This window comes from Aquarana catesbeiana, linkage group LG11 (genome assembly GCF_042186555.1).
Source record: "Aquarana catesbeiana isolate 2022-GZ linkage group LG11, ASM4218655v1, whole genome shotgun sequence".
Taxonomy (NCBI): domain Eukaryota; kingdom Metazoa; phylum Chordata; class Amphibia; order Anura; family Ranidae; genus Aquarana; species Aquarana catesbeiana.
The window spans coordinates 53,720,809-54,009,166 of NC_133334.1; the positions used below are offsets into that span (position 1 = coordinate 53,720,809).

General features: G+C 45.3%; 2 protein-coding genes across 17 annotated transcripts; one reads left to right on the top strand and one right to left on the bottom strand.

The window, feature by feature from the left end:
- The first annotated feature begins 30,286 nt into the window (after positions 1-30,286).
- LOC141112036 (ZP domain-containing protein-like) lies at positions 30,287-177,001 on the top strand. 16 transcript variants are annotated; one of them, XR_012236502.1, is made up of 11 exons: positions 70,943-72,111; positions 76,337-76,454; positions 80,901-80,985; positions 82,406-82,545; positions 113,247-113,390; positions 121,353-121,684; positions 125,301-125,397; positions 128,818-129,001; positions 131,455-131,607; positions 133,947-134,078; positions 176,875-177,001. XR_012236502.1 is itself a non-coding variant. In XM_073604418.1 (9 exons), exons 3-9 carry the CDS (start codon positions 82,498-82,500, stop codon positions 133,974-133,976), a joined length of 921 nt encoding a protein of 306 aa, XP_073460519.1. In that variant the 5' UTR covers positions 30,287-30,676; positions 80,901-80,985; positions 82,406-82,497; the 3' UTR covers positions 133,977-134,124. The 16 variants fall into 16 exon arrangements, 2 of the variants coding, with proteins under 2 accessions (XP_073460519.1, XP_073460518.1); XR_012236500.1 differs by lacking the exons at positions 70,943-72,111; positions 76,337-76,454 and adding an exon at positions 30,290-30,676; XR_012236505.1 differs by lacking the exons at positions 70,943-72,111; positions 76,337-76,454 and adding an exon at positions 44,762-45,060.
- On the bottom strand, positions 50,918-72,312 carry PTPMT1 (protein tyrosine phosphatase mitochondrial 1). The gene is made up of 4 exons (XM_073604421.1): positions 71,770-72,312; positions 64,921-65,001; positions 59,850-60,041; positions 50,918-51,380 (listed from the first exon to the last, which is right to left on the bottom strand). Exons 1-4 carry the CDS (start codon positions 71,935-71,937, stop codon positions 51,237-51,239), a joined length of 585 nt encoding a protein of 194 aa, XP_073460522.1. The 5' UTR covers positions 71,938-72,312; the 3' UTR covers positions 50,918-51,236.
- Positions 177,002-288,358: the final 111,357 nt, after the last annotated feature.

Sequence of the window (288,358 nt, forward strand, 5' to 3'; positions counted from 1 at the left end):
TCTCCGGGGGCGGAGGGACCCCCTTGCGGTGGTACTCGTCTGGGAGCCTCCATCCGCGGCCTGGAGGCCTCCCCCGGGGGGCGGAGGGACCCCCTTGCGGTGGTACTCGTCTGGGAGCCTCCACCCGGGGGCCAAAGGCCGCCCCCGGGGGCGGAGGGACCCCCTTGCGGTGGTACTCGCTGGGAGCCTCCACCCGAGGGCCGGAGGCCGCCCCCGGGGCGGAGAGACCCCCTTGTGGTGGTACTCATCTGGGAGCCTCCACCCGGGGGCCAGAGGTCGCCCCCGGGGGCGGAGGGACCCCCTTGCGGTGTTACTCGTCTGGGAGCCTCCAACCGCGGCCTGGAGGCCGTCCCCGGGGGCGGAGGGACCCCCTTGCGGTGGTACTCGTTTGGGAGGCTCCACCCGCGGCCTGGAGGCCGCCCCCGGGGGCGGAGGGACCCCCTTGCGGTGGTACTCGTCTGGCAGCCTCCACCCGCGGCCTGGAGGCCGCCCCCGGGGGCGGAGGGACCCCCTTGCGGTGGTACTCGTCTGGGAGCCTCTACCCGGGGGCCGGAGGCCGCCCCCGGGGTGGAGAGACCCCCTTGCGGTGGTCGTCTGGGAGTCTCCACCCGCGGCCTGGAGGCCGCCACCGGGGGCGGAGGGACCCCCTTGCGGTGGTACTCGTCTGGGAGCCTCCATCCGCGGCGGAGGGACCCCCTTGTGGTGGTACTCATTTGGGAGCCTCCACCCGCGGCCTGGAGGCCGCCCCCGGGGGCAGAGGGACCCCCTTGCAGTGGTACTCGTCTGGGAGCCTCCACCCGAGGGCCGGAGGCCGCCCCCGGGGCGGAGAGACCCCCTTGCGGTGGACGCCCCCGGGAGCAGAGGGACCCCCTTGCGGTGGTACTCGTCTGGGAGCCTCCACCCGCGGCCCGGAGGCCGCTCCCGGGGGCGGAGGGACCCCCTTGCGGTGGTACTCGTTTGGGAGCCTCCACCCACGGCCTGGAGGCCGCCCCCGGGGGCGGAGGGACCCCCTTACGGTAGTACTCATCTGGGAGCCTCCACCCGGGGGCTGAAGGCCGCCCCCGGGATGGAGAGACCCCCTTGCGGTGGTCGTCTGGGAGTCTCCACCCGCGGCCTGGAGGCCGCCCCCGGGGCGGAGGGACCCCCTTGCGGTGGTACTCGTCTGGGAGCCTCCATCCACGGCCTGGAGGCCGCTCCCGGGGGCAGAGGGACCCCCTTGCGGTGGTACTCGTCTGGGAGCCTCCACCCGCGGCCCGGAGGCCGCTCCCGGGGGCAGAGGGACCCCCTTGCGGTGGTACTCGTCTGGGAGCCTCCACCCGGGGGCCAAAGGCCGCCCCCGGGGACGGAGGGACCCCCTTGCGGTGGTACTCGTCTGGGAGCCTCCACCCGAGGGCCGGAGGCCGCCCCCGGGGCGGAGAGACCCCCTTGCGGTGGTCGTCTGGGAGTCTCTACCCGCGGCCTGGAGGCCGCCAACGGGGGTGGAGGGACCCCCTTGCGGTGGTACTCGTCTGGGAGCCTCCATCCGCGGCGGAGGGACCCCCTTGCGGTGGTACTCGTTTAGGAGCCTCCACCCGCAGCCTGGAGGCCGCCCCCGGGGGCAGAGGGACCCCCTTGCGGTGGTACTCGTCTGGGAGCCTCCACCCGCGGCCTGGAGGCCGCCCCCGGGGGCGGAGGGACCCCTTGCGGTGGCCGCCCCCGGGAGCAGAGGGACCCCCTTGCGGTGGTACTCGTCTGGGAGCCTCCACCTGCGGCCCGGAGGCCGCCCCCAGGGGCGGAAGGACCCCCTTGCGGTGGACGCCCCCGGGAGCAGAGGGACCCCCTTGCGGTGGTACTCGTCTGGGAGCCTCCACCCGCGGCCCGGAGGCCGCTCCCGGGGGCGGAGGGACCCCCTTGCGGTGGTACTCGTTTGGGAGCCTCCACCCACGGCCCGGAGGCCGCCCCCGGGGGCGGAGGGACCCCCTTGCGGTGGTACTCGTCTGGGAGCCTCCACCCGGGGGCCAAAGGCCGCCCCCGGGGGCGGAGGGACCCCCTTGAGGTAGTACTCGTCTGGGAGCCTCCACCCGGGGGCTGAAGGCCGCCCCCGGGGTGGAGAGACCCCCTTGCGGTGGTCGTCTGGGAGTCTCCACCCGCGGCCTGGAGGCCGCCCCCGGGGCGGAGGGACCCCCTTGCGGTGGTACTCGTCTGGGAGCCTCCATCCGCGGCCTAGAGGCCGCCCCCAGGGTGGAGGGACCCCCTTGTGGTGGTACTCGTTTGGGAGCCTCCACCCGCGGCCTGGAGGCCGCTCCCGGGGGCAGAGGGACCCCCTTGCGGTGGACGCCCCCGGGAGCAGAGGGACCCCCTTGCGGTGGTACTCGTCTGGGAGCCTCCACCCGGGGGCCAAAGGCCGCCCCCGGGGGCGGAGGGACCCCCTTGCGGTGGTACTCGTCTGGGAGCCTCCACCCGAGGGCCGGAGGCCGCCCCCGGGGCGGAGAGACCCCCTTGCGGTGGTCGTCTGGGAGTCTCAACCCGCGGCCTGGAGGCCGCCAACGGGGGTGGAGGGACCCCCTTGCGGTGGTACTCGTCTGGGAGCCTCCATCCGCGGCGGAGGGACCCCCTTGCGGTGGTACTCGTTTAGGAGCCTCCACCCGCAGCCTGGAGGCCGCCCCCGGGGGCAGAGGGACCCCCTTGCGGTGGTACTCGTCTGGGAGCCTCCACCCGCGGCCTGGAGGCCGCCCCCGGGGGCTGAGGGACCCCCTTGCGGAGGCCGCCCCCGGGGGCAGAGGGACCCCCTTGCGGTAGTACTCGTCTGAGAGCCTCCACCTGCGGCCCGGAGGCCGCCCCCGGGGGCGGAAGGACCCCCTTGCGGTGGTACTCGTCTGGGAGCCTCCACCCGCGGCCTGGAGGCCTCCCCCGGGGGCGGAGGGACCCCCTTGCGGTGGTACTCGTCTGGGAGCCTCCACCCGGGGGCCAAAGGCCGCCCCCGGGGCGGAGGGACCCACTTGCGGTGGTACTCGTCTGGGAGCCTCCACCCGAGGGCCGGAGGCCGCCCCCGGGGTGGAGAGACCCCCTTGCGGTGGTCGTCTGGGAGTCTCCACCCGCGGCCTGGAGGCCGCCACTGGGGGCGGAGGGACACCCTTGCGGTGGTACTCGTCTGGGAGCCTCCATCCGCGGCGGAGGGACCCCCTTGCGGTGGTACTCGTTTGGGAGCCTCCACCCGTGGCCTGGAGGCCGCCCCCGGGGGCGGAGGGACCCCCTTGCGGTGGCCGCCCCCGGGGGCAGAGGGACCCCCTTGCGGTGGTACTCGTCTGGGAGCCTCCACCTGCGGCCCGGAGGCCGCCCCCGGGGGCGGAGGGACCCCCTTGCGGTGGTACTCGTTTGGGAGCCTCCACCCACGGCCCGGAGGCCGCCCCCGGGGGCGGAGGGTCCCCCTTGCGGTGGTACTCGTTTGGGAGCCTCCACCCGCGGCCTAGAGGCCGCCCCCGGGGGCGGAGGGACCCCCTTGCGGTGGTACTCGTCTGGGAGCCTCCACCCGGGGGCCAAAGGCCGCCCCCGGGGGCGGAGGGACCCCCTTGCGGTGGTACTCGTCTGGGATCCTCCACCCAGGGGACGGAGGCCGCCCCCGGGGCGGAGAGACCCCCTTGCGGTGGTCGTCTGGGAGTCTCCACCCGCGGCCTGGAGGCCGCCCCCGGGGGCGGAAGGACCCCCTTGCGGTGGTACTCGTTTGGGAGCCTCCACCCGCGGCCTTGAGGCCGCCCCCGGGGGCGGAGGGACCCCCTTGCGGTGGCCGCCCCCGGGGGCAGAGGGACCCCCTTGCGGTGGTACTCGTCTGGGAGCCTCCACCTGCGGCCCGGAGGCCGCCCCCGGGGGCGGAGGGACCCCCTTGCGGTGGTACTCGTTTGGGAGCCTCCACCCGCGGCCTGGAGGCCGCCCCCGGGGGCGGAGGGACCCCCTTGCGGTGGTATTCGTCTGCGAGCCTCCACCCGCGGCCTGGAGGCCTCCCCCGGGGGCGGAGGGACCCCCTTGCGGTTGTACTCGTCTGGGAGCCTCCACCCGGGGGCCAAAGGCCGCCCCCGGGGGCGGAGGGACCCCCTTGCAGTGGTACTCGTCTGGGAGTCTCCACCCGCGGCCTGGAGGCCGCCACCGGGGGCGGAGGGACCCCCTTGCGGTGGTACTCATCTGGGAGCCTCCATCCGCGGCGGAGGGACCCCCTTGCGGTGGTACTCGTTTAGGAGCCTCCACCCGCAGCCTGGAGGCCGCCCCACAGGGGCAGAGGGACCCCCTTGCGGTGGTACTCGTCTGGGAGCCTCCACCCGCGGCCTGGAGGCCGCCCCCGGGGGCGGAGGGACCCCCTTGCGGTGGCCGCCCCCGGGGGCGGAGGGACCCCCTTGCGGTGGCCGCCCCCGGGGGCAGAGGGACCCCCTTGCGGTGGTAGTCGTCTGGGAGCCTCCACCTGCGGCCCGGAGGCCGCCCCCGGGGGCGGAAGGACCCCCTTGCGGTGGTACTCGTCTGGGAGCCTCCACCCGCGGCCTGGAGGCCTCCCCCGGGGGCGGAGGGACCCCCTTGCGGTGGTACTCGTCTGGGAGCCTCCACCCGGGGGCCAAAGGCCGCCCCCGGGGTGGAGGGACCCCCTTGCGGTGGTACTCGTCTGGGAGCCTCCACCCGAGGGCCGGAGGCCGCCCCCGGGGCGGAGAGACCCCCTTGCGGTGGTCGTCTGGGAGTCTCCACCCGCGGCCTGGAGGCCGCCACCGGGGGCGGAGGGACACCCTTGCGGTGGTACTCGTCTGGGAGCCTCCATCCGCGGCGGAGGGACCCCCTTGCGGTGGTACTCGTTTGGGAGCCTCCACCCGTGGCCTGGAGGCTGCCCCCGGGGGCGGAGGGACCCCCTTGCGGTGGCCGCCCCCGGGGGCAGAGGGACCCCCTTGCGGTGGTACTCGTCTGGGAGCCTCCACCTGCGGCCCGGAGGCCGGCCCCGGGGGCGGAGGGACCCCCTTGCGGTGGTACTCGTTTGGGAGCCTCCACCCACGGCCCGGAGGCCGCCCCCGGGGGCGGAGGGTCCCCCTTGCGGTGGTACTCGTTTGGGAGCCTCCACCCGCGGCCTGGAGGCCGCCCCGGGGGGCGGAGGGACCCCCTTGCGGTGGTACTCGTCTGGGAGCCTCCACCCGCGGCCTGGAGGCCGCCCCCGGGGGCGGAGGGACCCCCTTGCGGTGGTACTCGTCTGGGAGCCTCCACCCGGGGGCCAAAGGCCGCCCCTGGGGGCGGAGGGACCCCCTTGCGGTGGTACTCGTCTGGGATCCTCCACCCGGGGGACGGAGGCCGCCCCCGGGGCGGAGAGACCCCCTTGCGGTGGTCGTCTGGGAGTCTCCACCCGCGGCCTGGAGGCCGCCCCCGGGGGCGGAAGGACCCCCTTGCGGTGGTACTCGTCTGGGAGCCTCCACCTGCGCCCCCGGGGGCGGAGGGACCCCCTTGCGGTGGTACTCGTTTGGGAGCCTCCACCCGCGGCCCGGGGGTGGAGGGACCCCCTTGCGGTGGTACTCGTTTGGGAGCCCCAACCCGCGGCCAGAAGGCCGCCCCCGGGGGTGGAGAGACCCCCTTGCGGTGGTACTCGTCTGGGAGCCTCCACCCGCGGCCTGAAGGCCGCCCCCGGGGGCGGAGGGACCCCCTTGCGGTGGTACTCGTCTGGGAGCCTCCACCCGCGGCCTGGATTCCGCCCCCGGTGGCGGAGCGACCCCCTTGCGGTGGCCGCCCCCAGGGGCGGAGGGACCCCCTTGCGGAAGTACTCGTCTGGGAGCCTCCACCCGCGGCCCGGAGGCCGCCCCCGGGGGCGGAGGGACCCCCTTGCGGTGGTACTCGACTGGGAGCCTCCAACCGGGGATCGGAGGCCGCCCCCAGGGGCGGAGGGACCCCCTTGCGGAGGTACTCATCTGGGAGCCTCCACCCGCGGCCTGGAGGCCGCCCCCGGGGGCGGAGGGACCCCCTTGCGGTGGTACTCGTCTGGGAGCCTCCACCCGGGGGCCGGAGGCCGCCCCCGGGGGCGGAGGGAGCCCCTTGCGGTGGTACTCGTCTGGGAGCCTCCACCCGCGGCCTGGAGGCCGCCCCCGGGGGCGGAGGGACCCCCTTGCAGTGGTACTCGTCTGGGAGCCTCCACCCGCGGCCTGGAGGCCGCCCCCGGGGGCGGAGGGACCCCCTTGCGGTGGTACTCGTCTGGGAGCCTCCACCCGGGGGCCGGAGGCTGCCCCCGGGGTGGAGAGACCTCCTTGCGGAGGTCGTCTGGGAGCCTCCACCCGCGTCCTGGAGGCCGCCCCTGGGGGCGGAGGTACCCCCTTGTGGTGGTACTCGTCTGGGAGCCTCCATCCGCGGCCTAGAGGCCGCCCCCGGGGCGGAGGGACCCCCTTGCGGTGGTACTCATCTGGGAGCCTCCATCCGCGGCCTAGAGGCCGCCCCGGGGGCGGAGGGACCCCCTTGCGGTGGTACTCATTTGGGAGCCTCCACCCGCGGCCCGGAGGCCGCCCCCGGGGGCGGAGGGACCCCCTTGTGGTGGTACTGGTTTGGGAGCCTCCACCCACGGCCTGGAGGCCGCCCCCGGGGGCGGAGGGACCCCCTTGCGGTGGTACTCGTCTGGGAGCCTCCACCCGCGGCCTGGAGGCCGCCCCCGGGGGCAGAGGTACCCCCTTGCGGTGGTACTCGTCTGGGAGCCTCCACCCGCGGCCTGGAGGCCGCCCCCGGGTGTGGAGGGACCCCCTTGCGGTGGTACTCGTCTGGGAGCCTCCACTCGCAGCCTGGAGGCCGCCCCCGGGGGAGGAGGGACCCCCTTGCGGTGGTACTCGTCTGGGAGCCTCCACCCGGGGGCCAAAGGCCGCCCCCGTGGGCGGAGGGACCCCCTTGCGGTGGTACTCGTCTGGGAGCCTCCACCCGGGGGCCGGAGGCCGCCCCCGGGGCGGAGACCCCCTTGCGGAGGTCATCTGGGAGCCTCCACCCGCGGCCTGGAGGCCGCCCCTGGGGGCGGAGGTACCCCCTTGTGGTGGTACTCGTCTGGGAACCTCCATCCGCGGCCTAGAGGCCGCCCCCGGGGCGGAGGGACCCCCTTGCGGTGGTACTCGTCTGGGAGCCTCCACCCGCGGCCTGGAGGCCGCCCCCGGGGGAGGAGGGACCCCCTTGCGGTGGTACTCGTCTGGGAGCCTCCACCCGGGGGCCAAAGGCCGCCCCCATGGGCGGAGGGACCCCCTTGCGGTGGTACTCGTCTGGGAGCCTCCATCCGCGGCCTAGAGGCCGCCCCGGGGGCGGAGGGACCCCCTTGCGGTGGTACTCGTTTGGGAGCCTCCACCCGTGGCCCGGAGGCCGCCCCCGGGGGCGGAGGGACCCCCTTGCGGTGGTACTCGTCTGGGAGCCTCCACCCGCGGCCCGGAGGCCGCCCCCGGGGGCGGAGGGACCCCCTTGCGGTGGTAGTCGTTTGGGAGCCTCCACCCGCGGCCTGGAGGCCGCCCCCGGGGGCGGAGGGACCCCCTTGCGGTGGTACTCGTCTGGGAGCCTCCACCCGCGGCCTGGAGGCCGCCCCCGGGGGAGGAGGGACCCCCTTGCGGTGGTACTCGTCTGGGAGCCTCCACTCGCAGCCTGGAGGCCGCCCCCGGGGGCGGAGGGACCCCCTTGCGGTGGTACTCGTCTGGGAGCCTCCACCCGCGGCCTGGAGGCCGCCCCCGGGGGCGGAGGGACCCCCTTGCGGTGGCCGCCCCCGGGGGCGGAGGGACCCCCTTGCGGTGGCCGCCCCCGGGGGCGGAGGGACCCCCTTGCGGTGGTACTCGACTGGGAACCTCCAACCAGGGATCGGAGGCCGCCCCCAGGGGCGGAGGGACCCCCTTGCGGTGGTACTCGTCTGGGAGCCTCCACCCGGGGGCCGGAGGCCGCCCCCGGGGGCGGAGGGACCCCCTTGCGGTGGTACTCGTCTGGGAGCCTCCACCCGCGGCCTGGAGGCCGCCCCCGGGGGCGGAGGGACCCCCTTGCAGTGGTACTCGTCTGGGAGCCTCCACCCGGGGGCCGGAGGCCGCCCCCGGGGGAGGAGGGACCCCCTTGCGGTGGTACTCGTCTGGGAGCCTCAACCCGGGGGCCAAAGGCCGCCCCCGTGGGCGGAGGGACCCCCTTGCGGAGGTACTCGTCTGGGAGCCTCCACCCGGGGGCCGGAGGCCGCCCCCGGGGCGGAGAGAACCCCTTGCGGTGGTCGTCTGGGAGCCTCCACCCGCGGCCTGGAGGCCGCCCCTGGGGGCGGAGGGACCCCCTTGTGGTGGTACTCGTCTGGGAGCCTCCATCCGCGGCCTAGAGGCCGTCCCCGGGGCAGAGGGACCCCCTTGCGGTGGTACTCGTCTGGGAGCCTCCACCCGCGGCCTGGAGGCCGCCCCCGGGGGCAGAGGGACCCCCTTGTGGTGGTACTCGTCTGGGAGCCTCCACCCAGAGGCCGCCCCAGGGTGGAGGGAGACTCCTTCGGGGTGGTACTTGTCTGGGAGCCTCCACCCAGCGACCTAGAGGCCGCCCCAGGGTGGGGGGAGACTCCGTCGCGGTGGTACTTGTCTGGGAGCCTCCACCCAGCGACCTAGAGGCCGCCCCAGGCTGGGGGGAGACTCCTTCGCGGTGGTACTTGTCTGGGAGCCTCCACCCAGCGACCTAGAGGCCGCCCCAGGGTGGGGGGAGACTCCTTCGCGGTGGTACTTGTCTGGGAGCCTCCACCCAGCGACCTAGAGGCTGCCCCAGGGTGGCGGGAGACTCCTTCGCGGTGGTACTTGTCTGGGAGCCTCCACATAGCGACCTAGAGGCCGCCCCAGGGTGGGGGGACTCCTTTGCGGTGTTAATTGTCTGAAGTATATTTTTTTTTCCTGGCATTATATACTATAAGGGTCCTTTCACACTGGGGCGGTTTGCAGGCGCTATTACGCTAATAATAGCGCCTGCAAACCGACCCGAAAGTGCCGCTACTTTCATTCCAGTGTGAAAGCCCCGAGGGCTTTCACACTGGAGCGATGCGCTGGCAGGACGGTAAAAAAAGTCCTGCTAGCAGCATCTTCGGAGCGGTTCAGGAGCGGAGTGTATACCGCTCCTTCACCGCTCCTGCCCATTGAAATCAATGGGACGGCGCGGCTATACCGCCAGCAAAGCGCCTCAGAAGAGGCGCTTTGCGGTGGTTTTTAACCATTTCTCGGCCGCTAGCCGGGGGTAAAACCACCCCGCTAGCGGCCGCATACCGACGGTAAAGCGCCGCTTATAATAGCGGCGCTTTACCGCCGACGCCCGCCCCAGTGTGAAAGGGCTCTAAGCAGGAAATATAAAAAAAACATACATATTGGTATACTGTACCTTGCCCCATGTTGTTTTTGAGGCATGAGTGGTAAACTGTACCTTACATGAAAACCATTCGGATGCCTCCATTTTCATCAATCCTCGCGACAACAATCTGCAAGATGGGGTTTTCATTTGGTGGAGCAAATGCCCGGCAGACAGGACAAGTTGGGGATTGTCGAAGCCATCTGTTAATACAATTAGAATGGAAAACATGTAAACATGGTAATGTTCGGGTGTTCTCTCCATTATACTCACCGAGGCAAATGGAACAGGTAGGCTGCTCCATTGCCGGTGGATTCTGTGGCGCTGGGTGTTGTCTCCTCCGAAGTTGTCCTCTTGTCCGGTGTGCAATTGGCTCCTCTCCGCCCTCCTGACGGGATCGCCTTCCACGGGACCGACGTCGTGAAGCTCGTGGCATGGTGGTGGTGACTGATGCCGGTGTACCTGAAAAAAAACTAAAAATGTTAAATATTAATCATAAATAGTAATATGTACAATAATAGTACCATAGCAATATTTTTGAATAAAAAACTATAATAATCCCAGGAGACACAATCTGACAATGTGACTCGGTCAGCTTCCAGTGCAGGAATGTTTTGAAACAACTGCTGTCTGGTTTGAACCGGTTTGCAGCCCACTGTGACATCACACACCTCATACCAGCTGACACTTTTTAAGCCTGAAAACTTTGACTGGGAAAGAATACCTCGGTCAAGTAACACTGTACCAAATACAATTTATATCATTTCATAGATTTTACATGTAATTAAACTGTACTATTATCATTTTAACGGCTGGGTATGATGGGCATAATTATCAATATCTCTTCTTATTCTGTATGGATGGACCCTGCACAGTGCCACTTCTATTTTCCCCTTTGCTGGGTATAATGTGAAAGATGAAGTTAAGCCGAGTAAACAGATACCTAACATGTCATGCTTCAAAATTGCACACGCTCGTGGAATGGCGCCAAACTTCGGTATTTAAAAATCCCCATAGGCGACGCTTTAAAATTTTTTACTGGTTATGTTTTGAGTTGCAGAGGAGGTCTAGGGCTAGAATTATTGCTCTCGCTCTAACGTTCACGGCGACACCTCACACGTGTGATTTGAACAACGTTTTCATATGTGGGCGGGACTTACGTATGCATTCGCTTCTGCATGTGAGCACACAGGGACAGGGGCACTTTATTTTTTATTTTATTTTTTTTTATTGTTAATTTTACTTTAGATTTTTTAGTTTGACACTTAAAAAAAAAAATTAGGATCACTTTTATTCCTATTACAAGGAATGTAAACATTCCTTGTAATAGGAATATGGCATGATCGGTCCTCTTTACAGTGAGATATGGGGTCAATAAGACCCCACATCTCACCTCTAGGCTGGGACGGCGGAAATAAAAAAAGAAAAAAAAACGATCTCAGCTTCCCAGCCGAGGCGACGCCGTTTGTTAGAATGCAGAGGCCGGGCGTGATGTCATAACATCGCGCCCGGCCTCCAAACGATCATAGAGACTCCGGCGACCATCTGGTCCGCTAGAAATCTCTATGGTAGACATCCGGGGCCAGCGGATCTATTCTCCAGCTCACCGATGGCAGCGTGAGTTGGTAGAAGCACCGGAGGGCGGCGGGAAGGGGGGGACGTCCATGAGAACGATCAAGTGGCGGAACAGCCGCTATGATTGTTCTTATGGTGTAGGGCAGGGATATGCAATGAGCGGACCTCCGGCTGTTGCAAAACTACAAGTCCCATCATGCTTCTGCCTCTGGGTGTCATGCTTGTGGCTGTCAGAATCTTGCTATGCCTCATGAGATTTGTAGTTCTGCAACAGTTGGAGGTCCGCTAATTGAATATCCCTGGTGTAGGGAATCGCCAATACAATATCTGAAAGATGCCTGTAGCTGCACTAGTGTTGCCACTTGTCCAGGATTCACCCGGACAAACCCGGACACATAATTCAGACTGGACTATGGCCTCTCAGCAGTTGCTGGCTGCAGTTGTCTAAGCTGTGTCTGTTACACTCTCTTTCACACTGCCCAAAGCCAGCACTAACAGTTCCCCCCACGTACAGACAGGAGAGGAGAGAGGGCTCGATCTGCTTCTCTTCCTCCCGCCCCTACCCCTCTGTGTCTGCCCACACTCCAATCCCCAGGGATGTGCCTCAGAATAGGAAAGTGGGGGCCGGAAATTTGAAGTCCAGCAGCCTCAGATACGTCTGGATGAGAGGTGCTGACTGCCAAGGGGTGAGTGAGCTCACCATCCATCCCTGTCTGTGACTGAAGTCTCCCCCTTCTCTCTCCTGCCTCTGAGTACACTAAGGTAAATCAGGGTTATCACAGTTCCCCTTTACACCAGAGGCCACAGTGTTCAGCCTTACATCAGAGTCCTCACCGTGCATCAGAGTACTCAGTGTTCCCCCTTAAATCAGGGTTCCCAGAGCATCCCTTATGTTAGAGTCCCCAGAGTTCTCCCCTACATCAGAGTCTGCAGAGTCCCCCCTTACAGTGTAAGGGAACTCTGCGGATTCAGATGTAAAGGGGGAACTCTGCGGATTCAGATGTAAAGGGGGAACTCTGCGGATTCAGATGTAAAGGGGGACTCTTGTGATTAACTTCATATGATTAGAAATGTTATTTAATTGCAAAACATATGTATAGTTTATACTATAAAAAAAAAGTGCTGTGCGCCGCTAAAGTGTTCGGGTTTGACTTGAAGAAAAGGTGGCAACCCTTAGCTGCACCCGTCATTCATATATACCCGCACAAAGTCAAGGACCGCATATGATGGCAGGTGGGCAGGAAGTGGTTAAAGCCGGTTTCTCCCCTCTCCTACCCACCGGCTTTCAGCTGCTGGAGGGAGAGACACAGACATGGCCGGATTCAGGGGGGTGCTGATTTCCACCCAGATTTTAGTTGTGCCCCCCCCCTCAGGCCAGCTCTCGCTTTGATGTGATGCCTGAGTGGCACCTGATTCCCCCCCCACCATCGCTGGTGTTTCGTCACATATGGCGACCCATCACATTTGGCTACCTGCTGGAGTGCGCATGCACGACGCCGCCATATGCGTTCCAACAGTTTTAGGACAAAGGAGCATACTAAAACTGTAACGGAAGTGACGTTCCGTCACCGCCATCTTGCTTCACCCCGTACATCTCCATAGTAAGGTTACACTGAGAATGGGGAAAGCGGACATCCTCTTACACCCATCGGAGTCTTGCATTTTACACTTAGTTTTTAGCAGTAAAGTGAGTTTATCTAGTGAAATACAGTACTTACAATTCCGTCTGACTCGTTAGATGTTGAATTTTAAAAGCAGCGTCAAGCCTGCTTATGTCATAGGTTTGCTGATCTAACAGAAGTTCACTGCTTTCAAAATTTAACATCTAACCAGTTAGACGGAGTTCTAAGAATTGTATTTCACTATATAAACTCACTTTACTGTTACAAATAAGTGTAAAATGCAAAACGCCGGTGGGTGTAAGAAGATGTCCTCTTTCCCCTTCTCAGGGTATCCTTACGATGGAGGAGTGTGGGGTGTAGCAAGATGGTGGAGACGGAATGTCACTTCCGTTACACATTCTGACGGGTTGCCTAAGCTGACGAAACAACAGAGTTGGAACGCATATGGCAGCGTCGCGCATGCGCACTCCAGCGGGTAGCCAAATGTGATGGCTCGCCATATGTGATGAAACACCCGCTCCCAGAGTCGGGAAAAGGGAACGGCATCCTGGAGCAGTGAGAGGAGAAGTGGCAGATTGGAGAGATGGCATCGGACTGTACACACACACACACAGTTTAATTACCGCCCCCTATCTCCTCCAAGGGCTGCTCATCTCCCAGCAGCAGGAAGTGTGGATAGGGGGCGGTAATCACACTGTAATTGTGTACAGTCGGATGCCATCTAAGAGCGATCCTGTCTCATGTCCTGGAGGAGCGCTGTAGTGACAGGAGAGGATGAAGGGGGGAAGGCTACGGGGAAATTGTAAACAATGGGGGGGGGTGGAATTGTATGTGCTTTGAATGTTTGTGGAGAAGAAAGGGTGGGCAGATATCTGCGCTGAGAAGTGTAATCAGGATGGGGGGGGATGTGCTAGTTGGAGAGTTTGGGAGGGATTTGAGCCAGGAGGGGGCATTGGGTGAATGTATGTGCTAGGAGAGGGGGTGAAAAATTCTGCTAAGGGGGCTTGAGCTGGGAGGAGGGATTGGGGGGAATTTGTGCTAGGAGGGGGATTGAGGAGGGGGACCTGTGTTAGAAGAAGTGATTGGAAGGATTTGTGCTAGGAGGAAGAATGGGGGGGGGGGATTTGTACTAGGAGGCATGGGGGGTGGGGATTTGTGCTGGGATGAGGGATGGGGGGAGCAGATTTTTGTTAGGAGGGGGAATTGGGGTGGGATGTGAGTTGGGAGGTGGGATTCTATGCCCCCCACTTTTAGCTAACCCCAGACCCCTCTATACCCCCTAGTCCTAGATGACACCATAACCACTATACCCCCTACTCCTAGATAACAACAGAACTATTGTACCTCCCACAATTAGGTAACAACAGACCCACCCTATACACCCTACTCTTGGAACATACCAGAACCACTATACCCCCCCCCCACGCACACACTATACTACCTACTATCGGCAATGTGTGCCCCCCTGGCGGGGGATCTCTGTGTCCCCACTGGGTAGTTTTGCCCCCGTCAGGGATCTCTCTGACCCCATTGGGTAGTGTGTGCCCCCTGGTGGGGATCTCTGTGCCCCCACTAGGTAGTGTGTGCTCCCCGTCAGGGATCTCTCTACCCCCCACTTAGTAGTGTGTGTGCCCCCATGGCGTGGATCTCTGTGCCCCCACTTGATAGTGTTTTGCTCCCAGGCGGGGATCTCTGTGCCCCCTGGAGGGGATCCCTGTGCCCCATTGGGTAGTGTGTGCCCCCTGGTGAGGATCTCTGTGCCCCCTTGCAGGGATCCCTGTGCCCCCATTGGTGAGTGAGAGGCAGCAGGGGGTGGCATCTATGTCAGCAGGCAAGCTGCTTTTGGTCCAACCAGAAAGGATCACTGTGACTGCACATGCTCTATACAGCCCCCTGTATCCTAGCAACAGTAAACACTGGCCGGCCGGGCCGCAAACTACATGGAATTCCGTGACATAAGGACGCCCCTCCGGTCCGAGCCAGATACAAACACAGGAGCTGTCACATTTGAGGGGAGATTTACAGCGGGCAAGTGGTGACCCAATAAAGATACCAGCCCAGGAGACTCTCATGGGGCCTCTACTGGTCCCGGGCCCTCGGGCATGGCCAGTCTGCCCCTGGTTACATTACATTTATCATTTGATATATATAATAAATTACATTTTGTATTTTTACTCATTCTGTTTAGGTTATACTTTGTTACTATACCTCAGTGCCTTACTATTGTGTCCTCAAATACACGTGTGTGTATATATATATATATATATATATATATATATATATATATGAACTTTAAAGGCATCCCAGTCTTAGTCTGTAGGGTTCAATATTGAGTTGCCCTCCCTTTGCAGCTATAACAGCTTCAACTCTTCTGGGAACGCTGTCCACAAGGTTTAGGAGTGTGTCTATGGGAATGTTTGACCATTCTTCCAGAAGCACATTTGTGAGGTCAGGTGCTGATGTTGGACGAGAAGGCCTGGCTCGCAGTCTCGGCTCTAATTCATCCCAAAGGTGTTCTATCGGGTTGAGGTCAGGAATCTGTGCAGGCCAGTCAAGTTCCTCCTCCCCAAACTCACTCACCCATGTCTTTATGGACATTGCTTTGTGCACTGGTCCAAATCATTTGGTGGAGGGGGGATTATGGTGGGGGGTTGTTTTTCAGGGGTTGGGCTTGGCCCCTTGGTTCCAGTGAAGGAAACGCTTAAGGCGTCAGCATACCAAGATATTTTGGACAATTTCATGCTCCCAACTTTGTGGGAACAGTTTGGGGACGGCCCCTTCCTGTTCCAACATGACTGCAGACCAGAGCACAAAGCAAGGTCCATAAAGACATGGACTTAGCAAGGGTGATGGAAAATTAACTTCAAGTGCAAAAATTCACATTATAATAGTAACTAAAACATATAAAATTAAGTGTAACAATCTAAAAAATAAAAATTCCAAAGTGCTATAATGGTGGGAACCTCCCAACTAAAAAGTCGTTGCACTTGAGGTTAATCAGTATGACAAATATCTATAGGAGGGGTTTCCACCATCCCTGCTAAGTTTTTAATTTATGTCTTATTTTCAGTTTGATGTGTATTATATGTGAAGTTATATATCATAGAGACCGGTATTGTGGTAACATTGAAGTTTATTGAGATTTCCATACATTGGAGGGTTCTACCATTATTGGTAAATTATTTATCAGCAAGTTAGCGCTGCACTTTTTTATTTTTTTTTTGTGGTGAGGAACACATAACAGTGCTTAGCGGCAGACCTTTCCCTGACACTTTTTTATTTTACCTCCAGTAGTTTATTGTAAATAGTAGTGTGGTGATTACTTAATATACTAAGGCCCCTTTCACACTGGGGCAGCGTTGGCGGTAAAGCTTTACCGTCGGTATTCGGCTGCTAGCGGGGCGGTTATACCCCCCGCTAGTGGCCGAGAAAGGGTTAAAAACCACCGCAAAGCGCCTCTGCAGAGGTGCTTTGCCGGCGGTATAGCCGCGCTGCCCCATTGAATGCCCCGGGGCTTTCACACTGGAGACAAAGCGGCGGCACTTTCGGGTCGGTTTGCAGGCGCTATTTTTAGCGGGATAGCGCCTGCAAACCGCCCCAGTGTGAAAGGGGTCTAAAGATCAGCATGTGGCACTAACCACTTAAGGACCACTTAAGGACCAGCCTCATTTTGGATTTTAGGTGTTTACATGTTTAAAAACAGGTTTTTTTGCTAGAAAATTACTTAGAACCCCCAAACATTATATATTGTTTTTTTCTAACACCCTGGAGAATAAAATGGCGGTCAACGCAATACTTTTTTTTTTGCACCGTATTTGTACAGCGGTCTTATAAGCGCACTTTTTTGGAAAAATTTCACTTTTTTGAATAAAAAAAAAGACAACAGTAAATTTAGCCCAATTTTTTTAATATTGTGAAATATAATGTTACGCCAAGTAAATTTATACCCAACATGTCACGCTTCAAAATTGCGCCCGCTCGTGGAATGGCGTCAAACTTTTACCCTTAAAAATCTCCATAGGCGACATTTAAAAAATTCTACAGGTTGCATGTTTTGAGTTACAGAGGAGGTCTAGGGCTATAATTATTGCTCTCGCTCTACCGGTCGTGGCGATACCTCACGTGTGGTTTGACCACCGTTTTCATATGCGGGCGCTACTCATGTATGCGCTTTAAAAAAATTGGGTTTTTTTTCTTATTTATTTTACTTTACTTTATTTTTTCACTGTTTTTTATTAAAAATTGGATCACTTTTATTCCTATTACAAGGAATGTAAACATCCTTTGTAATAGAAAAAAAGCATGACAAGTCCTCTTAAATATGAGAGCTGGGGTCAAAAAGTCCTCAGATCTCATATTTGGACTTAAATGCAGAAAAAATGACAACAAAAAAATATGCCTTTAAGACGTATGGGCGGAGCTGATGTTATGACGTCGCTTCCACCCTCCTATAGTATGGAGACGGTGGGGGCCATCTTCCCCCCACTTGTCTCCATACCACGAACATGACAGGTCCCGATCGCCTCCGCTGCTACCAGCGGAGGAGGGTGGCACCTCTCCCGCCACCAATAACGGTGATCTTGCAGCGAATCCGCTGCAGAGACCACCATTATCGGAGACACGACCGGCTCCTGAAAAGATGGATACCTCGGTTGTGGCAGCAGCTGCTGTCGTTACCGAGATATTCACCTTCAAAGCGCCGACGTATATGTACAGGAGCTGGTTGGTAAACATCAACAGATTTCAGTTGTGCCCCACCAGGCCGGCCCCCCATGGAAAATGTGCCTGTGTGCTGAGTTCATCGCCCCATCCCTGCACTCAGTGCACTGATGGGCACTGATTGACAGCACTGATTGGTACTGATAGGCACCACTGATGGGCACTGATTGACAGCACTGATTGGAAGCACTGATTGGCAGCATTTAGTGGCACTGATTGGCAGCACTGATGGGCAATGATAGACCGCACCGATAGTCAACACTGATGGGCACTAATTGACAGCACCGATAGTCAACACTGATGAGCACTGATAGGCAGCACTGATTGGTACTGATTGACAGCACTGATAGGAAGCACTGATTGGCAGCATTTAGTGGCACTGATGGGCACTAATTGACAGCACTGATAGTCAACACTGATGAGCACTGATAGGCAGCACTGATTGAAAGCAGTGATTGGAATTTCTGATGGGCACTGTTAGGCAGCAAGGATGGGCACTAATAGGTGGCATTGGTTGGCACTGACAGGTGGCACTGTTGTTTACTGACTGGCACTGACAGGTGGCACTGGCACTGATTGAAAGCACTGATTGGCACTGACTGGCACTCATTGGCACTGATTGGAAGCTCTGACAGGTGGCGCTGGTTGGCACTAACTGGAAGCACTGATTGGCGGCACTGATTGGAAGTACTAACAGAGGAGAAGCTCTGATCCTGAGTGTGAAAAGTGATTTCTCTTCCCTCAAACCAGAAAGGAGGAGAGAAAACACTGACAGATCGTTACAGCACAAGAGGGGTCCAGCTCTCTATTGTCCCCCCCACACACATCCCGACACCGGACCCGATCTCACTGTAAGGTTATAATCACTGATAATGACACTTACTATATCTCCGATGGAAAGGCTGGGGGTGTAATCACCGATAAATGCGCTGTAGGGCGCTGTTTTTCTTCTGTGACGAAAGCCGCTAAGACGTCCTTTCGCTGCTAACGCACGGAAGAAAATGGCGCCGCTCAGCCCTCTCGTGCCGGTATAACCGTTATCCGCCAGCCCCCGTGACCCCCCCGCACAGGGCGCGCGCTGTCTCTGACGTCGCTCGGTCATAATGTCCTGTGACGGGAGAAGACGGATTGCTGGAGAGGATTCGGCGCTCTTCACCCTCCAGCCTGCAGGTGGCAATAGAGAGCGCCGCTGTACAGTGAGGGAAAGCTGTGCTCGTTCTCATTAATTCTATCCCCTTGTCAGGTGACTGGAGGGAGGAAGAAGAACATGTTTCCCGGTGTGTCTCTGTAAGTACAAGGACAGAGGGGGGACAACTTACCACAGACCTTCCCTCTCTACTCCTCACACAGCCCCCTCACCCCTCCCCCCCTCCTCTTCTCTCCTCCCCACCCTTCCCCCCTCCTCTCCTCTCTTTCCCCCCCTCCTCTTCTCCTCCCCCCTCCTTTCCTCCCCCCTCTCCTCCTTTCCCTCCTCTCTCCCCCCCTCCTCTCTCCCCCCACTCCTCTCTTCCTCCCACTTAAAATCGCTGATCACCGCCATTGCTAGTAAGAAAATAAATAATAATAAAATGCCATAAATTTATCCCCTATATATATATATACGCTATAACTTTTGTGCAAACGAATCAATATACTCATATTGGGATTTTTTTTTTCTAAAAATATGTAGAAGAAAACATCTTTACCTAAACTGATGAAGATTTTTTTTTTTTTTTTTTGGATATTTATTATAGCAAGTAAAAAATATTGTTTTTTTTTTTTTTTCAAAATTGTCAGTCTTTTTCTGTTTATAGTGCAAAACAATAAAAACCGCAGAGGTGATCAAATGCCATCAAAAGAAAACTTTATTTGGGGGAAAAAAGGACATAAATTTTTCTTGGGTACAGCATCGCACGCCAGCGCAATTGTCAGTTAAAGCGACGCAGTGCCGTATCGCAAAAAATGGCCTGGTCATTAAGGGGGTAAATCCTTCCAGGGCTAAAGTGGTTAAAAAAAACCGACTGATGTCAGTGAGAGGTACAGTGCCCTATTTTTAGTGTTAGTGGGAGGAATAGTGCACCTTATTGGTGTTGGTGGGAAGAATTGTGTCACATCATTGTCATTGAGAGGAATGGTGCCACATTATTGGTGTCAGTGGGAGGAATAGGGCCCCAAAGATCACCTCCAGCCCTGGGCCACATTTTGGAGACCACTGGTCTACATCCTTTAACCACTTCAATACCAGGCACTTAGACACCTTCCCGCCCAGACCAATTTTCAGCTTTCAGCGCTGTTGCAATTTGAATGACAATTGCGCGGTCATGCTACACTGTACCCAAACAAATTTTTTATCATTTTGTTCCCACAAATAGAGCTTTCTTTTGATGGTATTTGATCACCTCTGCGGTTTTTATTTTTTGCGCAACAAATAAAAAAAGACCGAAAATTTTGAAAAAAAACAAGTTTTTCTTTGTTTCTGTTAAAACTTTTTTGTAAATAAGTACGTTTTCTTCTTCAATGACGGGCACTGATATGGCTGCACTGACGGGCACTGATACGGCGACACTGATGGGCACCGATGAGGTGGCACCGATGAGGTGGCACTGATAGGTGGCACTGATGGGCACCGATAGGTGGCACTGGTATGCGGCACTGATGGGCACTCATAGGTGGCACAGATGGGCACTTATAGGCGGCACTGATGGGCACTCATAGGTGGCATTGATGGTTACTTATGGGTGGCACTGATAATGGGCATGGATGGGCACTGATAGATGGGCACTGATGGGCACGGATGGGCACTGACAGGTGGCATGAACGGACACTGATGGGTGGCACTGATGGCACTGCTTGTTTGCAGTGATGCCCCTAAGGGTGGCATTGCTGGGCATCACTGCAACATAATGGTGCCAATCAGTGCCCATTTGTGGGCACTGATTGGCACAGATTTGGCACACTGGGCACATGTGGATGGCCATGGGGTACATACCTGGCCATCCACATGTTGCCCCTTCCCTGGTGGTCCTAGTGGCGATCCCTGGTGGTCCAGTGTGGTGATCTGCGGGGGGGCTGCGCTGATAAACAATCAGTGCAGACCCCCCCTGCCAGGAGAGCCGCCGATCGGCTCTCCTCTAATCGCGTCTGTCAGACGCGAGTGAGGAAGAGCCGATCAACGGCTCTTCCTATTGACAGCGTGATCAGCCGTGATTGAACACGGCTGATCACGTGGTAAAGAGCCCCCGCTGGAGGCTCTTTACCAAGATCAGTGTCTGACACACCGCTCCACCGATCGCCGCGATGCGCTCCCCCGGGGGCACGCTGCGGCATGTTATCCTGCTGGACGTCATATGACGTCCAGTCAGGATAACAGAACCACTTCCTGGACGTCAATCCGCTATAGGGCGGGCGGGAAGTGGTTAAAAAACAGGTAAGTAGGTGTGGTCTATTATAATCTGATAATCCTGGCGTCAGTGAGAGTAAGCAATGTCATCATTGGTGTCAGTGGGAGAAATAGTGTCCCATTGTTGGTGGCAGTGGGAGGAATAATGCCCCTCATTGGTGTCGGGGGAAGAATGGTGCCCCATGACTGATGTCAGTGAGAGGAATAGTGCCCCATTACTGATGTCAGTGGGAGGAATGGTGCCCCATTGTAGGTGTTAGTGGGAAGTAGAGTGCCCTATTTTTAGCGTCATTGGGAGGAATAGTGTCACGTTGTTGTCATTGAGAGGAATGGTGCCACATTATTTGTGTCAGTGGGAGGAATAGAGCCCCAGGGGCCAGATAAAGGCAAACAAAGAGCCACCTCTGGGCCACAGTTTGGAGACCACTGGTCTACATCCTTTGACAAAAAGAAAAAATTAATACCAGTTAAGTAGGCATAGTCTATTATAATCTGATAATCCTAATGTCATTTAGAGTAAGCAATGCCATCATTGGTATCAGTGGCAGAAATCGTAAGTGCCTTATTGTTGGTGGCAATGGGAAGAATGGTGCCCCTCATTGGTGTCAGGGGAAAGAATATTGGCCCATCGCTGGTGTCAGTGGGAGGAATAGTGCCTCATCACTGGTGTCAGTGGGAAGAATGGTGCCCCATTGTTGGTGGAGGTGGGAGGAATGGTGCCCCTCATTGGTGTCAGGGGAAGAATGGTACCCCATCACTGGTGTCAGTGGGAGGAATAGTGCCCCATCACTGATGTCAGTGGGAGTAATATTGCCCTTTTGTTGTCAGTGGGAAGTTAAAGTGTTTGTCAACACAAAAAAAAAATACACATCCTGGTCCCTGATTAACCACTTCAGCACCGGAAGATTTGGCTGCTCAATGACCAGGCCATTTTTGCGATAAGGCACTGTGTCGCTTTAACTGAGAATTGCCCGGTCGTGCGATGTTGTTCCCAAACAAAATTGGCATCCTTTTTTTTTCCCACAAAATGAGCTTTCTTTTGGTGGCATTTGATCATCTCTGCGTTTTTTATTTTTTGCGGTATAAACAAAAAAGTGCGACAATTTTGATAAAAACACAATATTTTGTACTTTTTGCTATAATAAATATCCCCATTTTTTAGAAAAAAAAGCTATTTTTTTCCCCCGGTTTAGGCCGATATGTATTCTTCTACATATTTTTGGTAATAAAAATTGCATGAAGCGTATATTGATTGGTTTATGCAAAAGTTATAGCGTCTACAAAATAGGGGATAGATTTATGGCATTTTTATTATTATATTTTTTTACTAGTAATGGCGGCGATCTGGGATTTTTATCGGGACTGCGACATTACAGCGGACACATCGGACACTTTTACACATTTTTGGGACAATTATACAAAAATCAGTACTATAAAAATGCACTGATTACTGTGTAAATGTCACTGGCAGGGAAGGGGTTAACACTAGGGGGCGATCAAGGGGTTAACTGTGTTCCCTAGTGTGTGTTCGAACTGTAGGGGGAAGGGACTGACTATAGGAGATGACAGATCGCTGTTCCTACCTAGATTTAAAAATCCCCATAGGCGACGCTTTAAAATTTTTTACTGGTTATGTTTTGAGTTACAGAGGTGGTCTAGGGCTAGAATTATTGCTCTCGCTCTAACGTTCACGGCGACACCTCACACGTGTGATTTGAACACCGTTTTCATATGTGGGCGGGACTTACGTATGCATTCGCTTCTGCCTGTGAGCACACAGGGACAGGGGCACTTTATTTTTTTATTTTTTTTTATTGTTAATTTTACTTTAGATTTTTTAGTTTGACACTTTAAAAAAAAAAAATTAGGATCACTTTTATTGCTATTACAAGGAATGTAAACATCCCTTGTAATAGGAATATGGCATGATCGGTCCTCTTTACAGTGAGATATGGGGTCAATAAGACCCCACATCTCACCTCTAGGCTGGGATGGCTGAAATAAAAAAAGAAAAAAAAGATCTCAGCTTCCCAGCCGAGGCGGCGCCGTTTGATGGAATGCAGAGGCCGGGCGTGATGTCATAACATCGCGCCCGGCCTCCAAACGATCATAGAGACTCCAGCGACCATCTGGTCCGCTGGAAATCTCTATGGTAGACATCCGGGGCCAGCGGATCTGTTCTCCGGCTCACTGATGGCAGCGGTGAGTTGGTAGAAGCACCGGAGGGCGGCGGGAGGGGGGGGACGTCCATAAGAACGATCAAGTGGCGGAACAGCCGCTATGATTGTTCTTATGGTGTAGGGCAGGGATATGCAATGAGCGGACCTCCAGCTGTTGCAAAACTACAAGTCCCATCATGCTTCTGCCTCTGGGTGTCATGCTTGTGGCTGTCAGAATCTTGCTATGCCTCATGAGATTTGTAGTTCTGCAACAGCTGGAGGTCCGCTAACTGAATATCCCTGGTGTAGGGAATCGCCAATACAATATCTGAAAGATGCCTGTAGCTGCACTAGGGTTGCCACTTGTCCAGGATTCACCCGGACAAACCCGGACACATAATTCAGACTGGACTATGGCCTCCCAGCAGTTGCTGGCTGCAGTTGTCTAAGCTGTGTCTGTTACACTCTCTTTCACACTACCCAAAGCCAGCACTAACAGTTCCCCCCACGTACAGACAGGAGAGGAGAGAGGGCTCGATCTGCTTCTCTTCCTCCCGCCCCTACCCCTCTGTGTCTGCCCACACTCCAATCCCCAGGGATGTGCCTCAGAATAGGAAAGTGGGGGCCGGAAATTTGAAGTCCAGCAGCCTCAGATACGTCTGGATGAGAGGTGCTGACTGCCAAGGGGTGAGTGAGCTCACCATCCATCCCTGTCTGTGACTGAAGTCTCCCCCTTCTCTCTCCTGCCTCTGAGTACACTAAGGTAAATCAGGGTTATCACAGTTCCCCTTTACACCAGAGGCCACAGTGTTCAGCCTTACATCAGAGTCCTCACCGTGCATCAGAGTACTCAGTGTTCCCCCTTAAATCAGGGTTCCCAGAGCATCCCTTATGTTAGAGTCCCCAGAGTTCTCCCCTACATCAGAGTCTGCAGAGTCCCCCCTTACAGTGTAAGGGAACTCTGCGGATTCAGATGTAAAGGGGGAACTCTGCGGATTCAGATGTAAAGGGGGAACTCTGCGGATTCAGATGTAAAGGGGGACTCTTGTGATTAACTTCATATGATTAGAAATGTTATTTAATTGCAAAATATATGTATAGTTTATACTATAAAAAAAAAAAAGTGCTGTGCGCCGCTAAAGTGTTCGGGTTTGACTTGAAGAAAAGGTGGCAACCCTAAGCTGCACCCGTCATTCATATATACCCGCACAAAGTCAAGGACCGCATATGACGGCAGGAGGGCAGGAAGTGGTTAAAGCCGGTTTCTCCCCTCTCCTACCCACCGGCTTTCAGCTGCTGGAGGGAGAGACACAGACATGGCCGGATTCAGGGGGGTGCTGATTTCCACCCAGATTTTAGTTGTGCCCCCCCCCCCCCCCCCCCCCCTCAGGCCAGCCCTCACTTTGATGTGATGCCTGAGTGGCACCTGATTCCCCCCCACCATCGCCGGTGTTTCGTCACATATGGCGACCCATCACATTTGGCTACCTGCTGGAGTGCGCATGCACGACGCCGCCATATGCGTTCCAACAGTTTTAGGACAAAGGAGCATACTAAAACCGTAACGGAAGTGACGTTCCGTCACCGCCATCTTGCTTCACTGCTTTCAAAATTTAACATCTAACCAGTCAGACGGAGTTCTAAGAATTGTATTTCACTATATAAACTCACTTTACTGTTACAAATAAGTGTAAAATGCAAAACTCCGGTGGGTGTAACAAGATGTCCTCTTTCCCCTTCTCAGGGTATCCTTACTATGGAGGAGTGTGGGGTGTAGCAAGATGGTGGAGACGGAACGTCACTTCCGTTACACATTCTGATGGGTTGCCTAAGCTGACGAAACAACAGTGTTGGAACGCATATGGCGGCGTCGCGCATGCGCACTCCAGCAGGTAGCCAAATGTGATGGGTCGCCATATGTGACGAAACACCCGCTCCCAGAGTCGGGAAAAGGGAACGCCATCCTGGAGCAGTGAGAGGAGAAGTGGAAGATTGGAGAGATGGCATCGGACTGTACACACACACACACAGTTTAATTACCGCCCCCTATCTCCTCCAAGGGCTGCTCATCTCCCAGCAGCAGGAAGTGTGGATAGGGGGCGGTAATCACACTGTAATTGTGTACAGTCGGATGACATCTAAGAGCGATCCTGTCTCATGTCCTGGAGGAGCGCTGTAGTGACAGGATAGGATGAAGGGGGGAAGGCTACGGGGAAATTGTAAACAATGGGGGGGGGGGTGGAATTGTATGTGCTTTGAATGTTTGTGGAGAAGGAAGGGTGGGCAGATATCTGCGCTGAGAAGTGTAATCAGGATGGGGGGGGGGGGGTGTGCTAGTTGGAGAGTTTGGGGGGGATTTGAGCCAGGAGGGGGCATTGGGTGAATGTATGTGCTAGGAGAGGGGGTGAAAAATTCTGCTAAGGGTGTTTGAGCTGGGAGGAGGGATTGGGGGGAATTTGTGCTAGGAGGGGGATTGAGGAGGGGGACCTGTGTTAGAAGAAGTGATTGGAAGGATTTGTGCTAGGAGGAAGAATTGGGGGGGGGGGATTTGTACTAGGAGGGATGGGGGGGGGTTTGTGCTGGGATGAGGGATGGGGGGGAGCAGATTTTTGTTAGGAGGGGGAATTGGGGTGGGAGGTGGGATTCTATGCCCCCCACTCTTAGCTAACCCCAGACCCCTCTATACCCCCTACTCCTAGATGACACCATAACCACTATACCCCCTACTCCTAGATAAAAACAGAACCATTGTACCTCCCACAATTAGGTAACAACAGACCCCCCCTATACACCCTACTCTTGGAACATACCAGAACTATTATACCCCTCCCCCCCCACGCACACACTATACTACCTACTATCGGCAATGTGTGCCCCCCTGGCGGGGGATCTCTGTGCCCCCATTGGGTAGTTTTGCCCCCCGTCAGGGATCTCTCTGACCCCATTGGGTAGTGTGTGCCCCCTGGTGGGGATCTCTGTGCCCCCACTAGGTAGTGTGTGCTCCCCATCAGGGATCTCTCTACCCCCCACTTAGTAGTGTGTGTGCCCCCATGGCGTGGACCTGGTGCCCCCACTTGATAGTGTTTTGCCCCCAGGCGGGGATCTCTGTGCCCCCTGGAGGGGATCCCTGTGCCCCATTGGGTAGTGTGTGCCCCCTGGTGAGAATCTCTGTGCCCCCTTGCAGGGATCCCTGTGCCCCCATTGGTGAGTGAGAGGCAGCAGGGGGTGGCATCTATGTCAGCAGGCAAGCTGCTTTTGGTCCAACCAGAAAGGATCACTGTGACCGCACATGCTCTATGCAGCCCCCTGTATCCTAGCAACAGTAAACACTGGCCGGCCGGGCCGCCCACTACATGGAATTCCGTGACATAAGGACGCCCGTCCGGTCTGAGCCAGATACAAACACAGGAGCTGTCACATTTGAGGGGAGATTTACAGCGGGCAAGTGGTGACCCAATAAAGATACCAGCCCAGGAGACTCTCATGGGGCCTCTACTGGTCCCGGGCCCTCGGGCATGGCCAGTCCGCCCCTGGTTACATTACATTTATCATTTGATATATAATAAAGTACATTTTGTATTACTACTCATTCTGTTTAGGTTATACTTTGTTACTATACCTCAGTGCCTTACTATTGTATCCTTATGGCAGCTTCTCCTACCTGCCGTCCATAGGCGTGCGCAGCCTATTGCATTAGTGTGTGCACCCCAAAGCTCAAATACACGTGTGTGTGTGTGTGTGTGTGTGTGTGTGTGTATATATGTATATATGTGTGTGTGTATATATATATATATATATATATATATATATATATATAAACGTTAAAGGCACCCCAGTCTTATGCCCCGTACACACGGTCGGACTTTGTTCGGATATTCCGACAACAAAATCCTAGGATTTTTTCCGACGGATGTTGGCTCAAACTTGTCTTGCATACACACGGTCACACAAAGTTGTCGGAAAATCCGATCGTTCTGAACGCGGTGATGTAAAACACGTACGTCGGGACTATAAACGGGGCAGTGGCCAATAGCTTTCATCTCTTTATTTATTCTGAGCATGCGTGGCACTTTGTCCGTCGGATTTGTGTACACACGATCGGAATTTCCGACAACGGATTTTGTTGTCGGAAAATTTTATATCCTGCTCTCAAACTTTGTGTGTCGGAAAATCCGATGGAAAATGTGTGATGGAGCCTACACACAGTCAGAATTTCCGACAACAAGGTCCTATCACACATTTTCCATCGGAAAATCCGACCGTGTGTACGGGGCATTAGTCTGTAGGGTTCAATATTGAGTTGCCCCCCCTTTGCAGCTATAACAGCTTCAACTCTTCTGGGAACGCTGTCCACAAGGTTTAGGAGTGTGTCTATGGCAATGTTTGACCATTCTTCCAGAAGCGCATTTGTGAGGTCAGGCACTAATGTTGGACGAGAAGGCCTGGCTCGCAGTCTCGGCTCTAATTCATCCCAAAGGTGTTCTATCGGGTTGAGGTCAGGAATCTGTGCAGGCCAGTCAAGTTCCTCCTCCCCAAACTCACTCACCCATGTCTTTATGGACATTGCTTTGTGCACTGGTCCAAATCATTTGGTGGAGGGGGGATTATGGTGGGGGTTGTTTTTCAGGGGTTGGGCTTGGCCCCTTGGTTCCAGTGAAGGAAACTCTTAAGGCGTCAGCATACCAAGATATTTTGGACAATTTCATGCTCCCAACTTTGTGGGAACAGTTTGGGGACGGCCCCTTCCTGTTCCAACATGACTGCAGACCAGAGCACAAAGCAAGGTCCATAAAGACATGGACTTAGCAAGGGTGATGGAAAATTAACTTCAAGTGCAAAAATTCACATTATAATAGTAACTAAAACATATAAAATTAAGTGTAACAATCTAAAAAATAAAAATTCCAAAGTGCTATAATGGTGGGAACCTCCCAACTAAAAAGTTGTTGCACTTGAGGTTAATCAGTATGACAAATATCTATAGGAGGGGTTTCCACCATCCCTGCTAAGTTTTTAATTTATGTCTTATTTTCAGTTTGATGTGTATTATATGTGAAGTTACATATCATAGAGACCGGTATTGTGGTAACATTGAAGTTTATTGAGATTTCCATACATTGGAGGGTTCTACCATTATTGGTAAATTATTGATCAGTAAGTTAGCGCTGCACTTTTTTTTTTTTTTTTTTGTGGTGTGGAACACATAACAGTGCTTAGCGGCAGACCTTTCCCTGACACTTTTTTATTTTACCTCCAGTAGTTTATTGTAAATAGTAGTGTGGTGATTACTTAATATACTAAGGCCCCTTTCACACTGGGGCGGCGTTGGTGGTAAAGCTTTACCGTCGGTATTCGGCCGCTAGCGGGGCGGTTATACCCCCCGCTAGTGGCCGAGAAAGGGTTAAAAACCACCGCAAAGCGCCTCTGCAGAGGTGCTTTGCCGGCGGTATAGCCGCGCTGCCCCATTAAATGCCCCGGGGCTTTCACACTGGAGACAAAGCAGCGGCACTTTCGGGTCGGTTTGCAGGCGCTATTTTTAGCGGGATAGCGCCTGCAAACCGCCCCAGTGTGAAAGGGGTCTAAAGATCAGCATGTGGCATTAACCACTTAAGGACCACTTAAGGACCAGCCTCATTTTGGATTTTAGGTGTTTACATGTTTAAAAACAGGTTTTTTTTGCTAGAAAATTACTTAGAACCCCCAAACATTATATATTGTTTTTTTCTAACACCCTGGAGAATAAAATGGTGGTCAATGCAATACTTTTTTTGCACCGTATTTGCACAGCGGTCTTATAAGCGCACTTTGTTGGAAAAATTTCACTTTTTTGAATAAAAAAAAAGACAACAGTAAAGTTAGCCCAATTTTTTTTATATTATGAAATATAATCTTACGCCAAGTAAATTTATACCCAACATGTCACGCTTCAAAATTGCGCCCGCTCGTGGAATGGCGTCAAACTTTTACCCTTAAAAATCACCATAGGCGACGTTTAAAAAATTCTACAGGTTGCATGTTTTGAGTTACAGAGGAGGTCTAGGGCTATAATTATTGCTCTCGCTCTACCGGTCGTGGCGATACCTCACGTGTGGTTTGACCACCGTTTTCATATGCGGGCGCTACTCATGTATGCGTTCGCTTCTGCGCACGAGCTCGTGACGGGGGCGCTTTAAAAAAATTGGGTTTTTTTTCTTATTTATTTTACTTTACTTTATTTTATTTATTTTTTCACTGTTTTTTATTAAAAATTGGATCACTTTTATTCCTATTACAAGGAATGTAAACATCCTTTGTAATAGAAAAAAAGCATGACAAGTCCTCTTAAATATGAGAGCTGGGGTCAAAAAGTCCTCAGATCTCATATTTGGACTTAAATGCAGAAAAAATGACAACAAAAAAATATGCCTTTAAGACATATGGGCGGAGCTGATGTTATGACGTCCCTTCCACCCTCCTATAGTATGGAGACGGTGGGGGCCATCTTCCCCCCACTTGTCTCCATACCACGAACATGACAGGTCCCGATCGCCTCCGCTGCTACTGGCGGAGGAGGGTGGCACCTCTCCCGCCACCGATAACGGTGATCTTGCAGCGAATCCGCTGCAGAGACCACCATTATCGGAGACACGACCGGCTCCTGAAAAGATGGATACCTCGGTTGTGGCAGCAGCTGCTGCCGTTACCGAGATATCCACCTTCAAAGCGCCGACGTATATGTACAGGAGCTGGTTGGTAAACATCAACAGATTTCAGTTGTGCCCCACCAGGCCGGCCCCCCATGGAAAATGTGCCTGTGTGCTGAGTTCATCGCCCCATCCCTGCACTCAGTGCACTGATGGGCACTGATTGACAGCACTGATTGGTACTGATAGGCACCACTGATGGGCACTGATTGACAGCACTGATTGGTACTGATAGGCACCACTGATTGGCAGCATTTAGTGGCACTGATTGACAGCACTGATTGGCAGCATTTAGTGGCACTGATTGGCAGCACTGATGGGCAATGATAGACCGCACCGATAGTCAACACTGATGGGCACTAATTGACAGCACCGATAGTCAACACTGATGAGCACTGATAGGCAGCACTGATTGAAAGCAGTGATTGGAATTTCTGATGGGCACTGTTAGGCAGCAAGGATGGGCACTAATAGGTGGCATTGGTTGGCACTGACAGGTGGCACTGTTTTTTACTGACTGGCACTGACAGGTGGCACTGGCACTGATTGAAAGCACTGATTGGCACTGACTGGCACTCATTGGCACTGATTGGAAGCTCTGACAGGTGGCGCTGGTTGGCACTAACTGGAAGCACTGATTGGCGGCACTGATTGGAAGTACTAACAGAGGAGAAGCTCTGATCCTGAGTGTGAAAAGTGATTTCTCTTCCCTCAAACCAGAAAGGAGGAGAGAAAACACTGACAGATCGTTACAGCACAAGAGGGGTCCAGCTCTCTATTGTCCCCCCCACACACATCCCGACACCGGACCCGATCTCACTGTAAGGTTATAATCACTGATAATGACACTTACTATATCTCCGATGGAAAGGCTGGGGGTGTAATCACCGATAAATGCGCTGTAGGGCGCTGTTTTTCTTCTGTGACGAAAGCCGCTAAGACGTCCTTTCGCTGCTAACGCACGGAAGAAAATGGCGCCGCTCAGCCCTCTCGTGCCGGTATAACCGTTATCCGCCAGCCCCCGTGACCCCCCCGCACAGGGCGCGCGCTGTCTCTGACGTCGCTCGGTCATAATGTCCTGTGACGGGAGAAGACGGATTGCTGGAGAGGATTCGGCGCTCTTCACCCTCCAGCCTGCAGGTGGCAATAGAGAGCGCCGCTGTACAGTGAGGGAAAGCTGTGCTCGTTCTCATTAATTCTATCCCCTTGTCAGGTGACTGGAGGGAGGAAGAAGAACATGTTTCCCGGTGTGTCTCTGTAAGTACAAGGACAGAGGGGGGACAACTTACCACAGACCTTCCCTCTCTACTCCTCACACAGCCCCCTCACCCTCTCCCCTCCCCCCCTCCTCTTCTCTCCTCCCCACCCTTCCCCCCTCCTCTCCTCTCTCCCTTTCCTCCCCCCCCTCCTCTCCCCCCCCTTTCCTCCCCCCCTCTCCTCCTTCCCCCCCCCCTCCTCTCACCCCCCCCCTTCCTCCCACTTAAAATCGCTGATCACCACCATTGCTAGTAAGAAAATAAATAATAATAAAATGCCATAAATTTATCCCCTATATATATATACACTATAATTTTTGCACAAACGAATCAATATACTCATATTGTGATTTTTTTTTTTCTAAAAATATGTAGAAGAAAACATCTTTACCTAAACTGATGAAGATTTTTTTTTTTGGATATTTATTATAGCAAGTAAAAAATATTGTTTTTTTTTTCAAAATTGTCAGTCTTTTTCTGTTTATAGTGCAAAACAATAAAAACCGCAGAGGTGATCAAATGCCATCAAAAGAAAACTTTATTTGGGGGGAAAAAAGGACATAAATTTTTCTTGAGTACAGCGTCGCACAGCAGCGCAATTGTCAGTTAAAGCGATGCAGTGCCGTATCGCAAAAAATGGCCTGGTCATTAAGGGGGTAAATCCTTCCAGGTCTAAAGTGGTTAAAAAAAACTGACTGATTTCAGTGAGAGGTACAGTGCCCTATTTTTAGTGTTAGTGGGAGGAATAGTGCACCTTATTGGTGTTGGTGGGAAGAATTGTGTCACATCATTGTCATTGAGAGGAATGGTGCCACATTATTGGTGTCAGTGGGAGGAATAGGGCCCCAAAGATCACCTCCAGCCCTGGGCCACATTTTGGAGACCACTGGTCTACATCCTTTAAAAAACAAAAAAACAGGTAAGTAGGTGTGGTCTATTATAATCTGATAATCCTGGCGTCAGTGAGAGTAAGCAATGTCATCATTGGTGTCAGTGGGAGAAATAGTGTCCCATTGTTGGTGGCAGTGGGAGGAATAATGTCCCTCATTGGTGTCGGGGGAAGAATGGTGCCCCATGACTGATGTCAGTGAGAGGAATAGTGCCCCATTACTGGTGTCAGCGGGAGGAATGGTGCCCCATTGTAGGTGTTAGTGGGAAGTAGAGTGCCCTGTTTTTAGTGTCAGTGGGAGGAATAGTGTCACGTTGTTGTCATTGAGAGGAATGGTGCCACATTATTTGTGTCAGTGGGAGGAATAGACCCCCAGGGGCCAGATAAAGGCAAACAAAGGGCCACCTCTGGGCCACAGTTTGGAGACCACTGGTCTACATCCTTTGACAAAAAGAAAAAAATAATACCAGTTAAGTAGGCATAGTCTATTATAATCTGATAATCCTAATCTCATTTAGAGTAAGCAATGCCATCATTGGTATCAGTGGCAGAAATCGTAAGTGCCCTATTGTTGGTGGCAATGGGAAGAATGGTGCCCCTCATTGGTGTCAGGGGAAAGAATATTGGCCCATCGCTGGTGTCAGTGGGAGGAATAGTGCCCCATCACTGGTGTCAGTGGGAGGAATAGTGCCCCATCACTGGTGTCAGTGGGAGGAATAGTGCCTCATCACTAGGGCTGCGAATCTTCACTGGCCTCACGATTCGATTCGATTACGATTATCAAGTCAACGATTCGATTCCGCCATGCATCACGATGCATCACGATTACAGCGCAAGTCCGCAAGTTCTCATGGTTTTCATCAAAAAAAATTCAAGTAGTCAGGAGGACCCCATTTTTTTTATTCTATCTGTTCTTAAGAAAAAAAGAGACAGCAGAGGAGCTCCAGGCTCTCTTCCAAAATACTAAAGGAGATGGTCAGAGCCTGCGGACATGCTACAGGAGATGATCAGAGACTGCAGACATGCTACAGGAGATGATCAGAGACTGCAGACATGCTACAGGAGATGGTCAGAGACTGCGGACATGCTACAGGAGATGGTCAGAGACTGCGGACATGCTACAGGAGATGGTCAGAGACTGCGGACATGCTACAGGAGATGGTCAGAGACTGCGGACATGCTACAGGAGATGATCAGAGACTGCAGACATGCTACAGGAGATGATCAGAGACTGCAGACATGCTACAGGAGATGGTCAGAGACTGCGGACATGCTACAGGAGATGGTCAGAGACTGCGGACATGCTACAGGAGATGGTCAGAGACTGCGGACATGCTACAGGAGATGGTCAGAGACTGCGGACATGCTACAGGAGATGATCAGAGACTGCAGACATGCTACAGGAGATGATCAGAGACTGCAGACATGCTACAGGAGATGGTCAGAGACTGCGGACATGCTACAGGAGATGGTCAGAGACTGCGGACATGCTACAGGAGATGGTCAGAGACTGCGGACATGCTACAGGAGATGGTCAGAGACTGCGGACATGCTACAGGAGATGGTCAGAGACTGCGGACATGCTACAGGAGATGGTCACAGGCTGCGGGAGACATGGCACAGGAGATGGTCACAGGCTGCGGGAGACATGGCACAGGAGATGGTCACAGACTGCGGCGGACATGGCACAGGAGATGGTCACAGACTGCGGCGGACATGGCACAGGAGATGGGCACAGACTGCGGCGGACATGGCACAGGAGATGGGCACAGACTGCGGCGGACATGGCACAGGAGATGGGCAAAGACTGCGGTGGACATGGCACAGGAGATGGGCACAGACTGCGGACAATAATGCAGACTTGTGGTGTGATGAAGGCACATAGAAGACAATTTATGATATGGACTTGTGTCACAGCGCCACCCCTCCCCCTCTGTACTCACATGCTGCTCTGCCGGTGGCAGCCTGTAATGAGCAGGGCGATCTGCCTGCTCACCATCTCCCCCCGATCTCCATTCCAGCCGCCAGTTGTCGATACTTGGCATGGCTATCACATTCTTTCCATCGTAACTCTCCTGAGGTCAGCAGTTAATTCTCCCGGGACATCGCTCCGTGCGTAAAGCTGTTATTAGTGTGTGTGTGTATATTCCGGTCATGTGACTCTCGGCCGCGCCTCCCTCCTCTCACGTCTCTCCTGATGTCAGCCCCGCCCGCCTCTCTTCTGACCTGATAGCTCCAGTCAGTGGGCGGAGCTGACATCAGGAGAGACTGAGAGGAGGGAGGCGCGGCCGAGAGTCACGTGAGCGGAATATACACACACTAATAACAGCTTTACGCACAGAGCGCTCTCCCGGGAGGGGGCGGGGCCAGAAATCGATTATTCGGGTCGCATGCATCGATGCCATATCGGGGACACCCGAATCGCGATGCATCGATGCTGCGATTAATTTCAGCAGCCCTACTCATCACTGGTGTCAGTGGGAAGAATGGTGCCCCATTGTTGGTGGAGGTGGGAGGAATGGTGCCCCTCATTGGTGTCAGGGGAAGAATGGTACCCCATCACTGGTGTCAGTGGGAGGAATAGTGCCCCATTACTGATGTCAGTGGGAGTAATATTGCCCTTTTGTTGTCAGTGGGAAGTTAAAGTGTTTGTCAACACAAAAAAAAATACACATCCTGGTCCCTGATTAACCACTTCAGCACCGGAAGATTTTCCTGCTCAATGACCAGGCCATTTTTGCGATAAGGCACTGTGTCGCTTTAACTGAGAATTGCCCGGTCGTGCGATGTTGTACCCAAACAAAATTGGCATCCTTTTTTTTCCCACAAATAGAGCTTTCTTTTGGTGGCATTTGATCATCTCTGCGTTTTTTTATTTTTTGCGGTATAAACAAAAAAGTGCGACAATTTTGATAAAAACACAATATTTTGTACTTTTTGCTATAATAAATATCCCCAATTTTTTTGAAAAAAAGCAATTTTTTGACTCGGTTTAGGCCGATATGTATTCTTCTACATGTTTTTGGTAATAAAAATTGCATGAAGCGTATATTGTATTGGTTTACGCAAAAGTTATAGCGTCTACAAAATAGGGGATAGATTTATGGCATTTTTATTATTATTTTTTTTTTTTTTTTTTTTTACTAGTAATGGCGGCGATCTGGGATTTTTATCGGGACTGCGACATTACAGCGGACACATCGGACACTTTTACACATTTTTGGGACAATTATACAACAATCAGTACTATAAAAATGCACTGATTACTGTGTAAATGTCACTGGCAGGGAAGGGGTTAACACTAGGAGCGATCAAGGGGTTAACTGTGTTCCCTAGTGTGTGTTCGAACTGTAGGGGGAGGGGACTGACTATAGGAGATGACAGATCGCTGTTCCTAGCTAGTAGGAACTCACGATCTGTCTCTCCTCAGCTCACAGAACAGGGATGTGTGTGTTTACACATGCACATCCCTGTTCTGGCTGCCCACGATCGCGTGTGGCCGCCGGTCATCGCGACCGCCAGCCACGCGCATTGGCACCCCCGCAGTGAGGTAAAGGAGCCGGCATACAGCTACAATGGCTCGCAGGATTGTGCCGACCTGCTGCAGTATAAAGTAGGGGTGCGCATCTTCACTGGCCTCACAATTCGATTCGATTACGATTATCAAGTCAACGATTCGATTCGATTCCGCGATGCATCACGATTACAGCGCAAGTCTGCAGGTGCTCATGGTTTTCATCAAAAAAAATAAAGTAGTCAGGAGAACTCCATTTTTTTTTATTCTATCTGTTCTTAAGAAAAAAAGAGACAGCAGAGGAGCTCCAGGCTCTCTTCCAAAATACTAAAGGAGATGGTCAGAGCCTGCGGACATGCTACAGGAGATGATCAGAGACTGCGGACATGCTACAGGAGATGATCAGAGACTGCGGACATGCTACAGGAGATGATCAGAGACTGCGGACATGCTACAGGAGATGATCAGAGACTGCGGACATGCTACAGGAGATGATCAGAGACTGCAGACAGACATGCTACAGGAGATGATCAGAGACTGCAGACAGACATGCTACAGGAGATGATCAGAGACTGCAGACAGACATGCTACAGGAGATGATCAGAGACTGCAGACAGACATGCTACAGGAGATGATCAGAGACTGCAGACAGACATGCTACAGGAGATGATCAGAGACTGCAGACAGACATGCTACAGGAGATGATCAGAGACTGCAGACAGACATGCTACAGGAGATGATCAGAGACTGCAGACAGACATGCTACAGGAGATGATCAGAGACTGCAGACAGACATGCTACAGGAGATGATCAGAGACTGCAGACAGACATGCTACAGGAGATGATCAGAGACTGCAGACAGACATGCTACAGGAGATGATCAGAGACTGCAGACAGACATGCTACAGGAGATGATCAGAGACTGCAGACAGACCTGCTGCAGGAGATGATCAGAGACTGCGGACATGCTACAGGAGATGGTCAGAGACTGCGGACATGCTACAGGAGATGGTCAGAGACTGCGGACATGCTACAGGAGATGGTCAGAGACTGCGGACATGCTACAGGAGATGGTCAGAGACTGCGGACATGCTACAGGAGATGGTCAGAGACTGCGGACATGCTACAGGAGATGGTCAGAGACTGCGGACATGCTACAGGAGATGGTCAGAGACTGCGGACATGCTACAGGAGATGGTCAGAGACTGCGGACATGCTACAGGAGATGGTCAGAGACTGCGGACATGCTACAGGAGATGGTCAGAGACTGCGGACATGCTACAGGAGATGGTCACAGACTGCGGACATGCTACAGGAGATGGTCACAGACTGCGGACATGCTACAGGAGATGGTCACAGACTGCGGACAATAATGCAGAGTTGTGGTGTGATGAAGGCACATAGAAGACAATTCTATAATATGGACTTGTGTCACAGCGCCCGCCCCCCCCCCCCCCTCCCCCTCTGTACTTACATGCTGCTCTGCCGGTGGCAGTCTGTAATGAGCAGGGCGATCTGCCTGCTCGCCATCTCCCCCCGATCTCCGTTCGTGCGGCCGGTGTTCCGCCGGTTGTCACATCTCAGGTCAGCAGTGAATTCTCCCAGGAGAGCGCTCCGTGCATAAAGTTGTTATTAGTGTGTGTATATTCCGGTCATGTGACTCTCAGCCGCGTCTCCCTCCTCTCACGTCTCTCCTGATGTCAGCCCCGCCCGCCTCTCTTCTGACCTGATAGCTCCAGTCAGTGGGCGGAGCTGACACCAGGAGAGACTGAGAGGAGGGAGGCGCGGCTGAGAATCACATGACCGGAATATACACACACTAAAAACAGCTTTATGCACGGAGCGCTCTCCCAGGAGGGGGCAGGGCCAGACATAGATTTTTCGGGTCACATGCATCGATGCCGCATCGGGGACACCCGAATCGCGATGCATCGATGCTGCGATTAATTTCAGCAGCACTAGTATAAAGACGGCGGTTGGTCGGCAAGCGGTTAAACAGCACAGTGCTTGTGCTGTGTAATCTTCCCCCCCTCTAAACTGTAAAGAAAAAAAAAAAACTCCTTGAACCTGTCACTTCCTGTATGCCTTCTCTTTACTGACCACAATAACCAGGGCTACTGAGCCCTGACCAGCGTGGTCAGAGTGCGTCCCTCCATCGTACGCTGCTATCCCCTCTGCTCTCCTCTCTCCCCCTCACCCCCTCCTTCCTGCCTGTCATCTCCCTCTCTCTGTCCCCGCCCCCCGCTGCTATTGTCAAAAATTAAAAACCTAAAATTGTCACCGCCAGACCCTCTATTAGAGCCTGGCATACCACACTATGGAAGTTATGTAAAAAACAAGTGTTCTAAATACCTATTTACAGCTTTCTTCAGGCCCATCACATGACTCGTGGCCACTTTACAGCTACGAGACAGGGCTTCTGTGGGAGGAGCCGAGCGCCAGCTGGGGAGATCACATGGCCGCTCTGCTCCTCCCACAGAAGCCCTGTCTAGTAGCTGTAAAGCGGCCATGAGTCATGTGACCGGCCCGAAGACAGCTGTAAATAGGTATTTAGAACACTTGTTTTTTTAAATAACTTCCATAGTGTGGTATGTCAGGCTTTAATAGAGGGTCTGGCAGTTACTTGCAAATTAGACTTAACAAACACTTTAAGTGCCCTATTTTTAGTGCCAGTGGGAGGAATAGTGTGTCATATTGATGTTGGTGGGAGGAATAGCATCACATTGTTGTCATTGAGAGGAATGATGCTACATTATTGGTGTCAGTGGGAGGAATAGGGCCCACAGGGCCTGATAAAGACAGGCAAAGGGCCACATCCGACCCCCAGGCTGCAGTTTGGAGACCAGTGTCTTAGAGCCCTGGCCTGACATGCAGTGGTTTCCCTCTGATAAATGCTTTGTTACCTACCTTTGTGGAGTTGCACAGGGTACGACATACATTATTATGATGTTTCCTTTATTTAGGGATAAGGATCTGAAATCTTGGTGCAGATTGTCCTACCTCCACAATCCCCCAGCAGCCTGTTGTGCCTATGCATGGTTAGCTGATCTGGTCTACCTTTGATTCCTATAGTCGGCTATAGGTTTAGTTTTGTTTGGTGTTCACCTCCACAGAATAGTTGTAGACCTACCTTCCCTTTGGCTCTCAGTGTCCTGGACCTGAAAAGCACAATCTGTACCTCCTACCTGTAAATTCCATTATCAGCTCTTACAATTGTACCCAGGCCTGGATCACACTTTTCTGTTATAGATGCGTGTATTTTATGTAACATGTTTTCATGAAGAGATGACTTCATATGCTAACAATATTTATTGTAGTCGAGTTGCTCCTACCCGTTCCCGCCTTGTGAGCTTCCCTGTAAACAATTGAGGCTGCTCATCACACGGAATGACCCCAGAGAGATTCAGGAACTGGAGTGAAGCCGACCAAACATGGATCGAAATTTGTCTAGTTCAGTAGGGTTGATCGATCAACGTGGTTATGACCAGCATGTTAGATTGTTATACATACGGTTACTGCGCCAGCGGCTATAGCTGCTAGCAGTAATCATTGCATTCTGCCAGCCGGGAAAGCTCCCTGTGACCCCTGCTGGCAGAATACAATAGCGCAGCGGGAGGTATTCCCCCATCAGCACTGACTGTGCTGATGGGGGAATCAAGTGATTTTCTTTCCTTCCACCTGGTGAAAGAAAAGAAAATTGTATAATATATATGGCCATCCTTAATCTCTGGAAAAATGTTTGTGTTGTATATAGGACCCAGCTGGCCGGAATTGAGTTTGGTCGGCTCTCGGATGTAGTAACCCAGAAGCAACGTCACTTCTGGTTTACTGGAGTCTTAAAGGCACCAGTTTTAAAAATGTGAAAGTATTTAAAAATGCCGATCTTGGCGTTCTGAATGCTTTCGAGTGTAGAGGAGGGGTTTGGTACCTGTTACTGCCTATTACTGTCACAAGGGATGTGAAGAGACTGAAGGTATAGATGCTTCAGTTCCTTTCTCTGCAGGCTCAGCTGCGCTGCACAGTTACTGAACAGAAAGTGCGCTGTGCAAACTGGCTTCCTATTCATTTGCATTGCTCACTGTTTATATTCAGGAAAAGAAGCGGCCAGTAAATATAACATATTTACTGACCCCCATGCACTTTATCCTGAAAAGATCCCTTTGTGTGTCCTGCAGCAGCTGGTGAAAGAGCACAGGATGGAAGCTGGCAGCACTGTGTGGAGGGACACACAGGGGTAATCTGAGCTGCAGCCTGCACAGAGGTGGTGGGTCAGAAAGTGAAGGGGGGTGGCACAACTGGAACCAATTCCCCAATGTGGCTCTCCATTCAGCAGAGAGAAAGGGAGCGGGAAATGTTGGGGGGGGGGGGGGGGCATACAGGGGGATAAGAGCAGTGGCTGGGTAATCAGAAAGGCAGTGGGGGGTGCTGAATACAGATACTGGAACCCTAGTGGAAGGGGAGAGGAGGAGAAGAGCTGGCTGTGCTGCAGGGGGATTGGACCCCAGGATCAGAGCAGGGTGATTAGTGCAGCCAGGTGTCAAAATTGGCAATGGGCTCTGGGATTTAGCAATGGATCAGTGGGACGCCGAGTTTTCAATCAAATGCCAGGACAGCCTGGCCCATTCTGGAATAGTTGGGTGGTAGGGGTAGAAGAAAGATTAGTAGTGTTATGCCGGATAGGGGATAATGGTGGGCTGGAGTTTGGGCGGGGCAGAGAGACTAATGTTTCTGTTGCTGGATCAGGCTAGTTAGAGAAGCAGGAAGCAGAGATCAATTCACAAGAGGTAGAGACCACTGTCTACACATTTTGGGAGGCAGGTGTTCCATCAGATTAGGTACCAGAAGTGACGTTCAATCACCTGCTCATGCGTACACCCGCTAGCAGTGTACAACACTACTCAGAAGAAGACGGCAGCGGACATCTTAGTACACCCATCTATGTCTTGAATTTAAGACTAATTTTAGCAATAAAGTGAGTGTATATACATAAATATAGTATGTTGGCCTCTGTGATGATTATTTGATAAATTTTGAAAGAAGGTGGCGGAGGCCATGTTGGTACACCCCGCAATGTTCAGCGCTAAAACCTTAGGTTTTCAAAATTTAACATCAAATAACCATCACAGATGTCAACATACTATATCTCTGTGTGTCTGACGGGTCGCAGAGGACTGCTGGGGTTTGTGAGTACCAGAGGGTTTGTATCACATTTGGGCCAAGTTGCATTACCGCTGTGCTAGCACAACATGTCTTCACTAGACAAGAGTGGACTGCGATGGGTGACCTCAGCCCACATTCACCTAGTGGTTCTGGGGGCATTTATTCATTATCCTCAAAAGGAACCCATGCCTGTAATCTTGGGACCCCTATTGTTATAAAGGGTCTACATCACTGGAGTCTTCTTCAGCTTTGTCGAATGAGGTAGAGACCCCTCCCATGGTGCCCTCAACATGCGCTTAGGACTTTTTGCCAGTGTTTTCCAACCTTCTTTTTAGTCAAGACACCCTTTAGAATTCTGCACAATCTTGGGGCAGACCAGGAGGCGCCTTTTTTTGCGCGTTCCTATATGTTATTATTCAATGGTCTACCCTGTGCGTATGAAACAAGCAAAAAGGTGCCTGAACTATTTTTTTCTTGCAACCCTCCCATACAAGCCACATTTGTGCAGAATTTGTGATATTGTCACATGCACACAATGACCACTTTTTGTCATAAATTCCTGCAACTGCTTTAGAGTTGCTGTAGGCCTCTTCGTAGCCTCTCTGACCAGTTTCCTACTGGCTCTTTCATCCAGTTTGGAGAGATGTTCTGATCCAGGGAGGGTCTGTGTTGTACCAAATACCTTCCACTTCTTAATAATAAAATTCACAGTGCTTCTAGACATTGATAAAGCCTTTTGGCATTTTTTTGTATCCATCTCCTGACTTGTGCTTGTCTACAACTTTATCCTGGAGATCTGTTGACAGTGCCTTGCCACCCATAGCTGATTGTATGCTTCAGTTGCACTATCTGGGACTCAAATGCCCCAGGAAAGCTATTTTCATGCTGAGCTAATCAAAATGACCACAATGGATCACAGTTGAAAATCAAATGGCTTTGTGTGATTAGGTGATTAGTTACACCTGACTGAGTCTACAAGTCATTTTTAGGAGAGGGTGATCCTTTTTCCAACTCTGTGATTCTGTTTTTGAATAATTTTTTTATGACATGTTGATGTTATATCTTTCACTTGGATGTTATAAGTTGCACTGAGTAAATACAGCAGGATAAAACAAAAACTGTGTCTGTCTTCAGTTCAGGCTGCAAAGCAACAACATGTGATATTTTTTTTATAAGGGGGTGATTCTTTTCTATACCCACTGTACCTGCCATTTCTGTGCCTTCTGTTTATTGTGGGCTGCTCCGACAACCTCCTCTGAAGCTTTATGGACCTTTTGTAGTCAGCACTTTTCTGAAAGGCCCAATATACCTGTTAGATGTGACCAGATAGGATCTATTGTTGGTGGCTACTTGCCACCAATGGGTGAGGCAGTTCAGCTTAAACTGAAATTTAGTATGGATTTTTTTTCTGGAATACAGAATTCTACACATTAGTTACACAGTGTGTATCCCATTGCTTGCAAGTGACTGCTTCTACTACAGTGTTCCCCTCAGAGCTGTTGGGTACCATCCTCAGCAGCAGTCTTCCGGCCCTATTGGAGTTTACTGCAGAGCTAACTACAGGGAAAAGTTGTGTTGACCAGCCGCCCGCCCCTTCTGCTTTCTCTGCCATTCACAGAACTAGTATTACTACACTCCCACAATGCATTGGATTATGTGAATGGATGAAGGGGCAGTAGGGAAAGGAAGTCCTAAAGTCGGACACACACTATTAGTTTATTTTTTCGTTCAACCTAGCTCCGGTCAGAGCCGCTGTACTAACCATGCGAGGTAAGTTCAGCGATCTCCCCAGCTGAGCTGTTGTGTTCTGACAGGGGGATGGGCACTGAGAGCACTGACCGGGAGTTGGTCGAATGCTGGCTTTCCAGCATGCTCGTCCAACAGAAGCCGGCCAAACGACCACGCTCCCCAATGCATTTCACTTTGCCCCGGAGCTAAATCCTCACAGGGTTTTGCTGTGATGTGCGACTTTCAGGACTTCCTTTCCCTGCTTGGATGTTTTTGAGCTGGTACGAGCTCTGTCCCTGTTGGCACTCCTAGCGGTTTGTCATGCAACAGGACCTAGTGGAGCCTTGAGTGGCATATTTGTTCTGGATGGAGGGGTAGTTTAATGGCAAGTCTTGTCCATTCACAGAACGCATGATGCATTGTGGGATTGTAGTAATAAAGAGTTCTGTGAAAACTTTCCTTTGTAGCAGAGGCAGCTTTAAACCCTTGTCAAAAAGGTCTACACCCTGTATGCTATTGTCTCTGTTGTCACAGTTGGAGAGTTTTCCTTTTCCCTCCATCAGGGGTGTGTAGGGCATTGGATGAGCACCCCCTCAGGATGGTCTCCCCTTTTCCTGTTGATTCTTGGTCCTCCTCAACGCCCTCTCTTGCTATGGGCCTAGGTTCTGAGCAAGACAACCAAAATTATCCCTATGAACCAGGTAATCCATGGCTTGACCCATCTGTCTCTTATTGTAAAAATGTGGTGGTCTTTTTCCCCCAAGATAAGTTCAGAGGACTTTGTGGGATCGAATTGGCTGGGTATAAGTCCTCCTTCTGTGACTGTTCTGCAGCTCCTTGAGGAAGATTCCCCAGATACTTTCCTTTGCTCTACCCTTATTCATGCAACTGTCTTTAGCAGTGTCTTGTTTCTTACTCCACAGCTATGGACTATCTGCCAGGCCCCAGGGACAACTCTGGGTGTTTGATTGGATGTTTCCTTGTTCATCCTTATTTTCTGCAGGTATCCCTGCTTCTCCAGTCTGGGGCTGAGATATAATTTCCATCCCTGCGTACCATTATGGGGGTGCTTTCCATACTAATGTACCCTTTTACTCAGGCTGACTTTGTTGGACTGTACCCTTGAGGTTTTTGTGTTATGTTCATTTTAAACATTCTTCGATATTTATTTTTTTCGAAAGTAGTTGTCTGGCTTGCATGGAGTTTTCTTTCACTTAAGAGCTAGGAGGATAAGGCTCTGGCCTTTCCATGTAGACCAGCTGGTCTTGTCTTAACCACTTACGGCCCGCCGCACGCCGATGTACGCCTCTACTTTGAGGACGGATATCATTGTTATGGCAGCAGCTAGCTACCATATCCCGTGTTCGGCCGGCGGTCCGATACAAGATAAAAGTGGTCTCTGCGGCGGATTCGTTGCAAGATCACTTTTATCGGCGGCGGGAGAGGGGCCCCCCTCCCACCGCGATCTGGTGCCCTCCGCTGCTTACCGGAGCCGTCGGCAGCGGTGGATGCGATCGGATCCTTCCTGTGGCTGTGCATGGAGACGAGTGAGGGAAAGATGGCCCCCACCCGTCTCCATGACACTGCAGGATGGAAGCGACGTCAAAACATCACTTCCGCCATAGCTCTTAAAGGGCCATTTTTTATTTTTTTTTTAAATGACAACATTTTTTTTTATTATTGCATTTTAGTGTAAATATGAGATCTGAGGTCTTTTTGACCCCAGATCTCATATTTAAGAGGTCTTCTCGTGCTTTTTTTCTATTACAAGGGATGTTTACATTCCTTGTAATAGGAATAAAACTGACACATTTTTTTTTAAAACAGTGTAAAAATAAAAGGTAAAATAAATAAGAAAAAAAAAATTTTAAACATGCCCCGTCCCGGGGAGCTCGCGTGCAGAAGCGAACGCATACGTGAGTAGCACCCGCATATGAAAACAGTGTTCAAACCACACGTGACGTATCGCTGCGATCGGTAGAGCGAGAGCAATAATTCTAGCCCTAGATCTCCTCTGTAACGCAAAACATGCAACCGGTAGAATTCTTAAAATGTCGCCTATGGAGATTTTTAAGGGTAAAAGTTTGTCGCCATTCCATGAGCGGGCACAATTTTGAAGTGTGACATGTTGGGTATCAATTTACTCGGCGTAACATTATCTTTCACAATATAAAAAAAAAAAATTGGGCTAACTTTACTGTTGTCTTATTTTTTAATTCAAAAAAGTGTATTTTTTCAAAAAAAAGTGCGCTTGTAAAACCGCTGCGCAAATATGGTGTGACAGAAAGTATTGCAACAACCGCCATTTTATTCTCTAGGGTGTTAGAAAAAAAATGTATAATGTTTGGGGGTTCTAAGTAATTTTCTAACAAATAAATGTTTTTAACTTGTAAACACCACATCTAAAAAAGAGGCCCGGTCTGAAAGTGGTTAAGTACCTGGTTTTGTCCAAGCCTCTGCCTGATGGCCCATTCTCTTGGGGATTGCCCCATTATTTTTTTTCTGTTATCCACATCATGTTGTGGGTTTGTTCTCCCGAATTAGGTTATTATGCCTGTTTTGGTAGATTATTGATTTCACAGTCTCTCTGCTGGTTTAGGCTCAGTGTTCCTTCGGATTTCACTCTGAAAGTGATCTCTATCCTGGTCTTCAGCTTTAGGTTGCTCCCCAGGGTTCTCCCTTGATCATTTGAAGTTTCCTCTGGCTTTCACTGGGCTTTTCCTCATCTAGTTTAGATTTGGGAATTGGTCCTTCTGTTGCTCCCAAGTTACAGATACACCCTAGTCTCTTATGTGGGTTTGGCAGTGGTTGTTTCCCACTCCTTAGTTGGACTGCTTTTGGATGTACCAACTGTATCTAAACTCCTGTGTCTCTTAATGGACAAGAAGGAAAATAAAATATCTGTATTTTCTTTAAGACCTTTCTTGGAGTCCAAAAAGAGACACAAAACTGAGGTGTGCCGGGTGGAAGAGGGGTTATACGGTGACTGCAGTTTTTCTGTTTGCCAGTGACCAAACCTTTTGTAGGCAGCAGTATTACCTGACTGTATCTGAATTCCCGTGTTCCATAATGGACTCAAAAAATAAATTTTATGGTAAGTACAAAATAATAGGAATTTTGACTTGCTGGTAAATTCCTTATCTCGGAGTATAGGGCTTGTTTTCTTATCCTTGAGTTATATGGCAGCTGCCTCAGGTGATTGGAACCCAAACAAAAAAACTTAAAGTACCTTGCAGATGAAGCTTGCATTAGCCATGGCCTGAACATCCTAATGGTAGAACTTTGTAAACATGTGAACAGAGACACCAGCAGCCCTGATGTAATGGGCTCTGAAAGGGAAAAGAGGAACTTTGCCTAAAGGCTTATGCAGGATAAAGAAGGTCTTGCCATTAGAAGACAGTGAGGGTTGATTGAAGAATCGAAAGATAAAATAATAAACCAGTGAAGCTGAAGGGGGTCCATCACCTAGAGATGCTAGCAAAAACAGACTTACGCAGTGGGGTGGGGTTTAAGGGGAATGAAATAGAAGTGTGGTGTTGCGCTAATCCTAAATTTAAACAAAATAATAAAAAAGTGTGACTACAGTGTGGTACCACAATAGTGGTGGGTGTCTCTAATGATGCGGATCCACTAAGATCAACCCTGTGTATATCTGTAATTACATATACAAATAAACCTCTAACTTAGGGTGCCTATATCCGTGTATGTGTCAGAAGAAAAAATGAATGGATTGTATGTTTAGAAAGAAAACTTAATAGTCCACTTTAATTGATGAATATAAATCAAATATGTGTCATAAGTGCTACTCGAAGTGGTAGTGAATCCGTAGGCAAGAATGATGATACACCAAAACTACTAAACAGTAAAAAAATATATATATACATATATATCGAAAAAACCTCAAAAATATGTAATGGTCTGCTGACCGAGCACGTGTGCACCTGGTGTAACTAAACACATCACCAGGTGCGTATGACATAAATGGTGCACTTATACCAAATAGCGTGATATACAGTCCTCTCAGTGACTGGCCTGTGATGGTTGCCGCTCAGCCCTCTCATGCCGGTGTCTTGCCGAATAAGTTCCCCCCTGTACTATCTCCGGCGGCTGTTACTAGTTCGTACTGCGCAGGCGCTGCGCCTGCGCAGTACGAACTAGTAACAGCCGCCGGAGATAGCCGAAGCTCAAGATCGACAATCAGCTGTACACGGCGCCTGCGCTCTGGGTCCAGGTTCCTTCCCTACCATCCAAGTGGACCTAGAGGGGGAATCTAAAAGCCGAGCGCAGCGAGGCCGTGCCCGAAGCGTGGCGAGCGGCCCTCTTACAGGCGCCGTGTACAGCAGATTTGGACCTATTCCCCTTCGGCTATTTCCGCCGGATCCTACTGCGCAGGCGCAGCACCTGCGCAGTAGAGGGGGTCCTTATCCGCCGAGCGGAACTTTCTCGGCAGAACACACCAGGAAGTGAGAGGAAATCTACCCCTAGGAATTGAAATTCACTCCTGTAAGAGCCCTTGCACACTGGGGCGGGGGCGGCGTCGGCGGTAAAACGCTGCTAATATTAGCGGCATTTTACCGTCGGTATTCGGCCGCTAGCGGGGCGGTTTTACCCCCCGCTAGCGGCCGAGAGAGGGTTAAATACCACCGCAAAGCGCCTCTGCAGAGGCGCTTTGCCGGCAGTATAGCCGTGCCGTCCCATTGATTTCAATGGGCAGGAGCGGTAAAGGAGCGGTATACACTCCGCTCCTTCACTGCTCCGAAGATGCTGCTGGCAGGACTTTTTTTACCGTCCTGCCAGCGCACCGCTCCAGTGTGAAAGCTCTCGGGGCTTTCACACTGGATACACAGCAGCGGCACTTTCGGGTCGGTTTGCAGGCACTATTATTAGCGCAATAGCGCCTGCAAACCGCCCCGGTGTGCAAGGGCTCTAAGAGCTATTATGGGGAAAAGGTACCTCACCTGATGCTTTATCACCAAGGCTTGTTTGCAAAACAACCCAAAATTTTCAAAATCCAATTGTCATTGGGATAGAAAGTGAGGTGAAATCTTCTGAACAGGGGCACAGACAGCAAAACAAATGTTACAGAGGTGATAACCCTTCCCTATGCTATCCAAAAAGCTTAAAAGTAGTTATTTGGCTGGAGCTACACTTAAAAAATTTACCTGTTCCGACTTACAAATAGATTCAACTTAAGAACAAACCTACAGTCCCTAACTTGTTTGTAACCCTAGGACCCCCCTGTATGTATATGTGTATGTGTGTGTGTGTGTATATATATATATATATATATATATATATATATATATATATATATATATATATATATATATTGCTGTTGGCAAGTGGTTAAAGCCTAATTCCAGCTTCCTATTACTTTATAATATTTAGTTTGGTCCGGGTGCCCCAGCTTTCAGTGCTGTATACAACAAGAGCTACACACAGTATACAGCGCTGTGTTCCAGCAGCAGGATGGGACTGCTCAGCCATTCACAGTAAGCTTTGTATATTATGAATGATACAAGGCTTCCTCTGATTGGCTGAGGTGCAGATGACATCCACCTGCTTTTTTTGCCTCAACCAATCAGAGGAATCCCTTGTATTCATTCATAATATACAAAGTTTGCCATAAAGAGCTGAGGTACTATGCCTTGCTCCGAACTGTGTCTCTGGGTGGAGAAGTCCATCTTGGTAGAGGAGCTGGGCTTTGCTTCCTCAGCTCTTTATGGCAAACTTTGTATATTATGAATGAATACAAGGGATTCCTCTGATTGGTTGAGGCAAAAAAGCAGGTGGATGCTAATGGTCAAGCAAAAACAGGAAAGATTAAGGAAACTGGGGGAGACATACAATGCAGGAGATTCTTACATTGTAGCTCCTCAGGCACCGCTTCCTGTCCAGCACCAAGAATCGTGACATCTCCCAATCTCACCAAAAATGTATGATATTAGATGTGGTGGCTGCATTTGTTTTCTTTTTTTAGGCCTTTTGCCCTAGTGATCTGGCCAATACCACACCTTCTGCATTAGTGAGACCCAATTCCAGAGGAATGGGCAGAGGAGGCACAGCACACATTAGCATTTTCATTCTGGGGGGGGGGGTTAAATATACTAGAAAATTTAAATACATTAACAAATTATAGCCAAATTCTACTTCACACTTTGTAATGAATCACAGCAGTTTTTTTTCTTTTGAAATAAATGTTTTATAGAAATAAATAATAGCTGATCATCGTAAGCACTCGTCAGTGGTATATGGTTTGTCTCATCCCTGTAAGGGATACATTCTGCTGGAGAGCTTGTTCTTTTGAAAAACAACAGACTTGCACACAAGATCACCAGGAAAGAGTCTAAAAACAGAAAACTAATACAACCATCACATCTAGGGATTTGTAAGCTGCAATATAAATGTTTGCTTTTGGGTTCAATACGATTTGCATGGGTGAGGTGGCAGAGCCTCAGATCTCACATTTCAATATGAGGCTGGGGGCACAGCAATCCCTAACCACAGAGAAGAGAACCTTTTATTTTATAGGAGGAATTCAGGACAAAGAAGAGATCACTGAGGTACAGTTCACATTCTTCTAGCACTCCATCCGTCCCCATACACCATAGCGCACTCCATGCATGCCCCATACACTCTCCTATACACCATACCGCACTCCATGCGCCCTCCATACACCATAGCACCCTCCATGCATGCCCCATACACTCTCCTATACTCTACAGCACACTCCATGCATCCTCATACACTCTCCTATACACCATAGCGCACTCCATGCGTCCCCCATACACTCTCCTATACTCTATAGCACACTCCATGCATCCTCATACACTCTCCAATACACCATAGCGCACTCCATGCATCCTCCATACACTCTCCTATACACCTTAGCACACTCCATGCCTCCTCCATACACCATAGTGCACTGAAGTGAACCGTGAACTCCGAGGTGTACAGATACAACCGGGCCTTTCAGTCAACCATAATGCTGATGCGGCCCGCAATGAAATTGAGTTTGACACCTCTGATCTACACGAACACACACACAGGTTTAACTGGATGGACTATTGTCTTTATTCATCCTTACCAACTATGTAAATTAGAACGGTTCCATTGCACTTAATGGGGCACGACTTGTGCTCCCAGAGTTGGAGTGCATGCCTTAGCCCAGGTTCACATTGCTGCGGGTTTGAAATCGTGCAAGTTATTTCAACCCAGCAATGCAGTCCGACTTCGGGGGCAATTTGACAGACATCTGTGGGGGTTCCTGCACAGATGTCTATACAAACTGCCCCCCGAAGTCGCCAAAAGCAGTACAGGAACTACTTTTGGGAATCGGAGTGGCACTGCACCGATTCGGAGGGTGCCATTGCCGGCAGTAGCCTCCGATTTGACATGTCAGCTTGCATGCCAAATCGTACCAATGTGAACCTAGGCTCAGTGCTACTGATCTCCTCTAATCCTTTTCAGCCACTTCCTGTCTACATGCACTCTCTGAACTGCACATCATTGCTTTGACTACACAATGGGGGAGATTTACTAAAACTGGTGCACTCAATCTGCAGCTGTGCATGGTAGCCAATCAGCTTCTATCTTCAGCTTGTTCAATTAAGCATTGAGAACACATAGAAGCTGATTGGTTTATATACAGAGCTGCACCAGATTTTTCACTCTCCAGCCTTAGTAAATAACCCCCAATGTGTAATGGTATGTATGTGACAGGGTGACAACGCAGAAGCACAACTTGCAAACAGTTGTTACTCCATAACAGAGAGTGCCTGAACAAATACTTTCATGGCAGGATTACCAGGTATAAAATTCTAATAAAGCCGCAGATTTGGAAATACAGTGGAACCTCGGATTACGAGCATAATCCGTTCCAGGAGAATGCTCGTAATCCAAAGTACTCGCATATCAAAGCGAGTTTTCCCATTGAAGTTAATGGAAACGAAAATAATTCGTTCTGCATTGACTTCAATGGCATGCAATACCGCATGTGGCCAGAGGCAGGGGGGCGCCGGAGAGCCTTGGAAACGGCCAGAAAGGCCCGAGGACACCTCGGCTGACCTCTGAAAGATTCCGTTCCCGAGGTCAGCCGAGCTGTCCTCAGGCCTTTCCATGCATTTCCGAACGGCGCTGATCAGCTGCGATCAGCGAAACTCGGCTCCGGCGCCCCCCACCTCAGGCCAAACGCGGTACTGCACAGGCTTTGGCCTGAATTGTGTTCGTTTTTGTGAGACAACACTCGCAAACTGAGTTACGATTTTTTAAAATACAGTGCTCATATTGCGAAACGCTCGTGAACCGCGTTACTTGCAATCCGAGGTTCCACTGTATTGAAAATTACTTACCTTGTTAATATAAGATTTTAATGATTGGATTTACAAATACTTAAATTCTTCAATTTTATGTACTACCCTGCTATGCGACTGTTACTCCAGATATTGCAGTGGAACAGAGCGGTTTTTTATACTGTTGCATTCAGGCTTCATGCACAATGGGGCTCTTCTAAACACTTTTATCCTAGCAGGGGAAAGGCAGCTGCAAAAACCCTGCATTTTTTCAAATGTGTTTAGGAGTGTTTATTCATTTCATTGGCCAGAATAATAAATTTATACTGGCCACTGAAATTAAAAAAATGTTCAAGCTCTAAAGACGCCTAGCGTTAATGTGCGTTTACCCGTGCAAGGCGTTTTTTTTCTGCCAAACCGTTCTACTCTTGAACGCACAAGTGATTTTTTTTTAAACTCCACTCCTTTAAGTTCCACTCTTGTAAACGTCTGTAGTGTGCATGAACACATACTGTAGGTTTACATGGAGGGGAGCTTATAGGCAGAGAAAAAAAAAAAATCTCAAACGCCTGTACATTTGGGTTCAAGTGTGAAGCCTTACAGGTTACTAATGTGTATGGCTAAAAAGTATTCTTCTTCAAAGTTCAAAAAAACAATCGGTGACTTCTATCCAGTTTTTATTTGGAAAATGTTCCCTTGAATGAGGACAATGATCATGCACTCCAATAGAAAAAAATAAAAATAAATAAAATAATCACATTTTCAGGTAACAGTTTGGTGGTCTGAATTGCGGTAACAATCAAAACGAAAAGCATTGTTTCCAAGGACCAATCAGGATTCAGATTTTACTTGTCTTACAAATATAAAATTAAATTGTATTGGTTGTTCTGAGTTACAGCACACCGTCACTGCCCTTTCTACTGTCTTATGTGCGTTTAGATTTAAACAAAGTAGAAAAATTGTGCAGCTAAACTTCAGGTCAGCCTCCACCCCCTGCAGGTTCTGAGTTAGTGAGGGAGAGGTAAAACGTCTCCAGAATTTGATGCTGTGTGCTGCGGATCAAAATGTGTGGTCGGATATTTGCTATGAAGGCAGAAGCGACATCTGGATCCCATCGGTGTCTCTGTGAAAATAAAAAAAAATGTTTACAGCTACCTTACTACAAACCAGTTATATCCATCATCACATTTTTCATTTCAGTTGTTATGCCCCATCATTCTCAGAAATCGCTGCCCCATTATTATACTTGCCTTCTTTACACTGCTGCACAGGTCTACACTTGCGGATTCCTCTTCATGCCATCCTGTTCCTGATTGGATGACACCCAGCATCATCCAACCTCTTCCTCCACCTTCAGTTGGACTTGGTCTTTAAAGTGCAATGTCACCCAAAAGGGGAAGTTCCACTTGTTTGCATCCCCCCCCCCCCACTGCCACATTTGGCACTTTCTGGGGGGGAGAGGATACCTGGTTTTGACAGGTGCCCACCCCCACTTCCAGTCAGATGCGCTGCAGCAATCTGAACTGTAAGTTCAGCTCCTCCCCCTTACCCCAGTCTTCAGGGACACATCACAGGTCCCAGAAGACTACGGGGACCATTCGCAAAATGTGCATTTATTATTTTCTTTTACACTGCAGCCTGTAAGGCGTTGCACCCGCGATCAGCAAATTGCTGGTGCAATGTCAGGATCCTGCAGACTCTACAGACCACTGGTTGGCGACTGCTGCTTTAAAGCACCTTTGCAAGGTAAAAGGAAATCCTGAAAACATGACCTGTTGGGAGCTACTGCTCTAGGCCTTTGACATCATGGACATGCCTCCTGAAGACCTACCTACCACAATCTGTGCATCAGCATGCTTTCTGGGCCTACAGTAATGGATTAGCAGCCTTGCAGGAGCATGCCGCCAAACATACATACACCTTCGCCATAGTTCTGCAGCAATATCAGAGCGTTGTATGCAGGAAAATGTAGCTCACCGGACATATAAGCACTGTTCATACCGACCCACAAAGGGATAATGGAGCGGGGGGGAGGGGTATTGGTGGTCATGTGACCACCACTTTTAGAGCAGTTTTTAAGTATCTGGGAGGTGTGCAAGTAGGGCAGGGGAAATAGGCTGTCAGATACTAAAGCCCAACTCCAGGTAAAACAGTTTGGATAAATTTAAAAGGGAAAGGTTTAGAACACCTGCCATGTTTTTTTTTTTATTTGTTGTTTGTTTAGGACTTAAGTACAAGACCAGGTATAAGTGGACATACTAACAAAATGCTGTTATGCCATGTACACACGATCAGACTTTACGTCAGACTTTGTCCGGCGTACTTTACGACGGACTTTCCGAATGAACAGACCTGTCTACACACAATCAACCAAAGTCCGACAGATTCGTACATGATGACGTACGACCAGACTAAAACAAGGAAGTTCATAGCCAGTAGCCAATAGCTGCCCTAGCGTCGGTTTTTGTCCATCGGACTAGCATACAGACGAGCGGACTTTTCGACCGGACTCAAGTCCATCGGACAGATTTGAAACCTGTTTCAAATCTAAGTCCGTCAAACTTTTGAGAAAACAAAGTCCACTGGAGCCCACACACGATTGAATTGTCCAACGAAATCTGGTACGCCGGACCAAGTATGCCGTAAAGTCCCATCGTGTGTATGCGGCATTAGAGAGGCAATAATGCACAACATAACATACATATATTGCAAAACCTTTGTCCTGAATGTACAGGTTCACACCTGTTTGTGCTCCATCCAATCCCTCTGAGGGAACGTCCCAGCTGTATACCATATATAAAGAAGTTTGCACTTGTGGCGTAAAGTATTTCCAAAGCCAGGACTAATGGAGGGACAAGGATGTTGACTTGCGGCAGTGTGCAGGGATAGCCCTTAGGGACTCGGAGAATAGATTATGGGAGGGACTCTATAGGTAAAGGAAGAGAGGGAAAGAAATGAGGAGAGGAATGGATACCGAGGATTTGGGGAGGATGGGTTCCTGTAAGCAGCAGTATAACCCGGTTGCTGCCAGCGTAACAAATATGTGTGTCGGTAAAAGGGTGGATTTTATTGTCCACACAACACACATATGCATTGCTGAGTGGCTGATGTTTCCGTATTTAGAGCGCACTCACTGCATGCTCCCTGCACAGAGACCGAGCTGTGAAAGCTGAGAGATCTTAGTCCGGATGAATGATTGGCAGCCGGCGGGACCAACTAGAGATCATGTGACCATTGCGACAGTCATCACAGTGCTCGCATGATCGCCGATCTTTCCCACCCTCGGATGTTCAGAACTTTTAAAAGCGGTAGTAAAACGCCAGACAAATAGCTGTAGCTTTAAAGTGGTTGTAAAGTCACTAATCACGTACACTGACCACAGTATGGATCAGCAGCCATGATTACCGTGGTTCGAACACTCAGGGGGACACAGGAACAGGCAGGATCAACCAGGTAAAATACAGCATAGAGAGGAACAGATTACCCAGCACAAAACGCAGTGTTGTATATCTGGCTTTAAAAGGAACATCGCATACTAGCACATTATGGCAGACTTACCTGTACATGGAGCCTTCCAGCGCAGCGCTGTCCTGGCTCCCTGGCGCTGCCATCTTCACCCTGTCTTCCTTCTGGGTTTGCGGGCTCTGGCTGTATGAATGGCCTGGGCTGTGATGATGCCCTCGGCTCCAGAACGGAGCTCTGAAGGCACGGCACGTTCTGCTGTCCCTTCAAAAGCACATGCGCCAGCGACGTCACCGGCTGCATGCAGTGTGAATATCTTCTGAACAGTGCAAGTTTAGGAGATAATCATTGTACCTACAGGTAAACCTTATTAAAGACTTACCTATAGGTACAAATTCAAATGTCCTGGGCTTTAAGTGGTGATATCTGAATGATTTCAATTTAAACACCTTCTTTATTGGTCTTTTTGGTGCTACCCCCCTTGCCGCTATGCACTGTGTCCCCATATCTACCTCTATTGTTGGGGATCTGGGTTTGACCCTGCCGCCACCTTTCTTGTGGTCTCAAATTGTTTTTTGTAAGTATCAACAGTTATTCTGCATTATTTTGCATCTTTGAGAGGTTTAATGAGAGATATAGATAGATATATATATATAAAAATATATATTTATTTTATAAACTATAATAGTTTAACCCCTAAGCTCCCGAAGAAGCATTAAAATGCGAAACATGTTGAGCAAGATGCTGAGCCGGACATCACCACCCCTCAACCAGCCATCACTGGACGCCTGGCTGTTAGGTTACTGTCATTAATACCCTACTGTGTTTATTGGGGGCTCCCGATTCATAGTCTGAGGGGTATTGGTGACACCAGCTCAGTGAATTGGGGTCATGAGCCGTTTAAATAGCATAATATTTATGTAAATTGTTTTTAAAAGAATTCTGTTAACTTTAATAAACTTTATATATTTTTTCTAGTCTACTTCTTAGTGTGGTGCCATTAAAATCCCATATTTTCTTAATTTTTTGTGATATCTGCAGGCATCATTCAGATATTGTTTTTTCCCAGCCAGCGATTCCCTAAAATATAAAAGTAATCATAGCAGCTGTTCAGACCCTGAGAATGAAACTGCCACTTTCAGAGCGGGCAGATGTAAAACTGCTGTTTTTTTTGTTGGAAAGGCTGAGATTTTTGTTTTTTTGATCTAAGGCTTTCCAGCATAGAGTAGAGATCTGGGGACTTATAGACCCCAGATCTCTCAATAATAAGGATCTGTCATGCCCCATTTATATTACAAGGGATGTTTACATTCCTTGTAATAGAAATAAAAGTGATAAAAATAAATAAAGTGTAAAAAAATAAATACATTTTAAAGCGCCCACATCCCCTTAGTGTTCGCACACAAAAGCAAACACCTATGTAGGTCGTGCCCGCATATGTAAACGGTGTTCAAACCACACATGAGGTATCGCCACGAACGTTAGAGCGAGAGCAATAATTCTCGCCTAAACTCTCCTCTGTAACTCTAAACTGGTAATCTGTAAAAATGTTTAAACCGTCGTCTATGGAGATTTTTAACCACTTGACAACTGGGCACTTAAACCCCCTTCCTAACCAGACCAATTTTCAGCTTTTGGTGCTCTCACATTTTGAATGACAATTACTCAGTCATGCAACACTGTATCTATATGAAATTTTTGTCCTTTTTTTCACACAAATGGAGCTTTCTTTTGGTGGTATTTAATCACCGCTGGGTTCTTTATTTTTTGCGCCGTAAAAGAAAAAAGACCGCAAAATCTGTAAAAAAAAATAAATTTTTCTTCATTTCTGTTATAATATTTTGCAAATTAGTAATTTTTCTTCATATATTTTGGCCAAAATTTATACCGCTACATATCTTTGGTAACATTAACCCAAATCGGTGGATATTATTTGGTCTTTGTGAAAGTTATAGAGTCCAAAAGCTATGGTGCGAATATCTGAAAATTGATCACACCTGAAGTACTGACGGCCTATCTAATTTCTTGAGACCCTAACATGCCAGAAAAGTACAAATACCCCCCAAATGACCCCTTTTTGGAAAGAAGACATTCCAAGGTATTTAGAAAGATGCATGGTGAGTTTTTTGAAGTTTTCATTTTTTCCCACAATTCTTTGCAAAATCAAGGTTTTTTTTTTACTTTTTTTTCCCACAAAATTGTCATATTAGCAGGTTATTTCTCACACACCGCATATGCATACCACAAATTACACCCCAAAACACATTCTGCTATTACTCCCGAGTACAGCGATACCACGTGTGAGACTTTTACACAGCGTGGCCACATACAGAGGCCCATCATGCAGGGGAGCACCTTCAGGCGTTCTGGAGCACCCAGGCCAATTCTGACATTTCTCTCCTACATGTAAAAATCATCATTTATTAGCTAGAAAATTACATAGAACCCCAAAACATTATATATGTTTTTTTAGCAAAGACCCTAGAGAATACAATGGCAGTCGTTGCAACTTTTTATCTCGCACGGTATTTGCGCAGCAATTTTTTTAACGCTTTTTTTTTGCTTTACAAAAACCAAAACAGTAAAGTTAGCCTAATGTTTTTGCATAATGTGAAAGATGAAGTTACGCCGAGTAAATAGATACCCAACATGTCACCTTTCAAAATTGCACGCGCTTGTGGAATGGCGCCAAACTTTGCTACTCAAAAATCCCCATAGGCGACACTTTAAAATTTTTTACTGGTTACATGTTTTGAGTTACAGAGGAGGTCTAGGGCCAAAATGATTGCTCTCGCTCTACCGATCGCAGCGATACCTCACATGTGTGGTTTGAACACCGTTTTCATATGTGGGCGGGACTTACGTATGCGTTCGCTTCTGCATGCGAGCACACAGGGACAGGGGCGCTTTAAAAAATTTTTATTTTTTTTTATTGTTCATTTTACTTTATTTATTTTAGTTTGATGCTTTTTTCCAAAAAAAAAAAAAATTTTGACCACTTTTATTCCTATTACAAGGAATATAAACATCCTTGTAATAGGAATATGGCATGACAGGTCCTCTTTACAGTGAGATATGGGGTCAATAAGAACCCACATCTCACCTCTAGGCTGGGAAGCCTGAAATAAAAAAAAAAAAAAAAAAAACGATCCTGGCTTCGATCGTAGCGGTGAGTCGGTAGAAGCGCGGGAGGGGGGGACATCCCCTCTCGCCTCCCGTAAGAACGATCAAGCAGTGGAACAGCTGCTATGATCGTTCTCATGGTGTAGGGAATCGCCGGCTGAAAAAGCTGATATCTGAATGATGCTTGTAGCTGCAACCATCATTCAGATATCTCCGCACAAAGTCAAGGACGTATGACGGCCGGCGGGCGGGAAGTGTTTAAAACGCTTTTTTTTTTTTTTTTTTTTAACACAAAGTTGTCCATTTATACAATATTTCTACCACATAACATGTACATACCAAAAATGACACCCCAAAATAGATTCTCCTGCTCCTCCTGAGTACGGCGATACCAGATGTGTGAGACTTCCACAGCCTGGCCACATACAGAGGGCGAGTACAGCTGAGCATGGCTCAGCATGGCAGGGTATGGCGGGGCATGGCAGGGTATGGCGGGGCATGGCAGAGTATGGCGGGGCATGGCAGAGTATGGTGGGGGCATTGCAGAGTATTGTGGGGGTGTTGCAGAGTATTGCAGAGTATTGTGGGGGCATTGCAGAGTATTGCACAGCATTGCAGAGTATTGCACAGCATTGCATAGTAGTGAGGGATGGCTGAGCATGGATGGCTGGATGTCTCTGTGCAGCGCTGTGGGCACTACACATACAGCCCACAGCGCTGCAGACATCCATCCATCCCCCTCCCCGCTCACTGTGTACCGATCGTCATTTGACGGCGCGATCACATGGTAAACGGCTGCGATCTGGACCCGGCGGTCACGGATGTGTTCGGGTGCGCGCGAGAGGGGAATTCTGGGAGGACGTCATAGTACGTCCTCCCAGAGTTATCCAATCGCCCTGCAGCCGTCATTCGGCTATGGGCCGGTTGGTAAGGGGTTAAGTACCGTGTTTTGTCGCCATTCCACAAGTGTGCGTAATTTTAAAGCGTGACCTGTTAGGTATCTATTTATTCGGCAAAACATCATCTTTCACATTATACAAAAAAATTGGGCTAACTTTAGTGTTTTCTTTTTTTTTTTCTTAACCACCTCAATACAGTGCATTTTCGCCCCCTTCCTGCCCAGGCCATTTTTCAGCTTTCAGTGCTGTCGCACTTTGAATGACAATTGCGCGGTCATACAACACTGTACCCAAATGAAATTGTTATCATTTTTTCCCCACAAATAGAGCTTTCTTTTAGTGGTATTTGATCACCTCTGCGGTTTTTATTTTTTGCGCTATAAACAAAAGAAGAGTGACAAGTTTTATTTTATTTTATTTTTATTTATTTCAGGTACTTATATAGCGCCGTCAATTTACGCAGCGCTTTACATATACATTGTACATTCACATCAGTCCCTACCCTCAAGGAGCTTACAATCTAAGGTCCCTAACTCACATTCATACATACTAGGGACAATTTAGACAGGATCCAATTAAGCTACCAGCATGTCTTTGGAGTGTGGGAGGAAACCGGAGTACCCGGAGGAAACCCACGCAGGCACAGGGAGAACATGCAAACTCCAAGCAGGTATTGTCGTGGTTGGGATTCGAACCAGCGACCCTTCTTACTGCTAGGCGAGAGTGCTACCACTACACCACTGTGTAGTTGTGTTAAAAAAAACACAATAATTTTTACCTTTTGCGATAATAAATATCCATTTTTTTTTTCTTGAAACAAATTTTTTCTCAGTTTAGGCCGATATGTATTCTTGTACATATTTTTGGTAAAAAAAAAAAAAAAAAAATCGCAATAAGCGTATATAGATTGGTTTGCGCAAAAGTTATAGCGTCTACAAAATAGGGGATAGTTTTATAACATTTTAATTTTTTTTTATTTTTTTACTAGTAATGGCGGCGATCTGCGATTTTTATCGTGACTGCGATATTGCGGCGGACACATCAGACACTTTTGACACATATTTGGGACCATTCACATTTATACAGCGATCAGTGCTATAAAAATGCATCGATTACTGTATAAATGTGACAGGCAGGGAAGGGGTTAACACTAGGTGGTGATCGAGGGGTTAACTGTGTTGCTAGGGAGTGATTCTAACTGTAGGGGGCGGGGACTCACTAGGGGAGGAGACCGATCGGTGTTCCTCTGTACTGGGAACATACCATCGGTCTCCTCTCTGACAGGACCGTGGCTCTGTGTATTTACACACACAGAGCCACGGTCCTGCTGTGTTACCGGTAATCGCGGGTGCCCGGCGGACATCGCGGCCGCCGGGCACGCGCACCGGGTGCCTAGTGACACAGCGGGCGCGCGCGATCGCCGGCGCGCGCCCCCTGGTGGCCTAGGAAAGCGAGGACGTCATATGACGCCCGTCCGCCACGAGAGCTGCGTGGCCTGGCCGTCAATTGACGGCCGGCGGTCGGCAAGCAGGTAATTAGTGAAAGTGTTTTTTTCCCCAAAAAAAAACACTTGAAAAATTGCTGCGCAAATACCGTGTGACATAAAAAATTGCAACGACCGTCATCTTATTCCCCAGGGTCTCTGCTTATATATATATATATATATATATATATATATATATATATATATATATATATATATATATATATATATATATATATATATATAATATATGTTTGGGGGTTCCAAGTAATTTTCTAGCTAAAAAAAAAAAATGTAGGAGAGGAATGTCAGAATTGGCCCGGTTGGCAAGTGGTTAAAGAGATGCTGGGATGAACAGGAAGGGCTTAATTTACTAAAACTGGAGCGTGTAAAATCTGGAGCAGTTGTGCATGGTAGCCAATCGGCTTTCTAACTTCAGCTTGTTCAATTAAGCTTTGACAATGAAACCAGGAAGCCGATTGATTTCTATGCAGAATTGTACCAGATTTTGCCCCAGTGTCTATGGACTTTTTTTTTTTATAGTGGCTACAAATATCCTATTTCTCCAACTGTATATTATGTTTTGGGGGTCTCCTTTTAGCCATACTTGCTTTATAACGCTCACCTCTATTAAGTAGGCGGCCACCATGGTGGCACTACGGGATCTTCCAGCCTTGCAGTGGATGTAAACACTGTGGCCCTTTTCCTGATGTCGGTGTACAAACTCCACCCCTTTTTGTAAGTTCTCCAATGATGGGACTCCAGTAAAGTCGACAGTGCTGAGTCTCAGCTGCTCCACACCCAGAGATTCCCACTGCTGCAGACAAAGAGAGACAATGGAAACGTTTAAAGGGCACACAGCACAACACCCAAACAGAAGCTGCCAATGACTGCCCCCCTAATCTATGCGCCTGGCCCCAATCTACATGCAGGGCGCAGGAATGCATGGATGTCAATGGTTTTTTTTTTTTTTTAACCACGATTAGAGCCTGAGGCTTTAATTGGCTTCAAAAAAGGGTGGGCTCAGGGCGCAGAGCATTGCGCCCTGAGCCCACCCAGTTTTGTGACAATAGCGAATTAATATTCGCTAATGTCTTCCTGCTTTTTCTCCCGGCAAATCAGGAAGCAGATCCTGAGGCCCGATTGGCTGGGAGTCCTAGGTCTCCCAGCCAGTCGGATCTCAGGACCCACTTTTTGTTCAGCCAGGAGAGAAGCAACGGCCTCGGCTCTCTCCTTGGCAAGCTGGAGCGAGGAGCAGCATCAGCCTCCTAAGGTAAGGCCGCTGATCGCCACCATCTGTCTCCTGCGGGGGGGGGGGGGGACTGGTTTGTTTACTGCCACCCCCCGAAATATTGAGCACCAGCCGCCACTGCCCTGGACATACTATGCACCCTGGAAGTCTGAGAAGGCAGATTTATCTGAAGATTACTATAGTTCTGCTCCATGACACGCACCTTGGAAGTGAACCTGTGAAATGTAAAATATATGAGCGGTCATTGATTCGCGGACCTCCAGGCTTCCCTTCAGTCTTGCATAGTTGTATGGGCTCTTCTCTTAGAGCCCTTGCACACTGGGGCGGCGTCGGCGGTAAAACGCCGCTATTATTAGCGGCATTTTACCGTCGGTATGCGGCCGCTAGCGGGGCGGTTTTACCCCCCGCTAGCGGCCGAGAAAGGGTTAAATACCACCGCAAAGCGCCTCTGCAGCCGGCGGTATAGCCGCGCCGTCCCATTGATTTCAATGGGCAGGAGCGGTATACACACCGCTCCGAAGATGCTGCTGGCAGGACTTTTTTTTACTGTCCTGCCAGCGCATCGCTCCAGTGTGCAAGCCCTCGGGGCTTTCACACTGGAATGAAAGCAACGGCACTTTCGGGGCGGTTTGCAGGCGCTATTATTAGCGCAATAGCGCCTGCAAACCGCCCCATTGTGCAAGGGCTCTTATACTAACATTGCTTACTCAGATTTCACTGCACATTGTAAGCTTCTTGCAGTGTTCATTAGTAGCTGCAGCAAGTCAGATAAAGCCCACCTTATTTTCTGGCTGGAGGACATCCAGCATCATCTAGCGCTTTTCCCACGCTGCATGACTGCTGGCCTTCCACACAGTGGATTTCACTTCATTCAGTTATGGAGGTGAAGCATCACATGTGGCTGTGAACTAGGGTGGCAATGCACACGGTTGCAGCACAGTGGTGGATTCCAGGGTTAAAATAGGTGGTAAGGAGGCATCATATTGCCCTTTAATCCCGTCATCACTGGGCATTTTTACCCCCTTCCTGCCCAGGCCACGTTTTAGATTTCACTGCTGTTGCACTTTAAAGCCTGGTTCACACCTATGCATTTTTGTAGCATGTTTTCAGTTTTGCGGAAACACACTACAGTCCATTTAACATGGTTTGCTATGGATCATGTTCACATCTGTGCATTTTATGGAAAGGGCCAGGGACCAGCAGGTTGCGTTTTTGATTCCATAGACTTCAACTGATCAAAAACGTGTATTGAAAAATGCAAAATGCACAAGAATATGCAACCTGCATAGGTGTGAATCAGGCCTGAATGACAACTGTGCGGTCATGCATCACTGTACCAATATAATATTTTTATCATTTCTTCTCACACAAATAGAGCTTTCTTTTGGTGGTATTTAACCACTTGTCTACCGGCACTTACACCCCCTTCCTGCCCAGGCCATTTTTCAGCTTTCAGCGCTGTTGCACTTTGAATGACAATTGTGCGGTCGTGCTACACTGTACTCAAACAAATTTTTTATCATTTTCTTCACGCAAATAGAGCTTTCTTTTGGTGGTATTTAATCACTGCTGGGTTTTTTTTATTTTTTACAAAAAAAAAAAAAAAGCCCAAAATGTTTTACTTTTTTTCTGTCAGTAAATTTTGTAACTTGGTTTTCGTCTTCACTAATGTGCGCTGATAAGGCGGCACTGATGGGCACTGATAGGCTGAACTGGTGGGCATTAAAGAGGTGGAACTTATGGGCACTGATGAGGAGGCACTAATATGCCGCACTTATGGGCACTGATAGTTGGCACTGGTGGGCACTGATAGACAGCACGTATAGGCATTGATGGATGGCACTGATGGGCATTGATTGAAAGCAGTGATGGGCAGCACTGATAGGTGGCACAGATTGCCAGCACTGACTGGCATTGCTAATGGGCACCTATTGGTGGCACTTGTGGGCAGTGGTGGGCACTGATAACTGGCATTGGTGGGCAATGGTGGGCACTGATTGGTGAAACTGTGTTGCACTATTGTAATCAGGGCACTGATGATCAGTGCCCTGATTACATTCCTACATGTCCCCCTGTGAGGAGATGCCGTTGATTGGCTCTCCTCTCCTCACACTCTGTCAGTGTGAGGCGAGGAGAGCCGATTACCAGCACTTCCATATTTACATGTGACCGGCTGTGATTGGACACAGCCGATCACATGGTTAAAGGACCGCGGACGCAGCTCTTTACAGAGATCAGGGTTGCGCAGCCACGATCGCCGCACTGCACGCCCCCGCGGGCGCGTGAGAGTGGCCGTTCTGGGACGCCATTATATGACGTCATCCCAGAATGAGAGCCGCACCGCCCTGCTATCATTTGATGGTGGGCGGGTGGCAAGCAGTTAATCGCCTCTGGGTTTTTTGATTTTAAGTTAAACAAACGAAAAAAAGACTGAAAATTTTGAAAAAAAAAATGCGTTTTCCTTTGTTTCTGTTTTAAAACGTTGCAAAAAAATAATCTTTCTTCATAAATGTAGGCCAAAGTTGATTTCTTTGGTGACTAAAAACAAGCAGGGGTTTATTATTTAGTCTGTAGGAAAGTTTGATAGAGAAACCATAAACTATGGTGTATATATCTGAAAATTGATCAATCCTCATGGCCTGATGGATCTCATTTCTTGAGGCCTGAAAATGTCAGGACAGAACAAATATCCCCCAAATGACCCCTTTTTGGAAAGAAGACAGTCCAGGGTATTTAGTAAGAGGCGTGGAAATTTTTTTGGAAAATGAGGAAACTAAAAAAAAGTTTTTTTTCACAATTTGTTTCTTTTTTTTTTTTATACATACTGTCACCAATGCAGTGCAGCATCATCATATAACTGGTATGGTAGAGATCAGGGACACGGACTGGTGACCGTATGTAAAAAAAAAATTTCTATTTTTTTAATTACTTTTTTCCTTACGATTTTTTTTTTTCACACTGTGACCACAGAAATACAGTGTTACCATAGTAACTGTTGCTGACATTGGGGGGATAATGCCCCAGGGGCTGGATAAAAGCAAACAAAGGGCCACATTTGGCCCCTGTGCCGCAGTTAGATGACCTCTGTGTTAGAGGACTTAGCTTTGGGCGAACTTGTATGGCACTGGATGACACAATATTGTTCTAACAGAAGATTCCCAGCGTACGGCTTTCTCCCTTTTTCTGATTATTACAGACCTTCATCCCGACAGACAGTGTGGGTATACCTGTCTCCAGACCCTCCCTCAGCCACAATTGGATATTTTTATTTGATCTTTTTTTTTTTTAAGTGCTTTTTTATTTTTTTGTGCTGGCATTCTCTGTCTAGACAAGAATAATACTGTGTACATGTATGCAGATGTGCTGAAGAGCTCTGCTCAGCAAGGACTTTAGGCACAACTCCGTAGGTGCGCGATGACAGGACAGTGAAGGTGGTCCAGAACTCCTTTTCCTGCGGATGCTGAGCACACCTCTGTCAGGACCTGAAGGTCTGGCAGAGCCGTTCGGCACATCTGCACATGCACCGGACAATCTGAAATGGGGGAGCCAGTGGAATAGGGCAGAGCCATGATCAAGGAGACTTAAAGTGGTTGTAAACATATACCCAGTGAAGTGACTGGCCTCAGGTGATACACAGATGAAAGAAATCCTCCTACATAAGTTGTACCTGTTTGTCTACAGCCGTCTTTCCCCCAACATCCAAAGTGCAGAATTTACAGGATCTCTCAACTATGAAAAGCAGGGGGCGGAGAGCTATGAGAGCTGATTGGAGGGAAGAGACACACCCCCTTCACAGCACAATCAGCTGGAGCTCCCTCCCCTGTCACCATTTTTCTCTTGGAGTCAAGAAAACTTGTCAGAAGTGACTCGTATAGTTGACAGAAATGACACTGAGAGGTTTATTTACTAAAGGCAAATCCACTTTGTACTAAAAGTCCACTTGGAAGTGCAGTTGCTGTAGATCTGCGGGGGACATGCAAGGAAAATAAAAAACAGCATTTTTTGCTGGCACATGATTGGATGATAAAATCAGCAGAGCTTCCCCTCATATCTATAACGACTGCACTTCCAAGTGCACTTGTAGTGCAAAGTGAATTTTTTCTTTAGTAAATCAACCCCTCAGTGCCCTGGATTGAGACAAGTACACACTATAGAGGGATATGCCTTGTTCATATTTCATGTCTGAGGTTTACAACCAATTTAAGTTCCTCTGTAAAAAATCTTTTAAATGGTATATTTAAAAAAAAACAAAAAGGTAGTATACAAGAAGCTTATTGTTTGGGTTTAGATACGCTTTAAGAATACATTCAGTTTGTTACTCAGGATGTGGCCAACGCACACACATGGACGTCGGCTGTATTTGCAATGATGTTGATACTCCCAAATACTTCTTACGTGGGAATTTTACTTTTGATGCATGAGACCAACCAACGAGATCACTTACCTGAGAAGAGTGACACAGCAGTCTGGTTTCATACTCCTCGTTCATAGTAATGACCCCACGTACGTTCTCCTCTTTAATCAACTGCGGGAAACACATGGGTGTGAATTACATCTTACACACTGAAAATGACTATATCACATAGGTCACACAACAGGGGGGATTAATACCATCCAATACTTTGTATAGCCATACATGAAAAACGTTGGAGGTTTATTACTATAAAGCGAGCTATATAGGGTAACCCTTCAGGTTAAACCCCAAATCAACTTTCAGTTTAAATCAGAAAAACACATTTCAGGTTCATCAAAACAAAAAGGTGTTCAAAACCTTACACTTCATTTTCTATAAAGAGCAGCAAAAACCTAAGAAGAAAATTCTGTCCCCTGCCAGCATTCTGCAGACAGGAACCCTTTGTATGGAAGCAGTGGTCTCTCTGCAGTGGCCTAACATGCCCCCTACTGGTTTGTCTTTTTTTTTTTTTTTTTTTTTACAGGTTAAACATTTTTATCTTATTTTTCTTTACTGGAGGCCTGCTTAAAACTCCTTCTGAGGGGACAATAATATTATTAAAAGATGGATTGTAAGCTGATCTAACACAATGGCTGTCCTGCTAACCCTATTGATTTAATGCACTAAAGGCCTTCTTCTGCCAAAATGCTTTATATTTGGGATGGACTCACCCTGGACCGGGGCTTTTGGAGGGGACTGAATGCTGGCCTCTTGTCTACTGATTATGGGCCTTGGATTTTGGGGTAACGGTGCTCTTTGTGAGCTTTGCGGTGGTGTTACTTTGGATTCAGGTCCATGTCCCCCCAAGACACACAGACTCTGGGAACCCTGTATATGCCATATTAGAAATAGTGACCGATTCATACTGTTGGGACGCATACTGTTAGAAAATGCTGATGTCATCAACTCCAGCCATCTGTTGTCTGCTATGATGTAAATAAGTTTAGTATGGCTTCTAAGAGTGTTTCACCCATTGTTGTTTGTGCTAATTAATCCTGCAATTGTATGAAGGAGTTCCCTGTTGATATTTATGATAATGTGTATTGTATAGTCGGTGAGCTAGGAGACGTCAAGGCTGCCCTAAAAGGTCTTATCTCTGAGTCACCTGTCTGGTTAAAGGATTAGTTAATTAGCTCATGTTAATTAGGTTTCTGGTTACAGTTTGTATTGTAATCCTGGTGTATATATTTGTGTGAGATCTCAAAAAAAGCAGTCTATTCCTGATGTACTCCAAGACGAGTGTTGTCTGGTTCTTGGGGGTTACTATAGCCAGATCCATTAGTCTCGTGTTCCAGGACTTAGGAAGCGCTATACTGACGGAAGCAGAGGCAGAGTATGAGACGTTCCGTCACAATACTGTGTTGCCCATACAGTGTGAAGGGTTAGAACCTGTTAGATAGCAAAAAACAATACAAAAAAACTGGTGTTCCTACCTGGGAGCTCTCCCATCAGGACAGAAAGTAACAGAAAATCTCTCCAACACCAGTAAATACAACCGCAGGGGGGGAGGGGGGGTGTTCTATTCACTGGGGAGGGGGGGGGGGGCTAATCCAACACCCTTGGAAGAGCAATTTAAGACAACGCTTAACTGGGGATAAGCCACAAATACTTCCACTCCAACGTCCGTGAGATCCCTCGCCGATGCATGCTTCTTGAGAGTGTCGGTTCTTCAGCCAATTAGACCCCTTTCACACTGGAGCGTTTTGCAGGCGCTATAGCGTTAAAAATAGCGCCTGCAATCCGTCCTAAAACAGATGCTCCATTCACTCCAGTGTGAAAGCCCGAGGGCTTTCACACTGGAGCAGTGCGCTGGCAATGCGTCAGAAAAAGTCCTGCCAGCAGCTTCTTTGGAGCGGTGAACTCACCGCTCCTCCACCGCTGCTCCGCATTGAAATCAATGGGGCAGCGCAGCAAAACGCCGCCATGGCGGTGCTTTGCGGGTGGATTTAACCCCTTTTCGGCCGCTAGTGGGAAGTTAAAACCGCCCCGCTAGCGGCCGAATAGCGCCACTTTACCGCTGACGGCACAGTGTGAAAGGGGTCTTAAGTATACACTCTAAAGAAGATTATAAACAGACAGGTACATCTAACCTATCTGCTCTAAATGTGTTCATTTTTATACTTTAGTTCCATTTTCAGGGCATGTTTACATGTGCAAGGGGAGGGGGGGGGGGGGGGCTGTAAAATTAGGCAGTTGAGTCATCTTTTTACCACCCCTTAAGCTGCAAAAGCAGTGGGATGGGGCTGTAAACATGTCATGGACTTTATGACTGCATCAAAAATTATCCAAGTAATACTGCCGCCAAACATAACCCATACAGGAGAACAATAAACCTCCATGTGTATTGCATGTGGTTGTGGTGCAGCATTTACATGGTTAAAACAGGAGGCGAGGGGCCCCTGCACCACCTGTGAAAAGCGATCTATTGCAGATCACTTTTTCTTTTTTTTCTAAGGGCAGGTAAGATCTGAAGTATAAATTTAGCCTATGACAGGTGTGGTTGGTGGGACAGGCGGTGTAAGCTACAGAACAGGCCTGTTCTTTACAGTTTAAAGTTTTTTGAATGCTTCAGTTTAAAACTATAAGACCCCTTTCACACTGGGGCCGCGGCCACATTAGGGCTAAAACGTTGCTTGTTTTAGCAGGGCTTTAGCGCTGTTTTTCAGCCGCTAGCGGGGCGCTTCTAACCCCAAAAAAGGCGTTAAAATCGCCCGTGTTGCGGCGTTGCCGAAGCGCTTTTCATGCGTTTTGGAAGCGCTGCCCATTCATTTTAATGGGCAGGGCATTTTGGGAGTGCTAAATACAGCGCTCCCAAACTGCCCCAAAGATGCTGCTTGCAGGACTTTTCCTAAAGTCCCGCAAGCGCACCGCCCGAGTGTGAAAAGTCACGCTGAAATGAACGGGAGGTGGTTTTCAGGCGCTATTTCTATCGCTAAAATGCCTGAAAACCGCCTCAGTGTGAAAGGGGTCTCATGGTCCATTTACATTTTTGTAGTGCGTTCATACACTTGCATTAGGTCACTTTAACCACTTAAGCCCCGGAAGATTTGCCCCCTTAATGACCAGGCCATTTTTTGCAATATGGCAACTGCACGGTCGTGCGATGCTGTACCCAAACAAAATTGACATCCTTTCTTTCCCACAAATAGAGCTTTCTTTTGGTGGTATTTAATCACCTCTGCTGTTTTTATTTTTTGCGCTATAAACAAAAAAAAGAGCGACAATTTAAAAAAAAAAAAAAAAAAACAATATTTTTTACTTTCTGCTATAATAAATATCCCCGAAATTTAAAAAAAAAACAAATATATTCCTCAGTTTAGGCCAATATGTATTCTTCTACAGAATTTTGGTAAAAAAAAAAAATTATAGCGTTTTTATTATTCCTTTTTTTTTTTTTTTTTTTTTAACTAGTAATGGCAGCGATCTCCAATTTTTATTGGGACTGAGACATTGCGACAGACAAATCGGACACTTTTTTGGGACCATTGACATTTACACAGCGATCAGAGCTAAAAATAGCCATTGATTAATGTATAAATGTCATTGGCAGGGAAGCGGTTAACACTAGGGGGCAATCAAGGGGTGAAGTGTGTGTCCTAGGGAGTGTTTCTAACTGTGGAGGGATGGGACTGCCTGGGAAAGGAGACCGATCGTTGTTCCTAAGCAGTAGGAACAACAGATCAGTCTTCTCACCCCTGACAGAACTGAGATCTGTCGGTTTACATTGACAGACCTCCGTTCTGTCTCTCTCAGGAGAGATCATGGTTGCCCGGCGGACATCGCGACCGCTGGGCACGCGCATTGGCTCCGGCGTCGTGCCGATGGTGCCCCCTAGTGCTCTTAAAGCGGCCGATGTACAGCTATGATGGTTCGTCCAGGGGAGTCAACCTGCTGCACTATAATTGTGGCAGCTGGTCCTCAAGCGGTTAATGTGCGTTGCATTAAGGCAGCCCACCGAAATCATTGTGCTTCCGACACACTAAAACGTCCCAAAATCAGATGTGTCACAAAATGATTGCTGAAACCCTCTATTGTTCATTGAAGCATGGGCACTGAGGCACGATCTAAAATGACTAGCATTGCAATGCGTCAATGGCCCCCAGCTCATTTTTCATTTGAATACCCTCCTACTGTGATGCTGATTGTCCTCAATTAAAGCAGAACTTCACTTAAAAGTGAAAGTTCCGCTCATCCTCCTCTTCTACCATTATCAATATATATTTTTTTTTCTTGGAGTGGGTACCATTTTCTGACAGGTTCCCACTCCCAAAATCCTCACCTAGACGACAAATGCAGAAGTTGAGATCCCCCCTCCACCCGTAAAAACACATCACATGTCCCAGGAGGCTGCAGGACCAGTCTGAAAGTGCAGCTTGTACAGCGCACGAGCAAGAGAGAGGTTGCTGTAAAACGTCAGGAAGTCATAACTGGTTTTGTACAGCCAAGCTGGTGATGCCAGGCACCCAAAAACTGGCAAAGTACCGGCCCAGGTGAAAACAGCGCACAGACTCCTGGTCTGGTAAATGCATGTATATTAAAGTGGTTGCAAACCCAGTTACACCACTTGTACCTACAGGTAAGCCTATAAGAAGTCTTACCTGTAGGTACTGTAAATATCTCCTAACCCTTCACTTAATTTATCATATATGCCGCCGACGTCACCGGCGCTTGTGCCGTTTCTTCAGCAGCTGTGCCCGCGCGGGAGTGACGTCAATCGCGGACTTCAGTGCCGGAGTCCGCGAACCCCGAAATAACTCCTGGAGACATGTCGCCGGTCACAGTGTTGTACGGGGACCGCTGCAGCAGCTTCAATCTAACGTAAGTATTTCATAATGAACTAGTATGCGATGCATACTAGCTCATTATGCCTTTGTCTTACAGGGTTTGTTTTTTTTGGGGGGGGGGTTTACAACCACTTTAAAAGTCAGCAGTTACAGTATTTGTAGTTGACATCTTTTTTTTTTTAATGATAGAAGTTCCTCTGTAACATACTGACCCATCCAGCATTGTCTTGTTGTAACCTGTATGCCGAGTACCGTGCCACTCTCTTTCCCCTCTGACATCAGACAGCCGGCTGTTTCTTCACAGTTCTTGCATCTGCCTCTTGCTGCTCTATGAACCCCGATGACTCCTGGGATATCCGATGTAGACACCCCAAGAGGCTGCAGAAATAAGACATGTTAACCGCTTGCCGACCGCCACACGAACATTTACGTCGGCAGAATGGCAAGGACAGGCACGACCCTTTAAATTTGCCGCCGGTGGCACGTGCGACCCTGCCGCGAGCTCTGTGAGTGTGATTGCGGGTCCCGTGAATTCGATGTCTGCAGGGATACCCGCAATCATCTCACGGAGAGGAAGAACGGGGAAATGCTGATGTAAACAAGCATTTTCCCCATTCTGCCTAATGACACTGATCACAGCTCCCTGTGATCGGGAGCTGTGATCAGTGTCATATCACACGTAGCCCATCCCCCCCCACAGTTAGAATCACTCCCTAGGACACACTTAACTCCTGCAGCGCCCCCTTCTGGTTAACCCCTTCACTGCCAGTCACATTTACACAGTAATCAGTGCATTTTTAATTGCACTGATCGCTGTATAAATGTGAATGGTCCCAAAATATTGCCAAAATTGTCAGATGTATCCGCCATAATGTCGCAGTCACGATAAAAATCGCTGATCGCCGCCATTACTAGTAAAAAAAAAAATTAATAAAAATGCAATAAAACTATCCCCTATTTTGTAGATGCTATAACTTTTGTACATACCAATCAATAAACTCTTATTGCGATTTTTTTTTTTTACCAAAAATATGTAGACGAATACATATCGGCCTAAACTGAGGAAAAAAAATGTTTTTTTTTTTTATATATTTTTTGGGGATATTTAGTATAGCAAAAAGTAATGCTTTTTTTTCAAAATTGTCGCTCTTTTTTGTTTATAGAGCAAAAAATAAAAATTGAAGAGGTGATCAAATACCACCAAAAGAAAGCTCTATTTGTGTGGAAAAAAGGACGTCAATTTTGTTTGAAAGCCATGTCGCACGACCGCGCAATTGTCAGTTAAAGCGACGCAATGCCGAATCGCAAAAAGTGCTCTGGTCTTTGGCCAGCCAAATGGTCCGGGGCTGAAGTGGTTAATCTGGTCTAGGCAAGAATGAGGGTAGGGGCCGGCCAGGGGATGAATTTTAGATGATAAGTTCACCTTTCGTAACAAGTTACACCCAACATGTTATGAAAAGATCAGCCCCGCTCCCCCATTTTGACAGCTAGCGGGGGATCTTCTCCCCCCCCACTAGGGGTTACAAAAAAAAAAAAAAACTAGGCTGTGCGGAGCTGATCACTGGTGTAATGCTTTCCAGACTCTCAAAACAAAAAAAATAGTAAATGCACATTTTTTTTTCCACCTGCAGAAATTATGCGTTTATTATTTTTTTGTGAAAGGGTGAGATTATCCTTTTAATAAAAAAAAAAAAGTAGTTAAAAAAAAAAAAAAAGGGGTTAGGCATTTGCTATGGGGGGAAGGTTGCATTAGTGCGAACATGAGTTTTGGAGTGAAGGTCTGCAGGAATGATAAATATATACAGCCCATTACATATTGTGAGATTCTATATATAGATAGATAGATATCGATCATAATAAATAATAATGGGTCTCTTGCTCATCACCAGATAACTGTAATATACAGTAGAAAACTCTACAGGTTCAGTCATTTAACATTGCAATGTGATTAAAATGAACAAAAAACCCATAAAGTTTCCTCCAATTATAACTCCACTGGACCACACAACTAGACCTCCAGGTGCCCACGGGAAGCGAACTGCGCATGCGCGCTCACCTTGTCACTCATCCCCCGGAAAGGCAGAGCTCCCAGGATGACCGTCTCATCGATCCTGTCATACCACTTCCGGCTGGAGACTTTCTCCATCACCACGTTGTACAGCAAAGTCGGGTAGAATAACACGCGGGTCGCTACCGATTGCAGGGGCATGATTCTTCCTATCATGTATAGTAGCAGGTGGTCTGTCGGTAGCGGCTAGTTCCCATCTTGCAGATTCACCCAGTGATGTCACAGGAAACATGTGACCAGGAAGCAGGAAATCGAGGGGCGGGAACATGAGGTGTATAGAAGTGAATAGGAGACTGCGAGCAAAGCACAGCACACGTTTTCACCTTGAAGGTCTCTCTCTCTCCCTGTCCATCCATCTTCTTTTATATTATATCTTCTCTATTCCTTTCTCCCTGTATACCCCTCTATCTCTCTGTATATCTCCCTGTATACCTCTCCACCCCTCTCTGTAATCTCTCTCTCTCCCTTGCCCCCCGTCTCTTTCTCCCTTGCCCTCTCTCTCCCTCTCCCCCTCTCTCTCTCCCTCTCCCTTGCCCCCTCTCTCTCCCTTGCCCCCCGTCTCTTTCTCCCTTGCCCCCCCTCTCATTCTCGCCCCCCCTCTCTCTCTCTCCCCCCCTCTCTCTCTCTCCCTTGCCCCCCCCCCCCCCCCTCTAGTTCACATTGAGCAAGCTAGTTCCCATCCTCAGAATTTACTAGGTGAATCTGCAGGATGGGAACTAGTCGCAACCGTGCTCTGTCAGAATAGCACCGCCATATTGGAAACTGAAGCTTCCGCCCTCGTAGCTGAAAGGGTGGAAGTAGAAGGACGCCATGCTTGATGAGGGAACGTTTTACTGTTACTGGTACCGATGTGAGAAAAAGAGTACTGTTGCTGTTGGTGAATTGTATGTAAGCCTTTCTACCCTGGTACTTTACCTTATCCCCTGGTTGTTCACTTACCTGAAGCAAGCATGCATACAGTGAAGGTCTTTGCATGCTTGTTCTCATAGGTCGTGAATTCATACCGCCCAAAATTAAAACTTGAAAGGGGCTCATGGACACAGGTGTCTCACTGTATACATTTCCTACATACTTCTCAATCCAAATACCTACAAACTGCTTGGAAAGCCCCCCCCCCCTCATAATTGATGGTCAGCATTATGAAAGACCCCACTAATGATTGGGGGTCAGTGGCAGTATGAAAGACCCCACTAATGATTGGGGGTCAGTGGCAGTATGAAAGACCCCACTAATGATTGGGGGTCAGTGGCAGTATGAAAGACCCCACTAATGATTGGGGGTCAGTGGCAGTATGAAAGACCCCACTAATAATTGGGGGTCAGTAGCAGTATGAAAGACTCCACTAATAATTGGGGGTCAGTGGCAGTATGAAAGACCCCACTAATAATTGGGGGTCAGTGGCAGTATGAAAGACCCCACTAATGATTGGGGTCAGTAGCAGTATGAAAGACTCCACTAATAATTGGGGGTCAGTGGCAGTATGAAAGACCCCACTAATGATTGGGGTCAGTAGCAGTATGAACGACCCCACTAATAATTGGGGGTCAGTAGCAGTATGAAAGCCCCCACTAATAGTTGGTGGTCAGTGGCAGTATGAAAGACCCCACTAATAATTGGGGGTCAGTGTAGGTATATAAGCCCCCCACTAATAATTGGGGGTCAGTAGCAGTATGAAAGGCACCACTATGGGGGTCAGTAGCAGTATGAAAGACCCCACTAATAATTGGGGGTCAGTGGCAGTATGAAAGACCCCACTAATAATTGAGGGGTCAGTAGCAGTATGAAAGACCCCACTAATAATAAGGGGTCAGTGGCAGTATGAAAGTCCCCCCCCCCCACTAATAATTGGGGGTAAGTAGCAGTATGAAAGTCCCCCACTAATAATTGGGGGTCAGAGGCAGTATGAAAGACCCCACTAATAATTGGGGGTTAGTGGCAGTATGAAAGTCCCCAATTAATAATTGGGGGTCAGTAGCAGTATGAAAGACCCCACTAATAATTGGGGGTCAGTGGCAGTATAAAAGCCCCCAACTAATAATTGGGGGTCAGTAGCAGTATGAAAGACCCCCACTAATAATTGGGGGTCAGTAGCAGCTTGAAAGACCCCACTTATAATTGGGGGTCAGTAGCAGTATAAAAGCCCCTACTGATTTTTGGGGGTCAGTAGCAGTATGAAAGACCCTACTAATAATTGGGGGTCAATGGCAGTATGAAAGACCCCACTAATAATTGGGGGTCAGTAGCAGTATGAAAGACCCCACTAATAATTGGGGGTCAGTGGCAGTATAAAAGCCCCCCACTAATAATTGGGGGTCAGTAGCAGTATGAAAGGCCCCACTATGGGGGTCAGTAGCAGTATGAAAGGCCCCACTATGGGGGTCAGTAGCAGTATGAAAGACCCCACTCATAATTGGGGGTCAGTGGCAGTATGAAAGACCCCACTAATAATCGGGGGGTCAGTAGCCGTATGAAAGACCCCACTAATAATTGGGGGTCAGTGGCTGTATGAAAACCCCCCCACTAATAATTGGGGGTCAGTAGCAATATGAAAACCCCCACTAATAATTGGGGGTCAGTGGCAGTATGAAAGACCCCAATTAATAATTGGGGGTCAGTAGCAGTATGAAAGACCCCACTAATAATTGGGGGTCAATGGCAGTATGAAAGCCCCCACTAATAATTGGGGGTCAGTAGCAGTATGAAAGACCCCACTAATAATTGGGGGTCAGTGGCAGTATGAAAGACCCCACTAATAATTGGGGGTCAGTAGCAGTATAAAAGCCCCCACTAATAATTGGGGGTCAGTAGCAGTATGAAAGACCCTACTAATAATTGGGGGTCAGTGGCTGTATGAAAGACCCCACGAATAATTGGGGGTCAGTGGCAGTATAAATGCCCCCCACTAATAATTGGGGGTCAGTGGCAGTATGAAAGACCCCACTTATAATTGGGGGTCAGTAGCAGTATAAAAGCCCCCACTAATAATTGGGGGTCAGTAGCAGTATGAAAGACCCTACTAATAATTGGGGGTCAATGGCAGTATGAAAGACCCCACTAATAATTGGGGGGTCAGTAGCAGTATGAAAGACCCCACTAATAATTGGGGGGTCAGTAGCAGTATGAAAGCCCCCCCACTAATAATTGGGGGTCAGTAGCAATGTGAAAACCCCCACTAATAATTGGGGGTCAGTGGCAGTATGAAAGACCCCAATTAATAATTGGGGGTCAGTAGCAGTATGAAAGACCCCAATAATAATTTGGGGTCAGTAGCAATATGAAAGCTCCCACTAATAATTTGAGGTCAGTAGCAGTATGAAAGACCCCAATAATAATTGGGGTTCAATAGCAGTATGAAAGCCCCCACTAATAATTGGGGGTCAGTAGCAGTATGAAAGACCCCACTAATAATTGGGGGTCAGTGGCAGTATGAAAGCCCCCACTAATAATTTGGAGTCAGTAGCAGTATGAAAGACCCCACTAATAATTTGGAGTCAGTAGCAGTATGAAAGACCCCACTAATAATTTGGAGTCAGTAGCAGTATGAAAGACCTCCACTAATAATTGGGGGTCAGTAGCAGTATGAAAGACCCCACTAATAATTGGGGGTCAGTGGCAATATGAAAGCCCCCACTAATAATCGTTGGTCAGTGGTGGTAGGAAAAGCCCCTCCCTTTTATAATTGTTGGTCAGTAGCAATATAAAAGCCCCTCCCTCTAAAAGTTGTTGGTCAGTAGCAATATGAAAGCCTCCCACTAATAATTGGTCGTCACTGGCAGTAGGAAAAGCCCCTCCGCCTAATAATTGTTGGTCAGTAGCAGTAAAAAAGCCCCTCCCTCTAATATTTGGTGGTTCGTAGCAGTATGAAAGCCTCCCACTAATAATTGGTCATCAGTGGCAGTAGGAAATGCCCCTCCCTCTAATAATTTGTCGTCAGTGGCAGTAGGTAAAGTACCTCCCTCTAATAATTGGTAGTCAGTGGTAGTAGGAATAACCCCTCCCCTTAAGAATTGGTGGTATTGGCAGTAGGAAAAGCAGGTCAGCAAGACTCTGGTCCCAAACTCCAATCCTGGAATGAGTGGCAGTAGGAAAAGCGGACACCCCCCACCACCACCACCACCACCCAATGGTGGGCACTGGCAGTAGAAAAAGCAACTCCCTAATAATTGGTGGTCAGTGGCAGTAAAAAGAAGCCCATCCCCCTACTAATTAGTGGTTAGCAGCAGTAAGAAAAGTCCCTCCCCCTAATCATTAGTGGTTAGTGGTAGTAGGAAAAGCCCCTGAACTTCATGTACTATAGAGTCCAAATGCTTAAGTGGGATACACATATACCAATATAAAAAAAACTAACTGTTAGATCTAATGTTTGGCAGATTTTGGAAAGAACACCAAGACAGGTTGAGGTCCCAAAATAGATCTTGTCTGCCACCTGCCCTGATCCACAGCTTGACGCCTGGTTTACACTTGTCTGCTGCCTGCCTTGGCTCATCTCTTGGTTTCGTCTCCTCAACACTGTTGCAGCCTCCATTACTCTCTCTGCCTGCCTTTTCTGGTACAGGTCTCTCCTCACCTAGAGAAGGGTGAACCTAGGGGTCTTGATCAGGGACAGCATTCATCAAAATCCATCTCCACCTTTGGAAGCTCTGATGAAAATCAAATGGCCCTAATAATTGGTGGTCAGTATCAGTAGAAAAAGCCCCTCCCTCTAATGATTGGTGGTCAGTGGCAGTAGGAAAATTCCCTCCCTCTACTAGTTGGTGGTCAGTGGCAGTAGAAAAAGCCCCTCCCTGTAATAATTGGTGGTCAGTGGCAATTGAAGAAGCCCATCCCCCAATTAATTGGTGGTAATGGGCAGTGGAATAAGTTCCTCCCCCTAATAATTGGTTGTAAGAGGCGGTAGGAAAAGCCCCTCTTACATAGCCAGCTGCTGCTTGATTATGATGACAGGCAGCAGGACTCTGGTCCCAAATTCCTGGGGTATTAGTGGCAGTAGGAAAACTCCCCCGACTAATAATTGTTGGTCAGTGGCAGTAGGAAAGCCCCCCCAATAATTGGCAGGCGCTGGCAGTAGGAAAAGCAACTCCCAAATAATTATTGGTAAGTGGCAGTAGGAAAAGCCCCTTCCCCTAATAATTGGTGGTCAGTGGCAGTAGGAAGAGCCCCTCCTCTTAATCTATGGCCAGTGCTGTGTTACATGTTACATACTCCCGATCCCTGCAACCTATATGCTATAATGTATGTTACATAGACCTGATCCCTGCAATCCATATGCTGTGTTGCATGTTACATAGTCCTGGTTCCTGCAATCTATATGCTGTGTTGCATGTTACATAGTCCTGAACCAGGGTTACCAACCCCCCCGCAAAAAAAATTACTGACAAAACATGGAGAATTTACTAACATAGCACAATTATTTTTTACTGGAAACCTAAAATATGACCAAAAACTCTATTAGAAACTAACACAACCGATATATAAACAATATGGAAATGTTAACCTGTAATTTGTCTGTCTTTACTATTAAGAGGTCAAAACAGTCTGACATGATGCCAGAATGAGTAGGATTATGATAGACTGGGATATCCTGGGATATGCAGTAAACATTTTCTCCATAACTTGGCTCCAAAATTGCTGTCTGTGTGAGAACTCAGTCCAGCTCTGCATATATCAATGAAAGCTACTGATGTAGCCTTCATTCATAATTTACTGATATGTGTAAATATATTTTTTAAAAAGTGTTTTAGCAATATTTTAACCCTTTGGTAACACTAAGTCCGACAAACCCCAGGTACCAGTTCACCATGGCAACCAGAAGCTTCAACATGGCATCTGGGCTGCACACGCACCCCCCACCCCCCCTGTTATATATCCCTGGCTCCCCTTGCCCATCTGCAGGCCTGGGACCGGGTACTGCCGGGTAGAATGGGCGGGGGAGAGCGGACACACATCCACTCTCCTCCCCTTCAAAGTTAATGACACCCCCAGATTGGTTCACAGATCACAGTGCAAAACTGCCAAATGGTGCAGGAATCGGATCGCATAGCTGTGAACACCCATGCGATCCGATTCCAATGTGGACCAAAAAAAAGGGTCCTGCACCATTTTGGTGCTAATGCAATGCAAATTCAGCCATACAATCTGTATGGCTGAATTTGCATCGCATGTGATCTGCACAGCAGTGTGATGCGAATCATATGCAATGTCTAACATTGCACCAGTGTTAACCCAGCCTAAAAGATTTTATACACAACAAAGCTGTCACCTGTGTATATCATCACAAGTCTTGGGAAGTAAATGTTTGCTACTCTTGTACATTAAAGCGACATTTAGGCTTGATTCACATCTATGCATGTTGCTTTTGAGCGTTTCTGCAGTGCTTTTTGCGGTGCTTGCCGCATTTTTTGACAGGCATTTTTACCGCAGTTTTGCCGCGATTTGCGTTTTGCGGGGTTTTTTTTACACTGTATATAGCCGGTTGCTAAGGAGGGGGCCAGGAAGCCGGCCGGCGCATCCTTAACAACCGATGAGTCATCAGTTGTCAGCTGGCTTCCCGCTCAATGTAAAAAAAAAAAAGAATTGCCAGCTGAAAAAAAAAAATCAAGATAAAGAAAGGCGTGGGCCCCCCCCCCCAGGTCCTTACAAGGCCCTTGGGTCTGGTATGGATTCGGAGGGGACCCCCATGCCAACATTTTTTTTTTAAATGGCGTGGGGGTCCCCCCAAAATCCATACCAGACCCTTATCTGAGCATGCAGCCTAGCAGGTCAGGAAAGGGAGGGGACGAGCGTCCCCCCTCCTGAATCATACCAGGCCGCATGCCCTCAACATTGGGGGGATGGGTGCTTTGGGACAGGGAAGGCTCTGCGCCCCGCACCCATCCCCCCATGTTGATGGGGACAAGGGCCTCTTCCCGACAACCCTTGCCCAGTGGTTGTCGGGTTTTGTGGGCGGGGGGCTTATCGGAATCTGGAAGCCCCCTTTAATAAGGGGGTCCCCAGATCCCGGCCCCCCCATGTGAATGAGTATGGGGTACATTGTACCCCTACCCATTCACCTGGAAAAAATAGTATTGTAGTGTTAAAAAATACAGTAGACAGTTTTTGACAAGTCTTTAACTAGGCAGATCTGGGGGTCTCCTCCGACTTCTCCACTCTTCTCCACGCTCTCCAGTTCTTCTCCCGCTGTCCTGTGCCTTCTGCCGGGTTCTTCTGCTCTTTTGCCCGCTCTTTAGCTAGCTCTTGCCCGGTCTTCTCCGTCATCTTCTTCCCTCTTCTCTTCTTCCGATGTTGACTCAATGCTCTCTTCCGCTTTAACGCCGTGTGCGCGGTGCGCAACGACTTATATAGGCATGGGGCGGGGTCACCGGGTGATGTCATTCAGTGACCCGGCCCCCTTGTGACGTCACAGCCCGGGGCATGATGGATCAGTGATGTCACAATAGGGCATGGCCTTCGGATGAGGTAATCCGATTGCCACACCCCCAACGTTATTTAAGAAATGCAGGACACCGACGCCGACAGATCAGCGGAACTCAGCATCGGAGGAGGGTCGTCGGCGGGAGCGTCGACAGAGGAAGAAGAACACTGAACAAAGAAGACTGAAGAAGAGCGGAAGAAGAAGCGGGGGGGAAGGAGAAGACTGGAGGATGAAGATGCAGGAGATGATGGAGGAAGATCGGAGGAAGAAGCGGAGAAGAAGAAGAAGATTTTTAATAAAAGACTTGTCAAAAACTGTCTACTGTATTTTTTAACACTACACTACTTTTTTTTCCAGGTGAATGGGTAGGGGTACAATGTACCCCATACTCATTCACATGGGGGGCCGGGATCTGGGGACATGGGGGGGGCGGCTTTTTTTTTTTTTACATTGAGCGGGAAGCCAGCTGACAGCTGATGACTCATCGGTTGTTACAGACGCGGCGGCCGGCTTCCCGGCCCCTTCCTTAGCAGCCAGCTATATACAGTGTGAAAAAAAGAAATGAAAAAAAAAACGTTAAACGAAAATCGCGGCAAAATTGCGGTAAAAACGCGGTACTTGCGTTTTGGATGCAGGTCCATTGAATTCTACTACATGCAGAACGCTGCATTTTGCGGGAAAAAAAGTCCCCGACCCTTTCCAAAAACACGGAGGCACAAAAATTCATTGATGTGAACGTGTTCCATAGGAACCCATGTTAAAAAATTTCCCTGCATTTCTGCAAAATGCATCAAAAAATGCATTAGTGTGAATCGAGCCTAAAGCCAGACAGACATGTTATACTTACCTCCTCTGTGCAGTGGTTTTGCACAGGGCAGCCTGGATCCTCCTCTTCTCGGGTCCCACGCCGGACCTCCCTCCCTCCTGGCTCCTCCCTCCTGCTGAGTGCCCCCACAGCAAGCAGGCGTACTCCCGACCCACGGCTCTGTGTGTCCATTCGCACACAGGGGCATGACTCAGCCCCGCCCCCTCCGTCTCATGATTGACTCACTGGCTGTGATTGACAGCAGCGGAAGCCAATCGGTACCTCTGCTGCCAAAAGCCAATCAGGAGTGCGAATCCCCAGAGAGGCAAGGCTCTCGTGGACATTGCTGGATTAAGAGGGGGCTCAGGTAAGTAAGGGGGGGGCTGCTGCACACAGTAGGTTTGCATAGAATGCATGAAGATAAAAAAAACTTGTGCCTTTACAACCACTTTAATCCCAAAGTGAATTTTTACATATTTTCATGAATGAGGTGAAACAAAGTGAAAATTCCCTTTGCAAAGAAAACCCAATCATGTGCAAGGAAAATGAATGCAGGATTTTTGCATGCACATGATCGAATGACTGAAGTTGGCATAGCTTCATCTCATTCACTAACATTAGTTAATTTTCTCTTTGCAAAGTGAATTTTCACCTATATCAGTGAATGAGGTGAAGTTTTGCTGACGTCCGTCATCCAGTAATGAATTTGCAACACAAATATGCTGTTTTCTTTTTAATTGTCCTTGCACCTGGGCTGGGTTTTCTTTACTTCACCTCATTCACTTATATAAGTAATCAGGAATTACGCCTTTGGCAAATCAGGGTCTTTGTGTCGTTCCTTAGTCTTTACTTTTAGTTGTATCTATGCAAAACAGTTAATTATTTGTAATCTTTTTAATAAAGGATTTATCAAAGAGGGACTGGAAAGTTGCTGGACCCGTCATGGGAAGAGATGAGGAAAGAGGTCACTTTAACGGTTGAAAATGAGGTGAGAGATTACTATGTAAATATGGAAATGTGCCTTTATTATTTAGGTCTTGTATGCTGAAATTCAGTCCTCGTACATCGCGTATGGTATGTGATTAAGCCTTCTTTTATTCTAATAGTAAAACTGTTGTAGTTATTTTTCCTTTGGAAGAGATGAAAATAAAAAAAGGTCATATTTGCAGCCTTGTGACAAGGAAAGAATTGAAGTCTGCACTTATAAACATGGTTTGGTACCTGTCCCTATTTCCAGATTGTCAAAATACAAACATTTCCACCTATTTCTACAGCCGTGGTCCACAGGCCCCCACCTGCACCTCTGGACCCGGCCTGAAGACAAATAGTGGCAGCACCACCTCGCTTCCTCACGCCAGCTGTGGTCCACAGATATATGGACAGGCTAGGGTAGTATATAGACAGGCTAGGGTAATATATGGACAGACAAAACCAGAGAAAATCCCCAGCTCAACTCCCCAACCAGTCTGCTTACCAACCGAAATAACCTGTCCAACAGTATGCATTAAAAGCAAGAGTTTAGTTAGCACACATTTGCAAACACATTCATAAGCTGCAGGGCCTCTTCACGGCACCCTCACTTGCAGTCCTAACCCTTCTAAATTTTTGAGGGTCTCCACAATGGAAGCACATGCATTCTAATGGATAGATAAGGGGCAGGTGGGCACATTGGACACCCAGCACATGGCACAATGGCTGCACAGGTGACTGACCCTTATCTATCCCTTAGAATGCATGTCCTTCCATTGTAGAGACCCTCAAAAATGTAGGAGGGTTAGGACTGCAAGCTATACACAGGGTGCTGTGAAAAGGCCTTGTAGCTTATGGATGCGTTTGCAAATGTGTGCTAACTAAACCTCTGTTTTTAACGCATACTGTTGGACAGGTTAATTCAGTTGGTAAGCAGACTGGTTGTTGAGTTAAGCTGGGAATTTTCTTTGGTTTTGTTTTTCATGCGTTTGCCCTTCCATGTGCTCCTTGCTGTGAAGGCCACTTATAGGTGGGGACAGGGGCCATCTCTTTGTTACTACTATACAGACAGGCTTGGGTAGTATATGTACAGGCTAGGGTAGTATATGGACAGGCTAGGGTGGTATATATACAGGCTAGGGTAGTATATAGACAGGCTAGGGTAGTATATAGACTGGCTAGGTTAGTCTATAGACTGGCTAGGTTAGTCTATAGACAGGCTAGGGTAGTGTATAGACAGGCTAGGGTAGTATATGGACAGGCTAGGGGTCATTTCTTCAGTGTTGTCACGTGAAAAGATATGATAAAATATTTACAAAAATGTGGGGGTGCACTCACTTTTTTGAGATACTGTATATACAGCATACACATGCTCTATTATAGACATTGTAAAAATATGTAATATCTGTACTGTGTATCATTTCTTTTTACCCCCCTAGAGTAAAAGGAATAGTGGAATAAAAAACCCCATAGTAAGGAGCCCTACAGCTACATAAACAGATTCAGATTCACACACGTCTGGACACAGCAGATGACCTCGGAAGATTCTGCCACCATGGCCTGTTTACTTTGTTTTTATGTAAGTTGCCAATTGGCTTTTCAATAAATCCACTATTTTACTGCTGCACTTAATCTGGCGCCCCCTTGAGTTTTTTTTCTTGCCAGAGCTATTGTTTGAAGCTTGTTTGATTTTTTCTTTCATCTGTCTAAACATTTATAGGGGCCTCTTGAATATGTTGTTCTGGAGGTTTTTATTGCTGTCTATGAACCCATTAGGGAGATTCACTCTCTTCTTTGTGTCCTGGTGACCTTTGTCACAGAGTGAAAGTGCTGCTGCCAGCAGAACAGTGATAGGGGAAAATCTTCCAATGGGAACACTTCTTTGTTGACAACTGTCTAAAGCTGGCTATACATGGATCGAAATTCACTCACTTTAGCAGGGACTGGCCAAATTTAATTCTACATATGGCCACTGTGGTTGAACAGAAGTTGATCTACTGATCGACTTCTGTTCAACCGCCCTGTTGGTACATTTCACTCGATGAGCGCTGCAGGCTAAGACTGCCGTGCTGATCTGTGTATTCTGATGGTGGAGATGTCTCCCTTCTGTCAGAATACGACAGGTGTAGATGGAGAGATCAGGTCAGTTTTTTTTTTCTTTTTTTAGTCAACCCATGTATGATCAGCTTAAAAGGAGTTATTACTTCACTTTGGAGGACTTCATCTCGCTTCCTGTTTTGTCTATCAGACAAGAAGTGAAGGGAAATTTCCTCAAGGGGACACACATGGTAAAAAAAAACTGACCGGGCTTATAACCATAATTCCAGGATTGACTGGTCAATTCTGTAGAGTTCTCTAGGTATGGGTATAACCCTCCCCTACTCTATTTAAAATGAAAATGAAACTTTTAGCTTTATATATTTAACATCAGAAATTTAAATAGGTCATAAATGGCCCAGAAATGACTGCCGTTGTATACAATTTTTTAACAATTTCCTCATTTGATTTAAAATATAGCTAGAAAACATTAACCTGACAGTTACGCATAGTTACATATAGTTACATTGTAGGTGTTACATAGTAGGCGCGGTCGAAAAAAGACACAAGTCCATCAAGTCCAACCTATGTGTGTGATTATGTGTCAGTATTACATTGTATATCCCTGTATCATTCAGGTGCTTATCTAATAGTTTCTTGAAACTATCGATGCCCCCTGCTGAGACCACATTTCACATCCTTGCAGATCTTACAGTAAAGAGCCCTCTATGTAGTTTAAGGTTAAAACTCTTTTTAATAAGTGGCCACATGTCTTGTTAAACTCCCTTCCCTTCCCTATTGTGGGGTCACCAGTACGCTATTTGTTAATTGAAATCATATCCCCTCTCAAGTGTCTCCAGAGAGAATAAGTTCAGAGCTCGCAACCTTTCCTCATAACTAATATCCTCCAGACCCTTTATTAGCTTTGTTGACCTTCTTTGAACTTGCTCCATTCCAGTACATCCTTCCTGAGGACTGGTGCCCAGAACTGGACAGCATACTCCAGGTGAGGCCGGACCAGAGTCTTGTAGAGCGGGAGAATTATTGTTTTATCTCTGGAGTTAATCCCCTTTTTAATGCATGCCAATATTCTGTTTGCTTTGTTAGCAGCAGCTTGGCATTGCATGCCATTGCTAAGCCTATCATCCTTTTCCATCCTAGATTCCTTACAGTTGTGGCACATTTTTTAATAAAATGGTTGCTATATTCTGTGTATTGCATTGCAGGCAGCATCAGTGTTGGGACAAGGTCATCTAGTGCCCCCCTCCCACCTGGTGCAAACCGGTTCATCTTCTTCAACTGGGATCCCAGTCCCACCTGCCTCTGTGCTTGCCTCATAATCACTGCGGAGCTCTGGGCCTGACAACCAAGTTTCACGTGGACCTGGAAGTGTGCAGTGATGTTGTGGGACCTTCCTGGTGAATGTTCTCTGCCTCTGCTGGTCTCCCTGCGTTGACTGTGAATAGTGACAGACTGGCCAGAGGCAAAACAAAAAGAACACAAACATACCTGTGAACTTTTGGAAGTTAGTAAATCTGAGATTGAGACACGGCAAGGGGGAGGGGCTACTAGCAGTGCACAAAGTGTACCGCACCAAAATGGAGGGTGTAGTTGCATTGTGCTTTGTGCACTGCAGAACTTTGCAGGATTTGATAGTGGTGCACATAGTATGTTATGACAAAATATAAGGCTAACAGTGCTGTAGATTGAAAGTGCAGGAGAATAAATTATAATAATATGGCCCTCTAAACAGGCAGAAAACAAATGCAACTACCACATTTAAGGATTAGAATGGCATCAATTTAATAATGTAGATTTACCAAAAAATGATCTAAAAAAAAAATAAGAAAAGGAAAGTAACAGTTTATTACTGGCAACAGTAAAAGTGCAAAGAATAATCTCAATATATCAGTTTCTCCCCATTCTAAAGGCTATGATAAGGAAATATTTGGTTATCCAGAAGGATACTAAAAACATCTCTTGTAATCCTCATTCACAGAAATAAAGCTGGCTATTCATGGGTAGAATTGCATATCCTGTATGGGCACCCTGGTTGTACACGTTGATCTATCAGTTGACTTGTGTACAACCAGCTTGTCGTTTTTTTTTTCCAAATGATTAGTACCCCTTGCTATAAGGCGGCAACACCAGTCATTGTGTTCTGCCGGCAGCGAAGACTCCATGCACTTCCTGCCCATTGAATACAATAGCTCTACTGGAAGGATTCTCCCATCATCACTGACTGTGTTGATCAGGGAATCGAGCAATTTGTATTCCTTCCACTTCTTGCGGAAGGAAAGAAAATTGCATAATGTATGGCCTGCTTTAGAATTTGAGTCGCAGCATATCTCTTTAAATGGAGGGTGCAGACTAGTAGCTACAGCTATCAGTAAAGAAGCCCTTCAGTTACCACTTCACCTGCACTGTTGTTACTCAGTTGCCATCTGATGTTTCAGCAGAACTGCTGAATTTGTCATGGCCTACTTTATCATGAAACAAATTTTACATGTGATCCCCATGTAGACGTAACACAGTGTCTCTGTTAGATAATTTTCCAAGCAATCAGATAAATATGCAGTTTAAATATGTATGTGGGAACTATGTAAGCCACCAAAGTACTTGTAAGTTGTTTTTAAGCCACTCCTGTGATCCAGGCACCCCTGCCAGAAAATGTAACTATGCGATTACCTCACTTTTCACAGTGCAGTTAAAGAGGAACTTCACTTGTTTTTACAAATGTAGAGGGTACTGTAGCTGCTGATTTCTAAAAAAGACATATCTACAAGTCCGCAAGGTCCAGCATTATCTTCCTAGCACCCTAAGTGTTCACAACTTGCTAGGTTCCCGTGCTGCCATCTTGGATTCCGGGTTCCAGCTGTTATTTCCTGATAAGCCAGCTTCAAAATGCTCATATGCAAGATCAGCCAGATGCAGTAGATTGGTCCTGTAGATTCCTGCGATGTGTAATGTGATCGGCGGGTGTGGGAGAACCTAGGCTAAGTATAAGGAAGTGAGAGCAAATACCTACTAAAGCGGGTACTTACTACCAAAAAAGCAAACTATTTTATGTATAAAAGAGGTGGGGGTTAGAAGGAGACTTTGAAGAAATTGTGAGTGAAGGACTGCTTTAAGCATTTCAGTTTGGTGGCCAGCCTGTGACTGGACAAAGAGCAGCTGAACATATATAAGTTATCTCTCTGCTCTTTTATTTTGTAAACATGTACAGTAGGATAACTAACACCACTGTGCAATGCCGAAATGCCTGATTGGCTCACAGCTATGCCCCGTCCTTTCCCAGTCCCACTATACATGGGATCAGATAAGTTGTAAACTATAGTCTTCCTTTAGGCTGCATTCACACCTGAGCGTTTCAAAGTCGCGCACTTTTGCTGCGATTTTGTACAGGTCACCAATGAAAAAAGCAGAAAAACGCTTGTAATCTGCCCCAAAGAAGCTCATGGGTTTTTTTTTTGAGTTTAAGGCGTTTTTCAGGCGTTTTGCTTCAGGTGACAAAACGCTCAGATGCGAACAGGTGCCATTGAAATGATTGGGATTTTGCTTGTTAGACGTTTTTCAGGCGTTTTTTTCACATGTTTTACGAGCGTTTTATGAGCTGAAAACGCTCAGGTGTGAATGCAGCCTTAAAAAAGCAAGTATGATTTTGACAAAATTACCTGTGTGGCATTCAGTGTCTAGCTCTGATCCCAGCACATTTCCTAACCTACGTATATGGCTGCAGCACATTAAGCCGCTAGCATTTCACCTTTAGGGCATCAATAACAAACCCTCTCCACCTAGCACTGATAATCAGGGGTTCCTAAAGAAGCAGCACAATCCGGGACCAGTTCTGTGAAAACATCAGATTTATGTCGATGGGATTTGTTTGCATTTCAAAACACTGCAAATTGTACAGCAATGTGCCGAACATGAATAGTCAATCATAATCTGTAGTGTAGTCACTGTTTTTCATACTAAACCCCTTGTCTATGTAAAAACATCCTGGGGATTTTGAAAAGGAAGCATTTGGGTGCATGTATCCAGTGGTAGATTACAGATGTGCCTCAGAATGACTCCATATCTCATAGGAGCGAACAATTCTACAACAAGGATCAGTGCTGAGATTCAGACAGCCCTATCAGGCAGCACAGTCAGCACAGTGACCAGATTCTTCTCTGTTATGTAACGCAGCTAGGCTACCTTCCCACCCTGGTCTTTGACTGGACAATAAGACTTCATTTAGATGCGCGGATGGGGGGCAGCAAAAATGCACTGTTAAGCTGCATTTTTTGCAGCTCGCCAACTACCCCTCCTCCAGAGGAGTTCCAGCCACCTGTGGAAAAAATAGAAGTCAGCAGCTACAAAAACTGTAGCTGCTGACTTTTAAAAAACAGCCAATCACCTGTCCCACGATCCAGCAGTGTGCTCACCCCAGTCAGTCTCACCTGCTGGTTTTGGTCCCCAGCGCTGGCATCTTCACTATATGCACCCTGTCATTTTTTTAAGTGGACCTGTTTGGACAACCCATTGCCCTCTATGGAGCGGCGGATTTCAAGGGACAAGTGTCTGTTTACAGTGCCTTGAAAAAGTATTCACACCCCTTAAAATTTTTCACAATTTGTCATGTTACAACCAAAAACGTAAATGTATTTTATTGGTATTTTATGTGATAGACCAGTGATGGTGAACCTTGGCACCCCAGATGTTTTGGAACTACATTTCCCTTGATGTTCATGCACTCTGCAGTGTAGTTGAGCATCATCGGAAATGTAGTTCTAAAACATCTGGGGTGCCAAGGTTTGCCATCACTGTGATAGACCAACACAAAGTGGCACATAATTGTGAAGTGGAAGGAAAACGATAAATGCTTGTTACAATTTTTTAGAAATAAATAGCTGAAAAGTGTGGCATTCATTTGTATTCAGCCCCCCTGAGTCAATACTTTGTAGAACCACTATTTGCTGCAATTACAGCTGCAAGTCTTTTTGGGGATGTCTCTACCAGTTTTGCATATGTAGAGAGTGACATATTTTCCCATTCTTCTTTGCAAAATAGCTCAAGCTCTGTCAGATTGGATGGAGAGCGTCTGTGAACAGCAATTTTCAAGTCTTGCCACAGATTCTCAATTGGATTTAGGTCTGCACTTTGACTGGGCCATTCTAACACATGACTATGCTTTTATCTAAACCATTCCATTGTAGCTCTGGGTGTATGTTTAGGGCCTTTGTCCTGCTGGAAGGTGAACCTACGCTCCAGTCTCAAGTCTTTAGAAGATTCTAACAGGTTTTCTTCTAAGATTGCCCAGTATTTGGCTCCATCCATCTTCCCATCAACTCTGACCAGCTTCCCTGTCCCTGCTGAAGAAAACCATCCCCACAACATGATTGCCACCACCATGTTTCACGGGTTCAGAGTGATGTGCAGTGTTAGTTTTCCTACAAGGAAGTGGGGAATCGGCTCCAGGAGACTCTAGGGAATGGGTGAGATTGTCACCAGAGAGTGTGCTACCTGGGTCCGCCGTGACCACCATACGTTGATCCTACCGGTTGGAGTGTTTGTGGTGATTACCACGTTTACTGTGATTCTTTGCCTGATGTGATTTTGAGAAATGTGAGTTCAATGGTGGAGGAGAGTGTTGTTTTAATAAATTTTTATTGCGTTACTGCACTATTGGATCGCTTTCTTTTTTACATGTGGAGAGAGCACTGCTTTTTTACTCTGGATATATAACGGGGAATCATTGAAGGTCATCATTTTGCCCCCTTCTGTGTGGGATAAAGCCTTAAAGCCGAGCACGAGATTGTGAGGCAAGAGAAGCTAGTGAGTTTATTTGCCTAAGAGGAGTGGAATCACAAGTCACAGAGGTGTGGTGGAAGATTGAATAATTGAAGATCTGCACCGTATCACGTTATGGATCATCACTAATGTTATTACGTTTTACCCATCACTTATTATTGGACTTTTTATATTTGTAGAAAAATATATTTTTTTTGCTTCAAAGGTCCTTTTCAACACATCCTTTTTGCATACATAGAGATCCTTTATTCACGTAATGGACATTGATTTTGGACAAAGGTCACATTTTGTTAATATAGTTTAGTGTAAATTATTAGTCATATATAATTTTTTCACGTGTTTTTAGGTTAATTGATTTAGCGCTGCTATTTGATTTCACTATTGGTTGGGGCTAGTTTATGGTGAATCATTTATTGTTTTTCACCGTGTTAGTTTTCCGACCACACATAGTGTTTTGCTTTTAGGCCAAAATTTTAAATTTTGGTCTCATCTGACCAGAGCACCTTCTTCCACATCTTTGCTGTGTCCCTCACATGGCTTCTCGCAAACTGCAAACGGGACTTCTTATGGCTTTCTTTCAACAATGGCTTTCTTCTTGCCACTCTTCCATAAAGGGCAGATTTGTGGAGTGCACAACTAATAGTTGTCCTGTGGACAGATTCTGCCACCTGAGCTGTGGATCTCTGCAGCTCCTCCAGAGTTACCATGGGCCTCTTGGCTGCTTCTCTGATTAATGTTCTCCTTGCCTGGCCTGTCAGTTTAGATGGACGGCCATGTCTTGGTAGGCTTGCCATACTCTTTCCATTTTTGGATTATGGATAACAATGCTCCATGAGATGTTCAAAGCTTGGGATATTGTTTTATAATCCAACCCTGCTTTAAACTTGTCCACAACTTTATCTCTAATCTGTCTGTATTAATACTGAGATTAAATTAAACAGAGGTGGACTCTATTTTTCTAATTAGGTGGCTTCTGAAGGCAGTTGGTTCCACTAGATTTTAGTTAAGGGTATCAGAGGGGGCTGAATACAAATGCACGCCACACTTTTCAGAAATTTATTTGTAAAACAATTTGAAAACCATTTATAATTTTCCTTCAACTTCACAATTATGTGCCACTTTGTGTTGGTCTATCGCATAAAATCCCAATAAAAAAAATTTACATTTTTGGTTGTAACATGACAAAATATGGAGAATTTCAAGGGGTCTGAATACTCGCCGGTATCAGATCCAATCCTGTCCACTAAAAACAGGCGGATGGGGGATCTGTTCCCCATACTTCTGGCAGATCGGATCGGATGACCGATCCGATGGTCCGTTTCCATCCTACCACACATAGGGAAAAGCGGGTTGTGTCCGTGTCTATTCTGCACCAGCTTTGTATGAGCAGGCGGACTCCGCAAATGTGAAAGGGGCCCGAAGGAGCAGTAAACAACTGATAGGGACTTTTCTCTGATCCCTCTTCATAGCAGCATGTGCTTGATCAGTACAAGTGCATGCAGGGCACCTGATTGGTCAAAAGTACTTTCCTTCCTTTTCTCCCTTCTCTGTTTACAGTAGTTACATTTAAGAATACATTAAATTATTTGTAATGAATACATAACTGCATTCACTTGTCTTGTTTTCATATGTGCCTATAGTTGAGCCTATTTTTATCGTATCCACCAATTTTCTCATCCACTTGATCTAAAGCTTTAAAGCTTAACTCTAGGTTTCACTTTACTTTAAATCATTCCTCCACACCAAGCTGGTCCAAACTAACTTTTTTTCACTAATAAATGTGCCCACTGTCAGTGCTATATAAACTGTATGTGGTATCAGTTACACACAGTATACCGTGTTGTGTTCTGGCAGTGGTACGAGGACTTTTCATCCCATTTCCGGAACAAAATCGAGGTTGGCTGAGCGCAGTTCAGCCATTCACAGGAAGCTTTGTATTTAAGGAAGAACTTAACATCATCTGCCTGCCATACCACCTCAGCCAATCAAAGGAAGCCCTGTATTCATTGCTAAAATACTAAGTTTCCTGTAAATGGCTGAGCATCATTCAGCCAATCTCGATTTTGTTCCGAGAATGAAACGGGAAGATCTAAACCCATAACTACCCAGTTTTCCAAAAAATGCAATTGTAAACTTTATTGCAAAGTCAAATAAAAATTCTAAACATACCAACAACACCTAAGTTGCTGGTATGTGCTACAAAGAGTTTATACAAGCCTATACAAGGCAATAGCTTTACTTTACAAGGCGCAATTTAAACATTTTATTACAGCTTTTTTTCCCCACATACAGTACTTTCATTTTCCTAAGCAAATTAGATCACTCTTTAATCCTATTCATGATTGGGTGCCATTGAGGCCTAGATGCCCAGACCACAAATTTAGTAGCATCAGTGTGCATTGGTTAACATGACAATGACTCTAAATAATACCTACCTAAATAATTTTTACATTTTTCAAAGACACAAAAGGGTTTTATTTAATACAGTGTTTTAAAGCAGAACTAATACTAGCCATAAACTCGTAGATTTCTCTTGTTTAGCCTGTGGTCACTAAGCCACGGTGAGTGAAATAGCTGTGGTCCTGCACTTTCCAGGAATTGACTGATTCATAATAATTATAAATGTAGAAAAATCTTGGGACACTACCTCCAATGGAAATGAGCTCACGAATTGAATGGGACCCACTAAATCAATAAGTGGGTCATAAATCCCTGATAGATGCCAGTACCAATTATAAATATAAAGCAGAGGCTTGATGCTGAAGCATTTCAGCAAATCGTTCCTTCAAAAGCCGTGTACACAAGAGCGGAATGTCCAACAGAAAAAGTCAGACGGAAGCTTTTCATCATACATTCCGATCGTGTGTGTACCTCATCGGACTTTTGTTTTCGAAAATTCCAACGGACCTAGAAATAGGACATGTTCTAAATATTTCCGACAGAACCAATTCCTTTCGGGAAAACCGCTCGTCTGTATGCTGTTCCGACGGACCAAAAACGACGCATGCTCTGAAGCAAGTACGAGACGGAAGCTATTGGCTACTGGCTATTGAACATCCTTTTTCTAGTCCCGTCGTACGTGTTGTACGTCACCGCGTTCTGGACGGTCGGACTTTGGTTTGAGACCGCTTGAATGGAATTCCGTTGCAGAAACCTTCAGAGTTTATTCCGACGGCAAAACCGGTCGTGTGTACAGGGCATAAGGATAAGTTCACTTTAAAAAAAAAAATTATAAAAAGAATTTTTTTTACATTTTTTTTTTTGAGCCTGTAAAGCATTGCACCAGCGATCAGCTGATTGCTCATGCCATGCAGGTCTCCTGCAGACCCGTCAGTGTTTCTGTGTGCCCGTACGGCCAAGCAGATACACTGACAGGAAGAATCAATGAACTACCACGGTGCTCCACAGCGCTGTGGTACTTCATTGAGAACTACAAACTGACATCTGCAAGGAATGTCGATACTTGTAGTTCATTCATTCACAAAACTCGATGAATGAATGGCGTGACCGTGTGGGCGGAGCCCTGCACGGCCACGCTAAGGCTGCAGCATTGGGAACATGTTACATGTTCCATCCTAAAAGCAGGTGGAATATTTAACATGTTCCCAAAGGTGAACTTATCCTTTAACATTTACAGCAGTTAAAATAACCTTAACGTAGAATTCCAGACTAAACCTATGTAGTCTTAAACATGCCCCCTCCTAATATCTTTGCTGACTAAACTGTGTAAGAAGGATGTATATACTTAGGGATCTCTCCTCTCCCCTTCAGCTGCCGCTGACTGACACAAGGGAGCCGGATTATGTGACCGGACCGATGTATATACATCTTTCTTACAAAGCTTAGTCTGCATAATTGGTAGGAGGAGGTAGGGGACATTTTTAAGTTAGGTTTAGCCTGGAATTCTACTTTAGTTTCAGCTTCCGTTGCATGTGAAAAGACACAGACACTTGAAGGCACCAGGACAAAACTTTGAGAAAAGTGAAGCCTTGGGAAGAAAATGCAGTCGGCAGAAGTTTTTAACCTCATGGAACAGTTCCATTGCTGACAATTAGGGTCATGCAATTTTGGACCTATCAAATTACATGACAAGTCGCATCGGTGTGAACGGGGGCTGAATCTTCCACAATATCTTTCATGGGTAAACATGCTGCAGCAGCCACAGTGAGTGACATAGTTGTAGTCCTACAAATTAGAGAAATGTATTCATACATTTACTGTATGTGGAAGAATTCAGACATTATATAACTGCAGTCAATATTGTGTTCATATTTTCTGAGAACGTTACTGCCAGAAATGTGATAGCACAGGGTGCACAATAACCAGCATGCATATAGACACACATGCAGGCTCAGCAATGGTAATGGTACCAAGCAGCCTGCTTAAGCTGGAATGGGACATGGACATATTGCTGAGTGGTCTGTCTTCAGCTAGTGTTTACAGTTACCTGTGACCTGACCTGCTACCTACCTGTGTACATCCTGCCTTGCCTCTGACCCGTCTCTAAATTCTTATACAGTATATCCGCTGTGACCCTGCCTTCTGATTCGGGAACCTGTCTGCCTGGCTGTTAACTGACCTTTGGCTGTATCCTAACACTGCCTCTGCCTTATGTTCCTGTACCTCACTTTCCAGCAGTTGCTGATGTTGGCCTGTATCCTGGCGCTGTCCCTGCCTTCTGATTTGGTAATTTGCCACCCAGCTGTTAAAATGGAGTTCCAGGCTAAATTGAAACTAGATCTTAAACAATCGAGCACCAACCACCACCACCCCCCCCCCCCCCCCCCTCGTTTTCGGATATTCTTTTTTTTTTCAGTTTTTTACCTTTTTTTGTTCTCCTGCAGGACGTTCGTCCTACCTCGCCGCAGCGAGGTACTTCATCTCCTCATTTGCATCGGCTCCTCATCCCCCCCCCCCCTCCACCCCGTGAACTGTGTCTGTCCCAGAAGCTGACGGGGCCATTCAGAAATCGCAGCGTGACTTGCGCGCATGCACAGTATGAAGCTGGTTTCCCTTAGTTGCTATGCCGGCGCCTGCACCTGAGGCGATGAACGAATTGGCTTCGAGGGGCCTACATCGCGGGATCCCTGGACAGGTAAGTGTCCTTATATTAAAAGTCAGCAGCTACAGTATTTGTAGCTGCTGACTTTTACTTTTTTTACAGAGGCTGGAACTCTGAACCCTTGGTTTGTGTCTTGGCTTCATTCCTGTCTCCTGATCGGATGTTGCCACCGATCAGTGGACAGAAATGACAGTACAGTAGTTGCCTCGTGCTTTGTGCACTGCCAAGCATTGCAGGATTTATTGGCCGGGCATATAATGTGTTTTGGCAAACTATAGGGCAGGGGTGTCCAACCTAAGGCCCATGACGGCTATAAATGCAGCCCAATACAAAATTGTAAACATAAAAATGTTGATTTTTTTTTGGTGGAATTTTTTGTAAAAATACATTTACACTTAGCAAACACATGCGGGCGAAGAAAAATTTGACAGTGTCTTTTTACTTAACTTTTATAAGTTTTATCTTCCCAAAGAAAAGTATCCCACTCTTCACAATCACGCTTTATTCATGTCATCAGCTTTCAGCAGCACCTATATTTGTGAGCGACTATTTTCAAAGATAAAGTACACAGAGGGCAAAATTGGAACCAAAATATCTGATGAGCACCTTGAGAATTCATTGAGAATTGTTACCAAATCCATCGTACCAGACATTGATGCATTCGCTTATCAAAACCAGTGTCAAATATCGCACTATTTATACGTTGTCCTCTTTAACGTCTATAATAAATACAATTACAAAAAATTAAGTTTTATTAATCAGATAGGTACATTATCTACTGTATATTAGTGATCGTTAACTTGTGATTTGTTTGACTTTTTCTACTCATCAGCTATCCTTATTGTTAGTGTATTTTATGTATGGCCCAAGACAATTCCTCTTCTTCCAATGTGCCCCAAAGTCAAAAGGTTGGACACCCCTAATATAGAGCTAACCATGCTGTGGTTTGATAGTGACTGGCCTGCAGGGGATTAACCACCTGCCGACCAGCCGCCGTCATTATACTGCGGCAGGTCGGCTCTTTTGCACGAATCGCCGTACCGGTACGTCGCTTCGTACAATAGATATAGTGGAACGCGCACGGCGCTAGAGGCGCGCACGGCGCCAGAGGCGTGCACGATGTCCGCTGCTCACCCACGATCGCTCCACAGAGAGCCAGAACAGGGATCTGTCAATGTAAACAAACAGATCCCCATTCTGTCAGGGGAGTAGAGAGAGATGGTCTGTTTCCAGTAATTAGGAGCAGCGATCTCTCTCTACTCCTAGTCAGTCCACTCCACCCACAGTTAGAAACACCTCCTAGGGAACACATGTAACCTCTTGATCGCCTCCTAGTGTTAACCCCTCCTCTGCCAGTGTCATTTATACAGTAATCTGTGCATTTTTATAGCACTGATTGCTGTATAGATGTCACTGGTCCCAAAAAAGTGTCTGATCTGTCTTCCACAATGTCACAGTCCTGCTAAAAAATCACAGATCGCCACTATTAGTAGTAAAAAAAATAATAATAATAAAAATGCCATAAATCTAGTCACTATTTTGTAGATGCTATAACTTTTGCGCAAACCAATCAATATACACTTATTGCGATTTTTTTACCAAAAATATGTAGTAGGCTACATATTGGCCTAAACTGATGAAGAAATTCGTTTTTTGAGCTTTTTTTGGTGGGGGGATATTTTTTCCAGCAAAAATTAAAAAATATTGTTTTTTTTTTCAAAATTGTCGTTTTTTTTTTGTTTATAGGGCAAAAAACGCAGAGGTGATCAAATACCACCAAAAGAAAGCTCTATTTGTGGGAAAAAAGGACATTAATTTCGGTTGGGTACAATGTCTGTCAGTTAAAGCGACGCAGTGCCGTGTCGCAATAAATGGCCTGGTCATTAAGGGGGTGTACATATATTTATATGTAATGACTTGTGACTGAAGTATATCTGTTCCCTTGTTGTTATCTCACATGCGCGCTATACTGGACAGTTGGGTCTGTGATATGCTGTGCATGTGTAGCGGTCACCTCGCTGTAAGTTAGTAGGTGAACCTGTTTATTGCAATAGAGTTTATATGCAGCTCCTGTTAGTCTACTTAACCCTGTCTCTTTTGGTCTGGGATTCCATAGCTAATTTTAGCTCAGGACTCACTAACCAGCATTAGGTAAAGCCAGGTTAGGCATCAGACAAACACTTCTGGTAATTAGAGCTCTGGCTACATGACAAATTAAAGGCTACAGGGACTAAGCGCAAGCTAGATAGGCAGACATTGAGTTCCAGTGCCATACCATGGTTCCTGCTGGTGAAAAGCTGAGTTCCGGGCTGGTTGGACAATGGCTGGAGGATCTTTCCATCATTGCTGTTCTTGTCTTCAGGGCTCTGACACCAAGACTGACACTATCCTCAGGGGCCCCTGCATCTGGACTTTCCTGCAACATTCATCTGGAGGTATCTCTGTTAATAACTCTATATAATAACTCTATATACCCTGATATATGTGCACAAATCCACCAGGACTCTTGTTGGGCCCTTTGCTGATTTTACCTGCTTGTACATTGGATGTATGTACTACTATTTAATCTTTTCCTATACACAGCTTGTATTATATCTATACTAGTGTGCTTCTATATACTTATGGTTAGTGTTATATGCTGGCTGCAGTAGTTCTTTGTCTCTCAATTACTTTGATTAGATTACTGGGTAATTTCCCAGGAAGGGAATTCCCTCTGTTCAGAGGCCCAATCAAATGTGAAGGCGCTGCAAACTTTATTGCCAGACCCACTTTTTCACTTAGCGAAGGTTCTGGTTCTCTTGTTTATCTACAAGTTTAGCACAGTATCCTGTTTGGAGAGGGTAGTTTCTCATAACCCCCCCAAAAGAGGGCTACACAACAAAATTCAGTACAGTAACGAGTATGGTGGGCAGATGTTTAATCAGTAAACCACAGTAAAATGTGAACATGGTGTCATGCATCTAGACATGGTTAAATGGATTAAAACCCTCTTAGTTAGGTTGCTAGTAGAATTAACTAAATGTTGTTTTTGACTCCTCTGTAGCCAGTGGAGCAGTGTTTGATTGCCTTTGGCTGTTCTGGTCCCTTCTGGTTGCAGGCTCAGCTACTTCCCCCTGTCTTCTATCCATACAGCCTCAGCCAATCCCTGGTCAAGGGGGTGACCAGCAGAAGGCTGATGTGTATATAAATAGTCTGGGGATCTGAAACAGCAGGGTCCTCATCCTGGAGAAGATCCAGCCTGAAGGGTTCCTGCCCTTCTGGGCAGACTAGCTGAAGACTGCAGGTGTTTCAACAAGGTCCCAGCTCAGGGAGAGCTGGTGGGCCTACTTTTAAACCAGAAGAGAACAGAAAGTCTGCTGAGGATCACAGTACAGGCCAGTGTTGGGACTGATCTGAGATATGAAGATGCAGGATTTGGGACTGATCTCAGGTGTGGATGTGCAGGAATTGGGACAGATCTGACATGGGGAAGTGCAGGGATTGGGACTGATCAGAGATGTGGAGGTGCAGGAATTGGGGTGATCTGAGGTGTGAAGGTGCAGGAATTGGGTGTGATCTGAGGTGTGAAGGTGCACGAATTGGGACTGATCTGAGATTTGAAGGTGCACGAATTGGGACTGATCTGAGATATGGAGGTGCATGTATTGGATTGATCTGAGATGTGAAGGTGCAGGAACTGGGTTGATCTGAATTGTGAAGGTGCAGGAATTGGGAGTGATCTGAGATGTGAAGGTGCAGGAATTGGGACTGATCTGAGGTGTGGAGGTGCAGGAATTGAGACTGATCTGAGATGTGAAAGTGCAAGAACTGGGACTGATCTGAGATGTGAAGGTGCAGGAACTGGGACTGATCTGAGATGGGGAGGTGTAGGAATTGGGCTGATCTTAATTGTGAAGGTGCAGGAATTGTGACTGATCTAAGATGTGAAGGTGCAGGAATTGGGGTGATCTGAGATATGGAGGTGCAGGATTTGGGGCCGATCTGAGGTGTGAAGATGCAAGAAGGGGGTACAGCGGTGGGACAGATGAGAAGGGGGTTCAGTGTTGGGACAGAAGAGCAGGGGGGTACAGCAGTAGGGAAGATGTGAAGCAAAGTACAATGGTGGGGCAGATGTGCAGGGAGTACAGTGGTGGGACAGATGTAAAGCAAAGTACAACGGTGGGGCAGATGTGCTGGGGGTACAGCAGTGGGGCAGATGTGAAGGAAAGTACAATGGTGGGGCAGATGTGCAGGGGGTAAAGCAGCAGGGCAGATGTAAAGCAAAGTACAATGGTGGGGCAGATGTGAAGCAAAGTAAATTGGTGGGGCAGATGTGCAGGGGGTACTGCAGTGGGGCAGATGTGAAGGAAAGTACAATGGTGGGGCAGATGTGCAGGGGGTACAGCAGCGGGGCAGGTGTAAAGCAAAGTACAATGGTGGGGCAGATGTGAAGCAAAGTAAATTGGTGGGGCAGATGTGCAGGGGGTACAGCAGTGGGGCAGATGTGAAGCAAAGTACAATGGTGGGGCAGATGTGCAGGGGGTAGAGCAGTGGGGCAGATGTGAAGCAAAGTGCAATGTAGAAAAAGGAAATGCCGCTCTCCAAGATCCGCGGACTGTAAAGGAAAACCTCCACCCTCAATGAAAATTAGGTGCAGACTGTGCACAAGTCTATGGTAGCAAGGAAATCCCGGACTGCTGCACTCTGAAAACGGTCATCTTTATTGCAAAAAGTTTAAAATCCAACAAAAGTCATCAGATACGATCAGAAGATAGCAATAGCTAACGTGTTTCACATACAAAGATGCTTACTCATAGCTAAAGTGTGAGTGAGTGTAGTCACAACTAAATAGAACAGAAGAATAAAAACCACCAATGAAAAACTGCTGGTAAAACAATCAATTAAATCAATAATTAATTTAATTGATAATTGTTTATTGATTTAATTGATTGTTTTACCACCAGTTTTTCATTGGTGGTTTTTAGTCTTCTGTTCTATTTAGTTGTGACTACACTCACTCACACTTTAGCTAGTAAGCATCTTTGTATGTGAAACGCATTAGCTATTGCTATCTTATGATTGTATATGATTACTTTTGTTGGATTTTAAACTTTTTGAAATAAAGATGACCGTTTTCAGAGTGCAGCAGTCCGGGATTTCCTTGCTACCATAAGCAAAGTACAATGGTGGGGCACATGTGCAGGAGGTACAGTGGTAAGGCAGATGAAAAGGGGTTACCGTGGTGAGGCAGATTTGAAGGGGGTTACATAGATCTGAGGTGTGAAGCTGCATGAATTGGGACTGATCTGAGGTCTGAAGGGGCAAGAATTGAGGCTAGTCTTGGGTCTGAAGGTGCAGGCAATGGGAACTGATCTGAGGTGTAAAAGTGCAGGTATTGGGGTGATCGGAAGTGTGAAGGCGCAGGAATTGGGCTGATCTGAGGTGTGAAGGTACAGGAATTGGGGTAATCTGAGATGTGAAGGTGCAGGAATTGGGACTGATCTGAGATGTGAAGGTGTAGGAATTGGGACTGATCTGAGATGTGAAGGTGCAAGAATTGGGACTGATCTAAGATGTGAAGGTGCAGGAATTGGCACTGATCTGAGATGAGCAGGTGCAGGAATTGAGACTGATCTTAATTGTGAAGGTGCAGGAATTGGGACTGATCTGAAATCTGGAGGTGTGGGAACTGGGCTGATCTGAATAGTGAAGATGCAGGAATTGGGACTGATCTGAGATGTGAAAGTGCAGGAATTGGGACGGATCTAACATGTGGAAGTACAGGGATTGGGACAGATCTGAGATTTGAAGGTGAGGGAATTGAGACTTATCTGAGATGTGAAGGTACAAGAATTGGGACTGATCTGAGATGAGAGGTGCAGGAATTGGGCTAATCTGAGATGTGGAGGTGCAGGAATTGGGCTGATCTTAATTGTGAAGGTGCAGGAATTGGAGTGATCTGACATGTGGAGGTGCAGGAATTGGGGCCGGTCTGAGGTGTGAAGGTTCAGGAATTGGGGCTGATTTGAGATGTGAAGGTGCAGGAATTTGGTCTACTCTGAGATGTGAAGGTGCAGGAATTGGGCTGATCTTAATTGTGAAGGTGTAGGAATTGAGACTGATCTGAGATGTGAAGGTGAAAGAATTGGGACTGATTTTAGATGTGAGGGTGCAGGAATTGGGACAGATTTGAGATGTGAAGGTGCAGGAATTGGGACTGATCTGAGGTGTAAAGGTGCAGGAATTGGGACTGATCTAAGATGTGGCGGTTCAGGAATTGGGTCTGATCTGAGATGAGGATGTGCAGGAATGTAGACTGATCTTAATTGTGAAGGTGCAGGAATTGGGGCTGATCTGAGATATGAAGATGGAGGAATTGGGACTGATCTGAGGTGTGGGGGTGCAGGAATTGGGGTGATCTGAGATGTGAAGGTGCAGGAATTGGGACTGGTCTGCGGAGAGAAGGTGCAGGAATGTAAATTTTTTACTATCACTCAGGTAGTTTACAGCATTTAGAAAGGTTGTGTGTGATTCCGCGCAAAGGAATGTACAAGGCAGATAGAAAATATAATAAATATAACAGAGAACTGCTGCCCCTACAAAATACTACCACCTAGGTGGAGTACAGGTAAATTAATTGGGAAGGGTGTAGGTGTGGCGCTATTCCTCTTAAAGAGACTTAATTATTTAAAGTGTTTTAGATAAAGTGCTAAAACGTGTCCAAAAAAAAATGCGGGCGTGTACTGATGGCGTATATGAAATTAACGACCCCTATGTGCTCAAACTCCTATTATACCTTCCTCTGATGTTTTAGTGAAAAGTGAGGGGGTTTGAGCCCCTGCTAAAAAAATGCTAGTTGCATAAACTAATGTTTACAACATACAATGTTATAAAAAAAACACTGAAATGTGATTAAGAAAGAAGAAATGTACACCAGAAGTTATATTGTTAGTAAAAAACTAACAAATATATAAACAATACTTTTTGCATTTGATACAGTGATAAACAAAAATAAACAAAGTGACTTGTGCTCTCAAGTGTCCAGTGCTTTGCAGAAAAAATGCTTTTTCTTATCCTCTTGAGTGATAATAGTGCTGGTGATCTTATCCGTGCTCTTATTATGATTGCACTCACCAAATAGCCTTACCCCCCTAGGGGTACTGCGCAGTCACAGTATATGCCACTATGTAGCACTCTGGAAACGAACGATCTGTAGTTTGCTAATAACATTCCACCAGATTACCATATGAAGAAGAGAAGAATTCCCATAGCATAATACCGCTTTAAAACTGTTTATTTATTAAAAATTGGCGATATACTCACATTTGCTTTAAGAATTACAGGCAGATAATGAAAATAGTTACATAGTTACATAGTAGGTGAGGTTGAAAAAAGACACAAGTCCATCAAGTCCAACCTATGTGTGTGATTATGTGTCAGTATTACATTACATATCCCTGTATGTTGCGGTCATTCAGGTGATTATCTAATAGTTTCTTGAAGCTATCAATGCTCCCCGCTGAGACCACCGCCTGTGGAAGGGAATTCCACATCCTTGCCGCTCTTACAGTAAAGAACCCTCTACGTAGTTTAAGGTTAAACCTCTTCTTCTAATTGTAATGAGTGGCCACGAGTCTTATTAAACTCTCTTCTGCGAAAAAGTTTTATCCCTATTGTGGGGTCACCAGTACAGTATTTGTAAATTGATATCATATCCCCTCTCAAGCGTCTCTTCTCCAGAGAGAATAAGTTCAGCGCTCGCAACCTTTCCTCATGACTAAGATCCTCCAGACCCTTTATTAGCTTTGTTGCCCTTCTTTGTACTCGTTCCATTTCCAGTACATCCCTCCTGAGGACTGGTGCCCAGAACTGGACAGCATACTCCAGGTGCGGCTGGACCAGAGTCTTGTAGAGCGGGAGAATTATCGTTTTATCTCTGGAGTTGATCCCCCTTTTAATGCTTGCCAATATTCTGTTTGCTTTATTAGCAGCAGCTTGGCATTGCATGCCATTGCTGAACCTATCATCTACTAGGACCCCCAGGTCCTTTTCCATCCTAGATTCCCCCAGAGGTTCTCCCCCCAGTGTATAGATTGCATTCATATTTTTGCCACCCAAATGCATTATTTTACATTTTTCTACATTGAACCTCATTTGCCATGTAGTCGCCCACCCCATTAATTTGTTCAGGTCTTTTTGCAAGGTTTCCACATCCTGCGGAGAAGTTATTGCCCTGCTTAGCTTAGTATGGTCTGCAAATACAGAGATTGAACTGTTTATCCCATCCTCCAGGTCGTTTATAAACAAATTAAATAGGATTGGTCCTGCACAGAACCCTGGGGAACCCCACTACCCACCCCTGACCATTCTGAGTACTCCCCATTTATCAGCACCCTCTGAACACGCCCTTGTAGCCAGTTTTCAATCCATGTACTCACCCTATGGTCCATGCCAACGGACCTTATTTTGTACAGTAAACGTTTATGGGGAACTGTGTCAAATGCTTTTGCAAAATCCAGATACACCACATCTACGGGCCTTCCTTTATCTAGATGGCAACTCACCTCCTCATAGAAGGTTAATAGATTGGTTTGGCAAGAACGATTCTTCATGAATCCATGCTGATTACTGCTAATGATATCGTTCTTATTACTAAAATCTTGTATATAGTCCCTTATCATCCCCTCCAAGAGTTTACATAGATGTTAGGCTAACTGGTCTGTAATTCCCAGGGATGTTTTTTGGGCCCTTTTTAAATATTGGTGCTACATTGGCTTTTCTCCAATCAGCTGGTACCATTCTAGTCAATAGACTGTCTGTAAAAATTAGGAACAACGGTCTGGCAATCACCTGACTGAGTTCCCTAAGTACCCTCGGATGCAAGCCATCTGGTCCCGGTGATTTATTAATGTTAAGTTTCTCAAGTCTAATTTTAAATCCGTCCTCTGTTAACCATGGAGGTGCTTCCTGTGTTGTGTCATGAGGATAAACACTGCAGTTTTGGTTACTGAAGCCCCCCGATTCACTCGTGAAGACTGAGGAGAAGAATAAATTCAATACCTTTGCCATCTCCCCATCCTTTGTAACCAGATGTCCTTCCTCATTCTTTATGGGGCCAATATGGTCTGTCCTCCCTTTTTTACTGTTTACATACTTAAAGAATTTCTTGGGATTTTTTTTGCTCTCCTCCGCTATGTGTCTTTCATGTTCTATCTTAGCCGTCCTAATTGCACCCTTACATTTCTTATTGCATTCTTTATAAAGTCTGAATGCTGAGGATGATCCCTCAACCTTGTATTTTTTGAAGGCCTTCTCCTTTGCTTTTATATGCATTTTTATATTGGAGTTATACCATCCAGGATTTTTGTTCGCTCTTTTAAATTTATTACCCAATGGGATACATTGGCTAATGCCCTTATTTAATATGCTCTTAAAGCAAACCCATCTCTCCTCCGTATTCTTTGTTCCTAATATTTTATCCCAATTTATGCCTTTTAGCAAGGTTTGTAGTTTAGGGAAGTTGGCTCTTTTGAAATTCAGTGTCTTTGTGTTCCCCTTATGTTTCCTATTTGTGTGATTTATACTGAAACTAATTGACCTATGATCGCTGTTACCTAAATTGCCCCGTATTTCCACATCTGTGATCAGGTCTGTGGAAAATACAGGCGGCGGGAAAAAACACATCTAGGGCCCTGACCGGAAGTGACACAAAGACAATCTATAACGCCGCCCAAAAAATACAAGTATAGGCGCATTTAACTGGAAAAATTATGTGAAAAAACCATAGCCCACATTTCAATATATACAGTGGGAACGGAAAGTATTCAGACCCCCTTACATTTTTCACTCTTTGTTATATTGCAGCCATTTGCTAAATTCATTTAAGTTCATTTTTTTCACACAGCACCCCATATTGACAGAAAAACACAGAATTGTTGTCATTTTTGCAGATTTATTATAAAAGAAAAACTGAAATATCACATGGTCCTTAGTATTCAGACCCTTTGCTCAGTATTTAGTAGAAGCACCCTTTTGATCTAATATAGCCATGAGTCTTTTTGGGAAAGATGAAACAAGTTTTTCACACCTGGATTTGGGGATCCTCTGCCATTTCTCCTTGCAGATCCTCTCCAGTTCTGTCAGGTTGGATGGTAAACGTTGGTGGACAGCCATTTTTAGGTCTCTCCAGAGATGCTCAATTGGGTTTAAGTCAGGGCTCTGGCTGGGCCATTCAAGAACAGGCACGGAGTTGTTGTGAAGCCACTCCTTCATTATTTTAGCTGTGCGAAAATAAGAAGATAAACCTTCAGCCCAGTCTGAGGTTCTGAGCACTCTGGAGAAGGTTTTCGTGCAGGATATCCCTGTACTTGGCCACATTCATCTTTCCCTCAATTGCAACCAGTCGTCCTGTCCCTGCAGCTGAAAAACACCCCCACAGCATGATGCTGCCACCACTATGCTTCACTATTGGGACTGTATTGGACAGGTGATGAGCAGTGCCTGGTTTTCTCCACACATACCGCTTAGAATTAAGGCCAAAAAGTTCTGTCTTGGTCTCATCAGACCAAAGAATCTTTCTCACCATCTTGGAGTCCTTCAGGTGTTTTTTAGCAAACTCCATGCGGGCTTTCATGTGTCTTGCACTGAGGAGAGGCTTCCGTCGGGCCACTCTGCCATAAAGCCCCAACTGGTGGAGGGCTGCAGTGATGGTTGACTTTCTACAACTTTCTCCCATCTCCCAACTGCATCTCTGGAGCTCAGCCACAGTGATCTTTGGGTTTTTCTTTACCTCTCTCACCAAGGCTCTTCTCCCCTGATAGCTTAGTTTGGCCGGACGGCCAGCTCTAGGAAGGGTTCTGGTCATCCCAAACGTCTTCCATTTAAGGATTATGGAGGCCACTGTGCTCTTAGGAACCTTAAGTGCAGCAGATTTTTTTTGTAACCTTGGCCAGATCTGTGCCTTGCCACAATTCTGTCTCTGAGCTCTTCAGGCAGTTCCTTTGACCTCATGATTCTCATTTGCTCTGACATGCACTGTGAGCTGTAAGGTCTTATATAGACAGGTGTGTGGATTTCCTAATTAAGTCCAATCAGTATAATCAAACACAGCTGTACTCAAATGAAGGTGTAAAACCATCTCAAGGATGATCAGAAGAAATGGACAACACCTGAGTTAAATATATGAGTGTCACAGAAAAGGGTCTGAATACTTAGGACCATGTGATATTTCAGCTTTTCTTTTTTAATAAATCTGCAAAAATGTCAACAATTCTGTGTTTTTCTGATAATATGGGGTGCTGTGTGTACATTAATGAGGAAAAAAATGAACTTAAATGATTTTAGCAAATAGGCTGCAATATAACAAAGAGTGAAAAATTTAAGGGGGTTTGAATACTTTCTGTCCCCACTATATATGGGGAAACAAATATATATATCTCAAGGTGTATAAAAACACACAAAAATAAAAATCCATAAAATTATTGCATATGTTAAATAAATGTGGTAATATAAAAGTCCAAAATCCAGATAGTGGGGCAGGAGATCCGCAGACAGGGCTGCCTTCAAAAGGGAACTGAAACCGGGTTCCAGATTCTGAGGAGAAACACAAAGAGAAAAGGCGCCTCTTGGTGTAGACATAAAAGCAGTTTATTTACAAGCACATGCAAGAAAAACTCACAATTTTGAAGTCATCAGACAGCATGTGATAAAAACATCCATCACGGAGGGTGACCATCAGATCAGTCAAGACACTCTGCCTGCCTGCTGCGTGCTCAGTCCCGTATGGGGGGTACTGCTGGATGGTAAGCCAGCCGCGGTGGAAACAAACACCAAAACAAGGCCTGGAGTGCAGATGAACAGCGGGCAAGGGAAGATGACGTCACTGGCAAGCGACGCGTTTCCTGAGCATAACTCCGCCCAGTTTACAGCATTTACTTGATAAAAATTCCTTTTCGTGATTGAGTGTGTGAAGTGTCCATACTGGGCATTCCTTTTTCATTGCATTGAGGAAGGCCAGGAAATATCCCAGCCGATAGCTACATGGGGCTGAGGTGACAGCCTTGTGCGGAAAGCTGTCACATACATGACAACGTCCCAGTACAGGCACAAGACGGCTCTTATTACCTCCTGTACACCAGCTCAGCATGGGTCTTAATTACTGCCAGTTTCCTAATCTGAGAACTGGAGAAGTGTTTTTAAGTGGCATTTGTAAGACCTACATGAATCCTGCCAAAAGTTTCACTAATGTTACCGACACTTATGCAGATACTTGCCTTAATTAGGTGTAGATATTTCCACTCCATCAGACATATTTCATTAGGGCTATTTGAATTTCCCTGATTGTTTTAAGGTGGAAATAAATTCTGTGGGGTACAAAACATCAAAGATTGTTATCGCACGGTCTCCTCGGCTGGACTCAAAATGGTAGAGAGAGCCATGAGGCTCAGGCACAAGCCAAGAGCGAAAAGGGGGAGAGAGAGCTCTCTGACTCATTCAGGCCTTTATACCTCAATCATACACCATCCAGACCCAACCCCATTGCTCATCCCATCTAGACTTTTGATGAATTACAGTACTTATGGGGCAGTCCTCCTCAATATATTATATTTCTGTCTATCCTGCTGTATTGGCCTCTAGGGGCAGCATTGTCCACGTATCTTCAATGCCTTTTGATCCTTTGATCTTTGTAGCAGGACATTTATCAATCATCTTGTCAGCTATGGTCCTTTTGAAGCTGGCTTGCAGAGGGCTAATCAAGGATTTCTATGTTATCACACCAGACGACCAAGAGCCAAGCTGTGTTCAGCCTTGATGGAGGCCTGATCTCTGAATATTCTGATATGCTACAAAGCTTTAATGTGCAACTTGTTGCATTCCAACTTGGTTGTATCAACCAGAAAGAAACTCCAGAACTATGATATTAAACCATGTTGCCTTCCAACAGATATGTGATTTTTTTGAATCGATGATTTAGGGGTTGGTTTGACTAATATGAATTGTTTTATATATAATAAAGAACTAGCAAATAGGTAATGTTTGTAAAGGTGGCCATGAGATGATATTTGTAGTTATCAGTTTGCTCCGAGTATGTATTATTCTGATATGTGGCGATTTTAGTAATTGATTTTTGATTTGGTACACTCAAGTGTGATGTCTCTCAATGTCTGTAAACATTTTTATTAAAGTGGAAGTAAACTTCCATCTCTGACATTTACCTATAGCTAAGCCAATAATAAGCCTATGAACAGCACCATTTTCAGTTTAAAAAAGTGTATGTGGTACCATTTCTGTGGACAGTCACTTTCTACACTATAGACAAAGTTTAGGTAAAGTATCCACGTATGTTTACTCAATTCCTGGCTACACTGGTTAGGCCTCCCCTACTCACCAGTTTTCAGATTACAATCATTTCTAATTTTTTCTGCTCTTAAAGCGGAGTTCCACCCAATTTTGAGAGGTGTTCTTAAACGAAAGACAACCTCTCCACCCCTCGTTTTTGGATATTTAAAACATTTTTTTTACTTTCTAAGACTAATGCCCCGTAAACACGGTCGGATTTTCCGACGGAAAATGTGTGATAGGACCTTGTTGTCGGAAATTCCGACCATGTGTAGGCTCCATCACACATTTTCCATTGGATTTTCCGACACACAAAGTTTGAGAGCAGGCTATAAAATTTTCCGACAACAAAATCCGTTGTCGAAAATTTCCGATCGTCTGTACACAAGTCCGACGCACAAAGTGCCACGCATGCTCAGAATAAATAAAGAGATGAAAGCTATTGGTTACTGCCCCGTTTATAGTCCCGACGTACGTGTTTTACGTCACCGCGTTCAGGTTGATTGGATTTTCCGACAACTTTGTGTGACCGTGTGTATGCAAGACAAGTTTGAGCCAACATCCGTCGGAAAAAATCCTAGGATTTTGTTGTCGGAATGTCCGATCGTGTGTACGGGGCATAAGAGTACTTACGATCCAGCCGGGCCGTGGCCGAGGACGTCCAAGAAGACAAGCTGGCCATTCACAAAGCGCTGCGCGACTCGCGCATGTGCAGTCGGAAACCAGCAGTGAAGCCGGTATGTCCGATAGTTGGTTTCCCTTAGTTGGAATGGCGGCGCCTGCACCTGATCCGATGGATGGATTGGCCTCGGGGGGGCCGACATCACAGGCTCCCTGGACAGGTAAGTGTCCTTATTAAAAGTCAGCAGCTACAGTGTTTGCAGCTGCTGACTTTAAAAAAATAAATTTCAGCTGGAACACCGCTTTAACATAAAGAACCCCTTCTGTATCAAAAACTTTAACTCTTTTTCTCTAGCAGAAAAGAGTGGTCTCATATGTTTTGTGAAGACCTTAAAGCGAAACTTCGGTCATTTTTTCATCTTTCCATCTATTAAATCTTCTTCCCTTGTTGTTTTAACTTTGGATAGTAAAACATTTTATTTTCTGCCAGTAAATACCTTATACAGCCCACTTCCTGTTTCTTGTCTGGAAAAAGGCCTAGGCGTTTTGAAATCATGCACAGCTCTCTCTCACTCTGGTGAGAGTTTGCCAGGAAGGGAGGAGGGATGAGTAATAAGAGGGTCAATCAGAGCTGCAGAGCTGGAGGTGTGCCTCTGTGTGTCTGTATATCCAGGAAGTGAAGTATATCCAGTAGAGGTCGAACGATATATCGGCCGATATTTGGCGTTTTTTAATTAATCGGCATCAGCCGATTGTGCTGATAAAAAAAGGCCGATTATAACTTCAGCGCGACTTGCAAATGACTTCTGTAATAGAAGTCAATGCAAGTTGCCTGAAGTCTTCCGTGGAGGACTTGTTTGTCCTCTCTGGGCAGCCTGCCAAGTCTGATAAAAGAACCAAGAAGAGATACAATGTTTCTACTTATCAATGAACTGAACTCTGTGTGTAGGAGTTCTCAGTTTAACCATTTAAAGACTAAATCTTTTCTGACACTTGTTACTTACAAGCAAAAATCCTGTATTTTCTGCTAGAAAATCACTTATGGGGCGTACACACGGTCGGACTTTTCGGCTACAAAAGTCCGATGGACGCCGACGGACCAAATCCGGCGGACAATCCGATCGTGTGTGGGCTTCCCCGGACTTTCAGCAGACTTTTCCAGTCGCAAATCTGACGGACTTTAGTTTTGGAACATGCTTCAAATCTTTACGTCGTAACTCCGCCGGACCCAGAAATCCGCTCGTCTATATGCTAGTCCAACGGACAAAAACCCACGCTAGGGCAGCTATTGGCTACTGGCTATCAACTTCCTTATTTTAGTCCGGTGTACGTCATCACGTATGAATCTGTCGGACTTTTGTGTGATCATATGTAGGCAAGTCCGTTCGTTAAAAAGGCTGCCGCAAGTCCGCCAAAAGTCCGTCGAAAGTTTGTCGGACGGGCTGTCGGACTTTTGTAGCCGAAAAGTCCGACCGTGTGTACACGGCATTAGAACCCCCAAAAATTATATATATATATTTTTTTTTAGCAGAGACCCTAGGGAATAAAATAGCAGTTGTTGCAATATTTTATGTCACACAGTATTTGCGCAGCGGTCTTTCAAATGCTATTTTTTTGAAAAAAATACACTAATGAATTTAAAAAAAAAATAAAACAGTAAGGTTAGCCCATTTTTTTTTTCGTCCAAAAGTTTTGATTACCTGTTTTTGTGTATTTAATATTTAAGATATAGTTTTTTTTTTTATTTATCTAAATTAGGCCCCTTTCACACAGACGGATAGAATGGTACTTTTATCTGCGGATTTTCTAGTTTTCTACCGCAGCTAAAAGCACACAATGCTTTCCTTTGGCCCTATTCACACACTGCGTTTAGCTGCGATCTATTTACATGCGGTTCCGTGCGGATAGAAAAAATAGGAGCGATTTAGCGCAGCTATCCGCACATAACTGCAAGTAATCGCAGTGCACTGTGTCAGCTGCGGATAGCAGCGCCGAGCTGGCTCGCTCATCGGGAAAGGAAAAATGTTTTTTCCTTTCCCAATGAGCGACAAGCACGGGGATCCGACTTGGATCCCCACCTATACCAGGCACTGTGTTTGGTATGAATCTTGAGGGGGAACTCCACGCCAAATTTTAAATAAAAAACCGGCATGGGTTCCCCTCCAAGAGCATACCAGGCCTTTCGGTCTGGTATGGATTCCAAGGGGCACCCCCTACGCCGAAAAAACAGTGTGGGGTTCCCCCCAAAATCCATACCAGACCCTTATCCGAGCACACAGCCCGGTCGGTCAGGAAAGGGGGTGGGGACGAGCGAGCGCCCCCCCCCTCCTGAACCGTACCAGGCCGCATGCCCTCAACATGGGGGGGTTGGTGCTTTGGGGATTACAGCGAGAGGGAGCGTCGTGTCAACATCTCTGGAAGAGAAGAGGGAAGAAGACGTCTCAAAAGGCCCAGCAGAAGGAAGAAGGCACCGGTGAAGAACCAGAGAGCGCGGAGACGACACCGGGGAGCGGGAGAAGAGGCCTGAGAGACCCCCGAAGTCGGAAGAAGACCCCCAAAGTCGGAAGAAGACCCCCGGAGCTGCCTAATAAAATACTTTTAAAACCTGTGTAGTGTGTTTTTTTAATTGACACTTTTTTCCTAGGTAAATGGGTAGGTGTACCATGTACCCCATACTCATTCACATAGGGTGGAAGGCCGGGATCTGGGGGCCCCCTTCTTAAAGGGGGCTCCCGGATTCCGATAAGCCCCCCGCCCGCAGATCCTGACAACCAACAGCTAGGGTTGTCGGGAAGAGGCCCTTGTCCTCATCAACATGGGGACAAGGTGCTTCGGGGTGGGGGGGCCCGCAGGGCGCCCCCCTCTCCCCAAAGCACCAACCCCTCATGTTGAGGGCATGTGGTTTGGTATGGTTCAAGAGGGGGGGCGCTTGTCCCCACCCCCTTTCCTGACCGACTGGGCTGCGTGCTCGGATAAGGGTCTGGTATGGATTTTGGGGGGAACCCCATGCCGTTTTTTCGGCGTAGGGGGTGCCCCTTGGAATTCATACCAGACTGAAGGACCTGGTATACTCTTGGAGGGGAACCCATGCTGATTTTTTTATTTAAAATTTGGCGTGGAGTTCCCCATCAAGATTCATACCAAACACAGTGCCTGGTGTTGGCGGGGATCCAAGTCGGATCCCCGTTCAATATGAGTCGGTACCCTGTCAGGTTGCTATGGAAATGGAAAACCGCAGCTAAACGCAACCGCAGCTAATCGCACTGTACAAATGCAGCTGATCGCAGTGCCTGGTGTCTTGAATTTCACAGAAAAAAAAACATGCTTTTAACTGCGGCAGAATAGCCGTCCGCGTGAAAGGCGCCTTATACATACAAAAATTTTCTGTATCACTTATTAATTAAGGCTGCTTTCACACTGGAGCGGGCAGGCGTTGACGGTAAAACGCTGCTAGTTTTAGTGGTGCTTTACTGTCATTTTAGCGGCGCTATTTGGCTGCTAGCGGAGAGCTTATAACCCAGCTAGCAGCCGAAGAAATGCGCCCGTGAAGCGCTGCTGCCAAACCGCTTTGCAGGCGCTTCGGCAGAGGTGCGCATTAATTTCAATGGGCAGGAGTGGTGGAGGAGCGGTATTCACCGCTCCAAAGATGCTGCTTGCATTTTTTTTTTTTTTTATTCTGCCAGCGTATCGCCTCTGTGTGAAAGCACTCGGGCTTTTACACTGAGACTGCAGGGGAGCCGTTTTGCAGGCACTTTACAGGCGCTATTTTTAGCCCAAAAGCGCCTGAAAAATGCTCCAGTGTTAAAAATGGTCTAATTATTAGATTTTATGAGATGAAGGGAAAAAAAAAAATTCGGCCTAACATATCGGCCTAAAAAAATCGGCATCATATATCGGCCGCCACGATTTCTAAATATCGGCATCGGCCAGAGAATAACCCATATCGGTTGACCTCTAATATCCAGGAGCTTCAGCTGCCCACAGTTAAAATGGTTGCAGCCAGACTCAGTGGAGGGAGATTTCTGCAGCATATTTGGCCAGTACAGAATCACAGTATATATAAAATAATATGCAAAGTGGTTGGAGGGAAGCTTCTGAATGGCAAAGATGTTTTTATTACAAATTTTGTGAGCAGACTGCAGTTCATCTTTAAGTTGAAACAACTTTCCTTTAAACTATAGATGGTTTGTGTGTTTAGATGAAATTATCATTTACCCCTTTAAAATCCTCTTCTTAATGGTGAACAAAATCCGTTCAACTAATCTTTGCTCATAGCTGATGTCTTCCATGTCCTTTAACCACTTGCCTACTGGGCACTTTCACCCTCATTCCTGCCCAAGCCAATTTTCAGCTTTCAGTGCTGTCACCCTTGATAATGACAATAGCGCTGTCATGCAACACTGTACCCATATGAAATAGTTATAATTTTTTCATACAAATAGAGCTTTCTTTTGATGGAATTTAATCACCACTGGGTTTTTATCTTTTACTAAACAAACGAAAAAATGTTTTTGTTTGCAAAAATGTAATTTGTAATTTTCTCCTTCACTGATGTGCACCGATGAGCCTGCACTAATGGGCTGCAATGATGGGTACTGATGAGGCGGCACTGATAGGTGGCACTGATGGGTACTAATAGGTGGCACTGATGAGGCAGCACTGGTTGGTGGCACTGATGGGCACAGGTAGGCGGCACTGATGAAAAGGCACTGATTGGCAATACTGGTGGGCACTAATTGGCAGCACAGGTGGGCACTGTTGGGACTGCACTGATAATCAGTGGTCTGATTATCAGTTCCGATGTCCCTTAAACACAAGCCGATTATCGGCTCTCTTCTCACTTCCTCATGCTGTCAGCGTGAGTAAAGCATCAGCTTTTGCTTACATCCGCGATCAGCTGTCATTGGACACGGCTGGATCACGTGGTAAAGGGCCTGTGATCAGCTGAGCCTGAAGCACTCAGCGATCACAGAGCGTACCGCAGGGTGCTCATGGGCAGTGCGATCATTGGAGGGCATCAATCGATGCCCTCCTGGCAAAGAAAGCCTGTGCTGTAGCCACCATTCGGCTATAGTGCGGGCAGAAAGTGGTTAATAAAGCCTAAGAGATCTTTTGGTAATGCTGCAGGTTGCTCCAAATGGAGAGGGACAAATCATGGAGGTGGAGCTTGCGAGCCTGGGTTTGGGCTTAATTTAAACAGTAATGCTTCATCGTAAGTGACATTATTTTTTATAAGATCAAGTATGACCATGAACCTAAAAAGAAACTGAAGAATTTGGCTTTAGTTAAACATTGACACCAGATTAATGAGCATATCATAAAAGGAAAAGAAAATGAGTAGTTTAGCGTACTGAATTTTTACAATTTCCTCAAATATATATATTTTTAAACCTGTATAAAAATTACAAGCTGTTCGTACATATATATTCACTGCATGTGGTTTGTGTTAGATGAGCGAGCTCAATGCACAGATGGCAGAATGGGAAGTGTTAATTCTTTGTGTGTCGATCATCACTGCTGCACTGGTGCCCCATATGCAGGGTGGGCCCGTATCAGTCAGACCACATGAGGAACTTTCCAATGGACGGATGGTGGTAAGATGTCCCAATTTTTTATAACATTTAAAGAGTACCTTATCTTTTGTTGAGGAAAAAAACATCTAGGTAATCAATGTATGCATTGCAGGGATTTTAACAAACTTTATGGCAAATTTTTATCTTGTGTTGCTGTGAAGAAATACGTCTTTGTTTCCCCAGAGTGATCACACACTCATTCTGAATAGGAGGGTCCGGTTCATTAATAATCAGTTGATGCATTTTCTGTGTTCTAAAGAGGAAAGCTGCAGGGTCTGAATCCTTTTAGGACTGATTAATTCTTGGGGAATATCTCACCAAATCTTACATTTCTATTCAAAGGAGAAGTAGGGCTAAAGCTTTGGTCGCCGTCGGCTGTCACTCAGCCGGTCCAGGTACCAACTTTACAGTCTGGATCCACCCAGCAGCCTGGACCAGCAGCTGGCTCCTGCCTCCTGTACAAAGAAAAAGCGCCACTCCAGGTGAGTAAATCAGTGCAATCCAGATGTGCTGGGTGCTAGCCACTGAAGACAATTGGTAAAGAAGGAAGGCTGCACACCAATAAAAACGATCCATCGTGATTTGAGTAATCCAGTGAGTCACACATGACAGCCACCAAGACAAAGACACAGGACACAGGAGGTGACGCATTTCACATTGTCAATGATGCTACTTCAAACCTCGTTTGAAGTAGCACTATTGACAGTGTGAAACGTGTCACCTCCTGGGTCCCGTGTCTTTGTCTTGGTGGCTGTCATGTGTGACTCATATTGGATTAATAAAATCATGTTGGATCGTTTTTGTTGGTGTGCAGCCTTCCTTCTTTTCCAATTGTCCTGCCTCTTGTAGAGCTTGGCGCTCCAGGAACTGACAGGCACAGCTCTCTGCTCAGAACAGAGGGGAGAATTGAGCGACCAGTGGTGTTTGATCACTCAGTTCTCAGTATAGAGGCAGTGGGGGACAGATGCAGAATTGGATCGATGCTGCATCCACCTAGTTGAGTATAATTTATTGTGTGGAGGGGGGACTCAAACTTCTCTTTTAAGAGGATGTTTAAAAACTGGCTTAGACCTCTGTAGATTTCAACATTTAAAACGACATTTAACTCTGTCAGTGGATTTCATAAATATGTCCTATAGAGAAGCTATAGTGTTTTTTTCAGTGAGTATACTGTACATTTTGCAGTTATTACTGTTCTGTTAACTAAAACCAGTAACAAGATAAGTTACTTGTATGTTTTATAATCGGACATGGAATAAGAAATAAGACCAATGAAGCGCAGTTATTGTGCTGCACTGCTAAATAGGAAACCCAACATGTAGATGTAACAAGCAAACAAAATGTATCCACTTAGCATGTGCTAATTATGTTGTAGTTTGCTAACTTTTGATGGGTACAAAACTGTTTCTATGGGTATACTATCTGCTCTATATACTGGATGGGGATATAGCAACAAAATTAGGCAAGTGAGAAACCACTCGCTGATAAGTTACAAAGGCATGTAGAGATTTATGTATGTCCCCTACAGCAGCAGTCCACAACCTTTTTGGCACCAGGGATCAGTTTCATGGCAGACAATTTTCCCGGGGGAGGGAGGAGTCTGTCCTCAGTCCCCCTCAGGGCCGGTGCTACCACTAGGCAAACTAGGCAGCCACCTAGGGCGCACTGCTGCCTAGGGAGCCCGGCCACTGGAGTTCCTACTTTCTTCTCTCTGCAGCAAGCAACTAAGTCTCAGCATCAGCAGGCAGCCGCCACTCTGTTTGCACATAGTGTCAGAGGCGCAGCGGAGGACTGTGTCCCAACTCCCGAATGAATGGAAGCAAGCAAACATTAATTGATGGGCACTGGTAGGCTGCATTTGATGGGTGCTGGTGAGTCTGCATTTATGGGCGCTGGTGAAGCTGCATTTGATAGGCGCTGGTGAGGCTGCATTGATGGGCGCTGGTGAGGCTGCATTTGATGGGAGCTGGTGGGCTGCATTTGATGAGCACTACATTAAAAAGGTGAGTTATACATGGGCAGGGCAAAGGGGGTGGAGCAAGGGGGTGCGGCAAAATGACATTTTGCCTAGGCTGTCAAAAATCCTTGCACCAGCCCTGGCACCCCTTCACACCACAGCCACAGTTCCCCCTTTTTAGCAGTGTCCACAGTCTTTCTTTACATTACAGTTCCCCCTTTAAAGCAGTCACACAGTGCCCTCAGTTCCCCTTCACATCACAGCCCCCCTTTACATTACAGTGCCCCATTACAATACAGTCCCCTTTACATCACAGTGGCCCTCTACATTAATATAACAGGGATTGCTGTGTAAAGGGGGCACTGTAATGTAAAGGGGGGCTGTGATGTGAAGGGGGACTGAGGACAAGGTGGGGCTGCTTTAAAAGGGGTACTGTAAAGATTTACAGTACAGTTCCCTTTATATTACAGCCTCCTCCATCACCGTGCCCCTTCAGTCTGCCCCCCCCCCCCCCCCCCCCCCTGTTTCTCTCTAACATTACACTTCCCCATTCCAATCAAAGTAAAGTAAAAGTGAATGCTACATTTATGTGAACCTAAAGTGGATCCCCCTCCCCCATATTTTTTTAACAACCCCTGCTTACCTGGTATTGTGTTTAGCCTATTTCAGATACCCAATGGATCCAGCCCTGTCATCTTTTCTACTGGTGGCACTCAGTCCTGCACCACCATGTTTTGCTGTGATGTAATTGAGAGTATGTTGGCTGTTCTGGGGTTCTTCTCGATGACACACTGCTAGACTCGCCCCCTCGATCTTGCATCATGCATTTCCCATGACGGAGGAAAGTACGCATCATTCATCTAGGCGAATGATGTGCAGGGGGGGCGGGGCCGAACAATTTTTATTAAAAAAAAGGGGTAAATAATAATACATTTTAAAAAGAGCACTAGCCATGCACAGGACTTGAGGAGGGGTGGAAAGATCATGCTGCAAAAAAATAAGATCCACTTTAAAAACACTACTTCCCCCTCCTCTTACCTATTTTGTATATTGCTGGTAAAAAAAAAGAAAAGATGTGTAAATACCTTATTTCAGTCTGCTCCAGTGCAGTCATGTGATGCAGAAGCTCTGGCTCCCCTGTGTCAGGGAGTGTTTGACAACAGGGCTGAATATTGGGAGCTGTGATGTCACCTACCTGCTTCTATTGCCCCTCCATTGTCAGAGCTCCCTCCTCTCCCCTGCAGCAGCTGCTCCATGACACAGAGAGCTGGAGCTTTAGCATCACCTGACTGCACTGGAGCAGATTGAAATAAGGTATTTACACAGGTTTACAGGGCCTTGAAAAAGTATTCATACCCCTTGAAATTTTTCACATTTTGTCATGTTACAACCAAAAAAACGTAAATACATTTTATTGGGATTTTATGTGATAGACCAACACAAAGTGGCACATAATTGTGAAGTAGAAGGAAAATGATAAATGGTTTTCAAAGTATTTTACGAATAAATATGTGAAAAGTGTGGCGTGCATTTGTATTCAGCCCCCCTGAGTCAATACTTTGTAGAATCACCTTTCTCTGCAATTGCAGCTGCAAGTCTTTTTGGGGATGTCTCTACCAGCTTTGCACATCTAGAGAGTGACATTTTTGCCCATTCTTCTTTAAAAAAAATAGCTCAAGCTCTGTCAGATTGGATGGAGAGCATCTGTGAACACAATTTTCAAGTCTTGCCTCAGATTCTCAATTGGATTTAGGTCTAGACTTTGACTGGGCCATTCTAACACATGAATATGCTTTCATCTAAACCATTCCATTGTAGCGCTGGCTGTATGTTTAGGGTCGCTGTCCTGCTGGAAGGTGAACCTACGCTCCAGTCTCATGTCTTTTGCAGACTCTAATGCCACGTACACGCGACCGGAATTTCCGTCAGAATAAACTCTGACGTTTTTTTCGACAGGGTTCCGACGGAGTTCAGCTGAAACGGACTTGCCTACACACGATCACACCAAAGTCCGATCATTTAGAACATGATGACGTACGACGGGACTAGAAAAAGGAAGTTCAATAGCCAGTAGCCAATAGCTGCCCTTGCATCGTTTTTGGTCTGTCGGAACAGCATACAGATGAGCAGTTTTCCCGATAGAAACTGATTCCGTCGGAAAGATTTGAAACATGTTCTATTTCTAGGTCCGTCAGAATTTTCGAAAGAGAAAGTCCGATGAAGTCCACACACAATCGGAATGTCCAACGGAATGATTCTGTCTGACCTTTTCTGCCGGAAAGTCCGGTCGTGTGTACACGGCATAACAGGTTTTCTTCTAAGATTGCCTTGTATTTGGCTCCATCCATCTTCCCATCAACTCTAACCAGTTTCCCTGTCCCTACTGAAGAAAAGGACGCCCACAGCATGATGATGCCACCACCATGTTTCACAGTTTTGCTTTTAGGGCAAAAAGTAAAATTTTGGTCTTCTCTGACCAAAGCACCTTCTTCCACATGTTTGCTGTGTCCCCCACATGGCTTCTCGCAAACTGCAAACGGGACTTCTTATGGCTTTCTTTCAACAATGGATTTTTGCCACTCTTCCATAAAGGCCAGATTTGTGGAGTGCACAATTAATAGTTGTCCTGTGGACAGATTCGCCCACCTAAGCTGTGGATCTCTGCAGTTCCTCCAGAGTTACCATGGACCTCTTGGCTGCTTCTCTGATTAATGCTCTCTTTGCCCGGCCTGTCAGTTTAGGTGGACGGCCAGGTCTTGGTAGGTTTGCAGTTGTGCCATACTCTTTCCATTTTCAGATGATGGATTGAACAGTGCCCCGTGAGATGTTCAAAGCTTGGGATATGTTTTTATAACCTAACCCTGCTTTAAACTTAATCCCACCCTTCTCCCAGGGGTAGGAGGCACCTTAAAGGGGAACCTGCTCTACCACCTGCCTACAAACATGCATAGTTTTTTTTGTGGCTTCCCAACAATCCATATGTATCTGATTGTGCAGAAAAATCTTAGACAGAGGTGTTTTAGGAAGACTACCTTTCAGAAAATGCAGAGCACAGTCTTTCATAAATCTCCTTTATTCTGACACCGACATCAGGCGTCATTCAACCCGGAGGACTGAAGGCATCTTGTGGTATAGAAGAGGTACTGTAGGGACATCGCTGAAGAGAAGGTGAGCATTATAACCAGAGATGATTTTTAACTAAGACAAAAAAAAGTTTTAGGTTGGAGTTGTTTCTTTGCCCTGCATGAGCAAAGCACAAGATCACTTTAATGAGACTCCATCACCAGGCCATTCTGTTCAACAGAAGTCTTCCGATTGAACTATATCTGCATATAATGTTATTCCACACATTAATTACCTGTAAAAAGCCTTCTGCGAGTAGATACCCAGAGCCATGTGACTGCTGCTGAATGCTGCCATCTTGGATGTGATGTCCACAGCCCCAGCAGACTCAAGTGACACTCTATATTATTCCCCTTTACTTCTCTCCTGGCTGCTTCATAAAAAGTTATACAGGGAGGGGATTGATGGAGGAGCTGGGGCTGCACAGGCAGTAATTAGACACTCCCAGAAGAGCAAAGGGTTTTCACATGAAGAAGGGAGGGTGCTATGCTAGAGTAGTCAAATTTTCCAGCATGTTCAAAAGAAGGTGAATTAAAATAATTTATAGGACAGAAAAATACTGCAAGAAAGCATTTATATGTTGGGTATTTGTTCTTTTAGCTGAAATATTTTAATCAGGTGACAGGATCTCTTTAAGATCGTTGGTTAATCTTCTCATAACCAACTGGTGATGGAAAATGTTCTGTTTTAAAGCGGTAGTAAAGTCTTTCTACTTAGTTTTAAAAACTGGGTTCCCCAGCAGCTTTAAGCCATAATTTACTACAATAGTATGTACTGCATACTAGCACATTATGACAGACTGGCCTTCAAACGCCGCCCTTCAGCATTGTGCTGTCATGGCTCTCCCTTTTTTTCTGGAAGCTTCCATCTTCGCCTGGTCTTTCTTCCGGGTTTGCAATCTTCCGCCACTTGGATGGCTGTGCCAGGACGACACCACTCCTGCGCATGCACACAGGAGTAACATTGCAGCAGCATACAGAGCGGGCCATAAATGTTGTCAGAGCTGCGCATGTGCGGCTCAGACTGCATTTCTTGCTGACAGGCAGTGAGGAGATTTATGACAGAAGAGACTTCTAGGGTCTCTTCTGTTATAAAAATCCTGCATGTCAGCAATTTTTCCAATGATTGACTTTACTACCAGGTATTCTGTCCTGCTCCTGGCCTACCTCTCCCTCACTCCTCTGACACTGGGTGCAGTCCTCCAGTGGTTGCTGGACGTTTCATCAAACCCACTTTCAAGAGCAGAAAGTAAGCCGTTCTCCATTAAAAGCCTTGTGTGTGTTGAAAAATAGCATGCACAAGCTGGTCCACCTCTAACGTGTTTCATCTTATCCTCAGCTTATTTTTAGAGTACGCTCCGGATGGAGTGAAACACATTAGGATTTGTGGGCAAAGTGGATCAGCTTTTGTGCATGCTATATTACATAGTTACATTATTAGTCTGGTTGAAAAAAGACACAGGTCCATCTTGTTCAGTCAATAAAGGGACCCACAGTTGATCCAGAGGAAGGCAAAAAAAAACAATAACGCATGATCCAATTTGCTTTAGCAGGGGGAAAAATTCCTTCCTGATCCCCCAAGGCAATCGGATATTCCCTGGATCAACTGTACCTATAAATGCCAGTATACGGGGAAAGAACCAAGGCCTTTTTTAAAACAATCTACTGAGCTGGCCAGAACCAGCTCTTGAGGCAGTCTGTTCCACATTTTTACAGCTCTTACTGTGAAGAAATCTTTCCGTATTTGGAGATTAAATCTCTTTTCCTCCAGATGTAAGAGTGCCCCTTTGTCCTCTGTGATGATCTTAAAGTGAATAACTCAAAACCAAGTTCACTATATTGACCACTTATGAATTTATACATGTTGATCATATTTCAAAAAATAGGGATGCACCAATACCATTTTTTTTACGAGTACCGTTTTTTTTTTTTTAGTACTCACCAATACCAATTACTGATACCTACCGCAACTGTTTTGTTTTCACTTAAGCTGTCAGCAAAGGTACAAAGCATTGAAACTGTATTTACAAATGAAATAAATGTATTTTTTTAAATTTTGAACTTTTTCCATATGAAATGTGTAAATATATGTTAAATATATGTAAAAATATTAACTAACAAAGCAAACAAAAAAAAGTTTTAATTGTTAATAAAATAGAAGTAACAAAAAAAACACAGCAGGAAAATAATAATTAAATGGAGGAAAATAGGGAGTTAAGGCTGATTAGAGTAAATTAAGGGTTAATAAGGGGTTAAACAGAGAAACATTTAATAAAAAACACAAAAATGTTTTCTTTTTACTTGACAGGTTGCTTTAAACTGACTTCATCAGCAGAACAAAGTTCCCTTTGATCTGTAGATGAAGAAACGGATAGATACAAACAGAAACAATGTTTCTTTTTATTTTAGTGTTTCAGTGGCTGAGCAATGTTGTTGATAAACATTGCCGGACTGATTTTTTTTTCTTTTTTGACAGCTCCTATTGCCGGACTTCTTTAACACTTCAGCTGTCAACAGGGGAATCCCACTAACACCTGAATGAGCCATTGGTTGTTAAGGACGCAGCGGTCCCGCTACTTAACAACTGATAATTCCCATTTCTTTTTACATTTCAGCTGTCAGTGGGGGAGACCCACTGAGAGCTCAAAGAACCGAGCCTGAAAGTATCGTTTTCAGGTATCCTTGCATTTGCAGGAGTACCAATACTCGTGCAAATGCTTAGTATCGGCACCAATACCGATACTGGTATCAGTGCAACCCTATCAATAAACATACACAAGTCTTTTAATGGAGTGCGGCTTCCTTTCTCTTGTTACCTAAAAGTGGACTGTTTGTGTCAGTGTTTGTAAAATAACTTCTCTTTGTACGTTGGTATAGCAGTATTTTGTTTTTGTTCTTTTGTAGGAAAAACAGGAAACTCATGATGCACTTTTGGCCACTATTAATGGTATCACAAATGTGAACCAGATATCAACTTTGCTTCACACCCAAAGGAAGACTTACATGTACACCGAGACAGGCTTTGGTGTCTTCACCTTCACGTTCCAGTTCTTCACTGATAAACATTTTGTGAACTCGAGACAGAACCTTTCTGCAGTCCAACGGGGGGAACGACTTTACTTGGAGATTCAAGTCTCATCGCCAGTTCCTGACATTGAGTTATTTGTGGAGTCCTGCAAGGCCACACCACATGACGATCCTTCTGGTCCTGTCTTTTATTCCATCATCCAGGATGGGTATGTTTGTGCTATACTGTTATACACACCAGAATTGTAATTAGATCTGTTTTGAAATACCATCTGAGTCTTCTAAGGCCTGACTAGTGAAACTATGAACATTTTAAATAGTGTCTACTACCTATTTTGTTTCATTTCTTTTGAAGTATTCATTATATTCAAACAGAAATTTTCAACTGTTGCTTATTGCTGTAGGTAGACTGTGGACACAGCTGTCTAAAAGTGTCTACAGTTGTCTCTGCAATCTTGTCATTGACAAATGATTTAAAAATTGATTGAAAAAAAAATCACTTATCCCACTTGATTTAGTTGTTACTTAAAAAAAAAAAAAAAAAAAAAAAAAAAAGCCTGTACAGGCCTAAAGAGGAAGCGACATAGTGGAGTAGGGAAAACTGTAAATTTAGGCTGAGGCCTTTTTCTCATGGGGTGGACTCTGGCAGAAGTCTGCTTGCTTGTCGTGGGATCTGTCTGCTGATTCCTGCTGAGCAGGGAGATGGCTGGTCCGTGTCTTCTCTGCTTATGCACAGCGGACACAGCCCACTAGAGCTGGGCGGGTGATTGTAAACGGACCACCCATCCATTTACACCCAACTACCATCCGATCCGTTGGATCCCCATCTGTCTGTTTTTAGCAGATCTGATTGGCATAAATGTAGGCAGGTGTAAATGGACAAAAAAAGAATAAGCTATTGCGCTGACTGGAACCCAACTGTCATTGAACGGGGCACATAAAAGGGCCAGAAGAGTGGAAGGGAACACCAGGTAAAATGGATGCAGCTCCTCTCAAATTAGGTCTTGAGATCCTGGACATGGACATGTTTACACCGGTCACTCCATTGAAGAGAATGGAGGGTCTTATCGGGTCTGCCTGAAAAACTGAAAGGGGCCATAGACATTCTATTCCTCTCCCTCCCTACCACCACCTCTCCTGAATTAGCCTTTACCCCCTGCCCCACCTTCTTACTTACCTCTATAGCAGTGCCACATCCTGCAGCACTATTTACTTCATTTCACCTGTTTTGCACACTGAGCCCTATTAGACTTATATGGTGTTGTCACAGACACTGGGTCTGCATCATGAGAAGGCCCCATACAAATCAGTAAGGTTTTGGTTAAGTTTAGTGTAACTGTTTAATGTGCAGTCTAGTGTCGTCCTTTAAAGCGTACTTATGGTCAAAATTTAAAATCATATATTAATTTCTGTGCCAGTTGTTTCACCACGACCCAGCAGGTGTTTTAATTTCCACATTTAATTTCAAGTATTTCTAACCTACTCCTATCACTAGAATAGAATGATCTTTAGGTTTTTTTAACTTACTTTGTGATGATCCCACACATTTACTTCCTCTATTTCTGTGACGGGTTTTCACTATACCCTTTGGGTAGGCACTGCTGTGTCAAACATATCACAGAGCCTGCCTTCTGAACTACAGAGGTGCTGAGAGGAGGAGAATTGGGAGGCGGAGTCAGTACAGGAAAAACTGCTTGCATTCCGTAAGGTACCATAGGACATGTAGTCTTTAGAAAGAAAACAGCAGAGGAGAAGCTATAAGGAAGTCCAGGAAGTTATGGAAAGGGATGTAAACATGGAGGATAGGCACAATGAACCACACACTTGGAACATCAAAAAGTCTATTGAACTGGATTAATGGAGTCTCATATGGCTAGTATATAGTTATAGAACAAATAGTCCAATAAGTCCATCCACCAGGGTAAGCTAATCCTTGGAACAGATTAATGAAAAGGGAAACAAAAGGAAAAGGAGAAGCGCCTCTAAGTGTAGACTTTAGGAAAATGTTATTAATTCGCAAAATAGGCCACTCACATTGTAGAAAAAACAAGCAGGCTCATCAATATAAAGACTTACATTATATCTTGCCAGGGTCTTTATATTGACGGGCCTGCTTGTTTTTTTTACACTTTTAGAGATGTTTCTCCTGTGCCTTATGGAAATAGATGACCTGCAGACAAAACTCACATTATGAAAGAAGATTTTGGCTCCCTGCCGCTATCAATCTGCTCAAGGAGAGAGCAGAGAGAGCTGCTGCACATCACAGGATGGGGATCAGGCTCAGGTAAGTATAAGGGGGGCTGTGGAGCTTGTGGCACAGAAGGTTTTTTACTACTTTATTCTAGTAACAGGACAGGGGAAGAGGAGGGGTAGATAAAAAGCATCAGCACTGAAAGTTTGGTGCTGGCTGTCTGGTATACTAATTAGGTAATTAAACAGTAGCTCAAAGAAAATTGCCCGATTCCCCCATCAACACAGTTTGTGTTGATGATGGAATCCCTCCCGCAGTGCTATTGTACAGAATATAATGATTACTGTTAGTGGCTATAGCTGCTGGCAGTAATCACATGCAGAAAAATCCAACAGGTTGTTTGTACCTAAGTAGATTGTTGCATTGGCTTGGGTACAATCAGCCTGCCCATACATGGAACAAAATTCGTCTGGTCTCAGCTGAACCGGCCCAATTTTGATCTATGTATGGCCAGCCTAAACAAAGTTGATGTCTGTGGCTGGAATTCCACTTTAAACAAATCCAAAACTGAAAATTACAAAAAAAACTTTATTTAAAGAGATTTTATATTTTAGCAGCAAGACCATCTTGGAAATAAAAAGCCTTTCAAATAGCCAGTCATGTTTCTGATAACTCATTGTATCAGAAAAGTGTATAAGTTACACGATATGGTACTCTTGAACCCACTAAGTTACAGATGGATACGTTGTCGACATTCTTTGTCTATGTCTTGAAGAAAATTCAAGAAAATTATGGAGATGATTATGATCATTATGTCAAATAAATCAGGAATCAGATGTATATCAACCACTTTATAATGGGTCACAATTACACCACTGGTATCCTGGTTGGATTGCTTTATGTAATGCTGAGGATCAAGAGAAAAAAAAAAATCAGACATACAAGGCAGTCTTGGCGAGTTAAATATTTGAGAGTTCCAATAGTACTGTAGATACTCCAAGCACTTCTGTGCCAGATCAGTGGCAACGACAATCACTAATGATCTCTGCATGTAACATGAAAAGCTATTTAGCCCTTTGAAAAAAATGGTACATCATTCAGTCCAGTTGCATAGCCATATGTGTCAAAAAGAGTACATCAGCCAGTCCAGTAATGAGGTTTCAACACTGGACACATTGGGGCTTCCAACTGACCAAGAAAAAGGGGGGAAGACTCACTTCACCCAGGCAGGCATGCCTAGGCAATCATTTCATACATTAGCTGTAATGGTCAAATGGGTCTTCCCCATGAGATGCCAAAGGGAGAGGAGCCTGACCATTGAAATGAATGAATGCTCAAGTGCTAAACGTGCCTAGTGCTTAGGCACGTTTACACGCGTTTAGGTGTGTTTGGCATTATTTCTGCCAAAACGCTCCTCTCCTAATGTGCAAGTGATGTTTTTTTCCCTGTCTCTAAATGCTTCTACCTCTAAACACCTGTAAACATCTATATGTGCATGGACATTTAGGCTAAGATGGAGGCAAAGCCTATAAAAGAGGCGTTGTTGAGTTGCAGTATTTATGAGGATAATAGTGTGGTCAGCTTTCATAATAGGATTGTGAAATGTTTCAGTTACATTGTTATTATGGTTGCAGGTGTATTAAAGATCAATCTTTAGTAACATACCCAGGATCAGCGAATGTATTCAGGTTCTCAATTGAAGCACCTTCAATTTTTCAAATCTATAAGCAGGTAAGTACATTTAGGATTCTGAGATACTTATCTGTAAAAACAGCACAATTTAGTCCCATTAATGGTATTTATAATGTGAATCTGTGGAGGGTGAAGGGTGTGATTGCAAATAAAAATTTTAGGCCTTAGTTCTCCATGTGCACCAAATGTTTAAGGATTGTGGTACGTTTCCTTTTAGGACTCGATCACACGGGCGTACAGGTCCTGTGAAGGGGCCATCTTCATCCATGCAGGATGCACAGGTGTTCTGTGAAGACCCATGCAGTCAGCCTGCTGAAATCAATGTCAGGCTGTCGGCTGCACAAACCTGCATACATCTCCACATGCATCCCAAAGTGCACAGACTGCGTGTGTGGAGAACTGTAAAGGTCCATACAGCTGCCGGCATTTAATTGATTTCAACAGGTTGTCTGCACGGGCCAACAGCAAATGTCAAAAGTCAGGTATAGGAACTGATGGTTGCAACATTGGAAAATGTGTTCCATATTTTTATTAATTTAATTTGTTTTTTAATGTAACATGAGCATGAAATATACTACACAACAATAAATATAACTCTGCGCAGCCTTCTGGGTTGCTGACTATAGTACAGATAGCAGCAGAGGGGAGGAGAGAGTCGGGAGGGGGTGCGGGCTGAGCTCTCTCCATTCTGTCTGCTTACAGGAGTTAAGACAGAACACAGTCAGATCAGACTGTTAAGGCATATTTTTGTCTTTGTGCTGTGTGCCGCAGAGGTGCCCTTTCAGGAAAAACTCTGCTCTAGGCATCCAAACCCCTGGAAATTTTCTGAAGACACACTCATCATTTACTATCTTTATATGCAGCGCTATATTTAGATGATCAGTGATAGTCTTCGTCTTGTCACCGTCTATGAGTTGATGTAGCATAGTTTGAAGGAAGGGAGGGAAGAGGGAAAAAAAAAAAGTGGAAAGGGAGGGATAAGAAGAGGGAGAAAGACAGTGAGGGGAGGTTAAAGGGGGGGGGGGGGGGGGTGAGAAAGGAAAAAAAGAAGATGGGGGAGAGGGGGGAAGGGAGTGACAGGGAGGGGAATAGGTTGACCCAGGCCACTCCTGCCTAGGATGTGATCAGAACTGTGAGATCACTAAGTAGAGGTCGAAAATAACTAAAAAAAAGAAGAAAAAGAGAAGCGTTATACAAAAACTTGTAATGCCATGTTGCTTCAGCACATTGCCATGATAGCTTGATATTCCTGGGCGGATTGGAAATGGGTCCAGCATGCCCAAATTTTGGAATAAGCATCCAGACGATCCTTCGAGATAGCAATCAACTCCTCCATTTCCACCAGTCTATTTAGTCTAAGATACCAGTCTTTCAGGAAGGGAGATTGGGTTTGTTTCCAAAGCACTGGGATGCACATTCAAGCAGCATTAATCATATGCATAGAAAGGGATTTGCCGTAAGGATGACCTAGTACAATAAAATGATGAAGTAGGTATTGAGTAGGGGAAAAGTCTACTTGAAATGTGAAAATATTTAACACCAGCTTTTAAACCTGTTTCCAGAATGGGAGATTCAGGGGGCAATGCCACCAAATGTAGAGCATGGTCCCGGTGCCCTCACCACACCTCAAGCAAGAGTCAGGTACCTGGGGGAAGATCTTATGTAAATAAGCCTTTGAAGTTGTGTTCTTAAATTGATTGTGCGAGCACTGGTCTTTATCAGTCTTTATCAGAGAGTGAGGAGGGGAGTTCCTTATTCTACGGATGCATTATGTGGGAAATGTATTCATACTTGGACTCTTAACAATAAGGAAAAAATGAACAATATCTGGTGTCTCTGTGGCAAGGTAGACATGCACAGCTTTTCAAAAGGATTTACTAACCTACAAAAAGCAGCCTTATGGGTCAGATCATTGATAAAGTGGCAGAGTTATAGATAGGACCGCAAGGGAAGTAAATTGTGGTGAGCTGGAGATGACAATTCCTCTCTGGTGCTGAAGGAGCCCTTAGAGAAGAATTGGTATGCCTTGGGGCGGGGGTCAGTAAAGTGAGAATGTAGGAAACCTCTAGTGGAATTGTTGCAAATAGCGGTCATAGGGCCTGAAACTGAGGATATAGTGGCAGTTTTGATGACTTCCTGGAAATAGCGCAAAGTAGAACCAATAAGCGGATGTGATCACGAAACATTTTTTGTGTTTGACCCTTCAGATAATTTTGCAAGACTTGTGATCGAAAGCTGTGTACTAACAATCAGATTATTGTATGATCGCTTTGAAAGTGGTATTTTTTTGTCCAATTTTCTCTAAAGCCTCGTATACACGATCAGATTTTCCAACAGGAAATGTGTGATGACAGGCTGTTGGCGGAAAATCCGACTGTGTGTATGCTCCATTGGACAATTGTTGTCAGATTTTCCGCGGACAAATGTTGGATGGCAGGTTTTAAAATTTTCCACGGACAAATGTGTGTTGTCTGATTTTCCGAGCGTGTGTACACAAGTCCGTCAGACAAAAGTCCAAAGTACAAACACGCATACTCAGAAGCAAGGACGAGCCAGAAGCGGTCGGTCTTGTAAACTAGAGTTCGTAATGGAGAATTTACATTTGTGACGCGTCAAATTATGAAATCTCGAAATGCAGCGCACAATTCTCTTCTTCTTTATTAGGATAATAATGAAGCTGTTTTGCTGGTGATACTGATGGAGTTATTGCAAACAAATTTTCCAAGGCTTTTTTTCTAGTGATATCAAGAAAAATATTATTATGCTTTTTTTTTTTTTTTTTTTTTTTTTTTTTTTTGGGCAAGTTACCACAACACCATTATCCCGTCGTTTTTAAGATCAAAGATACAACTATGTTGGTGTCCCTTGTCAATTTTACATTGTATTTTTTTAAAATTGTGCATTAAAAAAAGAAAACAAATAAAATTAGATATGATATCTGCCAATAGAACTTAACCAAAAAGTGCATTCTATGCATCTACAAATATAGAAAATATACCAAATCAAATCATTAGTCAACCAAAAAAATAATGTCAAAGCAATAACTCCAAGGCCAATAATAAATAACACGTTATCTCCTCCGATTCCACAATATGTCTGGGTGATGAACGGCCTTTCAGAAACGAACTGAATTATGAAATGAAAAGCGCGAATCAACACTCAACAAACTTCTACTAACACAAAATTAGCAGAAGGAGCCCAAAGGGTGGCGCTAAAGAGCTCAAAAACAACATAGTATGTCACTACGTTCGTATTTGTTGGCCAACAATTGTGTGGCCGTGTGTATGCAAGACAAGTTTAGACCAACGCCCTTCAGACAACAGTCCACGGTTTTGTTGGCCAACAATCCGATCATGTGTACGAGGCTTAAGAGCTGACCACGCTGTGAAAGGCAATGTTGATGTACTGTATCATATATCATATTATGTTACATCATAATGAATGTTTTTGAACTTTCAGGTGTTCATAAGCTCCTCGGTTATCTTGTGTAAGAAGATGACTCCAAATACTCGTTGCACCGAAGGCTGTACCGTAAACCCCTACAGAAACCACAGACGTAGGAGATCTCTAGTGAATGAGACTCAGCCACACGTCATCTCTCAGGGTCCTATTCACATGAAGGATGTGACTGTTGACATATCAGGTGAGAACAAGCCTAGCATGGCAAAATTTAAAAAAATCAGATGTATAGTTATAACGAGTTGTAAATACTGGAGGAAAGAAAAAGCAGAGGAAACAAAAAGGTCAGCTTCTATGATCCAAAAGAAACTTCCTGCATTCTTCTTTGTGTAAAATGTGCTGTCTATTAGCATGATGAAGTGAAGGACACAGTGGGCATAGATAAACAATTTATCAGGGGGGGCATTTCAGAGAGCCAGGAGGAGGTGCGGGCTGTGCTCTCTCATTTCTGTCTGTATACCGGAGTTAAGACAGAACACAATCAGATCAAACTGTCCAGGGTTGGATTACCCGCCCCATATCTCCATCCCACAATGCTCTTGTCCTGGCAGCAGAAATTGTGGTTAGGAGGTGGAATCAAATCCTGCACAATCTTGATCTGAGAGTTCTGTGTCATCTCCTGTGTTCAGACAGGAGGGAGAGGAGCTAGTGCGAGGAGAGCACAGCCCACATTTGTGTTAGAAGTTGGGATTTTGAGGGGAGAGGGATTTTTGCTAAGAGGGGTGATTTTAGAGTGGGCGGGGGGGGGGGGGGGGGGGGTTGCTAGAAATACAATTGTCTCAATGGGGAATGCAATACTGACTGAAAACTCATGATATAGGTATATGGTTGTACCAGGAAAAAAGATATAAATCCCCTATTTATTCCCATTGGCAGAGCTGCTTTAAAAGAACAGTATGGTCGCACCTTTTTGAGTATTTTTCTCTTTTGAAACACAAGAGTTTACTTTTGTTTGCCTGTGACCCAGAGTTGGCTGGTTGCGGGCTATTGCTTGCTATCATCTGACAGGGCAGAGCCATTCAAAGTACCTGAATGATCTTGAAAATATTGTTGGGTCCACCAGGCTGAGAGCCAGCTGCACCCACATATACAGTGGGTAAAATAAGTAGGGGCAGGATTGCTTTGTACTTACTGATAGATTTCAAGGGGGGTTGAATCGCGCTAAAACAGATTGGTGATCATACACATCATCACCAAACCAAATATTTAGAACTAAGTGAAGAGTTCCCCTTTAGTGTATACATAATATACAAAACACATGTCAAATGAATAATTAATCCAAAAATAAAATGTTCAAAGTGATAATAAAAAGTCCATGTATAAAATATCTTAAAAAAGTTCCAAAAAACATAAATTCTTGCTGTGAGAAGAAAAAAGCGTGCTTGCTCCACCACCGTGAAATCAGACTGGCCGCTTACCAGAAACTCATGATCCCCGTTACAGAGGATCAGAGAAAGCTGTTTGTTAATACTGCTTCGAACCACGACCAATGGATCAGAGACCTTATACCGAGGTGGGACATCAAAGACTGCAGGGTCAGGCTAAAGATGTTCACACTGACAGGTACTCAGACATCAGCCCACAGCATTGCAGATATGGTCATAGAAGAAAAAAAGGCTCCATATAGTGTAAAATCATTGACTTTATTGGGTAAGTAAAAGGTTAAACTCACATGTTAGTAGACAATAGTAGGCATGTAGTGTAGTCTGGAGTGCCAGCCGGAAGCTCACAGACAGCCCGTCCTACTGGGTACAACAGCAGCAATGGGAGGTGACGAGAACACGTCGCTCTGCCCTACGCGGCGTTTCGTGATAGAGTCACATCATCCAGGTGCTTTCTCTGATTCCCTGTAACGATCGTGAGTTTCTGGTAAGCGGCCAGTCTGATTTCACGGTGGTGGAGCAAGCACGCTTTTTTCTTCTCACAGCAAGAATTTATGTTTTTTGGAACTTTTTTAAGATACTTTTATATCACTTGGGTGATTTAGTTTTTATACATGGACTTTTTATTATCACTTTGAACATTTTATTTTTGGATTAATTATTCATTTGACATGTGTTTTGTATATTATGTATACACTAAAGAGGAACTCTTCACTTAGTTTTAAATATTTGGTTTGGTGATGATGTGTATGATCACCAATCTGTTTTAGCGCGATTCAACCCCCCTTTTTTCTCATTTAATTTCACTGTGTTTGTGTTACATAGATGAATCGCGGCTATAATTGTTATTGTTTATGTATTTCACCGTAGCACAGTTATTCCCCTCATTTTTCTTATCTCGGCTTTCAATGCCTTTTTGCATCTCACTTTGCATCTCACTCTTCATGTGTTAAATAGTTTTTCTCTGTGTCATTCCATTTTATTACACATAATTTATTTTCCAAACTTATTTGTTTTGATTACTTTATATGTATGGATTGCATTTGTTGTTACCAACATGTGGTAAAAATTTCATGTCAATAGCACCTTCAGAAATATATTTTCCTAGAAAAATAGTGACGTGTTCAATACTTCTTTTACCAGCTGTGTATATTTTGTTTTTCTTTTGGCTGATGTCATAATTACCAAACTAGATGTTAATGCTGTTAACATTGTCAGTGTATCTCTTGATATCTATTTTTCATTGTTTCTGCAGCCAATGTAATGGAATCCTCGTCAGGAAGTAAGACCACGGTGGTGGCCATTTCTGTTTCGGTAACCGGAGTAGTGGCCACTTCTTTGGTAATCGGAATAGTAGTAAAATGCTACTGCTTGGACTCTTCAGATTAATGTGTTATGCTATTCTAAGGTATCTAACAGGTTGTAACTAACATCAAAGTTGAATAAAAGTGTTTCTAGTAAACGCTTACTGTACTTCTGCACTTGTGGTGCTGAATGCCACTGAAAAGAAGCCAAAAAATTGCTGCTAGCAGAAATCAACACTTCCAGAAGTGTTGATTTCCTTGTCCCCCTATGTACACTGTGGTTCTTCCTGCTGACAGGATAAAAAGTATAAAAAAGGGGAAGAATTATGAGCTTTGGGTCGGTGCTGTCACTTAAAGTATTTTTAAAGCCCAAACATTTTTACCTTAATGCAATAAGGTAAAAATGTTTGGGCTTTAAAAATACTTTAAGTGACAGCACCGACCCAAAGTTCATAATTTAATAATTTTTTTAGACATTGGTATCGCGTGGGAGCCGCCAGGCCCGGCACTCGCTAGTGAAGAAACGGCACGGAGGGCCATTTCTTCACAGTGCATGCGCCCATTACATCATCGGTGCAGTACAAAGTAAATATCTTCAAAACAGTGCACGTTTAGGAGATATTTATCTATAAGTCTTATTATAAGCTTACCTATAGGTACAACTTGAAAATGGAGGTAACCTCTTTAAAGAATATTTTAGATAACAGGACAATATATACATAGTGAACAAGAGCCACCACTGCTGCTTGTCCCCTTAAAAAAGGTACAAAACACTTTATTTAATCGTGCAATATAGGTTCTTCCCACATACACTATATTGTCAAAAGTATTGGGACACACATGAACTTTAAAGGAATCCCAGTCTTAGTCTGTAGGGTTCAATATTGAGTTGGCCCACCCTTTGCAGCTATATCAGCTTCAACTCTTCTGGGTAGGCTGTCCACAAGGTTTAGGAGTGTGTCTATGGGAATGTTTGACCATTCTTCCAGAAGTGCATTTGTGAGGTCAGGTACTGATGTTGGATAAGAAGGCCTGGCTCGCAGTCTCCTCTCTAATTCATCCCAAAGGTGTTCTATACGGTTGAGGTCAGGACTCTGTGCAGGTCAGTCAAGTTATTCCACCCCGAACTCGCTCATCCTTGCTTTGTGCACTGGTGCGCAGTCATGTTGGAACAGGAAGGGGCCATCCCCAAACTGTTCCCACACAGTTAGGAGCATGAATTTGTTCAAAATGTCTTGGTATGCTGAGGCCTAAAGGATAACTCGACTTACGTGGGGAAAAAAGTAGCAAATAAAGAAAAAGTAATATAGCGTATACAATTGCGACAAGTCATATTGTTATTGAATGTTATTCCTTTTCAATCTGCAGCCGCTGTAATTTTCTGAAAATGCAAAATGTGTACAGAATACCCCACAGAAACATAATTTCTTGCTTGTGTGATTGGTTCACCAGTTTTCCCAGACGTCTGCCCTAAGATACAAGTCAGATTTCAGACACCCCCTGCAACAACAAAAATGTATTTTTTGGAGAGATAGACGTGATTCCAATAGGAAATCACATCTAAAGGGATGCAGGTGAAGCAGCTTTCCCCATTGGAGCCCTGTAGGTGCACAGCTGATTGATAATTATGAAACCACTCCCATTAGATTCACTTTCCCACATGGATACAGACAAACACACAGGAATTTCTTCAGAATAACAAAAGGTAGAAATCTGCAACAAAGTTTGTTAAAATCCTTGTAATGTACATAGATCACCCAGAGGGGAATATTTTTTTTCTCAACAAAAGTGGAGTTACACGTTAAGAGTTCCCTTCACTGGAACTAAGGGGTCAAGCTCAATCCCTGAAAAACAACCTAACACCATAATCCCCCCTCCACCAAATGATTTGGACCAGTGCACAAAGCAAGGTCCATAAAGACATGGATGAGCAAGTTTGGGGTGGAGGAACTTGACTGGCCTGCACAGAGTCCCGACCTCAACCCGATAGAACGGGTTAAGGTCGGGATGAATTAGAGCAGAGACTGTGAGCCAAGCCTTCTCATCCAACATCAGTGCCTGACGTCACAAATGTGCTTCTGAAAGAATGGTCAAACATTCCCATAAACACACTCCTAAACCTTGTGGACAACCTTCCCAGAAGAGTTGAAGCTGTTATAGCTGCAAAGGGTGGGCCAACTCAATATTGAACCCTACGGACTAAGACTGGGATGCCATTAACGTTCATGCGCGTGTAAAGGCAGGCTTCCCAATACTTTTGACAATATAGTGTATATATATATAGGGCCACAAGGGCATCTTAGCCCATATACAGCAAACTGAGTGGAACAATTAGAGCCCAAATATACAGAACTATGCAGTAATTTATAAACATGATGCTATAGGTTTTACCTTTATATTTATTGAAAACCTTCTTATCATAAGTAATACATTTACATTGCAGGAAAAGCAACAATATGTGCCTTGTATGTAGAGGAACATGGACATGTCTCTAATAGTAACTTTTGATCCATTCTCTGGAACCGACTGAAAGGGATGTTCCTCTTCCATTGTGGCTGATGGCAGCTTTTATGACGTAAATATGAATTTCTTGCCTTTTATTAAATACGTTTTGAAAATTATATTTTCCTGCCTTTTTCATCCGTAGACAGTACTAGATCTAAAAAGAAAACAAGGAAACCAGGATCTGCTATATATGTAAAATTGATATTAGATGAGTTGGCATTGCAATAAGACACAAAGGAGAATATACTCTCCCACAGGCCATCCCAGGTGACTATAATATTGTCAATGTAACGATCATAAAACACTATGTAGTGTCACTCCCAGTATCCCATAAATAAGTACGCACAACCTGGCACAAAATCAGTAATGCATAGCTAGTTCCATCATATCTTTTATAAATGATTTAGATGTTTGGGTCTACCAGCTGAGGGGAGTTCTTATGGATGCCAGTCCTACAATACTTTATACACACAAGCTGTTCAATCTCTCTGATTATATTTTCGAATGGATTATATTAGCCGCTAGGATTGCTTTTACACAAAACAGAATTGGTAGCTATAAAAACAATAGTATATATAATAAAGTGCAGCGCTAAAATATAAACAATATAAAATATAAAATTACAGGCCAAATAAAATAAACAATGTGGTTAGTAAAATAAACTATAGTGAAATGTGAGACAGCAAAGGACCACAGTCTATGATATATGAGGTAAGTAGAGGTCTTCTCCAAGAGTGGGGTACCATGAACCCTGGGGGGGTGGGTAGACACTCAAATGGTAAGGCGACCACAGATGATAGAGCACGTAAATCTTCAAATTAAAAAGAGTTGGGTACCCTTACCAGATCCGTAGGACGCACATGCCGTATAGCAGTGCGTCAATAGAGCATAGGGGATGGTCTTCCGAGATGTCCAAATGAATGTTGTCCTGTGGGTCACGGTCGCCAGTGAAGAGTAGCCGTCTTGAACAGGAGTTGAGCCACTGTCACGCACACCCTTCAGTATCACAGCGGGATGGTCAAACAGGAACAATCCGGAGTAGTGCCATGGAGGAAGAAAAAAAGGCACTCCACATGGTGTAGGTCAAAAATATAGTTTTATTGGATAAAATCCAAATAGGCTAAAAGTGATCACAGACAAATAAAATTGGCAATGTGGGAAGCTGGAGGCGCCTACGCGTTTCGACTACACAGTCTTTAACAAGGGCATAAAGCAGCCTCCCCACATTGCACTTACTTATAGACTGTAAAAAAACTAACAAATTAACCGGGACCGACCCCATCATGGCGGAACCGGAAGTAGGAATTTAATACCATCATTAACATTCATAAACAATGTATATTTGGTATGAGATAGCATGGCTTATGGACCAGAAATGTGAGAGGGGATCACAGCATATATGTTTGATAGTCATACATCACACAAAAACCCCAGGTACTGTAAAATCCATCCAGCCTGCGTTCCAGGCCTCACATCCACATTGCAGAGGGGGGGGGAGGCAGCCAGCAGCCAATCCGCCGCTGGTGTCTCATCCACCCAACCGCAATGAGCCTGCGCGCCAAGCCTCGCATATAATAGAGGAATCAGCCGGCCGACAAAGGCTGACGTCAACCCTGCTGCACGAAGGGTGCGTCAGGACCAATTGGCTGCTGGTGGCGAGTTAACTCCCACATGGGAAGCTTGTGCTCCACTCCGTACATGCGCAGAGGGAGCGGGCCCGCTGTGGAGACATCCTCGTCACGCCCAGCTCCTAATGATTGGCGGTCGTCTCCGACGCAGCCAAACCACGCCCCCCTGAATCGAGCCCCATCGTACTACACGGCAGCAAATGCCTGGAATATCTTAAGGTGTCACCCAAGTAGTCACTTTGGCACCAAGGTACATAATGTTCATAAGGGTTGCCCGAAATAGATAGTTGGACAAACGGGGGGATGGAAGTGATGATTAAAGCGGGGTATCCATGTCACTCATCTCATTTGGCCACGGCACAGTAATACGCGCTCAAGCCTCACCAGTGAGTGCAGAGCGATGCCACAGTGCTGGCCTGAGAGGGTCCCTTCCCTCTCAGGCCGGCACTGTGGCACTTGTCACATTTTTGTCTTGTTTTGGTTTTGGGTAGCGCAGCATTTTCCTTTATCTTAGCTATAAAAACAATACCAAGATATTGCCTGTAGCTGCAGACATCATCCCAGTATAACCACTATATGTACGTTAGCCGGTCTTAAAGTGGTTACTATTTATTAACATCTTGATATTTATTAAGATTTCTGTGCACAAGCTCCGCAAATGCATGTGTTACTGCGTGCACTTTAATTGATTTGCACTGCCGCACAAATTAACCGCTTGCCGACCAGCCACCATCATTATACTGCGGCAGGTTGGCACGGCTGTGCGAATCGGCGTAGGTGTATGTCGGCCACTTTAAGAGAAATAGCAGGCACCATGTGGCCAGTAGCCACGATGTCCGCCGGCCACCCGCGATCGCTCCACCGAGAGCCAGAACCGGGATCTGTCAATGTAAAAATACAGATCCCCGTTCTGACAGGGGAGTATAGCGAAGCGATCTCTCTCTGCTCTCTGTCAGTCCCCTCCCCACCACAGTTAGAAACACCTCCTTAGGGTACACATTTAACCCCTTGATCGCCCCCTAATGTTAACCCCTTTCCTGCCAGTGTAATTTATACAGTAATCGATGGCTATTTTTAGCTCTGATTGGTGTATAAATGTCACTGGTCCCAAAAAAGTGTCAAAAGTGTCCGATTTGTCTGCCGCAGTCCCGCTAAAAATTGCTGATCACCACCATTACTAGTAGAAAAAAAAATATAATAAAAATGCCATAAATCTATTCCCTATTTTGCAAACACTAACTTTTGCACAAACCAATCAATATACGCTTTTTGCAATTTTTTTTTATCAGAAATATGTAGAAGAGTACATATTGGCCTAAACGTTTTTGGGATATTTATTATAGCAAAAAGTAAAAAATATTGTTTTATTTTTTCAAAATTGTCGCTTTTTTTTATAGCGCAAAAACTAAAAACCGCAGAGGTGATCAAATACCACCAAAAGAAAGCTCTATTTGTGGCAAAAAAAGTACATACGTTTTGTTTGGGTACCGCGTCACACGACCACGCAATTGTCAGATAAAGCGACGCAGTGACATATTGCAAAAAATGGCCTGGTCATTAAGGGGGTAAATCCTTTCCGGGGCTGAAGTGGTTAAAGCAATGTGCGCAAGTGCATGTGTGTGTGTTAGAGTGCACAGAGTTCTAATGTGAATGGGCCCTTAGGCATTACTTCTTATATTTTTGGGTCATGTTATAAAAACTATTTTTAAAATCAGAAACACTGACTTCTATGGTGGTAACTACTCAGCTGCCTTTAGGTAAGGTAAGCCATGAATAAATAAAGCACTCACAAACATAAACACATTATAAATGGAAAACATCAAAACATAAAGTCCATAAAATAATTGAAAAGCTTCAAATCTGCTGTGCAGAAAGTGCAAAAATGTGTCAGAAATTTTCAGGCGTAAAATACAGCAAACGCCGTTCCTGGCGTTCTTTCCAAGAGACCGGAAGTGACGCAATCGTGCCGGAAGTTGCGTCAATGCATTTCGCCCTCCTGCATTTTGGTCCTTTGATGACGCCCTGTGGGAGGGCGAAATGCATTGACGCAACTTCCGGCGCGATTGACGTCACTTCCGGTCTCTTGGAAAGAACGCCAGGAACGGTGTTTGCTGTATTTTATGCCTGTTTTTAACTTACGTCTGTAAGTATGCATTCCCATGTGCAATAAAACCTGCTCTTAGCTGTACTTCACTATCAGTCCATCTTTTTCATTTTGGGTACCTGTTTATATGGCTGAGAAATCATCTTAAAGAAGTTTGTGACCATTCTAAAGAATTTTCTGTTATCAAGTTTCAATACTAAATCTGCCATCTTTGGATATCATCATAAGTCTGAAGTGACCCTCAGACTGAAAAGCTGGGGGTCGTTGTGATCCGGTGAGTGGGGACACATGTGGGGGTGTTGCGGTATGCCTGAAAATTTCTGAAACATTTTTGCACTTTCTGCGCAGCGGATTTGAAGCTTTTTTTCAGTTATTTTATGGACTTTATGTTTTAATGTTTTCCATTTATAATGTGTTTATGTTTGTGAGCGCTTTATTTATTCATTTACTTTGTTCAAGTGTCTAGCACTTTGTGTATAGCAGCTACATTCACTATTTATCACTTCATTTGTTCACCATCAGCGCGAGTATATATATATATATATATAGAGAGAGAGTATATTTTTTTTTCAAGGTTCCCCATGAGACATCAAAAATAGCTGCATTACTATACATTTAGACCTTAATAATCATTGCTAAATATGACTCTATAGCTAACAAGTGGCGCACTAATAAGAACTAGTTCACACCACATGCAATCCAGTGCATTTGTTTCTGAATCAAAAACGCATGGAAAGTACTTTATATGGTTTCCAATGGCATAGTTCACACCAGTGCGGTCAGTTCCAGGGCGTTCCATATCCAGAAAAAAAGTAGAATATGCTTAATTTTTCCTGCACTGGACTGTACTGGAACGCAGTAAAATGCATAAAAAACTAACTGGAACGCATCAAAAGTGCACTGGACCCTAGTATAGTAAAAAAAAAAAACAGGAAAAAAGAAGAAAAAAAGCACCTGAAATGCATCTGGAAACGCACCCAAAACACACCGGAACGCGTTAAAAACGCGCATGCAAAAACGCATCAGGAACAGATCTGGAGTGTGTTTTTGTGGTGTGAACCAGCCCTTTAGTGTATATGACAACCTGATCCGATTATCTTTTTCAACCCACCTACTGCTTCTCTATATCTCAGCATAAATCATAAAATTAACCAAATACTACTAATGGCTTTAAAAAAAAAAGTAAGAAGACTGCAATGTTTCCTTTATTTGAATGTTGTATATTGTCATTTGAAAAAGCTTCCAGGTTTTATTGTCCAAGCTTAATTGAATAAACTGATGTTAGAAGCTGATTGGCTACCATGCATAGCTGCTCCACATTTTGCACTCTCCAGTTTTAGCAAATCAACCTCATAGTGCCTACACTACAGACAAATGTACTTGAATAAATAATATATAAAAGTGTCATGGTGTATTCATTTTAATTATTTAAATCTGGATTTCTTAACCTTTACAGTTCCACAAAACATCCCACCTCTACTATTGCTATCCCCATCAGCCCCACAATGGCTTTAGTAATACCCTTGCAGGCTGCCGTTGCGGCAGAATTGACTGCCGAATGGTGCCTTGAATTCCTCTATAGGGATGAGCTTCGTGTTCGAGTCGAACCCATGTTCGACTCGAACATCGGCTGTTCGCCCGTTCGCCGAATTGCGAACGATATGGGCCGTTCGCGCCAAATTCGTGTGGCGCGTCACGGCCCATAATTCACTGCGGCATGGCAGTGCATTGCTTGCTGATGATTGGCCAAGCATGCACTATGACCCGCATGCTTGGCCAATCACAGCGCCGCCTGAACAGAGAGCCATAATTGGCCAAAGCCAAGGAGGCTTTGGCCAATTATGGCTCAGGGGATTTAGTACACGCCCCACACTATATAAGGCCGCCTGCACGGCGGCCCTGTGTAGTGTGTGTTCCGGCGTTCATTGAGAGAGAGAGAGAGACAGACAGTGTCATTTGATTTGAGTTAGATAGATTAGGCAGAACAGTCAGTTAGCTGCACTTACAGTGTATTGTGTATATATATGCATCCCAGGTGTTGCATATATATATATATACACTGTATTCAGTTTAGCTAGATCCGTTCCTGTTATCTTCTAGACTATTTACATTTAGTGCAGTGCGTCCTGCTCACAGTGTTCAGCTAGATCTGTTCCTGTTATCTTCTAGACTATTTACATTTAGTGCAGTGCGTCCTGCTCACAGTGTTCAGCTAGATCCGTTCCTGTTATCTTCCTACTGACAGGCAGGCTTGTCTGGTTACAGTATATAAAGCTACCTGAAGAAAATTACTGGTGTTCTATTTGATCCTATTAGTACCACGGTCAGGCAGCTAGACTATTTACATTTAGTACAGTGCGTCCTGCTCACAGTGTTCAGCTAGATCCGTTCCTGTTATCTTCCTACTGACAGGCAGGCTTGTCTGGTTACAGTATATAAAGCTACCTGAAGAAAATTACTGGTGTTCTATTTGATCCTATTAGTACCACGGTCAGGCAGCTAGACTATTTACATTTAGTACAGTGCGTCCTGCTCACAGTGTTCAGCTAGATCCGTTCCTGTTATCTTCCTACTGACAGGCAGGCTTGTCTGGTTACAGTATATAAAGCTACCTGAAGAAAATTACTGGTGTTCTATTTGATCCTATTAGTACCACGGTCAGGCAGCTAGACTATTTACATTTAGTACAGTGCGTCCTGCTCACAGTGTTCAGCTAGATCCGTTCCTGTTATCTTCCTACTGACAGGCAGGCTTGTCTGGTTACAGTATATAAAGCTACCTGAAGAAAATTACTGGTGTTCTATTTGATCCTATTAGTACCACGGTCAGGCAGCTAGACTATTTACATTTAGTACAGTGCGTCCTGCTCACAGTGTTCAGCTAGATCTGTTCCTGTTATCTTCCTACTGACAGGCAGGCTTGTCTGGTTACAGTATATAAAGCTACCTGAAGAAAATTACTGGTGTTCTATTTGATCCTATTAGTACCACGGTCAGGCAGCTAGACTATTTACATTTAGTACAGTGCGTCCTGCTCACAGTGTTCAGCTAGATCCGTTCCTGTTATCTTCCTACTGACAGGCAGGCTTGTCTGGTTACAGTATATAAAGCTACCTGAAGAAAATTACTGGTGTTCTATTTGATCCTATTAGTACCACGGTCAGGCAGCTAGACTATTTACATTTAGTACAGTGCGTCCTGCTCACAGTGTTCAGCTAGATCCGTTCCTGTTATCTTCCTACTGACAGGCAGGCTTGTCTGGTTACAGTATATAAAGCTACCTGAAGAAAATTACTGGTGTTCTATTTGATCCTATTAGTACCACGGTCAGGCAGCTAGACTATTTACATTTAGTACAGTGCGTCCTGCTCACAGTGTTCAGCTAGATCCGTTCCTGTTATCTTCCTACTGACAGGCAGGCTTGTCTGGTTACAGTATATAAAGCTACCTGAAGAAAATTACTGGTGTTCTATTTGATCCTATTAGTACCACGGTCAGGCAGCTAGACTATTTACATTTAGTACAGTGCGTCCTGCTCACAGTGTTCAGCTAGATCCGTTCCTGTTATCTTCCTACTGACAGGCAGGCTTGTCTGGTTACAGTATATAAAGCTACCTGAAGAAAATTACTGGTGTTCTATCCCAGCTTAGTGCAGCTACAGGCCATTAGTATGTCTGGAAGGCCAAGAAGGAGAGGCAGACAGTCACAAGCCAATAAGAGAGGGCAAGCAGGCTCTGTGTCTAGTGCTGGTCGTGGAGACGGTGCATCCTCATCAGCACGTGGCCATGGGACACGCTGGGCCTTTTTTCGGCAGCTGGCCGTGTTGAGCCGCAACATGCGGAAGACTTGGTCGAGTGGATGACCAAGCCGTCCTCATCCTCCTCATCCTCTCTCACCCATGCCCAGGGTGCTTTGTCTGGCAAAGCAGCGGCCTCTTCCCTCAGCTCAATGTCATCAGTGACTCCTTCCCTAGCTCCACCATGTCCTCATGAGGATTCCCTCGAACTGTTTGACCACAGTGTTGGGTACATGCTCCAGGAGGATGCCCAGCGTTTGGAAGGCTCTGATGATGATACTGAGCTCGATGAAGGCAGTAACATGAGCACGGACAGAGGGGGTGCCCAAGAAGGACAGCAATCTGGCAGTCATGCTCCCCCTGCTGCAGCATACTGCCAGGTTTGCTCCAGTGATGAGGAGGGAGGGGATGATGAGGTCACTGACTCAACGTGGGTGCCTGATAGGAGAGAGGAGGAGGAGGCGGCACATCACCAACGAGGCAGGATGCCCTCCAGGGGCCAGCCTAAGGGCAGCACATTGACTGCATCACACCCCAAAGCTCCACATGTGCAGGGCGCTGCAGTCTCTGCGCGTTATTCAAAAAGTTCTTTGGTGTGGGCCTTTTTTGAGACGAGTGCATCAGATCGCACCGCTGCTATTTGCAACATATGTCTCAAGCGTATCTCACGTGGCCAAAACATCTCCCGCTTGGGTACCACATGCTTGACCAGACATATGTTGACCTGCCATGCAGTTCATTGGCAAGCGTATCTAAAAGACCCACACCAAAGAACAAAGAGGATCTCTCCTTGCTCCTCATCAGCTGAGATTTCCAACCCCACTAGACCTCCAGTCCTCTCTGAGACCTGCAGTGAGAGGAATGAAGGTGTAGAATTAGGTGTGTCACAGCCAAGTACTTGTGGGCAATCTGCTTTTGGTACACCGACGTCAGATTGTACCAGGCAAATTTCCCTGCCCCAGCTGCTGCACCGCCGAAAGAAGTTTGCTCCCAGCCATCCACATGCCCAGCGGTTGAATGCTAGCTTGGCAAAATTGCTAGCACTTCAACTGCTGCCTTTTCAGTTGGTAGACTCTGCCCCCTTCCGTGAGTTTGTGGAATGTGCGGTTCCTCAGTGGCAGGTACCCAAACGCCACTTTTTCTCACGGAAGGCGATTCCGGCTCTCTACCGGCATGTGGAAGGCAATGTCCATGCCTCGCTGGACAGGGCGGTCAGCGGTAAGGTGCATATTACCGCTGACTCATGGTCCAGCAGGCATGGACAGGGACGTTACCTAAGTTTCACGGCACATTGGGTGACTCTGCTGGCAGCTGGGAAGGATGCAGGACAAGGTGCAGTAGTGTTGGAGGTTGTTCCGCCACCATGCCTCCAAAATGCTGATTGTGACACACCTCTCTCCTCCACCCCCTCCTCTTCTTCTTCCTCCATGGCCTCTTCCTCGGAACCAGCGGTGCTCCGTAGTCGTTCAAGGGGCTACGCAAGTACGCAGGCCAAAAGATGCCATGCGGTGCTTGAGCTGGTGTGCTTGGGGGACAGGAGCCACACTGGGGCAGAGGTTCTGTCAGCTCTGCAGGGGCAGGTTCAGAGGTGGTTGACGCCACGCCAACTTAAGGCAGGAATGGTGGTTTGCGACAATGGCACCAACCTCCTCTCTGTCCTCCGACAGGGACAAATGACCCATGTGCCCTGTTTGGCTCATGTCCTTAACTTGGTGGTGCAGCGGTTCTTGGGCAGGTACCCGGGCTTACAGGATGTCCTGAGGCAGGCCAGGAAAGTCTGTGTGCATTTCCGCCGGTCATATAATGCCAGTGCTCGGCTGACGGACCTCCAAAAGGAGTTTAACCTGCCCAAGAACCGCCTAATCTGTGACATGCCCACCAGGTGGAACTCAACGTTGGCCATGCTGCAGCGGCTGCACACGCAGCAGAGGGCCATCAATGAGTACCTGTGCGACTATGGCACCAGGACAGGGTCAGGGGAGCTTGGTTTTTTTTCCCCACGCCAGTGGGCCATGATCAGGGATGCATGCACTGTCCTGTCACCATTCGAGGAGGCCACGAGGATGGTGAGCAGTGACAGTGCATGCATCAGTGACACTGTCCCCCTTGTCCACCTGTTGGAGCACACGCTGCGTGGAATAATGGACAGGGCACTTGAGGCAGAACAGAGGCAGGAAGAGGAGGACTTCCTTAGCTCTCAAGGCCCCCTTTATCCAGACAGTGTTCCTGCGTGCCCGCCGATCACACAGGAAGAGGACGAGGAGGAGGAGGAGGAAGATTGTGTCAGTATGGAGGTGGAGCCTGGCACTCAGCATCAGCAGCAGTCTTTAAGGGATCAGTCCCAAGAAACACATGGACTTGTACGTGGCTGGGAGGAGGTGGCTGCGGACGTTGTCGTCCTTAGTGACCCAGAGGACTCCGGACCGAATGCCTCAGCAAACCTACGCTGCATGGCCTCCCTGATCCTGCAAAGCCTGCGTAAGGATCCTCGTATTCGTGGTATCAAGGAGAAGGACCAATACTGGCTGGCAACCCTCCTTGATCCACGTTACAAGGGTAAGGTTGCGGACCTTATCTTGCCATCGCAGAGGGAGCAGAGGATGAAACATCTTCGGGAGGCCTTGCAGAAAGGTCTGTGCAATGCGTTCCCAGAGACTGGGAGGTTACAAACTCCTGTTTCTGGACAACGTGTTGCTGAGGCTTCGGTCAGTCAAAGAAGGAGCGGTGGAGAAGGTGGCCGTCTGACCGATGCGTTCAGACAATTTTTTGGTCCGCAGCCCCAAGGTATGATCGGTTCCAGCAACCATCGCCAGCGTCTGTTTTACATGGTGCAGGAATACCTAGGGGCAAGATCAGACTTGGACACCTTTCCCACCGAAAATCCTCTGGGTTACTGGGTCTTGAGGATGGATCACTGGCCGGAGCTTGCACAGTATGCAATTGAGCTACTGGCCTGTCCTGCATCCAGCGTTCTTTCGGAACGCACATTCAGTGCTGCTGGAGGCATGGTAACCGATCACAGGGTGCGTCTGTCCACCGACTCGGTCGATCAGCTGACCTTCATAAAAATGAATGAGTCTTGGATCACCACCAGCTACCAAGCACCTGATGCTGATGTAACCGAATAATTTTTTTTGAAATCTCAGATCCCTTCAAAGACTGCCTATGCTGATGCTAAGTGACTATCCCTGAGTAATTATCCTCTTCCTCCTCAATCATCACGCTGATAGCTTGTAAGAACATTTTTGGTTCTGGGCGCCACCACCAGTGCCTAAGGCACAATTTTTCAGCCCCTGTTTAACAGGGGCGTGTTAATTACAATTTTTGATGTAATACTTTGCAGCAGGGCTCGTTCCTGCATTCCAACTAGAGTGTCTGTGAGGGGTTGCAGTGTTGTGGCACCAGCACCAGTGCCTAAGGCCCAATTTTTCTGCCCCTGTCTAACAGGGGCGTGTAATTACAATTTTTGATGCAATACTTTGCAGCAGGGCTTGTTCCTGCGTTCCAACTAGAGTGTCTGTGAGGGGTTGCAGTGTTGTGGCACCAGCACCAGTGCCTAAGGCCCAATTTTTCTGCCCCTGTCTAACAGGGGCGTGTAATTACAATTTTTGATGCAATACTTTGCAGCAGGGCTCGTTCCTGCGTTCCAACTAGAGTGTCTGTGAGGGGTTGCAGTGTTGTGGCACCAGCACCAGTGCCTAAGGCCCAATTTTTCTGCCCCTGTCTAACAGGGGCGTGTAATTACAATTTTTGATGCAATACTTTGCAGCAGGGCTCGTTCCTGCGTTCCAACTAGAGTGTCTGTAAGGGGTTGCAGTGTTGTGGCACCAGCACCAGTGCCTAAGGCCTAATTTTTCAGCTCCTGTTCAACAGGGGCATGTAATTACAATTCTTGATCTAATATTTCACAGCAGGGCCCTGTGAGGGCTTACAGTGTTGTGGCCACAGCAACACCTAAGGCCCAAATTTCTGCTGAGTATATAGGGCAGGACCCTACTTTCAAACATCTAACTTACAAACGACTCCTACTTGCAAACGGAAGGAGACAACAGGAAGTGAGATGAAATCTACCCCTAGGAAGGGAAATTCTCTCCTGTAAGAGTTAATATGGGAAAACAATTTCTCCTTTCCACTGATGCTTTCCAATCCTTGTTCCACAAAAAACCCAAATTTTCAAAAAACATTTTTCATTGGGACAAAAAGTGAGGTGAAATCTTCTGAAGAGGAGGAAAGACAGCAAAACAAATGTCACAGGGGTGATAACCCTTCCCTATGTTTTCCAAAAAGCTTAAAAAAGATTTTTTGGCTGGAGCTAAACGCTTTAAAAATTTACCCGTTCAAAATTACAAAGAGATTCTACTTAACAACAAACCTACAGTCCCTGTCTTGTTTGCACCGCCTGTATACTGCTGTTCAGAGTATATAGGGCCTTTCCTTATTTTAATTTGGGTGCGGGGTTCCCCTTAATATCCATACAAGACCCAAAGGGCCTGGTAATGGACTGGGGGGTACCCATGCCGTTTGTCTCACTGATTTTCATCCATATTGCCATGACCCGACATGACATTAAACCCGCAAGCAGTTTTAAATGAGATTTTTTCCTTTAAAAATGACATTTGGTGCAGGGACTGTTCTAAACACGGGAAACACGAGCCACTTTACAGGCCTACTATAGACACACCCCAGGTACGATATTTAAAGGAATATTTCACTTTTTTTTTTTTTACTTTAAGCATCATTAAAATCACTGCTCCCGAAAAAACGGCCGTTTTTAAAAGTTTGTTTGCATTGATACATGTCCCCTGGGGTAGGACCCGGGTCCCCAAAACCTTTTTAGGACAATACCATGCAAATTAGCCTTTAAAATGAGCACTTTTGATTTCGAACGTTCGAGTCCCATAGACGTCAATGGGGTTCTAACGTTCGTGCGAACTTTCGGTCCGTTCGCAGGTTCTGGTGCGAACCGAACCGGGGGGTGTTCGGCTCATCCCTATTCCTCTAGTAGAGCACCACTGGACAGATTGATATCAGAATGATGATACTTTTAGTTCTGTCACCTGATGTCACCATTGTAATCCATTTGTGCAGACCATGACTAGAGATGAGCACAGGTTTGGCCCAAACCCTGAAGTAAGCTGTCACTGCCACCAAATGAGTGCCAATAGAGCGATCGCCAGGGCATTCCCCGCCCTGCAGCCGCGTGTAACAAAGGGGCGGGGATACTGGTGATGTCACTGACCTGTGTTTTGCTTGCGTCTATCTAGCAAGGTTACTCTGTGGTATAAGCAAGGAAGCTGATATTTCTGCAGTGTGTAAATTGTGCTTTTACTATACAAAGATGCTGTACATACAAAACTATTACAATCTTAGAAATACAATACAAGACTGACAGATATCATTAACAAGCAAAATGCCTAGCAAACTAAACAGTGTATGGTCTATAATAGTACAAATACACTTAAAGGTTACTTATCTTCTGTTACTGTATGTTCGTGATCTCCATTGGCAACAAATCTCCTGGAGCATCAGGTAGTGTTCTTGTATCATGAGTGGTGGCTTCTGATCTTCAAAGCATGATGGTGTGTGTGTGTGTCTCCCTACTCACCCCTTTTATGTGTCAGGCTGTTTGCCATAGTTATCAAACAACAGAAAACATGCCTGTTTACTATAGCTGTAGAAACAATGGACTGTTGAAAACTGTATCTACGTACAAAAATGGTATCTACGTACCATTGTCTACTCAAACCAAGACAGTAATTTAACAGCCATGCTTTCAGTTTGAAAGCTAAAAGAATCCCAAACAAGTAATGTCTTACTTGTTTACTGTAGCTATAGAGTCAATAGCCTGTTAATTGAACTGTCAATTGAATACAACAATGATATCTACCCCCATTGTATAAAACAGCATTTGTTTGAGAAATCTACTCAAGCCAAAAACTGACAATATCTCTATGACCAACCACTATTGTGTAATGTTATGTCCCATGTATCAAGTCTGATGGCCACATGCTCATATTTGGTCAATGGCATTGTCCAAATATGGCCATATTAAGTCAGTGGCATTACCTACCCCTTTTATACATGTCGCTGTGGGGCAGGGAATGTGCTGGATGCTCATCTAGTGGCACTAACAGCTTACTCCTGGAACCTGAACCTAAGTGCAGGCCAAACCCCAGATCCTCCCTTACTCTTGACTTAAAGATGAAGTTTAGGTATGCTAAAATCATATTGTGAAGGGCGCCCACCATATGTGACTCCGTGCGTGTATGTGACAGCGGCATCTTTAAGTGTGGATCACACTATATTAAAATCAAAAAGGTAAAGTAAGGCGCTATTCTCATGTACAAAAATTGATGTGAACTATACCATATCTTACCGAAAACCCATCATTCAAACCATGTTTAAATTTCCAATATTGTGGTAACGTATACAGTATCTCGCAAAAGTGAGTACACCCCTCACATTTTTGTAAATATTTTATTGTATCTTTTCATGTGACAACACTGAAGAAATTACACTTTGCTACAATGTAAAGTAGTGAGTGTACAGCTTGTATAACAGTGTAAATTTGCTGTCTCCTCAATATAACTCAACACACAGCCATTAATGTCTAAACTGCTGGCAACAAAAGTGAGTACACCCCTAAGTGAAAATGTCCAAATTGGGCCCATAAAGCAATTTTCCCTCCCCGGAGTCATGTGACTCGTTAGTGTTACAAGGTCTCAGATATGAATGGGGAGCAGGTTTGTTAAATTTGGTGTTATTGCTCTCACTCTCTCATACTGGTCACTGGAAGTTCAACATGGCCCCTCATGGCAAAGAACTCTCTGAGGATCTGAAAAAAAGAATTGTTGCTCAACATAAAGATGGCCTAGGCCAGTGATGGCGAACCTTGGCACCCCAGATGTTTTGGAACTACATTTCCCATGATGCTCAACTACATTGCAGAGTGCATGAGCATCATGGGAAATGTAGTTCCAAAACATCTGGGGTGCCAAGGTTCGTCATCACTAGCCTAGGATATAAGAAGATTGCCAAGACCCTGAAACTGAGCTGCAGCACGGTGGCCAAGAAAATACATTGGTTTAACAGCACAGGTTCCACTCAGAACAGGCTAAGAAGACCACTGCCTTGCTAAAGAAGCTGAGGGTGAAGGTGATGGACTGGCCAAGCATGTCTCCAGACCTAAACCCTATTGAGCATCTATGGGGCATCCTCAAATGGAAGGTGGAGGAGCGCAAGGTCTCTAACATCCACTAGCTCTTTGATGTTGTCATGTGGTGAACTGTGGGCACTGGTGAACTCCATGCCCAAGAGGGTTAAGGCAGTGGTGGCAAATAATGGTGGCCACACAAAATATTGCCACTTTGGTCCCAATTTGGACATTTTCACTTAGGAGTGTACTCACTTTTGTTGCCAGCAGTTTAGAAATTAAAGGCTGTGTGTTGAGTTATTTTGAGGGGACAGCAAATTTACACTGTTATACAAGCTGTACACTCACTACTTTACATTGTAGCAAAGTGTCATTTCTTCAGTGTTGTCATATAAAAAGATATAATAAAATATTTACAAAAATGTGAGGGGTGTACTCACTTTTGTGAGATACTGTATGTATAAATGTGAGTTAGGGACCTTAGATTGTAATCTCCTTGAGGGCAGGCTTGTCAATATTCCTATCCTATGGCATATATGGCTCTTATAATGGTGGGTGCTGCAGCGGTTACCAGCTGGGTCCTGGAAACATCAAGCAAATGAACATATTCGCCACTACACCATGGATCAACAATCACCATCCAAAGGTTTTTTTTTATTGAGCGAGATCACATCACAGAGATAAGTGCAATGTTTCGGAGTCGTGCAGGGCCCCTTCTTCAGGCATCACATGCCTGCGTGGCTCCAAAACGTTGCACTTATCTCTGTGATGTGATATCTCTCGATAAAATAAACCTTTAGATGGTGATTATTGATCCATGGTGTGCTGGTGAAGATGTACACTTCCTTGAGGGCAGGGACTGATGTGAATGTACAATGTATATGTAAAATGCTGCGTAAAATGACAGCGCTATAAGTGGAACCTCGGTTTGCGAGTAACGCGGTTAATGAGCGTTTCGCAAACCGAGCACTGTATTTCTAAAATTCCTAACTCGGTTTGCAAGTGTTGTCTCGCAAAACGAGCAGGATTCAGGCCAAAAGCGGTGTGCAGTACCGCTTTTGCTCTGAGATGGGGGGCGCTGGAGCCGAGCAGAGCCGAAAGTCGCCGATTGGTGCCGTTTGGAAATGCACGGAAAGGCCCGAGGACAGTTCGGCTGACCTTGGCAAACCTCAGAAAGGCTCGTGAGCGGAGTCTTTCCGAGGTTTGCCGAGGTCCGCCGAAGTGTCCCTCGTGCCTTTTCGGACGTTTCCGAGGCTCTCCAACACCCCCCGCCTCTGGCCGCATGCGGTATTGCATCCCACTGAAGTCAATGCGGAACAAATTATTTTCGTTTCCATTGACTTCAGTGGGAAAACTCGCTTTAATATGCGAGTACATTGGATTACTAGCATACTCCTGGAACGGATTATGCTCGTAATTCGAGGTTCCACTGTACCTGAAGTAAATAAATAAAATGTGCCATACCCGTGGGAACCCCATGGAAGCTGGAAATCATTGTAGTAGGCACTGCTACTTCAGTGATTTTGACTAGTTTCTGGGTCCCCTGCCAAGCACCTGCCCTGCTGCTTACTGAACACAGGAGGTCATTTACTTTTTTAAAGCAAGAGCTTTAAGTTATGATTTACCAAGGTCTACCAAGATTTGCTGTTATAAGGAACATCTCAAAATGTTTATAATGTCTAAGCAGTACCCTGAAAAATGTATCTTTTTGTCTGGAATTTCTCCTCAAAAATAGCAACCTTGTAGCTTTCTATAGCTCTCTATCTGTAGTGTGAGATTGAAGGCACTGCTGGTGATCAAACGCCACTGATTACTCAGTTTTCAGAGCTCCGTGAGCAGAGAGCTATAGACTGTCAGTCAGAGCTCTCTGCTGTGCTCCCTTCTCGCTCAGGCTCTCAGTGGCTCACAGAGGGGCTGAAAGGGGTGATATTCGTGAAATCAGCAGAGAGCGGACTTCAGTCCACTTTCTGCTGAAAAAAGGTCACAGGAGTGCAAAACGAAATGCACTCCTGTGATCCATAGGAGAAGCCCAGTCAAACGGGCATTGGCTGGACATCTCCTTTAAGGTTGTAGCTTCAAGTGATATGTGGGTGGCAGGTTACAGTGTGAGAGAATGACCATAAGAGGGTCAGAAGAAAATGGGGGAGGGTAGGAGTGTGGAAGGGGGCAGTACAGGCAAGACCTTGTGAAAAGGGAGGGACCAGTTATCACTCTCAGTCTCCTCCGAATAGTAGTGCCTGGCCCTCAGCTGTAAATGTAAAGGCATCCCAATAAGGCCTGTTTTCTTTTAATACATTGATTAATGTTCAGCAACATCATATCTTCTGAATCCTCATTATAAGGAGGAGCTAACCCCCAAAATTTTGAGACTTATGTAGGCAGGTGCAGTCTTCTTTCTGCACTGCAGGTTGCTCTTAATCGCAGCTACATTACAGAGAGAGATGAAGTCAAGAGGAATATGGTTCCTCTATGGTTTCCTGGGTCACTGGGGAGCTATCTGATTCATTATACACTGGTTCCCAGGCTTGGTGCCCATTTCACAAGTGGGTAGTGTAGGGACAGGCCACTCCTCTATCAGGGACAGTAATTAGCGTCAGGGAGAGGTTTCAGCTGAGTAGGGAAAGACCAGGGACACAGCATTCTACCTGGAAGCCTCCCTCTTTGGGTACGAACTGGCCAGGCTGCATTCTGCCCCATAAGAGAGATGCTGTAGGTGTGCCCAAGACCTACTGCTTTACTCTTCACTGCAACATTCTGTGAGTGTGCCCAGTTGGGTTGTCTTCCCGTCTAGTAGTTTTGCATTGTTGATCTTTCACTTACAATTCTGTTTCTGCAACTAGACTCTGAGTGTTTACTGTTGCCACACCTCCCCACACGTGGGCTACTTTTTTGCTAACATATTTCTAGCACACAAGTTTTGGTACCTTTACCTTAAAAAGTGGTCTAACTCCCCCCCTCTCCTGTACCCTATCTACAGTTGTGCTCATACATTTACATACCCTGGCAAAATTTATGATTTCTTGGCCATTTTTCAGAGAATATGAATGATAACACAAAAACTTTTCTTTCACTCATGGTTAGTGTTTGGCTGAAGCCATTTATTGTCAGACAACTGTGTTTACCCTTTTTAATTCATAATGGCAACAGAAACCCCAAATGACCCTGATCAAAAGTTTACATACCCCAGTTCTTAATAACGTGTATTGCCCCCTTTAACATCAATGACAGCTTGAAGTCTTTTGTGGTATTTGTGGATGAGGCTCTTTATCTTCTCAGATGGTAAAGCTGCCCATTCCTCTTGGCAGAAAGCCTCCAGTTCCTGTAAATTCTTGGGCTATCTTGCATGAACTGCACGTTTGAGATCTCCCCGGAGTGCCTCAATGATATTGAGGTCAGGAGACTGAGATGGCCACTCCAGAACCTTCACTTTATTCTGCTGTAGCCAATGACATGTCAACTTGAGAGTAGCTATTACTGAACTACTACCTGTATATATAATGGATGAAAAAATCATTTATATAGTCTGAAATTTACCGTGTAAAAAAAAAAAAAAAAATATATATATATATAAAGAAATATATCACAGTGTTAAGTGCAAAATACAACAAAGTGCCAAGTGCCACACAATGAGTGTGAATATCAAATCCAAGATGTGGTACGTGATTATTAAAGTCCAATATATGAAAGAAATGCACATAAAGTCCATAAAAACAGTTCATAAAAAATCCAACGTGCGTGCATTAATCTTAGTGCTTAGTGCTCAGAATTCCATGCTCAAGTGCCATCCAGTGACCCCCCGGAGACAGCCGCTTACCTCAGAGTGTGCGACTCAGCTGTGAGACTGAGTCTAAACACGCTTATGAGCCATCCCACGGCTCAGTGATGAAATCCAGATACACAGCTTTCAGCAGCAACTCCACAGTTCGGAATAAAGGAAAAGAAAAACTGGATAGTGTGATATTGTTTATAAATATTTATTAGAATAAAAGCTCCCTACATTAGGGTACTCACATTTGCAAGGTGCCTGAGTGCACCAATCTGATAACAGTCTCCAAAGTTTGCCTCAAAGTTTGCCTGTCAGGAGGGATAAGCTGTGCATCGCATCTCAGTGGAGTGAAAGGCTCCTTGCTCCATCCTGGCCCTTCCCCTACGCGTGTTCGACACAGGGTTACGTGTCTTCATCAGGGAGATGAAGTATATCTGAAGTACATCTAGTATATTATTTACACATTGCACTTTAAAATCACTTGTTTTTTATATATATTCTTTGTGCCTTGCTGGGGCTGGATAAGCCGCTTATGCGGTATTTTCAGTATACCTCATATGCATTAATAATTTCCAGATTAATATTTTCACCTAAGCGCAGCGTATCTTTTGTATACATTGTATTGCACGGCATATGAAACGTGTTCTACACGGGCAGCTAGGTGATTTCCACATTTGAGGCAATATACCATTGTGGCTCGCAAAATCCCCTTTTATCTATCTGACATGTCAACTTGGCCTTGTGTTTTGGATCATTGTCATGTTGTAATGTCCAAGTACGTCCCATGCACAGCTTCCGGGCTGATTAATGCACATGTTCCTTCAGTATTTTTTGATAACATACTGCATTCATTTTGCCATCAATTTTGACCAAATTTCCAGTGCATTTGTAGCTCACACATCCCCAAAACATCGGCAATCCACCTCTGTGTTTCACAGTAGGAATGGTGTACCTTTTATCATAGGCCTTGTTGACTCCTTTCCAAATGTAGCATTTATGGTTGTGGCCGAAAAGCTAAATTTTGGTCTCATCACTCCAAATGACTTTGTACCAGAAGGTTTGAGGCTTGACTCTATGCTGTTTGGCGTATTGTAAGCGGGATACTTTGTAGCATTTGCGTAGTAATGGCTTTCTTCTGGCGACTTGACCACGCAGCCCATCTTTCTCAAGTGCCTCCCTATTGTGCATCTTGAAACAGCCACAAAACAAGTTACTGTTGCCATTATGATTTAAAAAGAGTAAACACAGTTGATTGGTTCCTCTGCTTCCTATGCCCTGGGTGGGCACAGACTACCAAGGATCCCTTTGTGGCAATAATAGAAAAAGCAGGTGGTGCGGGAAGGATGAATGACCGTAGGTCTCTGTTATATCACTATAGAAGGGTATGGGATATAGTCTCTACTAAGCTTAACCTATTATCACCCCATGAATTCATCCCCCTGTGGCATAACGCAGCATTACCAGAATTTCACTCAATCCCGGATTGTGAGATGTGGAGCTCTAGGGAAATATTCTATTTGTCTCAAATTATTTACGATGGGACACTGAAGACCTTTGACTGACTGAAATCTGAGTTTGCACTCCCAAACCAAATGTTCTTCAGGTACTTACAACTCCGCTACGCCTTCCGCACACAGTTTTCATCAGATAGAATCTCCTTAGCTAACAACCCCCTAATGGAAGCAATAAAATGCCCCGACCCCAAGAAATTGATCTCCCAGTTTTACGGCATGCTATCGCTTCCACAGGCGACTGTGTCAGCATATGCATTAAAGACTAGATGGGAGGGAGAGTTGGGACCTGTGGAGGATGAGGAATGGACCGAAGCCTTAGATACATGTAAATTGGTCTCTCCTAAGCTGTTGGACTGCCTTACTCATGTCATTATAATGCACAGATCATATCTCACACCACTCAAAATATCCAGATATAAGCCAAATCAACCCACTAGTTGCCCAATGTGTAGCCAAGCTATGAGGTACATTCTATCACCTCCTGTGGCATTGCACTAAAATACAGGCATTCTGGACACAGGTGGTACAGTTCTTACATGACACCATGGGCTCCCCTATAACACTACAGCCCAAACCTTGTCTACTGGGAATTTTTCCAGAGCCGGAGCTGGATAAGTTCACAAAAATATTTCTGCACGAAACCTTGTTCTCCACGAGGAAGGTTATAGCTAGAGTATGGATGAGACCCAGCCCACCATCACTTTCACACTGGATAGTGGAGGGGAATAATACACTGCCTTATAAGAAATTTGTCCACTCCCACAGAGGGTGCCCCTCGAAGTATGATAAAATCTGGGATAGGTGGCTTAAGGCCTCTGAGACCCTAATATGATACGGAAATGGTGCAACAGAACTCTTCTGATGGTAACAGCACAGTACACATTCAAGTATACGACTTACTGTACTTGTTAGCAGCCATAATGTCTCAAGCGCATGTACGTATTGTAAGGCTGGATTCACACCTATGCAGTTTTAGTGCTTTTTGCATTTTGCAGATTTGCACTACAGAACGTGTTCCATAGGAAACCATGTCAAATGGACTGTAGTGCAAAATGCAAAAAGCACTAAAACTGCATAGGTGTGAATCCAGCCTTAAGAGACGTTGTTATGGGATAACTGAATTTGATGCTGTTTATTATGTCAGAGATTTGTCATGTACACTTCCTACATGTATGTTTTCTTTTGTTCAATAAAACTCATGTTTTGAAGGGAAAGAAAACACAGTTAATTGATAATAAATGGCTTCAGCCAAACACTAACCATTACTGAAAGAAATGTTTTTGTGTTATCACTCTTATTCTCTGAAAAATGTCCAAGAAATCATAAATTCTGCCAGGGTATGTAAACTTATGAGCACAACTGTATATAAATTTGCAGATTGTATTTTGTGTATGGTGTGGCCTTTGTCTGTGGATGTAATATCCTAAAAAGATTGACCTTATAGTAATGTACTGTGATACGGGTGGCATTACAATGAGTGTTATTAGGCTGGACAGCTGCACTCCAGTAGCAACCTTTATTTTACAAAAAGTCCCTAACTAGGTTCACACTATGAATTGCCTATGAATCACACAGGAATGTACACTGCATTCCTGTGCAATTCACATGTGATGGGCGGCACAGTGGTGCAGTGGGTAGCACTCTCGCCTAGCAGTAAGAAGGGTCGCTGGTTCGAATCCCGACCACGACACTACCTGCCTGGAGTTTGCATGTTCTCCCTGTGTCTGCGTGGGTTTCCTCCAGGTACTCCAGTTTCCTCCCACACTCCAAAGACATGCTGGTAGGTTAATTGGATCCTGTCTAAATTGGCCCTAGTTTAGATATGAATGTGAGTTAGGGACCTTAGATTGTAAGCTCCTTGAGGGTATAGGGACTGATGTGAATGTATAATATATATATGTAAAGCGCTGCGTAAATTGACAGCGCTATATAAGTACCTGAAATAAATAAATAAATGTGATTCAGCGCCGTGCAATTTGAACCTATTCAATTGCATGGGCTCAAATCTCAATGCATTGCACCAAAGTAGTGTATGCACTACTTTGAAAATGCACTGCAATTGGATTGCATGGTAGTTTTGTACCATGCGATCTGGTGCATGCAATCATGCTGCATTTGAGCCCTGAGTAGGATTTTTTTTTTGTCTTAGGGTAGGCAAATGTAGGCAGGCCTGGCTGACAGCTGGGTGTGGCTCAGGATAGCAGCTGATGACTCACAGGCAGCATCACTGAGACCTCCCTCTTCTTTCTAGAGCTTTCTGGAAGGTACTGGAAAGAGAGAAGGAGAGGAGAGGTGGAGCTGCCTGGAGTGTTCTAAGGAGCCTTGACCAAACCCCAACCTGGATTGGCAGGGGGCAGGCCTCCTTAAATACCCAGGGTCAGCCCAGCTGGGGAGGAGTTGGAGTTGTTCAGAGCTTGAAAATGGAATGCTAGGCTGTAGTGGCCTTTGAGGGAGCTCCCCAGTCGGGGGGGGGTGTTGTCCTTGAGTCCGGGGCTCGGGTGCGGACGAGGCCCTTTAAGCAACCATGAAGGACTCTTGGACAGGAGACACAGGAGGAGCAAAGATTGGCCGATCCCAAGACGACGTCCTATCGTGACAAAATGCGTAGGGTGGAGCCTGTGATGCTGACGTCATTACGTTTTCCTTGGTGATTGATGGGATACACACAGTAAGCAGGAGGAAGTTAGTGGAGACGCCGCAATTCCTTACCCTCATACATGCTTTTAACGTATGGATATTTCTGTAAGTGCAACCTTTATAGCCTAATAAATAACCTGTTTTGCATTATTACACTATGGGAGCCTTTCTTGCTTTTGTTTTCTGAGTACCACAATTTCAACTGTAGATGTCGGCATAGGTTTGTGGGAGACCTGATAATTTCCCAAATGCCTGGTGGGTCTACTGTTATGGTAGTCATCTCTAGCTGGTAAGGAGCCTCATATCTCACTTGGGTGTGAATACTCTGGATGTTGGACTTACCTTTACCACACTTCCTTTGGATTCCAATTCACATTTCCTTTGAATTTCAATTCACATTGTATATGGACTTTTCAGTTTTGAACTTTTTACACTATTTGCTACTGGGATTTTACTTGTACACTTATTTGGGATTTATTTTCCCCTCTTTTGTTTGACACTTTTATTATACATATCCTTATTGTATATGTTTTAATTTTGAATATCTTTAGTGTTTTCAAAGGTTTTTTTCACGTGTTGAGATATCTGTTTTAGTTTTCCATGTGAGACTTGTTTTTCACCATTACTTCATCATACTATTATTATTTTTCATTCATTTTTTTTTGTGTCAATGCTTTATGGGCTATCACCTTTAGTCATTTTTGATGTGCTGGTTTTTATTTTTTTATTTTGAATATCTTTAGTGTTTTCAAAGGTTTTTTTCACGTGTTGAGATATCTGTTTTAGTTTTCCATGTGAGACTTGTTTTTCACCATTACTTCATCATACTATTTTTATTTCTCATTAAATTTTTGTTGTGTCAATGCTTTATGGGCTATCACCTTTAGTCATTTTTGATGTGCTGGTTTTTATTTTTCACACGTATATGGGCCCTTTTGGTGATTTTTGTTCATTTCACATTATTGTTTTAGCGCTGCATTTTTTATTTTGAATGCAAACTGCAACCTGTATACGTGTGAACCAGACCTAAGGGTCTGGCTGAGTCAGAGTCAGGCCTAACCCCATTGTGCTAGCTGTGCCTGGATCATTAGAGAGGAAGCGATGTGCAGGAGAATGGAGCAAACCTTAGAGAGGAAGTGATGTGCAGGAGGAAATGGAGTGACCCTACTGGACTGTACATAGTTGTCCCAAGCAAATTGCTGTTATTTCCACTGGGCATCCCATATTTCCCGTACCCCATCCAAGTTCAATTCCCTCAATAAAATACAAAAACAAAGCTGACAGACTGTTCATTGTCTTGGAGTGTTTGGAAGTGAATTCCGGGCTGGGCAGGGTGACAGCTTGGCCACATTACTTAGCAGGCCCCATGGGGGTACCGCTACATATATAGTTACATAGTTACATAGTAGGTGAGGTTGAAAAAAGACACACGTCCATCAAGTCCAACCTATGTGTGTGATTATGTGTCAGTATTACCTTACATATCCCTGTATGTTGCGGTCATTCAGGTGATTATCTAATAGTTTCTTGAAGCTATCAATGCTCCCCGCTGAGACCACCGCCTGTGGAAGGGAATTCCACATCCTTACCGCTCTTACAGTAAAGAACCCTCTACGTAGTTTAAGGTTAAACCTCTTTTCTTCTAATTGTAATGAGTGGCCCCGAGTCTTATTAAACTCCCTTCTGCGAAAAAGTTTTATCCCTATTGTGGGGTCACCAGTACAGTATTTGTAAATTGAAATCATATCCCCTCTCAAGCGTCTCTTCTCCAGAGAGAATAAGTTCAACGGTCGCAACCTTTCCTCATAACTAAGATCCTCCAGACCCTTTATTAGCTTTGTTGCCCTTCTTTGTACTCACTCCATTTCCAGTACATCCTTCCTGAGGACTGGTGCCCAGAACTGGACAGCATACTCCAGGTGCGGCCGGACCAGAGTCTTGTAGAGCGGGAGAATTATCATTTTATCTCTGGAGTTGATCCCCCTTTTAATACATGTATTTCCCGCACCACGTTCTAGTGCAAGCCAGGGCTAAAATAACAGCAATCACAGTGAAAGTTTGAGGAAAAAACTGTTAATATGTTTTATACTGAACCAGTGCTTAACAATGTGTTATGGCTGTGTTAGGAGTAAGCGCTAGTTCAGCATGAAACGCATCAACTGTTTTTTTCCCCTACTTTTACTGTGATTGCTGTGTTTTTTTATAAAATAAAGGTGGCTACTAAAGTGCAGCTGTCCGGAGTTTCTATTTTCTTATATTGGGCAGTTAGGAGCTGAGCCAGTAGTCTGTGAATTTAAGTGGCAGATGTATTGGTCGGATAAAGTCACAATCTTCACCTCAGCCAATCAGAGGAAGCGTTCTATATTCTTTGATAAAACACAAGTCTTCCTGTGAATGGCTGAGCAGTGCTCAACCTAACTCGATTTTGTTCCAGGAATGGAACATTCCCACTTCCTCAACATAGAGCTGTATATTGTAGGTAGCTGATTCTACATACAGTTTCTATAGCGCTGACAGTGAGTGCATCTGTTACAAAAGCAAATAGTTTGTTTGGGCCAACTTGGCCCAAATCAACTATTTAAAGTCATTGTGAACGTGGAGTTAGGCTTTAACCCAACCACTGTGCCACAGGGATAGTGTAGTGTGCTCTTCCACCTCTATCCCATCTACAAGAATGGCCATCAGGAGATGGACTGCTGAGCCAAAGAACCAAGTGGACGCAAGGTTTGTGAGGGAGGCCCAGAGCATTGCCGGCTCCTTCTCACATGGTTAGGACAGATTATGTGAGGTTGATTACCATCAGGAAGTTATCTGCAGCATAGATGTGGTGAAAGGCCTTTGGCCACCCTTATTTGTTTCAGATTGCAGTCACAGGGATTTGCTGCCGCCAGTAGAGTTCTGCCTAAAGGGGACTGCATACACTAGGCTGTAGATGACATACACCTGACTCCTGCACTATACTGTACAACAGATGCTGGTTGCTAAGCAGCCACTATTAATGCAGTTTTTCTTCAAGGTAACTGAGTGCAGAATAGCATATGTAATGGTAGACTTGTTTTTACAAATCAATGGGTTGAGGTTTGTCTGTTGGACTCTTGCTTGTAGCACAGTAATTACGGCATTTTTGGCATAAGGACTGTGGCATATGTTACTGTGTACATAACGGAGTTGATTTACTAAAGGCAAATGGACTGTGCACTTTGCAAATTGCAGTTGCACTCTGCAAGAGCAGTTGCTCCAGAGCTTAGTAAATGAGCAGAAAGTCTTTTGACTGCTCTGAAACAACTGCACTTTGTAAAGTGCAGACTCTCTTTGTCTTTAGTAAATCAACCCCAATGAGTAGGGTCAAGTTTAAATCCCCTCCCTCTTTTAGCACAATTTTGGCAAACCCGCAATTTGTCACAGTTTGCCAGGTGTGTTGTCTAATTGTTTCGTGGGTACACAATACTGAACCCCCCCAGGAAAATAAATTATCTACGGCCCTGGACACATTAGACTAATGATGATTGATAGAGTGCATTATTACAATATGAAATGCTGTATGTCTTATGGAGCACTGAAGAAGCATTAGCATCCTTACAGCTCTGAGTAGTGCAGTTTTAAGATCAGATAGTCTCCAACATTTATGAGACTACTGCTTTTTATTTCCATTACTAAGACATGTTCCATTTTGCACTTCATAGTATATACTGTATTTTGCTATCAACATTATTCCCTGTGGCAGAGAAAGTTTGATACTACAACAGTAATCAATTATATACAAATTGTACCTAATAAATAATATAAAAATAAATGTTCTTTGTAAAGAGAGTGGAACCCAGGGCCTCACAGATGCTGGCAGCAGCCTGGATAAGACATGAGATTATTTTTAAACTATAGAATATTCCTGGTGTAATTTGGGCAATACAGTCATTGTGTAGGGCATTATAATAGGAATGTATCCATGAAAAGCTTAGAGATACTTTTTTGGGAGCAGCATAGCACTTTGCCAAATGCAGGACTTTAAGGAAACTTGTCAAAGACCGAGTGCTCTAACTATCAAGGAGTATCAGAATATAATGTAAGAATCATTGAAGCAATAAAACAGTAGCCAAAATTAGTATTGTTAAAATTATTTATTTAGAAAAATTATAAAGTATAACAAGTTTTAAAGTAGAATGCCAGCCAAACCTTTTTTTGTAGCTTATCAATGTCAATCGCAGGGATTGGGGCGGCCAAAGCTGCTACTTTGCTTAGGGACCCATTCTGCCTTAATCTTTTCCTGCTTTGATAATGTTGCCAATGCCCACCTGTCCTGATGACAATCACTCCCACCATTTATGTCACAGGGACGTGAAGAGAAAATAACCTTTCCCAATGAGGTCACAGACAATAAAAACTCAACAGAAACTTTGACTCTTCCTCGCTCTATCCGGAAAAAAAAAAGTAGAAGTTAGGCTTTAACATTTTATAAACTTTAGGAAAGCAGTTTTGATCAGTAGAAGAGATGTTCCAAGATTAAATTGTCATCACTGCAGGCTGAAATTGTAGTTTTAGTGTTCATTAGGTTTGTTCATCATTCTTGCTTGTAGAGGAAAGAAAGGGCAAGGGCCATCATGTTGAATTAAGGACTGCACAGTCCGCGCCCTGGAAAATATGTACAAGAATTATAAATGACAAAACAATATAAATTTAAATAAAAAAATATTATTTTATTGACTTCATGTCCTTTCGTTGTGTGGATACATTTAGTATAAAATAAAGTGTTTGGAGTTATGGGAGGGGAACATTTCTTAGACAAGTCTGCTAAAGCATAATGTAAACAGCATTTAGGTAGATGATGATGATCGTAGACCAATCTGTCCGGTTGCAGTTGGATTTTAAACATTTTTTTGGGGGTGTTTTCCTACTCTTACCACCACTTCTCCTTTAAATAAACAGGCATGCTAGAAAGGTCTGAGTGCACGTGTTTATGGGTCTTAAACCATAAAATGCTTTTGGTGGTCAAGATAAAACCAACCAGAGTCAATGACAGTTGGTTACAGATGAGTGAATATTGGAAAATACCATCATTTCTTCCGTCAGGCATATCAGTTGAAAATCAGTCCAAAGGCCCAGTGGAGTAGAGGGGCAGTAGGCCAAGACAGCTTGGGCTCTGTTTTTTCTCATGGGAAATATTTTAACATAAGCGCCAGTGACCATAAAGAAATTCACTTTTCCTTCACTCCTGCCCCACCCCTTCCATTCCAAAATATTCATTTCCTCTGGGTATGGGGGAGCATGATGTAGTTGTTCACACCAGCAGCCAATCACTAGGCCTGAACATTGTCACATGATGAAGGAGATGACATCATCACTCCCTGTGAGCTAAGTAAAGCTACTGTAGGCATACACTGTTCATTTTGCAGGCTAAACAAAACAAATTGAACAGGTTCCCCCATCCACACTTTGCAGCACTGATGGATAAATCTCTTACTGCAGGTGTTGGATATTGACCAAATTGGATGCAGCTGCTCTTTGGTCAACAATTTTCCCTCCAGGCTCTTATGATTTTTTACATACAAGGCTGTTTGGCCGGGCGTGTTGGAAGTTGAGGTTACTGAATGCTGTTTGGCAGTATTTGGCAAAGTCTGATTAGGTCCCCTATCCTTAATTTCCCCTAGGCCATCTTTCACAAGTACAGTGCCTTGCAAAAGTATTCACCCCCCTTGGCATTTTTCATGTTTTTTTGCCTCACAACCTGGAATTAACATGGATTGTTTGAGGATTTGCATCATTTCATTTACAGAACATGCCCACAACTTTGAAGATTTTTTTTTCATTATTGTGAAGCAAACAACAAATAGGACAAAATAACAGAAAAAGTCAATGTGCATAACTATTCACCCCCCTAAAGTCAATACTTTGTCGAGCCACCTTTTGCGGCTATCACAGCTCCGTCGCTTTGGATAAGTCTCTATGAGCTTGCCACATCTTACCACTGGGACTTTTGCCCATTCCTCCTTTCAAAACTGCTCCAGCTCCTACAAGTTGGATGGTTTGCGCTTGTGAACAGCAATCTTTAAGTCCGACCACAGATTTTTTTATTGGATTGTTTCCCCTTAAACCACTCAAGTGTTGCTTTAGCAGTGTGTTTGGGGTCATTGTCCTGCTGGAAGGTGAACCTCTGTCCTAGCCTCAAATCACACACAGAGTGGTACAGGTTTTGCTCAAGAATATCCCTGTATTTAGCACCATCCATCTTTCCCTCAACTTTGACTAGTTTCCCAGTCCCGACTGCTGAAAAACATCCCCACAGCATGATGCTGCCACCACCATGTTTCACTGTGGGGATGGTGTTCTTTGGGTGATGTGATGTGTTGGGTTTGTGCCAGACATATCGTTTTCTTTGATGGCCAAAAAGTTCAATTTTAGTCTCATCAGACCAGAGCACATTCCTCCATACATTTTGGGAGTCTCCCACATGCCTTTTCCCAAACTCAAAACGTGCCATTTTGTTTTTTGCTGAAAGTAATGGCTTTCTTCTGGCCACTCTGCCATAAAGCCCAACTCTATGGAGCGTACGGCTTATTGTCGTCCTATGTACAGATACTCCAGTCTCTGCTGTGGAACTTTGCAGCTCCTCCAGGGTTACCTTAGGTCTCTGTGCTGCCTCTCTGATTAATGCCCTCCTTGCCCGGTCCGTGAGTTTTGGTGTGCGGCTGTCTCTTGGCAGGTTTACTGTTGTGCCATGTTCCTTCCTATTTGGTTTGATAGATTTGATGGTGCTCCTAGGGATCATCAAATATTTGGATATTTTTTTATAATTTAACCCTGACTTGTACTTCTCAACAACATTGTCCCTTACTTGTTTGGAGAGTTCCTTGGTCTTCAAGGCAGTGTTTGGTTATTGGTACCTCTTTCTTAGATGTTGCAGCCTCTGGGGCCTTTTAAAAAGGTGTGTATATGTAATGACAGATCATGTGACACTTAGATTGCACACAGGTGCGACATCATTTCACTAATTATGTGACTTCTGAAGTCTTTATATGGGCTTCATAACAAAGGGGTGAATACATACGCACTTGCCAATTATCAGTTTTTTTTTCTTAAAAATTGTTTTATTTATATATTTTTCTAGTTTTACTTCACCAACTTAGACTATTGTGTTCTGATCCATTGCATATACTTCAGATTAAAAAAACATTGAACTAAAGGCTGTAATGTAACAAAATAGGTAAAAAGCCAAGGGGGCGAATACTTTTACAAGGCACTGTAAATCTAGGCTTTCCATGATCACAAGTGTCTTTTTTATTTAGAGTATATCCTACCATTTCTACTAACCTGTTTTCTGCGCAGAGCACACATTCACTGCTGTAGGTTTAGCCGTCTGTCCCACAGATTGGCTTATCCTCATACACACATGGATCGGCGTACCTAGAACACAAAGGCTGAACCGGTGTTAACTACTTCTTTAGCAGGTTAGCTGCAAACAGTTGAACATTAAAATCAATGTATAGTCATCTAGGTCAGCTTGAAAAATAATCAATATTTAATCTTTTAAAAGCTCTTGTTTTTAGTTTGTAATTATATTGGGTATGGGCCAGTCATGTTTTCTCATTGCATATTCAGGTTTTGTTTCCAAGTTTGCAGTGCTAAAGTCTGTGAAGCAGCTGAATCACTGAAAAAGTGCACTTCCTGTGTGGCTGATATTTTTTTATTAATAGTTGTGAATGGGTTGCCTTAATGCAACGCATGTTAACATGCATGTTGTAACACACTGCAGAAGTTTCAGCACAGTGGTGAAGTGGTTAGCACTTCTGTCTAGCAGCAATAGTCATTGGTTTGAATCCCAATCACGACACTACCTGCACAGAGTTTGCATCTTCTCCCTGTGCCTGCATGGGTTTCCTCCCCCACTCAAAAGACATGATGGTAGGTTAATTGGCCCTAGTATGTGTATATATGAATGTGAGTTAGGTACCTTAGATTGTGAGCTCCTTGAGGGCAGGGACTGATGTGAATGAATAAATATGTGTAAAGCGCTGTGTAAGTTGATGGCACTTGATAAGTACCTGTAATAATAAAAATAATAAAGTGTGATGCCAGCCTTAACATGTATCTCCAGCTTGCCATGCAGCCGATTTGAGAGAAGAGGAGCCAGTATGGGCTAATTTAACTAAGTTATGAAACCTAAATAAAAATACTGCTTTATTTTTTTCTCTAAGTGGAAATGCTCATAATCACTACCTAGGAAGGCGGATGGTCCACCTTGGATGCAGCCACGTTGAGTGTCTCGGTTACCGCATCCCACTGTCAGATGGACATTGCTACATTGTCCACAGCTCTGCAAGGCCACCCTTGGCAGCCCTGTCAGAGCCTAGATACAGAGGAAGGACAAAGCTGAAGAAAGTTCCCCAAACCTCCCCCTCAGTTCTGATGTTTCACATGACATCACCAAGGGGGAAGCTTAGCAGATCTTCCCTCACTCTGCCAGGAGCCAGTGTATCAAAGGTCTGGTAATTGTTTTAGTGGAAGAAGTGAAACTGATGGGGAAAGGGTGCGAGATTTGTTGTTGGGGGGTTGTTGGGGGAGGCTTGTTGGTGGAGGGGGGTTGGCTAGTGGGGCTTTTGCTAGGGGAGGTGAGATTTTGCTGGTAGTGGATTTTGCTGGGGAGGGGGATTTTTGCTGGTGAGAGGTTTTGCAGGAGAAGGAGGATTTTAGCTAGTGAGGGGTTTTGGTGCAGGGTGGTTTGCTGCTTGGCATTGTTTTATGCAGATATTTTTGTGTCCATTTGTTGTCCACATACTGTCACAAAATCCAGTTTGTTGTCTACATATTATCAAAATTGCCTGTTTATTGTGGCCCTATTTCCCATTTGCTGCTCACATACTGCATGTTTGTGCATTTGTTACCTGCATATTGTCCCAGTTGGATGTTTTCTTATGTGTACTGTATATTTGCTGCCTGTTGGCTGCCTGCATATTGTAGCAGTTACCTGATTGTTGCCTGTGTATTGTATACAATTGCATATTTGTTGCCCATATTGTCAGGATAGCTATTTTTTACCCACTTATTGTGAAGTCACCCCTGATTAGAGGCTCATATTTCTATATTGTGGTATCTGTAGACCTATCACTATCAAAGCACGTCATTTTATTATTATGTTTCGCTATGGGGAGCTAGAAAGAAAAAAGTAAATTGGGCTTTGGACTTTTTTGGCACAAAAATCACTAAGGTAGATATAGGTTAAAATTTAATTTATTAAAGAGTATATTTAAAAAGACTGAAGGTAAAAAAAGGGGGGGGGGGGGAATGAATACAGAATTCAGGTATAAGTCACACATTTACAGGTTATACACTCCATACATAGCTTTATGGTGCAGTAGTTAATTGAGTACTGATTGGGAGTACCAATCCTCTTGACATACGGTTCTTAATATATTGCCAAATAAGCTATGCGGTGATAACAGCCAGTGTCTGAGGTTTGCTCGACATGTTGCACGCCGCAGGCGCTTCTTCAGGAGCACAGACCTGAGTACTGTAATAAACAGAACATTCAATAAAATAGAATAAAATAGTGTATTATACATGCATTTATCTAGATAGATATAATTAGTAATATCATAAGTTATATAGTATTGCCAACAGTGCCCATTAGAGGGTGCTAGTCCCACAAGGTCCGGATGTAATTCGTATACTATGGGGACGTGTGCAACATAGTATGCACGCAAGTTGCCATACAATTATATGGTGTGTAGGTCTCTAGAGGTAAGATTGCTCCTCACATACACTGTGGGAAAGGAAGGGGAGAGGGAGGGGGGGGCCCATTGAATAATGATAGATAATATATTATAGATATTGGGTAGGAGTACTATTAGGATTATAATATTAATAGTCTAAGCAATAGACGCATCCCTTTTATATTTTCCTGTGGGACTGGGTATATTTGTATTTAGCTGGTCCAATCCCTAGCCATGTATATTGAACCCATAAGAAGTATAATATTCATGATTTAGTCCCGTACAAGGTATAGTACTGGTAGTTTAATCAAACTGTGCTTGTAGATAGTGTCACACGGGACTAGGGAAATAGTGTGGGTACTATATACATATACATTTAGGGTTTGGAAGGTATGTATATCTGGGAAATTATCTGTGGATATTAATAAGTATAATCTAAAGGGGTCTCCCCTAAAAATTACTGCATCTATTACAGAGACAAATACAATTAACTTACCATGATATTTAATTTGTAATTGTGTATATAGACTGTAGGGATAAAAATGAAGCCAACAGCCTCTTAGCTAGGTATTTAGAGCATCCAATAGTTTGCTAGGGTAGTCTCATAGAATCATTTATCTGAAGAAAATCCAATCTCCGTATAATAGTCAGTCAGGAAGTATGGTAAGATTGAATAGATCTTGCCTGTCTAGGGAGTTATTGTAGATCGGTAGTCAGGCTGCAGCACCAGAGGGGTAAACCCAAAAAGAGAGGGAGATATGGTATAGTCAGCATAAGAATGAGTATTTGTATATAGGAGTTCTTTGTCATTATAAAGGTTGAGTATTAGCTTACCTTTTGGGAGACCAAACTAATGAGAGCTGGGCGTCAGCAAAGTAGCTCCACACAGCCGCTCAATTCGGAGCGACTGGTTGTGTGGATTGTAACACGAGAGACGCCGCAAGCGTCTCTTGTGCACACGCCCTGCTTGTAGTCACCAATCGAAGGAGCCGATGTGACGTCATTCAAGCCGGCCGCTGATGCGCACTGCGCATGTCCCGATCCAGGGCGTCGGCAGGGCAACCGCCGACGCACTGGAGGGGGAAGGAGCAGTCGCATCTAGGTATCCTGGAAACCAGAGGTACCGTAATGCGCCAATCACCCTGGCTGAGGGCCTGGCGCTGGGCGGCCGCATAGTAACGATAGCACACTCGGACATAGTGGGTTGCACTCACCATGGTCACAGAGGCGATATATTCATACAGACCATGCATGAATTGAATGTAATATCTAAATAGATAAAATGGGAAATATAGGAAACATAGTGTTAGTATTTAAAGCGACTAATTTTTACATGACAATAATCAGGATATGGTTGTTGGCAAAATAGCTGAGATGTGGTTAAGTACATATAGGCAAGCAGTAAGAGCCATCATAGATAATGGATACCAATTAATCAAATACATAGTTATTTAATGACTATAGAGGAGGGAAGAGAGGGGGGAGGGGGGATTGGAAAGGGGAGGAGGGAAAAAGAAGGGATGGGGAATTGGAAAGGAAGAGGGAAAGGAAACAATGGGGGAGGGGGAATGGAAAAGGGGGGGGGGAGGGGGAAGGAGAAGGGAGTGACTAGGGGGGAAGGAAGGAGAAGGGAAAGAAAAAGAAGGAGAAGGTGAGGGGGGAAGAGGGGGTATGCTGGATGGGGAGGAATGGGGGAAGAGACTGAAAGATCCAACATTGAAAGTGGTGGAAAGGGGAGACTGGTAATTGAGGAAGGGGGAGGGGGAAGGGGAGAGGGAAAGAAAGGCCTCAAAAGTTACGCAATAATTGATGCGATTCAGGTATAAATCATAAAAAGGGCTTGTAGGTTTGAGCCTCATTAATGCCAGGAAAGTGTGTGGCATTGAGGCGTTCTATCCACATAGTTTCTCTTTGGCATACTTTTTTGTCCCAATCTCCGCCCCTGGGATCCTTGGGAACTACTGCTAAGACAATGAAGGAGATCAAGGAGGTATCAAATCTGTGTTAGAGGTCTAAGTGCCTACTCACTGCTGTAACCATTTTTCCTTCTCCTGAGTAGTATACGTGGTCTTTAATCCTACATCGTAGGTGTCTGATGGTTTTACCCACGTAAAAAACGCCACATTGGCATGACATGAGGTATACTACTCCATCAGTATCACAGTTTGCATGAAATTTTGGGGTGAAAGTTTCTCCATTTGGTAATGTAAATGTTTTTCCTACTTTGACCCATGGGCAAAAGGGGCATTTGCCACAGCGGGAGATCCCTTGTTTAGATGGTTTTTGTTTTGGGTCAGTTACATAATAGCTAGAAGTTAATTGGTCACCAAGGGAGCTAGTTCGTCTGAAGGTGATTTGGGGGCAGGGGCCAATGTATTTTTTAATGATGGGGTCCTCGTGGAGGATCGACCAATGATTACTTAGAATGTTTCGAAGTTGCTCGTGTTGTTGCGAGAATTTTGTGATAAATCTCACTATTGTTTTAAATGTAGTAGGTTTTTTCTTGAATAATAGCGAGTTCCTTGGTTGACGTATAGCCTTATTATAGGCGCTACGTAGTATTGTTTTGGTGTATCCTCTCGCCAGTAGTCTATTACGGAGTGCGTCCGCCTGAGATTTGAATTCCTCTAAATGAGTACAATTACGGCGTAGTCTTATATACTGTGCGTATGGAATACTTTTGATAAGTGATCTGGGGTGAGCGCTTTTGGTGTGTAGTAGGGTGTTCCCTGCTGTTTCCTTCCTGTATAATGTGGAGGCTAAACAGTTCTCCTTGTCTTTAAAAATTGTCAGATCTAAGAAGGTTATCTGTGGGTGAGTGGAAACTGTGAATTTGAGGTTCAAACTGTTATGGTTGATGATCTGAATAAATTTGTCAAGTAAGTCTTGAGTGCCTGTCCATACCAAGAATATATCATCGATGTAACGTCGCCAGATAAGGGCGTGATCAGTATAAAGATTTAAGGCTTCGTTTGCAAAAATGATAAGTTCCCACCCCCCCCAGGTACAAGTCGGCGTAGGCCGGTGCACAGCATGTGACCATGGCCACGCCTTGTACCTAGAGGAAGTGGGAACCCTTAAAGCAAAAATAGTTATGGGTAAGTACAAATTTTAACAGTTCCAAGACAAATTCACAATAGTCCCAGCTGTAGTGATCCTGTTCCCATAAGAACATGCGTGCCATCTCGATGCCCTGCTCGTGAGGGATGCTGGACTCCACATCTAAAGTCACGAGGAGGGCATCAGGAGGGACAGGCAGTCCCTCTGTTTGTTTAAGAAGATCTAATGTGTCACGAGTGTAGGATGGAAGGCCTAGTACGTGTGGCATTAGGACGACATCCACAAGACGGCTGGCATTCTCTGTTACAGACCCAATCCCTGATATGATAGGGCGGCCTGGGGGTGTTGTGCAGTGCTTGTGTACTTTTGATAAGGCGTAGAATGTAGCCTCTCTGGGTTTTTTCACGTTTAGATAGTTATATGTGTCTTGATCAATTAGGCCCCTTTGGAATGCCAGTCCGATAATGTCCAGATATTCTTGTTTGAACTCAGTAATACGGGTTTCAGGTAGGCGGGAATAGCAATGTTTATTTTGTAGAATCCTCATGACCATAGATTCATAATATGTCTTTGTCATGAGGACTATATTTCCGCCCTTTTCTGAGGCCTAAATCTCGAGATCTGGGTGGTCTCGTAGGGTTTTAATTGCCCGTATTTGGGAATGAGTGAGGTTCCCTGGGCTCACAGGGGTGGCCATTTGTTTAATATCCTTGATGGTTGCCATTAAGAACGCCCAAATATGGGGTTTAGTAGATAGTTCTGGAAAACGTTGTGATTTAAGTTTAAATTTTTTTGTTGTGGGTATTGTAGTGATTATATATAGCGGGTGGTATAGTGGTTAGATAGTTAATTAGTAAGTACTCTTCCGCAGCAACCCAATTCTTCCAGAGAGATGCACTTTATTGACTTCCAACACAGAACAAAGTCCAAAGTCCACAGATGACAAAAAAAACCGACAGAGGAAATATAATTCAGAACCCCATCTCCTAGGTCTGTTTGTTCCCAGCCATACACAGACAAGCCTCACCTCAACTATAGACTGAATGCCAAGTTATATTCACCAGGCATTGAATGGCTGAGCAATTTGATTGTCCGTTTCAATTTAGGACTTTGATAAGCTTTAGTCTATCAAACAGACAACAACTCCCAGCCGTGAACAGCTGCAGTCATAAACCACCCCAATTTGCACTCCCGCATATCAACATCAACAAGTCCTCTTAGATATGTGTAATTAGATTAGATTAACAGATACTACCTGAACACCCTTTGAGATATTCAAATAGACTTGCATAAGATTAACACATCAAAGGGTCTTCAGCTGTCCCCTTGCTATGTTAAAATTCGGTTGGACAAATCAACCATTGTCATTCTGGCCTGGTCAACATTGACTGCATGTGTACATACACACAACAATGTCCCACATAAATCGGTGAACATATTACAACATATACAACATATACCCCCACTTGGGTCGGTTCTAACTACTAGAACTGACCCATAAATCAAACAACAAAAAATATCATTACGATTTAAGGTACTGGATGCTTTACAATGGCTCATATAAAATATGAAGTTGAAACTGGTTACATCTCTCTTCGCCAGCCTCTAAAATATCCCCATGAAACAGTTATTAGATAATATAACTTTTAGACCATGACTAGAAAAGGATTTGGTAAACATCAGTGGCCCATATCTCTGTTAGGCCTTATATCACATCAAGATCTTGAATATTGCACAAAGACGAGCTGATGACACAGTCCATTCTTTGGTCTGACTTCATCACGTCTCTCACCATCTCACTGAAAGTAAACTTGGTATGCTCTGTGTCACGGAACGTCCCACACTCCGCTTGAGTGCTTCCGCCAGTATACCGCTTCCTAAGTTCTGGAACGCGAGTCCAATGGATCTGGCTATAGGAACCCCCAAGAACTAGACAACAATAGTCTTGGAGTAAATCAGGACTACTCTTTATTTGAGATCTCCCACACATTTATACACCAGGATGACTCAAAGCTAACCTAATTAACATGAGCTAATTTACTACAAAATTTACCCAGACCAGATGACAGACTTGTGGGCACCGAGCTTCACACAGTAATATAAACACAATAGCTAGAGCTAATTACAATTAACAATACAAACATAACCTAATTAACATGAGCTCCAATAGGAGTCGTCCCGTCTCCTACATAGTATAGAGGACAATGTGATCAGCTCATTCAATTAACACACATTACCATAAACATCAACACAGGGTTAATTAGAACAAACAACAATGAGTTGAATACCCTTAGAACCTAGACTAAACTTATTTACATTAAACACAGGTTGATGACACCAGCATCTCCTCACAGGATGTGTCCCAACAGAATGAATCCATTGAAAATCCAGGGCCCATAATCAAAAGGCAACAGGCTTGCATACAGTCCTCTCCAACAGCCTCTGTTCTGGCTAGGTCTGTGACATTTCTCCCCTTTCGGCAGGAGACTAACACAGGAGGAGACCCCAGACGGGTTGACTCCGAAGTTAGTCCATAGTTCCAGTCCTCTACTGCCTGTACCCACACAGTACCCCAAACAAATTGTTCCAAACAGAGTATTACTCACCCAGCCAACCTCTGCCTCTCTCAGAGAACATATCTGCCGCTGGGGAGAGGCCTGGACTGGCTCTTCTCCCTGGAATCCTTTCTGCCGCTGGAGAGAAGACAGGGTGTCTGGGCTCACTCTGTCATGCTGTTGGGGATCGGGGCCCACTGCCCAGCATCCCTGGGGTATACAGGTGGAGACTGAAGTCCCATCCACCTTCACAGGAAATCCATCCTCTGTTAGTTGAGGGCAGAGTCCAGCAGTCCTCGGCCCTGTTGCCAGCCCTTCTGCTGGAAACCCCACACCATCTGCTCTGGCTACCTGTTGGGGAGGGAGGCCGACTGCCCCACCTCCCTGGAACTCTGTAGTTGTTGCAGGTGATGGCCAGAGGTTGGTAGCACTCTGCCCGGTTGCCGGTGCTTCAACTGGGGAAGTTCCCTGTAACTCCACAGATACTGCTGTTGGTGCGGGGCAGAGCACAGTGAAGTTTGGCCCCAATAGCAGCTCTTCTGCTGGAGGCTCATCAGGTTGTTCTTCCTCAGCAGAAAAGTCTATTAAATCCCCTACCTCTATAACTGGTGTCTGTGGATAGAGGTTCACCATCTCCTGTCCGTGGAACTCAGAAGATGCCATCAGTGCTGAGCAGAGCGCAATGAAGTTTGGCCCTAATCCCAACTCTTCTGCTGGGGGCTCACCCGATGGTTCTTCCTCAGCAGAACAGTCTATCAAATCCCCTGTCTCTGCAACTGGTGTCTGGGGATGGAGGTTCCCCATCTCCTGTCCATGGAACCCAGAAGATGTTATCAGTGCTGGGCAAAGGTTAGCAGAGCTCTGCCCTGTTGTCAGCACTTCAGTTTTGGGGATGGCAATTGATAGGGTTAGGGATTTGATTCAGAGTTCTTACTTAAATCTAATGCCTACATGTAAAATCTGTTATGAAATATAGTCTGTTATGAAATGCCTGCGTTGCAGTATCTTATGAAACTAACCTTTGCCTGCTGAGACATTATTCTCTTTGAAACTGCTTTTATTGAAACCTTTGGCTGCTGATACGACATTATTAGTTAAAACTGCTTTAATAATCTGATATTTATTTTGCACTTTGATTCTTGTGAATTGTATAACTAAATATATAAATACCCAATAAAACAAGACAGTTAACTCACTGCGGGGCACTTATAGACCGTAGAATGAGACACAGACACACTCCTGGCTCCGTGTCTACTTCTTTAAGGGTTAAGATTTGACAAAGCAATATAAACTTAAAAGCAACTCATCTAAGAGTTGAACCTAACATTTTTTGGCGCCCGAATAAGCAGGGACCCACCGGTGATACTACAAGAGGTGGCTGAGCTACGCTGACGGAACAAAAGGACAGGCATTCCGGGAACCACAGATCAAAAACCTGGCCAGGTAAGAAAAAGCTTTATTTTTCTTATATTCTGTGCTCCCCTGATTTGTGCCTATCCGTTCTGTCAGTTACGGTTCTCCTGGTTTTAAAACACCAGCCTCTGTAGTGGTGAGTCTAGAATTACTGCATATTGTGGTTTATATTGCTGGAATTATTTGTTGTTTGTTGTCTGTCTTGTTGAGAAAATGAATGAGCCTTGTCAAGGATGGTATGAGTTAGAAGGGGATTGCCGAACTAAGCAACGGAATGCGCCTTACCTCACATGATTGGGAACTTGAGGGCTTGTGAGCTTGGGGGTCTGACGCTTATGCTTAACCTCACATCTAACTCATAAACCATAGACGGGTTGAAAGTATAAGCCCTGTCTGCTCCAAAAAGCAGGGATAAGAGTGTATGAGAGGGGTCCCAGATACGGGGGAAATGAGGTCTCCATAAAGCCCGGAGATCTAGTCGGATACCTGGTCACTTCAAGGAATGCTTGTATATGTTGTAGTCGTCAGTCTGGTCATAATATTTGTCAGTTGGCTAGCATATAAAGTAATTCGGTTTCAAGAATCTCATTTAGGAGAGGTTTTTAGTATTCTGGCATCCTAGGAGGAAAAGGCAACGAGGAACTAGTGTAACTTGGTTAAGTGTTTTATATTGTACACTAAGTGTCCCACACGCTACCTAGGCTGGACTGTCAGAATGGGCCAGAGGAACACAAAACCCCGTCAGGGAATTGTAGCACATTACACGGTGCCACAGATAATTAAAAACATCTGTGGGGAAGATGAAGCGCGGGACTTAAAGGATGTCCTTCGTAAATTTAAGGTGAAAGGAGCAGCGGGTTTAGACCCGGATGTATGGAGTGAAATAAAAAGGGACAGACAAGGGGAGGTGTTAGAGAAGCTATGGATGCCTCAGGTTCAATGCTTAATTAAGGTTTCAAATAGAGCAAAAGAAGAGGGGTGGAAGTATAATCCAGATTGTGATGGTTGGGATATGAAAGATAGAAGAACAAAGAATGTTGAAAGCTTAAATAATATTACTTCAACCATCCCACCCCCATATACTGACATAGAACGTAAACCACACAAGATATATCCAGTACTTGAGGGGAGAATGGGTACCACCAGATTCTTGTGTATTGCTGCAATATGTGGATGATTTATTGTTATGCTGCCCGGACAAGGAAACTTGTTTGGATACCACCCTTAATTTGTTGCGATTTCTAGCAGAAAAGGGTTGCAAGGTTAATAGGAACAAATTACAAATGTGTCAGGAAAAAGTTATCTTTCTGGGACATTGTATATCACAGGGTACAAGACATCTCACTGAAGAGAGGGTTCAAGTGATAAAGGGAATGTTACCCCCACGGAATTTCAAACAATTGCGTATGTTTTTAGGTATTGTGTCATATTGTAGACATTGGATACCACATGCTAGCGCTTTGATGCAGCCATTATACGATTGTTTGAAAATTGTACCGTATGTGCTTACAGAAGTAGCTTATGAGTCGTTTATCACTTTGAAAAAGTTGTTGATTTCTGCTCCGGCCATTGGTATTCCTGATTACACTAAGAAATTCAATCTATACGTTGCTGAGATCGCTGGACACGCCACAGGTGTTCTGACACAGGCACATGTAAAACAAAGACCAATCGATTACTTTTCAGCAGCACTAGATCCAGTGTCCAGAGGTTCACCGTCCTGTGTACGGGCGGTAGCTGCAGTGTCAATTATCATAGATAAGTCATCAGAGATTGTTCTAGACAATCCAGTTGTAGTGCATACCACACATGACATACATGCAATCTTGTCTCAGGTACAGCCCAAACACATTTCCATGGCTAGGCAATTAAGGTTACAGTGTACTTTACTTTTACCTCCAAATGTCACTTTTCAACGCTGTACAACTTTAAATTTGGCTACCTTTTTGCTTCTTCAGTCACCAGATTTGGCAAGGGGGAATGATAGTGCTAATAGTACTAGTAAGAAAGTAAATGAGGTACCTGACACTCTTTTGTTTAAAGAAGTAGATGAACACGATTGTTTTCAGCTCATGGAACAGGAGACAATGGGATTTCCACATGTTACAGATACACCAATTTTAAACGCTGAGCACACTTTGTACATAGATGGCAGTAGGTTTGCTGATGACAAGGGTAAATATCACACAGGGTATGCCGTAGTGACTGATACACAGGTGATTGACGCACAGCCCTTACCAGCCCACATGTCAGCACAAGAAGCAGAATTAAAAGCTTTAGAACAAGCCCTAGAATACTTAAAAGGACGAGAAGGGAATATTTACACTGACTCCGCTTAAGTTTATGGTGTAGCGCACGATTATGGCCATATATGGAAGGCTAGAGGTTATCTGACAGCAGCAGGTACTCCTGTAAAACATGGAGAAGGGATTAAGAGAGTCCTGAACAATCTTCAAAAGGTTAAACGAGTGGCCATCATGAAGATAGCGGCACACACAAGCGCAAAAACAATTGAGGCAAAAGGAAATGCATTTGCAGATTTGACTGCAAAACAGGCAGCTCTAGGGGAAGGAAGCCCTGAGACCTTAGCAGCGGTAGAGGTGAGTATCCCAGAACCAACATGGCAGCAGCTGAGTAAATTACAGGAGCAAGCAGGGGAGAGCGAGAAAGACAAGTGGGTCAGAATGGGAGCAGCACCAGACCTTGACAATGTATGGAGGGAAGGAGGCAAAATATGCCTGCCTGCCTCTCTGTACCCAGCAATGGCAGCGGCAGTTCACCTACCCACACATGTCAGTTCCAATTCCATGTATAGGATTGTGAACCAAGGAGGGCTCGCCCCTGGATTCAGTAGTACTGCGAGAAACTACTGTGCAGCCTGCCAAATCTGTCTCCTGAATAACCCAGGACAGAGAGTAAAAACCCCACGAAAACACCAGGTCCGGGCCCAATACCCCTTCCAGAGACTGCAAATTGACTACATACAAATGCCCAAGAGCGGCCCCTTTGAGTTTGTCCTCGTGTGTATCGATTTATTCTCAGGTTGGCCTGAAAGTTATCCAGTAAAATCAGCTACAGCAAAAGCCACAGCCAAGAAACTGATCACTGAGTTAATACCTAGGTTTGGTCTTCCTGAAACCATAGAATCAGATAGGGGAACACACTTTACAGGAGAAATCATGCAGAATGTAATGACCATGTTAGGGGTTCAACAAAGTTTTCACACCCCTTACCACCCACAGAGTTCGGGATCAGTGGAGAGAGTAAATGGGACAATAAAGTTAAAAATACAAAAAGCCATGCAAGAGTTAAACAAACCGTGGCCTGAATGTCTGCCTTTGGCTTTATTCTCTATAAGGTACACTCCAACAGGAAAAACAGGATTGTCCCCATATGAGATACTTTTTGGTAGTGCACCTAGATTAGGTCTATACTTTCCACAGAGTATGCAATTGCAATGTGATAGTTTGACTGCATATGTAATACAATTACAACAACGTCTAACTAAGATCCACAAAAGTGTGTATTCTTCTCTTCCAGACCCTAATTCAATAGCAGGTACACATACACTGCTACCAGGGGATTATGTATATGTAAAGAAACACACCAGAAAGACATTGGAGCCAAGGTTTGAAGGTCCTTATCAAGTGCTCTTGACCACAGCCACTTCAGTAAAGCTGGAAGGAAAACCTACCTGGATACACGCATCACACTGCAAGAAACAACCCGAGAAAACAACATGATGAAATATCTACTTACATATTTTCTGTTGAAGATTGTTGTTTTACAAATACATGCATGGACTCCTGGTATTAATGTAATTGAGGTAGAGGAAACAGCAAATTTTAAATGGGTTATAGATGATCCTAAAGTAGCAAATGATTCAGGATATGAGATGAATAAGTATTATGATGTAGGTAATTACACTGTTAAAGGACACAGGTGACCATTTCATATAGATGTAGGTATTGCGTGGATACAGGCAGACCCACTCTCAGAAGTAACTATAACTTTCCAGTGGAATGACAATATGCGCTTTCCTTTCAATAACAGTAAAAATCATAGGTGCCATAAAATATCCCTTTCACAGACGTGGAAACAAGCACGGGAACGGGTGGTAGGACAAATGTACCAAATATTAGTCCATAAAGCAAGGGGAGAAAATATATCAGAAGGGATGTTTAATCTGACAGATATTACCGTTAATCAATCAAGTACTTTCCTCTGTGCCTCTTGGTGGAGGGAAGAGAGAAATGATGGGTGGTATTGGAATGCAGAGGCCTATGGATTTCACATACAAATGGAGGAAGAAGTAACGCCAATAATTGAATCTTCCATATTAACACCCGTACCAAACACTTGCATAAATGTATCAACATCACAACAGAAAACAAAAATAAAATTCAATATCACCTTTCCCTCAATACCAGAGTGTAGGTATAAGCGAGAATGGTATGATACTCTATTAGGATTAACAGGTACAGGAATGGGAGTTTTAAACTCGGTCGAAATAGAAGAAATGAATAACAGATGGAAGCATGCAGGGGGACACATAGCTGACAGTTTGACTATTACAAGCAAATGGTTACCCACCACTTTTGAAACCCAACTTCAAGAAATACCCCTATTACAATTTTTGGGAGGGTTAATAAATCACACTATAGGAGCAGAGCTCCAGCTGTGGAATCAAAGTCAACAGTTTGTAGATTTCACACAGTGCTATTTTAACCTCTTATCCTATCATATACAAATAAATAGGGCCAGGACTGAACTACAGTTGGGAAATTATCATACCTGGATGAAATATTTTAAAGGTCTAACTGACGATGGTGTATGGTTCCAAGTGAAAGGGGATAAGGTAGAATGTGAGGATAAATGGTGTGTAGGAAGGTTTGAAGCTTACCGGGTAGCAGATGTAATAGAAATGTGTAAAATAGTGGTCATGCCACTAGTAATTAAAAACGAGTTTTGGTATCCAGAAATATATGGGAAATATGTAGATAAAGGAAACAGAACCCATGATTTAAATCTATGTGAAGGAACTAATAAGGGAATGGTATGTGGCAGAAGTTCCCCAGTATATGAACCTTGTTTGTTAAAATACCAAACTAGCATATGCAAAATGCAAAGAACACCAATAAATGTGAACAATAGATTCATAGAAATAGGACCCCAGCATATTTGTATCATTACTAATGACAACCGCACCATGTTAGCGTTAAATAGATCGGCGCCGTTTGCGGGATGTATAAAAAAGATTAAAATATTACAATGGGCTAACGATACCTATCTTTTTGAACCAGACGCCAATAAGGTATTCTCTTCAGTTTATGAGGTACATAATCTCACTGACACTACACCCTTTATAATTTCTTTAGACCCACTAAAACAGGTTTTGGAACAATCAGAGTTGTTAAGACGACACATAGAGACACTAGAACATACCCTACAGAATAACCTTGTATCTGCAATAATTGACAAAGGAAGACTAGTGCATCTTTCATCACAGATACAACAGGATACTGCACCACATTGGTGGGATATATTTAGTGGAATGTCTTCTACAGCAACCAGTACCTTTCACTGGTTGTTAAGCCCAATGGTTATTATTATTTTAATATTAATTTCACTCACAATCACAAATATATGTGTATACAGGAAAATAAATAGGAAAATTAGGAGAATAGAGAGGGCATACTGATAAATGTGTATTGACATCACCCTACTCCTACAAAACTCTTCTTCTTGAATTTAAGATGTTAGTAATACCTAGGGGGATGGGTTTTACCCCTCTGACAACTCGCGGTCAGGGAAAGGACTCTGGGGAAAAACTGACTAGAACTTATTCATGAGGACCCAGGGGGAAGGAGAGGATGATGTCAAAGGGGGAAATTGATAGGGTTAGGGATTTGATTCAGAGTTCTTACTTAAATCTAATGCCTACATGTAAAATCTGTTATGAAATATAGTCTGTTATGAAATGCCTGCGTTGCAGTATCTTATGAAACTAACCTTTGCCTGCTGAGACATTATTCTCTTTGAAACTGCTTTTATTGTAACCTTTGGCTGCTGATACGACATTATTAGTTAAAACTGCTTTAATAATCTGATATTTATTTTGCACTTTGATTCTTGTGAATTGTATAACTAAATATATAAATACCCAATAAAACAAGACAGTTAACTCACTGCGGGGCACTTATAGACCGTAGAATGAGACACAGACACACTCTTGGCTCCGTGTCTACTTCTTTAAGGGTTAAGATTTGACAAAGCAATATAAACTTAAAAGCAACTCATTTAAGAGTTGAACCTAACAGCAATCTCCAGATTTTCCACTGCAGATTCTCTGGCATGCTGCTGGACAGGCACATTCCTCCATCCAGGATCATCCCATGCAGAAACAGGATCATCAAGGTCAGTCAGCATTTGCTGCATCCGCCATAAGACCTCCGCCTCCATAGCTGTGGGGGCAGGTTGGCAAAGCACACTATCGCTCTGCCACATTGCCGACTCTTCAGCCAGGATTCAGCTGGTATTTCCTGATAGTCCCAGGCAAAGGGAGCCCAGCCCTGGCACTGAGCAATGTCTAGCAGCCGTATGTAGGCGATCTCTAGCTCCCATTCCTGAACGGCCAGAAACTCCAAATCTTCCTGTGCCCAGTGCACTTCCGAAATGTTCAGTAGCCCTTCTCTGAAATCCATGATTTCGTCCACCCGCCGCTCCAAATCACTCCCAAAGTTAGGGTCCCCTGTCAGCTTCACAAACAACAGTCCCAAGCCGCCGTAGCTTAAGCCTTCCGTTGGGCTGTCATCCGCTATCCAGGGACATGCTTGGGATACATGCCACCGGAGGGCTCTGTAGCTCTCATCCAGCTTTATCTCTGCCCAGACCAGCCTGCTTAATTCAGCTGTCTGCTTCTTGTGTGGTTTTTCTCCCAAAAACCGCACCTGCAGTCCGTACTGCGACCAGTACCTTTCCTCGATGGAGGGGAGAACTTTTCCCTGGTGTTGCTGCTCACGGGCTAGCGCTTCCTTCCAGAGTTTGCAGCGAATAGAATCACACCATCCCAGCAGGACCTGCTCCGATACTGGTCCTCTGTGCTGTATCTGCATCTCTCGCAACCTCCTTCTGAATTCCTCATCCATGGCGGCTGGTATCTGTACCTCTCCTCTCCTGCTATCTGGACCTTGGATCCAGATGGAAGTTTGGATGTCCCAGACTTCAGGAAGCTTTCCCGCTGCTTGCCACCAATGTCACGGAACGTCCCACACTCCGCTTGAGTGCTTCCATCATATACCACTTCCTCCCAGTCTGTATACAGATATCAGATATTCCAACCTCTCTGAGCATCAAGACAAGGCGACACTTGCTTGTTGCTACCATGAACTCACTTTATTCAGAACCAGAATACAGTCTTATATACACAGGAGAAGATTACTCTAACAATACAAACGTAACCTAATTAACCTAATTAACATGAGCTCCAATAGGAGTCGTCCCGTCTCCTACATAGTATAGAGGACAATGTGATCAGCTCATTCAATTAACACACATTACCATAAACATCAACACAGGGTTAATTAGAATAAACAACAATGAGTTGAATACCCTTAGAACCTAGACTAAACTTATTTACATTAAACACAGGTTGATGACACCAGCATCTCCTCACAGGATGTGTCCCAACAGAATGAATCCATTGAAAATCCAGGGCCCATAATCAAAAGGCAACAGGCTTGCATACAGTCCTCTCCAACAGCCTCTGTTCTGGCTAGGTCTGTGACACTCTGCTCTGGGAGCTCCAATCCACATAAGTCCAGGATTTTTTCATCTCCAGGCTCAAGCTTTCCATTTTTAAAGATGCTTTTTTACGCAAACACTCTACTTTCATCTTTATAGTAAGAAGAACTATCAATGTACCAGCACTCACTTTCAAGGTAGAAAAGGTTTGGATATGGCAGTAAAAACTGTGCTGCAAACTATTTCCTTGCACTTGGACAATTCAACTGAATTTCTGGTCATCATGGCACTCCAATACAATATTATACATAAATTGGCCAACATATTACAACAGGTATGGGTTCAGTTGGTCCCATGGTCTGTGAGACAGATGTGGGGTTTATTTGTGATTGATTAGACTCTTGTGATGACTCATTTTCCTCTAGTAAAAGTATTAGGTCTCATAGGACTCGAAAGTCCTCCACAGAAAAATGTTTAACTTGTTCTGAGATAGATTTATCTTGTTTAGATTGTATAACTTGTTTGTCAAATAAAAACTTGTAGGTTAGATTACGTGAGAAAAGATAAACATCTTTAATTGCTTCATATTTGTCTATATTTACGGAGGGGCAGAAACTGAGTCCATATTTAAGGACATTGAGTGTTTCTTTCTCGAATTGATAGGGAGTTAAGTTAATGACTTCGAGTCCCGATGTTAGGTCGGGGCCATCGTATCCATGAGTAGTGGAAAATTTGTCTGTGCACCCTGTGGCTGAACATGGGCGTCTAGTGTGCTCTGTCTGGTGTAAGAGGGACGTTGAGTGAGGGGTGGGGGAAGAGAGGCTTGGGAAGTGAGTCCTTGAGATTGGACTAGATCAGTAGGGATTAAATTAATTCGGCCTGCTTCAGTATAGCTGATAGTGTTAGGTAGTGTTGTATTTTGTGCTTGAGTGCAGGGGTGGACTGATAACTCATGGGGCCCCCGGGCAATAGGAGATTATGGGGCCCCCAGGCAATCAGAGATTATGGGGCCACACAGTATACACACACACAGTATACAATCACACAGTATACACATACATGTACACACAGTATACACAGACAGATGTAAAAAAACACAGATTTATACATACTGTCCCTGGTTTTACTGAGGCTGGCAACACTGATGGGGCCCCCTAGTGGCCCAGGGCCCTCGGGCAGTGCCCGAGTGGCTCAATGATCAGTCCGCCCCTGCTTGAGTGTTTAGTATTTGGACTGCTTGAAGGGCTGTGGCGCTCAGATATTTTGGTTGTGATAATGGTCTTTCATTTTGTAGTGTTATGTGGCCTTGTTTCTGGGGATGTGGTAGTAAGTGAGTGTCTGAATTGGGTGGACGTTTTTTTGGAAGAGGGTGTATAGTGACCTCCACCATAGTCACGTTTTCGTGCTCCAAGGTTGTTGTGGATATTCGTGGTATTTTTTTGGGCCTGTCTCGGGAGGGATGAGGAGGATGTGAATGAGGAATCTGATTCAGTATCCTCATCCGTAGCTCTCTCATTAATGTTTGTTCTTGTTCCACGGCGGTAATTTCTGGAGCCTTTGTTTTGTGTTGCAATATGCCAGTGATAGGCGAAGCCTTCAGAGAAGGCCAATCTGTCTTTTGATAATTTATTTTGTTTTTTATAGATAATATCTTTGGTAATCCTTGTTATGTAGTCCTTTATTTCCTGAACCCGTTTAGTGAATAATGTATGATCCCTGATGTTCTCATTGGAAGTTTGTAACAAAAGGATCTCTTGGTCCAAACTATTCAGTTCTATTTGATAGTGGGAGATCAGGAGTTTCATGAGTTCAGAACTACATTGGCTCAGTGCATTTTCCCATGCGATTTTGAGTTCTGGGGATGTTACTTGGAATGAGGGATAAAGTTGAATTCTAAGGCCTAGAGGGTTGATATTTTCTCTTATATATTTCTGTAGAAACTCTATGTGCCAATGTAAGCTGGCTTTCTTTTTAAGGGAACGTTTTAGTTTGGCCATATATTGATTTATTCCTATTTCCTGTTCATTATCTATGTTACAATTCGTTTGGATTTCCGTCATATAGCCTAACCAATTTTGCCCCATAAATTCCATATTACAGACAAATAGGATAACAATATATATTGACTTGAAACAATGATAAAAGTAAAAAAAAAAAAAAAAAAAAAGGAAAGAAGTAAGCACGGGGGGATGGGATTTTTTATTTTTTTTCCCCTCTAGATTATTGTATAATATTGCATGTTAGCCGTAGCATGAGAGAGGGGGGGGGGGTTGAAAATAATTACCACTAGATCAAAGTTGACCAGGTGCTTCCACCCATAATGAAGATTAAATGTTTAAAGGTATCATCACATAGTGGTCATGCGGATACCTGTGTTGTTACGTGTGCCATGTCCTATACTTATATTGTAGAAAGAAAAAAGTAAATTGGGCTTTGGACTTTTTTGGCACAAAAATCACTAAGGCCTCTTTCTCACGGGGCGGATCAGTGATGATCCGCCCCGTGAACATCCGCTGGCTCAGCGGGGATCGCTCTGCCGATCCCCGCTGAGCAGGAAGATGACAGGTGCATCGCTGCACACTGTGCAGCGACGGACCTGTCAGAGCGCCGCTCTCCCCTATGGGGGGATCGGATGACGACGGACCGTAGTGTCCGTCGTCACCCGATCCGATCCGAAAACGGATGGAAAAGTAGGTTTTTCCTCCGTTACACTTTTCGGATCGGAGCGGGGTCGGATGTCAGCGGACATGTCACCGCTGACATCCGACGCTCCATAGGGATGAATGTATGTCCGTTTTTCATCCGAAAACAGAAGGATGAAAAACGGACATACGGATCGTCCATGTGAAAGAGGCCTAAGGTTAAAATTTAATTTATTAAAGAGTATATTTAAAAAGACTGAAGGTAAAAAAAGGGGGGGGAATGAATACAGAATTCAGGTATAAGTCACACATTTACAGGTTATACACTCCATACATAGCTTTATGGTGCAGTAGCTAATTGAGTACTGATTGGGAGTACCAATCCTCTTGACATACGGTTCTTAATATATTGGCAAATAAGCTATGCGGTGATAACAGCCAGTGTCTGAGGCTTGCTCGACATGTTGCACGTCGCAGGCGCTTCTTCAGGAGCACAGACCTGAGTACTGTAATAAACAGAACATTCAATAAAATAGAATAAAATAGTGTATTATACATGCATTTATCTAGATAGATGTAATTAGTAATATCATAAGTTATATAGTATTGCCAACAGTGCCCATTAGAGGGTGCTAGTCCCACAAGGTCCGGATGTAATTCGTATACTATGGGGACGTGTGCAACATAGTATGCACACGAGTTGCCATACAATTATATGGTGTGTAGGTCTCTAGAGGTAAGATTGCTCCTCACATACACTGTGGGAAAGGAAGAGGAGGGGGGGGGGCATTGAATAATGATAGATAATATATTATAGATATTGGGTAGGAGTACTATTAGGATTATAATATTAATAGTCTAAGCAATAGACGCATCCCTTTTATAGTGTCCTGTGGGACTGGGTATATTTGTATTTAGCTGGTCCAATCCCTAGCCATGTATATTGAACCCATAAGAAGTATAATATTCATGATTTAGTCCCGTACAAGGTATAGTACTGGTAGTTTAATCAAACTGTGCTTGTAGTTAGTGTCACACGGGACTAGGGAAATAGCGTGGGTACTATATACATATACATTTAGGGTTTGGAAGGTATGTATATCTGGAAAATTATCTGTGGATATTAATAAGTATAATCTAAAGGGGTCTCCCCTAAAAATTACTGCATCTATTACAGAGACAAATACAATTAACTTACCATGATATTTAATTTGTAATTGTGTATATAGACTGTAGGGATAAAAATGAAGCCAACAGCCTCTTAGCTAGGTATTTAGAGCATCCAATAGTTTGCTAGGGTAGTCTCATAGAATCATTTATCTGAAGAAAATCCAATCTCCGTATAATAGTCAGGAAATATGGTAAGATTGAATAGATCTTGACTGTGTAGGGAGTTATTGTATACGCAACACAGGTATCCGCATGACCCAGTGCTGTGTCTTGGCCTAGGCCAACAAGGCCCAGGCCTAGGGCGGCACTGTGCAGGGGGGGCGGCAGAAAGCCGCCCCCCCCCCCCCCCCCGAAAATGGCAGCGGCGCCCTCTTCCCGACTCCTGCACAGCAGGGAGTACAGCTTAACAGTGCAGTACAGTGGCGTCCCGGGTGCCGTCAAGCCGCCCCTCCGTAAAGCTGTGATTCTGTCTCTGATTGGCCCCCTGCTGTGGCCAATCATGGGGAGGAAAACAGCGGGGAGGAAGCTGGGCGGCGGCACGGTAAAACCAATTAGAGCCGCTCTCTCTCTCTTCTCCCTTCGGCTGACAGAAAGGGGAGGGGGGGCGAGCGGGGGAGTTCTCTGGTAAATGGAGCAGCAGATCTGTGACAGGGAGAGGAGAGATGCGGGTTGTCTGTGTATCTCCCCCGCTCGCCCCCCCTCCCCTGACAACCCGCATCTCTCCTCTCCCTGTCACAGATCTGCTGCTCCATTTGCCAGGGAACTCCCCCGCTCGCCCCCCCTCCCCTTTCTGTCAGCCTAAGGGAGAAGAGAGAGAGAGCGGCTCTAATTGGTTTCCCTGCGCCGTCGCCCAGCTTCCTGACCGCTGTTTTCCTCCCCATGATTGGCCACAGCAGAGGGCCAATCAGAAGACTCTGGGGGGCATCATGGGAAAAGTAGCCCCCACAGACATGCTACAGCCCCCAGCATGCATGCACTCTGCTGAGGGGGGGTGTTAGAGGAGAAAAAGAGAGTACTGTGCTGGGGGAAGCCAAAGAGGGAGCCACGCTGTACCCGCACCACCAAAGAGCCACGCTGTACCTGCACCACCAGAGAGCCACGCTGTACCCGCACCACCAGAGAGCCACGCTGTACACGCACCACCAGAGAGCCACGCTGTACCCGCACCACCAGAGAGCCACGCTGTACCCGCACCACCAAAGAGCCACGCTGTACCCGCGCCACCAAAGAGCCACGCTGTACCCGCACCACCAGAGAGCCACGCTGTACCCGCACCACCAGAGAGCCACGCTGTACCTGCACCACCAGAGAGTCACGCTGTACCCGCACCACCAGAGAGCCACGCTGTACCCGCACCACCAGAGGGGGAGAAAGATGAAGCCACTGCCGGGGTACAGACATGGTACACTACTGACCAGAGTCAGCCTGGGCAACCCAGAGTGAGCGAACGTCCAGCCGGAGAAACTGTTGCGGTTTCACCGGGTCTGGTAAGAGAGCCTGTTGGCCATTATCCATTACTGTTCCCAGGGACTGAGCCATTAGGAAGTGCCTAACCTGATATCCTCTGGGCCTTGTTGACCGCCACAATGAGCTCCAACGCTGTGCCTCCAGTCAAAAAATTAAGGGGGATGACACAATTTTTACAGCTCCAGGTGACACCAAACCTAGTGACGCCACTGTCCCAGAGCCCACAACAAGTTCCGGCACTGAGCTTCGGTAACTGGCAGCCAGAGTGCGCTAGCGTGGGCACCCAGGACATCTGCCACCCAGGATCCCACAAGCGGCGATCGGTTTTCCGTAGCAGCCGCCACCTCTCTCCCCACTGTCAGCCACACACACTCCTTAGCTCCTCCTCCTTCTCAGCTCCAATGTTCTAGTGTACACAGCCAGGAGGAGAAGGAGCCACAGAGGAGGGACACGACTTCAGTGTAAGAGCCGCGCTTCTGCTCTGAGGTCTGTGTATAGTTTACAGTGGAGGGGGACACAGTAACCGGGAAGGGGGCAGATAACAAATGCACACATGGATGAGGGGAGGGGGGTAAGGGGATATGTGCTGGGTGCTTTAGGAGGGGTCTGATCCTCCCCTCCCAAAGCAACCAGCACATATCCCCTTACCACCAAATGAAAAGATGCTGCATGCCTCTCTGTCCTCTTCCCGCGGCATCCCTCTGTCCTCCTCCAATGAAGATGACAGGGCGGATCTTTAAAAGAAAGGGGTGTGGCCTTGACAGGAAGGGGTGGGTCATATTTAAATTAGGGGGTGCGCAAGCTCAGTCAGGCCTAGGGCAGCACAAAACCTAAATACACCACTGGCATGACCACTATGTGATGATACCTTTAAACATTTAAGCTATGGGGAGCTATGTGCAATCATTTCAAAGCTTCAGTTATATTTCAATTAGCATGCAGATATTTTCCCCCCTTTTTAGCATGGTGCACTCACTACATGCTGTGCTATTAAAGTCCTCGATTTTATTTTACCATTTTTTTTTTTATTTAGATAAAGATAATCTTTTTCCATTTTTTGGCCCATTAATACTATTTATTTAATTTACGTGATCACTACTAAGTATAGCCATGGCCTCATGTAATCTTTAATTGCTCACTGAGGGCTATATCAGGTATTGAATTGGGAATTAAACTGGTCTGTCACTGAACACATTCATGTCTTTCTAATAGCAACTTTTTCTGTCCTTTATCTTACCACGTGTGGTTTCTTCAAACTCGGTGCTGTAAATGCCAGACCTGCAGGTAGAAAATATGCAATCTGGTATATTAATGTATTCTTTCAGGTACATAAAAACTCATTTTTTTTACCTTGTTGTAGGCATTAAAAACTATACTACAAGTACAGTAGTAATGTAGAAAAATGTAAAATAATGCATTTGGGTGGCAAAAATATGAATGCAATCTATACACTGGGGGGAGAACCTCTGGGGGAATCTAGGATGGAAAAGGACCTGGGGGTCCTAGTAGATGATAGGCTCAGCAATGGCATGCAATGCCAAGCTGCTGCTAATAAAGTAAACAGAATATTGGCATGCATTAAAAGGGGGATCAACTCCAGAGATAAAACGATAATTCTCCCGCTCTACAAGACTCTGGTCCGGCCGCACCTGGAGTATGCTGTCCAGTTCTGGGCACCAGTCCTCAGGAGGGATGTACTGGAAATGGAGCGAGTACAAAGAAGGGCAACAAAGCTAATAAAGGGTCTGGAGGATCTTAGTTATGAGGAAAGGTTGCGAGCTCTGAACTTATTCTCTCTGGAGAAGAGACGCTTGAGAGGGGATATGATTTCAATTTACAAATACTGTACTGGTGACCCCACAATAGGGATAAAACTTTTTCACAGAAGAGAGATTAATAAGACTCGTGGCCACTCATTACAATTAGAAGAAAAGAGGTTTAACCTTAAACTACGTAGAGGGTTCTTTACTGTAAGAGCGGCAAGGATGTGGAATTCCCTTCCACAGGCGGTGGTCTCAGCGGGGAGCATTGATAGCTTCAAGAAACTATTAGATAATCACCTGAATGACCGCAACATACAGGGATATACAATGTAATACTGACACATAATCACACACATAGGTTGGACTTGATGGACTTGTGTCTTTTTTCAACCTCACCTACTATGTAACTACTATGTAACTATGTACAGTAGTGGAGGGCTGAAATCTGTCTTTATAATAGTCTGCATCTGGGGAGATTTCTTGCTATGTCACCAAAATGGAACCTGGGAAACAATTGGAACAGTGGGTTGCAGATTGATGTGGCTGAAAGCTGGTGGAGAGCTTCAGAATTACTTTAAAATTGCCAGCAAAATTACCAAGATTCTGGCCAGCATAAAGCGAACACCCAAAAATTAGATGGAGATCAGAATGATCTATCCATAAACATGCGTAATCTTTCCAAGAAAATGTACAGAACTACCGTATATACTCGAGTATAAGTTGTTCCGAGTATAAGTCGAGGCCCTAATTTACCACAAAAAAATGGGAAAAACTTATTGACCCGAGTATAAGACGAGGGTGAGAAATTCAGCAGCTACTGCAAGTGGAAAAAGAGGGTCAACAATGCCCATCTGCAGCTGTATACCTCCCTGTGTCCTGTGCATGTGTCATGTGTCCTGTGCATTTGTGTCATGTGCCCTGTGCATATGTGTCATGTGTCCTGTGTATATGTGCATGTGTCATGTGTATATGTACCTGTGTCATGTACCTGTGTATCTGTGCATGTGTATATGTACCTGTGTCCTGTGTATGTGTATATGTACCTGTGTGCATGTGTCTGTGTGTGTGTGTGCATCCTACCTGTGTCCTGTGCATCCTCCGTGCGCCGCTCTGCACCGATCAGCGTGTAGTATTCGCGGCTATTCACTTTTCAAAAACCGCGCCTCCTCCTCGTCCAAAAAACTCCATTTCCCAGCAGTCAGCGGTCAGCCTATCACGGACATTCTCTCATCCTCATACCACGGACGAGGATGAGAGAATGTCTGTGATAGGCTGTACACTGACTGCCTATCACAGACGAGGAGGCGCGGCTTTTGAACAGTGAGAGCCGCTGCCGAGTCTATGCAGCACACGTTGGCCGCCGTCTGCCTGCATGACACGCTGATCATGTAGGCAGATGGCGGTGACTCGTGTATAAGTCAAAGGGGGCACTTTCAGCCCCAAAAAAGGGGCTGAAAAATTTGACTTATACACGAGTATATACGGTATGCTCTAAGATAGGAGCCAACAACCTAAGTCACATGTATTGTGCACACCCAAAGCCATTTTCAGTTGCACTTATCTGCAAAAGTATTTGATATTTCTTATTAAATTTATTTTGTAATATTTTCTTGAAAAAAAAAAATGTATCATAAAAAAAAGTAACTCTAATTATCTAATTCATAGTGTAGGAAGCTTACAAGGCAAATTCTTATGTTTGAAAGGTAGCCTAGGCCTTGCATTAATCTCATTAATTTTACAATATATACAGTACACATTGTATGTATGTATATATATGTAGCGATTACCCCCGAAGGAGTGGCTGAATATTTGTTATATCTAATTCAGGTTTACCACCCAACCCTCGCAGCCCATAGATTTAAAAGTCACAGTCCTTAATGCTTTTTCTTAATGCTTTATTCATCATAATGGGAAATTACAAGCGCGCCACCAATGAATATATATCGTGATACAATGTATACAACAAGCTTTATCCACGTGATTTACCACTATTTTTGTGAAAAAATAAATAAAAAATTGTGATACATTGTTGTACCTAGTGTTTATATATCACAAATAAAGAGCAACTAAGTTACTCTATATACTAGTAACCTAATACCAACATATTTAAATGAAATCCATTTCAGAATTGTGAAGCAATTATGTGCCTTTTAGAACTAGTGTTATTGTGAAAAAAGAAATTTGTTGATCTATGTGCTCAGCAATTTAATTGCTCCCACTTCACACACCAATTAAATTAATAATTGTTCCTCTGCAAAAAAAAAATATTCTTATAAATATACACCCTTGTGATATATCATAAACAATAAAGTCCATGTGAGGATATCTTGTATTGTGGATCAACCATGAATCTTCCGCTTTGACACACACAGATGATCTTCCCACTTTAGGTAAAATAAAAATGCTCGCTTACCGAATCTGTTGGATCTCAGATTATAGCGATCTAAAAGGCTTGTTGCATTTGTCTGCCGGCTTCTGTGATCTCCACCTGGGTAACACTCCAGAAAGCTGTCCTCTTTTCCTTCAGTGCAACAGCAAACAGACACTTGTTTAACCCAGGGCTGTGTTTTGGCCTAGGCCAACAAGGGGCGGCGACAAAAAGAAGGGCCGCCCCCCCGTATGAGAGGAAGCCCCCCCCCACCCGTCTTGCCGATTCCCGGCTCCCGCTGTATGGGCGTGCTTGGCAGAGGGTGGGGGCGTGTATCTCACGCCCCCCCACTCTCTGCCAAGCACGCCCATACACCGCGGCGCCACTACAGAAAGCCGGCCGCCGTGGGCTGCATGTGTGCGGGAGGCGGCAGCGGGAGCCGGGAATCGGCAAGACGGGTGGGGTTTTTTTCTCATGCGGGGGGGGGGGGCGTGTGTCACTCGCGCCCCCATAAGCAGCAGGTGACAGGTGGAGCCTTAAGCTCCGCCTACCCTCCCCTGCACTGCTTTCCTGCAGTGAATCTTCTCCTCGGCCCTGGGGTGGGATCTGGCTGTGACGTCAGGAGGGGGAGAGAGAGGAGCACGAGAGAAACCCCCAGGACAACAGGTACAATGATTGAATACTTTATATCAGTGTTATGGGCACTGGCAGTGGCAGCATTTGATGGGCACAGTGTTAGCATTTGATGGGCACAGTGGCTACGTTTGATGGGCACAGTGGCAGCATTTGATGGGCACAATGGCTGCAATTGATGGGCGCAGTGGCTGCGTTTGATGGCACAATGGCTGCGTTTGATGGCACAATGGCTGCGTTTGATGGGCACAGTGGCTGCAATTGATGGGCACAGTGGCTGCAATTGATGGGCACAGTGGCTACGTTTGATGGGCACAGTGACTGCAATTGATGGGCACAGTGGCTGCAATTGATGGGCACAGTGGCTACGTTTGATGGGCACAGTGGCTGCAATTGATGGGCACAGTGGCTGCAATTGATGGGCACAGTGGCTACGTTTGATGGCAAAGTGGCTGCATTTGATGGGCACAGTGGCTGCATTTGATGGGCACAGTGACTGCATTTGGGCACAGTGGCTGCGTTTGGGCACAGTGGCTGCAATTGATGGGCACAGTGGCTGCAATTGATGGGCACAGTGGCTGCAATTGATAGGCACAGTGGCTGCGTTTGATGGGCACAATGGCTGCGTTTGATGGGCACAATGGCTGCGTTTGATGGCACAGTGGATGCTTTTGATGGGCACAGTGGCTGCAATTGATGGGCACAGTGGCTGCAATTGATGGGCACAGTGGCTACGTTTGATGGCACAGTGGCTGCATTTGATGGGCACAGTGGCTGCATTTGATGGGCACAGTGACTGCATTTGATGGGCACAGTGACTGCATTTGATGGGCACAGTGGCTGCATTTGGGCACAGTGGCTGCGTTTGGGCACAGTGGCTGCGTTTGGGCACAGTGGCTGCAATTGATGGGCACAGTGGCTGCAATTGATGGGCACAGTGGCTGCAATTGATAGGCACAGTGGCTGCGTTTGATGGGCACAGTGGCTGCGTTTGATGGGCACAGTGGCTTCATTTGATAGCACAGTGGCAGCATTTGATGGGTACAGTGGCAGCATTTGATGGGTACAGTGGCAGCATTTGATGGGTACAGTGGCTGCATTTGAGGGCACAGTGGCTGCAATTGATGGGCACAGTGGCTGTGTTTGATGGACACAGTGGCTGCGTTTGATGGGGCACAGTGGCTGCATTTGATGGCACAGTGGCTGCATTTGATGGCACAGTGGCTGCATTTGATGGCACAGTGGCTGCGTTTGATGGGGCACAGTGAGGCTGCAATTGATAGGCACAGTGAGACCCCCCCCCGTGATAGCATTAAAACTTAGCAGCTACAAATACTGTAGCTGCTTACGTTTAATATTAGGACACTTACCTGTCCAGGGATCCAGCGATGTCAACACCTCAGCCGATTTTCAGATTGGCTCTCGGGTTTTGCCACTATCATTCATGGTAAGGGAAACCGACCGGTTCCCTACTGCACATGTGCGAAGCGCGTTGCACTTTCTGAATGGTCCAGGGGAGGAAGGAGGAGGGGGGGGCAAACTTCAGAGGGGACAGCGCAGTCTCCCGGAAGTGGAGAAGGGTACCTGTCAGAAACAGGTACCTGTTCCCCCCTGAAAGGTGCCAAATAAGCCTAAAGAGGAAGGGGTGTGGTTTACAGATGATAGGGTGGGTCTTAAACAGGAAGGGGTGTGGCCTCAGCAGGATGGGGTGGGTCGTATTTAAATTAGGGGGGTGCATGCATTTAGTCAGGCCTAGGGCAGCACAAAACCTAAATATACCACTGGTTTAACCACTTAAGGACCGGACCATTATGCTGCTTAAGGACCAGAGGACTTTTTCCAATTTGGCACTGCGTCGCTTTAACTGCTAATTGCGCGGTCATGCAATGCTGTACCCAAACGAAATTTGCGTCCTTTTTGTTCCCACAAATAGAGCTTTCTTTTGATGGTATTTGATCACCTCTGCCGTTTTTATTTTTTGCGCTACAAACAGAAAAAGACCGAAAATTTTGAAAAAAAATGATGTTTTCTACTGTTTGTTATAAAAAAAATTCAATAAACTCAATTTTAGTCATACATTTAGGCCAAAATGTATTCGGCCACATGTCTTTGGTAAAAAAATGTCAATAAGCATATATTTATTGGTTTGCGCAAAAGTTATAGCGTCTACAAACTAGGGTACATTTTCTGGAATTTACACAGCTTTTAGTTTATGACTGCCTATGTCATTTCTTGAGGTGCTAAAATGGCAGGGCAGTACAACCCCCCCCCCAAATGACCCCATTTTGGAAAGTAGACACCCCAAGGAAATTGCTGAGAGGCATGTTGAACCCATTGAATATTTATTTTTTTTGTCCCAAGTGATTGAATAATGACAAAAAAAAAAAATATTTACAAAAAGTTGTCTCTAAATGATATATTGCTCACACAGGCCATGGGCCTATGTGGAATTGCACCCCAAAATACATTCAGCTGCTTCTCCTGAGTATGGGGATACCACATGTGTGGGACTTTTTGGGAGCCTAGCCGCGTACGGTGCCCCGAAAACCAATCACCGCCTTCAGGATTTCTAAGGGCGTAAATTTTTGATTTCACTCCTCACTACCTATCACAGTTTTGAAGGCCATAAAATGCCCAGATGGTACAAAACCCCCCCCAAATGACCCCATTTTGGAAAGTAGACACCCCAAGCTATTTGCTGAGAGGCATGGTGAGTATTTTGCAGCTCTCATTTGTTTTTGAAAATGAAGAAAGACAAGAAAAAACTTTTTTTTTCTTTTTTCAATTTTCAAAACTTTGTGACAAAAAGTGAGGTCTGCAAAATACTCACTATACCTCTCAGCAAATAGCTTGGGGTGTCTACTTTCCAAAATGGGGTCATTTTGGGGGGTTTTGTGCCACTTGGGCATTCCATGGCCTCTGAAACTGTGATAGGCAGTGAAGAGTGAAATCAAAAATTTACGCCCTTAGAAAGTCTGAAGGCGGTGCTTGGTTTTCGGGGTCCCGTACGCAGCTAGGCTCCCAAAAAGTCTCACACATGTGGTATCCCCATACTCAGGAGAAGCAACAGAATGTATTTTGGGGTGTAATTTCACATATTCCCATGGCATGTTTGAGCAATATATCATTTAGTGACAACTTTGTGCAAAAAAAAAAAAATGTGTCTCTTTCCCGCAACTTGTGTCACAATATAAAATATTCCATGGACTCGACATGACTCTCAGCAAATAGCTTGGGGTGTCTACTTTCCAAAATGGGGTCATTTGGGGGGGGGTTTTGAACTGTCCTGGCATTTTATGCACAACATTTAGAAGCTTATGTCACACATCACCCACTCTTCCAACCACTTGAAGACAAAGCCCTTTCTGACACTTTTTGTTTACATGAAAAAATTATTTTTTTTTTGCAAGAAAATTACTTTGAACCCCCAAACATTATATATTTTTTTTAAAGCAAAATTTTTTTTTTTGTAGCCTCCCTGGCGGTTTTCCCGAGTGTGGCTCGGGGTTAAAATTCAGGACCATTAGCGGTAACCCCGAGCCGCACTCGGGATTACATCTCAAGATCCTGGTGTGACTTTACTTACCTTGTCCCCGGGATCCTGCGATGCCCCCCGCAGTGTCCGTGGGCTCTGTCCTCCTCCGAAGCCTCTCCGTGCCAGGCTCCGTTCCCTGCGAGCGTCGCGACGCACGGGGGCGGAGCCTGGCGGCAAATTAAAAAAAAAGTAAAAATCATAACACATACAGTACTGTAATCTTACAGATTACAGTACTGTATGAAATGATTTCACATCCCTTTTGTCCCCAGTGCTTTGGCCCATGTCCTGCATGCAGTTTGATGTTATATATACTGTTCTTTCTGCCTGGAAACTGGAGATTGTCCATAGCAACCAAAAAGTGTCCCTTTACGTTAAAAGTGGCTTTAGACCAGCTAGAAAACAGCGATAGTAAATTAGAACACTTGCAGAATTGAGCGATAGTGAATCGTGGGGAAATGTATTTTATTATTATTATTTTTTTTTTTTTTAATTATTTATTTTTATTTATTATATTATAATTTATGTTTTTGTGTTTCAAACTTTATCATACCCGGGATATCTACTAGACTCTTGTTTGGACAGATTTAAGTGTGTTATTGTTAAGAATTGCAGGCCTACAATATAAAACGCCAAATTTCCATGCAATATAATTGTACCTCTTTCAGCACCTAAAATCCGAAATAATCATACCGCCAGGGAGGTTAAAGCAAATGCCCTACAGATTAAAATGGTGGGTGTTTCATTTTTTTTTTTATACAGTATTTGCGCAGCGATTTTTGAAATGCATTTTTTGGGGAAAAAACACACTTTTTTAAATTTTAATGCACTAAAACACACTATATTGCCCAAATGTTTGATGAAATAAAAAAGATGATCGTAGGCCGAGTACATGGATACCAAACATGACAGGCTTTAAAATTGCGCACAAACGTGCAGTGGCGACAAACTAAATACCTTTTTAAAAGCCTTTAAAAGCCTTTACAGGTTACCACTTTAGATTTACAGAGGAGGTCTACTGCTAAAATTACTGCCCTCGATCTGACGTTCGCAGTGACACCTCACATGCATGGTGTAATTGCTGTTTACATTTAAAGCCAGACCGACGCTTGCGTTCGCCTTTGCGCGAGAGCAGGGGGGGGCAGGGGTGCTTTCTTTTTTTTTTTTTTTATTATTTTTTTGCTTTTTTATCTTATTTTTAAACTGTTCCTTTCATTTTTTTTTAATCATTTTTATTGTTATCTCAGGGAATGTAAATATCCCCTATGATAGCAATAGGTAGTGACAGGTACTCTTTTTTGAAAAAATTGGGGTCTATTAGACCCTAGATCTCACCTCTGCCCTCAAAGCATCTGACCACACCAAGATCGGTGTGATAAAATGCTTTCCCAATTTCCCTGTTTACATCCGGCGAAATATAAGTCATGAAATGCTCGTAGCTTCCGGTTTCTTAGGCCATAGAGATGTTTGGAGCCACTCTGGTCTCTGATCAGCTCTATGGTCAGCTGGCTGAATCACCGGCTGCATTCTCAGGTTCCCTGTTGAGACAGGAGAGCCAGAGAAAAAGAAGACGGTAGGGGGGGGGCATTCCGTCCCACTGCTTGTAAAAGCAGTCTAGAGGCTAATTAGCCGCTAGGATTGCTTTTACATGACAGCCGACCGCTGGCTGAAAAGAATGATACCAAGATGATACCTAAACCTGCAGGCATCATTCTGGTATAACCACTCAAAGTCGTGAATGGCGTACCTGAAGACAAAAAAATGGTTAACAATAAAACACAGTAAACGGTAAAGTATAAAAAATTGCATACCTAAAAAGCAAACATGATAAAACATAATAACAATAAAACATTGCAGAATAGAATACAGTAAAAAAGAGCAGAACAATAGAGAGAGAATAGAGAGAGAGAGAACAATAAAACGACAACTATTTTTTTTTTATTTTACATTTTTTTTTTTTACACTTTTTTTTGTAACTAACTTTTATAACTGTAACCTTCCAGGTTCGGGTCTCTCAAAATGCGATGGCATCTTGGGAGACCCTGTGAAAGTGTGCCTAGTCTGTGCAATGCTGTACCCTACGCTAATACTCAACTAGTGAATGGTAGCATTAAAAACATTCACCAATGCAAAGACCAGGATTGTCAGGACAGGAGGGACAATAATAGCGGGTGTCACGCCTATATCCGCACTTGCTGCAGACACGACATCTTTTTTGGGGGGGTTCGTTGGGTAGGGGTACTCGGGAGGACATAAAGAAAATGCCTCTCATGCAGCCAACTGCATTTGGTTGGGGATGTGAATGGGAGAAGTACGGGCGCTGCAGAAGATGTGGGTTCCCAATTAGGATTGGCGAATGCAGCAGGAAGGGCACTATGGGCACGACGGGACTGTGTTTGTCTTCTTCTTGGTGGCAGCGGGACACTACTTGTGCTTGCCACCTCAACAGCTTAAACTGCACTTAAGGGACTCGCCACGTCACCAAGTGTTACTGCAGTGCTGGTTTGACTACGACCGGGGTGTACTAAGCCACTGGTGCTTGCCAGTTCACCAAAACGCTACCAAAAAAACTGTTAGCGATCGCAGGGATCAGGCCTGACTCTGCGAACACTGCAGTTATGCGTTTAGTGTTTTGTAAGTGACAGTGATCGATCGATACTGCACTTGGGTGGGCTGGGCTGGGCTGGGCTGGGCTGGGCGGAGGGGCAAAACGCAGGTGCTAGCAAGTATCTGGGCTGATCCCGCTAACACTGCATTTTTGGGAACCCTAAACTGCTGGGGACGCTAGTACAGATCTGATCGGATCAGATATTGATCCGTTCAGATACTATACCACTAAGGGAGGTGTACGGTGCGTGCATGGGTGTTAGCGCTACTGGCGCTAACCTGACGCTGCTTGGGGTTGGTGCTTACCAGTTCACCAAAATGCTACCAAAAAAACTGTTAGCGATCGCAGGGATCAGGCCTGACTCTGCGAATGCTGCAGTTATGCGTTTAGTGTTTTGTAAGTGACAGTGATCGATTGATACTGCACTTGAGTGGGCTAGGCTGGGCGAAGGGGGCAAAACGCAGGTGCTAGCAGGGCAACCCTAAACTGCTGGGGACGCTAGTATAGATCTGATCGGATCAGATATTGATGTGTTCAGATACTATACCACTAAGGGAGGCATATGCTGCGTGCGTGGGTGTTAGCGATACTGGCGCTAATCTGACGCTGCCTGGGGCAACGCATATCACCGCCGGGCGATCAAGGGGCTAAACCTTTATTCGTAATAAACGGCGGGTGCCCTGACACTATAAAAAATAAACGAACTAACCAGCGTCACCCGTAACGGTTATACGGTGATCAGTGGTGAAAGGGTTAACTAGGGGGCAATCAAGGGGTTAAAACATTTATAAGATAGTATATGGGGGTCCCTGTCGCTATAAAACGCTGACGGCGAACCTAAATATTTACGTCCCTAACTAGCGTCACCAGTGACACTAATACAGCGATCAGAAAAATGATCGCTTAGCGACACTGGCGACAGGGGGTGATCAAGGGGTTAAAACTTTATTAAGGGGGGTTAGGGGGGTACCCTAGACCTACAGGGGGGCTAATACTAACTGCCCTAACACAGTAACTGTCACAAACTGACACCATGCAGTAATCAGAAAAAAAAAAAAAAACTGCTTGGTGTCAGTGTGACGGGGGGGGGGGGGTGATTAGGGGGTGATCGGGGGGGATTGGGGGGTAAAGGGGGGTGTTATGTGTGCCTGGCATGTTCTACTGTGATGTGTGTGTGTTGTGCACTCACATTTCAGTCTTCTCTCCTCAGTGCCGGAACGGAAACTGCCAAGCCGAGGAGAGATGACATCACATCCCCTGCCTCTGTGTACTACACAGAGACAGGGGAAGAATCTCATTGGCTGGGAGCAATCGCGAGGGGGGCCACGATCGGATGGCCTCCCCCTCATCTCTGATCGCTGCCAGACCAAAGGCGACCGCCTCAGGCACCGATCGAACCCCCCGCCCGCGGAAAGGCAATCACGTACCAGGTACGTGATTTTACCTGCCCGTGCCATTCTGCTGACGTATATCAGCGTGAGGCGGTCGTCAAGTGGTTAAAGGTTCAGGTGTTGATTTCCACAACTGCGGGAGGGGATATCAATTATCTTCCCTGGATCCTCCACATATCCAGACCCCTCAATGAAGACAAAATGGGGGAGACTCCATAGTGTAGATGTATAAAATTTATTATAAAAAGTCACTTATCACTCCACAGCAATTGCGCACAGCATTAAAAACACAGCATTCCAGGAACTGCAAGCCAAAAAGTCAAATCAAATTGCACAGCAAAATACACCGCAAATTGTGCACAGCAAAGGGAACCGGATATAAAATAGCAATAGCTTACAGGCAGCAGAGGGTTGAGCCTTCTTACTGCATGGGGAAAAAATGAATAAAACGTGATGACATTACAGCCACTTGCTCCATCCGACGCACGTTTCCCCTCAACAGGCTTCTACTGCGAACGGAGACGTATCATAAAAAAAAGTAACTCTAGTAATTTAATAATATTATCTAATTCATAGTGTAGGAAGCTTACAAGGCAAATTCTTATGTTTGAAAGGTAGCCTAGGCTTTGCACTAATCTCATTAATTTTACAATATATACAGTACAGATTGTATATATATATATATATATATATATATATATATATATATATATATATATATATATATATATATATGTAGCGCTTACCCCCGAAGGAGTGGCTGAATATTTGTTATATCCGTAATTCACGTTTACCACCCAACCCTCGCAGCCCATAGATTTAAAAGTCACAGTCCTTAATGCTTTTTCTTAATGCTTTATTCATCAACATAAACTGGGATGGGAGAAGGACTCTCTTTGAGATGCTCTTGGGTTGATTTCTGATCTTTCCTTTGTTTCACTGGCAAAGACTCATAACATTGCGGGTGACAGTGAATCAAAACTGGATGATTAATTTGTCAGGGAAGATGGAAGTAGATTTTTTTGATAGACAATAAACAATAAAGTCACTCTGAATAACGTCTTTATCTGCAGCACTTTTTAGAACAGTCTGTATCTCTATATATGTGCTCGCAGCTTTACCGCTACCGTTTTACCACTACTTCCCATCTGCATGGTACTTCCAAGTTGAGCTAAAAAGAGTCACTCTGAATGACCTCTCCCACTTGACTGATTGGAATCCCGGGGCAATGCTGAACCCAAAGTCACAGGCCACAACCACCTGTCTCACTGACTTGCGTACCAACATCCCTCAGCCTCTGGACAGTACCCCTCCTGGGGTTTTTCACTCACTTGATCATAGCCCGTGTGTCGCTCCTCAGCGATCGATCACCCAGTTTCCTTCAGCTTGTCTCTACTTCTCCCACAATGATTCTTAGTTCCTCTTCTCTCTTTGTGGCCCGCTCCCCTCCCCGCAGGGGCGGCCAACGACATCAGCGACTACATGCTATAAGATGTCCTCTGTTTCTCCATGAGGACCGATTCTCCTCCCTTCTCGCTAAGATGAAGCCCCGTTTGCTTCCCGGAGGGGAAAAACTTCCATCTTCCCCTCCGGGAACCAGGCTGGCTCTCACGCTCCTCAGAGCAGGACTGGACTCGAACACCAACGACCTCCCAAACTAAAAAAAACCTCCCTTTTATATGAGAGTCCCGGGACTACCAAGCAAATCAATGATTGGCTGAGACTAACACATAAACTGCCTGCCACTCAAAAAATGGAAATTGACAACAACAGGCCTGCTGTAATAGCACAAGCCTGTCTAAATTTACCTGACATAGAAAGCTAGCAGGAAGGGTCACCTACTTAAAAGTAGGTGCCCGCTACATATATATATATATATATATATATAGATATATATATATATATATCTATATATAGATATAGATATATATATATATATATCTATATATATATATAGTGTGTGTGTGTATGTGTGTGTATATATATATATATATATATATATATATATATATTTTTTTTTTTTTTTAATATCTCACAAGAGTGAGTACACCCCTCACATTTTCTAAATATTTTATTCTATCTTTTCATGTGACAACACTGAAGAGATGACACTTTGCTACAATGTAAAGTAGTGAGTGTACAGCTTGTATAACAGTGTACATTTGCTGTCCCCTCAAAATAACTCAACACACAGCCATTATTGTCTAAACCGCTGGCAACAAAAGTGAGTACACCCCAAAGTGAAAATGTCCAAATTGGGCCCAATTAGCCATTTTCTCTCCCCAGTGTCATGTGACTCATTAGTGTTACAAAGTCTCAGGTGTGAATGGGGAGCAGGTGTGTTAAATTTGGTGTTATCGCTCTCACTCTCTCATACTGGTCACTGGAAGTTCAACATGGCACCTCATGGCAAAGAACTCTCTGAGGATCTGAAAAAAAATATTTTTGCTCTACATAAAGATGGCCTAGGCTATAAGAAGATTGCCAAGACCCTGAAACTGAGCTGCAGCATGGTGGCCAAGACCATACAGCAGTTTAACAGGATGGGTTCCACTCAGAACAGGCCTCTCCATGGTCAACCAAAGAAGTTGAGTGCATGTAGAACAACAGAGGTATGTATACAACTAGAGGTATGAATGCTGCCAGCATTGCTGCAGAGGTTGAAGGGGTGGGGGGGTCAGCCCGTCAGTGTTCAGACCATACGCCGCATACATTAAATTGGTCTGCATGGCTGTCGTCCCAGAAGGAAGCCTCTTCTAAAGATGATGCACAAGAAAGCCCGCAAACAGTTTGCTGAAGACAAGCAGACTAAGGACATGGATTACTGGAACCATGTCCTTTGGTCTGATGAGACCAAGATAAACAGTTCCGATGGTGTCAAGCATTTGTTGTGGTAACCAGGTGAGGAGTACAAAGACAAGTGTGTCTTGCCTACAGTCAAGCATGGTGGTGGGAGTGTCATGGTCTGGGGCTGCATGAGTGTTGCCGACACTGGGGAGCTACAGTTCATTGAGGGAACCATGAATGTCAACATGTACTTTGGCATACTGAAGCAGAGCATGATCTCCTCCCTTCGGAGACTGGGCCTCAAGGCAATATTCCAACATGATAACGACCCCAAACACACCTCCAAGATGACCACTGCCTTGCTAAGAAGCTGAAGGTAAAGGTGATGGACTGGCCAAGCATGTCTCCAGACCTAAACCTTATTGAGCATCTGTGGGGCATACTCAAATGAAATGTGGAGGAGCGCAAGGTCTCTAACATCCACCAGCTCCGTGATGTCATCATGGAGGAGTGGAAGAGGACTCCAGTGGCAACCTGTGAAGCTCTGGTGAACTCCATGCCCAAGAGGGTTAAGGCAGTGCTGGAAAATAATGGTGGCCACACAAAATATTGACACTTTGGGCCCAATTTAGACATTTTCACTTAGAGGTGTACTCACTTTTGTTGCCAGCGGCTTAGACATTAATGGCTGTGTGTTGAGTTATTTTGAAGAGACACCGAATTTACACTGTTATACAAGCTGTGCACTCACTACTTTACATTGTAGCAAAGTGTCATTTCTTCAGTGTTGTCACATGAAAAGATAGAATAAAATATTTACAAAAAATGTGAGGGGTGTACTCACTTTTGTGAGATACTGTATATATATTTTAACCAAACATTTTATTGTGGAGAATCTTCTAGATCCATATGTTGTAAATGAAAGTGATTGATTCTCCACAAACCAATGTTTGGTGAAAATCACATTCAGCCCTGGTTCACATTGGTACGATTTGACATGCGATTTGACATGTCAAATCGCATGTCAAATCGGCGGCAAAGGCCGGCAATGTCACCGTCCTAATCGGTATGACGCTGCATTTGCGGTGCCGCCAATTTAAAAAAGTAGTTTCTGTACTACTTTTTGCCATTTCAGGCTGCGATTTACATTGACATCTGTGTACAGATGTCTCTGAAATTGCGGCCAAAATGAGGACTGACATGCGGGAGTGAAATTGTGCGAGTTCAGCTGAACTGGCACGGCTTCATTCCCGCAGCTCAGTGTGAACCTGGGCTCACTGCTTTATAAAGTGACCATTTAAAATAGAACTAAAGGCAACTTAGTAAGCATTGAGAAACTACAACTAAATAAAAAATGGCAAGGAGGTGGCAGCAATATCAAAATGCATGCTGAAAATCTTGCTCAGTCTGGTTTTAGAAAGAGACTTTTAAAGTAGAACTTTTTTTTCTTTTTGGTTACAGTTGGAGAGGATTATTACCACTGTAATCTGTGTCCATTGGTGAGATTTCTCTTCACTTCCTGTCCGATAGCCACAACAGAAAGTCAGAGGTAATCTCAAAAGTGAAGGAAATCTCTGGTTGTCACAAGGTCACTGTGACAGACTCACCCGAGACAGAGGCTATTGGAGGGGACTGAACGCTAGCCTCTTGCCAACAGATTATGGGCCCTGGCATTTGGGGGAATGGTGCACTCTGTGAGCTGTATGCCTGGGGACCCTGGGGTTGGTGTTACTTTGGATTCAGCTCCATGTCCCCCAAAAACACTCAGACTCTGGGGACCCTGTATTTGCCATAGTAGCAATAGTTACTGAGCCATACTGTTGGGACTCATACTGTGAGAAGATGCTAATGTCATCAACTCCACTCACCTGTCTGATGTCAGCTATAATGTGTTTAATGTAAATGAGTTTAGTCTAGGTTCTAAGGGTATTCAACTCATTGTTGTTTGTTCTAATTAACCCTGTGTTGATGTTTATGGTAATGTGTGTTAATTGAATGAGCTGATCACATTAGCCACCAGCACTGGCTAGGAGACGAACAGTCTAGGCTGAGGAGGGGGGAGATTGTTGTTTGTATTGTTAATTGTAATTAGCTCCTGCTATTGTGTTTATACTACTGTGTGAAGCTCGGTGCCCACAAGTCTGTCCTACAGGTCATGTCTCTAAGTCATCTGGTCTGGGTAAATTTTGTAGTAAATTAGCTCATGTTAATTAGGTTAGCTTTGAGCCATCCTGGTGTATAAATTTGTGTGAGATCTCAAATAAAGAGTTAGTCCTGATGTACTCCAAGACTGGTGTTGTCTAGTTCTTGGGGGTTCCTATAGCCGGATCCATTGGACTCATGTTCCAGAACTTAGGAAGCGGTATACTGACGGAAGCACTCAAGCGAAGTGAGGGACGTTCCGTGACAGTCACCAGAAACAAAATTCCCCAATGGATTTTTTTCCCTCTATTCCTGTCCAAGTGACAACTCAAAATTTGGAATATTTCTTTCACTTTCACTCTTGTGAATAAAGGTCACCAGGACAAATAGAGAAGGTGAATCTCCCTGATAATAAAAATCTGATAGGATGGAGAGGGATTAGAAAACAACAACAAAAAATGCCTTCAATGCATTATATCTAAATGTGTAACAGGTTGCTGGCTATTACTGCAGGCAGACACCCCTGGTCTCTGCAGTGCAACAGTGGTCATCTAAGGAGATCCACTACATGCAAGTGCAATGGTGTGCGCACGTTGCTTTTTGGGCAGCCTATTCATTTCTTGTCAAATTTGTTTATTGATTTTGAAAATATAAACATTGGTACAATTAACAAAATATTGATTACATTACATTAAATGGTAGCATTAGTTGAATTTACATATCAGATCTTAGTATTTCTTGTAGTTACAAGCAATGAAAGACTTAAATAGGCTATATGTTTTAGAAAGACTAAGGTGTTACAATCAATTTTAACAATTATATGATCAAGAGCAACAAAAAATGAAAAAGTTGTTAAACTTTTAACTTTGAGTAATATGTAATAAAGAAATAATATTAATTACTACGAGATTCAGTTATTTATAATAGGGACGTACTAAACTGCATATTGGATGATGGGATGATTGGATTATTGGCTGCAATACTAAGAACTCTCACTAGATGTCAGCGCTTGATACAATGTTGCAAGAAGCAGTTGCTAATGTTTAACTCTTCACTTGCTGCTATATATGCAGCTGTACAACAGGATACAGAAGAATGTAAAAATTACATTTGACCTGTTTTTGATGGGAATATGGGTAGAATTATTTTTTCTCATAGGGATTATTGGAGGAATATCACGTCAATACCCGACAATGAACATATTTAACCCATTACTAATAATAATATGCATATACTTTTTCTACATGGGAATTATGGGTGGAATATTGTAGTTAGACATACATAGGAATATATTAAACCTATTTCTGATATAAATATGTATATAATTATTTTTCTACATGGGGATTATTGGTGGAATATTGTTTATAAATATACATAGCAACATATTTAACCCATTTATGATATGAATATGCATGTAATTATTTTTCTGCATGGGGATTATTGGTGGAATATTGTTTATAAATATACTTAGCAACATATTAAACCCATTTCTGATGAGAATATGCATATAATTATATTTCTACATGGGGATTATTTGTGGAATATTGTTTATAAATATACATAGCAACATATTTAACCCATTTATGATATGAATATGCATGTCATTATTTTTCTACATGGGGATTATTGGTGTATAAAGTTTATAAATATACAGAGCAACATATTAAACCCATTTCTGATGAGAATATGCATATAATTATATTTCTCCATGGGGATTATTGGTGGAATATTGTTTATAAATATACATAGCAACATATTAAACCCATTTCTGATGAGAATATGCATATAATTATATTTCTACATGGGGATTATTGATGGAAAATTGTTTATAATATACATAGCAACATATTTAACCCATTTATGATATGAATATGCATGTAATTATATTTCTACATGGGGATTATTGTTGGAATATTGTTTATAAATATACATAGCAACATATTTAACCCATTTATGATGAGAATATTCGTATAATTATATTTCTACATGGAGATTATTGGTGGAATATTGTTTATAAATATACATAGCAACATATTTAACCCATTTATGATATGAATATGCATGTAATTATTTTTCTACATGGGGATTATTGGTGGAATTTTGTTTATAAATATACATAGCAACATATTTAACCCATTTATGCATGTAATTATTTTTCTACATGGGAATTATTGGTGGAATATTGTTTATAAATATACATAGCAACATATTAAACCTATTTCTGATATGAAAATGCATATAATTATTTTTCTACATGGGGATTATTAGTGGAATATTGTTTATAAATATACATAGCAACATATTTAACCCATTTATGATATGAATATCCACGTAATTATTTTTCTACATGGGGATTATTGGTGGAATATTGTTTATAAATATACATAGCAACATATTAAACCCATTTCTGATGAGAATATGCATATAATTATATTTCTACATGGGGATTATTGGTGGAATATTGTTTATAAATATACATAGCAACATATTTAACCCATTTATGATATGAATATGCATGTAATTATTTTTCTACATGGGGATTATTGGTGGAATATTGTTTATAAATATACATAGCAACATATTTAACCCATTTGTGATATGAATATACATGTAATTATTTTTCTACATGGGGATTATTGGTGGAATATTGTTTATAAATATACATAGCAACATATATAACCCATTTATGATATGAATATGCACGTGATTATTTTTCTACATGGGGATTATTGGTGGAATATTGTTTATAAATATACATAGCAACATATTTAACCCATTTATGCATGTAATTATTTTTCTACATGGGGATTATTGGTGGAATATTGTTTATAAATATACATAGCAACATATTAAACCTATTTCTGATATGAAAATGCATATAATTATTTTTCTACATGGGGATTATTGGTGGAATATTTTTATAAATATACATAGCAACATATTAAACCCATTTCTGATGACAATATGCATATAATTATATTTCTACATGGGGATTATGGGTGGAATATTGTTTATAAATATACATAGCAACATATTAAACCTATTTCTGACTGATTCATTTTTTGAAGATGGGCCAATCAAAGAGTCTGTGGACAGGCGCACTCTGATCGGTTATAAAGCCTCCAGCAGCACTGAATGTGTGTTCAGATAGAACGCTTGATGCAGGACAGGCCAGTAGCTCAATTGCATACTGTGCAAGCTCTGGCCAGTGATCCATCCTCAAGACCCAGTAACCCAGTGGATTTTTGTTGGAAAGGTCTCCAAGTCTGATCTTGCCCAAGGTATTCCTGCACCATGTAAATCAGACGCTAGCGATGGTTGCTGGAATCAATTAGACCTTGGGGCTGTGGATTAAAAAATTGTCTGAACGCATCGGTCAGACGGCCACCTCCTCCACCGCTTCTTCTATGACTGACTGAATCCTCAGCAACATGTTGTCCAGGAGGACCAGGAAATTGTAGCCTCCCAGGCTCTGGAAAAAGCATTGCACAAACCTTTCTGCAAGGCCTCCCGAAGATGTTTCATCCTCTGCTCCCTCTGCGAAGGCTGCTTAAGTATATAAGCTGTATAACCTTACCCTTTTAATGTGGCTCAAGAAGGGTTGCCAGCCAGTATTGATCCCTCTCCTTGATACCAGGAATACAAGGGTCCTTTCACAGGCTTTGCAAGATCAGGGAGGCCATGCAACGTAGGTTTGCTGAGGCATTCAGTCCGAAGTCCTCTGGGTCACTAAGGACGACATGATCCGCAGCCACCTCCTCCAAGCCACCTACAAGTCCATGGGTTTCTGGGGATTGAAAACGATCCCTTGAAGACTGCTGCTGATGCTGAGTGCCAGGCTCCACCTCCATGCTGACACAATCCTCCTCCTCTTCCTGTTTCATAAGCGGGCCTGCAGGAATAATGTCTGGATAAAGGGGTCGTTGGGAGTTAAGGAGGTCCTCCTCTTCCTCCCTCTGTTCTGCCTCAAGTGCCCTGTCCATTATTCCACGCAGCGTGTGCTCCAACAGGTAGAGAAGAGGGACAGTATCACTGATGCATGCACTGTCACCAATGCCTCCTCAAATGGTAACAGGACAGTGCATGCATCCTTGATCATTAGCTACTGGCATGGCGAAAAAAAGCCAAGCTCCCCTGACCCTGTCCTGGTGCCATACTCGCACAGGTAGTCATTGATGGCCCTCTGCTGCGTGTGCAGCCGCTGCAGCATTGCCAACATTGAGTTCCACCTGGTGGGCATGTCGCAGATGAGGTGGTTCTTGGGCAGGTTGCATTCCTTTTTGAAGATCAGCCAGCCGAGCACTGGCATATGACCGGCAGAAATGCCCACAGACTTTCCTGGCCTGCCTCAGGAGATCCTGTAAGCCCGGGTACCTACACAAGAACCGCTGCACCACCAAATTAAGGACGTGAGCCAAACAGGGAACATGGGTCAAGTGTTCCTGTTGGAGGGTGAAGTAGAGGTTTGTGCCATTGTTGCAAACCACCTCTGAACCTGGCCCTGCAGAGCTGCCAGAATCTCTGCCCCAGTGTGGCTCCTGTCCTAAGCAGACCAACTCAAGCACCGCGTGGCATCTTTTTGCCTGAGTGCTTGCATAGCCCCTAGAACACCTATTTAGCACCACTGGTTCCGAGGTCAAATCTGCACAGGAAGAGGCGATAGAGGAAGAAGAAGAGGAGGCGGTGGAGGAGAGAGGTGTGGCAGAATCACCACTACTAGCATTTTGGAGGCATGGTGGCGGAACAAGCTCCAACATTAATGCACCCTGTCCTGCATCCTTCCCAGCTGCCAGCAGGGTTACCCAGTGCGACATGAAAGAAAGGTAACATCCATGTCCATGCCTGCTGGACCATGAGTCAGCGGTAATATGCATCTTACCGCTGAGCGCCCTGTCCAACGAGGCCAAGACATTGCCTTCCACATGCCGGTAGAGAGCCAGAATGGCCTTCAGAGAAAAAAACGGCGTTTGGGAACCTGCCACTGAGGTACCGCACATTCCACAAATTCTCGAAAGGGGCCAGAGTCTACCAGCTGAAAAGGCAGTAGTTGGAGTGCTAGCAATTTAGCCAAACTAGCATTGGCTAGCAGAGGCTGAGCATGTGGATGGCTGGGACCGAATTTCTTTTAACGGTTTAGCAACTGGGGTAGGGAAATTTGCCTGCTACAATCAAAATTAGGTTTACCGCTAGCAGATTGCCCACAAGTGCTTGGGACACCTAATTCTACACCTTTATTCCTCTCAGTGCAGGTCTCTGAGAGGACTGAAGGTGTAGTGGGGTTGGAGATCCCAGCTGATGAGGAGCAAGGAGAGGCCCGCCTTGTTCTTTGGTGTGGGTCTTTTAAGTACTGTTGACAACGGACTGCATGGGAGCTCGACATATGTCTGGTCAAGCATGTGGTGCCCAAGCGGCTGCTGTTTTGGCCATGCTTGATAAGCTTCAGACATATGTTGCAAACAGCAATGGTGCGATCTGCTGCACACGTCTCAAAAAAGGCCCACACCAAAGAACTTTTGAAAAAACGCGCGGAGTCAGCAGCACCTTGCACATGCGGAGCTATGCGGTGTGATGCAGTTGGTTGGCTGTCCTTGAGCTGGCCCCTGGAGGGCATCCTGCCTCATTGGAGATGTGCCTCCTCCTCCTCTCTTCTATCAGGCACACATGTAGAGTCAGTGACCTCATCATCCCCTCCCTCCTCACCACTGGAGCAAACCTGGCACTATGCTGCTGCTGGGGGAACATGACTGACAGTTTCTTGTCCTTCTTGGGCACCCCCTCTCTCTGGGCTCACGTTACTGCCTTCATCATCAACCTGGGTACCATCAATGGAGCCTTCAAAATGCTGTGCATCCTCCTGCAGTATGTACCTGACACTGTGGTCAAACAGTTCGGGGGACTCGGGGGATTCCTCAAGACAAGATGGTGGGGCTAGGTAAGGAGTGACTGATGTAAGTGAGCCGATGGAATAGGCCGCTTTGGCAGCTGCATTGGCAGCCAAACTTGTCTTAGCCTGGGTGACAGAGAATGAGGAGGATGAGGATGGCTTTGTGATCCACTCTACCAACTCTTCTGCTTGTTGTAGCTCAACACGGCCAGCTGTCAAAAAAAAAGGACAAGCGTGCCCCAGGGACACGTGCTGAGGATGCACCGTGTCCATGACCAGAACTGTTGGCTGTAGACACAGAGCCTGCTTGTCCTCTTTTAGTGGCCTGTGAGCATCTGCCTTTCCTTGGTGGCTTTCCAGACATGGAGTAAAATTGGATTAGCAAAACACCGCCTGAAGGTTACTAGAAAAATTTCACCAGGAATGGCCTGCAGTCAGGTATAGGCTTGGCTAGACTAGAATGCAGTGGATATATATATGTTGGAGGCTGTATATATATATTTAATACACTGCAGATCACTGAATCACTTGCCTGCCTGCCTGCCTGAAAGTGTATTTGAGAACATACACCAGCAATGGCCTGCAGTCAGATATAGGCTTGGCTAGATTGGAATGCAGTGGATATATATATGTAGGAGACACTATATATATTTTATGCACTGCAGATCACTGAATAATTTGCCTGCCTGCCTGAAAGTGTATTGAATACGTACACCAAGAATATATATATATATATATTTATATACACAAAGCCGGGATGTATATATATATATATACACACTAAATACATTGCAGCTAGCTGAATCAACTGCCTGTATGAAGTATATTAGAAACAGTACACCAGGAACGGTGTACTAGCTAGATCTAGCTAAACTGTATACAGTGGATGGATATATAGAGATATATAGATATATCTCTATATATATTGATATATATATTTATATATCTACAGTAAAACCTTGGTTTGCGAGCATAATTCGTTCCAGAAACATGCTTGTAATCCGAAGCACTTATATGTATATCAAAGCATTTTTTTTACAGGGTATAAAAGAGAAGAGAGGCACCTCTAAGTGTAGCAATAAGTTGCTAAATGTTGTACCATCATTAAATGTAACCATATTGCTACACTTAGAGGCTCCTCTCTTCTTTTTTATACTCAGCTGTGACATGACGCTACTCATATATCAAGACATCGCTTGTATATCAAGGCAAAATTTAATAAAACATTTTGCTTGTCTTGCAAAACGCTCTCAAACCAAGTTACTCTCAAACCAAGGTTTTACTGTATATATTAAATACACTGAAGCTAACTGAATCAACTGCCTGCCTGAAGTATATTAGAAACAGTACAGCAGGAACGGTCTGCAGTGAGATCTAGCTAACTGAATAAACTGCCTACTCAAAGTAAATGAAATGAAACTCTCTCTCTCTCTCTCTCTATCTCTCTCTCCGCCAGCAACACACTACACAAGGCCGATGTGCAGGCGGCCTTATATAGTGTGGGGCATGGACTTAACCCCTTGAGCCATAATTGGTCAAAGGCACCCTGCCTTTGGCCAATTATGGCTCTTAGCTGACGGCGCTGTGATTGGCCAAAGCATGCGGGTCTTAGTGCATGTTTGGCCAATCATCAGCGAGCAATGCACTGCGTGACGCGTCGCTCGAATTTGGCGCAAACGCCCCATAATGTTCCATATTTGGCGAACGATCGAACAGCCGATGTTCGAGTCAAACTCATGTTCGACTCAAACTCGAAGCTCATCCCTATTCCTAGGCATGTTTAAACATGGCATTTCACCCATGAAGAAAAATAATTATGTGGCTATTCATCTCATAAATAGGTTAAATATGTTAAATGTTATTGTAAATGATATTCCAGTCATATTCAACCTAAAAAACAATAACTTTACCCATATTCCTATGAGAAACAGGTCAAATGTATTACATAGGATGTTTAGCTAAGATATTTCCCCCATAATCCCCATGTAGAAAAAAAATATATGCATATTCTTATCAGAAATAGGTTAAATAGGTTCCTATGTATATTTATAAACAATATTCGACCCATAATCCCCATGTAGAAAAATAATTATATGCATATTCTTATCAGAAATGGGTTAAATATGTTGCTATGTATATTTATAAACGATATTCCACCAATAATCCCCAAGTAGAAATATAATTAAATGCATATTCTCATCAGAAATGGGTTTAATATGTTGCTATGTATATTTATAAACAATATTCCACCAATAATCCCCATGTAGAAAAATAATTATATGCATTTTCATGTCAGAAATAGGTTTAATATGTTGCTATGTATATTTATAAACAATATTCTACCAATAATCCCCATGTAGAAATATAATTATATGCATATTCTCATCAGAAATTGGTTTAATATGCTGCTATGTATATTTATAAACAATATTCCACAAATAATCCCCATGTAGAAAAATAATTATATGCATTTTCATACCAGAAATAGGTTTAATATGTTGCTATGTATATTTATAAACAATATTCCACCAATAATCCCCATGTAGAAAAATAATTACATGCATATTCATATCATAAATGGGTTAATATGTTGCTATGTATATTTATAAACAATATTCCACCAATAATCCCCATGTAGAAATATAATTATATGCATTTTCATATCAGAAATAGGTTTAATATGTTGTTATGTATATTTATAAACAATATTCCACCAATAATCCCCATGTAGAAATTGAATTATATGCATATTCTTATCAGAAATGGGTTTAATATGTTGCTATGTATATTTATAAACAATATTCCACCAATGAGCCCCATGTAGAAATATAATTATATGCATATTCTCATCAGAAATGGGTTTAATATGTTGCTATGTATGACAAGTGATATGCACTTCAATCTCTGCTTCAAGTTCTGCCTCACCTGAACATTCCTTCTCTGTCTCTTTACAGGTATGTGTCAGCTCAACCACATCTTCCACCGTTAAATGAAATTGGGATCTGCTTGCTGTCTCTGTGTGTGTGTCTTTGGTATGTGGCCTTCTCTATCTGTTGCCCTATGTGCATAACCATGATGTTGTTTTTTGTTGCTCTGGACTATCTTACCTAAGTTTTATGTGTTGATCTTATCTTGGCCTCTGGCCTCTTGCTATTCTGACTTTAGAAGCAAAAAGTCCACTTTGATTGTTAGGCATTCTTATATTCACTCATGATTAATTAACGAACTTCAACCCCACCCTTATAACAGTATAAATTTGAGCATCCTTAAGGGGTCAGCACATCGCTGGGGGAGCACATTGCAGTGGCTTCTATCCTTAAGGCTTCTATCTCTAATGCCCCGTACACACGGTCGGACTTTGTTCGGACATTCCGACAACAAAATCCTAGGATTTTTTCCGACGGATGTTGGCTCAAACTTGTCTTGCATACACACGGTCACACAAAGTTGTCGGAAAATCCGATCGTTCTAAACTCGGTGACGTAAAACACGTACGTCGGGACTATAAACGGGGCAGTGGCCAATAGCTTTCATCTCTTTATTTATTCTGAGCATGCGTGGCACTTTGTCCGTTTGATTTGTGTACACACGATCGGAATTTCCGACAACGGATTTTGTTGTCAGAAAATTTTATATCCTGCTCTCAAACTTTGTGTATCGGAAAATCCGATGGAAAATGTGTGATGGAGCCTACACACGGTCGGAATTTCCGACAACAAGGTCCTATCACACATTTTCCGTCGGAAAATCCGACCGTGTGTACGGGGCATAAGTGATTCTTTCTACAAGTGATATGCACTTAAATCTCTGCACTTCAGCAACTACACGAAGCAAGCAAATATAGCAATCTCCACTGGAAAGCACCTAACAGACTGCAGGTGACCCTGTCTCTCTATTAAGCTCTCCCTCCACTCTGTAACATGCACTCTCTACCACTGCTTCTGACACTCGTGTCCTCTCTCCTTAACCACTTAAGGACTAGCCTCGTTTTGGATTTTAGGTGTTTACATGTTTAAAACAGGTTTTTTTGCTAGAAAATTACTTAGAACCCCCAAACATTATATATTGTTTTTTTTTTTAACACCCTAGAGAATAACATGGTGGGTCATTGAAATACTTTTTTTTGCACCGTATTTGCGCAGCGGTCTTATAAGCGCACTTTTTTTGGAAAAAAATCTTTTTTGAATAAAAAAATAAGACAACAGTAAAGTTAGCCCAATTTTTTTTATATTGTGAAATATAATGTTACGCCAAGTAAATTCATACCCAACATGTCATGCTTCAAAATTGCACCCGCTTGCGGAATGGCGTCAAACTTTTACGCTTAAAAATCTCCATAGGCGATGTTTAAAAAATTCTACAGGTTGCATGTTTTGTGCTACAGAGGAGGTCTAGGGCTAGAATTATTGCTCTCGCTCTACCAGTCACGGCGATACCTCACATGTGTGTTTTGACCACCGTTTTCATATGCGGGCGCTACTCGCGTATGCATTCGCTTCTGCGCGTGAGCTCATTTATTTTTTTACAATATTTTATTTATTTTTACACTGTTTAAAAAAAATGGTGTCACTTTTATTCCTATTACAAGGAATGTAAACATCCCTTCTAATAGAAAAAAGCATGATGGGTCCTCTTAAATATGAGATCTGGGGTCAAAAAGTCCTCAGATCTCATATTTGGACTAAAATGCCAAAAAAAAAAAAAAAAAAAGGCGTTTGAAAAAATGACATAAAAAAAAAATATGCCTTTAAGAAAAGTGGGCGGAGCTGACGTAATGACGTCGCTTCAGCCATCCAATGGTATGGAGATGGGTGACAGCCATCTTAGCCTCACTCGTCTCCATACCCAGGCACAGAAAGGTCCCGAACCCGCCGCAGAGACCACCATTATCGTACACAGAACCGTCTCCTGTAAAGATGGATACCTCGGTTGTGGCAGCAGCTGCTGCCGTTACCGAGATATCCATCTTCAAAGTGCCGACGTATATGTACAGGACCCGGTCGGTAAGTGGTTAAACTCTCTTACCTTCACCCCCCCCCTCTCCACCCGCTTATACTGTACATATCACCCTGCCTCCTGTCCTCTCCCTACTAGTGCTCCTACCAACTCTTGCTCATTCTACATCCATATACTGATAAAACCTCCAGTACTCTGAGACATGCCCCTTCACATAAATCACATTCTCACATTACCTCCCTCACCCTCCTGCTTCTCCTAATCTCTGGTGACGTATCCCCAAACCCTGGGCCACCATCATCTGTCTTTGCCCAACGCTCCCATCCCCTTACACCCTCTGGCAGGAGCCACAACCCACAGAACTTGGTCTCTATTCCTCTTTCCAAAACCAGCCCCCCCTTTTCCTGTGCCCTTTGGAATGTACGTTCTGTCTGCAACAAACTCACCGCCCTTCACGACCTCTTTATCACAAATTCCTTTAACCTACTTGCCATTACTGAAACCTGGCTTAGTGAATCAGATACTACTTCTCCTGCTTTCCTCTCCCATGGGGGCCTTCTCTGGACTCACTCCCCCAGACCAAGAGGATGGAAGGGAGGTGGAGTGGGAATCCTTCTAGCCCCATGCAGCACCTATCAGGTACTTCACCCACCTCCCTCTCTGACACTCTCCTCTTTTCAGGCACATTGCATTCGTCTATTCTCTCCCATTTCTCTAACAATTGCTGTCATCTACCGGCCCCCTGGACCAGTATCAGCCTTCCTTGATGACTTCTCTGCCTGGCTACCCTACTTTCTCTCTTCTGAAATCCCCACAATTATTCTCGGGGACTTCAACATCCCTGTTAACACTAACACTACTATTACTTATAAACTTCTCAGTCTAACCTCATCGATTGACCTGAAGCAATGGATACAGGCTCCTACCCACTCCAACGGCAACATCCTTGACCTTGTCTTCTCCTATCTGTGCACTCCGTGCAACCTTTCCAACAATCCACTCCCACTCTCTGATCACCACCTTATTAGTTTTGCTCTCTCCTTGTCTTCCACCTCCTCTCCCTCCAACCGCCTAACAGTTACACGTAGAAACCTTCGCCACCTCAACCCTTCTCTTCTCTACTCTGCTACCGATCACCTCTATGACAAAATCTCACCTGTGTCCTGCCCCAACCAAGCCACTTTCATCTACAACAGCTCACTGTCTTCCTCCCTAGACAAGCTTGCCCCCCTCACTACACGCAGAATTAGGCCCCGACTGCTACAACCCTGGCAAACAGATGACACCAGAAGTCTCAGAAAACGTAGCCGCGCTCTTGAGCGCCTGTGGCATAAGACTAAGATCCAGGAAGACTTCACACAATATAAATCTGCCCTCCTAAAATACTATTCCTGCCTTCACACTGCCAAACAGACCTACTTTATCACACTCATTAACACCTTCTCATCCAGTCCATGTCAACTCTTCTCTACCTTCAACACTCTACTCTGTCCTCCACTGCCTCCACCCACCAACTCACTCACTGCCCAGGAGATTCCAATCACTTCAAAACTAAGATTGATACAATTCATGATGAGATTGCCAATGCGCAAAAAACTCCCCCATGCAACACCCCATGTCCACAGATACAATCATTACTTCCCTCATTCAACCCTGCTACTATTACTGAGGTTGCTAAACTTTTATATAACACTCATCTAACCACCTGCCCCCTGGATCCTGCTCCCTTGCAAATGCTATGCTCACCTTCTGACTCGATTCTACACTCTCTAACTCACATTTTCAACCTCTCCCTCTCTTGTGGCATCTTCCCAAACTCTCTAAAACATGCGCTAGTCACCCCCATACTTAACAAGCCCTCACTGGACCCCACCAATCTCAACAACTTACGTCCCATCTCCTTACTCTCCTTCTCCTCCAAACTTCTTGAAAGACTGGTCTACAACCGACTAAGCGACCATCTGACCATGAATAAACTTCTTGATCCCCTTCAGTCTGGTTTTCGCCCTCAACACTCCACGGAAACTGCTCTCCTTAAACTCTCAAATGACCTACTAATGGCTAAAACCAGTGGACACTATTCTGTACTACTTCTCCTGGATCTCTCTGCTGCCTTTGACACAGTGGACCACCCCCTCCTCCTCAAAAAACTCCACTCCTTTGGTCTCCGTGACTGTACTCTTCGCTGTTTCTCATCCTACTTATCCCACCGCTCCTTCAGTGTCACTTACAACTCTACTTCCTCCTCTCCTCTTCCTTTCTCCGTTGGGGTCCCCCAGGGTTCTGTTCTTGGACCTCTCCTTTTCTCAATCTACACCACCTCCTTGGGTCAGTTGATTGCCTCCCACGGCTTTAAATATCATCTCTACGCTGATGACACCCAAATCTATCTCTCCACCCCCCAGCTCTCTCCATCTGTCTCCTCACGCATTACCAACTTACTAGCAGACATATCAGCCTGGATGTCACATCACTTCCTCAAACTCAACCTATCCAAAGCCGAGCTCATGATATTTCCTCCCTCAGGTGCCACTTCCCCTGATTTCTCTGTCAATATCAACGGCTCAACTATCAACCCATCTCCCCACACCAAGGTCCTAGGTGTAATCCTGGACTCTGAACTAACCTTTCGACCCCACATTCTATCACTATCCAAAACTTGCCGCCTCAGTCTCCGCAACATCTTCCTAACCAATGTCACCACAAAGCTTCTAATCCACTCCCTGGTCATCTCCCGCCTCGACTACTGCAACTCCCTCCTCATTGGTTTACATCTAAATAGGCTATCCCCACTTCAGTCCATCATGAACGCTGCTGCCAGGCTCATCCACCTCACAAACCTCTCAGCGTCTGCTACACCCCTCTGCCAATCCCTCCATTGGCTGCCACTCAGTAACCGAATTAAATTCAAGATACTAACTATAACTTACAAAGCCATCCACAACCTGGCCCCCAGCTACATCTCTAACCTAGTCACAAAATACCAACCTAATCGTTCTCTTCGCTCCTCCCAAGACCTCCTGCTCTCAAACTCCCTTATCACCTCATCCCATGCTCACCTTCAGGACTTCTCCAGAGCCTCTCCCATCCTCTGGAATGCTCTACCCCAATCCGTCCGATTTTCTCCTACTTTATCCACTTTCAGACGATCCCTGAAAACTCATCTCTTCAGAGAAGCCTATCTGGCCCCCACCTAACAACTGCACATTTATCTTCTCAATCAGCACATCACCCACAGTTATTACCTCTTGTATCTTTTGACCTTCCCTCTTAGATTGTAAGCTCTAAGGAGCAGGGCCCTCTGATTCCTACTGTATTAAAGTGTATTGTATTTGTACTGTCTACCCTCAAGTTGTAAAGCGATACGTAAATTGTTGGCGCTATATAAATCCTGTATAATAATAATAATAATAATAATGTATATTTATAAACAATATTCCACCAATAATCCCCATGTAGAAAAATAATTATATACATATTTATATCAGAAATAGGTTTAATATATTCCTATGTATGTCTAACTACAATATTCCACCCATAATCCCCATGTAGAAAAAGTATATGCATATTATTATTTGTAATGGGTTAAATATGTTCATTGTCGGGTGTTAACATGATATTCCTCCAATAATCCCCATGAGAAATAATAATTCTACCCATATTCCCATCAAAAACAGGTCAAATTTAATTTTTACATTACTTCTGTATCCTGTTGTACAGCTGCATATATATATCAGCAAGTGAAGAGTTAAACATTAGCAACTGCTTCTTGCAACATTGTATCATGCACTGCAGGAAAGAATAACATATTTTGAGAAACAACAGAGTCATTATCATATATATGTGTATATAGTACACTGACATCTAGTGAGAGTTCTTAGTATTGCAGCCAATAATCCAATCATCCCATCATCCCAATATGCAGTTTAGTACGTCCCCTCATGGACACAGGTGTCCCACTCTATACATTTCCTACATACTTCTCAATCCAAATACCTACAAACTGCTTGGAAAGCCCCACCCCCCATAATTGATGGTCAGCAGTATGAAAGACCCCACTAATAATTGGGGGTCAGTAGCAGTATGAAAGACCCCACTAATAATTGGGGGTCAGTATCAGTATGAAAGACCCCACTAATAATTGGGGGTCAGTAGCAGTATGAAAGACCCCACTAATAATTTGGGGTCAGTAGCAGTATGAAAGACCCCACTATTAATTGGGGGTCAGTGGCAGTATCAATGACCCCACTAATGATTGGGGGTCAGTGGCAGTATGAAAGCCCCCACTAATAATTTGGGGTCAGTGGCAGTATGAAAGACCCCACTAATAATTGGGGGTCAGTGGCAGTATGAAAGCCCCCCACTAATAATTGGGGGTCAGTAGCAGTATGAAAGACCCCACTAATGGGGGTCAGTGGCAGTATGAAAGCCCCCCACTAATAATTTGGGGTCAGTAGTCGTATGAAAGACCCCACTAATAATTGAGGATCAGTGGCAGTATGAAAGCCCCCCACTAATAATTGGGGTCAGTGACAGTATGAAAGACCCCACTAATGATTGGGGGTCAGTGGCAGTATGAAAGACCCCACTAATAATTGGGGGTCAGTATCAGTATGAAAGACCCCACTAATAACTGGGGGTCAGTAGCAGTATGAAAGACCCCACTAATAATTGGGGGTCAGTGGCAGTATGAAAGTCCCCCACTAATAATTGGGGGTCAGTAGCAGTATGAAAGACCCCACTAATGGTGGTCAGTGGCAGTATGAAAGCCCCCACTAATAATTTGGGGTCAGTAGCAGTATGAAATACCCCACTATTAATTGGGGGTCAGTGGCAGTATCAATGACCCCACTAATGATTGGGGGTCAGTGGCAGTATGAAAGCCCCACTAATAATTTGGGGTCAGTGGCAGTATGAAAGACCCCACTAATAATTGGGGGTCAGTGGCAGTATGAAAGCCCCCCACTAATAATTGGGGGTCAGTAGCAGTATGAAATCCCCCACTAATGAGTGGGAGTCAGTGGCAGTATGAAAGACCCCACTATTAATTGGGGGTCAGTGGCAGTATCAATGACCCCACTAATGATTGGTGGTCAATGGCAGTATGAAAGCCCCACTAATAATTTGGGGTCAGTGGCAGTATGAAAGACCCCACTAATAATTGGGGGTCAGTGGCAGTATGAAAGCCCCCTACTAATAATTGGGGGTCAGTAGCAGTATGAAATCCCCCACTAATGAGTGGGGGTCAGTGGCAGTATGAAAGACCCCACTAATAATTGGGGGTCAGTGGCAGTATGAAAGACCCCACTAATAATTGGGCGTCAGTGGCAGTATGAAAGACCCCACTAATAATTGGGGGTCAGTGGCAGTATGAAAGCCCCCTACTAATAATTGGGGGTCAGTAGCAGTATGAAATCCCCCACTAATGAGTGGGGGTCAGTGGCAGTATGAAAGACCCCCCTAATAATTTGGGGTCAGTGGCAGTATGAAAGACCCCACTAATAATTGGGCGTCAGTGGCAGTATGAAAGACCCCACTAATAATTGGGGGTCAGTGGCAGTATGAAAGCCCCCAATAATTGGGTGTCAGTGGCAGTATGAAAGACCCCACTAATAATTGGGGGTCAGTGGCAGTATGAAAGCCCCCCACTAATAATTGGGGGTCAGTAGCAGTATGAAAGACCCCACTAATGGGGTTCAGTGGCAGTATGAAAGCCCCCCACTAATAATTTGGAGTCAGTAGCCGTATAAAAGACCCCACTAATAATTGGGGGTCAGTGGCAGTATGAAAGCCCCCCACTAATAATTGGGGTCAGTGACAGTATGAAAGACCCCACTAATGATTGGGGGTCAGTGGCAGTATGAAAGCCCCCACTAATAATTGGGGGTCAATGGCAGTATGAAAGACTCCACTAATAATTGGGGTCAGTGGCAGTATGAAAGTCCCCCACTAATAATTGGGGATCAGTGGCAGTATGAAAGACCCCACTAATAATTGGGGGTCAGTGGCAGTATGAAAGCCCCCCACTAATAATTGGGGGTCAGTAGCAGTATGAAAGCCCCCACTAATGATTGGGGGTCAGTGGCAGTATTAAAGACCCCACTAATAATTGGGGGTCAGTGGCAGGATGAAAGCCCCCCACTAATAATTGGGGGTCAGTAGTAGTATGAAAGACCCCACTAATGGGGGTCAGTGGCAGTATGAAAGACCCCAACTAATAATTGGGGGTCAGTAGCAGTATGAAAGACCCCACTAATAATTGGGGGTCAGTGGCAGTATGAAAGCCCCCACTAATAATTTGGGGTCAGTAGTCGTATGAAAGACCCCACTAATAATTGAGGGTCAGTGGCAGTATGAAAGCCCCCCACTAATAATTGGGATCAGTTACAGTATGAAAGACCCCACTAATGATTGGGGGTCAGTGGCAGTATGAAAGACCCCACTAATAATTGGGGGTCAGTATCAGTATGAAAGACCCAACTAATAACTGGGGGTCAGTAGCAGTATGAAAGACCCCACTAATAATTGGGGGTCAGTGGCAGTATGAAAGTCCCCCACTAATAATTGGGGGTCAGTAGCAGTATGAAAGACCCCACTAATGGTGGTCAGTGGCGGTAGGAAAAGCCCCTCCCTTTAATTAATGTTGGTCAGTAGCAATATAAAAGCCCCTCCCTCTAAAAGTTGTTGGGCAGTAGCAATATGAAAGCCTCCCACTAATAATTGGTTGTTAGTGGCAGTAGGAAAAGCCCCTCTGTCTAATAATTCGTGGTCAGTAGCAGTTTGAAAGCCCCCCACTAATAATCGTTGGTCAGTGGCAGTAGGAAAAGCCTCCAACTAATAATTGGTCGTCCCTGGCAGTAGGAAAAGCCCCTCCGCCTAATAATTGTTGGTCAGTAGCAGTATAAAAGGCCCTCCCTCTAATATTTGGTGGTCAGTAGCAGTATGAAAGCCTCCCACTAATAATTGGTCATCAGTGGCAGTAGAAAAAGCCCCTCCCTCCAACAATTGGTCGTTAGTGGCAGTAGGTAAAGCACCTCCCTCTAATAATTGGTCGTCAGTGGTAGTAGGAAAAAACCCTCCCCTTAAGAATTGGTGGTATTGGCATTAGGAAAAGCAGGTCAGCAAGACTCTGGTCCCAAACTCCAAACCTGGGATGAGTGGCAGTAGGTAAAGCATCCCCCCACCCACCCAATGGTGGGCACTGGCAGTAGAAAAAGCAACTCCCTAATAATTGGTGGTCAGTGGCAGTAAAAAAAGCCCATCCCCCTACTAATTAGTGGTTAGTGGTAGTAGGAAAAGCCCCTGGACTTCATGTACTATAGAGTCCAAATGCTTAAGTGGGATACGTATATACCAATATACAAAAAACTAACTGTTATATCTAATGTTTGGCAGATTTTGGAAAGAACACCAAGACAGGTGGAGGTCCCAAAATGGAACTTGCCTGCCACCTGCCCTGATCCACAGCTTGACACCTGGTTTACACTTCTGCTGCCTGCCTTGGCTCGTCTCTTGGTTTCCGCTTGTCTCCTCAACACTGCTCCAGCCTTCTTTACTCTCTCTGCCTGCTTTTTCTGGTACAGGTCTCTCCTCACCTAGAGAGGGGTGAACCTAGGGGTCTTGATCAGGGACAGCATTCATCAAAATCCATCTCCACCTTTAGAAGCTCTGATGAAAATCAAATGGGCCTTAGACACCCTGGAACATTCCGCATTTGATCACACTATAGTTTACTTCCTTTGTTCCACAAACTTTCTACTGATTAGAGAGCATGGAACAAGCTCACAGACCTTCTACTGCTTGGCGAGCGAGACGAGGTCAACAGACCTTCAACTCCTCCGTGCCCTGTAGGAGGATCCATGTGTGAGAAGAGAGATCTTACCTAGTTACGATTCCCACCCTGGATACACAAACAGTGAGTAATTGGGATCTTGGTGGTGTTTGTATGTTTTTATAATAATAAATAACTAGGTGGCTATGGACTTCAGTGATAAACACTGCAGTGATAAGGTGAGTGTATGTTTTAAAAATACTTAAAGTGGTAGTAAACTACTGCATGCCAAAATCTGACAGAGTTTTTATAACAGAAGAGACCCTAGAAGTCTCTTCTATCATAAATGTCTCCCCTGCCTGTTAGCGGTAATGTGATCTGAGCGCTCGAGGGCTCCGGTTGTAGGTAAGTCTCGCATAATCTACTAGTATGCAGTTCATATTATATCGGTAGCCCCATTATTAGTTATAAGTGATTAATAAATATATATACAGCTCCATGATTACTTATTGTGACTGATATATATACAGGCCTTTTTTTCTCAGACAATAAGTGCAGGAACTCCCCCTTTCCGAATCTCCCCTTGTCTCCACCCCCTACCCACCTCCTGCATCATTCCTTGGTCCCACCCCTTACCCACCTCCCAGTACTGCCCCTTTTAGTGAATACGGAACTAAGTAACAATTGAGGTACTAAGTCAGCTGCATGGAATGTGTTAATGATAACAATAAAAGCAGTAAAATAGGCTCCATGCAGTCAGCAACAATAGATCCCCCAGCAACAATGGACAACCTGCAACAAAATCCCCCCCCCCAGCAAAAAAAAGATCCCCAGCAGCAATAACAGATCTCTCTGCAGCCAGCACCAATAGACTCCCCAGCAGCCAGCAACAATGGATTACCTGCAACAAAATACCCTCTCCCCCTGCAACAATAGACTCGCAGCAGCAACAACAGATTTCCCTGAAGCCAGCATCACTAGATCCCTCGCAGCAACAACTGACCCCCAGCAACATAAGACCCACTCCCAACAACAGTAGAATACCCACCAGCAACAATAGACCTCTTTAGCAACAATAGACCCCCCCGCCCCGCAAACATAGATCAATAGACCCTGAATTACATACATTCAGTGCTGGAGGTGCCGGAACTGTGTTCCCCCACGTTCCCCCACGTTCCCGCTGAAAAAAGCCTTGTATATATATATATATATATATATATATAGATATGTATATGGCCCCATTATTAATCACAATAAGTAATAATGTATATAAACTGCTCCAGAAACTGCTCTTTTAAAACTCACAAATGACCTACTAACTGCAAAAACCAACGGACACTAGGTTGGCCAGGACTAAGATAAAATAATTGGATAATATACTTTCAATTATTATTTGGACGGGACACCCAAGAGATTTCAATATTTTCTTTTTATTCATTCATTTAAATGAATGGCCCAGGGCGTTGTAGAGTTTTAAGAGCAGGATGTTGCTCAGATGGTAAAAGTGGCCTTCTGTTTATGTGCCACGGCCAGGGTACTTATCTTGTTTCATCTGTTCCCGGTGGATATAGTTATAAGTTGGGAAAGGGACCTCTTTTTGAAGAAGGTCCACCCCGGATCTGGACTCTTAGGTTTAACATACATAATAACTTTTCTTTCTGGGAGGGTCTGACTGTTAAAGGTGTAAGAAGTATTATTGAATATAGAACCGGTGAAAAATTTGTTGTCTGTCCAAAATCATTACTTGTGTGTTCTGAAACTGACGTATATATATAAATATGGGGAATCAAACGGATAAGATGAGTTTTGATGGTAAGTCAGAGCAGCCGACTCCGATTAATTTCGTGTCGGGAAATTATGGAAAACATTGTACTGACCCCTTCTGGACAAACATATTGTCCCGCGCACACACCCTACAAATATTTGGATTGACTATACATGTTCCTTGTAGTCAAGAGGACTGGGAGGAGGTCACTAAATTATGTGGGCAACACAAACAGTACAATTATCCACCATTTCCCTATAACAAAGAATATATGATAGATTGTTATAAGATTTGGTCTAAGGCTTTGAAAGAATATAAAACGAAATTTCCACAGACTATCTATAAAAATCCCAGTAACCGACCAACAACACCCAGTGTCCCTGTGTACGGACCAAACAACCCATTTAATCCACAACCTTCCCTAGTCCCCTATCCAGCACCACCCCCTTATGTTATGGCCAAGGTAGAAGAACCCACATCCAGGATAAAACAGGAGGAAATAAAACCTAAAAAAAAAATGAGTTAACCATGGGGGCTTTAATGGCTATAGCAGATGATAAAGGTCAGAATTGGCTTGAACAACAAGAGAAGGATAGGGAAACCACAAAAAAGTATGAGAAACTGGTAGACAAATTGGGTAAAGAATTGGAAGCCCACATAATAGAAGAATGTGTCACCCCAAATAAAAATGAGAAATACACAGAAAAACAAAGGAGAAGAAAGGAGAAAATAGAAAGGATAAATGCAGACCTCCAGCAAATTTGGGATGAACTGTCCTCCGAAGGACAGATGGTCACTAGATCCTCAAAAAGAAAAAAGGAGGTAGATGCCCTTATGAAACGGGTACAGAAAACACAAGGGAAAGTAGCGGTGTCCCCTCATTCTCCCCCCCATCCCAGGCCCAGGAGAGCGCACAACCTGGGCAGATGAAGATAACGTAAATGAAGAGAAAGAACAGGGAACAGTTGAGGAATCAAGTCCTACCCTACCGATAGAATCCCGACCCCAATCCCCCACACAAATATATCCCCTGATAACCATGGGCACCACCCAAGTTCAAATTCCACTACCACTCGGAACGCTAAAGGAATTAAAAGACACCTGTCCAAAACCCAAAAAAGGACCCAAAAAAAGCAGTCAATTTCCTCAAAAGGTATTGTGATGGAGCCAGAATGTCAGAAGATCTCCAAATAATAATTAATGCAGTAGACCCAGACAGTACAGCTGAGATTGATGTCTCTAAATGGCGCAACAGACAGTCATCTGTATGATACAGGTGAGGATTGGCAGCTATTTTGGGGAAAGTTGCTGTCTGCCTGGCGCAAAGCGTATAAACCCGAAATGCCGATCAATGATTTAATCTCTTTATTTATGTATCATGTGACATCGACAGTGACGCTCTATTTGTCAGTACAGTCATAAATAATGGGGATCCAAAGGCGGCACAAATTATTAAATTAGTTAAGGCCGATTGGTCTAAGCAAACTGCTAAGGTCTTCTTAGACGACATAAAGCAGAGAGCATCATCAGGTGTGTTTAACACAAAGGGAGGTATATTCACACAGAATACCGCCCCTTATCCCCCTGAATCTAGCACCTTGTGCCCGGCACTCCCATTGCCCACTTATGCCCACCGTTATGATAATAACGCCCCTCTTCCCTATAACCAGGGATGTTTTAATTGTGGGGATCTTAACCACTGGAAAGCAGACTGCCCCCATAGAAAAGGATACCATCCACGAGGGGGAAACATACAGAACAGGGGAGGGGGCCACCAAAGGGGAGGAAGGGGGGGGTTTCAGTACCACACAACACTCAGACCACAAGGGCCACCCCCAAATCCTCCCAGACCAAGACTCCAGATGAACTGGCCAGGCAATAATCCTGAGCAACGAACCCCCAACAACCTGTTCTATGAACAACAATAGGGCTGCCCGGAGCATGTCCCTACCTTGTTGATGCATATGTTCTCTGATCACTGGAAAACATTACCACAGGTAACTCTTAAAATTTAGGGCCATGTGGTTTGTTTTTTGCTTGATACAGGGGCTACAACCAGTTGCTTACACGACCCTCGTTTTGTAACTGAGGACTGTACCAAGGGATGCTCTATGGGAATCAATGGGACTGACCTGATTCATAAGATTACACCCCCTCTGGAGGTATCTGACTTAGACAACCGGCTGTTAACCACATCACAATTTGCGGTGTTGGAAAGCTGTCCACTTTGCCTAATGGGATGAAACCTGATGTCTAAATTAGGTTTGCATATCAAATTTGACAAGAATGGGGGTATGACAGCAAAATCCCCACACTGTGATCTAACAATGCCAAAGAGACGAGACCTTACTTTCTACTTCATGCCCATACCAGGACACTTAAAAGGACACCCAATCTGGGCCAAATCAAAAACAGATGTAGGACACATACCCTGTACCCCCTATGCACCCACTTTCAAGCCAGACACCAGTCCCGTTTTTCTGAGACAATACCCCCTACCCCAACAGAAAATCCAGAGCATACATCCACAAATAGAGAAATACCTCAGGAAGGGTATACTTAAACCAATCATTAGTCCCTGGAACACCCCAATCAACCCTGTAAAGAAGGCAAATGGAGAAATGGAGGATGGTGCAGGACCTTAGGGCCGTTAATAAGAGTATCCAACCATTGCCCCCCTAGTCTCAGACATAACAGGTATATTTGTAAACATTCCTGCATCATCCACTGTGTACACGGTACTAGACCTTTCAAATGCTTTTTTAGCATTGAAGTGCACGAGGATTTCCAACCCATATTTGCATTTTCATGGCAAAAAGGTCAGTTGACCTGGACACGTCTCCCACAGGGATATGTGGACAGTCCGGCAGCCTTCTCTATGGTACTTAAAGTTACCTTGGACGATTGGGTCCCGCCCGAAGGTTCAGTCCTGTTGCAGTATGTTGATGACTAGCTGCTGTGCAGTGTCAACGGGGCGCAGTATGCGGTAGACTCTGAAAGCCTGATGACCCACCTGGCTCTCAAGGGCCACTTGGCATCTCGCAAAAAGATCCAGTGGTGTCAAGAGAGGGTGGAATACCTAGGATGTATTATCTCAAGCGGGACCAGGATGGTTTCCCCAGAACTGGTCAAGACCCTCACTTGCCTAGGCCCCCGAAGGATAAAGCCACTCTGCTATCCTTCCTCGGCTTTATTGTATACTGTAGACAGTGGATACCTGACTGTTCCTACTATAACTCAATCCTGAGACCTGCTATGAGTCTGCAGGTCTCAGGATTAATCATCATTATGTGCATGACTTGCTGCAAGCCATACACAAACCTGCTAAGATTAACATCATCAAGGTGCAAGGACATGCTTATGGCAACTCACGCACAGCAAAGGGCAACAATTTAGCGGATAAAGTATCCAAGGAAGCGGCTGCCAACCTCCCTGAATGGCAACCGGTAGACAAACTATTTTTTGCAACCGACTTTTCCTCCCCTGACTTCCCTGCAGTGGCCTCTCTATTACAGACGAAGGCACAAGCAACCGACCTGGACTATTGGGTCCAATCGGGTTTGACACGAGGCCCTTCAGGCATGTGGTCAAACAAAGAGGGAATATTGGGCATGCCCGAGAATGTAGCCCCCTTGATAATCTCTTATTTACACGGCCCAGGGCACATAGGTAAGAAACCATTAATGCAGAATTATCAACAAGTATTCTGTACACACAGGTTACTTGATCTTGTAAACCAGCTAGTGGATTCATGTCTCACAGAATAATGTTCAGGGTCCATATCACGGGCAAAACGGTCATTTACCACCCCCTCTGGGACCATTACAAGACCTCCAGATAGACTTCACTCACATGCCAAAGCAAAAAGGGAATATTAAATATCTTTGCGTGATCGTGAACAAATTTTCGTCCTGGCCGGAGGCCATACCGCTCATTGGAGAAACAGCAGGCATCGCAGCGCGATGTCCAATTAATCACTGGATATGTAGGTTCGGACTCCCCACCACAATATATTCAGATCAGGGTCCGGCTTTCACTGCCAAGCTCACACAAGAACTCACTCGGGTCTTAGGCATTCAATGGAAATTACACATCCCTTACCATCCCCAGAGTGCGGGAGTCGTTGAAAGAATGAATAGAAACATAAAAGACAAGCTAAAAAAGGCTACTCAAGGTACTATGAAAAACTGGCTGCAATTCCTACCAGGGGTACTCTTTCAAATTAGAACAACACCTCATAGTAGGACAGGGATCTCCCCTTATGAGATACTCATGGGTAAGCCTGCCCAAAAGAAACCGCAGGAAGGAGAGGAAGCTAACTTATATTCCTTACAGGAAGAGCACGTGAAACATTTGGTAAGTAGCTTAACCGAAACCTACAACAAGGTTGCTGTCACTTTTCCTCCTCTTTCCACAGAACCAACACATCCCTTCATCCCTGGTGATCGGGTATTGGTAAAACAAATAGCAACCAGGAAACAACCTGGCCCTGTCTACCAAGGTCCATTTGAAGTCCTGAAAGCCTCCCGAACTGCTATCCTCACTGACCAAGGCCCACAATGGATACATGCACCCAGGATAAAGAAGGCCCCCCATCAAGAAGAGGAACCAACACACCCATCGAAACAATCGAACTTAAACCTCTCCCAAAGAACTTTAAACACCACCAATACACCTTGCCCCGAGGACTCCAAGGAGTCAGAAATCTCAGACCTAATGACTTTCGAGTAGTCCCTGTTCCACCTTTATTTTCTCCTAAGAAGGCCCGGAAATGGAAATGTACAACCCAACTAATCATTATTTTTTCATTCCTGATTACATGTAAGGTTTTATTGTTAACTGCCTTTGGTTGTTGGATGACTTCGAAATGCGGGTTCCAAACAACGGTAGTAAACTACACCAGGTATAGGTCCATACACCTGACACTTTTATGGGGACATCACACATTTATCCTTGCTGCACCCAAGTAGCAGGACAGATGTCAAAAGCGCAGGCACAGTCAGTTACGGGATATCATATTCAGAGAAGGGATGGGAACTGTCACATTGCGGCAATCATATTGACTGCAACATACAAAGGGGAAAAAAAAACCTGGTGTATGGATCCAAATCACAGACCCAGTCAGAACCTTGTCAGCAAGTTCAAGAGAGCAAAGCTAAGCGAGATAGGTATCAATCAAGCAATACAGAATAAGAGATCTAAAGATCTCCCATTCAAACCCCTAGATGAGGATGATTTAAAGCCACCCTCACGAACATACGTGTCACAGCTTAAACTAAGGAGGGAACTCTTGAGGCCAGATTTTAAAAGTAATAATAACGGGGCTCAACCTGACCCAGACACGTACTCAGTCCCTGACACAATCCCTCATCATTTTATAATGATGCATGCATTTGCAAGAAAACAAAACTACTCAGAATGTTGGGTCTGTTTTCACATGGGTACGGGCCGACATTCAGTACCTATGGTTGGAAGGCCGGTTACCTTAGAACAGCTGCTAAACGTGACCCAACCAATACCCCGTGATAGTGTCTCCACCATTAACAAGCCACTACTTTTTACAGGGTACACTAGGAAGCCCCAATTCTGTTTTTTGAATGGAGCAGGGAGAGATATGTATAATGGGAGATTTTGCAGGGAAACTGAGGTGAATTTCACCCTAGTAGACCTACCCTACGCCCTTAATGGCACCTTGGAGATTAAGGGTTTAGTAACATTTAATATATCTGACCCCGATGAAAGAATAGGGAACATGTCCTCCTATAACATTTCCAACTGTGTACAAGGAAATAGTAGCCTGTCTCAAGAATGGCTTACTTCCACTCGTCGTGGAGATAGTGCATTCTCATCAGCACGTGGCCGTGGGACACGCTTGGCCTTTTTTTCGGCAGCTGGCCGTGTTGAGCCGCAACATGCGGAAGACTTGGTCGAGTGGATGAACCTCTGGGGAAGAGGTTCTGTCAGCTCTGCAGGGGCAGGTTCAGAGGTGGTTGACGCCACGCCAACTTAAGGCAGGAATGGTTGTTTGTGACAATGGCACCAACCTCCTCTCTGCCCTCCGACAGGGACAAATGACCCATGTACCCTGTTTGGCTCATGTCCTTAACTTGGTGGTGCAGCGGTTCTTTGGCAGGTACCTGGGCTTACAGGATGTCCTGAGGCAGGCCAGGAAAGTCTGTGTGCATTTCCGCCAGTCAAATAGTAGCCTGTCTCAAGAATGGCTTACTTCCACTCACATGAATAGCTCATGGATGGAAGAAAGGGAAGATGAGACCCCCTCTTTAGGAGATTGGTTGTGCCTGGTGGGACTTAGGTTCAACCTAGACTCCCCGGGAGAAGTACTCGCCCCACATCTCCCCCACGGGTAGATGGTCTGTTGTGGGTTATGGTGCCACACAACTATCCCCTACCCCATAGACAGGAAGACCTTGGGGTGGTGCACACTTGTAGAAATGATTCCCTTCATGGGCACAACAGATGGTAACTCCCCCATTAAAATGATACCAGCACATGAACACCTGGAGTTTGGGAGACATAAGAGGGAGATCACCACATGGTGGGATAAGGTATTCGCCTCCATAGGAGGGGCAGGTATGTACAATGCCCTAACCAAGGTAGATGAATTTGGCCAATTAGTGGATTCATGGATGAACAAGACAGCACTAGACATACGGCTTATGAACAAGGAACTAAGGAAAATTCTCTTTGAACAAGAAATCATTAAACAGAGACAGGAACGAATGATGATGGTTCTGACAGGGCTTTGTGATGTCACAGGGGATAAGAGCCTCTGCTGCACTTACATGAACAATCTGACTAAACCATCTGAAGATTTGGAGGTACCAGATTATTATGACATTATCAAGGGACATCAGGAAGAAAGGTCAAAATTGCAGGAACAAATGAGGAGGCTGGGGGATTCATGGAATCCCTTTGCCGGAGTAGGAGGGTGGTTCGGTTGCTTTTGGGATGGTATTCTAGGTTTTTTTAAGAAGGCAGGGATGATACTTATCATGATAGTACTCCTGGGAATAGCAACTTATGCTACCGTCAAATTTGTGTTTTAAATAACTAGTAAGGTACCTGACCTCGCTGACACCTTAAAACCTAAGCCTGACACAGAAACCTCCATGGCCATGTTCTATACTGAACAGAAATGGTACTCGGAGCAGGAGTGATCAAGGGAGAACTGCATTCTCCATGATCAAAGGAAGGATTGTAAGGAAAATGGTTCAGTAGTACACCATGCTAGAGTAGGGCTTGAACCTATAACCCGACTTTACATAAGAATTGCTTGGAATGCACATGCAAGGCTTATTCTGCAGAAAACATGTTTATCTCGTCTTTGCAGCAGCTAGCAGGAAGCCACCTGTGGTAAAAGAACAAGTTTTACTTAGAAAAGATCTTAGACACTGATGTACTTTCATACCACACCTGGACCCTAGGCCAATGTTCCAAATGTCACTGTCTAAAGTAAAGGGTTAATATACATATTTAACTTGACAATATATGACTGTATCTTCAGGCAGAATATTATGCAAATGTGTGATAGGAATTGTAAAGTGTAACCTGTAACACCTGGCTGTATATGATTGAACGGACGAGGGGGACTAACCCCGAGTCTTGTATAACTCTGTTACCCTATATAACATGTATGCTGACTTCAATACAATGTAGGAAAAAAGAGGGCCGGATGGCCAAACGCTGCGCTAAATAAGAATAACAACTAAGCAAAAATAAATTAGAAAGAAAAAAATTATCAAAAAAATATAAGCAGCTCGCACCAAGAGTCTGCAATACAAAACCCAAAATCATATAGTATGTAAATGGTGCAGCGCTAAATTAAATGATAAAAATGAAAACAAGACTTAACTGAGAAAACTAAAGCAGACATATGTGATGTGTGCTGGTGATGTGGAAGTTAAATCACTAAGTGGTGTGAAAATGGTCAAGTAAACATCACTAATATGCACATAATCAATAAAACAAATATGTCAAATGAAGTGTGAAGAGAGGGTGGAATACCTAGGATGTATTATCTCAGGCGGGACCAGGATGGTTTCCCCAGAACTGGTCAAGACCCTCACTTGCCTAGGCCCCCGAAGGATAAAGCCACTCTGCTATCCTTCCTCGGCTCTATTGTATACTGTAGACAGTGGATACCTGACTGTTCTTACTATGACTCAATCCTGAGACCTGCTACGAGTCTGCAGGCTCCTAAAACTGTCACATATACCAGTGAGATGACAATGGCCTTCAAATCCTTACTGCAATCATTAGCCAGTGCTCCAGCACTTGGTCGGCCAAATTATGAGAAACCCTTTGCACTCTATTGTGTGGTCAGGGGCCCTGCATTTGCTGCAATTTTGGCGCAGATGCACGGTACTCACTACCACCCTGTTGCCTACATCTATAAAAAGTTGCCCACCACTGTCCAGGGTATGCCATCCTGCTTACAGACCCTTGTGGCATGTGCCATGACAGTCAAGGAAGTATCAAACATCACCCTGGGGTCCCCAACTACACTATACACCTCACATAGCGTACTACATTTGCTGCAGAACATGTCCACTCAGCATATGTCAACACAAAGATCTAGTGGCTACGAAATCATACTGATGAACACACATAATCTCACAGTCAAATCCTGTGTAGAAGCGACACCTGCTATTAAATTATTACACGCATTACTAAAACTCCCAGTCAAGCCCCAAGACACCCATGCCTGCACACAGGAACTTCTCACTGTCACAGATCCGAGGAGAGATCTCTCTGACATACCACACCCGGATTACCTTGATGTATTCGTTGACGGAAGCAGTACTCGCCCCACAGACACCACTTACAAAACGGGCTATGCAGTAGTAACGCTCCCGGATACAATTATTGAAGCGGGACCATTATCGGCAACATCTGCACAACAAGCAGATTTGTATGCCCTTGCCAGAGCATGTAAACTTTTTGAAGGACAGAAAATTAATGTTTATACCGACAGTCAGTACGCCTTTGGCGTTGTACGCGATTTCGGCATGATTTGGCTGAAACGAGGATACTGAACGGCTGACAATAAACAAATTAATAATCATTATTATGTGCATGACTTGCTGCAAGCCATACACAAACCTGCTAAGATTAACATCATCAGTGTGCAAGGACATGCTTATGGCAACTCACGCACAGCAAAGGGCAACAATTTAGCGGATAAAGTAGCCAAGGAAGCGGCTGCCAACCTCCCTGAATGGCAACCGGTAGACAAACTACTTTTTGCAACCGACTTTTTCCTCCCCTGACTTCCCTGCAGTGGCCTCTCTATTACAGACGAAGGCACAAGCAACCGACCTGGACTATTGGGTCCAATCGGGTTTGACACGAGGCCCTTCAGGCATGTGGTCAAACAAGGAGGGAATATTGGGCATGCCCGAGAGTGTAGCCCCCTTGATAATCTCTTACTTACACGGCCCAGGGCACATAGGTAAGAAACCATTAATGCAATATTATCAACAAGTATTCTGTACACACAGGTTACTTGATCTTGTAAACCAGCTAGTGGATTCATGTCTCACTTGCGCCCAGAATAATGTTCAGGGTCCACATCACGGGCAACACGGTCATTTACCACCCCCTCTGGGACCATTACAAGACCTCCAGATAGACTTCACTCACATGCCAAAGCAAAAAGGGAATATTAAATATCTTTGCGTGATCGTGGACAAATTTTCGTCCTGGACAGAGGCCATACCGCTCACTGGAGAAACAGCAGGCATCGCAGCGCGATGTCTAATTAATCACTGGATATGTAGGTTCGGACTCCCCACCACAATATATTCAGATCAGGGTCCAGCTTTCACTGCCAAGCTCACACAAGAACTCACTCGGGTCTTAGGCATTCAATGGAAATTACACATCCCTTACCATCCCCAGAGTGCGGGAGTAGTTGAAAGAATGAATAGAAACATAAAAGACAAGCTAAAAAAGGCTACTCAAGGTACTATGAAAAACTGGCTGCAATTCCTACCAGGGGTACTCTTTCAAATTAGAACAACACCTCATAGTAGGACAGGGATCTCCCCTTATGAGATACTCATGGGTTAGCCTGCCCAAAAGAAACCGCAGGAAGGAGAGGAAGCTAACTTATATTCCTTACAGGAAGAGCACGTGAAACATTTGGTAAGTAGCTTAACCGAAACCTACGACAAGGTTGCTGTCACTTTTCCTCCTCTTTCCACAGAACCAACACATCCCTTCATCCCTGGTGATCGGGTATTGGTAAAACAACTAGCAACCAGGAAACAACCCGGCCCTGTCTACCAAGGTCCATTTGAAGTCCTGAAAGCCTCCCGAACTGCTATCCTCACTGACCAAGGCCCACAATGGATACATGCACCCAGGATAAAGAAGGCCCCCCATCAAGAAGAGGAGCCAACACACCCATCGAAACAATCGAACTTAAACCTCTCCCAAAGAACTTTAAACACCACCAATACACCTTGCCCCGAGGACTCCAAGGAGTCAGAAATCTCGGACCTAATGACTTTCGAGTAGTCCCTGCTCCACCTTTATTTTCTCCTAAGAAGGCCCGGAAATGGAAATGTACAACCCAACTAATCATTATTTTTTCATTCCTGATTACATGTAAGGTTTTATTGTTAACTGCCTTTGGTTGTTGGATGACTTCGAAATGCGGGTTCCAAACAACGGTAGTAAACTACACCAGGAATAGGTCCATACACCTTACAAAAAGGCCACTTTTATGGGGACATCACACATTTATCCTTGCTGCACCTAAGTAGCAGGACAGATGTCAAAAGCGCAGGCACAGTCAGTTACGGGATATCATATTCAGAGAAGGGATGGGAACTGTCACATTGCGGCAATCATATTGACTGCAACATACAAAGGGGAAAATAAAACCTGGTGTATGGATCCAAATCACAGACCCAGTCAGAACCTTGTCAGCAAGTTCAAGAGAGCAAAGCTAAGCGAGATAGGTATCAATCAAGTAATACAGAATAAGATATCTAAAGATCTCCCATTCAGACCCCTAGATGAGGATGATTTAAAGCCACCCTCACGAACATACGTGTCACAGCTTAAACTAAGGAGGGAACTCTTGAGGCCAGATTTTAAAAGTAATAATAATGGGGCTCAACCTGACCCAGACACGTACTCAGTCCCTGACACAATCCCTCATCATTTTGTAATGATGAATGCATTTGCAAGAAAACAAAACTACTCAGAATGTTGGGTAGTACCCTAGTAGACCTACCCTACGCCCTTAATGGCACCTTGGAAATTAAGGGTTTAGTAGCATTTAATATATCTGACCCCGATGAAAGAATAGGGAACATGTCCTCCTATAACATTTCCAACTGTATACAAGGAAATAGTAGCCTGTCTCAAGAATGGCTTACTTCCACTCACATGAATAGCTCATGGATGGAAGAAAGGGAAGATGAGGCCCCCTCTTTAGGAGATTGTTTGTGCCTGGTGGCACTTAGGTTCAACCTAGACTCCCCGGGAGAAGTACCCGCCCCACATCTCCCCCACGGGTAGATGGTCTGTTGTGGGTTATGGTGCCACACAACTTTCCCTTACCCCATAGACAGGAAGACCTCGGGGTGGTCCACACTTGTAGAAATGATTCCCTTCATGGGCACAACAGATGGTAACTCCCCCATTAAAATGATACCTGCACATGGACACCTGGAGTTTGGGAGACAGAAGAGGGAGATCACCACATGGTGGGACAAGGTATTCGCCTCCATAGGAGGGGCAGGTATGTACAATGTCCTAACCAAGGTAGATGAATTTGGCCAATTAGTGGATTCATGGATGAACAAGACAGCACTAGATATAGGGCTTATGAACAAGGAACTAAGGAAAATTCTCTTTGAACAAGAAATCATTAAACAGAGACAGGAACGAATGATGATGTTTCTGACAGGGCTTTGTGATGTCGCAGAGGATAATAGCCTTTGCTGCACTTACATGAACAATCTGACTAAACCATCTTAAGATTTGGAGGTACCAAATTATTATGACATTATCGAGGGACATCAAGAAGAAAGGTCAAAATTGCAGGAACAAATGAGGAGGCTGGGGGATTCATGGAATCCCTTTGCCGGAGTAGGAGGGTGGTTCGGTTGCTTTTGGGATGGTATTCTAGGTTTTTTTAAGAAGGCAGGGATGATACTTATCATGATAGTACTCCTGGGAATAGCAACTTATGCTACCGTCAAATTTGTGTTTTACATAACTAGTAAGGTACCTGACCTCGCTGACACCTTAAAACCTAAGCCTGACACAGAAACCTCCATGGCCATGTTCTATACTGAACAGAAATGGTACTCGGAGCAGGAGTGATCAAGGGAGAACTGCATTCTCCATGATCAAAGGAGGGATTGTAAGGAAAATGGTTCAGTAGTACACCATGCTAGAGTAGGGCTTGAACCTATAACCCGACTTTACATAAGAATTGCTTGGAATGCACATGCAAGGCTTATTCTACAGAAACATGTTTATCTCGTCTTTGCAGCAGCTAGCAGGAAGCCACCTGTGGTAAAAGAATTTAGAAAAGATCTTAGACACTGATGTACTTTCATACCACACCTGGACCCTAGGCCAATGTTCCAAATGTCACTGTCTAAAGTAAAGGGTTAATATATATATATTTAGCTTGACAATATATGACTGTATCTCCGGGCAGAATATTATGCAAATGTGTGATAGGAATTGTGTAACCTGTAACACCTGGCTGTATATGATTGAACGGACGAGGGGACTAACCCTGAGTCTTGTATAACTCTGTTACCCTATATAACATGTATGCTGACTTCAATACAATGTAGGAAAAAAGAGGGCCGGATGGCCAAACGCTGCGCTAAATAGGAATAACAACTAAGCAAAAATAAATTAAAAAGAAAAAAAATATCAAAAAAATATAAGCAGCTCGCACCAAGAGTCTGCAATACAAAACCCAAAATCATATAGTATGTAAATGGTGCAGCGCTAAATTAAATGATAAAAATTAAAACAAGACTGAACTAAGAAAACTAAATTAGACATATGTGATGTGTGCTGGTGATGCGAAAGTTAAATCACTAAGTGGTGTGAAAATGGTCAAGTAAACATCACTAATATGCACATAATCAATAAAACAAATATGTCAAATAAAGTCCACAGTTGAATATTGTGAATCTGATAATCACAAGTGTAATATATTAACAAGCATGATAAAGATGAAAATAAAAATTGAATAGTGAATATAAAGTCCCAATGAACTTGCAAAAGGAAAAGAAACTTCAACAGGTGAGTACTGCAATTAGTGCAGTGATGAGAAAAAAGTCCCTTTATCCAATGAAACTGGAACACCCAAAGTGAAAATGGTTGGCTCCTTACCAGCTTTACAGACCAAAAAGTTGTTCTCACCAAGCCCCGGGAGTTAGGTCTCCCAAACACCATATAAACATTGCAAGGCTGTGGTATCTGTAACGCCTGAAAGGATAGAAGGGATCAAGGCTGCTCCACTTGGGTTGGCGATGTCACTGTTGAAATGTATTAAATACTTTCTTCAGCTCTGTGTATACAAAGGAGCATGGGGGAGCTCATGTCCATAATGGGGGTAGTATTGACACAGCCCCGATTGATCCACAATGGCTCAAAAGTGACATGGTCCAGATAAGTGAATAAAGCACCTGGACCAGATGGCATCCACCCACGGATCCGCACAGGACAGATTCCACACTCCCCAGTCTACATAAACACAGAACTGGTTCCGAGATCATATTTGTTTTATTGATTATGTGCATATTAGTGATGTTTACTGCTTTAGTTTTCTAAGTTCAGTCTTGTTTTCACTTCTATCATTTAATTTAGAGCTGCATCATTTACATACTATTCAATACAATGTATTCTTGACAATCCATATCCTGTGTATGGTGTCTTGATTACCTGATCAATCAAGGAAATCTCTTGGTGTCCAACAAGGTCCAGCTCGAGCAAAGAGGGGCGCACCTGACCACTGACCCTTTCACTGTACTCCTACTTCTGGACCTTTCAGCTGCCTTTAATATGGTTGACCACCCCCTCCTTCTCAAAAAACTACTCCCTTGGTCTCTGTGACTGTGCTCTTCAGTGGCTCTTATCCTACCTATCTTACCGCACCTTCAGTGTCACTTACAATTCTACTTACTCCACTCCTCTTCCCTTCTCCGTCAGGGTCCCCCAAGGTTCTGTTCTTGGACCTCTTTTATTTTCAATCTACACCTCTTCCCTGGGTCAGCTGATAGGCTCTTACGGCTTTCAATATCATTTCTATGCTGATGACACACAAATCTATCTCTTCACCCCTCAATTCACCTCATAAGTCTCCTCACGCATCACTAACTTACTAACAGACATATCTGTATGGATGTCACACCACTTCCTCAAACTCAACTTGTCCAAAACCGAGCTCATAATATTTCCTCCCCCACGTGCCTCTTCCCCTGACTTCTCTGTCAAGAGCAATGGCACAACCATCCACCCATCCACACATGTCAGCGTGCTAGGTGTTATCCTGAACTCTCCTTTCGGCCCCACATCCAATCACTTTCCAAAACTTGCCGCTTCAACCTCCGCAACATCTCCAAACTACATCCCTTTCTAACCAAGGAAACCACAAAGCTCCTGATTCACTCCCTGGTTATCTCTCGCCTCGACTACTGCAAATCCCTCCTCGTTGGTTTACCTTTAAATAGACTATCCCCCCTTCAGTCCATCATGAATGCTGCTGCCAGACTCATCCACCTTACAAACCGCTCATTGTCTGCTACCCCTCTCTGCCAATCCCTCCACTGGCTGCCACTTGCCCAATTAATTAAATTCAAAATACTAACATTAAAATACAAAGCCATACACAACTCTGCCCCCAGCTACATCACTAGCCTAGTCTCAAAATACCAACCTAATCGCCCTCTTCGTTTCTCCCAAGACCTACTGCTCTCTAGCTCCCTCATCACCTCCTCCCATATCTGCCTCCAGGACTTCTCCAGAGCCTCGCCCTTCCTCTGGAATTCGCTACCCCAATCTGTCAGACTGTCTCCAAATGTATGCACTTTTAGGCGATCCCTGAAAACTTTCCTCTTCAGAGAAGCCTATCCTGCCTCCATCTAACAACTGCACTATTTTCTCCATTAGCTCATCCCCCATAGCTGTTACCCTTTTGTATAACTTGACCCTCCCTCCTAGATTGTAAGCTCTAAAGAGCAGGGCCCTCTGATTCCTCCTGTATTGAATTGTATTGTAATTGTACTGTCTGCCCTAATGTTGTAAAGCGCTGCGTAAACTGTCGGCACAATATAAATACTGTATAATAATAATAATAATAATAATAAAAATATAAGTAATAATATATATACAGCCCTTTATTACTTATCGTGATTGACATACTGTATATATGTGTGTGTATATATATATATATATATATATATATATATATATATATACACACACACACACACATCCCCATTCTTACTTATTGTGATTATTAAATATATATATATAAGCCCACATTATTACTTTTCGTGATTGATAAATATATATACAGCCTCATTAATACTTATTGTGGTAAATAAAAATAAAAAAAAATATATTTTTATATATATATATATATATATATATATATATATATATATATCAATATGTTCGCCGATTTATGTGGGACATTATATTATTATATGTATGTACACATACAGCACAATATTGACCAGGCCAGAATTCAGTTGACAGTGGTCGATTTGTCCAAGCCAACTCAATTTTAATATAACAGCTGATGTCCCTTTGATATGTTTATCTTATGCAAGTCTACCTAGGTGTGTGAGGTATGGCCTGTTAACCTAATTTAACATTTCAAAGGGTACATTGTTTAAAGGACCATAGAAGAAGTATTTATTGATGGGATTAACAATGGGATCAAGGAGTGTTTTGGGTTGGCCTAGCGGAGACTCCCTCCTGGGGTGCTAATATATCAGAGGGGACTTGTTGATGTTAATATGCAAGAATACAGATTAGGAATGTAGGTATTCCAGGGCTCAAAAGGGTGTTCAGGTGGTATACGTTAATCGAATCTAATTACACATATCTAAGGGGACTTGTTGATGTTGATATGCGGGAGTGCAAATTGGGGCGGTTTATGACTGCAGCTGTTCACGGCTGGGGGTCTGAAAGACTAAAGCATATCAAAGGCCTGAATGGAAACGGCCAATCAAATTGCTCAGCCATTCAGTGTCTAGTGAATATAACATGGAGTTCAGTCTATAGTTTAGTCCTGTCTATGTATGACTATGAAGGGGCAGATCTAGGAAAAATGGGACTCTAAATTATATTTACTCTGTCGGATTTTTGTCATCTGTGGACTTTGGACTTTGTTCTATGTTGGAAGTCAATAAAGTGCATCTCTCTGGAAGAATTGGGTTGCTGCGGAAGAGTACTTACATCATCATTATAATAACTACTAATTACTGGTAATTATCATACCCACTATATATATATATATATATATATATATATATATATATATATACAGTATCTCACAAAAGTGAGTACACCCTTCACATTTGTGTAAATATTTTATTCTATCTTTTCATGTGATAACACTGAAGAAATGACACTTTGCTAAAATGTAAAGTAGTGAATGTACAGCTTGTATAACAGTGTAAATTTGCTGTCCCCTCAAAATAACTCAACACACAGCCATTAATGTCTAAACCGCTGGCAACAAAAGTGAGTACACCCCAAGTGAAAATGTCCAAATTGGGCCCAATTAGCCATTTTCCCTCCCCAGTGTCATGTGACTCGTTAGTGTTACAAGGTCTCAGGTGTGAATGGGAAGCAGGTGTGTTAAATTTGGTGTTATCGGTCTCAATCTCTCATACTGTTTACTGGAAGTTCAACATGGCACCTCATGGCAAAGAACTTTCTGAGGATCTGAAAAAAAGAATCGTTGCTCTATATAAAGATGGCCAAGGCTATAAGGAGATTGCCAAATCCCTGAAACTGAGCTGCAGTGAGGTGATTGGCACACTGATGGGGCTGTGCTGATAATCAATGTGCTGATTATCAGCACAGACCCCCCCTCCCTGACTGACACGCCGCACCAGCGATCGCCGTGCTGCCTGCCCCCACGGGCATGCGCCGGCATGTTATCCTGCTAGACGTCATATGACGCCCAGTCAGGATAACAAGAACCACTTCCCGGCCGTCATTCTTTTATAGGCCGGGCAGGAAGTGGTTAATAAATCCCATAGTTTGTAGACGCTATAACGTTTGTGCAAACCAATCACTATACACTTATTGGGAATTTTTTTTTTACCAAAAACATGTAGCAGAATACATTTTGACCTTAGTTGATGAAGAAATTACATTTTTTACATTTTTTATTGGAAATGTTTTATAGCAGAAAGTAAAAAATATTGTTTTTTTTTTTTTTCAAAGTTGTTGGTCTCTTTTTGTTTATGATGCAAAACATAAAAACCGCAGAGGTGATCAAATACTAACAAAAGAAAGCTCTATTTGTGGGAAAAAAGTACGTCAATTTTATTTGGGTACAGTGTCCTTGCATTTGTCAGTTAAAGTAACGCAGTGCCGTATCACAAAAAATGGCCTGGTCATGAAGGGGGGTAAATCTTCTGGAGCTGAAGTGGTTAATACTTTCTGAGTCAGTGGCCTAATTTTCTGTAGGACTAATTTCCAAATCAAGATAGTCAGAACTCTTAACTGTATACTTGTTCGGGATTAGTGATTTAAAGCATTAAAGTCAGCTGGACAGTAAGGCCCAGGTCGAGGAAAAGGCAGAACAGGATCCCAACTTGGGCACCATGCTATGGGATGCAGCTGGGATTGAAACCCCTCCTGTCACTGATTGCATTGACCAACCAACTCCTGCACTGTGCAGAACTGAGCTGCTGAACTCAGTTTACTCCTGCAGATTACACAAGGAGAGCATTGGCTTTCCTTACGTAATTAGCAGAGTTCCACTGTCAGTGAGTGAGGCCCTCTCTGAGTCAGGAGCTTTTTGTGGTCCTGATAATCAGAATGCAGCAAATGTCTGTCATAGATCTCTGATGATTACACAAAGAGATTCACCCCTTCCTGTGAAATCTGCAGGACTGAGTTCCAAAATTATAAATAAATAAAATTCTGCGATTAGGTGTGAACTGGGCTGCTGTCTACTCTACCCTAAAGAACTCAATAATAAAGTAAAATGTATGATATATATGTGTGAAGAGGTAAGTGGCGCTGCCCACCAACTAGTAGTAGAGCTGACCCCCGGCAGTCAGATCAAAAATCATGGTATTATACTGTTATGGAAATGATTAAGAGCTCCAATCGAGCCCAAGGTTATCTGCTGCTGTCTCTAATTGAAAAGTGTGGATATGCATGCATATAAAAGTAAACACTCAGAGACACGCTCAGCTCAGTTACTTCTTACACTTCTAATTTATTCAAGGCGGTGCTAATGTTTTATACACACAAATACGTCATTGCTATGTTAGTCTAATAGGTACATCTCATTGGTTAAGAAGGAGAAAAGAAAATGGAGAATCTTCATAACGAGGTCTGGCTGTCCTTGGTTTTATCTTCAGTTCCGCGTTCTTCTGATGTGTGGGATGTAGGGGGTACCCGCCATCTTGAGAAAATATAGGAACAGAGCAAACCTGTATACTTATATAATGAGTAAGGAGAAAAATATGTATGCACATAAGAAAATAGACATTTTCAGATTACTATTATTATTATTTACATCACATTCCTTCACAATCCCCCCTAAAATGACTATTTTCTCTTTTCTGTCCCTAATACTAAAGGTCCCACTTTGGCCTGGCCCTTCTCCTCAGCAACTCTTTTAGGCTGTATATAGAATTGGGCAGCAACTGTTCACTTCCCTCCTCGATACAGCTGGAGAGGTGCAGTCAGGCGCTATCTATCCCTAAAACCCTATAGGATTGTGAGATTATGGACAGGGAGTGACTGTAGAGGAGTGAAGGGTTTGTCATCTTCCATCATAAGGGGGTCCTCTTCTTCTTGGTGGAGAAACGTAGGTGTGCTATTGTCTACAGCCTTGCTCATTAACTTTTTACGAAAGGTAGAATACAGCATACAATCAGGGCTAAAAGAACCAGGATTATTAATACCCTTACCCGTATCTGGGCGAGCACCTTCTGCCACCCACTCATCCAGCTAAAGTATTGATCCCATGGGTCTGTGATACCTGAGTTCTTCTTCAACTCCAGTGACAGATCTTCTAATTTCTTTATAGCTAAAGTAACCTTACCATTTGGCCCAGTATTATCAGGAATGTATGTACAACAGGTTCCCGTTTTTTCCTATGATTTTACAAAACACCTCCTTTCCCAGCTAGCACCATGTCTAAGGCCATCAGGTCCTGGAATGTCATGTAGGAAGTGGGGGCTAACTGGTCAGCAATTCCCTGGAGGGCATCTTTAGTGTAATTTACAAATCTCTGTTGGTTATAATATGTGTAGTGTCAGGTCACCTAGAGGCTGGGTGACAGATGCACACCGTTGGGATCAGGAGTGCACCGCAAGGTAGTGGACCCTACGGGTGACTGCTGCGGATTGAACCCTGGGAGGTTCGGGAAGCAGGTCTACTGGATCACTGACACAGATCCCACTGGGAGCTAGAGCATAGATTCCCCAGGGCGCGGAGTCTAAGAGCCAGCAGGTGTTCACCAGAGCCTTTAATGGTAAGGATGGACTGCGCTGCAGTCTGGCTCCAGGTCGCGGCCCCCAGGGTCTCACAGCTCACACTCACCGTAGACTACAGGAGAAGAGGAAGGAGGCAGCAGGCTGGAACATCAGGGTCACAGGCAAACAGGGATGGTCGGGAACAGGCCAAAGTCGGTAACAGGAATCAGATGTATGAAACACAGCAAGTACACACAGAGGCTAACACACAATGGTTGATCAGCACTGCTGGCTTACGGTGCACAGGTTAATATAGGGTTCCCTGATAGGGCCTGGGGTGGGGCCATGCTTAGAGGAGAGGTTACAAAAGCAGTCAGGTGAGGGTCAGCTGGTCTCTAGAGATGAACACATGGAGACAGGTATGCTGATCGACAAACTCTATTGCATAACCATGACATGTAGTTAATCCAATCTACATTCTTGCTGACAGTTGTTATGGGGATCAAAGACTCAAAACCAGCTTTACCTGATCCCTGGCTTTAAATTCATCAGGGACCCCCCTTGTAACCCTTATGACATGTATGTATACATGAGGGTCAAAGCTTCCGGAGAGAGCTGCTCGCTTCCTCCTCTGACTGTGTGCTGGGTCAGTGTATGTATCAGGGGTATCTTTGGTTAGGATATGGGGCTTTCTATTTTCATCTTTTTTTTGTCTAATGCACTCTGTGGTCGCCCAGTCTGGCCCTGTGTTCCAACCCACTGGCCCCCACAGAAACCACAACTCTGTCCCCAGTAACTGTCTGTGTGGCATACATATATGTCCTTACCGTCAGGGATATCACTGTACCAATGGCATCACCATGAAGGGTCAAACGGACAAGGTACTATGTCACAGTAATCTAAGGTAAAGGTGGTCACATGTGTACCTGAAGAGTTACACCAAAACGTAATTATGTTATCATTTTTGTGATGGCCACCTCCTGGGCCCCTCCCCCCTAGATCAAACAGAAAAAGGATATGCAGCGCTCGAAAACACGCTCTCCTGCAGTGATAAGCGTGCATTCAGGTGTTCTTCCTGGCCAACTTGACTGAGGTGGCTGTGGTCAGCAAAACTTGGAATGGACCATCATAACTTGGCTCAAGGATCTCCAGACAGTAGTTGGTGTGTTCCTGTATCTAATTCAGGATCTGGAATGGAAGAAAACACCTGGACATGCATTCAGGTTAATTCTCGTGATAAAGTGGTTACATAATTAGTCAACACATCAGACTGCAACTGTAACTGTTGTGGAAAGTAACAACCAAGTCTGGGAGCTGAACCAAACAAAATTTCATTAGGGTATAGGGCATGTTTCCCCTGGGGGTGTGTCTGACACTGAACAGGGCTATGGGCCAACTCATGTTAGTCTATTGGGCCATCTTTAACATCCTGTTTTTAGTGTCCCATTCATCCTTTCTACCTTCCCGCTACTTTGAGGGTGGTATGGGATGTGTAGTGCCAACTGAACCCCCAGTGCTGCCCAAATCTCTTTAGTAAGGGTTGCTGTTAAGGCTGGGCCCTGATCTCTCAATATCACCTCTGGGACCCCAAATCTACATACTATCTCACTCAGTAGTTTCTTAGCTGTGGTCCTGGCAGTCATGACCACTTCCACTAGGGCGTATTCGAATCTGCCACTTCTTGGCACTTGAGAATGATCAATTTGCATCCTCTGGAATTGGGTATAGGGCTTTTGCCAGGTGCTTCTTCTGTGCTTCTTCTGTGCTTCTTCTGTGCATCCTGGGTTACATTTGGTGCAGATAATGCATGATCTGCAGAAGTTGTCGGTCAGTGGAGTAACTCTTGGTGCAACACTTGTTGATGAGAGAGTTCATAAAAGTCTTTGTCAAGTGGGCAGCTCCATATGCCCATTGCACCACGGCTGGATACATACTCCTGGGTAGACAAAGCTTCTTGTTGCACTCGAATAGTCCATTTCTGAGAGTTGCTCCTCTCCGTTTCCAGCTTTCCTTCTTATCCGGACTTGCTGTTTCCTGTAGTTCTTTTAGATAAACTCTGTCCACTGGGAAAGTCTGTAAGGTAAGCACGGGGTGGTCTTCTTCTACCACCCTGCTGTCCACTTCCCGTGGACCACCAGCTGTCTGTTTGGCAGCTGAATTGGCTAGAAGATTGCCTTAAGCTTCCTTTGAGTTCAGTTTGTCGTGTGCTTTTACTCATAATAGTCACTTGGGTTGTGAGAAGCAAGGCATCAATCAAGTTTTCACAGGTGTTCCTGCAGCCATCAGGAATCCTCTGTCCCAGATAACACCATAATCATGGGCAATGCTGAAAGCATATCTTGAGTCCATATGAATGTTGGCTCTTTTTCCCTCTGCCCATTTACATGCTGTAGTAAGTGCTTACAGCTCTGCCTCCTGTGCAGACATCACCGGTGGTAAGGCTTCAGCTTGTAGAACAGTGTTTTCAGTGGTGACCGCGTGTCCTGTGTGGTCATGGGGTGACAAGTCAAGACTCTACTCCTCCTCCTCCTTTCCCCCCTCGAGAAGTGGAAGAAGGGTGGTAGGGTTCAGTGTTTGACAACTTAATAGAGTAATGCTGTCCAGTAGGAGGGAACACAGGAGTCTCAAGTGTCTGGTAGTGGACAAGTGTTTCGGCTGGATCTTGGTTGAATATGGCAACAACGTCATGGGGGGCAAGCACAACGAGGCAGTGTCCGAGGACCAAGTCCAAAGTTTTGTCAAGCAAGGCTTATGTAGCAAATCCAGCTCACAGACACAATAGGCCTCCTCTTGCTACCGCATCCAGCCGACAGGAATAATATCCTATGGGGCGTAGGCTGATGCCGTGTGATTGGGTGAGTACACCTGCAGCATGTCCCAGACGTTCGGATACAAAGAACTTGAGCGTTTTGCCGTGGGCTGGGAGCCCTAGCACCGGAGATGGCACACTTAAAGGCTTCAAACTTTAGATATTTCTTCAGGAGACATCTGGAAGGGGTCTGATTGCAGAGCATCAGTAGGAAGGCTTCTGTAATCCATGCTCTGCACTAGGAAATTAGTCCAAGGAAAATGACAGGTGTTGAGCACCACTGCAATTTGGGCTTTGAGGCTCTGCAGCCCTGGTTGGCAAGATAGCACAACAGGCTTTCTGAGGTGACTTCAACAGGGGGTAAGTCAGCTGCACAAAGGAGAAGGTCATCAACATGTTGGAAGAGAATCACTTCCGGGTGTTCCTCCTGTCATGTGTCAAGGATGATAGCCATAGCTTTTGCAAACTGGCTTGGAAAGTTCTGTGCCCCTTGTGGCACAACTGTTTAGGTATGTTGCCGTTTCTTTCCGTGGATGAATGCAAAAAGGTACCAGCAGGAGGGGTGAGGGTGGACACTGAAGAAAACGTTTGTAAGGTCCACCTCTGTTAGGTATTTTGCAGTCAAAGGCATCCACAGTAGGTACCTGGTTCTCTTTTTAGGATTCTCTTCTTGGGGTTATTGTGGTTTCCGGGGCAATGAAGCGCCCTCTTTTAGCTTGACTGAAACTGGTGGCACCTTTAAGTGACCGTTGTCTTCCGGTCCTGTGGGACCATAGGCACGCAGGGATTCTGTCAAGTACTTCCTGCAGTATTGAACTTGAAGTTTTTGCTTCATTAAGTGTCATCAGGAGAGGCAGAGAACACAAAGCAGATTAGTCTTCTAAAGATAGGGGAGTATGTAACTTCATCCCCCCTTCAGGCGTGTCCTGATTGAGGCCTGTAGTCCGGACAACACATCAGCTCCTAGTAGATTCAAGGGACATGTAGAGGACACCACAAATCTGGCAAGCAAATCAGGAAATGTCCCCACTTGGAGTGGCTCTACAAATGGACTGGAGTGGACCACCCCATCCACTCCCACGCAGGAAACGTGTGTGTCTCTTTTCATAGTGGGAGAAACTCAGATCATCAAAGGCCTGTACGAGTTTAGCATGATACTTCTTCAGACTCCCCTTTATCTTGGGTAATATCTTGGATTGTGGTCTTCTGATCCGTCAACTTCTCCTTTGCCCAGTCGTGGAGTTGTGCACAGAACTCCACTCCTGAGGCGTAGGAAGTGGCACTTGTCAGGCTGGCATCATTGAAGGCCGGCTGCATGACTGGCCAAAAGACATGTCCTGCTTTGATTCGGCATAGGCTGATCAAGTCTCTCCAGGCAGCTGAGTAAGTTTCTTGTATCTGCACTATCCTGTGGTAGAAGGGAATTGGCTGCTTCTCTGGGTCAGGCAGACTTGTCACTAAGGCCGCTGCTTGTGATGGAGTAAAAGCGACATACATCACTGGTGCCCCTTCTGGTAACCGAGACTGTTGTTGTTGCGGGGGCTGGGAAGGGACACTGTTCCTTATGGTTGCCAGCATGTGTTTGAGATCCTCTTTGAACTGTGAGTCCGGAACTGGATTGGGGGTTAAATCAGTGGGTGGCTTTGCTGCCTGCTGTTGGGCTTCCCACTCAGATGCTTCTTCATCATTAACATATCCGGCCTGGGAATGTGATGCTCCCGTATTGGGGAAGACAGGTGTGTGGTATGAACCATCTTGATTTAAAACAGGGAGGGCTGGGTACAGGCTGTTTAAGCTTACTGGGTGTACCAAGATGGCCGCCGGCAGGAAGTGCACTGGACTGGGTAGAAAGTGAAGGCATGGGTGCACTAAGATGGCCGCCGGGCTGAGTTGTCACAGTGGGTTGTGCTTGGGTGGTGAGAAAGGAGTGGTTGTTAGACGGAGGGCAGTGCTGTCCCTCCCCTCCTTTGTTTCAAGTTCCAACATATCATCAGCTCTGTGATACACATACATAATACAATCGCCATCTTTCTTAACTTCCTTTATCCAATTTTCTTTATCACACAGGATTTTTCTCCCTGTTTCTTTAGCAACATAACTTTCGCCACTTCTTTCAACTTTGTTAACTATTTCAACATCTTATCTCCTCTTCACTATCACATTCTTTTCTCTCTCTGTTTCTCGGCTAACGGCTTGAGAGGAGAATACATACAACCAAGGGGTTAATATTTTTTCTCAGTGTTCTTATCAACAAATTCCTTCGGTGGGAGCACATAAAACTGCGCTCCTAGCTTCTACTGTTTGCTATAACCCTGTAATGTACGGTTAATCTCAGAACAAGAACAAACACGTCAGGGGTAGTGAGGAGCAACGGCCCGCGACCCAACAGATCCCCCGGGCAGCCCCCCCTCCGACCTTAACCAGTCCCCAACCCCTCTCGTGTATAGCAAACAGTAAACCACAAATACACTCACGACAGGACATTACACCTGCCACTCTTCGAACTGCAAAATTTCAGCAGGCTAAGATAACCCCAGGGGCAGACAACTCCCCTTTAAACCCAGTTAAAGGCCGTCATTACAGTTACTCCCAGAGGCCGACAGCACATCTGGAGGTGATACATCTGTAATGCTTTCAGACTGCAACGCCAGCAGCTGAGATAACCCTCAAAGATTCGACGAACCCAGAGTAACCCGTCCCATAACCGACTGCCACAATAACCCATCTCATTCCAGAAGCCGACAGCTCATCTGGAGATGAGAACACACATGTAGCACTTTTAGACTGCTGAGTTTCGTAGCCCAAAGAATGGCAGACAGTGAACAAATTCAGTCAGCAGAAACCCATTGACAGGTTCGTTAAAACAACCTCAGGCGAGGAAATACCTGCCTCTAAGACAGTCTCAGTATACCGACAGAATCCAGCCGTCAACCGAAAGATAAGAAAGTCGTACAGTGGTAAGAATATAAATCAAACTTACCGGTACTGTTAGGGCTGCGCAAACCCCTGTCTCATCAATCAGTTAACGCCCGAATGCTTGTCGCGGTACGGCTTCGACTGTAGCCTGAGGTCCCGGGTTTCGGCACCAGCTGTTGGAAATGATTAAGAGCTCCAATCGAGCCCAAGGTTATCTGCTGCTGTCTCTAATTGAAAAGTGTGGATATGCATGCATATAAAAGTAAACACTCTGAGACACGCTCAGCTCCGTTACTTCTTACACTTCTAATTTATTCAAGGCGGTGCTAATGTTTTATACACACAAATACGTCATTGCTATGTTAGTCTAATAGGTACATCTCAATGGTTAAGAAGGAGAAAAGAAAATGGAGAATCTTCATAACGAGGTCTGGCTGTCCTTGGTTTTATCTTCAGTTCCGCGTTCTTCTGATGTGTAGGATGTAGGGGGTACCCGCCATCTTGAGAAAATATAGGAACAGAGCAAACCTGTATACTTATATAATGAGTAAGGAGAAAAATATGTATACACATAAGAAAATAGACATTTTCAGATTACTATTATTATTATTTACATCACATTCCTTCACAATACTAAGTGCAAAAAACTGTGAGAAAAATATATATATTCCAAAAATGATCAAACAAGTGTTCAAAGATGCAAGTGATAGTATAACCCAGAAAATCCTGATATGGTGTTCAATAAACAAAACTTCATAAAAATGCAAAAATTGGAAATAAAGTGCAAAAGTTCAATTAGTAATGTGTGCCGCACCTAATGGTGCACTACAGGTGCAAAGATTATATGAGAAAAAATGTATATCCAAAATGTAAAAATATGTGGCATATACACCAACAACAAATATATATAATGGCAAAGGTAAATATATCCATCCTTTAAGTGACTTCCAAAGTGCTTAAAGCGGAGTTCTACCCATATAAAGGTCAGCAACTACAAAAAGTGTAGCTGCTGACTTTTATTAATCGGACACTCACCTGTCCTAGGGTCCAGCAATGCGGGGGGTAGAAGCCCCGCTTGTCTCCCCCTCCGTTCGGCGGTGCTGGCATTGTCACTGTGAATGCCTGGCTGTGGCTTCTCAGCCAGGCACGCACTGTGCACTGTGACTGGCCGGGCAATCATCTGGGACCTGTGACGTGTCCCAGATGATTGCCGAGAGGGAGGGGGGAGAGGTGAACTTGCTTCCGGCGCCGCGGTGCCCCGGGAGGAAGTGGGAGCTGGATCCCTCTAAAAAGAGGGTATCCGCCCCCCCTCCAAAAAAATTACATGCCAAATGTGGCATGTCAGGGGGTCACCTGCACTTGAAGCGGAAGCTCCATTTTTGGGTGGAACTCTGCTTTAATGCAGATAATGTCATTACATACAGCTTTCCAAAGTGACTTGTGCATACACTTTATCACAGCTTCCATGCAAAGAAGTTAAGTGACACTTGTGCTCCCCTCTCGGTTCCACACTCACCAGATCTCTGCACCTCTACAGGGGTAAAGTGCATGTAGTCAGGTCTGTCTTTGGTCCTGGTGTCCAATGCAGTCGCCTCCTCCGTGGCGTGTTCGATCGTAGGGTATCCACATGTAAATGGACATAAAGAACGGGCACTCATAGTGTGAATCCGAATGGGTATATTTATTGTATCAAAATTTAAAATTAAAAAGAGGGCACTCCAATTGCCCGAGCAGTTATGAATGGGAACAAGTCCCAGACCTACAGATTTGTTCCCATTTATAACTGCTCGGGCAATTGGAGTGCCCTCTTTTTAATTTTAAATTTTGATACAATAAATATACCCATTCAGATTGACACTATGAGTGCCCGTTCTTTATGTCCATTTACATGCCACGGAGCAGGCAACTGCATAGGACACCAGGACCAAAGACAGACCTTACTACATGCACTTTACTCCTGTAGGGATGCATAGATCTGGTGAGTGTGGAACCGAGAGGGGAGCACGAGTGTCACTTCACTTCTTTGCACAGAAGCTGTGATAAAGTGTATGCACAAGTCACTTTGAAAAGCCATATATTAGGACATTATCTGCATTAAGCACTTTGGAAGTCACTTACAGGATTAATATATTTACCTTTGCCATTATATATATTTGTTGTTGGTGTATATGCCACATATTTTCACATTTTGGATATACATTTTTTCCTCATATAATCTTTGCACCTGTAGTGCACCATCAGGTGCGGCACACATCACTAATTAAACTTTTGCACTTTATTTCCAATTTTTGCATTTTTATGAAGTTTTGTTTATGGAACACCATATCAGGATTTTCTGGGTTATATTAGCACTTGCATCTTTGGACACTTGTTTGATGATTTTTGGAATATATATCTTTTTCTCACAGTTTTTTGCACTTAGTATAATACCATGATTTTTGATCTGACTGCCGGAGGTCAGTTCTATTATTAGTTGGTGAGTTCCAAAATTGCTGTCAGTGAACTCTGTCCAGCTCTGCATATATCAATAAAAGCTACTGATGTAGCCTTCATTTATAATTTACTGATATGTGTAAATATAAAAAAAAGTGTTTTAACAATATTTGAACCCATTGTTAACACTAATTAATTTTTTTCAAGTCTTTATCCTGTCTTTTACTTCAGACAATTTTAATACCTTTTTCTTTTTTTCTTTAGGCTGGGTTCACACTAGTGCGAATTAGATGCTGCTTTCTTGCATCCAATTCGCAATAGCAGGAGATTGTGATTGGCTCTCTAAGGAGCCGGTTCACATATCTCCGCTGCAGCTCTGGAGCGAATTTGCACCTTGTCCTGTTTGTCTTATGGTTTGTTTCAGGTCTGAATTCAGCCAAAAATTCAGGCTGAAATTGGACCTGAAACGGTGAACGGGGGCACACCAGACCACTGCTGTGAGCCACATGGGGCTTAGATGTGAACCCAGCCTTAGTGTTTGTATTAAGTAAAATTTATGTATTTGCATTTGTTCATTTTTTCAGAGACATATATAAAAAATTGTACCAGAAGCATAATTGCTATAAAAGTGACAAACTACAGAATACAATTTGTAAACCCTAATTAGTTTTTAGTAACAATACCTCCTTCATCCTTTACCCTAGAATAGAAGAATTGCAACCTTTAGTCCAGTGCAATACCTGGACTGGACTGAAGCTAAAGTGGGATGGGCTATGCATATACCAATACACAAAAAACTAACTGTTATATAATGTTTGGCAGCGTTTGGAAAGAACAACCAACTAGTGGAGATCCCAACATAGAACTTGTCTGCCACCTGGCCTGGCTTGTCTCCTAATTTCCACTTGTCTGCTGCTTGCCTGGACCCATGGCTTGTCACTTGGGTTTTACTTTTCTGCTGCTTGCCTGGACCCTTGGCTCACCTGCCGGTTTCCAGCCTTCATTACTCTTTTCGCCTGCCTTGTCTGGTACAAGTGTAGCGCTGGTAGATTTTCATCTAGCGCTTATAGGTAAATTTAGTGGGTTATCTGTTTCATAAATAGTCAGATTTAGCCTCTGTTCCAGTTTGGCTGTGTTGCATGTAGTTTCACACTGTGCCTGTGGGTGTCGTTGTTGCCATGGGTCAGTGTTGGAAAGGCAACGCGCTGAAGCGTATGGATGCTCTTCTGTCCCGGAGATAACTCGGTGGTCCTCTGAGTTGCATTCTGGGAGAGGGTATTTATGGGACAGACGCCATGTTTTAGGGTTTGTTTTGTTCCACCTGCTGGCCCTCCTGGCCAACAGGTATGTGTTAGGAGTACTACCACGTGGTCCTCCGACCGGGAGGACCACGTTGCTGCAGCGTGTGGGTGGGCCCAGAAGCCTGTCTGGAGCCTACCACAGCAGCGAGGGAATAGTCCTGTGCTGTCTGTCCTACGGGAAGAAGCTGGACAACTGAGAATATCCCAGGGGAGGACCCGTCATGGAAGGATCATGCAGAGTGCTGGTCTGGAGAGGGGCCTGGTGACTCAGTTGGAGGACGTATCCTAAAGTTAACCAACCGCATAGTACTGCCGGGTCGGCTTAAAGGTTCTAGTGCTGTGTGAGCTATCCATCATAAACCATTACATCCTGTGGCAGAGGATTGTACGGGTTTCTATTCCATTCAAGTCTGTGGCAGAGACTTTTGTTCGTGCTGCGTACCGGTAGCTAGGTTAGTGAGAGAAACCTATCCGGGTGGGCAAAGATTCAACTCTAAAAAGAGAGTACATCCACCTACAAGATTACAATTCATAATACTACATCAAGAAAAGGTATTTGAACTTCCCTGCAACTCTTCTTCTACCTCTTTCCTGCTACTTCCTTCAGTTACTCGTTATTAAAGCATTGGAAAAGATACTCAAGTGTCTGGTGTCTACACTGTCTGGCATTAAACTCAACGGGACCCTAGACCCGGTTCTGGTGAAATAGAGGTAACGAAGGTGACGGTAACAACCCGCTTAAAACCAGCAGCTCCACCGTGAGTTAGTGCTACATGTGGGGGCGTCATCCGGGATTGTTAGCCGTCAACCTCCTGCAGCCCTGAGAAGTATTTCACCGGGAGTTTATGTTAAAAGAGGTTTCTGGACTTTGTCACTTTTTCCAGGGAAAGAAGGGGTTAAATTGCAGGACTTTATTTCTGACTGCGTAGGCTGTGGGTGAGAAGTATAAGCCCAGGAGCTACGTGATCAGAGGAACAAGTGGGAGGAGCTTAATCTACTTGTTACCGCGTGGGATGCGCGTGTGTGTGTTGGCGCCAAGGGAGAAGAGAGGCCTTGTGATCGTGCTGAAAGGATCAGAGTAGAGCCACGTCTTCTTTTCCATTGGTACCGTCGACTGTGGGGCCTAAGATGTTCTCTACAAGTACCGCTGCGAGTGCTATGCTGACTGGAACCCTGCTGACAGATACCGGCATTCGTCTGAAGCCGCAGGGGAGGTTCGTGCTATATACAGTTGGAGATATCAAAGGGCTGGGCATGCTTTGCCACAAGTGTGAAGGACTGGCCATACATCTCCGTCCATTTGTTCGCTGTTTGCAGTGCAGAGAATATTTGTTCACGGTGGAGCAACCTACCATGTCGCCCCATGCTTGTCGAGTGGATTGGGCTACAGGAATTGCCACAGTGGAAACTACTGCCATTGCTGCTGGATAGCAACAGGCCGTGATCTTGTCTGCTACTGTGAGTGTTCCCAGGGAGGATGTTGCTGTTACCACTTCCACAACAGACATAACTTTTATTTCCACGTCTACTACACCTATCCCCGTTGCACCTGTTCCAAGTAAGGTGGGATATGTGAAGGATTCCCGCGGCCGTGGTCGAGGCCTACCCCAGAGACTACCCGAACCGGAGCCAGAGAAATACATGGATCCGGAGAAGTCCACGTCAGGAACGGGTGAGAGTTCAAAGGGGAACATATCTGGGACACTTTGTAAATATTTGCCAGCAGAAGAGCTGAGAGACTCGGAAATAGATTCTATATCGGATCTCTCCAGTGATGATGATGTGTTTGAAACAATGTCACAGGAACTGTTGTGTGCCCAGGGTGTAGATGTTGCTTCTGTTTTAACCTTCTCAGAGTGGACAGCCCTGAATTCTGGGAGGACATCACCTTGTGTGGAGCCGCACAGTACTACCAAAGAGACATTGTCGAAAGTTGCTAGTTTGCTTCCGACACCCGTCGGATCTATGGTGAGTAAATCGCCAAATTCTTGTGTGCCTCCTGGTTTGTGGAAAAATAGATCTTTGCCTAAACTTTCCCGTTTACAGAGAGTGCTTACCAAGCTAGTTGCTACAGAATATGGTCTGGAATTTCCCTATGTTACTCAAGACATTATGCAGGAAATTGAGGCCAACCGGGAACAGTGGTACAGTGAAGTTGTTTGGGACTATTTGTCTGTGCAAAAACCTTTCCGGAGAGCTGGGTATTCTGTTGCCATGGACGAACGCTTCAGTGGATGTTTCCTACATTGGAACTATGGTCGGCACATCTATGCTGACAAAGTGGTCATTTGCAGACCCGGAAAAGATGATGTTGTGTACTTTATCAATACCGTGGATAAACTAGGAAAGAAACTGACATTGCCAGAACCTCGGTTTTATTGGTGATTATGAAAAGCACTCTGGGGTGTGTAGTTAGAAAGTGTCAGTGTCTAGAGATCTCCGTGGTCAAGAGACAATATTCATCTCAGTGGTTTCAAATTTAAAGACTTTTCGCTAGTTGGACTTTCTTTAATGAAAGGATGTAATCCACTTTTCAAGTTACTTTAGCTTGTTTCCATTAAAAGGAAAATATGTGGGAAAAGAGTGTCATTCTTCTTCTGGAATGAGGCTTTGCTCCTAAACTGTTTAGTGATGATACTGTACATATCTAGAGTGTGTTTAACTTTGTTTTTTTTTCAGGAACAATTGGATCTCCTATCAAGCTGTTGGGCTTTTCAGCTAGATAAATAGTGGGGTTTGTGACAGTCTTAATGTGATTTCTTTTGCGGATGTGAACATGTTGTTGTATAAATGTTGAAACTGTAATATTTCTATGCTGTCTTTTCTTCTTCCTTATCCAAGTTCCAAGTTCAAATACCTACTCTCAGGCTTGGGAGTTATTTGACAGACGTTGAGGACAACGTCTATTCTAGTGAGGGGAGTATGTAGCGCTGGTAGATTTTCATCTAGCGCTTATAGGTAAATTTAGTGGGTTATCTGTTTCATACATAGTCAGATTTAGCCTCTGTTCCAGTTTGGCTGTGTTGCATGTAGTTTCACACTGTGCCTGTGGGTGTCGTTGTCGCCATGGGTCAGTGTTGGAAAGGCAACGCGCTGAAGCGTATGGATGCTCTTCTGTCCCGGAGATAACTCGGTGGAGGTGGTCCTCTGAGTTGCATTCTGGGAGAGGGTATTTATGGGGCAGATGCCATGTTTTAGGGTTTGTTTTGTTCCACCTGCTGGCCCTCCTGGCCGACAGGTATGTGTTAGGAGTACTACCGCGTGGTCCTCCGACCAGGAGGACCACGTTGCTGCAGCGTGTGGGTGGGCCCAGAAGCCTGTCTGGGGCCTACCACAGTGGCGAGGGAATGTCCCTGTGCTGTCTGTCCTATGGGAAGAAGCTGGACAACTGAGAAGATCCCAGGGGAGGACCCGTCATAGAAGGATCATGCAGAGTGCTGGTCTGGAGAGGGGCCTGGTGACTCAGTTGGAGGACGTATCCTAAAGTTAACCTACCGCATAGTACTGCCGGGTCGGCTTAAAGGTTCTAGTGCTGTGTGAGCTATCCATCGTAAACCATTACATCCTGTGGCAGAGGATTGTACGGGTTTCTATTCCATTCAAGTCTGTGGCAGAGACTCTTGTTCGTGCTGCGTGCCGGTTGCTAGGTTAGTGAGAGAAACCTATCCGGGCGGGCAAAGATTCAACTCTAAAAAAGAGAGTACATCCACCTACAAGATTACAATTCATAATACTACATCAAGAAAAGGTATTTGAACTTCCCTGCAACTCTTCTTCTACCTCTTTCCTGCTACTACCTTCAGTTACTCGTTATTAAAGGATTGGAAAAGATACTCAAGTGTCTGGTGTCTACACTGTCTGGCAATAAACTCAACGGGACCCTAGGCCCGGTTCTGGTGAAATTGAGGTAACGAAGGTGAAGGTAACAACCGCTTAAAATCAGCAGCTCCACCGTGAGTTAGTGCTACACAAGTTTTAAGGTTCTCATCCTCGAGACAAAAACAGTGAGTAATGGGGATCTTGGTGGTGTTTGTATGTTTTTATAATATTAAACAACTAGGTTGCTATGGACTTGATCAACACTGCAGTGATAATGTGAGTGTATGTTTTTGGGAATACCTAAAGCCTAACTCTATGTTTTAGTAAACTTTATTTTCTTTGGACCAAGCTGCTCCAAAAGAACTATTTCCTTCACTAACACATGCAGCAGTTGTGTGGACTGCATGTACTATATGTAGCCTCATCTAAGTTCCAGCAGTAGGATGGGGACTTCCTGTCCCACTCCTGGAACAAAATGGAGTTCATTCACAGGAAGCTTTGTATTTCCTGAATTAATACAAATCTTCCTCTGATTGGCTGAGGCTGAGATCATGATGTCATCCGCCTTGCACCCTGCCTCAGCCACTGCACTTTATAGAGCTGAATAAAATGTCACCTGCAATTAGGGATGAGCCGAACACCCCCCTGTTCGGTTCGCACCAGAACATGCGAACAGGAAAAAAGTTCGTTCGAACATGCGAACACCGTTAAAGTCTATGGGACACGAACATGAATAATCAAAAGTGCTAATTTTCAAGGCTTATATGCAAGTTATTGTCATAAAAAGTGTTTGGGGACCTGGGTCCTGCCCCAGGGGACATGGATCAATGCAAAAAAAAGTTTTAAAAACGGCCGTTTTTTCAGGAGCAGTGATTTTAATAATGCTTAAAGTCAAACAATAAAAGTGTAATATCCCTTTAAATTTCGTACCTGGGGGGTGTCTATAGTGTGCCTGTAAAGGGGCGCATGTTTCCTGTGTTTAGAACAGTCTGACAGCAAAATGACATTTTGAAGGAAAAAACTCATTTAAAACTACCCGCGGCTATTGCATTGCCGACAATACACATAGAAGTTCATTGATAAAAACGGCATGGGAATTCCCCAAAGGGGAACCCCGAACCAAAATTTAAAAAAAAAAATGACGTGGGGGTCCCCCTAAATTCCATACCAGGCCCTTCAGGTCTGGTATGGATATTAAGGGGAACCCCGGCCAAAATTTAAAAAAAAAAATGACGTGGGGTTCCCCCTAAATTCCATACCAGACCCTTGAGGTCTGGTATGGATTTTAAGGGGAACCCCGCGCCAAAAAAAAAAAAAAAAACGGCATGGGGTCCCCCCAAAAATCCATACCAGACCCTTATCCGAGCACGCAACCTGGCAGGCCGCAGGAAAAGAGGGGGGGACGAGAGTGCGGCCCCCCCTCCCTCCTGAACCGTACCAGGCCACATGCCCTCAACATTGGGAGGGTGCTTTGGGGTAGCCCCCCAAAACACCTTGTCCCCATGTTGATGAGGACAAGGGCCTCATCCCCACAACCCTGGCCGGTGGTTGTGGGGGTCTGCGGGCGGGGGGCTTATCGGAATCTGGAAGCCCCCTTTAACAAGGTGACCCCCAGATCCCGGCCCCCCCCCTGTGTGAAATGGTAAGGGGGTACATAAGTACCCCTACCATTTCACGAAAAAAGTGTCAAAAATGTTAAAAATGACAAGAGACAGTTTTTGACAATTCCTTTATTTAAATGCTTCTTCTTTCTTCTATCTTGCTTCATCTTCTGGTTCTTCTGGCTCTTCTGGTTCTTCTGGTTCTTCCTCCGGCGTTCTCGTCCAGCATCTCCTCCGCGGCGTCTTCTGTCTTCTTCTCCTCGGGCCGCTCCGCACCCATGGCATGGGGGGGAGGCTCCCGCTCTTCTCTTCTTCTCTTCTTCTTTTCTTCTTTTCTTCTCTTCTTCTCTTCTTCTTCATTTTCTTCTCCGGGCCGCTCCGCAATCCATGCTGGCATGGAGGGAGGCTCCCGCTGTGTGACGGCGCTCCTCGTCTGACAGTTCTTAAATAACGGGGGGGGCGGGGCCACCCGGTGACCCCGCCCCCCTCTGACGCACGGTGACTTGACGGGACTTCCCTGTGACGTCACGGGGAATGCCACAGGGAAGTCCCGTAAGTCACCGTGCGTCAGAGGGGGGCGGGGTCACCGGGTGGCCCCGCCCCCCCCCCGTTATTTAAGAACTGTCAGACGAGGAGCGCCGTCACACAGCGGGAGCCTCCCTCCATGCCAGCATGGATTGCGGAGCGGCCCGGAGAAGAAAATGAAGAAGAAGAGAAGAAGAGAAGAAAAGAAGAAAAGAAGAAGAGAAGAAGAGAAGAGCGGGAGCCTCCCCCCCATGCCATGGGTGCGGAGCGGCCCGAGGAGAAGAAGACAGAAGACGCCGCGGAGGAGATGCTGGACGAGAACGCCGGAGGAAGAACCAGAAGAACCAGAAGAGCCAGAAGAACCAGAAGATGAAGCAAGATAGAAGAAAGAAGAAGCATTTAAATAAAGGAATTGTCAAAAACTGTCTCTTGTCATTTTTAACATTTTTGACACTTTTTTCGTGAAATGGTAGGGGTACTTATGTACCCCCTTACCATTTCACACAGGGGGGGGGCCGGGATCTGGGGGTCACCTTGTTAAAGGGGGCTTCCAGATTCCGATAAGCCCCCCGCCCGCAGACCCCCACAACCACCGGCCAGGGTTGTGGGGATGAGGCCCTTGTCCTCATCAACATGGGGACAAGGTGTTTTGGGGGGCTACCCCAAAGCACCCTCCCAATGTTGAGGGCATGTGGCCTGGTACGGTTCAGGAGGGAGGGGGGGCCGCACTCTTGTCCCCCCCTCTTTTCCTGCGGCCTGCCAGGTTGCATGCTCGGATAAGGGTCTGGTATGGATTTTTGGGGGGACCCCACGCCGTTTTTTTTTTTTTTTTGGCGCGGGGTTCCCCTTAAAATCCATACCAGACCTGAAGGGTCTGGTATGGAATTTAGGGGGAACCCCACGTCATTTTTTTTTTTAAATTTTGGCCGGGGTTCCCCTTAATATCCATACCAGACCTGAAGGGCCTGGTATGGAATTTAGGGGGACCCCCACGTCATTTTTTTTTTTAAATTTTGGTTCGGGGTTCCCCTTTGGGGAATTCCCATGCCGTTTTTATCAATGAACTTCTATGTGTATTGTCGGCAATGCAATAGCCGCGGGTAGTTTTAAATGAGTTTTTTCCTTCAAAATGTCATTTTGCTGTCAGACTGTTCTAAACACAGGAAACATGCGCCCCTTTACAGGCACACTATAGACACCCCCCAGGTACGAAATTTAAAGGGATATTACACTTTTATTGATTGACTTTAAGTATTATTAAAATCACTGCTCCTGAAAAAACGGCCGTTTTTAAAACTTTTTTTTGCATTGATCCATGTCCCCTGGGGCAGGACCCAGGTCCCCAAACACTTTTTATGACAATAACTTGCATATTAGCCTTTAAAATTAGCACTTTTGATTTCTCCCATAGACTTTTAAAGGGTGTTCCGCGGCATTCGAATTTGCCGCGAACACCCCAAATTGTTCGCTGTTCGGTGAACTTGCGAACAGCCAATGTTCGAGTCGAACATGAGTTCGACTCGAACTCGAAGCTCATCCCTACCTGCAATATTTCAATAAAGTTCTAACAAAATAAAGAAACAGTGCGATGTGCAGGAATTGGCGGATTAGCACTGTTCTTCCAAGCACACTTAAGCAGCTGTGCAAAAAACATGAATCCATTTCTTCTTTTTTCTTGTTTTTTTGAGGTCTGTAAAAAGGAGGTGTGGATAAAAAGTAGACACCCGGCTTCATCCACTAGCACATTCTAGCAGTAGTTTTTACTAATATAATTGTGACATATAAGGGTCAGAGCTTGTGTAATGGGGTGTTAACATTCAGATGTGCTTAGAGCAGCCTCGTGTCTAAATTCCCCACTTCTTATCAGTACAATTCTTTATTTATTCAATTTCTACTATAGTAACCACCTCTATATTGTTCTTTTATTCCTCTTTTAGGCTGGGTTCACACTAGTGCGATGCTAGACATCCCATGTGATTTGCACCGCATTGCTGTGCACATCACAGGCGATGTCTGTGTGATGCAAATTCAGCCATACAAACTGTATGGCTGAAATCGCATAGCAATCGCACCAAAATGGGGCAGGACCCTTTTCTGGGTCCATACTGGAATCAGATTGCATGGGTGTAAACACCTATGCGATCCCATTCCTGTCTCTTTTCACAGTTCACACTGCAGTCTGCGAACCGATTTGGGGGTAAAATAATCTTTACATTGACACCTGCAGCGGTTCGTAGAGCCTGCGAGTGAGGTACAATGGGGGAACCAGTACTGGAATCACACAGGTTCCTGCATCGCACAAGTGTGAAGGTTGATGTATTAAAGGCAAAAAGCCTATGCACTTTGCAAGTACAGTTGCTCTAGAGCTTAGTAAATTAGCATTTACCATTGGTGAATTAATTGTTAAATGAGGTAAAGCTTCACTTTACAAAAACTACCCAATCACATGCAAGGAAAATAAGAAAAACAGCATTTTGTTGGATGACAGACATCAACAGAGCTTTCCCTCCTAAGCTCGGAGCAACTGCACTTGCAAAGTGCACAGTCTATTTGTCTTTAGTAAATCATCCCCATAGTGTTCTTGTTCCTTGTCTTGGTAAGTCATGTGCAGTATCAGTCTGGCTTTCTTTGTTTTTAGTTTTTTAGTATTCAGTCTTTGACACATAGACACATACAGGGAGAAAGGAAAGCTGGGCTTTCGGGGGAGGGGGACAGTGCTCAAAAAAGGTAACTGTTTACTGTTGCAGGGGGAAGGCACAGACAGTGAAAGGTTTTTTACCTTAACTGCTTCCCGTCCAGCCGCCACTGACTGCGCTTTAAGACCACTAGGGGATGTGCAGACTGAGCCAATGCGCGTGCTGTTGGTCACGGTGTCTGCTGGGCACCCGCGATCGCTCCACACAGAGACAGAAGGGAGGTGTAAATGTAAATAGACAGTTCTCCATTCTGTCAGGGGTGAGGAGACTGATCAGTTGTTCCTAATGCTTAGGAACAATAATTGGTTTCCTCCTTGGTTTCCTCCCCCAGGCAGACCCACCCCCCCACAGTTAGAAACACTCTCTAGGACACTGATCGCTGTATAAATGTCAATGGTCCCAAAAAAGTGTCAAAAGTGTCCGATCTGTCTGCCGCAATGTCGGAGGCCTGATAAAAATCGCAGATCACCGCCATTACTAGTAAAAAACAAATTAATAATAAAAATGCCATAAACCTATCCCCTATTTTGTAGACGCTATAACTTTTGCGCAAACCAATCAATATACGCCTATTGCGATTTTTTTTTTTTTTACCTAAAATATGTAGAAGAATACATATCGGCCTAAACTGAAGAAGACATTTTTTTTTTTTTTTTTAAATTTGGGGATCTTTATTATAGCAAAAATGTAAAAATATATATATTTTTTTTTCAAAATTGTCGCTCTTTCTTTGTTTATAGCACAAAAAATAAAAATCGCAGAGGTGATCACATACCACCAAAGGAAAGTTCTATTTGTGGGAAAAAAAGGACGTCAATTTTGTTTTTGTACAACGTCGCACGACTGCGCAATTGTCAGTTAAAGCGATGCAGTGACGTATCGCAAAAAATGGCCAAATCTTCCCGGGGCTGAAGTGGTTAATACAGAGAATACATTAAGGTAAAAAGAAACTTCTGTTTTTTAAACCAATGTTAAAGCATTCTCTGCATTAAGGTAAAAAATGCCCCACTACCTGTCCTACCCCCCTTTGTCCCTAAACATGTACCTGGTTCCATGGCACCTCTTTAGCGCTGTCTCCGTGAGCTTATCCTTTAAGTGTAGGTGTTTTTTTAATTTGTGTGACCATCACACTGATCAATTTTTTTATCCCTTATAAATCTGTTACTTCTTTTCCAACACTGCTTATAACGGGGTGTAGGTCAAAGTAAAAGCTTCCAATCACAGTATAATGTACCCCTGAGCTCATAGAGACACTTTAGGACTCTTTTTCTGTAGTGTTTTTCCATATGTCCTTCAATGGCCGAGCGAAATCCCAAAAGATCGGCATGTCAGATGCCTGGTGCATGCTTTGGTGCCATCTGTTGACCCCTAGATCAGTACTGTACGTGGTGGGGGACAAAGGCATCCAACGCTCTCAGAAGTGTCAAATGCTAATGCTTAGTCCACATGACTGGTTCAGCGGGAACCGGCCGACGATCAGTCAGTGTGTACAGCTGCCTGCCCGACAGAAACTGGTCTAACGATAGGCCTTTGTCACAGGGACATGCTGGAAAAACAGCGTCCGATCAGTGCTTGCAGCCAATGGCTGCGAATGCTAATGAGTGTACTCTGGCGGGGGGAGCCCCCCTGTCATAATACAAAAGCACAGGCGGAGAGATTGCTGCACCAACATCGCTTGTGTTAGTACGGTGATCTGTCTTTTTTTTTCATTCAGCCCACTGGGTTGAACGAAAAAAATTAGCTGTGTGTATCGGGCTTAAAGATCCTGACTGAGGCTGTAACGCTTCAATGAAGCAATGATAGGTGAACTGCTCTTAGGATTTTCTTTGGTGGTGACAGTGCCAGTTTAATTTTCAGCCTGTTAAATATCCTACCAACAATTGTTGATGTAGCTTTCAGATAACTGATTTACTGCTTTGCTGGGAAAATACAATAAATGGAAGAATCTTTACATACAAATACCCAGCCTAATGAGTGACTTGAATACAGTCAGTGCAATATAAATAATAAAATAATTTGCACTATATTGCCAAAAGTATTACTGTATTACGTATTACTGTAAGGATCTGCTAGCCTCAACTTTTTTCCAAAAGTATTGGGGCACATGAACTTTAATGGCATCCCAGTCTTAGTCCGTAGGGTTCAATATTGAGTTGGCCCACCCTTTGCAGCTATAACAGCTTCAACACTTCTGGGAAGGCTGTACACAAGGTTTAGGAGTGTGTCTATGGGAATGTTTGACCAATTTTCCAGAAGCGTATTTGTGAGGTCAGGCACTGATGTTGAATGAGAAGGCCTGGCTCACAGTCTCCTCTCTAATTCATCCCAAAGGTGATCCATTGGGTTGAGGTCAGGACTCTGTGCAGGCCAGTCAAGTTCCTCCACCCCAAACTCACTTATCCATGTCTTAATGGCGCTTCTGGAAGAATGGTCAAACATTCCCATAGACACACTCCTAAACCTTGTGGACAGCCTTCCCAGAAGAGTTGAGGCTGTTATAGCTGCAAAGGGTGGACCAACTCAATATTGAAGCCTACGGACTAAGACTGGGATGCCATTAAAGTTCATGTGTGTGTAAAGGCAGGCGTAATAGTGTTTACAAAATAAGGTGCAGCGCTAAAAAAATAAAAAATAATATAAAATTATGAATAAACTTCAAGGGATAAAATGCGGAGGAATCAATGGAACAAATAGTCCTTCAGAGGGACATAACAAACAGTCCTATAATTAATAAATGAAGCACTAAAAATGTCCAAGAATATTCAGTGAGTATCCATCACACGTGACAGCATGCCAAATAGAGTGATTGATGAATGTGCCCAACACCGATACACAGAATGGCCTCTCACCTGATGACCAGGACCCTTAAGTTATAGAGGGTCAATAAGGCTTTCCCATAAGGGTCAATCAACAAGAAATCCTTTTTCAGATGAAGATAATCCGTCAGGGAACACTGGGGCTGTGGGTCAAGATGGCTCTGGGCTGGGCTGTAGGTGAGGATGGCTCTCACATAGCATATGTAATGCAAAAAAGGACAAAAATAGTGCTCTCTGTATACTCCAATTTATTAAAATAGTCATAAAAGTTAAACTTACAAAAGCGGCACTTCACAAGTGCAGGACGAACACAGCAAAGAAAATGAATCACCGCCGTGTAGAGACACGGAGTGGAGCATGCGCGGTAGCAGCAGGTGACGTCACGCCGCTACGTTCTGGACGCGTTGCGTCCCAGTGGGCGGGGACTTCTTCAGCAGATGACGAGACTACGTGGGCACCCACGCTATAAGGAGGTGAGTTGCCATAGCGACAATAGACGCTTCATAGCAGAAAAAAAGACCGGAAATGTCCCCTGATACTGCAAACAGGGAAAAACGGAAACCGATCCATATGAGCTTATCGCTATGATTCACCATAAAGGCAAATACAATTAATAAATGGCACAGATAAAATAAAACAAAGGCAATTAAATGAACACCTCACGTTTTCTCTACCTAAAAACATGTAAAAAACCTATATAAAAAAAACGCAAAGATATATTTAAGCATATCATTTTCAAAATGATAATATCTTATTAAAATATATATGTATAATGATAGTAGATGTCAGAACAATTAAATAAAATCCGTCGACCGCTGTTACCGACTGCTCCAAAACAAAACCAATGTGAACCTTTCAAAAATTTAAAATTGATATCATGAATGACATAATCTAAAAAATGACGTAATCAAGAAATTATACAATAATAATTAACGATCAGAAATGAAACAGTTTGTATCGAACTCTACGTTTAACCCTTCGGGGCACATTACTCTTGTCTCATATATCCAATAGGATTCCCTTTTGCTTAATTGTCTTATGAAATTTCCCCCCCGCCAGTGTTTAGTAACCCTCTCAATGCCCCAAAATTTCAGACCTTTCGGATTCTGTTGATGAAAGGCCTTAAAATGTCTGGACACATTGTGGGTCTTAAGGCCTTTTTTAATATTGTTGACATGTTCAGCCAATCTAACATGTAGAGGTCTTGAAGTTCTGCCCACATACTGGAGCCCACAACTGCACTCCAGCATGTAGACAACTCCAACCGTGTCACATGTGATCAATTGTTTGATCTCATACTCTTGGTTGGTGGCTGAAGCCAAAAATTTTTTTCTTTTTTTGATGTTCCCTTTGGCATGTTTGCAGGGGACACACCTACCACAAGCATAGAAACCCCCCAAAAAATAAAAAAGCCTATCTGACGTGGGAACTGGCGGGTTAAGAACTCAAGGGGCTAGACGGTCCCTTAATGTGGGGGCTTTCTTATAAATAAATTGAGGCCTATCAGGGAGTACGGGGCCCAAAATCTTATCCTGCTTTAGTATTGCCCAGTTTTTTTGAATAATTCTCTCAAACTTGCGGTATTGGACGTTATAATCCAACACCATTTTGAAATTGTGGTTATCATTAGTAGGAACCTTCGAAGACCAAGCAATAAGTTCTTTTCTATCTAATGACATGACTCTGGACACCTCTTCATCAAGGGTGGATCTGTTATAACCCTTTTGCTCGAACCTAGAAGAGAGGACTTGAGATTGATTTACAAAATCATCCAGAGTGGTACAATTACGACGCAACCTAATGTATTGACCCCTGGGGATGTTGCACAGCCAAGAGCTGTGATGGCAACTCCCCAGGGGAATATACGAGTTGCGATCTGTTGGTTTAAAGTAATTAGTGAGAATAAACTGGTCATGCTTAATACTAATGGACAAATCTAGAAACACAACTTTTTCGGAACTAATGGTCCATGTTAGAGATATGTTCTTTGTGTTATTATTGAGTGATTCAATAAAATCATTCAATCTAGATCTTTCACCATTCCAAACAAGGATAAGATCATCAATGAATCTCCTGTAACACACTAACTCAGGGGGGCGGTGGAGGAACACTGCCTCATCCTCCCAGTGGGCCATGAAAATATTAGCCACACTGGGAGCGAAGCGAGCCCCCATAGCTACACCCCTGGTCTGTAAATAGAATTCTCTATTGTACCAAAAATAGTTCCTTGTGAGACAAAAATCTAAACAACTTAAAAGAAACTCCTGATGCCCACCAGATAAAGAAGATGCAGTCAGAGCCCATTCTACCGAAGCCATAGCATCCTGATGGCCAATAATAGTATACAGGGAACTAACGTCTGCTGTAACTAAAAAGGTAGACGGGGAACATTTCAAAGTGTCTAGAATTTGGATGATGTGTTTGGTGTCCTTCAAAAATGCAGGAGTTTGCAGAACTAAAGGTTGTAAAAAGAAATCAATGTATTGTCCTAATCGTGCAGAAACAGAATCGATTCCATTAACAATGGGTCGCCCTGGAGGTCTAACAGCATCTTTGTGTATTTTTGGTAGAAAATAAATAACAGGTGTTCTGCAAAATAAAGGATCTAAATATAAAGCTTCCTTTTTTATTAAGGATCCTTCGATCCTTACCATCTTCAATAATATTATACAGTTCATCCTTAAAGGTGAGCATAGAGTCCCTATTCAAAACCTGATAAGTATCCTGGTCCGATAACAGGCGACTCATTTCATTTTGGTAGTATTCTTTACTAAGAATGACTAACCCACCTCCCTTATCCGCAGGGCGAATGACGATATCCTTACGGTCCGTCAGGGATTTTATGCCCCGCTTGATAAACAGTGGATCAGACACTCTCTTCACCTGTAATTTTTCTAGGTCATTGGAAACCATATTTTTGAAAACTTCCAAATGTTTGTTATCGGAAATCTGAGAATTAAAAGTAGACCTATTTCGTAGAGAGGAGTGATTCTGTGCCAAGGGTTTAGATCCCTGGGAAGGGTGTGATAAAAAATATTTTTTCATGTTAAGAGTTCTTACGTATTTTTGAATACTAACATAAGTATTGAACTTATTAAGATTTTTAATAGGGGCGAATTTAAGACCTCGGTCAAGAACTTTTATTTCGTCTTCGTTCAAAACAACATGACTGAGGTTATAAATTCCTTTACCTGTTACGGTCTGGACTTTTTGTACTCGCTTCCCCCCTCTCCTTCCTCTCTTTGTTTTCGCTTTCGGGGGGGACCGGGGTTTGGGGGTGTGTACGGTACAGGCTGTAATAGTGTATTATCCACCAGTAGCATTAAAAGAGAAGTTTGGGATTTTTTTCTTAAAGAATTATACCTACCTAGGTGGATGCAGCATCTGTCCCCCGCCAGCTTTAATGCCGCGTACACACGAGCGGACTTTACGGCAGACTTGGTCCGGCGGACTGGAGTCCGTCGGATAATTAGAGCCCTTTCACACCGGGCCGCCCATAGCGTCGGCGGTAAAACGCCGCTATTTTTAGCGGCGTTTTACCGTCGAATTAGTGGCGCATTTCGCCCGTTAGCGGGGCGCTTTTACCCCCCGCTAGCGGGCGAGAAAGGGTTACCCGCAATGCGCCACAATAACGGCATTTTGCCGGCGGTATCCCAGCGCTGCCCCATTGATTTCAATGGGGAGCAGCGTTGGAGTAGCGGTAAACACACCGCTCCTTCACCGCTCCAAAGAAGCTGCTGGCAGGACTTTTTTTCCCGTCCTGCCAGCACAGCGCTCCGGTGTGAAAGCCCTCCGGCTTTCACACTGGAGACAATGCTGCAGCTGTTTGAGGGCGGATTGCAGGCGATATTTTTAACGCTATAGCGCCTGCAAAACGCCCTCAGTGTGAAAGGAGTCTTAGATCGTGTGTGGGCTGCAGCTGACTTTTTTTCCCAAAAGTTCGACAGACCTAGAAATAAAACATGTTTCAAATCTTTCCGACGGACTCGAGTCCGGTCGAAAAGTCCGCTGGTCTGTATGCTAGTCCGACGGACAAAAAACGACGCTAGGGCAGCTATTGGCTACTGGCTATGAACTTCCTTGTTTTAGTCCGGTCGTACGTCATCACGTACCAATCCGTCGGACTTTGGTTGTTCGTGTGTGGGCAAGTCCGTTCATTCGGAAAGTCCGTTGAAAAGTCCGCCGGACCAAGTCTGCCGTAAAGTCTGCTCGTGTGTACGCGGCATAAGAAATGACCAATCAAAGATCACTGTTCACCCGGTGGTTCTCAGAGCACAGTGAGCATAGAGCTGGTTACAATATTTTATGTCAGACCGTATTTGCGTAGCGGTCTTACAAACAAAATTTTTTTGGAATTTTTTTGGATTAAATACACTTTTTTGAATAAAAAAAAAAAAAATAAACAGTAAAGTTAGCCCAACTTTTGTATAATGTGAAAGATGATATTACACCAATTAAATAGATACCGGACATGTCATGCTTTAAAATTGTACATGCTCGTGAAATTGACGACAAACTACGGTACTTAAAAATGTCCATAGGCGATGCTTTAAAAATGTTTACAGGTTGCATGTTTAGCGTTACAGAGGAGGTCTAGTACTAGAATTATTGCTCTCGCTCTAACGCGGCAATACCTCAGATGTGTGGTTTGAACACCGTTTACATATGTGGGCATGACTTTTGTATGCGTTCGCTTCTGCATGCAAGCACGGAGAGATGGGGCGCTTTGCTTTTTTATTTTTCTTATTTATTTTACTTTTTTTTTATTTATTTTTTACACTGTCTCTTTTTAAAATGTGTTTTTTTATCACTTTTATTCCTAATACAAGGAATGTAAAAATCCCTCGTAATAGAAATAAGCATGACAGGTCCCCTTTATTGCGACATCAGGGGTCAAAAAGACCTCAGATCTCACATTTACCTTTGAAGGGTCAGTTAACACCATAGAAACGCAGTCCAGATGCATTCCAGATGCTTTTCTGCATGCGCATTTTTGATGCAGTTCCGTGCATTTCCCCCCTTCTTTTTTCTTAACCTTAAATAAGGACATGTGTGTTCCAGTGTGTTTTTGATGCGTTCCAGTGCGTTTAGGTTCATTCCAGTGTGTTTTTGATGCGTTTTACAGCGTTCCAGTACAGTCCAGTGCAGATAAAATGCAGAATGTTCTACTTTTTTTCTGAAACTGCAAGCACTGGTGTGAACTATGCCATTGAAAACCATATAACCTACTTTCCATGTGTTTCTGATGCAGGAAAAAAACGCACTGGACTGCATGCGGTGTAAACTAGCCGTAGAAGCAAAAAAAAAAAAAAAACAAATTTGCCTTTAAGAGATGAAAAAAATCATCCCCCTTGTCGCCAGTGCTATTCAACATTTACATCCGCCCTCTCCTCAATATCATCAAAAAATCAGACCTCTGCTTCCACTCATACGCAGACGATACCCAAATCTACTTTCGGATCACCGGACAAAAAGACCACCATCAGCAACTAGAGAAATGCCTCACTTCAATAGATAACTGGATGACCATTAGTTCCCTCAAACTCAACGGGTCAAAAACAGAACTTCTCTACCTACACGCAAACCAAAATCCCAAAACCAAGGCCCCATGGACACCCCCCGCCATCTTTGGACAGACCATCTCTCCGAGCACCAAGGCCAAAAGTCTTGGATAGGGATGAGCTTCGTGTTCGAGTCGAACCCATGTTCGACTCGAACATCGGCTGTTCGATCGTTCGCCGAATTGCGAACGTTATGGGCCGTTCGCGCTAAATTCGTGTGGCGCGTCACGGCCCATAATTCACTGCGGCATCGCAGTGCATTGCTGGCTGATGATTGGCCAAGCATGCACTATGACCCGCATGCTTGGCCAATCACAGCGCCGTCAGTAGAGAGAGCTGTAATTGGCCAAAGCCAGGGTGGCTTTGGCCAATTATGGCTCAGGGGATTTAGTACACACCCCACACTATATAAGGCCGCCTGCACGGCGGCCCTGTGTAGTGTGTGTTCCGGTGTGCTGAGAGATAGAGAGAGAGAGAGAGACAGTGTCATTTGATTTGAGTTAGATAGATTAGGCAGAACAGTCAGTCAGTTAGCTGCACTTACAGTGTATTGTGTATATATATGCATCCCAGGTGTTGCATATATATATATACACTGTATTCAGTTTAGCTAGATCCGTTCCTGTTATCTTCTATCTAGACTATTTACATTTAATGCAGTGCGTCCTGCTCACAGTGTTCAGCTAGATCCGTTCCTGCTATTTACATTTAGTGCAGTGCGTCCTGCTCACAGTGTTCAGCTAGATCCGTTCCTGTTATCTTCTAGACTATTTACATTTAGTGCAGTGCGTCCTGCTCACAGTGTTCAGCTAGATCCGTTCCTGCAATTTACATTTAGTGCAGTGCGTCCTGCTCACAGTGTTCAGCTAGATCCGTTCTTGCTATTTACATTTAGTGCAGTGCGTCCTGCTCACAGTGTTCAGCTAGATCCGTTCCTGCTATTTACATTTAGTGCAGTGCGTCCTGCTCACAGTGTTCAGCTAGATCCGTTCCTGCTATTTACATTTAGTGCAGTGCGTCCTGCTCACAGTGTTCAGCTAGATCCGTTCCTGCTATTTACATTTAGTGCAGTGCGTCCTGCTCACAGTGTTCAGCTAGATCCGTTCCTGTTAAATTCCTACTGACCGGCAGGCTTGTCTGGTTACAGTATATAAAGCTACCTGAAGAAAATTACAGGTGTTCTATTTGATCCTATTAGTACCACGGTCAGGCAGCTAGACTATTTACATTTAGTACAGTGCGTCCTGCTCACAGTGTTCAGCTAGATCCGTTCCTGTTATCTTCCTACTGACAGGCAGGCTTGTCTGGTTACAGTATATAAAGCTACCTGAAGAAAATTACAGGTGTTCTATTTGATCCTATTAGTACCACGGTCAGGCAGCTAGACTATTTACATTTAGTACAGTGCGTCCTGCTCACAGTGTACAGCTAGATCCGTTCCTGTTATCTTCCTACTGACAGGCAGGCTTGTCTGGTTACAGTATATAAAGCTACCTGAAGAAAATTACAGGTGTTCTATTTGATCCTATTAGTACCACGGTCAGGCAGCTAGACTATTTACATTTAGTACAGTGCGTCCTGCTCACAGTGTTCAGCTAGATCCGTTCCTGTTATCTTCCTACTGACAGGCAGGCTTGTCTGGTTACAGTATATAAAGCTACTTGAAGAAAATTACAGGTGTTCTATCCCAGCTTAGTGCAGCTACAGGCCATTAGTATGTCTGGAAGGCCAAGAAGGAGAGGCAGACAGTCACAAGCCAATAAGAGAGGGCAAGCAGGCTCTGTGTCTAGTGCTGGTCGTGGAGACGGTGCATCCTCATCAGCACGTGGCCATGGGACACGCTTGGCCTTTTTTTCGGCAGCTGGCCATGTTGAGCCGCAACATGCGGAAGACTTGGTCGAGTGGATGACCAAGCCGTCCTCATCCTCCTCATCCTCTCTCACCCATGCCCAGGGTGCTTTGTCTGGCAAAGCAGCGGCCTCTTCCCTCAGCTCAATGTCATCAGTGACTCCTTCCCTAGCTCCACCATGTCCTCATGAGGATTCCCTCGAACTGTTTGACCACAGTGTTGGGTACATGCTCCAGGAGGATGCCCAGCGTTTGGAAGGCTCTGATGACGATACTGAGCTCGATGAAGGCAGTAACATGAGCGCGGACAGAGGGGGTGCCCAAGAAGGACAGCAATCTGGCAGTCATGCTCCCCCTGCTGCAGCATACTGCCAGGTTTGCTCCAGTGATGAGGAGGGAGGGGATGATGAGGTCACTGACTCAACGTGGGTGCCTGATAGGAGAGAGGAGGAGGAGGAGGAGGAGGAGGAGGAGGAGGCGGCAGCACATCACCAACGAGGCAGGATGCCCTCCAGGGGCCAGCCTAAGGGCAGCACATTGACTGCATCACACCCCAAAGCTCCACATGTGCAGGGCGCTGCAGTCTCTGCGCGTTATTCAAAAAGTTCTTTGGTGTGGGCCTTTTTTGAGACGAGTGCATCAGATCGCACCGCTGCTATTTGCAACATATGTCTCAAGCGTATCTCGCGTGGCCAAAATATCTCCCGCTTGGGTACCACATGCTTGACCAGACATATGTTGACCTGCCATGCAGTTCGTTGGCAAGCGTATCTAAAAGACCCACACCAAAGAACAAAGAGGATCTCTCCTTGCTCCTCATCAGCTGAGATTTCCAACCCCACTAGACCTTCAGTCCTCTCTGAGACCTGCAGTGAGAGGAATGAAGGTGTAGAATTAGGTGTGTCACAGCCAAGTACTTGTGGGCAATCTGCTTTTGGTACACCGACGTCAGATTGTACCAGGCAAATTTCCCTGCCCCAGCTGCTGCACCGCCGAAAGAAGTTTGCTCCCAGCCATCCACATGCCCAGCGGTTGAATGCTAGCTTGGCAAAATTGCTAGCACTTCAACTGCTGCCTTTTCAGTTGGTAGACTCTGCCCCCTTCCGTGAGTTTGTGGAATGTGCGGTTCCTCAGTGGCAGGTACCCAAACGCCACTTTTTCTCACGGAAGGCGATTCCGGCTCTCTACCGGCATGTGGAAGGCAATGTCCATGCCTCGCTGGACAGGGCGGTCAGCGGTAAGGTGCATATTACCGCTGACTCATGGTCCAGCAGGCATGGACAGGGACGTTACCTAAGTTTCACGGCGCATTGGGTGACTCTGCTGGCAGCTGGGAAGGATGCAGGACAAGGTGCAGTAGTGTTGGAGGTTGTTCCGCCACCACGCCTCCAAAATGCTGATTGTGACACACCTCTCTCCTCCACCCCCTCCTCTTCTTCTTCCTCCATGGCCTCTTCCTCGGAACCAGCGGTGCTCCGTAGGCGTTCAAGGGGCTACGCAAGTACGCAGGCCAAAAGATGCCATGCGGTGCTTGAGCTGGTGTGCTTGGGGGACAGGAGCCACACTGGGGCAGAGGTTCTGTCAGCTCTGCAGGGGCAGGTTCAGAGGTGGTTGACGCCACGCCAACTTAAGGCAGGAATGGTGGTTTGCGACAATGGCACCAACCTCCTCTCTGCCCTCCGACAGGGACAAATGACCCATGTGCCCTGTTTGGCTCACGTCCTTAACTTGGTGGTGCAGCGGTTCTTGGGCAGGTACCCGGGCTTACAGGATGTCCTGAGGCAGGCCAGGAAAGTCTGTGTGCATTTCCGCCGGTCATATAATGCCAGTGCTCGGCTGACGGACCTCCAAAAGGAGTTTAACCTGCCCAAGAACCGCCTAATCTGTGACATGCCCACCAGGTGGAACTCAACGTTGGCCATGCTGCAGCGGCTGCACACGCAGCAGAGGGCCATCAATGAGTACCTGTGCGACTATGGCACCAGGACAGGGTCAGGGGAGCTTGGTTTTTTTTCCCCACGCCAGTGGGCCATGATCAGGGATGCATGCACTGTCCTGTCACCATTCGAGGAGGCCACGAGGATGGTGAGCAGTGACAGTGCATGCATCAGTGACACTGTCCCCCTTGTCCACCTGTTGGAGCACACGCTGCGTGGAATAATGGACAGGGCACTTGAGGCAGAACAGAGGCAGGAAGAGGAGGACTTCCTTAGCTCTCAAGGCCCCCTTTATCCAGACAGTGTTCCTGCGTGCCCGCCGATCACACAGGAAGAGGACGAGGAGGAAGAGGAGGAGGAGGAAGATTGTGTCAGTATGGAGGTGGAGCCTGGCACTCAGCATCAGCAGCAGTCTTTAAGGGATCAGTCCCAAGAAACACATGGACTTGTACGTGGCTGGGAGGAGGTGGCTGCGGACCATGTCGTTCTTAGTGACCCAGAGGACTCCGGACCGAATGCCTCAGCAAACCTACGCTGCATGGCCTCCCTGATCCTGCAAAGCCTGCGTAAGGATCCTCGTATTCGTGGTATCAAGGAGAAGGACCAATACTGGCTGGCAACCCTCCTTGATCCACGTTACAAGGGTAAGGTTGCGGACCTTATCTTGCCATCGCAGAGGGAGCAGAGGATGAAACATCTTCGGGAGGCCTTGCAGAAAGGTCTGTGCAACGCGTTCCCAGAGACTGGGAGGTTACAAACTCCTGTTTCTGGACAACGTGTTGCTGAGGCTTCGGTCAGTCAAAGAAGGAGCGGTGGAGAAGGTGGCCGTCTGACCGATGCGTTCAGACAATTTTTTGGTCCGCAGCCCCAAGGTATGATCGGTTCCAGCAACCATCGCCAGCGTCTGTTTTACATGGTGCAGGAATACCTAGGGGCAAGATCAGACTTGGACACCTTTCCCACCGAAAATCCTCTGGGTTACTGGGTCTTGAGGATGGATCACTGGCCAGAGCTTGCACAGTATGCAATTGAGCTACTGGCCTGTCCTGCATCCAGCGTTCTTTCGGAACGCACATTCAGTGCTGCTGGAGGCGTGGTAACCGATCACAGGGTGCGTCTGTCCACCGACTCGGTCGATCGGCTGACCTTCATAAAAATGAATGAGTCTTGGATCACCACCAGCTACCAAGCACCTGATGCTGATGTAACCGAATAATTTTTTTTGAAATCTCAGATCCCTTCAAAGACTGCCTATGCTGATGCTGAGTGACTATCCCTGAGTAATTATCCTCTTCCTCCTCAATCATCACGCTGATAGCTTGTAAGAACATTTTTGGTTCTGGGCGCCACCACCAGTGCCTAAGGCACAATTTTTCAGCCCCTGTTTAACAGGGGCGTGTAATTACAATTTTTGATGTAATACTTTGCAGCAGGGCTCGTTCCTGCATTCCAACTAGAGTGTCTGTGAGGGGTTGCAGTGTTGTGGCACCAGCACCAGTGCCTAGGGCCCAATTTTTCTGCCCCTGTCTAACAGGGGCGTGTAATTACAATTTTTGATGCAATACTTTGCAGCAGGGCTCGTTCCTGCGTTCCAACTAGAGTGTCTGTGAGGGGTTGCAGTGTTGTGGCACCAGCACCAGTGCCTAAGGCCTAATTTTTCAGCTCCTGTTCAACAGGGGCATGTAATTACAATTCTTGATCTAATATTTCACAGCAGGGCCCTGTGAGGGCTTACAGTGTTGTGGCCACAGCAACACCTAAGGCCCAAATTTCTGCTGAGTATATAGGGCAGGACCCTACTTTCAAACATCTAACTTACAAACGACTCCTACTTGCAAACGGAAGGAGACAACAGGAAGTGAGATGAAATCTACCCCCTAGGAAGGGAAATTCTCTCCTGTAAGAGTTAATATGGGAAAACAATTTCTCCTTTCCACTGATGCTTTCCAATCCTTGTTCCACAAAAAAACCCAAATTTTCAAAAAACATTTTTCATTGGGACAAAAAAGTGAGGTGAAATCTTCTGAAGAGGAGGAAAGACAGCAAAACAAATGTCACAGGGGTGATAACCCTTCCCTATGTTTTCCAAAAAGCTTAGAAAAGATTTTTTGGCTGGAGCTAAACACGTTAAAAATGTTCAAAATTACAAACAGATTCTACTTAACAACAAACCTACAGTCCCTGTCTTGTTTGCACCGCCTGTATACTGCTGTTCAGAGTATATAGGGCCTGGTGGCCCCACACCTTTCCTTATTTTAATTTGGGTGCGGGGTTCCCCTTAATATCCATACAAGACCCAAAGGGCCTGGTAATGGACTGGGGGGTACCCATGCCGTTTGTCTCACTGATTTTCATCCATATTGCCATGACCCGACATGACATTAAACCCGCAAGCAGTTTTAAATGAGATTTTTTCCTTTAAAAATGACATTTGGTGCAGGGACTGTTCTAAACATGGGAAACACGCGTCACTTTACAGGCATACTATAGACACCCCCCAGGTACGATATTTAAAGGAATATTTCACTTTTTTTTTTTTACTTTAAGCATCATTAAAATCACTGCTCCCGAAAAAACGGCCGTTTTTAAAAGTTTTTTTTGCATTGATACATGTCCCCTGGGGTAGGACCCGGGTCCCCAAACCCTTTTTAGGACAATACCATGCAAATTAGCCTTTAAAATGAGCACTTTTGATTTCGAACGTTCGAGTCCCATAGACGTCAATGGGGTTCTAACGTTCGTGCGAACTTTCGGTCCGTTCGCGGGTTCTGGTGCGAACCGAACCGGGGGGTGTTCGGCTCATCCCTAGTCTTGGAGTAATCTTTGACTCAGAAATGACAATGGATGCACAAATAGGATCAGTAGTTAGTGGATCACACCATCTCCTCCGCATGTTACACAGACTCATCCCCTTCATCCCAGAAGGTGACAAAGCAGCAGTAGTGGGGACAATCATCAACTCCCGTCTCGACTACGCAAACTCACTCTACATAGGATTACCCAACTATCAGCTTACGCGCCTACAGGCCATTCAAAATGTGGCCGCAAGACTAATAACAGGAAAAAAACCCTGGGAGTCCATCTCCCCATCCCTAAGGAGCCTACATTGGCTAACAGTAAAGAATCGGATCACTTTCAAAACCCTCTGCCTCACCCACAAATGCATACGTGGAAACGCCCCTCAATACCTCCGAGAGAAAATAAAACATTACACACCGAATCGCAATCTGCGATCGTCTAGCCAAAACCTCCTCCTCGTTCCCAAATACCGCTACAAAGCAAGGGGAGAACGAAGATTTGCAGTCCAGGGACCCCGGCTATGGAACTCTCTTCCGACTCACATCCGCATGGAAGAAAATCATCTGGCATTCAGGAAAAAACTCAAGACTCACCTCTTCTAAGTAAGCTGACAACACAATGCATCAGCGCCTTGAGGCGATTCAGTTCGCATTTGCAGCGCTTTACAAATCATTCATTCATTCATTCATCCCTTTAAGGCCGAAAGGCAGAATTGACGTCTGACGTTGCTCCAGTCCTGCATGACCATAAAGCTGAATGGGGGCAATCTTTCCCTCACTGGGCTTCCTACCCAGCCATGGATAAAATCGGATCGGCTCCGGGCTTAAAGCGGTTGTAAACCATAAAAAAAAAAAAAAATAAAAAAAAAAAAACCTGCAAGCAAAGTCATAATGAGCTAGTATGCATAGCACCAATCACCCTCCTTGGAACATCATACATTTCCCCTTGTGTGCCCCCCTGGCCCCCTCCTAGCATCAGCCCATTGAACAATTTATTGTTTGAAAATGGTCATTAGATGATGACAACATCGCTCGCTCTCATAACTGTTGTTTGTTTTTCGAAAAGACGATCAAACAATTTTTCCACTAGTATATGGCTAACAAAGGTCTGGAGAGATGTTGGAAGTTAAGCTGCAGAGTCCTTGTAGCCACAAAATAATCCCTAATCACTGCACCAGAAAGAACAGTATCTCAGACGCACATAAACCTACAGGATTTTATATTTAATTAAAAAACAAAAAAAAAAGAATATTGACAGAAAGCTAATATTTTGTCTGAAGAACTTTCTTACAACTGTTGGAAGCTACCTAACATTTCTTAAAGTGATACTAAAGACTCAGTTTTTTTCTTTAATAATAACAAACACGTCATACTTACCTACTCTGTGCAGTGGTTTGGCACAAAGCAGCACCAATCCTCCTTTTCTCGGGTCCCTCGCCTGCGCTGCTGGCTCCACCCCCCTGCTGAGTGCCCACATAGCATGCAGCTCGCTATGACAAAGCAGAGTCGGTGCTCTGTGTGTCCATTCATTTTCAGACTTTACATTGCAGATCCCCCCCCATGTCACAGTTTCCCCTGTTTACTTTGCAGTCCCCCCTCTTCATCACAGATCCCCTTTACTTCACAAATTCCCCTTTAATTCACAGATCTCCCCTTTACATCACAGATCCCCCTTTACTTCACAGATCCCCCTTTACATCAAAGATCCCCCTTTACTTTACAGATCCCCCTTTACATAACAGATCCCCCTTTACTTCACAGATCCCCCTTTACATCAAAGATCCCCCTTTACTTTACAGATCCCCTTTACATAACAGATCCCCTTTACATAATAGATCCCCCTTTACTTCACCAATCCCCCTTTACTTCATAGATCCCCCTTTACACAACAGATCCCCCTTTACATCACAGATCCCCTTTACTTCACAGATCCCCCTTTACATCACAGATCCCCCCTTTACATCACAGATCCCCCTTTACTTCACAGATCCCCCTTTACACAACAGATACCCCTTTACATCACAGATCCCCCTTACATCACAAATCCCCCTTTACTTCACAGATCCCCCCTTTACATCACAGATCCCCTTTACACAACAGATACCCCTTTACCTCACAGATCCCCTTTACATCACAAATCCCCCTTTACTTCACAGATCCCCCTTTACATCACAGATCCCCCTTTACATCACAGATCCCCCTTTACTTCACAGATCCCCCCTTTACATAACAGATCCCCTTTTACATAACAGATCCCCTTTACTTCACAGATCCCCTTTTTACTTCACAGATCCCCCTTTACTTCACAGATCCCCCTTTACTTCACAAATCCCCTTTACTTCACAGGAACACCTGATCGGCACACTTTTGCCATCTTGGAATAGCTGGATTTTCTGGAGTTGTGCTTTTCCTTTCCATGCTTAGAGTTTTGGGTCCAGTCAGCGGTGTCCTGGAACACTCCAGAGCCCGATCCCTTATTTCTTTACTCATCTTCTGCATCAGTTCATTCTCTTCTCTCCTCTCTGCAGAAGGTATCATCCCACAATATTTCATGGGTTTAGGATGGAAGAGCTGATCTGCACCATTTTCCCAACTTACAATAGTTGTATTTCCTGAAGTTGTGCCTTTCCTTTTCAGAGTTTTGGGTCCAGTCAGCGATGTCTTGGAACACATCAGAGCCTGATCCCTCTTTTCTTCACACAACTTCTGCAGCTATTCATACTTTGCTCTCCTCTCTGCAGAAAGTATTGTAGAGCTGGTAGATTTTCATCTACCGCTTATAGGTAAATTTAGTGGGTTATCTGTTTCATACATAGTCAGATTTAGCCTCTGTTCCAGTTTGGATGTGTTGCATGTAGTTTCACACTGTGCCTGTGGGTGTCGTTGTCACCATGGGTCAGTGTTGGAAAGGCAACGCGCTGAAGCGTATGGGTGCTCTTCTGTCCCGGAGATAACTCGGTGGAGGTGGTCCTCCAAGTTGCATTCTGGCAGAGGGTATTTATGGGACAGACGCCATGTTTTAGGGTTCGTTTCGTTCCACCTGCTGGCTCTCCTGGCCGACAGGTATGTGTTAGGAGTACTACCACGTGGTCCTCCGACCAGGAGGACCACATTGCTGCAGCCTGTGGGTGAGCCCAGAAGCCTGTCTGGGGCCTACCCAGGGCCGTCTTTAGCTCAGGGCAAACGGGGCACTTGCCACGGGAGGATGTATTCCTCGCTAGCCAGCTGTGAGGGGGCGGGGCCGGGAGCTCCACTGACGCTCTGACTCCGCCCACGTGCAGCCTGTGTACTCGGAAAAGAGCTTCTGTAGTGAGAGCCAGTGATCGGAGTGCGAGTGTCAGTGGAGCTTCCGGCCCCGCCCCCTCTATACTGGCTGGTGAATACAGAGGTCCGGGGGCGGGGCCGGGAGCTCCAATGACACTCCCACTCCGATCACTGGCTCTCACTACAGGCGCTCTATTCCCAGTACATAGGCTGCACGTGGGCGGGGTCAGAGCGTCAGTGGAGCTCCCGGCCCCGCCCCTCTCAGCTGGCTAGCGCGGAATACATCCTCCCATGTCCTCTGTGCGCTCTGCAAAGCTGTCATCGGGGCGACCATTCACGGGTGATGTGGGCCCCCCAACAAAGCATCAGTGGAGCTCCCAGCTGCTTTAGTGAGAGCAGAGAGTGGAAGCCCCGCCCACAGTCCTGAATGTATGTAGTAAGTTTAGCTGGCCAGGTATGTCCTTACAACCATAAAATGCCTGACTGTTTAAACCCTGAGCTGTGTTATTTAACTGTAAAGCTGTGCATTGCTGAAAGTTCTCTGACCATCCCCTGTATAATGTCTGCAGTCTCTGAGTGTCTCCTGCAGTATGTCCGCAGTCTCTGATTGTCTCCTGCAGTATTTCCGCAGTCTCTGATTGTCTCCTGCAGTATGTCCGCAGTCTCTGATTGTCTCCTGCAGTATTTCCGCAGTCTCTGATTGTCTCCTGCAGTATGTCCGCAGTCTCTGATTGTCTCCTGCAGTATGTCCACAGTCTCTGATTGTCTCCTGCAGTATGTCCGCAGTCTCTGATTGTCTCCTGCAGTATGTCCGCAGTCTCTGATTGTCTCCTGCAGTATGTCCGCAGTCTCTGATTGTCTCCTGCCGTATGTCCGCAGTCTCTGATTGTCTCCTGCAGTATGTCCGCAGTCTCTGATTGTCTCCTGCCGTATGTCCGCAGTCTCTGGTAATCTCCTGCAGTATGTCCGCAGTCTCTGGTAATCTCCTGCAGTATGTCCGCAGTTTCTGATTGTCTCCTGCAGTATGTCCGCAGTCTCTGATTGTCTCCTGCCGTATTTCCGCAGTCTCTGGTAATCTCCTGCAGTATGTCCGCAGTCTCTGATTGTCTCCTGCAGTATGTCCGCAGTCTCTGATTGTCTCCTGCAGTATTTCTGCAGTCTCTGTTAATCTCCTGCAATATGTCCGCAGTCTCTGAGTGTCTCCTGCAGTATTTCCGCAGTCTCTGATTGTCTCCTGCAGTATGTCCGCAGTCTCTGATTGTCTCCTGCAGTATGTCCGCAGTCTCTGATTGTCTCCTGCAGTATGTCCGCAGTCTCTGATTGTCTCCTGCAGTATGTCCGCAGTCTCTGATTGTCTCCTGCAGTATGTCCGCAGTCTCTGATTGTCTCCTGCCGTATGTCCGCAGTCTCTGATTGTCTCCTGCAGTATGTCCGCAGTCTCTGATTGTCTCCTGCCATATGTCCGCAGTCTCTGGTAATCTCCTGCAGTATGTCCGCAGTTTCTGATTGTCTCCTGCAGTATGTCCACAGTCTCTGATTGTCTTCTGCCGTATTTCCGCAGTCTCTGGTAATCTCCTGCAGTATGTCCGCAGTCTCTGATTGTCTCCTGCAGTATGTCCGCAGTCTCTGATTGTCTCCTGCAGTATTTCTGCAGTCTCTGTTAATCTCCTGCAGTATGTCCGCAGTCTCTGAGTGTCTCCTGCAGTATTTCCGCAGTCTCTGATTGTCTCCTGCCGTGTGTCCGCAGTCTCTGGTAATCTCCTGCAGTATGTCCGCAGTCTCTGATTGTCTCCTGCAGTATGTCCGCAGTCTCTGATTGTCTCCTGCAGTATTTCTGCAGTCTCTGTTAATCTCCTGCAGTATGTCCGCAGTCTCTGATTGTCTCCTGCAGTATGTCCGCAGTCTCTGATTGTCTCCTGCCGTATGTCCGCAGTCTCTGGTAATCTCCTGCAGTATGTCCGCAGTTTCTGATTGTCTCCTGCAGTATGTCCGCAGTCTCTGATTGTCTCCTGCCGTATTTCCGCAGTCTCTGGTAATCTCCTGCAGTATGTCCGCAGTCTCTGATTGTCTCCTGCAGTATGTCCGCAGTCTCTGATTGTCTCCTGCAGTATTTCTGCAGTCTCTGTTAATCTCCTGCAGTATGTCCGCAGTCTCTGAGTGTCTCCTGCAGTATTTCCGCAGTCTCTGATTGTCTCCTGCAGTATGTCCGCAGTCTCTGATTGTCTCCTGCAGTATTTCCGCAGTCTCTGATTGTCTCCTGCAGTATGTCCGCAGCCTCTGAGTGTCTCCTGCAGTATGTCCGCAGTCTCTGTCTCCTGCAGTATGTACACAGTCTCTAATTGTCTCCTGCAGTATGTCCGCAGTCTCTGGTAATCTCCTGCAGTATGTCCGCAGTCTCTGGTAATCTCCTGCAGTATGTCCGCAGTCTCTGATTGTCTCCTGCAGTATGTCCGCAGTCTCTGATTGTCTCCTGTAGTATGTGTATTAATGTGCCCCTTTACTTGCTCAATTATTTGGGATTGCTCCACTGCTCAGTGAGAGGTAATGATGTGCATGAACCTCTAGCAACCAATCAGCAAACAGTAGTGATCTGCTTTAATCTCTAGCAACCAATCTGTAAATGCTAATGATGTGCTGTAACCCCTAGCAACCAATTAGTGAGCGCTAATAATTTACATCAACCTCTAGCAACCAATCGGCAAGCAGAAATTATGTGTTGTAACCTCTAGAAACCAGCCATTGAGCAGTAATGATAGGCTGTAACCTCTGGCAAACAATTGCAATCGCTGCGTGATCTGCTACAGTAAACTGATTTTGAGTCTACCTGCTATTTTTTGTATGTCTCAGAATGGAGGGGGGGCCCCAAGAAAATGTTTGCCCAGGGCCCAATCAAAATTAAAGACGGCCCTGGGCCTACCACAGCGGCGAGGGAATGGTCCTGTGCTGTCTGTCCTACGGGAAGAAGCTGGACAACTGAGAAGATCCCAGGGGAGGACCCGACATGGAAGGATCATGCAGAGTGCTGGTCTAGAGAGGGGCCTGGTGACTCAGATGGAGGACATATCCTAAAGTTAACCTACCGCATAGTACTGCCGGGTCGGCTTAAAGGTTCTAGTACTGTGTGTGCTATCCATCGTAAACCATTACATCCTGTGGCAGAGGATCGTACGGGTTTCTATTCAAGTCTGTGGCAGAGACTTTTCTTTGTGCTGCGTACCGGTTGCTAGGTAATGAGAGAAAACTATCCGGGCGGGCAAAGATTCAACTCTAAAAAAGAGAGTACATCCACCTACAAGATTACAATTCATAATACTACATCAAGAAAAGGTATTTGAACTTCCCTGCAACTCTTCTTCTACCTCTTTCCTGCTACTTACTTCAGTTACTCGTTATTAAAGCATTGGAAAAGATACTCAAGTGTCTGGTGTCTACACTGTATGGCATTAAACTCAACGGGACCCTAGACCCGGTTCTGGTGAAATTGAGGTAACGAAGGTGACGGTAACAACCCGCTTAAAACCAGCAGCTCCACCGTGAGTTAGTGCTACAGTATCTTCACATAGTACGCTGATTCCATGGGTTTTAAGTCTCTAGCGAGCATCTGGTTACTTAATTGCTCCCTCTTGTAATTTTGTCATCTTGAAATAGCTGCATCTTCTGAAGTTGTGCCTTTACTTTCCATGATTAGAGTTTTGGATCTAGTCAGCGGTGTCCTGGAACACTTCGGAGCCCGATCCCTCTTTTCTTTACACAACTTCTGCAGCAATTCATACTTTGCTCTTCTCTCTTCATAAGACATCTTCACACGATCTGCTGATTACATGGGTTTTAGGTCTCTGCAGAATGGCTGGTCACTTAATTGTTCCCTTTTCTGTAGGGTTCTGGACTTATATTTCTCATTTTGTCCTGGATAGCTGGTTCAAATATTGAACTCTCATGACTTGAACACCTAGCAGAAATCTTTTCTCTGTACAGGCTGCTTTGGTTTCAATGCCGTTTTTTTTTTTTCAAGGTACTCAGTAGTGCCTGATTGGCCAGCCTTTGTTTTTTTCTACTTGGCATATTTTTCCTTTATGAAGACCTTTAGTACCTCTAGGTCTTCATCATTCAGCATGCAGGAATAAAGGTCAATTTCTTCAAAGATCGGACCTCCTAAAGATTTGAATGGTTGTCCTTTTGGAGTAAGAAGTGCTGATGATAGAACTTCCCTTTGTTTCTCCTTCCATCTTTTGAAGCACTCTTCTTTTATGTACTCCGCATCCAGAACTTCGGGACGGTCCTGCATAGTGGGACCGACACATACTCTTGCTTAGCAGGGGATTTTCGAACAGATGGAAAATGTTCCTTGATAAAGTTCGGGATGTCTTCTGCTCTGGCAGCACGTATCTTAAGTATTTTTTCGTATTTTTTCTTATTGTAGTATTCCATTTTAACCAAAGTTCAAACCAACGTAAATATAAACACGAATGTAAGAGAAATCGCTCAATTAAACACGTGAAAAACGATGCAAGAAAATGCTCTTATAACGAGCTCAGGGTAAAATGATGTTTACTTCAGTGAAACAATTACCACTTTGAACCGAGCCTTCCCTCACTGCTATTTATAGACTAGCCACTGTGGTCACTATGACATCATAGTGGTAAGTCACTATGACATCATAGTGGTAAGTCACATGGCCAAAAGGGGCGGGGCCTGTGAGCAATATGATTATTTATTTTTTTTACGAACCTTTAACCAATTCAGCTCGAGAGCCTTTTTTTCCCTTTGTAGCATACATGTAAAAATCCAATTTTTTTTTTTTCACGTAAAATTTTTGTTTCACGTGATATTTGCACAATTGTTTTTAAACACACATTTTCCGGAAAAAATATAATAAAATGAATTTTAGTGCACAATCACACCATATAATACTACATTTTTGGTTAAAATATAAAAGATGAGGTTGCATCAAATAAATAGATACCTAATGCCCTGTCCATACGATAGGATTTTCCGACAACAAAATCCATGTTTTATTTCTGACGGATGTTGGCTCAAACTTGTCTTGCATATACACGGTCACACAAAGTTGGAAATTCCAAACGTCAAGAACGCGGTAACGTACAACACGTATGACGAGCAGAGAAAAATGAAGTTCAATAGCCAGTGCTGCTTTTTGCTTGATTCCGAGCATGCATGGTACTTTGTGCATCGGAATTGTGTACACACGATCGGAATTTCCGACAATGTTTTTGTGTGACGGAAATTTCTATGGAAAATGTGTGATGGAGCCTACACACGGTCGGATTTTCCGACAACAAGGTCCTATCACACATTTTCCGTAGGAAAATCCTATCGTGTGTACGGGGCATAACACTTTTTTTAAACAAACCTTTATTACCACATAAAAATGCTGCATTTCTGTATTTTTACGCAGCACAACACACCTCAGCCATGTGCTGCCATGTGCTGCAGTGCATAGATGTGAACTATATGTCATTTTATGACACTTCAATAAAGTTGAATTATAAATATTCATTGTGATGCCTTGTAACAATGGATGGAATATATATAAAAAATAATAAATAAAAGGTCATAATTTAATATTGTATCCTTAAGCTGGCCATAAATTAAACAAGTTTTTTATTCAATTTCCTTTAGATTTCTCTTCAACTAGGTAGTGGAAGGACCTGCCTGATTGCATACAAATTGAAAGAGTTTAGGTTTGACCTCATATTATCCGGTTTTGGTAAATGTAAAAAATAATTGTACAAGAAAAGTGTATAATATATGGCCAGCCTTGTGCTGGCCGCACATGGTACAATCTGATTGTACAATCTCATTTTGATCCACTAACAATGATGTAATATAAGTGACTGTGCGATTGGATTGAACTCAGATTGTGTAGGTTCCTCTACATATTACATTGTTTTGGTAAATGTAAATGTGATTCTACAATCAGATTGTAGTGTGTATGACATCCCTTAGCTAGATGGGCTGATCACAGTGGGTGGTATTCATAGTCACAGGATTATTTAGAACTCTGGGAGTAAACACAGCATGGTTACCATGGTTACCATAACAACCAGAGTCCTTCTTGTGTGAGATTACACTTGACCTGGGGGAGGGGCTAAACAGGGGCATCAAAAGGGGGGGCTAGGGAGGGCTGGAGCCCCGAATAGGTCCCTGAAAAGCCCAGAGTCTCAGGAAGGCACCGTCCAATTGTTAGCCCCGAGCGCCGCCGGTGTTCTGACATATAGTGTCCTCCTATCAGATAGTGTCCACCCCGTACTGCGCAGGCGCAGCGCCTGCGCAGTACGGAGGAGCAGGAGATGCCGAAAATGTCCGAAGTTGATCAGCTGATTATCAGCTGTACACGGCGCTCGGGCACTTGTTAGCGATGGCTGTGTAAGAGGGCCCCTCGCGGGCTCGCTTCGCTCGCCACGCTTCGGGCACGGCCTCGCTGCGCTCGGCAACTATTTATTCTAACTCTATGTCCACTTAGATAGTAGGGAATGATCCTGGACATAGGGTAAGAATAAATGCGCAGGCGCCGTGTACAGCTGACGATCAGCTGTTGAACTTCGGAGACTTTCGGCGTCTCGTTTGTCCTCCGTACTGCGCCTGCGCAGTACAGGGCGGACACTTTTGGATAGGGGACTGTATTCGACAAGACACCGGCCGCCTCTGAGCGGGAAGGATCTGATCCGCCGAGTGCGGCCGAGTGTGGCCGAGTGACATAGCAGGTCCCGCCTTCTGGAGCTATGATGGACGTCCCACTGGTCCAATGCTGGGACCATGGGACGTGTGACGTCCATCATAGGTGCTGCAGGCTCCAGAAGGCGGGAATTACAATGCCGCTGCGCCACATCACTAAGATCCCCGCTCCCCGCTCAGAGAGATCAGGGCAGCGGAGGAGCGATTGGGCGAGATCTGCCAGTGACCGCACCGATAATTGTAGAGGAGGGGATGAAGATAACCGAAAGAGGAGCCTGCTGGGATGTGTTGATGACCTGAGCTTTGCTGGGGCAGATGGCAGAGTGAAGAGCTCCGGATTTCGGTGTGTCCGATCATGGGCACCGGAGTGTGTAGCAGGAGGCAGAAGAGTCTTCTCCATACCGCCTTGTGCCTGCTGGGACTGGGCGGCAGGCACTACTTTGTATAACTACGTGCAGGACAAAGCCCAGAGCTCCAAGGTCCAGGCAATAAAATTCAAGCAGTCTCCTCTCCTCCTCTGGCTGTCTGCTGTGACACATGATGGGCGCGCTGCACACCGCACACAATGGCTGAGGTTGAATTGAACTGCAGGACACCTGGACACATGAAGTCTGTCTCCTGGTCAGGTAGGTGAGGTCGGTGTATGTATGTCAGGTAGGTCAATGTATGTTAGTTAAGTGTATGTATGTGAGGTAGGTCAGTGTATTTAAGGTAGGTGTATGTATGTCAGGTAGGTCAGGGTATGATGTGGGTCAGGTAGGCAAGGGCGTTGCTGGGTGGCAAAAAGACCAGGGGCTTCAGCCCAAAGTCCGATGCTGGCACCGGGGGGGGGGGGCTACATATATGTATGTCAGGTAGGTCAGTGTATGTTAGGTAGGTGTATGTATGTCAGGTAGGTCAGTGTATGTCAGGTAGGTGTATGTATGTCAGGTAGGTCAGTGTATGTATGTCAGGTAGGTGAGGTCAGTGTATGCCGGTCAAGTAGGTGAGGTCAGTGTATGTATGTCAGGTAGGTCAGTGTGTCAGGTAGCTGAGATTAGTGGTCAAAATTGATGGGCACTGGTAAGCCCCAGGCAGCAACAAGCAAGTGAGCTTACCCCCCGCCACACAACCCCACCACCCAGCCAAAAAACCCCGTGCCATGACCACCCTGGACCCCCCCGGTACCAGCATTGGACTTCAGGCTGAAGCCCCTGGTCTTTTTGCCACCTAGCAATGCCCCTGGGGTCAGGGCCGGTGCTACCACTAGGCGGACTAGGCAACCGCCTAGGGCGCAATCCCGCCTAGGGCGCCTGGCCGCTGGTTATTCTACTCCCGCACTGTCCAAAGAGCTTGCAAGTTGCAAGTATCCACCAGGCATCCGCTCTGACATGTGTGCAGCGCCGCTCCGCCCCCCGTGCGGCTCTCCGCTCTCCGATCTGACATCATGTGTCTCCCCCCCCCCCCCAGCAGGGAGCTCTCCGCTCTGATGTGTGTCCAGCAATCCCCCCTCTCCGCTTTGAGATTATGATGACACATCAGCTACACACTTCTCCGAGTCCCGAGTCCCGCCCCTCCAGTGTGCTCCGTCCAATCGCCTCCAGCATGTCTGCCCCGAGCAGCTTCACATTTCTCCTGAGTCCAGTCCCTCCTGTGCGCTCCATCTGTGAAGGGGATGTGGGCGGAAAGACTGAAAACAAGCAGTGAACAGCCAC

Excerpts from the sequence above, each read along its gene's own strand:
- PTPMT1 (XM_073604421.1), bottom strand. The coding sequence starts at position 71,937 with ATGATAGGAAGAATCATGCCCCTGCAATCGGTAGCGACCCGCGTGTTA. Across the intron at positions 60,042-64,920 it reads TGCTGTGTCACTCTTCTCAG|CAGTGGGAATCTCTGGGTGT; the intron begins GTAAGTGATCTC and ends CTTTGTCTGCAG. Across the intron at positions 51,381-59,849 it reads TGGCCGCCTACTTAATAGAG|AGACACCGATGGGATCCAGA; the intron begins GTGAGCGTTATA and ends TTATTTTCACAG.
- LOC141112036 (XM_073604417.1), top strand. The coding sequence starts at position 82,498 with ATGACCTCGGAAGATTCTGCCACCATGGCCTGTTTACTTTGTTTTTAT. Across the intron at positions 82,546-113,246 it reads CCTGTTTACTTTGTTTTTAT|ATGAGCGAGCTCAATGCACA; the intron begins GTAAGTTGCCAA and ends GGTTTGTGTTAG. Across the intron at positions 113,391-121,352 it reads TTTCCAATGGACGGATGGTG|GAAAAACAGGAAACTCATGA; the intron begins GTAAGATGTCCC and ends GTTCTTTTGTAG.